At 41.9% G+C, this 204,310-nt stretch overlaps 1 protein-coding gene across 5 annotated transcripts; it reads left to right on the plus strand.

The window, feature by feature from the left end:
• Positions 1–326: 326 nt before the first annotated feature.
• Positions 327–165,610, plus strand: fbxl16 (F-box and leucine-rich repeat protein 16). Of its 5 annotated transcripts, none has more exons than XM_063057474.1 (6): positions 327–1,028; positions 37,830–38,540; positions 104,205–104,713; positions 157,585–157,669; positions 161,303–161,366; positions 164,115–165,610. In XM_063057474.1, exons 2-6 carry the CDS (start codon positions 37,842–37,844, stop codon positions 164,261–164,263), a joined length of 1,506 nt encoding a protein of 501 aa, XP_062913544.1. In that variant the 5' UTR covers positions 327–1,028; positions 37,830–37,841; the 3' UTR covers positions 164,264–165,610. The 5 variants fall into 5 exon arrangements, with proteins under 5 accessions (XP_062913544.1, XP_062913546.1, XP_062913548.1 ...); XM_063057476.1 differs by lacking the exon at positions 327–1,028 and adding an exon at positions 1,213–1,291; XM_063057478.1 differs by lacking the exon at positions 327–1,028 and adding an exon at positions 2,931–2,948.
• Positions 165,611–204,310: the final 38,700 nt, after the last annotated feature.

Consider the following 204,310-nt stretch of genomic DNA (forward strand, 5'->3'; position numbering starts at 1 on the left):
GATCACAGTCTCGCAACAAGGGAGATGGGTGTGGGATTTGTGGGTCCCTCGCCCATCCCCTGCAACACCAGCCTCTCTTTCCAACCTAAGATCCAATTTTTGCCTAAAGCTAGAGTGAACTCCACCCCACTGTTTCAAGTGCTGCGCAAAGTTACAAAATGGCCAGCAAGAAACGCAAACCAGAAATGCCCGTCAATACAAATGCCCCAAGAACCCGTTTCTTTCTCTTCTGTTCTCCACGTCGGCATACACATACAAGTCTTGATGCACTCGATAGTTTCTCGGGAAGCCGGGACCCTGTGCTCTGCCTCCTGAGCTGCTGGGTCACCTGCACTATTCGGGTACTGATGAGTTTATCATTAACCGAAACAAAAAAAACTCCGATCTCAAAGCAAAAGCGAGCACGAATTGGGAGCCGTTGCGCAATCGACTGAATTCGCCTTGTGACTTAAAGCAACGTAGCGGCGGAAAGTCAGAAATAAAAAAAAGGATTAAATAAATCCAAGAAGGAACGAGTACGAAACCGGAAGAAATGTGGCTGTGACGCCACTGTGTACCGAGAGATGTCAGCCCGGGGCATTGATTATTGATCCGACTGCTGCTCCACGCACAGAGATCACCAAATACACGTCTCCGGGGTATTTGCCCGAATTCGGGGGCGGGTTGGGAGGTCGTTTCCTTGCTCACCATCACGGAACCTTTACCCTTCCTTTTTGGGTTCTGTCAGTAGCCGCTGGGAAGCGAGAAGTTATGAGCCCCGTTGTGCTTTCTATCCTGGAGACGCCTAATCCCTGACGCGTGCGTGAAAGAGAGAGCGAGAGCGCGAGAGAGAGAGACAGAGAGAAAGAGAGAGAGAGGAGAGAGAGTCAGCGAGAGCAAGAGAGAGAGAGGAGAGAGGGAGACAGCGAGAGCGAGAGAGAGATCTGGGCGGCTTTGCCAACGACCGGGTTTTATTCGTTTAATAAAGATTTGCTATATTCCTCGGAGAGAACGGCAAGGAAATGATGGGCCAGGGGCAATTCTAAACGGTAAGAGGTTGCTCTATTCTGATTAAATCTATTCTGGTTATATCTTTCCTTCTCTCTTCAGACGATGTGTGGCGGAGCAGATGTTCAGTTCTGGTCTGATTCTATCAAGGGCAGGGTGGCGCAGAGGTCTGGCTCTGGCAGGTGCAGTGTGGCAGGGCATGTTGCAATATTAGAAAAGGGAGTGCTGGAATGACAGAGATTGTGTGCCTGCACACGAGAGAAGGAAGCGAATTGACTCAGGAGGTGCATTAATATGAAAGGCGGTATGTCCTTATGGGTGTGGAGGAGAGCACACGTGAATGATTTTTTATGTATTGAATATGTACTGTGAGCATATATGTGTTTCACACGGTGTGGGATTATTTTATTTGTAACAGTTATTTGCAAGGTTACGTTGGAGGGAGACTGTGCGTGTGAATGAATGCGTCCTTATGTGAGGGAGAAACTGAATATGCGTGAAAAAAAACTGAGAGCGAATTAAAGTCGAGATCATATCAACATTATGGGAAAAATAATGAAGGAACGTGGTATACGAAGCGACATTGGAATGGCGGGGGGTGGGGGGGGGGAACGACTCATGGCCATAACCACCACTCCATTGGGATATAAACGGCGACATTGATTGAGCGAACTGCTCGTGTTAGTTATATGAACGAAACCGTGTGTGTGTGTGTGTGTGTGTGTGTGTGGCGGCACGTGTGATTGCGAGACGGCGACCGCGTGTCGTACATGTGTACGAGACAATGTCTCTCATAAATGTGCATGAGGCAATAACCCGCGAGTTGGGCGGCAAGCGAGATACGTCTGTGAGCGAGAGATGAAACTCCTTGGACGGTCGAGTGCCTCTTACGTGTGTAAAAATTAGGTACAGTATTGGAACGTGAGGAGAAGCTCAGTAAGTAAATGTGTGTATGGACGAAAGAGAACCTAAGCAAAGCTGCATGCTCTAGATAGGCGCACAGGAATGTATACATTAGGGAGGTATGGCTGTCTTTAAGTGACAAGAGAAAAAGCGCATGCCAGTGAGTATGAGAGATAAGGTGAACACGTGCCAAGAAGCGCTGTGCGTAATCCCGTTTGTGCATATTCATTCTGAAATTTCGGGCCAGCTCTCCAGCAAATAATAGGAGCTCTTGGAGCCCCCCAACTTTTTCATTACTTGCCACTGAGACTGAGAGGCGCGCCCAAGTGGCACTGACTTTCCCATAGGACCGGGCACAGATATGGAGTATTTTAGACAGCAGCACCACGTGGGCGTTGGCTGTTAGAGATTCCAGCATCCATCTGGGTTGGGAGGGAGAATCCAACCAGAACCAAAATCTTAAAGTTTGCTTCCGGGACAAGCATAGATTGTTTGTAAATCATTTAATTGTGCATGAGAAAAGCCCCTCTTGATAATCTATATAGATTCCAAGGTTTCAGTGTTGCCAATTATTGCGTTGTGGAGATAGAACGGGAGACCCATAAAAATCTGCAAACTGTATGCCCTTTTACTGCATTGTTTTTTTTTCAGTATTGAATATCCTTGATGGCTTTAACATTCTCCACTACTTTTAGAGGTGATTTATACGGCCCTTGCTCGTCTTGCTGGTTTGGGTTATTGAACCCATTGCCGACTGTTGTATTATTACTTTCATGGTTCACTTCACACTTTCCTGAAATGGCGAGAATGGATGGCGTTTGCAGGTTTATGCAAGCTCCGGATTAATAGGTTTCATTGGGCATTGAAGTCATTTACAGTAATCATCAGTGCCAAGTCCTGTCAGACCTGTCAATAGGGACATCTGAATTACTATCCGTGGACAAAAGTAGTGTTGATTACTGTTGCTGAAAGGGCAACTCCATTCCAACCCAGTGCGCTAATGGAAAGGTTCCAAGAGCAGGCACTGGTTGGTGTTGGTAGGAAGGACATATAATTGAGTGAGTATTCATTTGTTTTCTGGGAACGCATGTTTTAAACCCTTCGCATATTATCAAGATTATTCTCTTCACATTATATTTGAGCCAGTTCTTCCTAACTGAATATACTACAGAATCACTGTATTAATTCTCTCAAAGATCTCTGTTGTATTAATTTACCTTTTTTGTATTACCCAATAATGCCATTTTATATTTCCAGCATTTGTAACATGGGGTTATAACAGGATTAATGAATATTAATAAAATTACATCTGTTGTAGTTGGATTAATTTCAAATTTGAGGCTTTTGTTGATAAAAACATTAAAATATGTAGGGGAAGGGGAACAAATGGGGCACAAATGCACAGTATCGCCGGATGGTACAGCAGGGCCAAGGAGCTGAATGATCTCATCCGAATCCAGTCTACCCTCTGTTAAAGCAAGAGATGCAGTAAATTGAATAAACCGATCATGGGCTAGAATCGTCCATTGAATGTGCACAGATTTGAGGCACTCCATTTAACAATGAGTTCTTTTAAAATCAGTTTTGGTTGCATCGATAGGAACTGTTATACTGTTCGTCATTCTATCCTCTTTACTTCAGAATTGTACCTTCAGTTCGTACAAGATTTAAATTAATCGATTTTAACTGATAGGCGTCGCTTTTGAAATTCTCGTTACCGGGAGAAATCATTCAGTCTTCCGAAAACATTTTCATGTAGACATTCTTTCCATTTTCGGTGGGGCAATAGAGAGGTGATCATGACGTGATTGAAATTCAGTGGCATGGCCATTAACTTATTTGATTTCTCCAGCCTGTTGATTCTCTCTCGGGGAAATAGTGCCCCTGCATGGGTTATTGATCCGATTGTTTGCAGATTAATGGATTGTGGGTCTAATTCTATGTTTATTTGATACCTAGATGTAGAGCTTTTGTAAGATAGAAGATAGTTTTGAGAAGCAGATAATCTAAATTGGCCTCCTTTCCTTAATCCTAGGACACCAAGAAAAGCCTCAGAAGGGATCGGTGTATGACCTAGGGTACATTCCAGGGTCTTCCTTGTTTCAGTGATTGGGATGTGTCCCAGTGAAATGGAGTATATGATGAGGTAGATTGCAGTTCTGATTATTGGGGAGTAATTGCTGTTTTAATAGAAGGCAGATTATGAATAATATTGTTAAGAATACCAGCTCAATGGGAATCCCTTCACTGAAGTGGAGTGCTACAAATTATCGCGGTTTCTTGCATTTTCTAACATCTTCAAAGTTGAAAATAACTTTCTGTCTGTTTAGGCCAGTTGTATCAACATTAAAGATAATATATTAACCAATAACACCACACACACACACACACACACACGGAGTGTTGCGATGCGACAAGAAACTAACGTGATTACAGCCAGGTGAAAGTCAAACGATTATCCAAGTCAAGGATCTATTCATTCACGGTTGTAGAACGTGCCAGCCAGCCACATATCCACTCGCGCATTTCTCTTTTAATAAAGGATCACGTACACTTCTGAACTGGTCGTCAGGAAGCATTAACCCCAGCAGGCCCGATGTTCCCGATATAGATCGCAGTATGTAGGAGAACTGTGAAGGATGAATGACTTGCGGTTTTTCAAAGGACTCTTCGGGCTGGAGTTACGGCGGACAGTTCGCAGGTTTACGCCGTCATGGTGCTGTCCGCGGTGCTGATCCAGGTTACCAGGCTGCGGTCTGGTGCTCTCCAAGGTACTCATGCAGCGTTGTGGTTTTCGGTTGGTTTAACGGCTGCTCGGTGGACTCTCTTTTGCTATTTTAAGTATGTTCCTCCTGGATAGTTTCGTGGTCCTCCTTGATCGTAAAATAATGCTGTATATTGCCACTGGTGATTTCCAAATGAGACCCCAGGCAAACTCTTAAGTCCACGCAACTAGTAATGATATGTAATTCTGGCTTCTTCCGCTTTCCTTCCCAGTCCTGAAGAAAGATCTCAGCCTGAGACGGCCACTGTTTTTCATTTCCATAGATGCTGCTTAACCTGCTGATTTCTTCCAGCATCTTGTGTGTGTTGCTCTAGTAATAACTAAGTCGCGTGGAAGTTGCTCAGCTCCTGAATTTACAGAATAAAATGTGAATTCTGACCTACATACGGGATGGCAGTGATTGCTCGGACGTTCGCAGACTTCCAGATACAGTACTACCATCCAGAGAGGATGTGGAGTGGACTGAAACCCACTGCCCTCACTTGTGCTCAGAAGCAGGAACTCCCAAGTTTTCTGCTCGAGAGGGGACATCAGTCTATCAAAATGTCACCAAAATTTTATGCATTTCATCACTGACTTCAAATGAAGTCACATGTCATTGTTCGCGGAGTATGTTTCCATTAGTTTAAAATTTGGCAAAATTGTGTGTCATTGCTGTTCGTTTTTACAACAGCTTCGTGTTTGTGTAACATTGTTCATTAAAATAGATTGTGAATAAATGTTGCGTGGAAATGACAAACACAATCGGTAAAGAGAAAAAAGATTGTAAATGGGGTAACGCAGTAAGGGAGTAGATGGAGGTCGAAATAAAGCTAACAAATACTAATAGGAAGAGGGAGAGAGAAAGGTGGAGCAAATATGGGGAGATGGGTGTAAGAAGAAAACCAAGACAGTCCAAGTGAGAGAAGAGTTTGTCTGTGTTTGAGCTCGGTGTAGATGAACTGTGTAAATGTGAGGTTAGTGGGGGATATATTGGAGAAGGAATCAAGAATGGTGAAGCAAAGGAGGGTTTATTTGACAACCAAAAGGTGAAAATGTCAGACAGAAAGCAATCTGTACACAGTAGATGATTTCATGGCCTTGGGACCAAGCCTATTTACTGAAGTGTGCGTGATTCTATGCGATTTACGCCTTGTATGAAATTAAGTATACAAGACTGAGTGTATGAGTACAAACCAGTATAGTGCTTGTGTCAGATGAAGGATTAGTCTGGGGCGTGTCTGAAAGTATGGGACTGTGTGTCAGTCTGCGAGTATGTCTTATTATGATGCCGTATCTATTAACCGCGGAACGATTTGACCTCGGAGAGTGTCACTGTGTCCGGGAGTGTGGTTTGTGTGTCTGGAAGCGTCAGGTCAGGGATTGTATATGAGTTTGCGAGTGCAATTGAGTATATCAGTCTGGCAGTGCTTCAGAGTGTGTGTATGACAGGGGGTGTGGCTGACTCTCAGTCTGCACGTATGTTTGAGTATGGCAGGGTTTGGTATTCCGTCGGTAAGTCTGAGAGAATGTTCCAATCTAACAGTACCTTTGAGTGTCTGTGAGTTTCTGGGAGTGAGTGCAGAACTCAGTCAACAACAGTGAGCTCAAATTCTTACCCTCCCTCCGGAGAGAGAAATGGCAAAAATATCCTTCAAACGGCTTTGCCTGACGAGAGAAGCTGCAGCTCAGAGGTTGGGGGCGGGGAGCAGAGCTCAACACGGCAAAAAAACACTGCAGTCCTGACGCATTTCGCATCCGTTTAGTTATTGTTGGCATATATGGTCACTGAGACCCAACAGCTTGATCAGCAGCTGAACCTGTCTGGAAGAGACCATCAAGAAGGTGTAAGATCGCGGTCCTTGAAAGCAAGCGAGCAGATGGCGACCCTGCCTTTTAATAACATGTGCATGCTGTCGGGCGGAGCGTCTGGCTGACATTCACCGTGGTAATTTATCCTTGGTATCCTCCCTCTCCAACTCAGCCACAATGCTCCTTTTTGATTCATTCACAGGATATGGGCGTCACTAGTAAGGAAAACATTCGTCGCCCATCCCTGACCGGCCTTCAGCTAAGTGACCCGCTGGAGTTTTTCCAGAGTCAACGATGCTGTTTGAGGGTTAAATACACATGTGATGGTTGGGGAGGAGAAGGAATGGCCTTTTGCCACAATCCCGCAGTTTCGTAACTACCTCGAACATTTCACTGTAGACGTCTTTAAGTAAATGAATTTAAGCTTCCCAGTTATCTGTGTGGGGTTTGAAATGATGACAGTCACCATAGTACCCAGTCCAAAGTTACTACCTTACGCAGCGAGTAAGCGCCGATTCATAACAGTCCATGCCAGCCCGGCGCATTCATCAGAGCGTCTCTTCACCTGAGCTACAATAGCTTTATTTTTTTAGGAGCTCCTTTCGCATCCGGACAAGTCTCACGCCTTCTGTTCTAACCTGAGACTGACGTGGATATGACCCACGTTGGCTTCTGATCCGGACACTACATTACAGTTCTGCGATCTTAGGGTTGATTATAAACCAACATTGTATAAATACCCCCTCCCCACCTTTCTCCCTATCCGTTTCCCCTCTGTCCCTCCCAGATCTACCCAGCCAAAAAAAAACAAATTGTAGCAAAAATTAGCGCGGCGCCGCAGATCCAATCCATGCATCACACGTTTGTTGTACGATGAGTTCTTCCGCTTCGTTATTTTTACCGGATTAATAGGGCTGAGCTCTGACTGATCCCATGATCATTGGGAACGACAATACACCAATACAACTGCTTTTATAAGCACAGAGACGCACAGCTGCTGCCTGTAAACCGGCGACAAAATCGGCCATTCTGATTTTGCTCCTTATTAAGGCCAGTTAGATATTTGAAAGTCACCAGTTTCTCTGATATAACGTTCCTAATCACAGCACCCAGGGGATGCACAGCCTCGCTGTATAATTAGAAATACTGTATGTGGTTTGAAATTCAGCACCGCCGTTGCTGTAAATCTTGGCGTGTGTGTATCAGTACCGGAAGGTGAGGGGGGTGGGTGGGGGCGGTAGTATAGAGGTCGGCCTCGCTTTAAACCTGCGCTCATTCCTATTCTGCCCCAGAACCCGGTTTATCTTACGACGTCAGGATTTGTCCTACCAATGCCGATGGCTCGAGTTATTTTTACCTTGCAGCCTCTGGCAGTGTTGTCTCTGCCTGATGTCTGCGGGAGTGTAGGCGTTGTCCATCAGGCACCAGCTGGATATACATGGCCCTCGGCTCGCTGGCAGTAGGCGGGGAGGGATGTTCACTGTAAACCAGCCGCAATCACCTCTCGGCCGGGTGGATGGAAAGGGCGAGGACCTAGAGATGTAAGCGGCCGTAGCTCCCTCACAGAAAGGTGAACAAACGGCGACTGAGCAGGTAGGGAGGGCTGTATTTTATATGTGTTTCAACAGTCAGGGACAATTACAGCAGCTCACACGTCAAGGACGTCCATGAGAAAGAGGATAAAGAAAGGGTTAGCATCCTTCCAACCCTAAATCCGTCGGGATATTTCGCAATAATGCTCTGAATGGATCGTGGATTCGGGAGCGTTATGCCAATGCTATCATTGTACTCCAACATCGTACTCATTTAAAATTGTTACGGTGGGGCCACAGTCACAGCGGAAGGATGTTGAATGTCCAGTATCAGGGTCTGTTGGCCGCGATTGGCGCTTCAGAGACGACAACGGAGGAGGGTCTGGATGGAGTTGTAAAGCTAAATCCATTTTATATTTACCTACCATCAATAGTATGAAAGTCACGGTCGCGTGGGGAACGATCACCATCCGATATAATTTGGCACGGCCCTTTGGCGGCTTTTTTGTTTGTTTGGGGTTAGCATCTAGCTAGTTTTATATTTCTATCCTTCTGGACCCTTAGTCAGACCAATACCGTTCTTCAGTTTGATGTGAAGTCGAGTTCGGTGATTACAGAACATTTGCTTGTTCCCTCTCCCCTCCCACTCCCCCTTCTCTCTTTTTCTATTCCCCATTCTGGCCACCTCTTACCTCTCCTCTTATCTGCCCATCACCTCCCTCTAGTGCCCCTCCTCCTCTCCTTTCTACCATGGTTCACTGTCCTCTCCTGTCAGTTTCCTCCTTCTTCAGCGCCTCACTTCCTCCACCTATCACCTCTTAACCTCACCTCCCCTCCAGCACCCACCAACTTTCCCCCTCACCCAATCTCACCCATCACCTGCCAATTTGTACTCCTCCCCCTCCCCCTACACCTACACCTTATTCTGGCTTCTTCCCCCTTCCTTTCCAATCCTAATGAAGGGTCTCAACCCGAAATGTCAACTGCCCATTCCTCACCCCCCAACTCCCCCACCCACAGATGCTGCCTAACCTGCTGAGTTCCTCCGGCATTGTGTATGTGTTGCTCTGGATTTCCAGCTTTTGCAGAGGCTCTTGTGGTAACAATTGCTTGTTGGACTTGAGGCCCAGCAGTATTCCAATGAGGGGATGTTTTTTTCCTCTGGGGCCTCCAGGAGAGGTGCAAACTGCTGCCCAGGGCAGATTATGCCTCACTTTCAACCCATGAGTAAAGCTGGTAGCTCACTATGTTAAACAGCATTCAGCACATGTCAGACCAGATCCTGATTCACTGTGGAATGGGCACTTTCCCCTGAATGGTCATGCTGGGAAGTGTAGTCTGATGCTGGGGAAGCTAGCACATGTCTTTTTGACCACTGGTTTTTTAACATTCTTAGGAGATATTTTTGAAGACCCCATCTTATGGAATAGCACCCACCCTCTTTCAGAGTGAAGCTGGATTTGGTGAACTGAGAACAGTGCAACATTTTTGCCTATCCTCAGAGCAATACAGAAAAGAATACTACAGAATAATCTTCTGTCCCTGAGTAGGCAATTTTAGATATTCGTATCGTAGTGGAACTTGGCCTTAAAGTGTAATGGAAAAGGAGGTATATCAAATGTTGCAGAATCCATCGAGACAGCAAACAGATGTAACAATTATCTGGGTACTGGATGATGATGGGCACAGTGGAGCTTAGGAGGGAGTCATCTGCTGCATCAATACTTACAGTGATGGTCAGCACATTCTCACTATTAAATGAATCTACCATGAAGCTGTTCTATCAATTTTTATGTTGCTATTCTCGTATACGTTTACTTTTAAGATGTTTAAAACAATGTCCTATGACCCTCAGAAACTATATTATAAAACTGTAGTAATCCAATCACAAACAAGATGCAGCTGCTGGAAATCCAAAGTACAGTTGACGTTTCGGGCAGAAACACTTCGGCAGGTCACGTGCCAAAGGGTCTCAGCCCGAAACGTCAACTGTACCTTTTTCCATAGATGCTGCCTGGCCTGCTGAGTTCCTCCAGCATTTTATGTGTTTCTATAAAGTTGTAGAATCTTTCTCCCACGATACATTTTCTTTCCCATCATAGCTTGTCTAATATACTTACATAACCCTATTTCAGATTGAATGCCTTACTTCTTGCATCTATGCTAATGTTGTCATTAGAATGTGTAAACATTTAAAGATTAGCTTTATTTGTCACATGTATGTCGAAACTTACAGTGAAATGTGTTGTTTTGCATCAATGACCAACACAGTCAAAGGATGATGATGGGGCAGCCTGCAAATATTGCCATACTTCTAGTGCCAACACAGCATGCTCACTAACCCTAATTGTGCATCTTTAGAATGTGGGAGACAAACAGAGCACCTGGAGGAAACCTACTCATTCATGGGGAGAACATACAAACGCTTTACAAACAGTAGTGGGAATCGAATCCCAATCGGTGTTTACTGGCACTGTAAAGTGATTGCACTAACCGCTACGCTCCTCTACTACCCCATAATATAACCATATAACAATTACAGCACGGAAACAGGCCATCTCAGCCCTTCTAGTCCGTGCCGAACTCCTACTCTCACCCAGTCCCACCGACCTGCACTCAGCCCATAACCCTCCATTCCTTTCCTGTCCATATACCTATCCAATTTAACTTTAAACAACATTTTACCTGCCTCAACCACTTCTGCTGGAAGCTTATTCCACACAGCTACCACTCTCTGAGTAAAGTAGTTCCCCCTCATGTTACCCCTAAACTTTTGTCCTTTAGCTCTCAACTCATGTCCTCTTGTTTGAATCTTCCCCACTCTCAATGGAAAAAGCCTATCCACATCAACTCTATCAATCCCCCTCATAATTTTAAACACCTCTATCAAGTCCCCCCTCAACCTTCTATGCTCCAAAGAATAAAGACCTAACTTGTTCAACCTTTCTCTGTAACTTAGGAGATGAAACCCAGGCAGCATTTTAGTAAACCTCCTCTGTACCCTCTCAATTTTATTGACATTATTCTTATAATTTGGTGACCAGAACTGTACACAATACTCCAAATTTGGCCTTACCAATGCCTTATACAATTTCAACATTACATTCCAACTCCTATACTCAATGCTCTGATTAATAAAGGCCAGCATACCAAAAGCTTTCTTCACCACCCTATCCACATGAGATTCCAGCTTCAGGGAATGTTTCATGCAGAATATTCACTTCATGTTTGCATATTTAATTTGCTGCTGCTGTCTCATTATATTTTTTGCATAATTTATACATTTTCCTCTAAGACATGCAGTTTCTTCTGCACTTACTTTAGCTTAAATTTCTGTCAGTCACATGGGTAGTTGCTTGCTGCTTCATATGGTCTTCCCCTACCAAAAGCAAACACTTGTTACCTTTTACATAAGTTACCAAGTCCAGATAAATAGAGGTTTTTGTAGTTGTTCAGTCGCTGTCAATATAAAAATTAGAATTTCATAAAAATCTGTTCAACATTCACATGTAATAAGAAGTGTTGAAGGTTCATTATTGGACGTGGATCTTAACTGGCCATTTCTTTTGTGATTTACTGAGAGGCTTCAGATCTACATATTTTGATAATTTTGCTAGTGATTTGCCAATTAAACACAAAATGAGCATTTCTGTAAGCCCTCCAAACATTGCAGTGAGTTAAAAGAAGTCAAAAGACATAATTACATTTTCTTAAATGTGGATATTTCATACAAATTTACAATTAGATTTATCCAGATGGCACCTTGAGCTTGGACATACTTTGCCATTTGCATGTCTGAGTTGTTGGACTCCAGTGATAACTTTTACCAAAAATATAACAATTTCCTTCTTATTTCTCTGTTACCTCTAGTGCTTTTCCAGCATGGTGACAAGAAGGCAGAAATCACATAATTATTATAATATTTTCCCCAACACTGAATAATTCAAATAATAATTTCTATCTAAATAGCTAATATTAGAGCAACACACATCAAAGTTGCTGGTGAACGCAGCAGGCCAGGCAGCATCTATAGGAAGAGGCGCAGTCGACGCCGGCCTGAAACGTCGACTGCGCCTCTTCCTATAGATGCTGCCTGGCCTGCTGCGTTCACCAGCAACTTTGATGTGTGTTGCTTGAATTTCCAGCATCTGCAGAATTCCTGTTGTTTGAGCTAATATTAGACTTACTTTTCATTACTCATTTTAACATATCTGTACTCTTAATGCGATTGAGATGGGGATTAAATGAAATCAGCATGTTCTAATTCACTTGTACTATAAAAGTCTTAGCAATGAGAAAATCAAGTATTATAAAATGAAAAATAAAAGTTATTTCAGAAGAAATACGATTGCAAAGTGACTGTTCCATCCTTGACTGCCCAACAATGTTGACTGCCATCGAGACATTTCATTCTACCTCACACATCATTAACAATGCATGATACTGGGACTATCTGGCATACTCTCCCCCCATACATCACCCAAAAATATCAAATCCCGGCAGCAACCACTGGCAATATGTTGCAGTGTGTAAAATCTACAGAGTGCACTGTAAGAACTTACATCTCAATCCCATAACTTTTACCAGCTAAGTGGATCTCAATAACAAAATGGAAAAGCTGATCCCAATAAGTTCACTTCTATTCTCATACAGCTATGGTTTTGAAGTATTTCCTCTTCCGTCACTGTTGGTTAGTCAAATTTCCTGGAGGTCACCAGCTACTGTGACAGTTCTTTCAGCAAGTGGTTCAGGATGACAGTTCACTACCTTCAGGCTAATTAGGAGTAGGTGTTGACCAAGCAGCTGATGGATATATACAGGAAAAGTAATAAAAGTCTTACTGTACATTACTCTATTTATGCATGGCTTATGGACTCTGTCCTTCAAAGTAGGGAGGGGAACATCGACTCAGACCATGAGAGGCCTGCATCGGGCATTTTCATGCCTTACAAGGCGGAGATTGGAAGTCTGTGTGGGGCGCCACTCCTCGCACAGACTACAGCAATGTGTGATTAAGTGCCTTGCTCAAGGGCACAAACACGCTGCCACAGCTGAGGCTCGAACTAGCGACCTTCAGATCATTAGACGAGCGCCTTAACCACTTGGCCACGTGCCTAACAAAGTAACAGTATTTAAAAATTAAATAACTATATACCAGATTCTTCCATCCACAATATTGGAGTGCAATGTTAGCATGATGGTTATTACAGCTTAGGACATCAGAGTTTGGAGTTCATCTTCTGATGCTGTGTTAAAGAAGTTTGAACGTCCTTCCCATGAGTGCATGGGTTTCCTCCCAAATTCCAAAGACGTACTGGTTAAAAGGTTAATTGGTCATTGTAGATTGTCCTATGATTAGGCTAGGTTTAAATAGGTGGGTTGCTGGGTGGGGGAGCTCATTGGGCCGGAATGGCCCGTTCTATGCTGTATTGATAGATAAAATTTCAGAAGCTCAGAAACTGTTGCCAAAATTATGTCTTTGGTTTCATTTTAGTACATACTGTACATCCAATAAGTATTCCTATTAAATGAGTAACACCTTGCCACAGATGGCACAATCATTAGTGTGAATTATTTATTTTGAACTGGTCCATAACAAATTTATATCTTTGGGCTATGGTCCAACACCAATGTTTCAGTTGGGTGTATGAGGTACTTAGACAATGGCTCTTTTAAGAAAGCTTCTGCATAGGAGTCTGTTGATTAAGTTGTGTTTTTGTCTATAAATATGTTCTCCTTTATTCAACTCTGTGTCTTGATTGGTTTGTCGCGTGGTTGACGTGTTTTTGCCCAGTTGAATCCTGCATGATGTCTTGATTTCTGTTGACATTTTAACTGTATTGTGTGACTCAGTAAGTGTGGAAAGGGGTGGGAGAGGCCATGGTCTTTCACACAGCTTTGGAGTTTAGATGATAATAGACCCAAAGCTGTTTCTATTATTCTGGAAGCTACATTTATTGACTTTTGAAAGCCTGCTTAGAAATAGAAGACTTACTAATAACCTTGAAAGCAGAATTGGATATGCACAGGGTAAAATGTCCAAGGAAGAGCTGAAGATTGAAAGCGATAGAGCTGGCAAACACATGCTATGATGAGGGCCCTACTCCCCTGCTGAAAAATTCCACAATTTTTTTTTAAATTAAATCTTTCAGGATGTGGGTGTTGCTGGCAAGACAAACAGTTGTTGCCCATCTTCAAGTATCCTTGCGAACCGCTGCACTCCTTCTGGAGATCAAGAAATCAGAACCACTAGCAGTATGTTTCCAAGTTAAGGATGTGTGACTTAAAGGCAAACCTAGAGCCAGTGGTATTCCTGCTCTCTTCCTGTCTTTGGGACATCCTGGGAAAGTAACTGCAATGTATTTTGTAGGGACTTCCAGTCCAATGCCTGGCTGCTCCTATACTGGATGGAGATGCAGCTTGTCAAGATGCCATCAATGGTGCTCCTGTCAGTCAGTCAGTCAGTCAGTCACTGGGTGCGGTCCTGAATCCGGGTTTGGTGGCTATGCACCTCCATCTTCTTTGATCTTGCACTCCCTTTTCGGCCTCAGTATAACTCAACCCAGTCCATTGCCTCGCATTATCGTACTAAGTGGTTCGCTGCCTTCCTCTTTCCCTCTATCATCCCTTCCATTAACAATTTCTGCAGTCCACCACCTCTTAACAAGTGCCCGGCATATTCCAGCTTCCTTTTCTGCACATTCTTCAGCAGCTCCTTTTCTCTCCTCACTCTCTTCAACACTTCCATATTACTGACCTTCATCACCCATCTAATTTTCTGCATTCTCCTTAAACATCACATTTCAAATGCCTCCAGTCATCATTGCGCTTCCTTGCATAAGGTCCACGATTCGACTCCATACAACAGACTGTTCCAGACGTAGCATTTCCAAATTCTACAACGCAGCCCGAAGTCCAACCTCTTGCCACACAGCACGTCACCCAGGCTCCAGAATGTTGATCTTGCAATCTCAATTCTTCGTCTAATTTCTGTATCACATTTCCCATCCTCTGTGACCATCTGTCACAAGTACACAAACTTCTTGACTTGCTCTATGCCTACGCCATTAATTTTGATACTGATTTTGGGGACTTCTTTCTTCCGTGATACTACCATCATCATCATCTTTGCAGCATTTACAATGCTAGAAATGATCAAGTGAGTGAGAAGAACACAGAAGATCTGGAAATTTTGGTCGCAGAAGAGCAGCCAGTGGAAAGTTAAAAACTGGTAAAGCTTGTGGTGTAGATGGTATTACAGCCAAAATGTTGAAGTGCCTTGGTGACTCGGAGGTTGAGGAGATCACGAGGCTTTGCAGTACAATCTACTCAACAGGTAAGTGGCCAACAGATTTTGTGGTGTCAGAGTTTGTCATGATCCCAAAGAAAAATAAGAGCACAAAATACTCAGACTTTAGAACTATAAGTCTTATAAGTCATGCCTCCAAGATCTTGTTATTAATACTTCTAAGCAGAATAAAAAGGACAGTTCTTAATGAAATTAATGAGTGCCAGAGTGGATTTATGCCGGGTAAGGGTACCAATGAGGGGATTTTCAATTTGTGAATGATCGTGGAACGAGGTCTAGAAAAAAAGACATTTACATGTGCTTCCTGGATTACGAAAAAACTTTTGACCAAGTCAATCATGAACCACTGGTCAATTGCCTGAACTCATTGGGTCTGGATGGGAAAGATGTTCGACTGATTTCGAGTCTGTACTGGCATCAGAAGGCAGTAATAAGAACTATGGTGGGAATTCACCGGAAGTTGAGATCCAAAAAGGGGTTCACCAGGGCTGCATTATCTTCCCTTTATTATTTAACATTTACTCAGAGGTAATCTTCAGGGTGTTGAACGATGAAGCTGGTGTCCAAATTGGTGGAGTGACGGTGAACAATTTGAGGTATGCAGATGATTCAGTGTTGTTAGCCGAGACTGAGGACGAGTTACTCAGAGTAGTGGATAAGATAAATGCTGAAGGAGAACGATTTGGAATGAAAATAAATGCTGCAAAGATGAAGATGATGGTGTTCCTGTAAAACACAGTTAAGATTGGTGGTGGCGGGGGAGGGCAGGGATCCTGATAGGGAGGTGGCCAACAGATTTGTTTAGGGAGGTGATATTGAGGGACCAAGTGGGATCATTTGAGATGTGAACTCCCAGGATCTTGGTGCACTTCACTGTCTCTATGGAGCAGCCTGTATTCACAGAGGGGGAAGGCTTCATATGCACCTTCCTGAAGTCCACAATGATTTCCTTGGCCTTCTCCACATTCAGATGTAGATTGTTCTTGTCACACCAGTCCACCAGCCGCTCCACTTCCTCCCCATTGTCCGACTCATCATTGTTGTTGATGAGGCCAACCACTGTGTGTCATCCGCAAACTTGGTGACACAGTTTGAGCCGAACCCTGCGACACACTCTCTCTGGTTTATCTAAAAGTATTATAATCTCTTCAGTGCCCACCCCACCCCCCTCCACCAACCATCCTACCCCAGCCGCATCCCCTTCACCATCAAGTCTCTTTTCAATCTCTCTTGTGCCAAGAAGTACAACTCTAACTTAAGATAAGAGTATAAGGAATAGGAGCAAGGGTATGCCATCCAGCCACATGCTCATGGCTTGCCATTCAACATGATCCTGATCTCAACACGATTCTCCTGTCCGACTTCTATCTCCATAGATTCCTTCCACACCTTGCTTTCTGACTCTGACCAATAGTGCCCAACTTTTCAACCGGATAGCCCTCCTCTCCATGTTTACTCTGTGAAACCCTGCAAGAATGTTACATGCTTCAACAAAGGCACCTCTCATTCTTCTAAACTCTAGACTTCCCAATGGCAAATGGACTAAAGTTCAAAGTCTAAAGTACATTTATTATCAAAGTATATAAACTATATACACCTTGAAATTCATCTTCTTACAGGCAGCCACAAAACAAAGAAACAGAATAGAATCCATTAAAGAAAGAAGACCGTCATACAGCCAATGTGCAGGAAAAAAAACAAATTGTCCAAACAATGAAATTAAACTAATAACCTTCAGAACTGAAGTTTACGAAAGTGAGTGCACAGCCTGTCATCTCTGCAGACGGTCCAGGAGTCCACTGATTACAGTCCACACCATCCCAGTAAACAACCCACTGAATCTTTGTTGCATTTCCTCAACAACAAATATATCCTTAATTGGGTAAGGAGATGAAAATCGTACACAGTTCTCCAGGTGTGATCACACTAAGGTCTTTTATAATTGGAATCAGACAGCCTTACTCTTTAACTCAGATGTTCTTCAATAAAGGCCAGCTGATGCAATTTGCTTTTCTAATTACCTGCTTCACCCATATGTTACCTTTCAAAGACTGGTCTGCAGGAACATTTAGAACCCTTTGAACGTCAACATTTCCTAAATGCTTCACTTTTTAAAAATACTCAGTATTTCTGTTTTTTTTCCCTATGGAATAAGATTACCTCACATATTCCACACTGAATCCCATCTGCCATGATGTTGCCTATTGATCTAGATTGTCCATGTCCTCTTGAAGCTCCTCTTTGATAGGATCAGCAATCAAAATTTCAAAGTTTAAGATAAGTTTGTTATCAATGTATGTATTTGTCACCATATACTACCCTGAGATTCATTGTCTTGCGGGCATTCATAGAAGAACAAATAAAATAGAATCAATGAAAAACTATACAAAACAAATGACAATCAACGTGCAAAAGACAAACGGCAAATGCAAAAAAAAATCAACCAACTAACCAACCAAACAAACAACTAAGTAAATAATACTGAGAATATGAGCTGTAGAGACGTTGAAAGCGAGTCTAGAAGTTATGGAATCAGTTCAGAGTTGGGTGAGTGAAGTTACCCATGCTGTTTCAGGAGACTGATGGTTGAAGGGTAAAAACCGTTCCTGAACCTTGTGGTGTGGGACCTAAGGCTCCTGTACCTCCTTCCCTGTGACAGTAATTAGAAGAGAGGATAGCCTGGATGGTGGGGTCATCAGCCAAATAGTAATTATGGATTGTGAATAGTTGGGATCCATGCTCTGATCGCTGTCATTACCCGGTTATTCATAATCATCCAACCGGATATGGATTTGTTTTTCTCCTAATCTTTGTTTTCGATCTGGTAACTAACTCTTGGTCTTCATTAACATACCGTATTACTCCCAGGTCCTAGTGCTTTAATGTTTTGTCATTAACCATCTGGGTGAGACCTTATCTAAAACTTTAGAATCCAAATACATCTATTGGTTCCCAATGATCTATTCTACCAGGCATATCTTAAGAGCACCCTGGTAGGTTAGTCAAACTTGATAAAAATCCATGTTGCCTTGACTGAATCATGTTATTATTTTCTCAATGTCTTGAGATAACATCATTTATTGTAGACTCTAGTTTCTTCAGTCTAACCTTGTAGTTGGAATTGCTCATCCTTGGAATCATTCCAGTAATTTTTTCTGCATCCTTTCTGTGACCTTCATAATCTTCTAAAATGCGATGACCAGAATTGGAAACAATACTTCATTTATGACCTATTCAGAATTTTATAATGGTTCAACACAACCATTTCATACCTCTATTAATCAAACATGTGGATTTGAACGAATATACCATGATTATCACAGACTTTATAAAAACAGTCGTAGATGAGTGTGTCCCCACAAAATCATTCAGAGTCTCCCCCAACCAGAAGCCCTGGATGAACCATGAGGTCTGCAACGTGCTGAGGGCCAGATCAGAGGCATTCAAATCTGGTAACCAAGAGAGTTACAGGAGGTCCAGCAATGATCTTCAGAAACCCATCTCACCAGGTGACGTGGCAATTCCAGACTAAACGTGAATCAATGGAGGGTGCTTGACAGTTGCAGCAAGGAATGCCGAAAACATTTTACAAAATGAAATTAAGTGAAGTAGGTGACAACAGGGCATTGCTTCCGGATGGACTGAATACTTTCTATGCTTGCTTTAACCATCAACACCTGGAGGAATCATCACAAACTCCCACAGCTACAGATAACCCAGTGATTTCAGTGTCTGAGGCCAACGTGAGAGCATCCTACAGAAGGGTGAAGCCATGGAGAAGCATCCGGCCCAGATGGGTACCTGGCTGAGTACTAAACACTTGTGCTGATCAACTAGCTGAGTACTAAACACCTGTGCTGATCAACTGGCTGAGTACTAAACACCTGTGCTGATCAACTAGCTGAGTACTAAACACCTGTGCTGATCAGCTGGCTGAGTACTAAACACCTGTGCTGATCAACTGGCTGAGTACTAAACACCTGTGCTGATCAGCTGGCTGAGTACTAAACACCTGTGCTGATCAGCTGGCTGAGTACTAAACACCTGTGCTGATCAACTGGCTGGAGTATTCACTGAGATTTTTAACCTCTCGTATCAATAGTCTGAGATAGCTACCAGCTTCAAGCAGGTTTCAATTATACCGGTGCCTAAGAAGAACATGGTAATCTGCCTCAATGACTATCATCCAGTAGCACTTTCATCCACTGTGATAAACTGCTTTGAGAGGTTGTTGATGATGTATATCAACTCCTGTCTGAGAAGGAACTTGGATCCACTCCAATTTGCCTACCGACATAACAGGTCCAAAGAAGATGACATTTCATTGGTTCTTCACTCAACCGTAAAAGATATGGACAGCAAAGGTACATATGTCAGAATGCTCTTTATTGACTACAGCTGAGTATTTAATGCTTCATCCCCTCAAACTAATATCTCCTTGTGCAATTGGATCTTCGATTTCCTCACTTGCAGAATCCTGTCAGTGGGATTGGCAACAACATCTCATCCTCAATCTCCATCAGCACAGGGGCACCACAAAGCTGTGTGCGGTGTCCCCTGTTCTAGTTGCTTTACGCTTATGACTGTGTGGCTAAGCACATCTCCAATGCCATTTTTAAGTTTGCTGATGACGCCACTGTTGTTGGGCGAATCAGAGGTGGTGATGAATTAGCATATAGGATGGAGATTGAAAATCTGGCTGAGCGGTGCCAAAACACCAACCTCTTACTCAATGTGAGAAAGACCAGGGAGCTGATTAATTCTGCAGAAGAAGGAAATCAGAGGTCCATGAGCCAGTCTTCATTGGGGGAATCAGAGGTAGAGAGAGCCAGTAATTTTAAATTCCTCAGTGTTATCATTTCAGAGGACCTGTTGTGGGCCCAACACATAAGTGCAATTATGAAGAAAGCATAACAGCACCTCTACCTCCCTAGGAGTTTGCAAAGACTGGGCTTGACATCTAAAACTTTGACAAACCTCCATAGATGTGTGGTGGAGAGTATATTGACTGGCTGCGTCACAGCCTGGTATGGAAACACTAATGCCCTTAAATGGAAAATTCTACAAGGAGTATTGGATATGGCCCAGTCCATCATGGGTAAAGCCCTCCCCACCATTGAGTACATCTACACGGAGCAATGTCACAGGAAAGCAGCATCCACCGTTAGGGGCCCCCCATCACGCAGGTCCTGCTCTTTTCTCTGCTGCCATTAGGAGGGAGGTAGAGGAGCCTTGGGACTCACACCACTTGGTTCTGGAACAGTTATTACCCTCAACCATCAGGCTCTTGAACCAGTGGGATAACTTCACTCAACTTCACTTGCCCCATCATTGAAATGTTCCCACAACCAATGGACTCACTTTCAAGGACTCTTCATCTCATGTTCTCAATATTAATTAATCTATTTATTTATTATTATTTTTATTGCTTCTTTTATTTCTCTCTTTCTGTATTTACATCGTTTGTTGTTTTTTTTGTGCAGTGGTTGTCTGCCCTGTTGGTGTGTGGTTTTGCATTGATTCTGTTATGGTTATTGGATTTATTGAGTATGCCCACAAGAAAATGAATCTCAGGGTTGCATATGGTGACATATATGTACTTTGATAATAAATTTACTTTGAGCTTCAACTATGTTTTACTAATTCTCTTGCAATGTGATTCTGATCATAGATGCATAAACATGTAGCAAAATGGCATTACAGTACTATGTTTCTAAGGCAAGAGGTAAATTACGGGGTACTAGGAATAAGACAAGAAGCAATTACATACTACGTTACCTGGAAAACAAGGCAAACAAGTTACAATGATCAGTATGATTTGCATAAAGCAATGTTTGTCGTCTGTGTTATACAAAGGCAGTTAATGTCTAATTGTATTTCATTGTTGTAAATTTCAGCTCAGCCTAGTATTCTTACTGATATCCCATCCTATATCAGATTTTGCTCATTTGTCACTCCAGTACTATAATGTAACAAATTCCTAGAAATCCAGTCCCAAAATTTAAATCTCACACATACAGTAGCTCCGCCCCAGTTATCGAAGTAAAAAAAATCCCTTCTCCATAATACCAAATGCCTTTTTTATACATTTCTTGCTTCCCTTTCATCCAGCATTGATGGCAAAACTTCATCTACACAAAACACCATTCCCTAAGTTTCCATCACAAACTTCCCAGCCTCTTTAAAGTCCATTTCTTTAGGGCCCTCTTCTGTGTATGTTTCCACTTGGGGCCTACTTTATCTAATTACTCCTTTTACATGATCCTTGCAGCATTTTTCTTTCTGAGTAAAATGTACTTTGGTGTAAGCAGTGCTAATGTTGGTGCGGTTAAAGAAAACAGGTTAGCTCTCCATTTAAAAAAAGAGAGATGTCATGCAAGACATTTAATCTTTTAATATATTAAGGAGAATAATATTTCTGTACATATTATTGTTTAATAATCATGTCATTGAGATATAATTTTTAGAGTTTTGTCTAATAGCATAATAACATGACAGTAATGATTGTGAGTATGGTAATGGAAAACAAACAGAATGTGAGGAGAAAGAGCTGATGTTTATAATAGTCGAAGTTAAGTGAAAACCTGTTGAAGCTCCTCTTTTAGATTCTGGTAGCTCACTGTCATTTATTAGGAAAAGTCATGCCCCTACCTTTGCTGTTGACTACAGTCACCAAACACCCGTCCAATGTATCCATGGTGACTGGAAGTCTGAGCCACTGGCGGAATTCATTGCCACAGATACCTGTGCAGGCCAAGTCATTTAAAGCAGAGAATGATAAGTTCTTGATCTGTAAGGATGTCAAAGGTTCCAGGGAGAAGGGAGGAGAATAGGATTGAGAGGGAAACTAAATCAGCCATGATGGAATGGTGGAGCACTCGATGGGCCAAATGGCCCAATTCTGCTCCTATGTCTTATGGTCTTTTGTTAATAATACTTACGTGCCTTTTATTAGGGTTGAGTTAAAATAATTCCTAAATCATTATGTATTTGTGTTGTCTAACTCAGATATGTAATTTTGTTTACCATTCATTGAGCATTCCTGTGCTCTTTTAGACTGTATGTGCCATAGCTATTTATATAAGTTCCACTATACCAACTTCTAAACACTAATTATTAATGATGCAGACTAGCTTACAATGTCTAGGTTGTGGAACAGAAGATTAGTCCAAATTTTAAACTCCAAAGAAATTATAGACTAGTAGATTCATTTGGCCCACTTCAATTAAAACTTCCCTCAGCTTCATTTTTTTCCTAAGAAAAGAACCCTATTCAAGTCAATCTTCCTACAAAACTAACATTTTCCAGAAACAAAACACATAAATGCTGGAAGCAACTGGCCAGTCAAGAAGCAGGTGTGGACAGAGAGACAACTCAAAGATTCTCAGACCTGGGAAAGAGCAAGGGGTTTGCAGTCGTCAGTGTAGAGCTGGGGAGAGAATGTAAGGGGTAAGTAGGTAGTCTGAGATAAATCATGTTATAAGCAGCATGAGTAGTGATCATTAGCAAAGCATTTTAAAGAAATATGGTGAGAAAGAGACTAAAATTGATGACAGGAAGTAATAAAAGAGTGGTTTACCTGAAGTTGTAAAATTATATATTCATTTCATAAAGTTGAGAATTTCTTAGATGGTGGTTGTTCTAGTTAATGTTGGGCCTTACAGTGCGGGAGGCCAAAGCTAGATCAAGTTCAAGTTTATTGTCATCTGACTGTGTGTGCATATACACACACACACGAGGGGTGATTGATAAGTTTGTGGCCTAAGGTAGAAGGAGTCATTTTTAGAAACCCTAGCACATTTATTTTTCCTACATTTACACACTTAGTCCAGCGGTTGTGGAGCATATGGATCGGACCTCCAGAAGTGGTCCAGAGCAGGGGTGATTGATAAGTTTGTGGCCTAAGGTAGAAGATGAGTTATTAACTTCAAACTTTCTGCATTATCACTGAAAGAGTTGAACTGCACGTGCATGTATCAAGAGCCATATAACTTATCTCCTTCTACCTTAGGCCACGAACTTATTAATCACCCCTGCTGTGAACCACCTGGAGGTCCAAGGCACTCTCATCACATGCGCGTGCAGTTCAACTCCTTAAATGATAATGCAGAAAGTTTGAAATTAATAATTCATCTCCTTCTACCTTAGGCCATGAACTTATCAATCAGCCCTGCTGTGGTCCACTTCTACAAGGAAGGGATCAGTATGCTCCACGACTGCTGGACTAACTGTGTAAATGTAGGAGGGGACTATGTTGAAAAATAAATGTGCTAGGTTTTCTAAAATTGACTCCTTCTACCTTAGGCCATGAACTTATCACTCGCCCTTCATGTGTATGTGTATATATTGTTACGTACCCCGTAACTGGGTTGCCAAACCAGCAGAAATGGATCACTCAGTTGGAGTCTGGAGTACTAGAACTAAGAAAGTTTTATTAAAGAAACAAGCAACACAGTAATCGAAAGGATAATAAATGCAACAATTCAACAATGATAACCACACATGTGCACAGAATTAAGATAACAGCATCAATCAAGCTCTATCGTTGTCTAGGGGTAAATGACCAATTTCAAAATGACTCAAAGTTCAGTTCGCAGTAATCGTTGCCATGGCGATGGACAAGGTGGGGGAAGAGAGACAGAATAGGAACAACTCATCATTCAGCACAGCTTCACTCACAGACCAGCGGGATGGCTCACAAACAGCTTTTGGGCAGGTCCTTGGTGATGTCACCTGAGGTCACCGACTGTGACCCCTCCTCCAGATGCGGTCGATCCTCTGCAGTGAACCCGGCACCCAGGCAAGGGCGGACACACACCGGGTTCCCGCTGATCGTACCTTTCCACCCTTGTCGTTGTCTGGGACTTCTCACCCACTCGTGAGAAGCGCACCGCTTCCAGGGTCTCGTTACCTCGGGTGGCGTGTGTGTCTGTCTTAGCGAACCTGTCCCTTTTTATCCCCCTGCTGGGGTATCGCCTGTCCATCACTTCAAACAGTTCAGGGTTCAAAGGGGGGGAGCCGCTCCAGACAGCTCTTCCTCCCACATCCCTTCATTACACATCTCCAGACGCTGCTCCATTGTTCCTTATCTCTCCTTCCCCTGAGGGCAGGTGGCAGACCAACTGCTGATGCCACTGATGCTAGCCCAGGCCAGCAAACATCTTAATTTTATGTGTATTCTCGTAACAATATATAAAACAATTTTCCTCTGGACTATGGTGCATCCACATATCATATATCACACACAGCACATAAACCAAAACATTACACTATAGATAAGTTAATAAAATACAATTCAAAATGAAGGTAGTAAAGTGCAGCACGGGTAAACAGTAAACAGCTCGCTGTCATAGTGATGAGACCTCGGTGGTGTCAGGGTATTCATTAGTTTCACAGCCTGAGGGAAGTAGCTGGTACCCAGTCTGGCAGTCATAGTCCTGATGCTTCTGTACCTCCTTCCCGATGATAGTGCATCAAAGGTATATGTGGGATGGGTGGTAGGGATCCTTGTGATTGTTGAAGTCATTGCCACTGGCCGGTCATCATTTAGGCCAGCTTCCGTTGTTCCCTCGGGCAGTGGAACGATGGTGGCTGCCTTGAAGCCTGCAGGGACAGTGGACTGTTTCAGAGAGATATCAAAGATGTCTGTTAAGATCTCTGTTAGCTGGGCAGCACAGTCCATCAGCTCCTGACCGGGTAAGTTGTCCAGGCCTGCAGCTTTGTGTGGGTTTACTCAGGCCAGGGTCTTCCTCACCTTGGCTGTGGCCAGACAGGGTGCCTGCTCCTCAGGAAGAGAAGGGGCTTTCCTTGATGTCACATCATTCAGTTGGTAAAATCATTGATTCTATTATGGTAACTGGATTTATTGAGTATACCCACAGAAAGTGAATCTCAGGGTTGTATGTGGTGACATATATGTACTTTGATGGTGCATTTACTTTGAACTTTGAACTTTGTACCAAAAAGTCAATCCTCATTATTAACTAATATTAATGTCATGTTAATGCAATTATTTCCACAAGTGCTACTTTTGCAAGCTGCACAGATGAATGTCCCAGTCATGTATTCTGAGGATAGAATGGAGTGTTTTTATGCAAGTTGTGTACATTCCAAGATCAATCAGGTTCTTCACAAATAAGCACTGACCTTGGGTTAGTGCCCAGCTCTGGCAGCTGAGGGAGTTGTTCAGTCCAATGGTGCTGTACCCTACTGTCAAAATGCAAAGCTTTCCACTCAGTCTCATCAGTGGGGGAACCTCTTGCTAGCCCCTTGTGCTCATCGGGGTCCGATTCCAAATCTTCACGTCCCATCGATTTACCACTACGGTGGTGCTGCTGTATAAGTTTGACAACCTTAGCAAGGGTGAAAGGACATTATGGCAGTAACGCAAATAGGATATCGTGATTTAGAAAACGCTTTCTGAATCGTAAAATATTCAACAGTATCATTAGACACAAGGGATACTGCAGATGTTGGAAATCTAGAGCAACGTACATAAGATTTCTTGTACCAAAAAATCATGAAATGCTGCAGGCAGATGGAATGAAACAGTTGACATTTTGTGCTGAGACTCTTCATTAGGTTTTGTTATTTTAGCTGTTGCTTATTGACTAATGTATCAAAGTAGAGTCAGGGTACAACAGCCCAGAAGCAAGCTCTTCAGGCCTTCCAGACCATGGCAACTTGATCTCCTGCCGAGTCTAACCTATTTGGACCCAGATCAAACCCTTTGCCACCCACGTACTGTACATACCCAAACTTCTCTTAAATGTTACAACTGAACCCTCATCTGCCACTTCTCCTGGCAGCTTGTACTATACCTGCACAACCTTCTGAGTGAAGTTTCCCCTCAGATTCCCCTTAAATATTTCACCTTGCACCCTGATCCTATGACCCCTCGTTCCAGCTCACCCAACCTGACAATTTTGTGTACCTCAATAAAATCTCCCCTCATTTTCTTTTGCTCCAGAGAGTAATGTCCTAACCTATTCAAAGTTTCTTTATAACTCATGTCCTCAAGTCCCAGAACCCCCTTTTAAATTTTCTCTGCACCCTTTCAATCTAATTGATACCAAATTATTGATGTCTTGTGTTTGATCTTATTTGTTTACTGAGTCTCATAATTTTTATATCTAAGATGGTGTCTGTAGGGATGCATAATTACCCGCCCACTCATTAACCAGCTGAACACCATATGCAGTGGGGGAATAGTCAGGAGGTTTCTTGGAAAATGGCAACAGAGCGTGGTGACTGGTTGCAAGTTGTTCTCCACAGGATTATTCATTGTTGTAATGAATTGATCTGTTTGAGTGATATGCAATACAACTAAGTCTGTATGAATGATACGCAAGACAGGTCTTTCACTGGACCTTGGTACATGTGATAATAATAAACCAATATATCAATTTTTTACCAAACTAAGCATCTGCAGCTATGGATTTGGTTCAATGTCCTGCCTGATCAAATATCTGGGATCCCACTCCATCACGTAAGGCTGATCTACTTTTTTCTTACACAATGGGCATTAATGCCGAGTGTATTAAAACTACACAAGAAAACTACAAACACTACAAGTGTAGGAAGTGCCAAAGTCACACTACTGGAGAAAAGTGCTGTTTTATATTTAGAATGGACCAACTTTGTTCAGAGCATCAACTGGGATAAACCAATGTCATAAAACCGGGAGGGTGGTGCAGTATTGAGGCTGCCAGTGTAACGCTTTACAGCGCTAAGGATCGGGGTTCAATACCTGCCACTGCCTGTAAGGAGTTTGTACCTACTCCCCGTGACCACGGTGATCTCCTCCGGGTGCTCCCTTTCCCTCCCGCCATCCAAAGAGATACAGATTGGTAAGGGTTAGTGACTTGTAGGCATCCTACGTTTGCACCAAGAGCATGCAACACTTCCGGGCTGCCCTCAGCACATCCTCAGACTGTGTTGGCTGTTGACACACACGGTGCATTTCACTGCGTTTCGACATTTCAATGTACGTGTGACAAATAAAGCTACTCTTTAATCTTTAATCACTAAGCCCAGTTAGTCTAGGTGCTGAATCAATCTGAGTAATCCATTTATTGGAAAGAATGTTACAGATCATAATCCAGTTAAATAGAGGAAGAGCTTTTTGATGTGGTCTTGCAGATCCTGCAGAGCAACGCAAGTGAGAAAGCGTAGCAAATAGATTCTTCAAACCTAAGTCCATACATTTTTGGGCCTAGCTCCGTTCTATGTGTAATGTGTCCAGTGAGAGGTTGGAAGGATGTGTCATTTTATTTATTTAGATATACAGCGTGAAACCAGCCCTTCGAGCCACACCACCCAGCAATCCCTCGATTTAATCCTAGTCTAACCACGGAACGATTTATAACGACCAATTAACCTACCAAACGGTATGTCTTTAGACTGTGGGAGGAAACCAGAGCACCTGGAGGAAACCCACACAGACACGGAGAGAATGTACAAACTCCTTACAGACAGCAACAGGAATTGAACCTGTGTCACCTGTACTGTGAAGCATTATGCTAACCACTACGCTACCGTGCCGCTACTTGCCAGCACCGGATGTGTTGCTTCTGATTTGAGAAGAAAGCTAGCTTTCAAGCTGGTAGATCCAGTGGATTTAGACCATTGCACCTGCACTGTCATCCAATGTGACTGCATGGGGCATCCAAGTGGGTGATGAAATGTCCACCAGGTCCCTGGAGTTTAGCACTTAAACGTGTATTTTTTTTAGTGAAAGAATCCCTTTCAGAATTTAGCTCACTAAGAAGGGATCAAGTTTTGACCTAGAAACATTAGAAATCTTTGCGTAGCAAAAGGCTATGACTCCACAGTGCAGATAATCAACAACCACCCCAATCCCGCCAACACTCTCATTCTATCAATTTCCATCCACTCTAACCCCCTCAGTGCAGATCTTACTTCAGTTTTGTGATGGAAGGAGGGGTGAGATAGGTGGTGGATTAGGCAGCTTGGCCTAAGTATCTAGATAAGGCCAGGGGCCATTTTTTTTTAAGCTAATTTGAGATCTTGGTGCTCTTACTGAATGTGCTTGTCTCAGGTCTGGATCTAAATATTAGGACCACATGTCCACAGAATCTCATCAACTGCAAAGCACTTTCTGATGACAAGAAAAACAATATTGAAATAATTTTCTTATTTTCAAAGTGAGCTGTTGCTTAAATCCCTTCTGTGCTGTGATAGAATCATACAGCATGCAAACAGGCCATTCAGCCCAAATCATTCACTCTTCCATACTATCTCCCAGCACTTAGACCACAGCCCTCAATGCCTCAGTGATTCAAGTACTTATCTAAATATTTCTTAAACGCAATCAATGATTCTGCTTCCATCACACTCTCAGGCAATGCATTACTACTCTGAGTGAAGAAAGTCCCCTTATATCCCCTTTGAATCTCTTCCTGCATTCTTTAAGTCTATGTCCTCCAGTTCCATCTACAATACCTGTAATATGGGGGGTGGGGAGAATTGTCCTGCTATCTACCCTATCTATGACACTCATAATTTGGGATATAAGTCGTGTTCCCTTTTAACTACCTCCACTCTAGGGAGAAAAGACATAGCTTCTCCAGTCTGTACTCCTGTCTGAAACGCTTCAGCCCAGGCAACATCTGGTGAATCTCCTCTGTACCTTTTGCAGTACCATGCCATCTTTCCTATACATTGTAGACTGGAACTGTATACGGTACTTCAGCTGAAGTCTGACCAAGCTTTCATAAAATTGGAGCATAACCCCTCTATTTTGTACGTCCTAACTAATGAAGCCTAAAGTCCACCATGTCATCCGAACTACATTGTCTGCCTGTGTTGCCACTTTGAAGGATCTATAGACTTTAATGTCCCTTGGTTCCTCAGTATACCCTGTGACCTATCATTCATGCCCTAACCTCATTATAGCTCACACCTGCCATTTTTGTCCACTTCGCCAAAACATTGGTATCTCTCTGCGGCCTACCAACACTTTCCACACTATCAACAGCGCTGCCAATCTTTGTGCAAATGTACTGATCTTGCCTCCGACATCCACATCCAAGTCAGTCATGCATATGACAAACAACAGTGTGGGATACCACTACTCACAGACACCAGCCGCAAAAAAATAACTCTCTACTATCGTCCTCTGTCCATGATGTTGAAATAACAAACTCACGCCTGCCTAAAGTCCTGCTCAGTGATGAGGTTTATTTTAGATTAGATTGAGGACACACAGTCCTCTTTTATTGTCATTTAGTAATGCATGCATTAAGAAATGATACAATGTTTTTCCAGAATGATATCACAGAAACACATGACAAACCAAGACTGAAAAACTGACAAAAACCACCTAATTATAACATATAGTTACAACAGTGCAAAGCAATACCGCAATTTGATAAGAACAGTCCATGGCACAGTAAAAGTGTCAGAGTCTCTCAAAAGTCCCATCATCTCACGCAGACGGTAAACCTCCAGTGCCGCAAACTTGCCGATGCAGCATCCCGGAAGCATCCGACCACAGTCCGACTCCAAGTCCATCTGAATACTCCGAGCCTCCGACCAGCTCTCCGACACCGATGCACCGAGCACCATCTCTGCTGAGCGGTTCGACCCTGGCCCTGGCAACAGGCAATAGGCAAGGCCGAGGATTTGGGGCCTTCCCTCCAGAGATTCTCGATCGCACAGTAGCAGCAGCAGCGAAGCAGGCATTTCAGAAGTTTCTCCAGATGTTCCTCCGTGCTTCCTCATGTCTGTCTCTATCAAATCAGGATTGTGCACGGCATCCTACTTCACAGATACGATATCATTCGGAACGGCCGCGCGCGCTGCGTCGCACTGCTATCTTCTCCTCCCTCCTTGACCAGCTTTTCTCTGATTGCTGTTGAGCTGCCTTCTGCTTTAAACTCAACACTGAGATAGAGCTTGGGTGATTGTAAGGAAAGCACAACAACAGTTGTCAGAAGCGGTTGCTGGGAACACTCTGATTCAATGTTGCTGGGTGCGCAGCGACAGTTTAAGGCAGGGAAGGCATTCAAACAGGGCCCCAACTTATGAAGTGAAAACAGCCCAATCACTCTCAGACTGTGCTTATCCCGAGGATCAGCTATGACATTAGAGGGCAACACAGTGGCGTAGTAGTTATGGGGTGATTATTTTAAATCACCAGCAATCACTGATCAGGACTCGATTCCCCTCACAGTCTGTAAGTAGTTTGTATGTTCTCCCCGTGACCGCGTGGGTTTCCTCCAGGTTCTCCAGTTTGCTCCCACAGTCCGAAGACGTGCGGTTAGAGTTAGTGAGTTGTGGGCACGCTATGTTAGTAGTGAACACTTTCCTCCAGCTCCAGCCCTGGACTATATTGGCCATTGACTCAAAGTGACGCAGTTCACTGTATGTTTTGATATACATGTGACAAATAAAGCTAATCTTTACCTTATTATGGATAAAATAAAACAATGGCCGTAGCTGTCAACACTGGGCCCCAACTGGCCTTGTAACACTGATTTATGCTGTAAACAATTTCAAAGCAATTGGTTTGGTGGTAAGCCAGTTCATGCAGAAATTCTGGGCTGGGAGGCTTGGATTTCACTAAACAACACATGTGAGAGATGTTGTTAAGGCTGCCAGGTCTCCTGGAGTTTTTGCTTCCTGTTTTCTGGTGGTGGTAAAGAAAAGAGAAAGAAAAAATGTTTGGGATGTTGATTGTGCCTGCAGCAAAGTCAGGGGACATGCACCCATGGTGTCTGGCAGATGACATGCTAGTGTCTTGCCACCACACAACTGTACCCACCTGAAGTGGCTTCTGGGCTTCGACACAAGCTGCATCCATGCCAAACTGTCGTGGCTGAGTCCTGTACTTCCCGTCACTTTACACTTTCCTTTTTTTTTGAGAGCCAACTATGTGAGGAGGTTCAGAAATGGCAAACTGATTTCCCATTTGCCATCTGTCCCTATATTGTGATCTTGGAGGCTGTAGCTTTGCGATATATAGAACACAGAACAAGTAGCTTGTTGCCTTTGTAGCAAAGGCTACAAGTAGTCTTGTAGCCTTTGGCCCGCATTGTTGTGCTAACCTATATATACTTGCTCTGTGATCAATCTAATCCTTCCCTCCTATACAGCACAACCCTCCATTTTTCTCTATCCATGTGCCATGTGCCTAATCCCTTCTGTCTACACAACGTTCATGTCCTTCCATTTTCGTCACCTTCATGTGCCGCTTTAAATGTCCCAATTGTATAGCCTCCACCACCACCCCTGGTTGTGTGTTCCAGGCACCCACCACCCTCTGTGTAAAAAATCTTATCTCTGGCACCTCCCCTAAACTTTCCTCAACTCACCTTAAATGGATGTCCTCTGGTATTGGCCATTGCTGGCCTGAGAAAGGTTGTTGACTGTCCACTGTCAGGACTCTGGCCTTGAAGTGCAAGGACGCAGAATGAGTAGCTGCTCCTGAACCATTGCATGTGCATCTTCGGGCTCCTGCCCTTCCTCCTTGGTGGTAGCAACGAGAAGAGGGCATGTCCCGGGTGACAGGGTCGATAATGGATGCCACATTTTTGAGGCATCACCTTTTAAAAGTGCCCGCAGCGCTGGGGAGGCCGGTGGCCGTAATGGAACTGGCTAAGTTTACAACTTTCTGCAGCTTCTTCCAACCCTGTGCAGCGGCCCCTCCACGCCAGACTGTGATGCAACCAGTTAGAATGCTTTCCAAAGTATATTTGTAGAAGTTTGTGTGACGCTTTGGTGATAGACAAAGTCTCCTCAAAGTATAGCTGCTGCTGTGCTTTCTTTGTAAATGCATCAATATGTTGGGCACAGGATAGATCTTCAGAAGTGTTGACACCCTGGAACTTGAAACTGCTGATCACTGAAGGACCCATGTGTGTTCCCTTGACTTCCTCTTCCTGAAGTCACGATCAATTCCTTGGTTTTACTGATTTTGAGTGCAAAGTTGTTGTTGTGACGCCACTCAACCAGCTGGTCTATCTCGCTTCTGTATGCCTCCTCATCTCCACCTGACACTCTGTCAATAGTAGTTGTGTCATTGGCAAATTTATAGATGACATTTTGTGGGTGTAGGGAGCGTCGAGCAGTGGGCTAAGCACAAAACATTGAGGTGCTCCAGTGTTGATCGTCAGTGAGGAGATGTTACTTGCGATCCACACTGATTGTGGTCTCCCATCAAGGATCCAGTTATAGAGGGAGGTACAGAGGCCCAGGCTTTGGAGGTTGTTGATTAAAATTGAGAGTATCATTGTGTGTAATGCTGAGCTGTATTCAATAAACAGCAGTCTAACCTAGCTACTGCTATTGCCCAGATGACCTGAGGCTGAGTGGAGAGCTAGTGAGATTGCATGCGCTGTAAACCTATTGTGGTATCAGGCAAATTGTAGCAGGTCCAGGTCCTCGCTCTGGTGGGAGTTAATTCTGGCCATGACCAACCTCTCAAAGCACCTCATCACAGTAGATGTGATGGCAAGCGGACAACAGTCACTGAGGCAGCTCGCCTTGCTCTTCTTGGGTGCTGGTATGATGTCGCCATCTTGAAGCTGGTGGGAATCTCTGACTGCAGCAGTGAGAGACTGAAACCACGAGAAAATCTGCAGATGCTGGAAATCCAAGCAACACACACAAAATGCTGGAGGAACTCAGCGGGCCAGGCAGCATCTATAGAAAAGAGTAAACAGTCGATGTTTCAGGTCAAGACTCCTCATCAGGGCTGGATTGAAAATGTCTTTGAACACTCCTTTAGTTGCTTGCCACAGGTTTTCAGTGCCCTATCAGGTAAACCATTAGGGCCTTATGCCAAATGAGGGTTCACCCTCCTGAAAAATGTTTTGATGCCAGCTTCCAAGACAGAGATCACAGGGTTACCAGATGCTGCAGGGATGTGCAGCAGTGTAGTTTTATTCTCCCTTTCAAAGGTGCAGAAAAGGCATTGAGCTCATCTGAGAGTGAAGCATCACTGCCATTCACAATGTTAACTTGTGCCTTGTAGGAACTCTGCCAGAGCTGACGTTTTGTTGCACTTAAAATAGTCCTCTGTAGGTTGTACCTGGACGTATTTACACCTGAGTATAACTCCTTTATACCCGAGTGAACCTACCATCAGTCTAGTCGTCCTCATGTTGTTCATGCATATATAAAATGCCCTGGGGTTTTCCTTAATCCCATTCACCAGGACCTTCTCATGTCCCCTTCCAGTGTTCCAAACCCTTTCTTAGACTCCTTACAGGCTACTTTAAGACTCTCAAGATCCCTGCCTGATTTATGCTTCCTTTACCTTAAACATACCTCCTTCTTGCTCTTGACTAAATGTTTCATCTCTCCTGTCAACCACAGTTCCTTCACCTTATTATATTTTCCCTGTCTCCAATGGGACAAACCTATCTAGAACAAATAGTTCCTTTCCAGAATTCTGTGCAAGTAGTCCTTCAATTTCTAATTCTGGCTGGTTCCTAGTAGCTGCTGCTAGGAACTACTAGATGAAGCTAAGAAATATGTTAAACTTCTGAAACTGTAAAACTGTACATCAGTGAAGTCATGCTACAAATGCTCTCTGACTTGGCAACAAATGAAATGAAACTTTGGAAGGTAGAAACAGGAGGAGTTTTTTTAGTATCTGGCTGTAAGAATCGTCCCGAAGTTTAGTACCATTGGTCTGTCATTTATCTCTGGAGATCTATTCAAATCCATTTTGTTATCAAAAATCAGTCAACCTCAGATATAAGATTAAACATCCCTAGAATATTAATCACCATTTGAAGGCAAAACTCCAGCTTTTACCAACTCTACATGTAGTAATCTTTCCTAAAGCCCTGGCTCTAAATTTTAAGCTTACTGTTGTTAAAGGGCTTGACCCCATGTGACTTCAAACCACAGTGCTGATTTGACTCATAATTGTTTTTTAAATAGTTTCACAAGCCACTTAGTTGAAGTGCAGTTAGGGGTGGCCAATAAATCCTAGTAGCTTTTCACATCTTGTGTTTGAGTAAGTATACTTTGTTCCTTAGATGCTTTCCTCAACTCTAGCACCCACTATAACTGCCAGAGGTTGTCTTCAAACAGCATCAATGAGTTACAGGCTGGACAAAATGAATTGAGCTCATTGGCTGCAAACATGAACCTTTGCAAAGATATATCAACTGTTATACAAAATGCTGGAGTAACTCAGCAGGTCAGGCAGCACTTATGGAAATAAATGAACAGTTGATGTTTTGATCTGAGACCCTCCGTCAGCACTGGAAAGGAAGGGGGTAAGGTGCCAGAATAAAAAGGTAGGGGCAGGGAAAGGGGGACAGGCTAGAAGGTGAAGCGATGTAGGTAGGAAAAGTAAAAGGCTGGAGTAGAAGATATCCAATTGGAGAGAAATGGCAGCTCCAGTGGTTTTAGGGCCAATTCCTGGAGCTACCTAACTATCAGCAGTATGGTTTTGGCAAATGAGCCACAGTCCTTCAAAGTGGCAGGAGCACAACTTAAGGTGACTAGGGATAGGGAATAAATGTTGTTCAGGCTTCTTCCAAAACTGCCACGATGCTCTGCATAAACTAAGATGCATGAGATCAGGTCTTACATTATCTTTTTGTTTGTTTTTATACTGCGTACATTGTGAACAATTCTGAACATGGAAGTGGGTTAATTCCTTTGCTTTGTTACAACCATTTTCCGTATCATAACCTAGGCACAATGCTGTGGGCGAGACAGCCTGTTCCTGTGCTGTACTCTTCTGTTAACTAATTGCTTGAAAATTTGAATACCTGGGCTGTATGCATTTTAACAATTTCATAATTAATAGCTGGCTGAATGTGAACAATTATATTAAATACCAGGACTTGTAGATAACATATTGAATCTTTGCTCACAGTTAGTTATCCACAATGCTGTCTTTATATCATGTTGAAAATGATGTATGCCTCTTCAGTGCTACCTTCTAAGATGAAGATAAGCTGTATCACAGAAGCACAACTGATGTATTTATTTAATACCATCACTAACACATTTCCTAAGTACCTGCGTGGTGTTCACGCTGAGAATATTAAAAGCAGAATCTCCAGCTGATCATCTAATGGAATTCTACTTTTTACCCTGAGAATACAAAACTGTGATATAATGATGAACCCATATAAAAGTATAACGAGACCTCAGAGTTTCTTGTTCAGCATTGTTCCACACAAGCAGAATATTGAAGGTTTAGAACAGGTACAACATGGGTTCATGGCAACGGTGGCTGGACTAAGGATGTGTAAGTAATAGGAAAGTTGAGAAATCTGACCTCTCTTTGTTAAAGCAATACAGACTATTCACAATGTTGAATTTGTATAAGGCATTGGTAAGGCCAAATTTGGAGTATTGTGTACAGTTCTGGTCACCGAATTATAGGAAGGATGTCAATAAAATTGAGAGAGTACAGAGGAGGTTTACTAAAATGTTGCCTGGGTTTCATCTCCTAAGTTACAGAGAAAGGTCGAACAAGTTAGGTCTTTATTCTTTGGAGCGTAGAAGGTTGAGGGGGACTTGATAGAGGCGTTTAAAATCATGAGGGGGATTGATAGAGTTGACGTGGTTAGACTTTTTCCATTGAGATTGGGGAAGATTCAAACAAGAGGGCATGGGTTGAGAATTAGAGGACAAAATTTTAGGGGTAACATGAGGGGGAACTTCTTTACTCAGAGAGTGGTAGCTGTGTGGAACGAGCTTCCAGCAGAAGTGGTTGAGGCAGGTTCGATGTTGTCGTTTAAAGTTAAATTGGATAGATATATGGACAGGAAAGGAATGGAGGGTTATGGGCTGAGTGAGGTCGGTGGGAATAGGATAGGGTAAGAGTTCGGCACGGACTAGAAGGGCCGAGATGGCCTGTTTCCGTGCTGTAATTGTTATATGGTTATATGGTTATAATACTTCTCTTCCTGGTGGACGATAATTCCAGGTTAAAAGTTCCAAGAAACAATATTGACTGGAAGATTTACTGGAGAGCAGGAGAAACTGGTTTGCTTGGAGCTTTGGAATGTATTTCCTATCAGTTCCAGCAATCAACAGAGCTTGGTAGATTGGTAAATTGGTCTATTATTGTCACATGTACTGAGGTACAGTGAAAAACTTGTCTTGCATGTAATTCACAGAGATCCATGAAGCAGTACAAGGTGAAGCAATAACAGGGTACAGAATAAAGTGCTTAAGTACAGAGGAAGTGTAGTGCACAGAGGCAATAAGGTGCAAGTTCATAACAAGTAGATTGTGAAGCCTACAGTCCATCTTATATCACTAGGAACCTCCTCAATAGACTTATAACAGTATTATAGAAGCTGTCCTTAAGCTTGGTGGTGCATGGTTTCAGAGACTTGATTCCTTTGTCCAATGGGAGAGGGAGAAGAGAGAATGTCTGGGGTGTGTGGGGTCTTTGATTACGCTGGCTGCTTTACCGAGACAGCAAAGAGTGCAGACGGAGTCCCTGGAGGGGAGGCTAGATTCCACGACGTGTTGAGCTGTGTCCATAACTCTCCGCAATTTCTTGCGGTCACATGCGGAGCAGTTGCCGTGCCAAACTGTGATGCATCTGGAGAAGATACATTTTATTTGGTAAGAGTCAGAAGGGGCATGACAAACTTGTTTAGCCTCCTGAGGAAGTAGAAGTGCTGATGAGGCGAGGACATCAACGTGGTTGGACCAGGACAGGCTGTTTATGGGATGTTCACTCCTAGGAACTTGAAACTCTCAGCCTTCTTGAAGTCAGCACTGTAGGAGCATGTGTAACACCCCCTTTCCTGAAGTAAGGGTTAGATTGTGCAGATGGATGAAGAAAAACAGTTTGAAGGGATCTGGGTACAGGGTGGAATTGGAACTATTAGTTCAAATGTAAGAACTACACAAACACAGATGTATCATAGTTTGGTATGGCAACTTCTCTGCACATTATGAACACTATCTCACTAAGTTTTGCACTATTTTCATCCTCAATTTTGCAATATTTACTGTATATATTTCTTATTGTAATCTACAGTATATTTTGAGTATTGCATTGTACTGTTGCCACAAAACAAAAGATTTCACGACATACTGTACTGTGCAAAAGTCTTATGCAAATACAGTATATATACCTATGGTGCTTAAGACTTTTGCACAGAACTGTGTTTGTCAACATGGAGCGGAGAGCGAGTTTGTAAATCTGGCAGGAGCAAAGGATGTTGGGAATTGCGAGGGTGGAGTGCCGCTGGGGGGGGTGTAGAACAGATGCAGAGGAATTGTGCCAGAGATCAGGCAAGGTCATTTTATTGGGGGTGGGGGGGGAGGGTGTGTGTGTGTGTGTGTGTGTGTGTGTGTGTGTGTGTGTGTGTACGTACGCGCGCGCACGCGCGCTTAAGTCTTTTGCACAGTATTGTATGTCAGTGATACTAAACCAGATTCTGATTCTGAACAAGGCCTGCATGGGTGCATTGTCTCCGTCTGTACTTTGACCTTTTTACATTTATGTATATTTTGACTGTCATTGCTGATGTATTGACCTGTGATCTTTGTTTGTCTACAGTGAATTTGAGAAATGTCTACACATAGCTCCAGTGACATCAAGCCTCCCTGCATGCCTAGGAACGGACTAGTCAAGATCCCAGCCCAGTCCAATGGATTAGGCTCAGCCAGTATCACCAAAGGAACCCCTGCCGCTAAAAACCGCCTGTGCCAATCTTCCTCCATCCCAACATCACTTCCCCCACCTCTACCTAACTACAGTGACCTGCCTACTGTGGCACAGGTACCATCAGCATCTCTGTGCCCTGTGACAGACTCTATACCACTGTTGGAAACAAGCTCTGAGGAGAACTTGCCAAGTACATGCCAGCCAGCAGGGTCCAAAAGAAAACTGTCAATCTCTTCAATGGAAAGACAATTGCCCATTTTGGATGAGAAGATCCTCAACCGACTCTTCTGGTACTTTTCCTCTTGCGAGAGATGTGTTTTGGCACAAGTGTGTAAAGTATGGAGAAAGTTGCTGTACCAGGTCAAATTCTGGGAAGGCATCACGCCCATTCTCCATGCTAAGGAGCTGTACAATATACTTCTCAATGGAGAAAAGGAGTTTGTCAATCTGCAAGGATTTGCCATTCGTGGTTTTGATTCCTTCTGCCTGATTGGAGTCTCTGATCTGGACATTTGTGAATTTATAGATAACTACCCTTTGTCCAAGAAAGGTGTGAGGTCTGTGAGCTTGAAAAGATCAACCATCACTGATGCAGGACTTGAGGTGAGATGTCATTTCTTGACTGTTAATATTTTTATTGACCTCTGTTACTCTGTAGTCCAATTAATCTTCAATGAACAGACAAAGCTTTTCATCTTCTACTTAGTCAATCATGTATATCATCATGTGTGGGCACGTGGCCAAGTGGTTAAGGCATCGACTAGTGATCTGAAGGTCGTGAGTTCGAGCCCCAGCCGAGGGAACGTGTTGTGTCCCTGAGCAAGGCACTTAATCACACAGTGTTCTGTGACGACACTGGTGCCAAGCTGTACAGGTCCTAATGCCCTTCCCTTGGCCAACATTGGTGTCGTGGAGAGGGGAGACTTGCAGCATGGGCAACTGCTGGTCTTCCATACAACCTTGCCCAGGCCTGCGCCCTGGAGAGTGAAGACTTTCCAGGCACAGATCCATGGTCTTGCAAGACTAACGGATGCCTTTACTTTATATCATCATGTTACAAATCAATAGTAACTATTTATCAATGACACCCAGTGAGCTCCCACTTAGTTAATACTGTCCCTTTATCTATTGTACAGTGTAATAACTTCTATTGTAGTGGCTGGGTGTGACAAAGCATTTTCAAAAGTGGTACATTTAGTAAATAATAATGCCAGTTTCACTAATGTCTGAAAGATTTATTTTGATGTGCAGTAAGTCTGTTTGGTTTTAAATTGATTATATTGATTTCCTTTCTACTTGAAAGCAGCAAACTACCGTTTTGTTATTGTTTTGAAGAGCAAGACTATTGCAACATGAGCAATGAAGTTGCTAGAGATAGATTTTAGTAAATACAGGTGTAAAATTAATCTCAGGTTGGTACATAGTGACATATATGTATATTGATAATAAATTTATTTTGAAATTTGAACTTTGCTGTGTGTACAACAAAGATTCTAACAATATATGTAGACCTTGATTTTAACTCAGAGTTGATTTTGAGACAAATCTAGACCAGGGTATTTTATCCCAGGGTTTCTTACAAACTGGCAGATGTTCCACATGTCAGATTATAAACCCTTCCAGTAAGGGTTAATAGATAGTAAAGGTAATGACACAATTGTAATGGGGGACTTCAATATGCAAGGGGATTGGGAAAATCAGGTTGGTGTCGGATCGCAAGAGAGGGAGTTCATTGAATGCCTACGAGATGGCTTTTTAGACTATCTTGTGCTTGAGCTTCCTTGGGGAAAGGCAATCATAGATTGGGTGCCGTATACAAAATCAGATCTTATTAGTGAGCTTAATATAAAGGAACCCTTAAGAGGCAGTGATCATAATATGATTGAATTCATATTGCAACTTGAGAGGGGGGAGCTTAAGTCAAATGTACCAGTGTTGCAATGGAATAAAGGGAATTACAGAGGCATGAAAGAGGAGCTTGCTCAGGTGGGTTGGAGGAGGATACTAGTGGGGTTGATGGCAGAGCAGAAGTGGCTGAAATTTCTGCGAATAGTTAGTTCACAAGGTGCAGGATAGATATGTCTCACAGAAGACGTTCTCAAATGGCAGGAGTAGGCAACTGTGGCTGACAAGAGAAGTTAAGGACTGCATAAAAGCCAAAGAAAGGGTATATAAGGTATTAAAAGTGAGTGGGAAGTTGGATGATTGGAAAGCTTTTAAGATCCAACTAAAGGCAACTAAAAAAGCTATAAGAAGGGAAAAGATGAAGTATGAGGGAAAATTAGCCAATAATATAAAGCAGGATACTAAAAGTTTTTTTCAATTATATAAAGAATAAAAGGGAGGTGAGAGTTGATATTGGACCACTGGAAAATGATGCTGATGAGGTAGTAATGGAGAACAAAGAAATGGCAAAGAAACAAAGAACAAACAAAGAACTTAATAAGTACTTTGCATCAGTCTTCACTGTGGAAGACACTGGCAGTGTGCCAGAGATCCATGAGTGTCAGGGAGCAGGAGTGAGTGACATTGCTATCACAAAGGACAAAGTGCTCGGGAAACTCACAGGTGGATAAGTCACCTGGACTAGATGGACTACATCCCAGAGTCCTGAGAGAGGTTGCTGAAGAGATAATGGATCCACTGGTCATGATCTTTCAAAAATCACTTGACTCTGGCATGGTCCCAGAGGACTGGAAGATTGCAAAAGTCACTCCACTCTTTAAGAAGGGAGGAAGGCAAAAGAAAGGGAATTATAGGTCAGTTACCCTAACTTCAGTGGTAGGAAAAGTGTTGGAGTCTACTATTAAGGATAAGTTTCAGGGTACTTGGAGATTAATGATAAATAAGTCAAAGTCAGCATGGTTTCTGCAAAGGGAAATCTTGCCTGACAAATCTGTTAGAGTTCTTCGAGGAAGTAACAAGCAGGGTGGACAAAGGAGAGGCAGTGGATATCATTTACTTGGATTTTCAGAAGGCATTTGATAAGGGGCCACACATGAGGCTGCTTAACAAGGTAAAATCCTATGGTGTTCTATACTGGCATGGATAGAGGAATGGCTGACAGGCAGGAGACAGTGAGTGGGAGAAAAGGGGGCCTTTTCTAGTTGGTTGCCAGTGACTAGCGGTGTTCATCTTGTTTGTTAATGATTTGGATATTGGAATTAATGATTTTGAGACAAAATTTGTGTACGATACAAAGACAGGTGGAGGGGTAGGCAGTGCTGAGGAAGCAATGCGATTGCAGCAGGACTTAAACAAATTGGAAGAATGGGCAAAAAAAGTGGCAGATGGAATACAGTTTTGGGAAATGTATGATAATGTATTTTGGTAAAAGTAATGATAGTGCAGACTATTATCTCAATGGGGAGAAGGTTCAAACATCAGAGGTGCAGAGGGACTTAGAAGTCCTTGTGCAAGGCTCCCAGAAAGTTAATTTACAGGTTGAGTAGGTGGTAAAGCAGGCTGACGCAATGTTGGCATTAATTTCAAGGGGAATAGAATATAAAAGCAAGCAGATTATGCTGAGGCTTTATAAGATGCTAGTCAGGTCACAGCTGGAGTATTGTCAACAGATTTGAGCCCTTTATCTCAGAAAGGATGTGTTGTCATTTTGAGAGAGTCCAGAGGAGGTTCAAGAGGATGATTCAGGGAATGAAGGAGTTAACATATGAGAAGCGTTTGGCAGCTTTGGGCTGTACTCACTGGAATTTAGAAGAGTGCAGGGGGATCTCATTGAAACCTACCGAAAGTTGAAAGGTCTAGATAGTGGGGATGAGGAGAGGATGTTTCCTATGGTGGGGGTATCCAGAACTGAGGGCACAGCCTCAGATTTGAGGGGCAACCCTTTAGAACAGAGGTAAGGAGGATTTTTTTTTTTTTTTTTTTTAGCCAGAGAGGAGTGAATCTGTGGAATGCTCTGCCACAGACTGCGGTGGAGGCCAGGGAAGGTCTTTGCTTCCTTTAATTTCTGTGGTGTGAGGAGGCAAGCCCTGGATAATTTCCCAGATCCCTAGGAATGCCTGGGGATAATATATGGAGTGAATTTCTGATCTCAAGGTGTACTAGCACAGCTACCAGCTTCTCTTAGCACAGCATTACGGAAGAAGTGAGCTCCAGGACCATCAGTACCAGGACCCGGATACAATACAGCAATTGCACCAATGACTTTCAGCAGCAAGAGTGAGTACTGTTCTACATTCACCCCAATCTCTATGCTCATAAATCTCAATATTTCCCTTCACTACCAACCACGTGTCACATTATATCAACATCCATTCCCATATGTCACACCTTCATATTTCTTACAATATAGAAGAGACCACTCGCCCCATCAAGTCAATGCCGGCAGCTCTTGAACAATCCAATCGATCTCACTTCCCCACTTGTTTCTTGGTAATCGACTCTCTGTCACATGCCCATTAACTTCACCCTAATTCTTCCAAACTTCCGCCTAGAGTGAGGATAACTTATAGTTGCTCGTTAAGCTTCTGACCAGCATGCTTGGTATTTTGGAGGAAGTAGGAATAACTGGGAAAATCCACCTGAAGCATCCAGGGAAAACCCATGTGTAACATGCATTCATCCACAACATTCTTGTTTCCTGCACTCTGGCCATTAATGCATCTTGTAGTCTTCTCCTCTCATTGCTAGCATAAACTGTCATGAACTTTTGGCAGGACCTCATGTCCAAATTTGTATTATATGTATCTACATGCATTCTACTTCTCGTCACCCGACCTGCCATTCCTTTTCAGTAGCCCCATGTAAACTATCTACGTCTCTTTCTGCATGACTTGTCTTATGAACAATACTGGAGGAGGACCAGTTGATCCAGTGCTCCCAGGAGATGGGGCAGGAAATTTTGGATGTGTGTGGGCCTGTGAGAGTTCTGTGTAATGAAGGAATCATTGATCAGAGCTCTCACAGGCCCACAAATATACAAGATTTCCTGAAAAGTCTTTGATACAGTAATTCATTAAGCACTGCAAAAGTGCACACTGTAAGCTTGTTTGTGCAGTCCTTCCACCGCCATACTGAAACACCCCTTTTGCTTTATAATTTCTGCTAAACATCTAGAACAGGAGTTCCCAACTTGGGGTCCACAGACCCTTTGCTGAATGGTATTGGTCCGTGGCATAAAAAAAGGTTGGGAATCCATGGTCTAGACCCTTTTGAAGAGAACTACATTTGAAAGAGAATCCTTTAGGGCAGACACTTCCATGCTTTAAATCCCACACAGAGAATGGCAGCCTGACTAGGTGGAAATGAAACTATGGAGGCTGGTCTTCTTACACCTAACCTGAGGGGAATGGTGCTAATGGTGGACACTGTACAGGAGGCATCTCACTTAAGTGCAAGATCTTCTTCCTGTTCTACAGACGACAGAAGAGAGGACTTCATCTGCCTTGTAATGGGAAGTAAATCATTCACTTTAGCTTGACTTTTTTGCAGGTCTGTCAAAAAGTTTCACTGTGCTGACAGAGTTCAGCTGTGCCTTTCCAGTCCAGGTGTTGTGAAAGTTCAAAATAAATTTATTATCAAAGTACATACTGTATATGTTACCATATACTACCTTGGAATTTTTGCAGGCATTTGCAGGAAAAAGAGAAACATAATAGAATTTATGTGTAATGGACCAGATTTGATAAGGGAGTTTTAGATGAAGGAACCCTTAGGAGGTAGTAATCATAATTTAATAGACTTCTCCCTGCAAGTTGAGAGGGATAAGCTTAAGCCAGTTGTATCTGTACTACTGAGAAGTAAAGGGGATTATAGAGTCATGAGAGAGGAGCTGGCTAAAGTTCATTGGAGGGTGTCACTAATAGGGATAACAGCAGAACAGGAATGGCTGGGGTTTCTGGAAGAAATTCAAAAGGCGCAGGATAGATGCATCCCAAAGAAAAAATACTCTAAAGACAGGACTAGAATATAAATGCGAGAATGTAATGCTAAGGCTTTACAGGTCACTGGTGAGGCCTCCTTTGGAGTACTGTGAGTAGTTTTGAGCTCCTTACCTAAGAAAGGATGTGTTGGCATTGGAGAGGGCTCAGAGGAGGTTCATGAGAATGATTCCTGGAATGAAAGGATTATCGTACGAGGAGCGTTTGATTACACTGAGCCTGTACTTACTGGAATTTAGAAGAATGTGGGGGGATCTCATTGAAACCTATAGAATATTGAACGATAATAGAGTGGATGTGGAGAAGATGTTTCATATCGTGGTGTAATGTAGGACCAGAGAGCACAGCCTCAGAGTAGATGGGCGTCCATTTAGAACAGTGATGAGGATGAATTTCTATGGCCAGAGGGTGCTGAATCCGTGGAGTTCATTTTCAGAGGCAGCTGTGAGAGGCCATGTAATGGGTGTATTTGAAGCAGAGATTGATAGGTTCTTGATTAGTCAGGACGTGAAAGGTTACGGGGAGAAGGCAGGAGGATGCGGTTGATAGGAAAAGTGGATCAGCCGTGATGAATTAATGTAGCAGATGTGATAGGCTAAATGGCCTAATTCTGCTCCTATCTTTTTTGGTCTTATGGTCTAATTTATGAAAACCTATATGTAGACAAACACTAACAAACAAGCAATGTACAATATAAGTCTAATAAAAGATAACACTGAGAACATGAGTTGTAGAGTCTTTGGAAGTGAGTCTGAGGTTGCAGAGTCAGTTCGGAGTGGGGGGGTGAGTGAAGTTATCCACACTGGTTCAGGAGCTTGATGGTTGGAGGGTAATAACAGTTCTGAACCTGCTGTTGTAGGGCCTGAGGCCTTTGTACCTCCCGTCCAATGGCAGTAGCCAGAAGAGGGCATTGCCTGGGTGGTGGGGGCCTTTGATGACGGATGCTGCTTTCCTGTTGCAGTGGTGCATATAAATGGTTTTCATCCCACGTACGGTCCACCCTGAATACTGTGGGGACCACCAGGGACGCTGGATGCTGCATCAGGTCCTCACACCCAAAGTGCACGCCTGTTCCTACTTCAGCTTTTACTGGCCGTCCAATTTTTATTGGAAGCCCTTGTGCAATCTGGTATCAAACTGCGACTCCCCCTCAGATAAACTTGATTTTGCATTGAGCAGCGACTGCCTGCCTGGGATACATCAGTGAAATAAGTGGACAGTGTCCTTGACCTTCTGTAACTTGTCCTACTGTAAGCAAGGGGAGAGTTGAGCCTGACCCCTGGGCACCACCAGCAGGGCTGAAAGAGATCCTCGAATTTTCCCTTATCAGCCCTCAGCCCGAACCAGAGCCGGAAACCCAACTTGCCACATTCGTTCCACACTTGCATCACCCTCTGAGTGAAGAAATTTCCCCTTAGGTTCCCCTTAAATAATTCACCTTTCACCTTTAACCTCAGTGTTGCTCACAGTAAACTTAAAGCAATCCTCATGAAGCTGCAGACACATGATATTGACAGTCAACAAATGGAAGAAGCCATTTACTTTCAAATAACAGCATTATTAACCATTTAATTGCCATTTAATGGAGATAGGATAACCCCTATTGACATTGACAGATCTGGGGTTGACAGGGTTATCAGCATCAAGTTCCTCGGTATCCACATCACCGAGGACCTCACGTGGTCTGAACACACCAGCTGTGTGGTGAAAAAGGCACTACAGTGCCTCTTTCACCTCAGACAGTTGAGGAAGTTTGGTTTGGGCCCCCAAATCCTAAGAACTTTCTACAGGGGCACAACTGGGAGCATCCTAACTGGCTGTATCATTTCCTGGTATGGGAACTGTACCTCCCTTAATCGCAGGATCCTGCAGGGAGTGGTGCAGACAGCCCAGTGCATCTGTAGTTGTGAATTTCCCACCGTTCTGGACATTTACAGAGACAGGTGTGGAAAAAGGGCCCAAAGGATCATTTGGGACCCAAGTCACCCCAACCACAATCTATTCCAACTGTTACTATTCGGGAAACAGTACCGCAGCATAAAAGCCAGGACCAACAGGCTCCGGGACAGCTTCTCCCACCAGGCCGTCAGACTGATTAACACACGGTGATTTGAGTGTATTTCTGTTACATTAACTGTTCTATTTATTATAAATTACTTTGATTGTATATTGCACATTTAGATGGAGATGTAACATAAAGATTTTTAGTCCTCATGTACGTGAAGGATGTAAGAAATAAAGTCAATTCAATTCAATTCAGAAGGTTTGAGCTTAACTATTATTATTAATTTAATGGCTTTTCACATTTGCGAGACTGGTAAATCTCTGTTTGCATTGCAGCTGTTTAATGTCATAGAGTCATACAACAGGGAAACAGGCCATTCAGCCCAACACATCCATGCTAACCACGATACCTACCTGAGCTAATCCCGTTTACTTGTGTTCAGCCCCTATCCTTCTAAACCTTTCCTATCTGTGTAACTGCCTAAATATCTTTTAATTCAGGTCATAGAGTCATAGAGCACCACAGCACAGAAAGCAAGTCTTTCAGCCTATCTAGTCCATACCAAAATGTTATTCTGCCTAGTCCCATCAACCTGCACCTGTACGATAGCCCTCCATACCCCTTGCATCCATGTACCTATCCAAATTTCTCTTAAATGTTGAAATTGAACCTGCATTCACCACTTCGCTAGCAGCTTGTTTCATTTGCATCACCCTCTAAGTGAAGAAGTTCCCCCTTAGGTTCCCCTTAAATATTTCACCTTTCACCCTTAACCTTTAACCTCTAGCTCTAGTCTCACCCAACCTCAGTTGAAAAAGTCCACTTGCATTTACCCTATCTATACCCCTCATAATTTTGTTTTCCCTCTATCAAATCTCCTCTCATTCTCCTAAACTCCAGGGAATAAAGTCCTTCCTTATAGTTGCACCCGCCTCGACCATTTCTTCTGGCAGCTCATTCCATAACCCCATGACCCTCTGTGTGGAAAAAGTTGCCCTCAGGTCCTCTTTAAATCTTTTCCTCTCAACTTAAACCTAAACCCTTTAGCATTAGATTCTCCTAGCCTGGGAAAGCAAACTGTGACTACTTACTGTATCTATACCCCTCATGATTTTATTTACAGTATCTCTATAAGCTCACCCTGAGCCTCCTATGCTCCAGAGAAAGAGTCCCAGCCTACCTAGTGTCATCCTATGCCAGTAACATCCTTGTGAGCCTTTTCCGCACCCTAGGCCTACTGTCATGCTTTACAGCACCACAATCGGAAGATCGGGATACAATTCCCACCACTGTCTGTAAGGAGCTTCTACGTTGTCTCTGTAACTGCGTGGGTTTGCTCTGGTTGCTCCAAAAGATGTATGGTTTAAGGCTCAATCACAAACAAGAGAAAATCGGCAGATGCTGGAAATCCGAGCAACACACATAAAATGCTGGAAGAACTCAGCAGGCCAGGGAGCACCTATGGAAAGTCCACAGATGCTGCCTGGCCTGTTGAGCTCCTCCAGCATTTTGTATGAGTTGCATGGTTTAAGGTTATTAAGTTGTGAGCATGCTATGTTGGCACCAGAAGCAAGGTGACACTTGCAGGCATCCCCCAGCATAACTCTGAACAGTGTTGGTCATTGGCGCAAATGACGCATTTCACTGTATGTTTCGATGTATATATGACAAATAAAGCTAATCTTCATCTTTATCTTTATCCTACTTGTCTAGGTGTCTATGCACAATACTCCAAGTGCAGTCTTGTACAGCTCTAACATCTCTTACACTCATTGCTCTGGCTGATGAAGGCAAATGCCTCTTCATCACTATGTACTTGTACCCTAGATCTCTCTGTTTTACAGTACTCTCCAGGGTTCTGCCATTTACTGTGCAAACCCTGCCCTGCTTTAACTTCCCAAGATGGAACAATTCATGCTCATTGCCATTATCTACAGGTAGGCAGAATAGATTGACTGTTCTTCACCCAGAATCAGCTGAGTGGTGAGGTGGGTAAGAGGCGCTATGAGGCTTTTTGTTACTTTTTGTATAAAGAGATTGAAAGAGTCAACGAACATTGTGATTGATCTTTATGTCTGGTGTGGTGGTTTTGTCCAAAACATATTCGTATCCCCATTGAGGGCAGGGATAACGGAGGAATTATATCTGTGGATGAAGACACTGGAGCACCCACAGGCAAAACTGATGGAGTTTTACATTCGGTTTCGTCAATCTTCATATAGCGAAAGCATTTAATGACCTCAGATCATCTCTTAGCAATTCATAGCCAATGAGTTACTTATTGAACTGTGGTTATCGTTGTAGCTTTTCCGTGGATGGAAAGCTCCTGGCTAATCCTCCGGCAGTGTGAGAGAAATCAATGGTGCCATCAGCAGCAGAAAAGCTGATCACTGTGGTGAATCCCAGAACAGCCTCATTTTGCCCATAGGTTACCAATTGGTAACGGATTGCGCTGCCTCTGCTTTGGAAGGTAGTGGTGACTTGTTTAGTGCAGCCAGGTACAGAGACTGGGAGATGCAAACAACATCCTCGGCAGCCCTCTGGCAGGAGCCTGAGGGGAGCTATTCAAAAGGTGGACTAATTTTAAGGGCCACTAGCAGAATATGATACCCGGTCCTGCAGCAAGTGATAATTTTCAGAATCAGAATCCGGTTGAATATCACCAACATATGTCATGAAATTTGTTAACGCTAAGAAATTTGGAAGCTTCTCTGAGAAGGAACTAAAGTGGCTTAGACTGGTTGAGTAATAAGAACAATTCAAAAGGAGCCAAGCACTGACATCCATTGACCAGTAAGACTCAATACTGCCACTGAAATCCATTGATCAGTAAGACTCAATACTGCCAATAAATCAGCAGTGAATGCCGCTTTTCCTTTCGTTTCAAGTGCTGGTGATGGGATTCTGAGGCCAATGTCATGAGTCTTACTGAGCAAGGAAGGCAGGAAACAGCACCAGGACCCAATGGCATCATAGACCTTGAAAAGGCACCCCTCAGTTTCCAAAAAACCTGTTTCTAATCTGACTCCATGATAGTAAAGATTGGCAAATTGGGTTCTGAATGAAGCTGGATGTATTATACTGAATCAACACACATCAAAGTTGCTGGTGAACGCAGCAGGCCAGGCAGCATCTCTAGGAAGAGGTACAGTCGATGTTTCGGGCCAAGACCCTTCATCAGGACTAACTGTATTATACTGAAAATTTAATTGTTCATCAATGTCCTCCACATGAAGCAGACAATACTAAACTTGTGGTCATAAGTCTTTTTTTAAGAAATGCTTCAGTTTATGTTGTGACTTGTTTTCAAACTCTTAAAAAAATCTAAAAAATGACTGAACAAAATCGTCTATACCATGAAAAACAATTGATATTAACATTTGGTTAATTTTTGACAACTATTTCATCGTTAATTATGACAGCAGTTGGAGAGGGAACCTTCCTGATGAGAAAATACTTTTCACAAATCAATTAAGATAAACACTTACTAAAACCAACTGAGAAAGCTGTGCAGGTATATATCTGGTGATAATGAATATATGGAATCATTGTGATTCCAAGTCATAGAAACATAGAAAATAGGTGCAGGAGTAGGCCATTCGGCCCTTCGAGCCTGCACCGCCATTTATTATGATCATGGCTGATCATCCAACTCAGAACCCCGCCCTAGCCTTCCCTCCATACCCCCTGATCCCCGTAGCCACAAGGGCCATATCTAACTCCCTCTTAAATATAGCCAATGAACTGGCCTCAACTGTTTCCTGTGGCAGAGAATTCCACAGATTCACCACTCTCTGTGTGAAGAAGTTTTTCCTAATCTCAGTCCTAAAAGGCTTCCCCTTTATCCTCAAACTGTGACCCCTTGTTCTGGACTTCCCCAACATCGGGAACAATCTTCCTGCATCTAGCCTGTCCAATCCCTTTAGGATTTTATACGTTTCAATCAGATCCCCCCTCAATCTTCTAAATTCCAACGAGTACAAGCCCAGTTCATCCAGCCTTTCTTCATATGAAAGTCCTGCCATCCCAGGAATCAATCTGGTGAACCTTCTTTGTACTCCCTCTATGGCAAGGATGTCTTTCCTCAGATTAGGGGACCAAAACTGCACACAATACTCCAGGTGTGGTCTCACCAAGGCCTTGTACAACTGCAGCAGAACCTCCCTGCTCCTGTACTCGAATCCTCTCGCTATAAATGCCAGCATACCATTCGCCTTTTTCACCGCCTGCTGTACCTGCATGCCCACTTTCAATGACTGGTGTATAATGACACCCAGGTCTCGTTGCACCTCCCCTTTTCCTAATCGGCCACCATTCAGATAATAATCTGTTTTCCTATTTTTGCCACCAAAGTGGATAACTTCACATTTATCCACATTAAATTGCATCTGCCATGAATTTGCCCACTCACCCAACCTATCCAAGTCACTCTGCATCCTCTTAGCATCCTCCTCACAGCTAACACTGCCACCCAGCTTCGTGTCATCTGCAAACTTGGAGATGCTGCATTTAATTCCCTCATCCAAGTCATTAATATATATTGTAAACAACTGGGGTCCCAGCACTGAGCCTTGCGGTACCCCACTAGTCACCGCCTGCCTTTCTGAAAAGGTCCCGTTTATTACCACTCTTTGCTTCCTGTCTGCTAACCACTTCTCCATCCACATCAATACCTTACCCCCAATACCATGTGCTTTAAGTTTGCACACTAATCTCCTGTGTGGGACCTTGTCAAAAGCCTTTTGAAAATCCAAATATACCACATCCACTGGTTCTCCCCTATCCACTCTACTAGTTACATCCTCAAAAAATTCTATGAGATTCGGCAGACATGATTTTCCTTTCACAAATCCATGCTGACTTTGTCCGATGATTTCACCGCTTTCCAAATGTGCTGTTATCACATCTTTGATAATTGACACCAGCAGTTTCCCCACCACCGGCGTTAGGCTAACCGGTCTATAATTCCCCGGTTTCTCTCTCCCTCCTTTTTTAAAAAGTGGGGTTACATTAGCCACCCTCCAATCCTCAGGAACTAGTCCAGAATCTAACGAGTTTTGAAAAATTATCACTAATGCATCCACTATTTCTTGGGCTACTTCCTTAAGCACTCTAGGATGCAGACCATCCAGCCATATTTCTTTCTTGAATACTTGTTTTATTTCTGTGACTAATATAACTGCTTATAACTTTTAATTTGTAATTGTGTCTTCTCAGTTGTAATGGAAAGGTTACTTCACTGTATATTTGTGAATCATCTTCTGATCTCCTTCAGTGCCTAACTGGTGTCTTTCTATCCGTAAATCTTTGAATCTCTGTTAACATCACCCCAAATGCCACTCTTTATCTGCAAAATAAATCATTAGGGTAACAGGGCAATGAATATTTTCGTTGTTTAATGTATACAGTTGCAGGAAATGATCCCATGCATGGAACTTTGGTCTCAAAGCAAGGCACATTAAGTCCATTATAGTTCTAGTGAAAATTCTAATGTTCTTACATTTTTCAGGTATATGAGTTACCTAGATTCATCCTTCATTCTTTGCATTGTGCATCTTTAAAAATCTGTGATTCCACCATTTTTCAGGTTTCTATATGCTTCATTCTTTAGGGTGCCATGGTTTTTTCAGTTTCTATCAAAATCCCTTAAATCCCTACAATAGAAATGTTTAAAATATGCCATTCTACCAGATCATTATTTATTGAGCTGCACAAATCTGGCATTTCTTCCAATTATGCAGAGCTCATTATGATTTCCTTTTTTTAAAAAAAAAGTGCTCCAAAGATTCTGCCTCTCTCACTGTGCATGGAATGAGAATAGATTTGTGAGACTGCAATAGAAAGAAAGAGTTGCCCAGTTTACATCGATGGAATGATTCTCGTGAATCGAGAGCTGCCATTCATTCCATCCTGGAGTTTAAGATGGTAGACATTAAAATGCTTGAGCAACAAGCAAGATGCTGGAGGAACTCAGTGGATGGAGCAGCATCTCTGGAGGGAAATAGACAGATCAGTCCAGGTGAAGAGACTTGACCTGAAATGTTGACTATCCACTTCTCTCCTCATTTGTTGATTAAAACCTGAGAAGCTCCAATACCTTGTTGCTCCAGGTTCAGCATTTAGTTCCTTGTACCTCCATTAAAATGATAGAGATTTGCAACTATAGTTCAACTGAACTCCCTCAAAGGCAATTTGTCCTAAAATTGCTTGGAATACACAACAGGTCTGTCAATTGACAACATTTCAATGCAATATTATGATCCCAACTATTGTCATTTCATTGTGATCTAGACCATTCCTCTCTTGGTTTCCATTTTATTAGGACAGTGATGTCTTCCACATTGAACGATATTTTACTGTGATCAGTTAAGAATTTGATCGCAAGTGATTGGTTATATTGTGATCTTTTCTGCTCACAAAAAACAGAACAACTTTGAATCAACCTTCATCAACGATTATGACATAGTTATTGGTCCCTATAATAGTACACCATGTACCTGTTTAGAACAGTATTGATATGCCGACAAATTTGTTTTTGGCTGGATGAAAATGTGAAGAAAATCAAAGAGTGTAGAAACTGAAAATCTGAAATAACACAGAAAATGCTAGAAAAACTCAGAGGGCAGGAAATGCTGGAAAAACTCTATACAAAAGAGAAATAGTTATGAGGTTGGATCTGAGATCCTCGATCAGAAATGTAAGAAGTTTTCCTCAAGTTTTTATTCAAAAGGTCCTGATGAAGGGTTTTGGGCCGAAACATCAACTCTATTCCTCCTCATAGATGCTGCCTGACCTCCTGGGTTCATCTAGAATTTTGTGTCTGTTACTCCAGATTTACAGCATCTGCAGAATCTCTTGTATTTATTCAATGCTGGCAAGGGACTGTGTCTGCAGGAGGTTTTTTGTGAGCAGAAAGACTATTAAGACTCTCAGGTAGAGTTCGGTGCTCCATGCTGGGAGTTTTCATAGAGATTTCTATTAGAACACCAGTCAGACTCTGAATGCTTGCACTCTGAGAAAACAAATCAACCCTGTTCTGTCGGCTCATGTAAAGTAGGTGAAGTTTCCTCTTCTTGACTATAGTTTGAATGTCCTCCCTAATGCAGCACTGAACAGCAAATTCTGATTTGGCTGAGATCTGCTACAGCTGATGGGACGATCCTGAGGCTAGGAAGCTGAGATTGACCATGGCCTTGAACTCCATGGATAAATCAGTCAAAAAGCAAATATAGTATTGTATTTGGAATTGATGGTGGTCAGAGAAGCGGTAGAGTTGTTGAAAGTGAATGCTTTTTGGAGAAAATGTAATTTTTAAAAATCTTGTTCTGTCAGCAAATAAGATGTTGTTTCTCATAACAGTTCAGATGACAATCTTGCTGCAGATGATCTTTGTGGGTTACACCACGGTTTTTGTTTTTTTTTACACAGGAATAAAAGCACTAAAAAGTATGAAAATCCTGGTATGTGTACAAATTTAAGTTTCTCCAGGTTAGTCGGAATAGCAATAGCATGGCACTCTTTTGTTTGGCCATTATGTGAATACATTCATATCCGTTTTTTTTTTGAACCTCTGTTTCTTGCTACCTGAATTTTGACTTTTCATGCAGGTTACCTAGGTAGTTATGAAAGCTATGAACGAAAGAACATATTTGCAAACCAGAGACTGTACTAAAATAGTAACTTCCTGGATTAATTTGAGATTGGCATTGACATAGTTACACAGCTGACTAGTTGCATGCTTGTTATTGGAAGGCAACTTTAACCTGAGGATTTTGATTGATAGAATGTACAAGCTCACCTGTGCTATTTTACTAATTAAGATATATAAACTCATTCATCTGTTTCCTGCTGCTGTATTAAGTCATGCATTTGGGCGCTGTCACAAGCAAAAATATAATCAAACACTCCTAAGGAGTTTCAGAGGAGGAACTGTCAAACAGAGCGAGGCTGAGTCATAAAAGGAGGTAGGAGGACAGGGGAAGTAAAGCTTTAATATCTTGAAAGAAAATTTCTTCATTCAGAAGGTGGTGTGAGAGTGGAACAAACTGCCAGTGGATTTGTGGATGCAGGTTCAATGTTAACATTTAAGAGAAGTTTGGGTGGGTACATGGATGGAAGGGGCATGGAGGGAAATGGTCCCGGTGCAGGAAGATCAGGTCGGCATGGCTTAGATGGGCCAAAGGACTATAGTACTCTATAACTAAACGAGAGTTAAAGAAACAGGTTAGTTTAAGGAGGAAATTAAACTTTTAGTCTTGACGAGTGACTTTCTCAATAGCAAAGGCAATTGGTGGTGTGCACAAGTTCAGAGTTAGAGTGTGGAACTGAAGGGTATCAAGAGAGAGGTGGGACATTGAACTGATTTGTAAAGAATACTAGGAAATGTAAGATGAGATCGGAGCCAAAGCAGAAACAAAATTAATCCTACAATGTCAGACTGAGAATATAATATCCTATTTTATGCTGTATATTATACACCTCTTTCATTAATGTTCATGGATCCTATTCCAGCTTTCTCATCTATGTTATCAGTGAAGGAAAGGTGGAGCAAACATATGAATCAGGAGTACAGAGCCATGAAAATTTTGTGAGTCATGGTGACTTATTTGGAAATTGCACAGAAAGATTGCAAGCCCAGAAATTGCTGTCAGAGTTAAGGCTGTGATATTACCTCTCGAAGTTTCTTAATGCAAAGAACGTCTGTGTGGTTAGAGAGGCAAATAAGACAGCATATGATCAAACTAACTCAAACTGGTTAACTGTGTACCTGCAAGGAGCAGACACAGAATCAGAATCAAGTTTATTATCTTTGACATATATTGTGAAATTTGTTGTTCAGTGGCAGAGGTGAAAAACATAACAATCACTCTAAGTTACAATAAAATTAAAATAAATCAATAGTTCAAAAGAGGAATAGTGAGGTAGTGTTCATCTGATAGAGGAGGGGAAGAAACATTGATTATATGTCTTTGGGCTTCTGTACCTCAAGGTTCAAAGTAAATTTATTATCAAAGTACATATTTTCACCACATACAACCCTCAGGTTCATTTTCTTGTGGTCATGCACAGTAAATCCAAGAAACACAACAGAATCAATGAAAGACAGCTTAAAACAGGACAGACCACAACCAGCGTGCAAAAGACAACACACTGTGCAAAGACAGAAGAAAAATTAATTATGATAATAATAAATAAATAAGCAATAAATATCGAGAACATGAAATGAAGAGTCCTTGAAAGTGAATCCATATGTTGTGGGAACAGGTCAGTGATGGGATTGAGTGAAGTTATCCCCTCTGGTTCAAGACTCTGATGGCTGGGGGTACAAATTGTTCCTGAACCTGGTGCTGTGGGCCCTGAGTCATCATCTTCCTGATGGCAGCGACGAAGAGACAGCATAGCCTGAATGATGGATGCTGCTTTCCTGCAACAGCGCTGTGTAGATGTGCTCAATGGTGGGGAGGACTTTACCAGTGATGGAATAGGCTGCATCCACTGCTTTTTGTAGGATTTTCAGTTCAAGGGCATGGTGTTTGCACAGCAACCAGTCAAAGCACTCTCCACCTAATATCTCTACACATCATCAAACTTTTAGATGTTATGCCGAATCTTTGTAAACTTCTAAGGAAGTTGAGAGGCAGCTGTGCTTTCTTCATAACGGCATTTATGTGCTGGACCCAGGAGAGTTCCTCTGAAATAATAACACCGAAGGACCCTCTCCACTCTGATAAGGACTGGCTCATAGACCTCTGGTTTTCTCCTTGTGAGGTCAATAATCAGCTCCTTCGTCTTGCTGACATTGAGTGAGAGGATGTGGTTGTGGCACCACTCAGCCAGATTTTCAATCTCCCTCCTGTATGCTGGTTCATCAGCACCTTTGATGTCCCAGATGGTGAGGTTTCTATGGATGCTATGTTCTTCAGGCACGGTCTTCAAATGAAGTCCTTGTCGGTGGGCTTGTGCCCACAATGGAGCTGACTGACTCTACAGCCCTCTCAAGTTTCTTTCAATCTTGTGCATTGGAGCCTCCAAACCAGCCAGAATGTACTCCATGCAAACACGAGGAAATCTGCAGATGCTGGAATTTCAAGCAACACACACAAAATGCTGGTGGAACGCAGCAGGCCAGGCAGCATCTCTAGGAAGAGGTACAGTCGACGTTTCAGGCCGAGACCCTTCGTCAGGTCTCAGCCCAAAACATCAACTGTACTTATTCCTATAGATGCTGCCTGGCCTGCAGCAACTTTTAAGAATGTTCTCCATGGTACATTTGTAGAAATTTGCTAGAATCGTAGGTGACATGTCAAATCTCCTCAAACTTCTAATAAAGTGTAGCCACTGGCATGGCTTCTTCCGATTGCATCAACTCATTGGCCCAGGATTAATCCTCTGAGATGCTGACACCCATGAACTTGAATGTACTCACCCTTTCCATCATTAACCCCTCAATGAGGATAGGTGTGTATTCTCAAGACTTCCCCTTCCTGAAGTGCACATTCAGCTCCTTGGCCTTTCTGATGTTGAGTGCAAGGTTGTTATTGAGATACCACTCAACCAACTGATCTACCTCACTCTTCTACACCTCCTCATTGCCATCCGCCATATCGTCATGCTCTTCTCAGTGAAACAGGGATGGGTAACAAGTTATTTTCAAGAACCTTTTTTTTTGAATATGCTAAGAATCAGAGGGGAATTAAAGATTGCATACAGCTATTGAATAATATAGCCATAAAAATTCAGAAAAGCTCTCAGAATATGTAAGGTAATTCAACTGCTTATTTTTCACCAGTTTCTACTTCAGTGGGAGTGTTAACTATTCACACAATTGACTGTCCACGTAGGAAAATAGAACACAGAATGTAGATCATAGAAATTTACAGCACATTACAGGCCCTTTGGCCCACAATGTTGTACCGACCATGTAACCTACTCTAGAATCTGCCTAGAATTTCCCTAGTGCATAGCCCTCTATTTTTCTAAGCTCCATGTACCTATCCAAGAGGCTCTTAAAAGACCTTACTGTATCGGCCTCCGCCACCGCTGCCAGCAATGAATTCCATGCAGCCACCACTCTGTGTGGAAAAACTTACCCCTGACATCCCCTCGGTACCTATTTCCAAGCACCCTAAAACTATGCCCCCTCATGTTAGCCACTTCAGTCCTGGGAAACAGCCTCTAGCTATCCACATGATCAATGCCCCTCATCATCTTATACACCTCTATCAGGTCACCTCTCATCCTCTATCGCTCCATGGAGAAAAGGCCAAGTGCACTCAACCTCTTCTCATAACATACTCCCTCCGATCCAGGCAACATCCTTGTAAATCTCCTCTGCACTCTCTCTACAGTATCCACATCCTTCCTGTAGTAAGGTGACCAGAACTGAACACAGTACTCCAAGTGGGGTCTGACCAAGGTCTTATATGTGTACAGGTGATAATTCAGGAGAAGCTTGGGGTCTGAAAATATCTTCTCTAATATCTGGGAGCTGTATCCAGCCAACCTCTTGTTTATGTATTTAAGAATTTATTAGTTTTCTCATGGATTTGAGGGAGTAACTTACGGCAGCTTTCAAAAGGAACAACAATAAATATTCTGAATAACAAGAGTTCATTAATTTGACATGTTGTAGGAGAGTTTTTGGCAGGCATCATTAGAAGTATTCCGAATAACTACTGAGACAGAGAAGGGATAACTGTAATATAACATGGCTTCTTGGAGAACAGCTCTTGCCAAATCCTAATGAAACCTTGTAAATAATCGATAGGGTGGTGGATGGTGTATACTGTGGTATGCTGTGGCATTGCTACTGTACAGGGCTGAATCCTAGCTGACTGAGGACAAAGTATTTAAGCTGGACACTGAATGAGTTCCACACTTGTCTTATCAGGAACTACTCTGTTGCAGATGGTTACTACTTGAGCTCTGCATGTGCCAGAGTCAATGTTTATTAATCACTAAGAGAAAGGAATTGGAAAGCTTGACTGTGAATTTGCAGATGGTGCAGATAATTGTGCAAGTGTCAGAATTCAGGATGAAAGATAACAAATAAAAGCCAATCCAATTATAATAGAGAAACTGGCTAACAAATGATGCCAATCAATATTGTTCTAGCTTGAATGAGATAATAAAGAGTTGTAAATCCAGGTGTTTGGATGTCACTAACTTAGGAGGGTTAGTAAAACTGCAGTTTAAGAATAGTGGAACAGCAATAGATTAGGTTACTAAAATAATTAACGCTTTAACAGCTGTAAGATGAACTACAAGAGCTGAGCGAGAAAGGAAATGTTGTGAGGTGGGAAATGGGGGTAGTAGATTTAATAAATCTAGGTAGCCCTGCATCTGACAAATTTTTTTGGCATTACTTTCGCAGTTTTGGAGACAGGCAGCTCTGGGATGGAGAGAGGGAAAACCTGATCTTGTATGAGGAAATGAATGCAAGAATTTGGGAGAAGGTTTAGGCTCATGTGCAGTGGAATTATTCATCAGAGTTTGAATAGGAGGAGTGGGCGTCACTGGCAGATTGAATATTGCCACAGAGAAACAGGCCAACAGATCCATGCCAGGTCCATACTCTAAGCAAGTCTTCTAGTGTTATTCAATTAAACCAACCAATGTATTCTATTCCTCTCTCCTTCTTGTCCTCTTTGCTCACTAATATCACTCTGTATCACCAGCGTATATTGTAGTCAGTTAAATCTGCTCCCTGCCTAAAGAAATTTCACCTCCATTCCCCACTGAATTGAACAATTATTGGATTCTTGTTCAAGCCATGTGCAGAAATTTATTTGCTCTTTGTATTATATGTATATGTTGGCAACTTACATTGGCATGATGTTTCCCTTTAATGTTTGAATTTTATATTAGAAGCATAGCATAAAAAAAAATCCAGAGTACCCAAAGGTGCAACTGAGCTGGCACACTGGAGGGGAGTTTGACAATGTGTCTCTGGTAGTCTGTTACAAGGGTGGGACTGATGGTTGTGAATGTCATTGGGAATGGGCTCATTTTGGCCAGTCCTACCTATGGTTATTGGGTAGGGGGGAGGACATCAGATCTCAAGGCAATAGATGTTTGGGGGGGGGGTAGAGGATTGGAGTTGGGCAGTGATCGATTACTGGCACATTCTTATGCTTCTATGCATTCCAGAGGCTCTGATGCTGCCTGATTTCTGCTCCTCCTCATAAGTCCTGCAGTAACGGGCAGTCAATAAAAAGTCCAACCCATCTACCTTCTCTCACGGGAGGAGGAGGCGTCACCAGTTGTTTCCTCTTCGTGACTGTTGAAGCTTTCTTCATTCTTTTATAGCCAAATCTATAGCTGTTCTGCTCCAGAAACATTTGTGTTTGCTTATTATTACCAATTCAAGTGTCTACATGCCCTCTAATTGCATTATTAAGTAGATTTGCATTTCTTCCTTTTCACTGCTGGCCTAATGTGTGGGAAATACAATGCATATTTCATCTCAGAGACTGAAAACAGTACAGCAAGCAGCATGCAAACTTGCACCCAAAATTGCCTAAACACTGAACAAGACCAAAAGTGATGTCTCCCAGAAAAAGGAAATAAAAATTGTGAACTCATCAATATTTTATCCATACAGTGACTTTTCCCAAAAGAACCCCCAAGCTGAACAACGAACTGGTTCCAGAGTTCTCCTAATCAACACTATTCCAAGGTCCGTATGCTGCCTGTCAACTCCTTTAGCTTCATAGAGATCCTTCCTATCCCTTGTATACTTGTGAACAACAGTTATTAATACTGGCATTTCCCTTGAGGTAATGCAGCACTCTATTTAGCATTTTCCTTCTGTTTGTCTGATTTATATGTGGTTTCCTCTGGCATTCCCTTGATCTCAGTTCCATAATGTTCTCTTTGATTGCCACAGTCTACCACCTACAACAGGCCCACAGAGAGTGCAGCCGTTACAGGTGCTCCATGAATGTAACTTGCTATTGCTGCATGCAAGTCAAGTTCGATCCTCCTTTCCTCCCAAAATCATGATAAGAGGCTGCGCTCGCTTTGTGCTGATTGTTCCACCAGAGTTTCAGACCCCTTTGTCTGCAGTGTTCAGAAGCACAGAAACAGGGTTCATAAGGCATGAAGAAAAGCTGAACTCCACAGGTCCCCTTTACATTAAAACTCTCTCTCATTAAAACTACACCTTGTAGTTTTTGGTTCCTCTTCCCAAAGACAGTGTGCCGTTACCCTTTCAATACCCCTCATGACTTTATACACCTCTATCAGGTATCCTCTCAGTCTTCTATGTTCCATGGGCTAACCTCCCAGCCTCCAAACCCCTCTTATAACTCAAGTCATCTTGTAAAGCTTGTTTGCACTCTTCCCAGCTTAATTACATATTTCCTATCACATGGTGACGAAAGCCATGTACAATGCTCTAAATGCAGCCTCGGCAACATTCTTGTACATTGAGATAAAACTTTCCAACTCTAAGACTCAACACCCTGACTGATGAAGGCCCGCATGCCGTACGCCTTCTCCATCACCCTATCTACTTGTAGCACCACTTTCAGCAAAGTATGTACTCTGACACTCTGCTTCACAACACTCCCCGGGTGCTGCCATTCACCTGGTACGGTATTGCAGTGGTTAGTGTAATGCATTGCAGAGCCAGAGATCTGAGTTCAGTTCCTGTCGCTGCCTGTAAGGAGTTTATACATTCTCTCTGTGATCATCTGTGTTTCCTCAGGATGCTCCAGTTTTCAAATACATAAGGCTAAGGGTTAGTGCATTGCGGACTTGCTATATTTCTACCAGTATGCTGCTAGGGCACGTCTTATGAAGAAAGGTTGAGTGAGCTCGGGCTTTTCTCTTTGGAGAGAAGGAGGATGAGAGGTGACTTGATAGAGGTGTACAAATGATAAAAGGCTTAGATAGGGTGGATAGCCAAAGATTTTTTTTTCTCCAGGGCAGAATTGGTTAATATAAGGGGGCATAATTTTAAGGTGATGGGAGGAAAGTATCAGGGGATGTCAGAGGCAAGTTTTTTTTTTACACAGAGAATGGTGGCAGCATGGAACACTTCGCCAGGGGTGGTGATTGGGGCAGGCACATTACGGACATTTAAGAAACTTTTGATAGGTGCAGGGATGAAAGAAAATTGGATGATTATGTAGGAGGAAAGAGTTATATTGTTCATAGAGTAGGTTAAAAGATGGGAACTACATCATAGGCCAAAGGACCTATATTTTGTGTAATGTTCTATGCTTTATAAGAGATACCTACTTCAAGCTAAAGTGTGCATGAAGACTTCCCTATAACTGGCACCAACACTCACATATTCCCGAAATGATACGGCTTCCTTTAGTTGACTTCTAGTCCTTTGGATGTCATTGCTAAGTCTCTTTTATATAAGAACAATATTGGAATGTTGTTAGAGGAGGAACTTGGCGTCAAGGGGCAGCAAATCAGATACTCGTGTAAGGCGTGCAACACAATGAGGTACAAAAAAAAAACAGGGAACCACTCTGAAGAAAGGAGGGAGCTGCTCAGGAGAAAAAAGTTGTCAACCACATCACCCCCAGTGTTCCCGTTTAAAAGCCTGTGGTGCAAAACTGATTTTGTAAACAAGCCTTTATGTTGGAGGACAAAGAAAGCAGTGTAAGCTTGGTTTTGCACTTGGGGAGGATGGGACGTGACATGCCAGGTCCCTCAGTAGAGAGTAATGATCATGTTTCAAAATCTGATCTACTTGGTTAGGTCCAACCTTTCAAATATAACTCCAACATTCACATGACTTTATGGTACATTGTTGATGGCAGATCTCACCTGATATTTCCCCAGTGTGCATCCTCGTTCTGACAACAGGCAGGGAGGGGAGCCTTAAACACAAAATAATCTGCAAATGCTGGGATCAAAGCAACACACACAACACTCTGGAGAAACTCAGCAGGTCGGGCAGCATCTGTAGAGACGATGAGTCGACGTTTCCACAGATGCTGCCCGACCTGCTGAGTTCCTCCAGCGTGTTGTGAGGGGAGCCTGCCTGAAGGCGGGTCACGGATTCAAGAGGGTGAAGGTGCTTTGGCAACGTATGCTCCAGCTCTTTGTTTCCCACAGGTGACTGAAATTTGTCCGAACTGGGGCAGGAGTGACAGTGCAGCAAAGTGTAATGAAAAGATTGCATCTTCACTTCAGATTTACTTTGGCCCTTATCAGCTGATAAACATTCCTTGTGCTAGAACTCTATAGCCCTCACTCAGTCTATTAAAATGGCACGCTATGGAGAGCTTAGACATAGAACCAGAGTCGTGCAACATGGAAATGGGTCCTTTGGCTCTCTGAACCCACACTGACCAACAAGTACTCATTTACTCTAATTGTGAATTAGTTACTTTTCTCCCCACATTCCCTTCAACTCCCACCCCACCCCCCCACCTCTGCACCCAGATTCTACCATTCACTGCACACTAATAGCAATTTTCAATGGCCAATTAATTTGCCAACATGCACGTCTTGGAGATGAAGGAGGAAACCTGAAACCCACACAGTCATGGGATAACGAGGAAATCGCACTCTAGATTAAACACAGGTCACTGGAACCACGCTGAAGCCGCTATATTGGCTACACCATGACGTGCATTGTTTCATTTCAATCCTATGACAGCATAGTTCTGTTGTGCATGAGTCCTAAGTTGTGACCGCAGTAGAACAGGTCTTGGACTTTTGTGCAAAGAAAGACCTTTCCTCCGCAAGCTCGAACACCATTGGGAGTTTGGACCATTAGAATTTGAGGCTGTTTGAAGCTTTGTGCATCACTGGACATCAAGGGAAGGGAGAACCATGAGCAGGAGATTGAGAAGATTTGGAGCATTGGCCATATTTAGTATGGGGAACATAGGGAGAATAAGGAACTAAGAGGGTTTAAGGCATGGATACTGGAAGCATTAAAGGAAGGAAGCATCAGGAGCTTCATATATTGGGACAATGGTTGGGTATTGTGGTTGGGCAGGTTGGATGTCAGTCACACTGGTGAAGAACCAATCAGGATGAAGCCTGGAGAGGGCTCAGTGGTCAGTGGGACACATAAACATGATTCTTAAAGATATTTGCACGGATAGGAGCAAAGATTAAACAACTACTTGAAGGAGACCCTACCTGCAAAATAATGGACTTTATGGCAGAGAACCAGTTAAGTAAGGCCCTCTTTAACAACAAAGCAGGCTTCAACTTTCTATTTCTAGCATGTTTCACTGTGAGTGGTCTGTGATGTTCCCAGAAATTAAGTAAATAGAAGATTATGCATAAATTATGTTCAAGATGTGTATTGTATTCTATTTGATAACTGCTTAGTGGCTCAGATTGAATGCATGGACATACACACAAGAAGCCTGATTACATTTACTAATTGAGTTTTAGATGAATTTCACTTACATAGTGCATAAAAGCATGGTATTAAAGAAAATGATTTCTAGGCCCCTTAATGTTCACGTGGGAGCCGAATAAACTTTGCATCAGCACTAAGCTTCCAGTGTAAGTACACTTGATTTGCATTATTACAGTGATGTTTAATGTAGCAAGGGTAAATCGTTACATGCATTTGTATATTAATTCTTTCTGCAGGCACAACAGTAACTGCAATCCTAAACAATCTTACACACAGAAAAGTAGGACTGTTCTTTAAAGTTAAATGAAGCTGGCCGTAGGAAGACATTAGGAATTAAGTGCATTTTAGATGTTATAATTTCCATTAAAATTCACAGAACTCCATCTTCCAGGGTAAACTTTTCAACTGACTTCTTCTCAGTGGCCACATTATTAGGTACCTCCTGTAGCTAATTTCTGAGATACCTTTCTAATGGAGCTGAGATCATGAACAGGTCATCGTAATTTTGCAAATCTGAAGGACCTACTCATCAAAGATGTTATTTATACACTCTTTATTAGGTACACCTGTACATCTGCTTGTTCATGCAAAAGCGTGGCAGCATCCCAGTGCATAAGAGCATCGAGCATTAAGTCAAGAGGTTCAGTTGTTGTTCAGACTAAACATCAGCATGGCGAAGAGATTGTGATCTAAGTGAGTTTGACAGTGGAATGATTGTTTTTAACAGATGGGGTAGTCAGAAACTACAGATCTCCTGGGATCTTCACGCACAACAGTCTCCAGAGCTTACAGAGAATGGTGTGATAAACAAAATATTCAGTGGGAAAAAATGCCTTGTAAATGAGAGAGGTCAAAGGAGTATAGCCAGACTAGTTCAGCTGACAGAAAGGTGACAGCAAATCAAATCGCCACATGTTACAACAGTGGTGTGCAGAAGAGCATCTCTGAATGCATAACACATCGAACCTTGAAGTCGATGGACTGCGGCAGCAGAAGACTACACTGGGTTTTACTCCCGTACCTAATGAAGTGGCCACCCAATGCAAAATCGAGTTTTCTGAAATGGCTACTACATTCTCTAGAAAAGAGAACACAGAACTGTGGAGATACCAAGTGAAGGAACTACATGTGATGAAGTGCAAGGCTTCTTCATCTCCAGAGTGATTGGAATTTGCAGCACGTTCCCTGAGTTGATGATAGAGGTACGTACTTTCAATGTGTGGACCCAAAATACATGGGAACCGAGCCTCCCCATATGCTGTGGTTCTAACTTTGCAAAGTCTTGTGGAAGTTAGGCCTCGCCATTCTACTGTGGATCAGCCCCGTCAGCTGGATATAGTCACACTACTTGTTGTTTGTGGAAGTGTATTTACAAGACAGATATTTTTGACCACAATTCCACCAGGCAGTGATCAGCACAACATGTCAGATAGAGACCCATGGATAGAGTAGGGTGGTCCCCTGAACAGACTGGCCAAACCAGCTGGCAGAGTACCTCATCACTAGATCACACCAACGAACACCAAGACCTTACTTAACTGACAGTGAAACGGGCATTCACAGTCAGCTCTTTCCTGTACAGATGACCTATCAACCCCAGCACATACTTAAGTTTATTTTTGCAATGTTTCTTTTGTTGTGTATACTGTTTTATTATGAATAAAGTATTTCTGAAATTTAAAAATACAAAGTCAGTAAACAAGTAGCTAATATATAACACTATAAAACCTGCATATAGCATTTGAAAGTACAGGCACCAATGTCCATCAGATCATAAAAGAATTTCCTCCTACACCAATGCTAGGTAACCAAAGATAGCACATTTTAGTTTAATGCCATATTTTCCAGTGATGCTATAGATTCAGTTTCACTGCCCTGAGATTCCATGGTATTCTGCTGGAACTCAGTAGGGAAGTTATGTTGAAATTGTTGGGATGTTACATTGAAATTTTATAAGACTTTTCTGAGGCCTAATTTGGAATATTGTGTGCAGTTTTGGTCACCTACATACAGGAAAGATGTAAGTAAGACTGAAAGAGTGCAGAGAGAAAATTTAGAAGGATGTTGCCAGGACTTGATGATCTGAGTTATAGAGAAAAGTCCAATAGGTTAGGACTTTCTTCCCTAGAACACAGTATATTGAGGGGAGATTTGATAGAGGTATACAAAATTATGAAGGATTTAGAAAAGGTAAATCCAAGCAGGCTTTTTTTCCACTGGGGTTGGGTGAGAGTACAACTAGAGGTCATGGGTTAAGGGTGAAAGGTGAAATGTTTTAAGGGGAACATGAGGGGGAGCTTCTTCACTCAGAGGGTGGTGAGAGTATGGAACGAGCTACCAGTGGAAGTGATGGATGAAGGTTCGATTTCAACACTTAAAGAGAACTTTGGATAGGTATATGGATGGGAGGGGTATGGAGAGATATGGTCCGGGTGCAGGTCTCTGGCAGGTTAATGGTTCAGCATGGACTAGATGGGCTGAAGGGCCTGTTTCTGTGCTATATTTTATGACTCGATGACTAAGTGGCATGTATGACTATTTCCATCATTTCTCTTGAGGGATGTTTTTAGCTGTCATTTTCTGAAGTGATGGGGCACAACATGAGAACAATAGAAATAGGAACCAGTGTTGGCCATTGATACCCTCCAGCCTGTTCCACTATTCAATGAGATTATAATGGTTCTGCTCTTTATTTTTGACTCCAGAATCCCAGAGCTCTTGGCTCTCCAATTGTCTATCTTCCTCGGCCTTGAATATCTTCAGCAACTGGAAAACCAGTACCCAGCAGGTAGTTTCAGAATCAACGTTGAATGTAAACCTTTTTGTGGAATATTTTTATTCCAGACTGTTTTCTATTAATCCAATTAATGCAACAGAATTTATACAAGCCATCAGGTTGTGACCACCACATCAATCATTACTCTCACAAGGAAGCCTTTCAGTCTGAACAACAAATGCAGTAATTACTTTCAAGATCCATTATCAGCAAGCAAGATTCAGCCCTAAACTTGCCTACCTAGGCAAATAGTTAAAATCTTCCAATAGTTATGCAGTGTAGTTTCTCTGTGGAAATTTGAGATGTCAGTCCACATGAACTTGGTCATTTAAATAAAACAGGAGGGCCACACAAATCAATGCATGCGACACAATTCTGCAAGTGTTCTATCCAACAACATAATGCTTGGTGTGTATTCAGCCTAGTGTACGTGCAGCTCAACAGGGAGAGCTAATCGGAGTCTTGAGACGGTAATTACGGCAGATGTGAATTGGCTGTCTTATGAGAAAGGCACAGCTTTTGAACTTTATAATGTAGCTGTGACTCATGCCTTTAATTCAAGCAAATGAATTTTATTATCTGGACTTCCCCAATTTTACCCTCACTTACAGTACAACAAAAATGCACACATTTGTTAACAAAATTAATACACACTACTTTACATGTAGGGTACTTTTTACCCTTCCAAGAGTAATTTTATCATCTATATTTGGAGACTTGCATTTTCAAGTATGATTGCAATAACCATTTAACCAACAACTGCTTTCCATTTGAGTAAATTACAAACAATTTTCCTTTTTCACTCCTGTTCATCATTGCTTTTCCTATTCTCATCCTTTTAAAGTCATACAGTATAGAAGTGAGCCTTTCCACCTACCATCTTCTTTGTTTCAATAATATCCTCTCTTTTGCTCCTATTCACAAATCTACTCAATCTTTCTTCATCCACCGAATCTGCTGCTGTAGCCCATCCACTTCAAGGCTCGACTTGCTGTGTGTTCAGAGATGCTCTTCTGCACACCACTGTCGTAACGTGGTTATTTGAGTAACTGTCACCTTGTTGTCAGTTTAGAGTCATATAACTGTACAGAGGTTCAGCACAGAAATGGTGTGGTCATTCTCCTCTGACCTCTCTCATTAACAAGGCATTTTTGCCCACAGAACTGCCACTCACTGGATACTTAACGTTTTTTGCACCATTGTCCATCAATGCTAGAGAACGTTGTGCATAAAGATCAAAGGAGACCAGCAGATTCTGATATACTCAAACCACCCCTTCTGCCACCAGCAGTCAAGGTCACTTAGATCACATTTCTTCCCTATTCTGACGTTTGGTCTGAACAACAGCTGAACCTCTTGACCATGTCTGCATGCTTTTATGCATTGAGTTGCTATCACATGTCTGGCTGATTAGATATTTGCATCAACAAGCAGGTGTACAGGCATACCTAATAAAGTGGCCGTTGAGTGTATTAATCTGATTCTTGACAAGCAAGTCCTTTATCTGCATTGCCAGCTCAATGGACAGTGGTAAATTCTTCCTTCCACCCTCTCTGTAATGTAGGTAGACTACTTGCCTGGAAATTGAATGGTTCAGGTGACACTTTCCTGTTTCATCGAGTACTATGTCATCTGAATGGTGACACATCTAGATATCTCAGTCAGAAGAGATCAGACCCAATATTTTGTATTCTAATTCTAGCTTGACTTTTTAATTTTACAGTTTTATCAATGAACACTTCTACCATCAGTTTCGCCCTTATTCACTCTCCAGTCAGTAAGGAATTAAGCCAGCATGAAAAACAACTCAAACATGAAAAGGCTCTGTAAAGCCTTCATTTACAGACATTTTCTTCTTCTGTGATCTCTTTTACTAAACAGAGTTGCAGCAATAGTCTGCAGATGATCACACGATACAGTCCTTAAGGGGATGAATGGTTATTATTCATCAAGCTACCTTACGTATGACAGAACTGTGACAAAGTTGCACTCCCCTCTCTGTCCAAAGTCCTATTTGGCTGCCATCCCTGATCCTGTGAAACTTCTTTTATTGAAGGGGAAATGTGGACACGATGGCTATGTTACTGTATTCATCATCCCAGCAGTCCAGACTTCAGTTTAAAATACCACCACGCCAATGGGATAATCTAAATCCCATTTGGAATAAGGTGCCAAAGGTAATGGTATCCGTGAAATTACCAGAATGTGGTAAAAATCCATTTTGCTCACGAATGTCCTGCGGGAATAAAACCCGCCTTTAGCCTAGCGAACTGTGACTCCAAAATTACAACAATCTATTTGCCTCTTACCTCTGAAAAGTTCGGCCAGACACTCAATTCAAGGGCAATTAGGGATGGGCAGGAGATTCTGGCTTTCCCAGCAAAGCCTGGATTTCCCAGAGAGACGCTTTTCACTCACTTTTTCATTTCACTGAACTTACCTTCTTTGGATCTGGAAGGCAGGCTAGTTGGCTGAGGTTGTAAGAAGTTGTTGTAGCAGAATTTCAAGTAATATTATCACTTGACAATGGTGTAGTGTGGGGGAAGAGTGTCCTCTAAATCCTCTGGAATCCTCCATCTTCTCTATCCTCTAGAATCCTTTGACAAATTTCTAGGTAAATTTATTATCAAAGTATTTATGTGTTACCATATACTACCTTTAGGTTTATTTTTATGCAGACATTCACAGTAGGATAGAGAAATATAATAGAATCAATGAACAACTCCACACAAACGAAGACCAACAGATAAAAAAAAGTGCAAATAAATAAATAAATGATACTGAGAACATGAGTTTGTTATAAAGATCTACCCTTAGTAATAATGATCAGGGGGGCACAGGTAGGATCTGTATTTAACAATAAATAACCTTTATTGTCTCAATTAAAAAGCACATGGGTTCACAAACTATCTACTAGGATTTCCTGACCCTCCATGAGCTGTCAATGAAGAGAAAGGGTATTACCTGGGGAAGGAGTCTTCGCTGGCTAGGCACTCCCCATGGTCCCTACCTCCAGATGTCCATGGGGTCTTTCTCATCCATGATGGTTGCTGGAGAGTTATTACTGCGTCATATTTGAAGCTCCTGACTCTTATAGTGTTCCTCATCAGTTCGACTGTTGCACCTGCATCCCATTGGCTCAAAGTCACCTGACCCACCTGGTCACCTTATTACTGGCTCTGGTCCAGGGCTACAACCAACATTGTTCTATGGTTTCTGCCCCCCCCCCACCCCCAGCATTATGCCTTTGTTCCTTTCAACTCTGACTGGTTCAAACCAAAGAAACCAGGTCACCCAGGCACTGAGTCTAACGAGATTACAGACTGCTTCTTCAGCAATCCTGCCACTTCACTTAATAAATAGCTACTCGTCTGAGAATGGTCGCAGGTTTAGCAGGTCATTAACTGAAACTCCTTGTGTCCACATTCAATTGCTTTGATTAGATTATCCCAGAACAAGAACCAGTCCCAAGTTCACAAAGGACTGCAAGAACATTCTCACAAAATGGCCGTCTCCATCTCCGTCAAGCACGTGGCCAGAACAAAGACAATTGGCTTGTCTACTTCCACTGTCCTTGATTCGTCACTAATTTGTAGACCATAGTTCTTTCTGGCCAATAAGTTATAGAGTCTTTGAAAGTGAATCCATAGCTTTTGCTTGTGCTGCAAAAATCCCCAGCTTTGCCTTGTGCCAAAGGTGTCAAGGTGCTTCCTGCTTCTTAAGAAAGTTACCCAAAGAGTGAAGCTAAGGTTGAAGTTTAAATGATTAAAATTATAAATAAATAAAGCACCTAAAATATTTAATATAATCAAAGAAGGACATGTAATTAAAACGTAATTAACCTTATTCTAGCTGTTTTGCACCAACACCATTCTAACCCCATGGACTCTTGGATTCTGGAGCCAGTATAATTTGCTTCAGGATCTGCGAGGAGATTCCCCGATACAAATGCTGCGTATATTGGCAAGGTACAGTTCAATAATTGGATTCCACATGGAGTCTAGTTGTGCAGCAGACCTGGACAAGTGCCAGCAGGGATAGCCAGGAAGTTCGGGTCTTCCTTGCTTGCAGGTCCCTGTGGAACTACTGGCAAAACCCAAAAAGTATGGGCCAACAATATTGCTGGGGATGGGAGGAGGTGATGAATAGTTTTAGTTTTGGAGGGGGTGGGGCTCCTTCAAAATAAGTGTAAAACTCAGGGTAATATTTTGCTACCATCAGATGGAACTTATCCACACAGCAACTTACCACTCACAATGATGACTGTGAGCCAAAAACAAAAGAGTAATTGGAAAAGAACTTCACTGTCGTGGGAAGGGAAGAAACACTTCCATGAGAAGGCTGAGATGGTCAAGGGTGAAGCACTGCCTACCAAGAAAGCAAACACTTTACCATCTGAGCCATGCCCTGCTCTTGCTACTACCATTGGGCAGGAGGTACAAAAGTCTTAGGTCCCACACCAACAGCTTCAGGAACAGTTATTACCCTTCAACCATCAGGCTTCTGGACCAGCATGGGTAACTTTCTTCACCATCTCTCTGTACTGATCTTTTGACCAAAAGACTCACTTTCAGAGACTCTTTATAACTCATCTTCCTATCTCAGTATCATTTTTATTTGCACAGTCTGTCTTCTTTGCACAGTGATGTTTGCTAGTCTTTGTTCAGGTATAATCTTTCATATTCGGGCAGGTGGGGCTCGTCAGCCTGCCTAGGAGAAGGAAAACTTTGATTTTAAACCTCTGCTGCCTGGCGGCCATACCTTCCCATGGAAAAGGCTTCAGGAGTAAACCCCGAGGAAGAAATCCGGAGCCGGGGTCCCTAAGGCAGTTTGATGTTGTTTACAACTTCACTCTGGCAACCTCTGCAATGACGCTGGTGCCAAGCTGTATTGGCACTTGCCCTTCCCTTGGACCACATCAGTGATGTGGAGAGGGGGAGCCCGCTGTAGCCGGTTGTTCAAATCTTCCCATCCAGGCTTGCATCCTGGAGAGGACACAGTCCACCAGAGGCACAAACCCATAATCCCCTGGGATCGACAGCTGCCTACTACTACAAATCTTCATAAAATTCTATTATATTTCTTTTTTTCTGGTAATTGCCTGTGTAAATAATTAAATAGCAATAAAAAAAACTATTTAACTATTTATGGTTTTATTACTATTTAATTATTTATGGTGCAACTGTAACGAAAACCAATTTGCTCCGGGATCAATAAAGTATGACTATGACTATGAAAATAAATCTCTAGGTTGTATACCGTATGTTAACATCTATATACTTTGAAAACAAATTTACTTTGAACTTTGATAATGTGTAGACAAGGGTGTGTCATTGTTCCACTCAATGCATGGGTACTCTCGAAAGGGGCACCTGACAATATCAGTTCTCTAGCTGCTGTGGTTGTATTAAAATCTACTGCACAGAGGACTCCTCCTGTCAGTGCTGTGCTAGTCACTCTGACAGCCACACCTACACTAGACCACAGAGGTTTACAGTAATGAGGGGAGACCACTTGGCCTATCATTTCTAATGTTGACGAAAATGGGTTTTAGGTCAATCCCAGAGTTAATGTTTCAATTTGGTTATCAAACAAAACATCACATCTGTGTCTCTCCATAGACACAGTTTGATCTGCTGAGTATTTCCAACATTTCCTGGGCTTTCTCCTATATTTTCACCTTGGATTTGCCCAACATGGATAATTTAGGTTCAAAGGACAGGAAAAGTAAACACATATAGAAGTCCAATTCCAGTCAAAGTGTTATAGGGAGCAGTACATTTGTGATTTAAGGAGACCCTGAGTTCTGACGGTCTATCGTACCGAGTTTGATCTGAAGCCTTGACATTCCAGGCATGATTACAAACTTGCTCAGGCCAAAATGGCAATGCTATGATTGATTGATCTTGTGGGCAGAACGAAAAAGCATTGCAGTGAAATCTGCAGCAGGAAAATGTGATTACTTGGTTTTCTCGTTCCCAGTAATTAATAATATAAGTTCATTTCAATTCACTCTGCAAATTGAATTTTGGATAGGCATTCAACCCCATCTCATACACTGCATTCCATTTTACATTGACCTGTGATTTAAGGTGTCACACTGTCTAATTTGATTTTTCTGGAAATGTACTCACCCTGCACAAAGACAATCCTGATGGAGTCCTGGCACAAAACTCTAACATTTTGAAGGAAGATTTTGAAGAACTAAAAATCAGTTTTGTTCGTACAGTTGAGTTTAAATTGAAAACAGTTACAGCCAGGTGCCCTTTGGAAAGAAGCTTCCTACCTTCAGCTCAGGAGTCTAATGGAGGGATTGCTGCTGGACTGCAGGAACACCCTTGGGTGCTTCAACAGGCTAGTTGTTGGGGATGGTTGTTACACTGGGGTTCATTTATGAATAATGGAGAGTCTGTCGTATAGGGTGAGATTGCCATTCTCAAGGACTGTGTAAACTCGCAAGAACGTCAAATACGCAAACATATCATTTTACACCACTTTATGGCCAATGAAATATCTTATCCTTTCATCCCACACTCACACCAGAGGAATCAATATAGCATGTTAGAAATATAGGCTGCAGCTGACCTAGCACCACTTTGTCTGAAACAGATTTTACTAAAGGGTTCTCAAACTGGATTCAGCTCCTTCAATAAGACCATACGATCATCAGACCAGAAGACACAGGAGCAAAATTAGGCCCTTCATCCCATCGAGATGGCTCTGCCATTTCATCATTGGTGATATATTTCCTTCCCAGTCCCAATCTCCTGCCATCTCCCCATAGCCTTTCACACCCTGACTACACAAGAACCTGTCAACCTCCGCCCTTAATGCACCCAATGACCCGGCCTCCACAGCCACCTTCGGTAATGAATTCCACAGATTCACCACCCTCTGCTGAAAGAAATTCCTCATTATCTCTATTCTAAATAGAGATCCCTCTATCCTGAGGCAGTGTGCTCTGGTCCTAGATTCCCCCCACCAGAGAAAACATTCTGTCCACATCCAGTTCATCTAGGGCTTTCAACATTCGATAGCTTTTATTGCGATCCCCACTCGTTCTTCTAAATTCCAATGATTAAAGACCCAGAGCCATCAATTGCTCCTCACACATTAAGCCGTTCATTCCGGAATCATTCTGATGAGCCTCCTCTGGACCCTCTCTGATGTCAGCACATCATTTCTTAAATAAGGGGCCCAAAATTGCTCACAATACTCCAAGTGAGGCCTCACCAGTGCCTTATAAACCCTCAGCATTGTATCCTTGCTCTTATAGTCTAGTCTTCTCGAAGTGAATACGAACATTGGATAAGCCTTCCTCATCATTGACTCAACTTGCAAGTTAACCTGTATGATACCTCTGATTTTTGAACTTTCTCCCTGCTTAGAAAATAGTCGTTGCTTTTATTTCTTCTACCAAAGTGCTTGACCATACACTTACCGGGACTTACTTGACATTTATTTGTGAACTTTGTGAACTTGGAACTGGTTCTTGTTCTGGGATAATCTAATCAGAGCAATTGAATGTGGACACAAGGAGTTTCAGTTAATGACCTGCTAAGCTGGAGACCTGCCACTTACTTGCCCGTTCTATTTTGTCTAAGCCTCCCTCCTTCCTCAACACTACCTGCCCCTCCACCTATCTGCAAACTTGGCCACACAACCATCAATTCTGTCATTGAAAACACTGACATACAATGTAAAGAGAAGCAGTCCCAACACCAACCCCTTTGGAACACTAAATATTAGTCACAGGCAGCCAATCAGTAAAGACCATAAGATATAGGAGCAGAATTAGGCCATTTGGCCCATCAAATCTGCTCCACAGGCTTCCATTATCCCCACTGTTTGCCTCTAGCCAATCAGAAAATGCTCTACCCATGTAAGTACTTTCCTGTAATACCATGGCTCTTATTAAGCAGTCTCACGTGCAGCACCTTATCAAAGGCCTTCTGAAAAACCAAATACACAACATCCACTGAATTTCCTTTGTCTATCCTGCTTCTTATTTCCTCAAAGAATTCCAACAGATTTGTCGGACAAAATTTTCCCTTAAGGAAACCTTTCTGAGTTTGGCCTATTTTATAATGTGCCTCCAAGTACCCTGAAACCACAGCCTTAACAATTGACTCCAGTATCTTCCCAACCACTGAGGTCAGGCTATAATTGGGCTGTAATTTCCTTTTACATGAGGAATTCTGCGGATGCTGGGAAATCAAGCAACACACATCAAAGTTGCTGGTGAACGCAGCAGGCCAGGCAGCATCTCTAGGAAGAGGTACAGTCGACGTTTCGTTTAGTCCTGACGAAGGGTCTTGGCCCGAAACGTCGACTGTACCTCCTCCTAGAGATGCTGCCTGGCCTGCTGCGTTCACCAGCAACTTTGATGTGTGTTGCTGTAATTTCCTTTTGTCTGCTTCCCTCCCTTCTCGAAGAGTGGAGGACATTTGTAATTTCCAGTCCCCTGGAAGTAAGCCTGAATCTATTCATTCTTGAAAGATCATTACTAATGCCTCCACAATGACTTCAGCTATCTCTTTCAGAACCCTGGGGTGTAGTGCATATGATCAGGTGATTTATCTACCTTCAGACTGTTCAGTTTCCCAAGCACCTTCTCCCTAGTTTAGAACAACTGCATTCACTTCTGCCTCCTGACACTCTTGAACTTCTGCGATACTGCTAATGTCTTCCACAGTGAAGAATGATACAAAATACTTATTCAGTTTGTCCACAGTTTCCTTGTTCCCCATCATTTTCCAGTGGTCCAATGTCTATTCTCACCTCTCTTTTACTCTTTATATGTGTTCGAAAAAACATTTGGTATCCTTTTTGATATTATTGGCTAGCTTATCTTAATATTTCATTTTTTTTCGCCTTGTGGCTTTTTTAATTGCCTTCTGTTGGTTTTTAAAAGCTTCCCAATCCTCTAACTTTCCATTAATTTTTGCTCTATTATATGTCCTCTCTTTTGCTTTTAGCTTTAACTTCCATTTTCAGCCACAGTTGCGCAATCCTGCCTTTGGAATATTTCTTCATCATTGGAATGTATCTGCCTTGTGCCTTCCAAATTGCTGCAAGAAACACCAGCCACTGCTGCTCTGCCATCATCCCTGCTAATGTCCTCTTCCAATCAACTTTTGCCTGCTCCTCTCTCATGCCTCTGTAATTCCCTATACTCTACTGTAAATACCGATACATCTGACTATAGATCGGGGCCCCCAACCTTTTTTGCACCGCGGACCGGTTTAATATTGACAATATTCTTGTGGACCGGCCAGCAGGGTGGGGGGGGGGCGGTGTTCAAGTAGGGTTGCCAACTTTCTCACTCCCAAATAAGGGACAAAAGTAGCAGTCAAATATAGGACACTTGTGTTTACCCCGAGAAAGACTACCATGACCATGAAGCCTTGCGCGGGCACCTGTGTGCGCATGCGTGATGTGCATATTCATGACGTGCGCATGCGTGTACGTGCCGATATTTTTTCTACAAATCAGTTCTGACTTAATCTTCCCAATTCTGTTAAGTGAAACTACACTGTACATACATTACTTCTACTTTATATAGGCTGTGTATTTATCATATCGTTCCTGCTTTTACTGTATGTTAGTGTTATTTTAGGTTTTGTGTGTTATTTGATATGATTTGGTAGGTTATTTCAAGTTCAACAGTGCGCGACAGGGAATGAGGAAAGGTGCAGCTGACTCATATCGTTTCATATCACCAAATCATATCGTTTCCTCGCGGCCCGGTAGCACATGCTTTGCGGCCTGGTGGTTGGGGACCGCTGCTTTAGATTCTCCCTCTCAAATTGCAGGGTGAATTCTATCATACTATGATCACTGCCTCCTAAGGTCCCTTTGGCTTAAGCTCTCTAATCAAATCTGGTTCATTGCACAACATCCAACACAGAATAGCGGATCTTTAGTGGACTCAAGAACAAGCTTTGCTAAAAAGCCACCTTGTAGGCATTCTACAAATTCTCCCTTTTGGGATCCAGCACCAAACTTGATTTCCCAATGTACCTGCATATTGAAATCCCCCAGGACTGCTGTAACATTGCCCTTTTGACATGCCCTATTTATATCCCTTTGTAATTTGTAGCCCACATCCTGGTTTCTGGTCGGAGGCCTGTATATAGCTCCCATCAGGGTCTTTTTACCTTTGCATTTTCTCAGCTTTACCCAAAGGATTCTATGTCTTCTGACTCTATGTCACTTCTTTCTAAGTATTTGATTTCATTTTTTACCAACAGAGTCACACCACCTCCTCTGCCCACCTGCCTGTCCTTTTGATACAACATGTATCCTTGGATGTTAAGGTCCCAACTATAATATTCTTTCAGCCACGACTCACTGATGCCCACAACATCACACCTGCCAATCTCCAACTGCGCCACAGATCATCTACCTTATTCCATATACTGCGTGTATTTAAATACAATACCTTCAGTACTGTGTCCATAACCCTTTTTGATTTTGACCCCCTTTTACACTGCATCTCATCCCACTGACTGCAATTTTGCCCTATCATCTGCGCAAACTTCCTGACAGTCTCACTACACACTGCCTTTGCTTGTAAACCAACAACCCCATCACTCCAGTTCCCACTCCCCTGCTGACTTAGTTTAAACCCTCCCCAAGAACTCTAGCAAACTTTTCTGCAAGGATATTGGTCCCCCTTTGGCTCAGGTATAAGTGGTCCCTTTTGTACAAGGATTCCAGAAGAGGTCCCAGGGATCCAAAAATCTGAAGCCCTGCCCGCTGTACCAGTTCCTCAGTCACACATTCATCTGCCAAATCATCCTATTCTTACCCCCACTGGCACGTGGCACAGGCAACAATTCAGAGGTTGCTACCCTGGAGGTTCTGCTTTTCAGCTTTGTACTAAGTTCTCTAAATTCTTCCTTCAGGACCTCCTCACTTTTCCTACTTATGCCATTGGTACCAATATGAACCAAGACATCTGGCTGCTCCCTCTCCCCCTTTAGAATGTCATGGAGCCGATCTGAGATGACCCCGACCCTGGCACCTGGGAGGCAACATACCATCCGGGTGTCTTTATCACATCCACAAAATCTCATGTCATTGCACATATACGTCCAGTGGCCACTTTATTAGGTACAAGAGTGGAACCTGGCGAGGTCTTCCGCTGCTGTAGCCCATCACATTAAGGTTCAATGTGTTGTGCATTCTCTGTAAACTCTAGAGACCGTACAGTGTGAAAATCCCAGCAGAAGAGCAGTCTCTGAGATACTCCAACCACCCCGTCTGGCACCAATGATCATTCCACAGCCAACATCACTTAGGTCACACTGCTTCCCCGTTCTGATGTTCAGCCTGATCAAGAACTAAATCTCTTGACCATGTCTGCATGTTTTTATGCATTGATTTGCTGTCAGTTGATTGGGTGATTAGACACCTGTATTGATGAGCAGGTGTACAGGTGTACCTAATAAAGTGGCCATTGAATGTACTTTATTATAATGACCTCCCAACACACCTGATTAGAAACCCATGTGAAGTTAGCAGTGAGGACAATAGCTGCAGTGACTGAGCAAAATCACCAATGATATTATTGAAACATTTAATTCCAGTTATTATGTGAGTGTTTCATCCATTTCCAAACACTTGCATAATCTGCTGCTGTCTCTAGGCTGCAGAGTATCAGGGCATTGGTAATGGTTTTTCTGGAAAGCAACCAACTGAACATTGCAAAGAGAATGACTTATTTATTTAAGTGGCTTCCTGCTGCTTTGGGAACCAACAGGGAGTAAGATTTTGCTAAAAAAAAAATGATGATGGAGGAGAAATTAAGATGCTCTGAAATAATCAATAAAGTGCATTTCTATAATACAGGTTCTGGATGTGAAATCATAGGGCACCGAAACAGGTCCTTCAAAGCACTGAGTCGAAGCCAACCATCAATTAATCCTGTGTTGTTTACTCTCCCTACATTCCCATCAATTTCCCTCAGACTCGGCCACTCACCCACACCCGAGGGAGAGTTTACAGCACCCTGCACATCTCTGGGATCTGAGAGCAAACTGAAGCACCCAAAAGAAACTCACTCTGTGCAAATATTATTTCTTAAATTCGGATGTTGTTCATGACAGAGCTTTGCATTAGAAACTTGTCCTGGGTCACTTGCTTTTAAAAACTTTGAGGATAGAACAGTACAGCACAGCAGAGGCCCTTTGGCCTGCAAAGTTGTGCCAACCTTTTAGAACATAGAACTTAGAAATCTACAGCACATTACAGGCCCTTCGGCCCACAGTGTTGTACTGACCGTGTAACCTACTCTAGAAACTTCCTAGAATTTCACTACTGCATTGCCCTCTACTTTTCTAAGCTCCATGTACCTAGCTAAGAGACTTTTAAAAGACCCTATTGTATTCGCCTCTATCACTGTCAGTGGCAGTGCATTCCACGCACCCACCGCTCTTTGTGAAAAACTTACCTCTGACATCCATCTTGTACCTACTTCCAAGCACCTTAAAATTATGACCCCTCATGTTAGCCATTTCAACCCTGGGAAAAAGCCTCTGGCTATCCACATGATCAATGTTTCTCATCATCTTATACAGCTCTATCAGGTCACCTCTCATCCTCCATCGCTCCAAGGAGAAAAGGTCAAGTTCATGCAACCTATTCTCATAAGGCATGCTCCCCAATCTAGGCAACATCCTGCTCTAGGATCAATCTAACGCTTCCCTCCTACATAGGCCTCCATTTTTTCTATCATACATGAGTCCCTCTAAAGGTTTTTTAAATACCCCTAATGCATCTGCCTCTACCACAATACCCGGCAACGTGTTCCATGGACCACCATTCCTAGTGTAATAAATGTACAGTATTTCTGACATCCCCCCTATATTTTCCTCCAATCACCCTAGCCAATTCTATCCTGGAGAAAACGTCTCTAGCTATCCACTTAATCTATTCCTCTTATCAACTTGTTCATCTCTATCACCTCACCTGTCAGCCTCCTTTGCTCCAAAGAAAAAAGCTCTAGCTTGCATAACATATCCTCATAAGATATCCAGGCAGCATCCTGGTAAATCTCCTCTGCACTCTCTCTAAAGCTTCCGCATCCTTCCTATAACGAGACGACCAGTACTGAACACAATAATCCAAGTGTGGAATTGGCAAGAATGTCAGATTCCCCCAGCAATCATCAGTTGCTACGGCTGTGGACCCACACAAGAATAGAAACTCTGCAGACGAAGGCTGAGATTGTCAGGTGTGAAGTACTACCTAGTAGGAATCCAAGGAAGAAATTAACCACTGCCCTCTGATATTCAAACCTAGAGCAACTTCGGCCTCCATGCTCTCCCACATACCTGCGAACAAAATCACCAGCGGTATTTAAATAGACACACATTTGGCTCTGGCTGCTGCCCAGCCCCATGGACCCATTGCTCTGCCAACTTCATGCCAAGTTGAATTTCTCCCTGTTAAAGGAGAGACATGAATACAGGTACAATGGAGGCTTCCTGCTAAGTCAGTCGTGCTGAGCATGTGTGAGAAATGTTTCTGTTTTGTGCTTGCAGTGAAAATAAAACCAGCTTGATTTAATTAGGTGGTAGGTTCTCAGCTCTGCTCCGAAGGTTGAGCATTTCACGCAGGACAGCAGTCCTGAAGGAATGCTACATCATCACTGGAATGCTCTTCAGGTGAGAATTTAAACCGAAGGTCTGCGTTCATCAACTACACAGTAATAATAGAAAATGAAGTGGTTTTCCTGGTGTCCTAAGCCTCGTCACCCATCACCAATACCAGAGTAACAAATAATACCATGTCAATGTGGTAGAAATCAGGGCAGGCGTCAGCCATTAGCCATTCAAACTGCTCCACCATTCATAAAACTCTGGCCAATATTCCATCTCAGCTTCATTTTCTATTACTATCCCTATATCCATGATTTCGCCTAATACCCAGAAATCTGTCATTTTTTGTTTTTAATGAACACAAGGACTCCGCCTCCACAGTCTTTTAGAGCAAGAATTTTAAAGGTTTATTTCCCTCTCTGTGAAGAAATGTCATGTCAATCCTAAATGTCTTACCCCTATATCACAAACTGCATCGACTGGCTGAAAATTCCACATCCGGGAGAGACAGCTTCCATGCATCTAGCCTTTCAAGCTCTTTACAATACATTTGGATGAGACCCACTATCTTCTAAAGTGTCTTGTAAATATTTCTGTATAATTTAAAGAGATGATCCCATTGGATGTAGTAATTTTAATACCACTTAATTGTTGCAAACATTTCCAGTCAATGTATTCAATTGCCAGATGATTTAGTTGTCCATTTCACCTGATCTCCTGTAAACTGAATTGTTTCCAGGTTTTAACTTAACTTTGCAAGGAAAATCCAGTGCAGAAATGTGCCTTTAATCATTAATATTAAATGCAAGGGCTTCAATCTAGTCTTATACACTCCTTCCAAAACAGGATACCAGTAACTTCAGTGTATCTCTGAATGTTGTAATTGGAGTTCAAGGGACAACTGGTTAATTTGTCTTCCTTTCAGCACCAGATGTCAGATATGAGTTACTGGTCATGTCTAGAGTAATAAGCATCTTCTATTCCTGCATGACAAGGTGATGCAGATTCTGGATTATATGTTCTCCATATCCATATTTCTGTATGAACAGAGTAATTAGGGTTACTGATGTGTCCTTGACGTTGGTACCGAGTCATTGGTGTTTCAGCTCATCTTTTGTGTGGCCTCAGAATGATCCAGCCCTTGTAATGCTCTGACATGAAGAGTCCTGTTCCTTTACTGATTAAGATATGGTTGACCCAATTTTTTTTAAGGCAGCATTTAAAAATAGATCATTTTTAGCAAATATTAAGATTATAAAACCATAAGATAGAGAAGCAGAATTAGGCCATTTGGCCCATCAGGTCTGCTCTGCCATTTCATCGTGGCTGATCCATTTTCCCTCACTGCCTTCCCCCATATTCCTTCATGCCCTGACAAATCAAGAATTTATCAACCTCTGCCTTTAATACAGTATATCCAATGGCTGTGCCTCCACAGCCACCTGTGGCAACGAATTCTACAGATTTACCATTGTCTGGCTTAAGAAATTCCATTCTAAAAGGATGTCCTTCTGTTTTGAGGCTGTGTCCTCTGGTCTTGGACCATAGGAAACCATAGAATTATTGTATAAATAAACTGGAGTGGAGGGTTGTTTGAGTAGTTCTCCATCAATTTTTTTTGATATCATAATTTTTAAAAAATTGGAAAGCTGCAGATCTACTCCACCATGTTATGGAGTGAAAGGGTTTCAGGAAGTTCAAAGTTGTCAGTATATAATGACAAAGTGGTTAAATTACTGAATAGGAGCAGGGGCTTTAGATTATGTCCTACCCTGGCAGTCAGAGTACTTCAATTCATGTGATTAAATAAATCTGGAATTGGTGGAGAAAAATAAAAGCTAATTACTATAGTTAAACATAAAACTACCAGATAGTCAAAGAATTCCCATCCAATTCACTAATGCCTTTGGAATCACAGAATAGCTATTGCCATTCAGTCCATCAAGTCCATGCTACCTCTTTACCAGTGAAGCTATTATTTCTATCTCCTAGCTTTGTTTTTGCCATAGCCTTGCAAATTTTTCCTCACCATGTATTAACCCAATTCCCTCCAAAAGAGCAAAATGAAACCTACTGCCAACACATCTGCCATCAACACATTCCCGATTTCAACCGCATGGCACACGAAATACTTCTACCTCACGCCAGACTTAATTCTATTTCCCTGCATCATTTTATCATGTTAATGTACAAAATACTGCTATGGAATATGTCCCAACACAAAACAAAACCTATCAATCTTACCTTATTTAGCTTTCATGTGAAACTCATTGAGGTAATTAGCGATGAACAATAAATACTGTACTGCCTTTGCCAGTGACGTCCATATCCTATGAGAAAACAAATAAGAAAAAGACATTGAATTAATTTATTGGATGAATACAACACACTCCAAATAGATGCCTTCACAGCTGGTTGCATTTTATAAGCAATTGACTCAGACAAGTGAGTTCACATTAAGAGCTGTTCAGTGACTGAAGTAGCAAAAGTAATGTGTTGCCACGACTAAAGTATCCAGCAATAAATGATACCTTAAAAATGCTTTTATTTCCTAACTTACATCTATCTGCTCAATGCAGTTATTCACTGGAAAATGGACTGTTATTTTCTTTAAGTTCCTGTGGTAGATTTTGGTGTTACACCAACAGACCATGATATCTTTATTTTATGATGTGATAGATCTTATCAGCATCTGATGATAATACCATACTTAACTATATCAGAATCAGAATCAGGTTTAATATCACCGGCATGTGACGTGAAATTTGTTAACTTAGCAGCAGCAGTTCAATGCAATACATAATCTAGCAGTGAGAAAAATAATAATAATAAATAAAAACAAAACATAATAATAATAAATATACAAGTAAATCAATTACATATATTAAATAGATTTTTTAAAATGTGCAAAAACATAAATACTGTATATTTAAAAAAAAAGTGAGGTAGTGTCCAAAGCTTCAATGCCCATTTAGGAATTGGATGGCAGAGGGGAAGAAGCTGTTCCTGAATCGCTGAGTGTGTGTCTTCAGGCTTCTGTACCTCCTACCTGATGGTAACAGTGAGAAAATGGTATGCCCTGGGTGCTGGAGGTCCTTAATAATGGGTCTGGGAGATTTTCATTATAATGAGTGCCATCAGATATATAAAACATATAGGTTATCATCAATTTAGTCTGTTATGTGACTTGTCCAAATTGACATTTCAGACATCTATTCACCACAGGCCTCATCAGGAACTGTCTATGGGTCCTCCTACCTAACCCATATTTTAGATGGCATAAACTTTTGATGTTATTACTTTTATTTTGGCCCAGTGAGCCTGTGCTGCTCAATTACACCATGTGACCAATTAACCTACTAACCTGTACGTCTTTGGAATGTGGGAGGACACCGGAGCACCTGGAGAAAACACACACAGTCATGAGGAGAATGTATAACCTCCTTATGGACAGCGCCGGGAATTGAACTCAGGTGGTTGGTGCTCTGATCGCGTTGAGCTAACTACTATGCTACTGCGCCGCCCAGTTTATTGTGGTTCTGGATTCGAAGCTGAATGTTGCTGAACAGTCAGTGGGTACCAACCTTTCTTAGCGTAATATCTAATTAACAGTACCTGGGTGTATCATCTTCTGTGTAACTGGCTGTGCTACCTAGTGACAGTCCCGATAACCTATGGAATTGAAGCAGATCTGGATGTGAAAGGAGATCTGTAATGGGAAGTCTGTACAGGGAGAGGGAGGGAGTGAACTAGGAAGTAGACATAATCCTGATTGTTTTTTAGTTGCTAATTATACACTTGTGCTGAAGGCAACTCCCACCAGGCTTTATTTCTTCTTCAACCGTTCACTCTTGTTGAAGGTGTGATCTGCATTCTGGATAATTGTCGTGTATACACAATTATACCGAGAAATTAGAGAGTTGATACCAGACATCAAACAGGATCTTCCTCCATATTACAGGCAGCTTGAGGAGAAGACTGTTAATTGCATTGGAGCTGCTTCATCTTCTAAAGCTGCAAATATGTGTTTACAGTAGAAACTGGCAGTTGGTCAGTTGACCATATCGAGCATTCTCTTGCCGTAGACCATACTGATACCATCTGTTGCAAAGACTGTGCCTATTTTTCATAACCTCTTTATAATATACACACCTCTTCTTCCAGTTAATTAAACAGTAATGAGCTTAAGGCTTAACTTAAAGTGTCTTTTTTTTTCAGGAAAATAACTCAGGGATATTGAACTTTCCTAATACAGTATTTGTATTCAATTTAAAGCTTATTTAAAGATTAGTGAAACATCAGGTGATTTTCTAGAGTTCTACTCAACATTCCCTCTAATTTTCCTAACAGCTGTGCGGATCACCATTGCTCAAGCAGGGAATTTTTACATGGCCTGAAAACTATCTAGCACTTTAAATTTTTTTTTGTCATATGCGTACTATAAATTCTTATTAGATAATGATTTTTTTGAAAGATTAACTTAACAGCAAATTCAGAATATAGAATTTTTCACATCAAACAAACACAAACCACAACTTACAACGCAAGTAAATGATGTCAAGCAGTCAAAACTATTGACAGCCACAACGGCAGAAGTAAAATGTTTGACTAAATGGTGTTGGCGTTCAGCTGGCATGCAGTTTATTAACAATGAGCTATTGACTTCCCTTCTGTGTTCATTCTTACAATTTATAATGGTGTTGTAACTTGAAACACTAACAATGAAAATACATTGAACTCAAAAATATTTCAAAATAAATGTTGTGGTATTTTTATTATTTACAAAATGTATGAATTATATTCATTAATATATAATTAATTGAAGGGTATTTTACAATAATAACAACATTATTTTTTAAATCCAGCTGCATAGCAATGAAGGCTTTGTGCGCAGGAGCATTTCAGATACTGTGCGGCCATGCACGCATGCAGCTTAGAGGGACAGTATACTGTTATTTTTTATCTGTTCTATGCATTCCTATTCTGCAGAGCTGTAACATGCAAAGCAACATGGAGAGATCTCCAGAAAATGTGGCTGATTTATTGAAGGTACATCTAAGGCTTCACATATGTGCACACTGATACACTAACGATCTAATATAGATCATCAAAGAACATCACATTTATTTATTGATGTACATTACACATTTTCCCCCTTTTAAAAAGGTAAACCTGATAACATTTACAAATTTACTGAGCTTTGCATTGTCTTTGATCTTCAAAACTCTACTGATATTACTGTACTTCCTGAGGAGAAGAGAGCTGGACTATGCACATCAATGCTCACGGACTTCTACAGATGCACAAATGTTGAGAGTATCCTAGCAGAGTGCATTACTGTGTGATACGGAAACTGCATGGTGGCAGACAGAGGGGGCTTTATAACAAATAGTCAAAGCTGGCTGACGCATCACCAGCACCAGCCTACCTATCATCAAGGGCATACACTCAGTAGCCACATTAGTAGGTACCTCCTGTAACTAATAAAGCAGCCACTGAATGTATATTTGTGGTCTTCTGCTGCTGTGGCCCATCAACTTCAAGATTCAATGTGTTGTACACCCAGAGATGCTCTTCTCTATCCCACAGTTGCAATGTGTGGTTATTTGAGTTACTGTCACCTTCCCGTCAGCTTGGCTATTCTTTCAGTCTGGTCATTCTCCTCTGACCTCTCTCCTTAACAAGGCGTTTTTGCCCACAGAACTGCTGCTCACTGGATGCTTTTTGTTTCTTGCACCATTCTCTGTAAACACTAGAGACTATTGTGTGTCAAAATTCTAGGAGATCAGCAGTTTCTGAGAGACTTAAGTCACTCCGTCTGGCACCAACAATCATTTTATAGTCAGAATTGCTTAGATCACATTTCTTCTCCATTCTGATGTTTGGTCTGAACAGCAACTGAACCTCTTGACCATGTCTGCGTGCTTTTATACATTGAGTTGATGCCGCATGATTGGCTGATTAGATATGTGCATCAATGAACAGGTGTACAGGTGTATCTAATAAATTGGCCATTGAGTGTATATACAAAAAGTTTTTGGAGAAAGCCCGGCTATGACATGGATTCCATCCACCCTGCTTAGGGACTGTTTGTCCCACTCCTTTCAGGAAACAGGCTACACAGTACCGATGCCAGGACCACCAGACCCAAAGATATTTACATCCCCCAAGCCATCAGGTTATTCAACACTTCCACCCATTAACTCACTCCACCACCACTACTTTATAATTTTCTGTCATTGTCACCTCATGTACTGATACTTCTGGCCCTAATGCTTGAAAATACACCGAGCAAAATAAACCTAAATTGTCTTACTGCTTATTTTTCACTATCGATGACAAAAATTACTGCTTTTTGAAGACAAACAGACATAACTAACGTGATTTGAAAACTTTACTCTAAGCACGGTGTAGTATCCAATGGTCCCACAAGTTCACATGACTGATGCAGGTTAGAAAGTGTTCGGCTGTCTCCTGTCCCAATTAAGTGGCGTAGTGTCCCAAATAAACGAAGGAAATCCTGGTAATTTTCTTGATTAGCTTTTGTTCTTTAAGTGTTGTCTCAAATTGGTAGGTGATGGACCAATCAACTGGAATGCACTGTATTTCTTTCTCAAACACGTTGAATGCCTTGGCCTCTACAGCCTTCTGCTTTATTCAAATGCCTTTAGTTTAATATACTCAGACTAATTAAAAGTGAAGTGACAATAACTTTTCGTCATATTAAGCAACTACTTACAACTACATTAAGTCAAGAAGTGCTGAGCATCCATTTAATGGATTCAATGTATACAGTAACTGAAATCATTGTATGACATCAGGAACTATTTTAAAGTGCTATTCAATTATAGTATCTAACAAGATAAAATTTAATCACCTTCTCTTGACCTTCAGTGGCATTACCATTTCTAAGTACTCTATTATCAATACCCTAGATGTCACCATTGACCAGAAACTCAAATGGACAGTCACAATTAATATCGACAGTCCAAGAGCAGACAAAAGGCTGGGCATATTGCATTGAGTTACTCAGTCTTTGACAACCCAAGCCCTATACTCTGTCTGTGAGGCATAAGTCAAATGTGTGACAGAATATTCTTCCCTTGCCTGGGTGTTAGCAAAACTAATGAAGCTCATACCATCCAGGACAAAACAGCTTGCTTATCTGGCATGTCATCCACTATTCTGGACATTTATTTCCTTCACCATGGTGCCTACAGGTACATACTATCTACAAGATGCACTGACCTCCCAAACCCAACTTTCTCTCACCAAGAAGGACCCAATGAATTACAGGTCCTGAGTATTTCAAACAAGTTCACTCCCATTAAGCTCTAGATGCAGTTTTTGTGGATGACAGTGACATCATCAAAGTGTGGGGCATGCAGGTCTGAAGAAGAAAGCACAAGTTAGAAGGGCCAGAAGATCTTGCTTTCACTTTAAAGGTGGTGAAATGGTCTGCTGTATTTGCAAAGTATCACTGGCCTCAAAGTGAGCACAAAGCATCACTACTAAATGAATCATAAATTCTCAGCCAAAATACACCTCAGAAAAAAAACACTTTTGCAGCGTTAAAATAATGCTGAAACAACCAGCAGACACTAATGTTTAGTTAGGTAGGAATATTCAAAGTTCAAAGTAAATTTATTATCGAACTATGTATATGTTACCATGTACTACCTTGAGATTCATCTTCTTGCAAGCATTTACAGGGGTAAAAAGATATACAATAGAATTTTACGAAAAACTATACATAAAGACTGGCACACATCTATGTGCAAAAGAAAACAAACAGTGCGAATAAATTAATACTGAGAACATGAGTTGTAAAGCAGACATCCCACCCTGCAAAAACTCATTTCACGGAGGTATCACCACCATTTCAGGGAGGTAGCCCCCCCCCCCCGCCTGTCGACCTCTAAGGGTGTATGTAATACTTTGTTTAGTGATTTTGTCTAATCTGTAAACCGTTGGGTATATGCAGCAAATATGACATTAAAATATGTGCTTATATTATATTATCATGTTTATTCTATTACAGCTTTAAGCAAGTCTACAGGGAGTTTGGCCTCATCACGTGGGACATCAATAGAGTAGCTCCTTAGCAGCTAGCCAGCTGGTTTAAATAACGTTAGCTATGCTAATGAACGAATGACACCTGTTAAACTCACCTCAACATGTCTTTTACATTTAACCCACCATGGGCAATAGAAAAGTCACTGTTGCAAACAGTGCAGCCAGCAACACTGTCATTATTTTTGAGGTCGACTGTAAAGCCCGCCCAGAGAAAACTGATAGGTCTACTTAGCAGGGGTCCCCAACATTTTTTGCACCGCAGACCGGTTTAATATTGACAATATTCTTACGGACCGGCCGACCGGTGGGGCGGGGAGGGGGCAGGTGTTAATCACGACCGGAATATAGGTGATAATTCAATAGCATCATAACATTTTAAGTAACATTTGGATATTAAACACACAGCGCATATTTTCCCCGTATGAACATATAAAATCATTGCAACACACCAATATCGCTGAATCAGTGCGAGCCCTGGGCTTGTTTTCCTACAACAACACGGTCCCATCGAGGGGTGATGGGAGACAGCGATACTCGAAGGGGGTTCCTTATGTCCGGTCTATTCCGCAATTTAGTTTTCATTGCATTCATTGCAGAAAACTCCGCTTCGCAGCGATATGATGTTGGAAATGGAAGCAACGTTTTCAGTGCTTTCGAGGCTATCTCAGGATATTTAGCCTTTGCTTTGATCCGGAATGCCGGCAGAGATGTTATGTCAAACGAACTTTTTCAGCCCACTGTCATTTGCAAGCTCGAGGCGTTGATCTTCTTCCCGCGCTGACATGGATGACGCGCGGGTCATGACCTCGCGTGCGTAATGGCTCAACAGTGCGTGACAGGGAATGAGGAAAAGTGCAAATGACTCATATCGTTTCATATCGCCAAATCATATTGTTTCCTCACGGCCCGGTGGTTGGGGACCACTCTTTAGCACGAAGGGAGACCAATCAGGGTGCTCGCTCTCCCTCTCCCTCTCAAAAAAATCTATTTCCGGGATATTGCACATAATTTCCGGGCGTCAGGGAGCCACTATCGATATGCGGGAGACTCCGGGATCTTCCGGGAGAGGTGGGATGTCTGGTAAAGTGTCTTTGAAAGTGAGTCTGTAGGTGACAGAATAAGTTCAAAGAGATAGTGAATGAAGTTATCCATGCTGGTTAAGGAGCTTGATGCTTATGGGGTAATAACATAAAAATCTACAGCACATGACAGGCCCTTTGGCCCACAATGTTGTGCCGACCATGTAACCTACTCTCAAAACTGCCTAGAATTTCCCTAGTGCATAGCCCTCTATTTTTCTAAGCTCCATGTACCTATCTGAGGCTCTTAAAAGACCCTATTGTATCTGCCTCTACCACCATCACTGGCAGTGCATTCCACGCACCCACCAATCTGTGTGAAAAACATACCTCTGACATCCCCCCGGTACCTGTCTCCAAGCACCTTAAAACTATGCCCCCTCATGTTAGCCATTTCAGGCCAGGGAAAAAGCCTCTGGTTATCCACATGATCAATGTCCCTCATCCTCTATCAAGTCACCTCTCATCCTCTGTCGCTCCATGGAGAAAAGGCCAAGTTCACTCAACCTTTTCTCATAAGGCATGCTCTCCAATTCAGGCAACATCCCTGCAAATCTCCTCTGTGCTCTCTCTATAGTATCCACATCCTTAACTGATCCTGTGTTTTGTGTGTGACTGTAGTTTGCTGCTATCTTTTATGTGCCGTATGTGCCTTGTGCTGTGTGTCGGTACTGAGTTTTGCATCTTGGCGCCAAGGTAACACTGTTTTGCTTGACTGTATTCATGGGTATTCATGAATGGTTGAATGATAATTAAATTTGAACTTGAACCTGGTGGTGTGGGACCTAAAGCTTCTCTACCTCCCATCCAATGTTTGCAACGAGGAGAGAGTATGGCCTTGATAGTGGTGCTTTTTGATGCTGCGTTTTGCGGTTGCGCTCATGTACATGTACCCAATAGTGGGGAGGGCTTTGCTTATGATGGACTGGGCAGTATCCAACACTTTGTGTAGCCTTTTCTGTTCCTGGGCATTGGTCCTTCAATACCAGGCCATGATGAAACAATGAGCATTTATAGAAAGTTGTCAAAGCTTTAGGTGGCATACTGAATCTTCACAAATTGCTAAGAAAGTAGAGGTGTTGTTCTGCTTCCTTTGCAACGACATTTAGAGGCTGGTCCCAGGACTGATCCTCTGATATGTTGATTCCAAGAAATGTTTCACAGAATATAATTCATGCTAAGCATTGAAATTCTGATGGAGAATCTGTTATGAATACTTTAGTTCTAAATGGCACAAAACTTCGGTAACTAATGAAGGAAATTCTAATTTTCAGAAGTCTTCTGACCAGAGTGGAGACTCACAAAATCTTTGGCTCTGGCAGTCACTAACCACAATGCATAAGAGGTGTCACAAGAGATTCTACAGATGTTGGAAATCTCTTCTGCCACGATGAGGCCATGTGTAGATTGGAGGAGTTATACCTCATCTTCCTTCTTGGTAGTCTACAACCTGATGGCATGAACATCAATTTTTCTAACTTCTGGTAACCACTCCCCTCTGCCCTCTCACCTCTTCTCTTCCCCTGTCCCACCCTCAGACCAACCCATCGCCTTCCTTAGATTTCCCATCTGCTTCCCCTCATTCCAATGTCTACTGTCTCTCCTATCACCTTCTAGCTTCTCACATTGTTCCCTTTCATCACCCCTTCTCCACCCACCTATCTTTGCCCTTACCTGGACTCACCTATCACCTCCTCCCCCCCCCCCAATTCTTTATTCTAGCACTTATAAAGTTGGGCAGAATATTTTATATATGCTACATTTTCGTATTTTATTTCAACACAGAAGTTGGCCACTTTGGCCCCGCTCTCAGAGTAACACCACCATTCCCCATTAGTTTTCCCCAGTAGCCTATTCTCCCCACATTCCTAACAATATCTTCCTGATTCTGTCACTCAACTACCTACTCAGAGTAATTCAAAGAGAACGATTAACCTATAAACCTGCACACCTTTGGTTTGTGGGTGGAAACGGGAGTTTCCAGTGGGGATCCACACAGTCAGAAGGAAACTGCAAACACCACACAGACAGCACAAGGTCAGGGTCGAACCTCACTGGAATTGTGTGGCAGCAGCGCTGAAGGTAAATCACTCTGCCTCCAGCTGCAGTTATATTGGATCATGCCTAGAAAAGACAGAAGTTAACCCTGACTTTTACCTTTTCATTAACTAGCTGCAGACCTTTTACATCCAATCCTCAACCCAGATCAAAGCATCTGCACAAAAGTATCTTAACTCCCTTTGAGTTTGTTTATTTATTTATTTATTCAACTGGAGGATTTTGGGTGCACCACTCAGAAACCCTCAATTTAAGCCTGGCCTGATCACGGGACAATTTACAGTGACCAATTAACCTACCAAGCAGTATGTCTTTGGACTGTGGGAGGAAACCTGGGCACCCACACATTCATGGGGAGAACGTAAAAACTCCTTGCAGGCAGTAGCAGGAATTGAACATGGTCACTGATACAGTAAAGCATTGTGCTAACCACTGTGCTATCGCTCCTGAATGTCCCTTCAGAGTGTTGGACCACTTCCATCCTTTGTTGGGAAATCAAAGCATTACTTTGGTTGAATAAAAAATGTTTGACTCACTATAAAATAACAATCAACAGCCAAAGATCACCAGGGATAAGATGGCAAAATATTTTACCACCTAATGCCTGGTGGCTGTTGGCTGTTGATTGTTATTTAGTGTTAACCTTCCTAATCTAAATGTAATTGTGCACATGAGACAGAACCAGCTTGATAAAGATCTTAATCTTTGTCAGTTCATCACAACATCCCTAAGCTGTTTTACCAGTGGTAGGTGATCTTTATTAACCTGGTAGCAGCTTCCTCCACCAATCTTAATATCAAAGCTCCCACTGTTCCAATGACATTTGCCAAAATTCTTTAGTACTTCTGGCAATTTTACATGCACACACAAACATTAAGCATATTGCATTTAGTAATCTGGATTGAATGTATTCGTCTGTCAAACCACACCTGCCCGCAGCACTGAATTCAGAAAGGTGCTAAAATTACAGATATTAGACAGATTCTTAACAGCACTATGTAACAATAATGATCTCATCCAAGCTTTGGTCTCTGGCTCTGAATTTAGAGCTTTTTATGATCTCTGGAAGTGCCAGATTTAAATGATTCTGCAAACTATGAGCTCATTAGATGAAACATGTTTGTCCTACAGGATGCCAATAGAATTACCAAAGAGCCAGACATCTCTCAGCTGATCTATATTAATGTAATTACACTGTTATGCTTTTATGTGGCTTCATTTTGACCAGACACTTTCACCTCGCTTTCAATTTAACTGTATTGGTTTTCCTGAACATTGTCACTATCCATTCTACATCAGATTGACAGGCTCACATGTGTTATTACAAATGCCAGGATTCTCAGTATAAAGGGATTGAGTCCGAGCTGCTCTTACAGCTTTCTTGCTTTAACTGTTACAAGGCTTAGATCCGGCCATCAGCATGCATCATATATTAGTTCTCCTGCCTGGAATCTCACCACAAACCCTGGCACTTTTAAGTTTGCATGTTGAAGTTAATCTAGCAAACTTTTACGGATGCACTGTGTGGAACATTCTAACCGGTTGCATGACCGTCTGATATGGAGGGGCCACTGCAAAAGATTGGAAAACGTTGCAGACGGTCGCAAACTCAGCCTGCCCCATCACAGGTGCTAGCCTCCCCAGCATCAAGGACATCTTCAAAAGACAATGCCTCAGAACGGCAGCCTCCATCATTAAGGACCCCCATCACACCAGGACATGTTCTCTTCTTATTACTGCCATCAGAGAGGAGGCACAGGAGCCTGAAAACACACACTCAATGTTTTAGGAACAGCTTCTTCCCCTCCACAGTCAGATTTCTGAATGGACAGTGAAGCAACCCATGAACACTTCCTCACTACAGCAGCCCTTTTTTACACCACTTATTTAATTTAGTTTTTATATACTGTAAATATATACTCCCAGCTTAAAGAAGGCAAATATAAAAGAGGTGGACTACAGACAAGATTCAAAGATGTCTTAAAAGCCAACGTGAAGAAATGTAACATCCACATAATCAATTGGGAAACCACTGCCAAGGACAGGAAACTCTGGCAAGCCATCATCCAAGAAGGAACAGCAACTTTCGAAGCCAACAGATGTGCAGAATTGGAAGAAAAGAGAAGAAAATGGAAAGAGAGGCTGCAACAACCAAAGCCCGATCTGCCATCTGGAACTACCTGTCCTGAATGCGGAAGAACTTTCAAAGCCAAGATTGGACTCATAAGCCGTTTGAGAGCCCATAAGTAGATCAACAGAATGAAGGCTATCATCCTCGACCTCGAGGGATAGCCACGACTGTAAATATATATATATTTATTGTAATTTATAATGTTTTATGTATTACACTGTACTGCTGCTGCAAAAAAACAATAGATTTCATGACATATGGCAGTGATATTAAATCTGATTCGGATTCTGTGACTAATCATGAGTTTCCTGACTCTCACTCTTACCATTAGTGCACCGTTACTCGACATAGCTGACAACTATTGACTATGGGCAGCTTCCATTCAGACCTTGATTTCCAACTCCTCTGTGCCTTCCTAATCCCCAGTGTAGTAATAAGCAGAAAGTAACGTGGGAAATGTGAAAGGCTCTGGTTACTACAATAAAGGAATGTTGTGCAGGCTTAGATGAGGGTGCAAAGGTGCAGAAGAGGTTCACCAGGATGCTGACTGGATTAGACAGTATTATCTATAATTGGAGATCGGACAAACATGGATTGTTTACTCTCGAGCATCGGAAGCTGAGCTTCGACCTGAAAGGCTCTTTTTTTTAAGGTTGAAATCATATTCTGGAGGGCACAGATTAAAGATGAGAGGGAGAAAGTTTAAAGGAGATTTGTGAGGGAATTTTTGTTACAAAGAGAGTGGTAGGCGCCTGGAACACAATGCCAGGGGAGATGGTAGAAGCAGACACAAGAGCAACCTTTAAAAGGCATTTAGACACATGAATAGGCAGAATGGGAGGGATTAAACAAACAACTGAGATTAATTTAAATCTGCATTATGGCCAGCACAGACATAACCGGCCGAAAGTTCTTTCTGTGCTGGACTGTTCGTTATTCTGTGTGCTAAAAATCTGCTGTGTATGTCACCATCTGCTTCTTGCAATTGTGTTTTTGGCTGCTTCGTCAGTTTGTTGATTTCACTTTTACTGGAAGTCAGGCAGTGACTACCTTGGGCTTGTGCTGAGGGGTGGGCGGTGATGTAGACAAGGTGTATCCCTTCCATCCCAGTCATTAATGATGAATGTTAGGAGGAGGTGTACTCACTCTGCAACCCTGCCAGCACCTAACATCATTTTCTTTAATTGCCTTCTGCCTATAATTCCAAAATGATAGCTTTTTGTGTAAAAATGGAATAAATCACAGTAAATTGCACATCATACTCAGTGTAATGTCTTTTGGAAGATCTTAATGATTTCAAATTCTACATTTAGTTTATGTAACATGTCCAGTAGTAGAGTATTTGCCATGCTGTGGGATCATTCACTGTTCCCTGGGTATAGTGGTTTTCCTTGATGCAACTGTATCACTGATGTTGGTACAAGTGAATTACCAGCTATGAGGCTAATGCTTCAGATTTATTAATGAATCTGCCATTTTGTGGCCAAAGTATTCAACGTACCAACATTATGTTTCCTACAATGAGTAGCTAGAATATTTAGGAAGCTTACTTTTACTTCGCAATTTCCACGATGTGATCTACAAGCATCCACACTATGGTACAAATCAGAGCAGTCCATTTAAACAAATCTTGCTCCCATAAACACCCAGGAGTGATATTGACTGAACAAAATAGTTTCAGTAATGATAAGGATAGAGATTGGGTCAGCAGCCCAATCTATACAGATTAGGTTGACATATATGTGGTATATGCACTTTATATCAAATTGTACATCTACAGAATACATTTCTTTATCTGTTAATATGATTTTATGTGATGTATGTGCTGTGTTTTGCTCCTTGGTCCCAGAGGAACATTGTTTCATTTAGCTGTATGCATATGTGTGGAAGGATGACAATAACCTTGAACTTTAACTGAGCGTGCAGTACCTCTTCAATATTCTTCAAAACAACACTGTTGGATCTTTTACCTACACCTGGTATGGAATGATCATGTTATTAAACTTCTACCCTGCCCTCAAATTTACCTGGTCCATTTCTGCCACCCGCCTCCCCTTTCTCGATCTCACTGTCTCTGTCTCTGGAGACAGCTTATCTATGGATGTCTATTATAAACCCATGGACTCTCACAGCTACCTGGACTATACCTCGTCCCACACTGTTACTTGTAAAAATGCCATCCCCTGCTCTCAATTGCTCCATCTCTGCCACATCTGTCTCAGGATGAGACTTTTCATTCTAGAACGAAGGAGATATCCTCCTTTTTCAAAGAAAGGGGCTTCCCTTCCTCCACCATCAATACTGCCCTCAACCGCATCTCTTCCATCTCACACACGTCTGCTCTTATCCCATCCTCACACCCTCTCGCCACCCTACCAAGGATAGGGTTCTTCTTGACCTCACCTACCACCCCACCAACCTTTGTGTCCAGCTCGTAATTCTCTGGAACTTCTACCATCTCCAATGGGATCCCACCACCAAGCACATCTTCCTCCCCCCTCCCCCACTTTCTGCTTTCCACAGGGATCGCTCCCTATGCGACTCCCTTGTCCATTCGTCCCTCCTCACTGATCTCCCTGCTGGCACTTAACCTTGCGAGCAGAACAGGTGCTCCACCTGCCCCTACACCTCCCCCCTCACCTGATCAGGGCCCCAAACAGTCCTTCCAGGTGAGGCAACGCTTCACTTGTGGATCTGTTGGGGTCATATACTGTGTTTGGTGCTCCCGGTGTGGCCTCCTGTATATTGGTGAGACCCAACGTAGATTGGGAGACCATTTCGCCGAGCACCTACGCTCTGTCCACCAGAACAAGTGGGATCTCCCGGTGACCACCCATTTTAATTCCACTTCCCATTTTCATTTCGATCTGTAATCCATGGCCTGCTCTACTGTTGCAATGAGGCCACACTCAGGTTGGAGGAACAACACTTCATATTCCGTCTGGGTAGCCTTCAACTTGATGGCAGGAACATGCATTTCTCGATCTTCCGATAATGGCCGCCCCTGCCCCACCCTCTCCTTCACCAGTTCCCAGCCCCTTTACCCTCTCTCACCTTATCTCCTTACCTCCTTACCTGCCCATCGCCTCCCTCTGGTGCTCCTCCCTCTTCTGGCCCCCCCCTGTCAGACTCTCCCTTCTCCAGACTTGTATCTCTTTCACCATCAACTTCCTAGCTCTTCACTTCATCCCTCCCCCTCCCAGTTTCACCTATCACCTTATGTTTCTCTATCCTCTCCCCCCACCTTTTAAATCTACCCCTCATCTTTTTTTTCTCCAGTCCTGCTGAAGAGTCTCGGCCCGACACATCGACTGTGCTTTTTCCCATAGATGCTGCCTGGCCTGGGGAGTTCCTCCAGCATTTTGCGTGTGTTGCTTGGACTTCCAGCATCTGCAGATTTTCTCTTGTATGTTCTTAAACCAAGAACATTTTCTGCTCTGCAGTTCGCCCTTGGTACTTCGCTGGAATGCCATGCTAGGTGTTTGTGCTCTAGACTCTGCAGCAGAACTTAACCCCAAAACCTTCTGACATAGAAGTGAGAATGTTGCTAACTGAACTGCCACTGAATATTTATAGAAATGCAAATAATCTGAAAGATTTGATTAACAGAACCAAATAAAGCTATACTTAAATTATTTTATTTAGTACTTAAGCGGAAATGCTTAAGGATCACTTTCCAGTAATTGAAAGAAATAGAGCAAAATCATACACTTGTTAATTTGCAATGAAAAAAAAAGGAAATATAATAATTATAATTAACTTCTCTGGTGGACCGCAATTTTGCACCTACTTTTTTCATACAGTGCTGACAGGCTGAAGAAATTCAAGACACAAGATATTATCCAGATGCTGTAAATCTAGAATTTAGCCGGCTGGTAGTATAGTGGCGTCTGCACCGGACTTCGAGGCAAATGGTTCGTGGTTCAAATCCGGCTGGCTCCTTGCACACTTTCCATCCGTGCGGGTTTGAGCTCTGAGCTAGCAGCTCAGCCTTGTGACAAATAACAGACAAATGGTAAAGAAACGGCAAGGTCACTGCCCAATGTGCTACAAAGCGCAGAGAGGAACAACAACAAAATAATCTACATCTGGAACAACACACACAAAATGCTGGAGGAACTCAGCAGGTCAAGCAGCGTCTATGGAGGGAATAGATGCTGCCTGACTTTCTGAGTTCCTCCAGCATTTTGTGTGTGTGTTGCAAGGTGATAAATTTAACAGTTACTCTCACAAAGGGCCCTGGATATGTAATTAATTTTGAATTAAAGGAAGCAATATCATAGTGATATTACTAGTAATAACAAGAGGACCGCATCATAGATGTAGAGATACAGAGCCAAATCCTACCACACTTCTGAGGGAATTGCAATTCAATTGATCAAATAAATCTGAAAATCTATTGTTCGTAGTATTGAATATAATAATTTAACATAAGTATCTAAAGTACAATTTTGTCAAAATCTTCTGTCAGTATCCCCATGAATTTGTCTTAAATCTGATTCCACATCCGCAATGAAGTTATTGAATCTTAAATACCCTCTGACATGGAGTAACAAGCCACTCAATTAAAATATTATAGTTATATGGAAATTACAACATATAGACTGTCTCTGGTCATTCCCATTGGTATTTATTCTCTACCTATGAAGTATTCTAGAGGCAAGATGACACAACCTTGGCTAACAAGAGAAGTCAAAACCAACATAAAAGTCAAAGAGAGGGCATATAATAGAGCAAAAATTAGTGGGAAGTTAAAGGATTGGGAAGCTTTTAAAAACCAACATCATCATCATCATGGCTTGGCTTCGCGAATGAAGATTTAGGAAGGGGGCTGCCCATGTCTGCTGCAGGCTCAGAGGTGGCTGACGAGGCCAATACAAGGCAGGCAGGTCCGGCCACAGCGGCTGCAAGGGAAATTCTGTTCTGGGTTTGGTGCTGCTGTATCACGGTTCTTCCTCTTTGTCCTTTTGTCCTCAATGCCAGCCCTGCATGCGTTCTCAAAGGAGGAGACAGACTGGTGAATGGTGTGTCGCCAGGGCTCATGATCAGAGGCTAGTTTAGACCACTGGCAGTGGTCAATGTGACAGGCACCAAGGGATTTCTTCAGAGAGTCTTTGTACATCTTCTTCGGTGCCCTTCTGTCACAGTGGCCAGTGGAGAGTTCGTCATACAGCACAATCTTGGGCAGGCGATGATCCTCCATCCTGGAGACATGCCCTGCCCAGCGCAGCTGCGTCTTCAACAGCATGGCCTCGATGCTGGTGACCTCTGCCTGTTCGAGAACTGCGATGTTGGTGACGAAGTCACTCCAGTGGATATCAAGGATGGTGCAGAGGCAGCGCTGGTGGAAATACTCAAGGAGTCTTAGGTGGTGACGGTAGGTGACCTACGACTCGGAGCCGTACAGGAGGGTGGTCAGACGGCTCTGTACATGCTGATCTTTGTGCCTTTCTTCAAATGCTTGTTGTTCCAGACTAACAGAAGGCAACTAAAATGTCATTAAGAAGGTAAAGCTGGAATATGAAAGTAACCAAACCAATAATATTAAAGAGGATACGAAAAGTTTCTTCAGATACATAAAGTGTAAAAGAGAAGTGAGAGTGGATATCGGACTGCTGAAAAACGATGCTGGAGAGGTAGTAATGGGGGATGAGTAATGCTGATGTACTGAATAAATATCTTGTGTCAGTCTTCACTGTGGTAGACGCGAGCAGTATGGTGGAAGTTCCAGGTGTCAGGTGTCAGGTGTCATGAAGTATGTGAAGTTACAATTACTAGGAAGAAGGTTCTTGGGAAACTGAAAGGTCTGAAGGTAGATCAGTCACCTGGACCAGATGGTATACACACCAGGGTTCTGGAAGAAGTGGTTGAAGAGATTGTGGAGGCACTCGTAATGATCTTTGAAGAATCACTAGATTCTGGAATGTTTCTGAAAGACTGGAAAATTGCAAATGTCACTCCACTCTTCAAGAAGGGAGTGAGTTGTAAGAAAGGAAATTATAGGCCTCAGTGGTTGGGAAGATGTTGGAGTCGATAGTTGAGGATGTGGTTTCAGAGCACTTGGAGGCACATGATAAAATAAGCCGTAGTCAGCATGGTTTCCTCAAGGGAAAATCTCACTTGATAAGTCTGTTGGAATTCTTTGAAGAAATCACGGCAGGATAGAGAAGGGAAAATCAGTTGAAGGGATATGGGGGGAAGGCAGGAGATTGGGGCTGAGAGGAAAGTTGGATCTGCCATGATGAAATGGTAGAGCAGACTTGATGGGCCAAATGGCCTAATTCTGCTCCTTTATCTTATGGTCTAACCAATAGTCTAAATCCTAAGTGTTCACTTAATTCCCTCTAGCAACAAATAGAGTGCCAGAGGAACTCTGCAGGTCAGGCAGCATCTGTGGAGCAAAGTGTACAACTAAGATTTCAAGTAAAATCCGTTCATCTGGACTGACCTGAAACTGTGATCATGCACTTTCCTATACATGCTCCGACTCTTTTAATTACTGGAAAAATGATCCAAAGTATTGTTAATTAAGCACCAAATAAAATAATTTGTGTTTAAGATCTTAAAATAATTTAAGATTCCCCATACCTCTTTTTTTTAATGATCTACTTAATCTGATGTGAAATGTTGACATGCTCTCTGCTTCAACGCTACCTCGAGTATTAAATTACTCCAGCAACACACACAAAATGCTGGAGGAACTCAGAAGGCCAGGCATGTCATGCTTAAAAAAGTGGTTCACAATTCCTCATTGGTTTTCTTTTAGCAATTATTTTAAATTGGGGACCATAAAAATGCTGAAGGAGAATGGATGCTGTGAAGTGTGAGATTTGCTTCCCAACAATGATTTGCTAAATATTAGTGTCACCCTGATTTTTGAAATTTTGACATTTTATATTTCTTTCAACGTCTTAGAGGTTATTACAAGTACACCTTTTGAACCAAATTGACGTCTGGAAGAACTATACTTATTTAAATATTTGCATATTTTATATGCAAATTAGCTAGCTGGATCAATTTCAATACAAAATTTCAAACAAGGTTAAACCATCTTTCAATTAATTATGTAAAATGTCAAATCATGCATTAAATACTTCTCCCCAGTAACAAAACCAATGTTGCTCTTTTTGAGAAAAGTTTACAGATGAATACAAATATTTTACACAACAATCTTTTAAACAATGTGCTCAAAAGTATGCTTTTTAAGAATATGCATTAGGGACCTGAATTCTGTGAAGCCATGTGCACAGAATTGATTCACTCCAGCCTGGTAGTAGCAATTTATTATATATTATTGATGATTATAATAATGTCATTCTCATGCTGCCCTGTGGATATTGACCGCTCTAATAAAGGTCATACTGATCTTCCTGATCACTTGTTGGGACCAAAGGCATCTCAAGCCTATGTACTGTATGTAAGCAAATAAATGCCAGCAAGTCACAGAACATAAATGGCTCTGTGACTCAATCCCAGTAGCGATGTGCTGTAACAAAATGCTACATACAATGTCCTTAGCATGATTAGCTCATTGCCATTTCAATCCCACTTCTTTGTTTCCTAGCAGAGAGCGGATAAAGACAGTTAATGTAATCATACAAAAGAGTCAGAATCAGGTTTAACATCAACGGCATATGTCGTGAAATTCGTTGACTTTGCCACACCAGTACAATGAAATATGTGATAACAAAGAAAAAAACGGTGACTTACAGAAGTAGAGAAGCTGTTCCTGAATCGTTGAGTGTGTGCCTTCAGGCTCCTTCCTGAGAGTAGAATGAGAAGAGGGCATGAGCTGGGTGGGGGGGCGGGGGGGGTGTCCTTAATGATGAATGCTGCCTTTTGAGGCACCATTCCTTGAAGATACCCTGGATGCTACGGAGGCTAGTGCCAATGATAGCACTAACTAATTTTACAACTTTCTGCAACGTACTTTGATCCAGTGCAGTACCCCTCCCTCATACTGAGAGTGATGCAGCCAGTCAGAATGCTCTCCATCCTACATCTGTAGAAATTTGTGATGTTTTAGATGACATACCAAATCTCCTCAAACTCCTAATGAAATACAGCCGCTGCCCTGCCTTTTTAATAGCTGCATCGATATGTTGGGACCAGGTTAGGTCCTCAGATATATTAACACCCAGGAATTTGAAATTGCTCACTCTCTCCACTTCTGATCCCTCTATGAGGATTGGTATTTGTTATCCTTTCTGAATTCAATAATCAGCTCTTTGGTCTTACTGATAGAGAGTGCCAGGTTGTTGCTGCGACACCACTCAACTAATTGGTATAATCTCGCTCCTGCACGGTCTCTAGTCTCCACCTGAGATTCTGCCAACAACAGTTATATCATCAGCAAATTTATAGGATGGCATTTGAGCTGTGCCCAGCCACACAGTCATGGGTATAGAGAGAGTAGAGCAATGCACTTAATCTTGGAAAAAAAGCTACTATCAATTTTAAATTTTAAAGAATCTTAAAATAAGCCAACATCTTGGTATGCCTCAGAAATATCCTTTCAAAGACACTGATTATTTTAAAATCTTACATTTTAGCAATTTATTATCTTGTTAAATGTTATCAATTAAACATAAAGCTCACCGTAATCGTTGAATTGCCTCAAATCATCTCTGGCTCTGATTGCTCCACAGTTGACAATGGCAACCAACATGACTGTTTGCAATGGTCTTTGGTTCTGAACCTCTATCAATACTCTAACTTGCTTTGTCAGCCCTCATTTATGTTTTCTGATTAATATGCTCTGATGCCAATTAATGATGTTAATGACCAAGCTCCACACCTGGCAGAAAAAAAGTTGACTTTTGTTGAGGTACAGTGATGTTAACATATAGTGATGTCTTGGAGCTCAGCTCCAATCAAATAGTGGAGAATTCAAATGCTTAACCTCTATCCTTTCTTCTGACTTCCCAAAGAATGTAATGGAAGAAAGCACGTGAATAGATATTGCTAGCACATTTAACCCCAACCTGAGTGGAGATTTCCCTCCAAATGTGAATTTTAAACTACTCTTTGCTTTGTTGATGAAGCGCAATTGTCTAGAAGCAATATAAATTGGCGGTTCTCAATATTCCATAGCCGGCTGGTGCTGTAGTGGCCACCGCAACAGACTTCAAGGCAAGTGTTCCCGCTTTCAAATCCGGCTGGGTAGAGCGTCGAACTGGCAATTCAGCCTCATAAGAACCAGATAAATACGAAAGAAATGGCAAGATTGTCACCCAATGCATCACAAGGCATGGAAAGGAGCAACAACAACAATATTCCATAGGTGGTTTATTTGGATAGTAATTCATACCGGTACATACTCATGCATTTTGGCCTTGGGCTGGGGTCACAACTCATGGGGATTGGATAAATCCTGTCAGTAGGTCTAAATTAAAATGCATACATGGCATATATGCAATTAAAGGTAAATGTCTTTAGAAAAAGATTTATGCAGAGTAATGCACTAAAATGTATTCATTTCTACAAAAGATAAATAATGTGAATTCTAGAAAGCAGAAAATGCTATAAATATTCAGGTCAGAAAGCATCTGTGGAAAGGAAACAGAGTTAACATTCTGGGTTGGTGACAGTTCATGAAAATCTGACTTCCTGGCTGTTTTTTGCTGACCTTTGGGCTACTGGGGACATCCAGTTCCTATTGGACTGGCTAGTGACTTGACTATCTAAGTACACGAGCTGATGTGAAGTAGGGGGTGTCCTGCTTTACTTTTCCTTGCAGTATATGCTGACAAACCTGACCTTGTAAAATCAGTCCATTGGTTAAAACTGGATGTGATTTACCGCGAGTTATGAATTCTACAAGCTCGCACAACGCCGATCCTATGTCAAACTGCCAGAGGACATTTAGTTGCTTTTAAAGATTGTTATTGTTGTTCCTTTCCATGCCTTGTGGTGTATGGCGAGGTGGGGGGGGGGGGAACCTTACCGTTTCTTTAGCATTTGACTGTTTTTCCTTTACAAATGAGGCTGTGTTACTATCTCAATGCTCAACCCAGCACAGATGGAAATCAAGAGAGGAGCTGTCTGGATTCAACCATTTGCCTCAAAGTCCAGTGCTGATCCCACTACATCACCGGCCGGCTACTTTTCCAGATAGCCATTGCTAATTAGTTAGAAAGATAAAAAGCAGTAATTCAGTCCCAGGTTTTTCAATAACATCATTAACTATTTAAGCTTTGCCCCTGAAGTTTGGCATCATCTGAGCTCATGTATCCCAGCTACAAAATTACAATCATTGTCCTGGATTTAATGTTAAATAATAAGATATAATTGAACAGTTCTAACGAAGGGTCTCAGACCTAAACATCGACTGTTTATTCATCTCCATAGATCAGGGGTTCCCAACCTGGGGTCCATGGACACCTTGCTTAATAGTATTGGTCCATGGCATCAAAAAGGTCGGGAACCCCTGATCTAGATGTTGCCTGACCGCTGAGTTCCTCCAGAACTTTGTGTGTGTTGCTCGGGATTTCCAGCATCTGCAGAATCTCTTGTTGTTCTAAATAGCTATTTGCACTAGAATTCAACAATCCTGACTGGCTGTGTCACTGCCTGGTATGGGAACTGTACTTCCCTCAATCGCAGGACTCTGCAGAGAGTGGTGCGGACAGCCCAGCGCATCTGTAGATGTGAACATCCCACTATTCAGGACATTTACAGAGACAGGTGTGTAAAAAGGGCCCGAAGGATCACTGGGGATCCGAGTCACCCCAATCACAAACTGTTCCAACTGCTGCCATCCGGGAAACGGTACCGCACCATAAAAGCCAGGACCGGGCTCCGGAACAGCTTCTTCCTCCAGGCCATCAGACTGATTAATTCATGCTGACACAACTGTATTCCTGTGTTATACTGACTATCTTGTTGTGCATACTATTTATTATAAGTTACTATAAATTGCACAGTTAGACGAAGACGTAACATAAAGATTTTACTCCTTATGTATAAGAAGGATGTAAGTAATAAAGTCAATTCAATTCAATTCAATTTCAAAGGGTGATTCTCCACCTATTAGTCTGATCATGGTTGACTAGATTAAATGCTATCACTTTGGAAAAAAGAAATAATTTTGATTAAAAAACAAATAAAAATGTTCACATTTTTTGTGAATGAATTTTGTTTGATAGTGCAATACTAATGGGGAGCCAAGTCTGGCTGTGACTCATTAAATAAGCTGAGCGTCAGTTCGAAGGGATTGGGATGTACAGATAAGGAATTGCAGCTGCAGTATTTTACACATTCTCTCCGCTCTCTCAATCTCATAGGTCATGTTGGAGCAGATGCAAGGTCTCGCCCACTTGGAGCTGTCTGGCTGCAATGATTTCACAGAAGCAGGCCTCTGGTCCAGCCTTAACGCACGGATTACCTCCCTGAGCGTCAGCGACTGCATCAACGTAGCCGACGACGCCATTGCCGCCATTTCGCAGCTGTTGCCGAACCTAACGGAGCTGAATTTGCAGGCGTACCACGTGACAGACACGGCCATGGCCTACTTCACTGCCAAGCAAGGTTACACCACGCACACCCTGCGCCTGAACTCCTGCTGGGAGATCACCAATCACGGTGTGGTGAACATGGTGCACAGCCTGCCCAACCTCACCTCGCTCAGCCTCTCCGGCTGCTCCAAGATCACTGACGATGGCGTGGAGCTGGTAGCGGAAAACTTGAGGAAGCTGCGCTGCTTGGACCTGTCATGGTGTCCACGCATCACTGACATGGCGTTGGAGTATATTGCATGTGACCTGCACAAGCTAGAGGAGCTGATATTGGACAGGTAGACCAAAGGCTACATCTGATAGTAGTAATGTTAGCAGTTCCTAGTCGTGCTAAATTGCTATCAGGTAACACATTCAGTAAAGCAAAGTAGAGTCTGAATTTTCACGTCTAAGAATGAAGATCAATATAAATATGAGATTTCAAGTTATAGACAAATCTCCAAATGTTATTTTGCTTATAGAACAGCCAGTATTAACCAGTAATGGAAAGCCAAGTCAGCAAGTGCAACTTTTCATTTCGTATCTCTCTCTTTCTGTCTTTCTTTTGCTGGTCACCTTTATAAAACTGTATACTTTTGCTTTATTCCACATCTTCTCTAAAAACAATAATACCTCATAACTTTAGAAAGCACAAATACATTTACAAAATATTGGAAGCACTCAGCAGGTTAGACAGCTTGTGAAGGCAAAGAGAGGGAGGAATTCATCCTTGGATGGTGGTAAACATACAACATAGGGTTGTAAACAACAGGAATTCTGCAGATACTGGAAATTCAAGCAACACACATCAAAGTTGCTGGTGAACACAGCAGGCCAGGCAGCATCTCTAGGAAGAGGTACAGTCAAAGTTTCAGACCGAGACCCTTCATCAGGACCCGGGTCTTGGTCTGAAACGTCGTCTGTACCTCTTCCTAGAGATGCTGCCTGGCCTGCTGCGTTCACCAGCAATGTTAACATAGGGTTGTATGTGGTGACATGTATGTATGCTGATAATAAGTTTTACTTTGAACTTTGACCTTTAATACACTCTGTATCCTGCTTGTGAAATTTGGTGGACTATAGTGGAAACAAATTTCAGAAGCATGGTGTATTTGAAGATAAAAGTTTACAGTACATTTAGCAGTACCATTCTGCCAGCAAAATTAGGGTAAAGACCTTTGAGTTAAACTGGTCTTGCCCTCCCACATAAGCTGTCAACCTGCTGAGGCATCTACCATTTTATGTTTTTGTTCCCCCTGTGCTTTCCTTAAGGTGAAAGAACCTTAAGAATCTGCACAGTTAAGGCACCCATTCAGCCAGTGAGAGGTGCTGCAATTCTCCAGTCCAACCACACAACAACCCAGCCATGTTTGCTGAGACATGTTGCTGAGAAACTGAGAAATGGGTGGAACTTAGATCAATTTGAAACCAAGTGGTCATAATCGGATGAATGGAGCCCATCTGTTGCTTCTTTGTCCCACGATTCATTTCCAAGTAATATGTTCTTTGACATTGAATACAATGTGTGTATCTATTGTTGCTATGCTACAGAACTATAATTTACTGATTGACTTACAGTAGCCATTGTTGGTGAAATACAGTCGTGACTTGGGGAGCTCGAAAAGGCATTGTACCGATTTTGGGCTCGCCAAGTATTGAGGAAAAACAGGCGAAGTACAAAGCTGAGAAATATTCATAATAACAAAATATTTCAAATGCAATTTAGATTTCAGCTTTCAGATTTTGTTGGGTTGTTTTAGTGACTTATTTTTTTTCACAACAGCTGTTTTCAGTAGTTGATGAATGACTCCTATGTACAGAAGGCTGCCTGACATGTACAAAGGCTGTGCCTCTCCATGTTATACATTGAGAACACATAGGAGGGAATATGTCTGGGTTTTTCCTTTAATTATCAGACCACCGCTATGTCTAGTACACTACAGAACATTTGTGAAATATGAAAGCACTTTAAAGAAATTGCCAAGATGCCATTAAGACTAGCGATTTGGTTTCTTTTGGATTCAACATAGTTGGTAGAAGTTGAAGTCTCTTTAATAGATGTTGGTTCATATTCCAGATTTTAATATTTTTTATCCATATTAATGAGCCAGCTGGCTTGACCTAATTATATACAAGGTTATGCTTTGCCAAAGGATCAAGCTTCTTTTGTGATTGAGATGCTGAAAAGGAACATTTAAAGGAAACAAAGCCTCTCTATCCGTGGTACATGACCATGTTAAGGCATGGGTCAGTATCACTAAAAGAGTGAATCGGTGGTCTGAAGACAGCGGAAACGACACTGATGTTTGGAAAGGAATCAATGACCTTGGCTATTCAGCAAATCCATCGAGAGATCAAGCCTATGTCACAGAACTATGAAAGGCCAGCAAGGAAATTGCTAACTCGGCCTGAGAAAACCATTGTTCTAATATTATATCTGTTGTGTGATTATGATGTTATCCGTTTCTTCAAGGCTTCTGAAAGATTCGGTAAGTCATGAGTTAATTTCCTTGCTGATTTTCAATGTAGATGGATATTCTCATAGTAAAGATCAAAAATTCATCGTTTCATGGTTAAGTCAGTATTTTTTGTTAAATGTGGATAACAAAACTCAATTACATCTTGTCCATTCTATACCAATTTTAAAGTCTAATCATGTAAATTCTTAAATTTTCACAGATGAGCTCTCTAACGGGATGATGCATGAAACAATCACCGATTATGAAGAAAACACAATGGTGGTGAAATCCTTCCAACAAGGAGAACTAGGTCATTTAAACTTAGGTACAAGCAGGTGGCAGGCCTGATTCATATCAGGAGTATGACAATGTCATATCAACTGTGGCTATTTCCTCCCTTTACAGTATGTAATGAGGTGCTACTCTCTGAATGATGCCAAATTTTTATCATTGTTTCACACACAAAAGAGGCCACTTAAAATGCGATCACTCGAGTCGAGTATGCTGCTCTTCTGAGGGGTTGTTTATTGGTGGGTCTTCAGGTGGCTGTAGAAACCGATCCATAATGCGGTTTAAGTTGGCGCTAGTGAAGCACAGCAATGACTTGCTGGTAGCAAACAAAACAACAAAACTACTGTTTTAATCTCACTTTTGCTTGGATACGATCACTGCAAACAATAGCCTGTAACCTCCCTTTCAGAGTTGAGCTTTTGAACTGCCTGTATGACCTGGCATTTTTGTGGTGAAGTCTTGAAGGTGCAGGATGGCTTATATAAATCAAATTGAGGTGACGGGGCCCGGGCACGAGAGTGGCGAATAAGCCAATGTTTGGCCATTGCTGGAGCGGTCTTGGAGGCGATCCGACGCAGCAGAACTGAGGCGAGCCAGAATCGAGGTGTCGGGGCCCAGGCCTGGGCCTGTGAGTGAAGAAAGACCCAAGGTTTGATTGACTGAAGCAGCGGGCTGAATTGGAAAGCTTGGTGGCGGGACAAATCGAACGACCCAAGGTTTGGACGATCTTGGCGCCGGGCCAGATTGAAAAGGTCAGGGTTTTGGAGCAGGAGGCGAGGGACGAACTGGTTCAGCTTGATGCTCCACAAGGTTTACTCATATCTACACTGAACTGAGGCTGTGGCCTGCAACTAATAGGCTCCCGAATCGGCTGCAGCGATGACGGGCTGTGCGGCTATGGACTCACTTGCAAGGATTTCAGTTCTGAATGTTATTCACTTTCTTTTATTGTTTGCACAATAAGTTTTTTCTGCACATTGGGTGTTTGATGGTCTTTTTTGTGAAGGGTTCTATTGGGTTTCTTCGTTTTGTGGCTGCTTATAAGGAGACAAATCTCAACGTTGTATATAGTATACATACTTTGATAATAAATGGACTTTGAATATAACTGAGATGTTAGGGCGGATTCCCTTAACGGAGAATGCCTGTGCGTTACTTTGTTGAATGTGGGGAGGCTGGTGCGCCAGCTGCCAGCATGTGATCCTTGGCAGATTGGGCTCAGAGTCCAGTGGCGTGGAGAGCAAGAGGACTGGCGATCCTTCATTGCTTCAGCCTTCCTCCACCTTCACTGGCCGTTGTGATGTGTCATCGTCTTCTGCGGGCTCCACCGCGGAGGTTTTGGTAAAATCTGCAGTACGTATGTAGATACACTATGTGTGTCTGCATTTACACTAGGTGATAACTTGTAAAGGTTGAATCTGCCATCGCATGACGCCATTGCTTACTGTGTAAATGGGAGCTGTTGAGAAAGAAGTTGTTGCCTCTCTGATCAACTTGTTCGTCACCAGCAAGTCCCGACGAGGTAAGACCTGGATATTTGGAGCACTCTGTTACTCTGTGAAAATGTAAAATACACATCAAGCTCAATCAGATGGCTTACAAGTTTACGTGCCTTAGCCTTGAGAGTCATTGTGGAAGATTCCCTGAATATTAATTTTTCCAAAAATACTATTTGAATATATTTCTGTCTACCATACAGGTACACTTAGTTATATATAATCACTAACAATATGCTAACATGAACTTATAACATCATGTATTATTAATGTTCAGCACTTTCTTATATTTGCATTAAGCTCTATTCTTCTAAAACTAGGAAAACATTTTTAAATGCTTGTGGAGAAATGCTTTTTTTAAGTTTCTGAGCTAGAAATTAATTTTCAGCAAACAGATAATGGGAGTGACTGCAAAATCCATTTCATCTTCAAAGCCCAGGACCATTGACTTGATCTGAGGTGAATACTGGAAGTGGAAGATGCCATCCAGCCTGCTGCTATACACGTGTCCAAGAGTGAAGAGCACATCCACCAGGCAGAAAATAAAACTGCACTCTTGCATCTCTTACATATCAGCTCTGTCAAGTCAAGAATTTTATTTGATGATTTCCGGCTGGAATGCTTTACTTTTCGTGACTTCTAAACCAGAATGAAATGTGCACTTCAAAGCACGGTGTTGAGGAACTCATCAAGTCCCGCAACATCTATGATGAGGAATAAACAGTTACCGTTTCAGGCTGAGATCCTTCAGATTTACCAACACTGAAGAACCTGTTATCTTTTTGGAGCTGTGATGTTTCTGAAGAGGATGCATTCATCCCAAGGGCAATAAGAATCACGGCGACCAATGTTCCTTTTACATCTTGCACAAGCGCATCTTAAAAGTTTTCTTAGTGTGGATGAGTTAATCTCTTTCTCTGCTGAAAACCATACAATATAATTTGTGTCCAATGAGAAAATTAATAGATGGAAAATTATTTAACGATTGCATTAGACATATAGCAGACATAAGCAGTAATTGTGATTATTAAGATTATTTAATTGTGTGTCTCCATTAAGAGTAACACTTGAACAGCAATTGATCAGAAAATGAAGCACCTAGTGGACCTGCTTCATCTGAAAACGAGGGGCTGAAGAGCCTAATTTTTAGATTAGATTAGATTCAACTTTATTGTCAATGTGCCAAGTACAGATACAAAGCCAATGAAATGCATTTAGCATCTGACCAGAAATGCAAAGAATAGTGTTATTTACAAAATAACTGCAAATAAAAAAAGTGCTACAGCACACAAATATAAAAGTACTGAGACAGTACAATACGGATGCAATACTGCTTAGCGCTGTGATGAGAGGTTCAGCAGGGTCACAGTAGCTGGTGCAGCATTGTGTGGCACAAGCCACTTTGGTTTAGATTCCTACCTGAAACAGGTATCAGATTTTGTCAATGTAGTTGGGAGGCCCAGACATCTGCTTTAGACCCAAAATAACTATTGTGTGACCACAAAGTGTACTCGTGCTTGAGAAGATAAGATTTCACAGATGCAGAGCGACCATATCAGTAAGGAGCAGCTGCAGATTACAATCAAAAAAGCGAAATGCAGAGGTTAGCAATTCACCAAGCATGCATTTATGAGTGCCAATGCATTGCAATTTCTTCCTGGAGGTCAACTCCATTGACCTCGACATCCTTATAATGTGCCTATTTGCTGCCTAAAATCAGGACTAAGTTCTCCCTGTGTTTGAATAAAAGCCTCACCTACAACCTCCCACCTTTTAATCACCTCCTCCATGGCACTCTCCTCAACATGTCCATTGTTGTAATGTGGACTTCACTGCCATCTCCACCGTTTTTCCTCCTTATGACCTGTGCCTTGCCCCTTTTGTCGTGATTGGTTACACTCAAAACTTTTGGGTACCTCTTGATAGCAACAAAACCTATTTTGAATGGTATTCCTACTCTTGCTCATAGTTTTGAAGGGATTTTTTGCTATTGGGCTTGTTGTTGGAGTTGAAGTGAACTAATTGCAAAGCCGTAGAATGCTTGCCATGCTCTCCAGTGTTCAGAAGAGCCAATGATGGTGCAGAGCTCTGTCCACATGCAATATAATGCAAGGAAGAATCGATAAGGAAACTAACTTTGTTCAGAATCGTTCATTGGACACAGTTTTGGTTCCTTTAAAGTGATTATCATGTGGATACTCAGAGACTTTTTCCCAGGGCTGAAATGGCTAGCGCGAGAGGGCACAGTTTTAAGGTGCTTGGAAGTAGGTATAGAGGAGATATCAAGGGTAAGTTTTTTACGCAGAGAATTGGTGAATGCGTGGAATGGGCTGCCGGCAACAGTGGTGGAGGTGACTACAATAGGGTCTTTTAAGAGACTCCTGGATGGGTATATGGAGCTCAGAAAAATAGAGGGCTATGGGTAACCCTAGGTAATTTCTCAGGTAAAGACATGTTCGGCACAGTATTGTGCTGTAGGTTTTCTATGTTTCTGTGTTTCTATGTCTAACAGCTTTGGGGGTAGTCCAAAGGAGATCCACCAGATTAATTCTTGGGATGAGATGGTATACCATCAAGAGAGGCTTGACAGCTTGTAAGCCTCAGAATTTAGAAGAATGAGAGGCAACATTATTCAAACATATAAGGCCCCAAGGTGCTTGACCAGGCAGGTGTTGAGATGTTTCAACTTGTGAAAGAGTCATGAACAAGGGAAACTTACTACAAAATTGAGGCCCTGTTGTTTAAAACTGAGGGGAATGAATCTAAGCAATTCTCTGACAGGGTGTGGTGGAGACCAGAACATTTGATATATTAAAGTTGGAGATAGATAAATATTTGAAAGCTCAAAGAATTAAGGGTTATGGAGAATGGCAGAGAAGAGGTGCAGAGACTTGCGTTGATTAGCAATGATCGTATTGGATGATGGGGAAGGCTTGAGGGCCTGAGAGGCCTACACCTCCTTATGTTCTGTTTGTATTCTCAGAACATCCCAACATAATTCACTCTCAATGAGTTTCCTTATAAATGATCATCACTCTTGAAAAGTGACAGGGATTCAGTTAAGCTTTTTGATTGTATAATATGAGGGAATTATTTTGAGAAAGGCAGAAAGTCAAGTCAAATCAAGTCACTTTTTATTGTCATTTCGACCACAACTGCTGGTACAGTACACGGTAAAAACGAGACAATGTTTTTCAGGACCATGGTGCTACATGAACAATACGAAAACTACACTGAACTACGTAAAACAACACAAAACTACACTAGACTACAGACCTACCCAGGACTGCATAAAGTGCACAAAACAGTGCAGGCATTACAATAAACAATAAACAAGACAATAGGCACAGTAGAGGGCAGTAGGCTGGTGTCAGTCCAGGCTCTGGGTATTGAGGAGTCTGATGACTTGGGGGAAGAGACTGTTACATAGGCTGGTCGTGAGAGCCCGAATACTTCGGTGCCTTTTGCCAGATGGCAGGAGGGAGAAGAGTTTGTATGAGGGGTGCGTGGGGTCCTTCATAATGCTGTTTGCTTTACGGATGCAGTGTGTGGTGTAAATGTCTGTAATGGCGGGAAGAGAGACCCCGATGATCTTCTCAGCTGACCTCACTATCCACTTCAGGGTCTTGTGATCCGAGATGGTGCATTTTCCGAACCAGGCAGTGATGCAGCTGCTCAGGATGCTCTCAATACAACTTCTGTAGAATGTGGAGAGGATGGGGGATGGGAGATGGGAGATGGACTTTTCTCAGCCTTCGCAGAAAGTAGAGATGCTGCTGGGCTTCCTTTGCTATGGAGCTGGTGTTGAGGGACCAGGTGAGATTCTCCGCCAGGTGAATACCAAGAAATTTGGTGCTCTTAACGATCTCTACGGAGGAGTCGTCGATGTTCAGCGGAGAGTGGTCGCTCCGTGTCCTCCTGAAGTCAACAACCATCTCTTTTGTTTTGTTCACATTCAGAGACAGGTTGTTGGCTCTGCACCAGTCTGTTAGCTGCTGCACCTCCTCTCTGTATGTTGACTCATCGATCTTGCTGATGAGACCCACCACGGTCGTGTCATCGGCGAACTTGATGATGAGGTTCAAGATGTGTGTTGCAGCACAGTTGTGAGTCAGCAGAGTGAACAGCAGTGGGAGTGGACTGAGCACACAGCCCTGGGGGGCCCCCGTGCTCAGTGCGATGGTGTTGGAGATGCTGCTTCCAATCTGGACTGACTGAGTTCTCCCAGTCAAGAAGTCTAGGATCCAGTTGCAGAGGGAGGTGTTCAGGCCCAGTAGGCTCAACGTTCCGATCAGTTTCTGAGGAATGATTGTGTTGAATGCTGAACTGAAGTCTATGAACAGCATTGGTTACCGTGATGCTGTAACAGCTCGGGGCATTCCAGAGTTGGGGGTTCAATTCCTGTGCCGTTCTCTAAGGATTCTTTGTACATCCTCTCCGTGAAACGTGTGGGTTTTCTCCGGGTCCTCCGCTCCCTCCCACAGTCCAAAGACGTACCGGGTAGGTTAACCGGTGATTGTCAATTGTCCTGTGATTAGGTTAGGGTTGATCGCGTTTGTCAGGGGTTGCTGGGGTGGCGTGGCTTAAAGGGCCAGAAGGGTCGACTCCGTGCTGCGTCACTAAATAAGTAAATAAAAACTGCGGACCCTATGTATCTTCTTGTAGGCTTTAAGGAAATGAAGGGTTATGGCAAACAGGCAGAAAATGGTGCTGAGGCCAGGAGAGTTTTGAATCTTGGAGCAGGATCATGCAGCTGTGGCGCCATTGAACGAGTGGATGGGACAAATAATTTAATATAAAATACTGTCCAAGTTACAGCCTAATACCTTCATTAAATTAGTAGAAACTAAAGCTGTTCTAACTCCATCATGGAAAAAGCATTCAGCATAATTGTTTCAGTTTTCTGCAACTGCCTCCATCAGCATATTAAAAGCTGCGATGTAGGAAAGAAACTCTTCCTCGAACATCTGCTGAGTGACGTCTTTCTTTTATTACAACCTTTCTAGTCGTAGGTATTTTTAGCCGCTACGTCTCAGATGTCTCTTGTAGGTGTTATCGCATTCTTTTTGTCCTCGAGTGTGTTTCCACATCCTGATCGCCGGGTGAAAAACTGTAATCAAGAAGCTGATTAAAAGTGTGCCAAGCTGTTGTTGGGCAGAGCACCAGCTGTCAATGGTTTGTGGGACACCTGCTTCAAAATCCATTAGAACAAAAGGCCCGCAGATTTGGTAATGTTAGTCCATTTCACATTTCTCTGTAACAGGAGTGATCACTCAGGATGAGTTTGATGTTATCCTGAGCGGTTGTTCCCGTAATAGAAAATGCATGAGCATTTCCTTAACCTGGGGAGGCTGATGCATGGGCAGCGTCCATACGCCCTTGACACCTTGAGGTCAGGGTCCAGTGGATTCAAGTCAACTGAGGCCTCTTCACTGCTGCAACTGTCCTCCGCCATTGTGATGTGTCACCATCTTCTGTCAGGTCTCAGTTGGATCACACTTTGTCTGGAACATTCCCGCCATGGCAACCCCACGAGGAGCTAAGTGCTAGCTGGCTGAGCCCCAGATGGTATCGCTGTCTGGGATCGCAGGAGCTCACAGGCCTTTCCGCAATGACAAGGTGACAATCCTCAGAGTGTCATAAGTCATGACTGCAATGCAAATCGACGTTCCAAACTTTTTGCACCTAGGCAGGACACAGATCAGACAAATGTGAACAAAATACCCATCCACCTGAGTACCTCTCTTCTGGCTGCTTGTTCTATACTTGGAAGGTTGTGCCATGGCACTGGAGAAGGCTGCAGATGACCACAGAGACCAACCTTGAGACAAAATAAACTTTTGGAGGTAGAATACTGTTTAAAGTCACACGGTATCTAAAGCTGTGACAGGCAGACTCTACATGAGAGTCACTGGAGTTTTCTCTGCTAAGCAAAAATTCAACGATGTGCTCAAGCCTTCTTGAGAAATTGCCGCATCCCCACTGACTCCTGAGAATCCCCCAAGCCCACCGCTGCTCAAATGGAGGAGGAACATTCAGCGTGGCTCCAGAAACCTCAGAACAGTGCGTCAGAAGCTCAGAGAAGCCCTGTGTTAATGGTGGGAGGAATGGACCACCTCATAAGCTACATGCTGTGTCAGGGCTCCATCTGGGGAGAGACATCAGTTATCTCAGGACCCACAAAACCAGAGGGAAGACAGGTTATTCTCAATCCTGAATGACTGCCTAAAAAAAGAAACAGATATTTTATAAACACAGGAGATTCTGCTGCTGCTGGAAATCTTCAGCAGCTCACACTAAGTCCTGGAGGAACTCAGCAGGTCAGGCGGCATCTATGGGAGGGGAATAAATAGTCAAGGTTTCAGGCTGACACCCTCAGTTCTCACTACACTGCAACGAGGTGCTGCAGGATGGTTGGATACCCAAAAGCTGAAATTGTGATGGCTTGGTGTTTCTGCTAAATGGTGATGGCTTGGTGTTTCTGCTAAATGGTGATGGCTTGGTGTTTCTGCTAAAGCACTGGAAGTTAGGATATGGCCTCCACCATTTCCTTTGATATTTCACAACATACTGTAGTTCTAACCTGGTGAGCTGCCACATGGGTTGCCTTTAGAACTTGTCCTGGGTGCAAGCCGCCAGAGCCTGTGATTCATTCTGCCTGGATCTCACAAACAAAGCTACCTGAGCTGCTGGACAGGACAGTCAGATCAACTTCTTGATTCGTTCGAATTCACCGGTTTGTGGACTGTAGTTCTTTCTGGCCGACAGAGTGAAAAGCTGTCCTCTCCTTCGATGCCTTGTGGCTCAGCTGCCTGCACTTGATTGTGAGTGAACCTTACCGGGTCGATTGTGAGAACGTGGCGGGCGCGCAGTGAGTCGACTGGGCCTCCTAGGCGCAGGTGGCTCTCTCTTTTCGTGTGGGCTTGTGAGTGCGCAGGTTTGTGTTCTCAGCAACTCTGGTTCGCAGCTCCTGCAGTGCAGGTTTCCCCGCGCGTACGGTGCCCAACCTGAGTCAGTGAACACATACTGTGCTACTGCGCCACTGTCCTTTTTGATCCGCATGCACGTCACAGTGAGGATTCTGCGAGGGAGGGGGAAACAAAGAGGTGTATAAAGCCAAAGGGGTTGTGGTATTGATCGTATGCAGCTTGGAAACATGTCCTTTGTCTGTGCTGATCAACATCTGCGGGTGAGTGGAAGTCAAAAGTTAAAAAGTCTGGCAGGCAGGTTAGGCGAGATATAGACATCAATGATCCCTGAGGCATAGCAGCCGTGGTGACTCTCCCAGTGATACCACCACTCTCTTTCCAGGAAACTGAACAAATAACATTAGCATTGCTGACTGACTCCTCATCTTTTTTTTCTCCAGTCCTGATGAAGGGTCTCGGCCTGAAACGTTGACTAGATGCTTTTCCATAGATGCTGCCTGGCCTGCTGAGTTCCTCCAGCATCTTGTGTGTGTCACTGCTGGAGACTGTTGTCCACTGCCTCTTCTCGCAGAACAAAGTGCACTGTGCTTGTGTGTGTGCTGCGGTATGCTGGGATGATATGTTGAATGGCTGGCATTGAGTGCCAGCTGTGAGATGTGAATGAGAGGCCTACAGGACAATGGTAAGTGTGTGGCGGTGTACCAGAGCATACAAACGCTTGACATGAAAATCGAGCAACCCACTTGCTTCTCAAAGTTTTGCAATAACTTCCAGCAGCAGTTGGCAGAAATGGGCACCTCCCCATTAAGAAGTGATTTAGATCTGCCCTAGCTTCAACTGGAACTAGCTGCCCGTGGGTGGACCCAAATCGGGAAAGGTGGCTTGAGTACAGTAGGTGAGCACTGGCTAGATGCTACAATCGTAGTAATCGTAGGGCACCATGGTGGCTTAGTGGTTAGCGTGACGCTATTGGAACTTGGGGCGTTGGAGTTCAATTCTGGTGTACGTTCCCCTCGTGTGCACATGGGTTTACTCTGGGTGCTCTGGTTTCCTTGCACAGTCTAAAGACGCACCGGCTAGCAGGTTAGCTGGTCATTGCAAGCGGTCCTGTGATTAGGCTAGGGTTAAGTTGGTGGGTTGCTTGCTGGGTCAGAAGGGCCTGTGCCTCGCTGTGTATCTAAATATAAAGGTAATGAGAAGGAAATACAAACTTCACCTGCACTCTGCACTAAGATCAAACAGACCCAGTGGCTCCACTGCATGTTTGCCAGCACTATCTAATTTCTTCACTAAAAATATACCTACCTTCAGATTCCTACTGCCAATTCGTTTCCCGGTTGAGTCGTGTATGAATTGGGTTTTAAAAAAAAGATACATGCTCATTTAAAAATTGTGGATCTGTCAGTCAGTTCAGAAGGATTAAAGGATAAAAATGTCTTTTTTTGATGAATTTGGAAAACGAGATCCCATTCTTGTGAAGAGCTGGGATCAGGTTTCGCCCTTGTGACTGCACATGAACTATGAGCATGAAGCTGTTGTGATGGTAAGTAAAATTCAGTGGCTTTTAATACAATGAAGGGAAATTCGTATTACATTAAGCAAAGTGAAGAGCATCACCAATTACCAAATAAACAGGCAAAAGATAATGCACTGGATTGGCATGTAAAGTTGCAGTTTTAATGCATGTATAACTATGCTGACTGTAGCTGTTACCTTAGCCCTCAGCAATAATAGAAATGAAACACCCACTCTGAATAAATGAAGGCAGTTATTTCTCTGCCAGCAGATGTTTACTAATGTGGAACAGTGATGGAAATTTCCATTTGTATATTGGTGAACAGATGCAGAATAACCACAATAACTGTAATCACTCTCTGCAAACTTCAAGTGGAGCCTCAAGAGAAACTTAACAGTTCTTTCACCTCTCTGGTGAACATCGCAGATGATTAATGCTGCCAATAATTCCTAGCTGCTCCAAGAACATGATAAAAAAAAGTCTGTATATTTTGGGGTTTGCAGCCATGGCAATCATGTCTCCAAACATTAAAATGATAGCATTTGATTACTTTGTTCCTGATCCTAATAAAATTGACAGCTTTAATTATATCATTATTACCTTTGGAAGGCAGGTGCAACAAGCTATTTGTGAGTGCAAGCTAAATGTGTTAACTCTATTCCTAAAGATAAAGTAGATTCAAGTTTAGCTTTATTTGTCACGTATACATCGAAACATTCAGTAAAATGCATCATTTTGCATCAAGGATTGTGCTGGGAGCTGCCCACAAGTTTTGCCATGCTTCTACACTCATTACTGTCTTTTACACATGGTTGTTGCTTGAAATTTTTTATCAACATAGCATGCCCACAAATTTCTAACCTTAACCGTACGTCTTTGGACTGTGGGAGGAAACCAGAGCACCTGGAGGAAACCCATGTGGTCACCCAATGTGCAAACTCCTTTCAGACAGTTGCCACACTTACAGCACTCATTGTTGTCTTTAACACAAGATCGTTGCTTGAAATCTTTTATCAGCGTAGCATGCCCACAAATCACTGTATGTCTTTGGAGTGTGGCAGGAAACCGGAGCACCTGGGGTCACCGGGAGGATGTATAAACTCCTTTACAGACAGTGGAAGGAATCAAACCCTGATTAGCGACTGCTGGTACTGTAAAGAGATTTTGTTAATTGTTATGCTCCCACAATAATGTTTTAAACTCAAGATTGTTGCTCGAAATCTTATATCAGCACCTACAAAATAAGAGAGTAAGAGAATTCAAATAATGGAAGATCCTGATTTTAACAGTTTCTGGGGGAAGGACAATACAGTTTATTAACTGCTTTGATCTTGACCTGAAGCTGGGGAGATTTTATGAGATGGTATTAACCTTTTAGAGAGGTTAGCAGAATTTTCTGAACAACTTCCAACACTGTATCTGCAGGTTAGAATTTTAACCTGCTTCTTGGAGGAGACAGAGACAGCTAATAAAACTCAGGGATCAAACAGAAGACCAAAGGGATACCAATGATTTTAATGGTGTGCTCATTTTGGCTGCACGTTAAAATCAACCAAATTAATATGATTCCATAGTCCGATGTAACTGCTCTCTTGTCTACCTGGATGGTGTCAATGTGCTGCTTTTAAAATCTCTAAAATTTCCATCAGGACATACTGGATTTGAATTCTGAATTTTATTGCTGGAAGGCTATTTTACCAGCTGATGACTTTGCTCAGGTCTCACTCAGAGATAGGAAACTTTCATCGTCATCAGTGCTTACCTTGAATACAGATCCCAGAGCTTAAAGCCAAGGAAGATCACAAGCAGATATTGTAGAGCAGAGTGAATGTAGAGTATGCTAGTCTTCTGTTTTGCCATTTCACTTGTTTGTACTTCGGGGTGTCATTTTTAGGATTCAGCCAAAAGATCTGTGTTACTAAGAACTAAAATCATGGAGTAGGTCTTGTCCTCTATTAGTTAATCACATGCAGTAAATATACAATATTGAAGCATGCTTTTATTATACTTCACTTCAATGTACTTTGGCCATTATCACCCTCTCTGAAGTGAAGAAATGCCCATAATAAGAAAACTGTAGTTTAATTTACCTTGATAGAATCAGATTTTTGAGTAACAGAGCAGTATGCATATTGAATGCTTAGCATATGATGCAGAGGATGAATTTCAATCAAGTTTTAATGTGGCATAATTTTTCATTTTATGAGGTTTTCCTTTATAAATAATTACACATTTTAATTCATATATTTTGTGGACAGCCTGTAGCAGTAGGGTGATACCACATTCTGTTGCCCTGGTGATGATCGAACGCAGTCCCCTGAGAAAGGAATGATGTTCTTGATAGAATCTCCAATACATTTAGAATATCGCATCTTTTGCACTGAGCAAATTTATTAGACTCAAAATCACTTAAGTTGCCCTTTAAATGTCAGAAGGTTTAAGAATCCAAATGTTGCCCATGAAACATTTCAGTCCTGTAGATTTGCTTCGTTTTTTAAAAAAAAATGTCAGCTGGAATTTCTGACAGCAAAGCCTATTGGGATCCTTATTATTCAGATATTGTCCTTTGATGTGCTTAAGGTCTGCTAACTGCAGAGGTGCTCCTTTCAAATGAATTGTCCTCACAGGCAGAGGATTCATCTGCCTCAGTACTCTCATGTTAACTTTAATTAGAAATGTGAGACTGTGCAGCGACTGATGAAATAATGATGAACGATCCTGTTTCACAATAAATGAGGTCAGACTGGCCACAGTTTTCCTCATGCATAATGGGGTTCTATTTTATGCATGGAGCAGACAAGTGATTGATTGGCAACCCCACCCAAGTGAATTACATTTTTGTTACTGGATTCCAATCCTACTACACAAAGAATAAAAAACCTTTTCATTGTTGACTTTAACTGATTAGTCCATAGATGACACCTTGCTAGTGGTGCATTGATTGCATCCTATTAGCTTAAAGACTGAGCACGTTATTCTCCAAGTTTGAGATCTGTTCAATCACCATACACCACCTGGTTGTTCTGTTAATAATATCATTACTGATAGTCAAAATATCCTTCTTAGCATGGTTTACATTGGAAGAAGAATTAAAAACTGATCAAAGGACAGTTTGTATTTTTATTCAGCTCCCTGGTTCAACACCAGTATAAATCATTCGACAATGTTCATTATATGAAACATTATAAATAATGGATATTGCGAGGCAGATTTTTCAGTCATGGATTCCTGGTCAAGATTGACAGTGGTGATATCAATCCTGCAGGCTCCTAAAAAAAAAGCTAAATTCGAATGTCAGAACATAGATCATCCAGAGGAAAAAAACTGCCGATGAGTGATTACTAGCATGTAATCTCCTCAACTGTTAATCCCATTTACATTAACCCCCTTGAACTCTGTGGTGAGATTGCAGCATCATTGGATCCCTGTGTAATTATTTTCTAAACATGTTGTCTTTGCTTTTTTCAACTGCTGTATTTCATATTTTTAATTCCAATTTTTTTGGAAATAACAGAAATCAATGAAACAGCTAATGGGAGATCCCCAGAATTTAAAGAATTACCCTTGTGAAATGATACAGGAAACACTCTTTGGTTAAAAATATTCACTCAGAGGCCACATTACTAGGTACACCTGCTTGTTAATTCAAATATCTAATCAGCCAATCATGTGACAGCAATACAATGTATAAAAGCATGCAGACATGGTTAAGAGGTTCAGTTTTTTTTTCCCAGACCAAATACCTGAATGAGGAAGAAGTGTGATCTCAGTGACTGACTATGGAATGACTTTTTGGTGTCAAATGGGGTCGTTTCAGAATCTCAGAAATTGCTGATCTCCTAGTATTTGTATGGATAACTGTCTCTGGAGTTTACAGACAATGATGTAAAAAACACATTAAAAAACATCCAATGAGTGGCATTTCTGTGGGTGAAAATGCCTTGTTAATTAGAGAGGTTAGAGGAGAATGGCCAGACTGGTTTAAGCTGAAGGAAGGCAACAGTAGCTCGGATAACCAGTCATTACAACAGTGGTGTGCAGAAGAGCATCTCTGAATGCACAACACGTTGAACCTCGAAGCAGATGGACTACAGCAGCGGCAGACCACACCGAGTTCCACTCCTGCACCTAATAAAGTGGCCACTGAATGTATAACTATCCAGCAGAAGAACAGTTATGATAAGAATATTCCATTTATTGCAGTACTGTTTCAACGTGGCATCATGTCACTTCAAACACATCAGCATTAGTTTGTGGTATGTTTTCATCAGCGTGGTTCCCTTTTGAGTTTGCAACAGATCACTTTGAAATAGAATGTTTCGCCTTTTACAACTAGCAACAAACTAGCATTTGACAAATGCATTATTGGATCTAAGTTTATAAATAGCTGCTACTGTGTGGTCCAGAATCTCAGGAGGAGAAGGCCCCGAGTCCTCGGCTTTGCTTGTTGCTCAGCGGCCGGGGTGGGATCAAAGCACTCGACAGAGGATGGTGCTCGGAGAGGCTGTGTTGGAGGGGCTGGTCAGAGGCTCGAAGTTTTCGGACAGACTCAGAGTCCACTGCAGTTGGGTGCTTCCAATGGTGCTGCATCGGCGAGTTGGCGGCGCTTGGAGGTTCATGGCGGGGAGAGTTCCTCCCTTCTGCTGCCTGCGTGAGATGATGAGGCTATCGGGACTTTGAGACTTTTTTTTACCGTGCCCATGGTCTGCTCTTTATCAAGTTATGGTATTGCTTTGCACTGTTGTAATTATGTGGTATTGTCAGTTTTAGTCTTGGTTTGTCCTGTGTTTTCTTGTGATATCATTCTGGAGGAACGTTGTATCATTTTTTCATGCATGCATTTCTAAATGACAATAAATGAGGACTGAGTGTCTTCATAATCTAATCTAATCTAATTGATTTATGCAAATAGAGCCATCAGTAGCTGCACATGCTAACTATATTAGTGTCGTAGATTGTGAGTTAAAACAGGCAGTCGAAACTAGCGATTTCTGCTTGTGGTGGAATGTGGAATCATAACAGAAGCAAGAACCAGTCTATCCTTAGGAAATATGTAAGAATGAGTGTGCAATTGGTTTTACATCCCACCTGCTTTTCTTCCACATTGACATTAGTGGAAAAAAATACTATGCATGTGTAAAGATAGTGTTCCAACAAGATTTGGTGGTCTTCATGCACAGAGAGAAATAAAAGACTGCAGATGCTGAAACCCAGAGTAAAAACTACACTGCTGGAATAACTCAGTGGTTCAAGCAGCATCTGTGGAGGCGTCCCTTTGATTGATCATCCCTTTGCCTCCATACATGCTGACTTGACACACTTAAGCTCTTCAGTAATTTATTTCTTATTTTCTGCCAAGAGAATTGGTTTTAAATGAACCCGACTGTAATCACCTCCACTCCTGGGCTTCTTGCTGATCTTAATGGATCTGGACATCTGCTGCCTCAGTCACTGAGACGCTATTGATTTCTATTTCAAGTACACTTTGTTTGCCTTATGGGAAGGTCAAAGGCACTGTTATGGCTGATTATGTTTCACCTAGATGCAAAATTTCTGATGTCATTTGACCTCAGGTCAGCAAGGGTCAATGAAAATTATGCTTTTTTTTCTCTAAGCAACAAATACCACACTAGCATGTGATGCTAACTATACTGGAGCAAAACTTGGACAATTAAACAAATTATGTTGTATTATGTTCCAGTGAAATCAGAACTAGATGCAGTGGAAGAGAGGGCAGAAAATACTGGAATTATGGCGCAGATATAGTCAGTATCTGAAGGAAACAGCCAAGCTAATATATTCATCAGCATTCATAACTGAGTATCTGAAAATGTTTTCTGGTTAATCCTATTCTGGATTTATCATACTTTTTTTCCCAGATATGCCGGAAGTTTTTTTCCAGACGTGGGCAGCAAGTGTGCAGAAAATAAAAATCAGACCCAGGCTCTTGTTCTTTTTCCAGGAAATGCAGAGCAAAATCTGACTTCACTGGTGCTACCCTATGGTCACATTTCCTTGGGCTTCATAATAAATGCGTTAATCAGAATCAGGGTCAATATCACAGATGTAGTATCATATTCAATGTGACTCGTGTCGCATGAGTAAATTATCACTGATGTACGTGCTAATCCTGAGATTGTTGCTTACTTTCTGGAGGACCTTGTGGTTCTTCTGGAATGGTCCCAGGTGCACCTTTCCTGGAGGGGGTTAGCTCCAATTCCCTGGCCTGGCCTTGTGCATCATGTCATAGCACTCCTCTTCCCACCACACTCATAAAATGGCTTTGAAAGCTGGTGAGACCACATTCTGGCCCTCAGCTTCTCACTTCATCCCTCCCTCCCCCATCCACCCACATTCCCCCTCACCTGGTTTCACCTATCACCTGCCCGCTTGTACTCCTTCCCCTCCCTCCATCTCCTTATTCTGGCTTTTCCCTCTTCCTTTCCAGTCCTAATGTTGAGTCTCAACCTGAAACGTTGACTGTTTAATCCCTCCTGTAGATGAGTTGCTGAGTTCCTCCAGCATTTTGTGTGTGTTACTCTGGGAATTCTCCCGCTGCCCCGGCGTGACAGAGCATGTCCAGGCTGTGAAGACAAGAAGCCGAATGTGGAATGTGGACCTTTCTGTGGTGATTTGGCCATTCCTGGATATTTAGAGACTAAGGGCAGGAGTTCTTGATTTGTGGAGAGTCAGATATCCTTGGGTGACATAGAGATCAAGTTTCTGCTGTGTGAAATTCTGCTCAAAGCGGTGCAATGTTCCCTGCAAAGTTCGAAGCAATTCTGTATGGAGATCTGGGTCTAGGGTTTCAATTTTCAGGGTGATTGCTAATGATTTGTAAAAATAAAACACTGCGCTCATTGGTGTTTTTACACAAGAGAATCGGTTGAATTTGCTTCTCGAAAAGATAATTCCGTGACATATATAAGAGGGGCAAGTTGTTGCGGTTTGATTAATTCAGCTGAGAGCTTCAATTCATCTGCAGTCAGTAACATTATTTTATAAAGGTGAAAATCACAGTAAACATGTTAAGTGTGAATTAGATTGGATAATGGTGGCTTGTTAGTAACAAAGAAAATGCATTTAAAGTTTTTAGTCTGTGTCCAGTGGTGTTTTTACACTTAAAAGAATCAGTTTGAGTTTTGAAACAGCCCCGAGGGCTTGCAAATGAAAGCCATCAGGAAGTCCATTCATCCTGCGACGTTGTAGCCAGTTTTAAGGATGGGGCCTGCTTTGATTATAACCGAAAGACGGAGGCCATGAAGAAGTTATCTGTGTCAAATATAAGGTTAATTTTTTAGTGTCAGATTGTGCCAATTTTGAATGAATTGCACCAAAATAATTTGCATCTCAACTGGGCCGTAAGCTCTATCATGGCTCAGTGGATGCTGGGAGTCTGAAATAATGGACATTGACACTTTGGACACTACCTCACTTTTTTTTATATACAGTATTTCTGTTTTTGCATTTTTTTATAATCTATTCAATATACGTCATTGATTTACTTGTTTATTTATTATTATTATGTTTTATTTTATCTATTATTTTTTTCTCTCTCTGCTAGATTATGTATTGCATTGAACTGCTGCTGCTAAATTAACAAATTTCACATCACATGCTGGTGATAATAAACCTGATTCTGATTCTGAAAAGAACAGGAAGTACTGGAAACATCCAGCAAATCAGACAGCCTTTGTAGAAAGGGAAACAAATTCAATGTTGCAACCAAACTGCATTCTTTTTATATTTGCTCTTAAATGCATTGCTATGTGAGGAATGAATGGACCACTGTCACAGAGACAACCTTACCAAATTTACTTTGAACATAGTTCAGTACAGCATAGGAACTGATCTGTCAGCCTATGATGTCTGTGCTGACCACGATCCATTAAAACTAATCCCATTTACTTGCACATGGTCCATATCTCTTACAGTGTACCTGGTAAGGTACAGAAAACCTGTGCTGGCCACCTGGTTTGAGTGTTCAGGGACATCTTCAGCCTCTCAATGTTGTGGTCTAAGGTTCCCACCTTCTTCAAAAGGGCAGCAATCACACAAGAAGAGCAAGGTGACAATCTCAATGATTGTCAGTCAGTTATATTTGTGTCTAACATAATGATGTGCTTCGAGAATTAACTCCTGCTGGAGAAAGGGCCTGTTGTTGAGTCATTGTCGAGTCGGACTCTTTGTGACCTCATGGACCATAGGGTCCATGGGGTTTTCATGACAAGGTACGAAAGTAGATTGCCAGGCCTTTCTTCCGCCCAGATACTGCTGCTGCTCTGGTTGGGACCCAGCTGGGTTTGAACTCAGGACCATATGCCTTGAAGTCCAGTGTTGATGCCACTACACCATCAGCGAGGGCCTAGACCTGCTGTAATTCACCTACCAATGCAACAGGGCTACAGTGGACACAATCTCTCACTGGTTCTCCATTCTTCTTTAGAGCACCGAGACAGCAGGAAATCATACATCAGACTGATGTTTATCAATTACAGCTCTGTGTTCACATTTATTCCCTCAGTATGAATCAGCAAGCTTCTAAACCTGTTCCTCTGTACCCCCCTCAGCAACTGGATCCCCTACTTCCTCGTTGGGAGACTACAGTCAATATAGAAGGTGACACCATCTCCTTCTCACCCACAATCAACAGCAACGCATCTCAAAGATGCATGCTTAGCCCTCTGCTCTACTCCCTCTACACTCATTGCTGTGTGGCCAAGCATGGCCCAAATGCCATTTATAAGCTTGCAGATGACACCACTGCTGTTGGTAAAATCTCAGATGACGTTAAAGAGGCATACAGAAGGCAGATAGTTCGGCTGGTAGAATGGTAACACAACAACAAACTCAACATCAGCAAGAATTGATTGTGGACTTCGGGAAGGGGAATTTGGGAGAACACACAACTGATGGAAAGAGTGAGCAGCTTTAAATTGTTGGGTGTCAGCATCTCGGAAGATCTGTCGTAACGTAACCACAAAGAAGGCATATCAATGGTTGTACTTCATTAGGAGTTTCAGATTTCATATGTTGCCAAAGACACTTCCAAATTTCTTTTGATGTACAGTGGAGATCATGCTGACTGGTTGCATCATAGACTGGTATGAAGGCTGCGAGGCCCAGGATTGCAAGTGGCTGCAGCTGGTTGTAGGTTTAGCCAGCTCCATTGTGGGCTTCATACTGCCCATCACTGAGGGTATCTTCAGAAGGCAGTGCCCCAAGAAGGCAGCACTCATGACTAAGGACCCTTACCATCAGGAACGTGCCCTCTTCTTGTTACTACCATCATGGAGATGATGCCGGAGCTAGAAGACCCACTCTCAATGATTCAGAAACAGCTTCTTCCTATCTGCTATCTCATTTCTGAATGGTCCATAAACCCAGGAACACTACCTCATTCATTTCTTTTGTACTATTTATTTTGTAATTTAGAGTAATTTTATGTCTTTGCACTGTATCTCTCATATAGACTGCTTGCAACAAGGAGACAAATTATTGAGATGTATGTGTGCCGGATGTGGCGGAGGAGGAATTAATTTTGTCAGAAGGAGGCTGAACTCAGCCTGCACACGTGTGTGAGTATGTGATGCTGAAGAGAACCCTAATAATGACACCCTTTCTTATGTTAATTCATTGTTGAGGTAACTTTCACTTCAATGGCAGCAAAACATAATTACGTGTTCCGCTACAAATCCATTATGAATTATAATGAGAACTCACTTCATAAAATGCAAACACCTTCCTCTTATAATCCCTCTTCAGCTACAGAACATCCTTGCCAGAGAGTGGGATGGACTCTGCAAAGAAGTGGTAGAAGTTAAAAAATAGACTAAAAATTCTGTGGCTGCATTAGGGGAGCTTCCTATCAGCGTGAATCTTTCCAGATAAGTCGGAGAGCAAAGGCTGTCATGCTGAACTCCAGCAATTAACTGTTTATTCGCAAAGCTTATCTCATAGTGAAAAACTTAATCTTCACTTTCATGAAAAGAAGTATTTTATTTTAGCCTTTTTAAGATCATAGGAATAGATAAGTCTGCCCTTTAAACATATTCTTCCATTCAATTAAAATCATTGCTCATCTGCACTTTAGCTCTGTTTTACCACTCCCATCCCAGGAATCTTAATACAGATCCATAAGTCTTGATTGTGAAATCCTCAATTAATTATCTAGCCAGAATAAATTTTTGGGAGGAGATTCCAACTTTCCACTTGATATTAAGTGATGGTTCCTGGTTGTGTCTTGTTCTAGATTCCTGGTAGATTTGTGGGTTTTCGCAAGCTCCTTCCAGGTGTGGCTCCCCCCACCCCCACACCATCAATCCGAATGTGAAGCAACTGATTACAATATCCTTCGTCATGATAGCCTGCATAACCTTTGAGTTCCCAAATCACTCAGTCCACCCTGACCTCCTCTTTCCCGTGATTTCCCTCAGGCCTCGTGGCTTGTGATCCAAACACTGGCTGTACTATCTTCTCCTACTCATGGCACATTGGTGGAATTAGTGAAGAAGACTTACAGCATTTGAAGTGTGCAAGGTTTGCTGTATGCAATTACTTTGGCCCTCTAGAAAAATACACTTGGTGGCTCTTTTTAAAATATGTTTTGGATCTGAGCGTCAGCAGTAATGCGAGCATCTATTTAAGAAGAGGCCCAACATATTGATGCAATTACGAAGAAGGCACAGGAACGGATACATTTCATTAGGAGTTTGAGGAGGTTTGATATGTCACCAAAGGATCTAGCAAATTTCTACAGATGTGACATGGAGAGGATTCCCACTGGTTGTAACACTGAATGGTATGGAGGGGCCACTGCACAGGATTGGAAAACACTGCAGTGGATTGTAAACTCAGCCAGCGCCATCGTGAGCTCCAGCTTTCCCACTATCGAGGACATCTTGAAATGATGATGCCTCAAAATGGTGGCATTAAGGACCCCCACCCCACCCAGGACATGAGATTTTCTCATTATTACCAGCAGAGAGAAGGTACAGCAGCCTGAAGACCACATTTTAGGAACAGCCTCTTCCCCTCTTCCCCTTTTCCCAACCATGATTCCCCTCTCCCCGCCCCCTTCCCACTCTCAGCCCACAACAGAGACCCATATCAGAATCAGGTTTATCATCACTCACATATGTCATGAAATTTGTTTTTTTTTGCAATAGCAGTACAATGCAATACATAAAATCAGTACAGTTCTGTGCAAATGTTTCAGGCACCCTATCTGTCTGTCTATCTATCTCTCCCCCTCTCTCTCTCTCTCTCTATATATATATATATAGGAGGAGGAGGAGAAGATAGCGGCGCGACACAGCGCGCGCGGCCTCTCCAGTGAATGATATCTGTTATTTGCCAAGTAGGCAAATCTGCAGAGAGATAGCAGGCAACTGCAGGAAACATAAAGTTGTGGTGGTAGGGGATTTTAATTTTCCATACATTGATTGGGACTCCCATACTGTTAGGGGTCTAAATGGTTTAGAGTTTGTAAAATGTGTTCAGGAAAGTTTTCTAAATCAATATATAGAGGGACCAACTAGAGGGGATGCAATGTTGGATCTCCTGTTAGGAAGTGAATTAGGGCAAGTGACGGAAGTCTGTGTAGGGGAGCACTTTGGTTCCAGTGATCATAACACCATTAGTTTCAATTTGATCATGGACAAGGATAGATCTGGTCCTAGGATTGAGGTTCTGAGCTGGAAGAAGGCCAAATTTGAAGAAATGAGAAAGGATCTAAAAAGTGTGGATTGGGACAGGTTGTTCCCTGGCAAAGATGTGATTGATAGGTGGGAAGCCTTCAAAGGGGAAATTTTGAGAGTGCAGAGTTTGTATGTTCCTGTCAGGATTAAAGGCAAATTGAATAGGAATAAGGAACCTTGGTTCCCAAGGGATATTGCAACTCTGCTAAAGAAGAAGAGGGAGTTGTATGAAATGTATAGGAAACAGGGAGTAAATCAGGTGCTTGAGGAGTATAAGAAGTGCAAGAAAATACTTAAGAAAGTAATCAGGAGGGCTAAATCAGGAGGTTGCCTTGGCAGTCAAAGTGAAAGATAATCCAAAGAGCTTTTACAAGTATATTAAGAGCAAAAGGATTGTAAGGGATAAAATTGGTCCTCTTGAAGATCAGAGTGGTCGGCTTTGTGCGGAACCAAAGGAAATGGGGGAGAACTTAAAAAGGTTTTTTGCGTCTGTATTTACTAAGGAAACTGGCATGAAGTCTATGGAATTGAGGGAATCAAGTAGTGAGATCATGGAAACAGTACAGATTGAAAAGGAGGAGGTGCTTGCTGTCTTGAGGAAAATTAAAGTGGATAAATCCCCGGGACCTGACAGAGTGTTCCCTCGGACCTTGAAGGAGACTAGTGTTGAAATTGCAGGGGCCCTGGCAGAAATATTTAAAATGTCGCTGTCTACGGGTGAGGTGCCGGAGGATTGGAGAGTGGCTCATGTTGTTCCATTGTTTAAAAAAGGATCGAAAAGTAATCCGGGAAATTATAGGCTGGTGAGTTTAACGTCGGTAGTAGGTAAGTTATTGGAGGGAGTACTAAGAGACAGAATCTACAAGCATTTGGATAGACAGGGGCTTATTAGGGAGAGTCAACATGGCTTTGTGTGTGGTAGGTCATGTTTGACCAATCTGTTGGAGTTTTTTGAGGAGGTTACCAGGAAAGTGGATGAAGGGAAGGCAGTGGATATTGTCTACATGGATTTCAGTAAGGCCTTTGACAAGGTCCCGCATGGGAGGTTAGTTAGGAAAATTCAGTCGCTAAGTATACATGGAGAGGTGGTAAATTGGATTAGACATCGGCTCAATGGAAGAAGCCAAAGAATGGTGGTAGAGAATTGCTTCTCTGAGTGGAGGCCTGTGACTAGTGGTGTGCCATAGGTATCGGTGCTGGGTCCATTGTTACTTGTCATCTATATCAATGATCTGGATGATAATGTGGTAAATTGGATCAGCAAATTTGCTGATGATACAGAGATTGGAGGTGTAGTAGACAGTGAGGAAGGTTTTCAAAGCCTGCAGAGGGACTTGGACCAGCTGGAAAAATGGGCTGAAAAATGGCAAATGGAGTATAATACAGACAAGTGTGAGGTATTGCACGTTGGAAGGACAAACCAAGGTAGAACATACAGGGTTAACGGTAAGGCACTGAGGAGTGCAGTAGAACAGAGGGATCTGGGAATACAGATACAAAATTCCCTAAAAGTGGCGTCACAAGTAGATAGGGTCGTAAAGAGAGCTTTTGGTACATTGGCCTTTATTAATCAAAGTATTGAGTATAAGAGATGGAATGTTATGATGAGGTTGTATAAGGCATTGGTGAGGCCGAATCTGGAGTATTACCAAATTACAGGAAGGATATAAATAAGGTTGAAAGAGTGTAGAGAAGGTTTACTAGAATGTTGCCGGGACTTGAGAAACTCAGTTACAGAGAAAGGTTGAATAGGTTAGGACTTTATTCCCTGGAGCGTAGAAGAATGAGGGGTGATTTGATAGAGGTATATAAAATTATGATGGGTATAGATAGAGTGAATGCAAGCAGGCTTTTTCCACTGAGGCAAGGGGAGAAAAAAACCAGAGGACATGGGTTAAGGGTGAGGGGGGAAAAGTTTAAAGAGAACATTAGGGAGGCTTCTTCACACAGAGAGTGGTGGGAGTATGGAATGAGCTGCCAGATGAGGTGGTAAATGCGGGTTCTTTTTTAACATTTAAGAATAAATTGGACAGATACACGGATGGGAGGTGTATGGAAGGATATGGTCCGTATGCAGGTCAGTGGGACTAGGCAGAAAATGGTTCGGCACAGCTAAGAAGGGCCAAAAGGCCTGTTTTTGTGCTGTAGTTTCTATGGTTTCTATGGTAGCGGACTGTGCACAATTCTGATTTGATGGAGACAGATGTGAGAGTACGGAGGAACATCTGGAGAAACTTCTGAAATTCCCGCTTCGCTGCCGCTGTTACTATGTGGTCCAGAATCTCCGGAGAAGAAGGCCTTGAATCCTCGGCTTTGCTTGTTTCGGTGGCCGGGACGAGGTCAGAGGCGCTCGGCAGAGGATGGCGCTCGGGAGGCTGTATTGGAGGGGCTGGTCGGAGGCTCGAAGTTTTCAGACGGACGGACGGACGGACGGACGGACCCAGTGTCGGCTGTGGTTGGATGCTTCCAATGCATTGGCAGTTGTCAGTGCCTGGAGGTTTATGGCAGGGAGTTTCTCCCTTTGCCGCCTGCTACCGGGGACTCGGGAGTCGATCAACTCGGGACTTTGAGACATTTTTAATGTGCCCATGGTCTGTTCTTTATCAAATTATGGTATTGCTTTGCACTGCTGTAACTATATGTTATAATTATGTGGTTTTGTCAGTGTTAGTCTTTGGTTTGTCCTGTTTTTCTGTGATATCACTTTGGAGGTACATTGTATCATTTCCTAATGCATGCATGCATTTCTAAATGACAATATACGAGGACTGAGTGTTCTCATAATCTATATATAAAGTTTTGGCACAGTACTGTATTTTTCAGTGGCAATAAACTTGATCCAATTCTGAGTTATTTAGAAGAGAACTGCCCATGATGAGAGAAGCATTGACAAGATTGTTAAAAGTACTCCCCTGAAAAATGCCCAAAAAGTTATTAAACAACTTGCCCCTTAAAGAGACTTGTGCTTCCTCTGCGCTACTACCAGTTTGTAACTCATACAGACCTCTGGTGTGAATGATCAGACTTGCTGCCCGGTGACTGTAGTGAAAACGGCAAGCTCATACAGACTGATGAAAATATTTAGCATGGTTCAAGCTACATATGAAAGGGAGTTGAATTATTTATGCATTCCCGAAGCATCTACTGTCAAAGCAAAAGGCCACATTTTTGAAAATGTGTTCTCTTTGTATTTCTGTCGCATTGCAGAAACATATTTTTGCTCCCTCCAGGTTTTCAGCAGCAAATTTTCAAAATTCGGAATAAATTACAGTTAATCACACCAACCAGTCAAAAGAATGAGCTAATCCATATTAATACCAAAGGCCTTCCATTTCAAGTTTAAGTAAGTGAGCTGAAAACTTCTTCCAGGGAGGCAGAATGAAAACCAGCTAATACTTAAACTGAAAAGCTTGCATTTAAGAGACACCTTTTATAGCCCCTTCAAGTGAACCTGAAGAACTTAGCAGTCCATGTATTGCTTTCAGAGTATAGCTTAGAAAAATAGAGGGCTATGGGTAAAGCCTAGGTAGTTCTAAGGTAGGGACATGTTCGGCATAGCTTTGTGGGCCGAAGGGCCTGTATGGTGCTGTAGGTTTTCTATGTTTCTGTAGTTATTAATGAATTTACTGTGAGTGGCTGTTGTAACTGTGAACATTGTCATTGGAGAGGCACTGAAGCTAGTGGATATAGAAGTGTTTATTTAGCAAAAAATGTGAGACACTCTTGGAAGAAGAGGCCTGCTCCACCCAATATTACATGACATTTTTATGGTAAAGATCGAAGATAATGGCAGGACAATTCTATAGTTGCAATGTATCTACAATGCTTCCTTTGAATTACAAATAGTTTTCAAACACCTGCTTCTTTGCAGCCACACTCCAGACACCCAAAATGAGTTATAATCCCCACTGGCTCTAGGCCACGTTCATGCATATTCAGGCATCCGAGGCCTACATGGAGTGTTTCTTTGTTTGCCATTGACCCCAACCTGAAGCTCCAGGAAACCCATTGTTCTGAGCTGTGTTTTAAATTCAATCTGTAATTCTCATTCAAATCTGAAGAATGGCTACTGTTGAAAGTAGTACTTGCCATCTACTCTAACTCCAGAATATGCTTTAACATTGGCATCACCAGGGAGGATCTGACAACCACTGTTTACATACAGGAACTGTGTGCCAATTAAGCTTTGCTTTGTCTTGCATAGTACTGAATACTGCTGTGGCTCTCATCGCCCCAGTGCTTGGATAGTATAGTTTGGATTTAAGATATTCCTTGCAGAATGCTGAGTTCCCAGTGTTCATGTGGATGATCTTGGATGCCTGTGGCATCTCCAGCTTCATGCACTAATACTGGGGTACACGTTGATGTCCACATCACTGAATGCCAAAAGAGCTTCTTTTTGATATTAAAAAAATGAAGATGCTGGAATTCAGAAATAAATACAGAAATATGATGGAAAGGCATGGGTTGCAGAAAGAAAAACAGAGTTAATACTTCAGGTTACAGACCCTTTGAAATGAGAATGTGATAACACAAGTTAGTTGTGTGTTGGCCCAGGCAATGGCTCCATAATGGGACCACTAATAGTAAACCTGTGTCACCTTAACAGAGGTATTCTGGTTGTCCTAACCAATCCTAATCAGGATTCTTAGCAGTATGGAGGAACAGCAAGATCCTGGGATTCCTCAAAGTTGCCATACAAGTTGAAGGGGTGGTTAAGAAGGTATACGGTGTGTTGGCCTTCGTTAGTCAGGGGATTGAGTTCAAGAGCCACGAGATAATGTTTCAGCTGTATAAAACCCAGGTTGGACCACACTTGGAATATTGTGCTCAGTTCTCATTTCCTCATTATAGAAAGGATGTAGAAGCTTTAGAGGAGGTGCAGAGATTTATCAGGATGCTGCCTGGATTAGAGGGCATGCCTTATGAGGATAGGTTGTGTGAGCTAGGGCTTTTCTCTGGAGTGAAGGGGGGTGTGAAGTGACTTGTGCAACACATCTTAGGTGTACAAGGTGATAAGAGGCATAGATTGAATGATAGCCAAAGCCTTTTTTCAGGGCAGAAGTGGTGAGTGCCGCAGGGCATAATTTTTACCTGACTGGAGGAAAGTATGGAGGGGAAGTCAGAGGTAGGTTATTTACACAGAGAGTGGTGTACCATGGAATGCCTTGCTAGGGGTGGCGGTAGAGGCAGATACATTAGGGCATTTAAGAAACTCTTAAGTAGTTACACAGATGATAGAAAAATGGAGGGCTATGTGGGAGGGCAGGGTTAGGTTGACCTTAGAGTAAATTAAAAGATTGCCACAACATAGTGTGCCGAAGGTCCCATTCTGTGCTGTGGTGTTCTATGTTCTATGTTCAGTATGTCCCCACCTTTTCTGCAACATGAAGATAGCTTGTATTCTCACGTCCTCAGTTCCGACAAAGTGTCTTCCACCTGAAACATAAATTCTGTTTTCCTTTCCACAGGAGGCTGCCTGACTTCAGTCCATGCCAAGACTTTGTGCACAAGCCCTTAGGCATTTGCTACTTCATTGTCTGAGAAATTGTGAATAGACCCAAATAATGTGCAATAATCAGCAGTCGGCTCTACTTATGATGGAGGGCAATGGCAAACTAGCTGATACAGTTTATTCTAGTACACTTCTCTGACAGACTCCTGAGTGGTAAAAAAAAACAAAAAAAATAGAGCAGGTCATCAGCCTTTGGGGAAAGAAAAACAGCATTAACATTTCAGGTCACAGGCCCTCCATTGTAACTGGAAAAGAACCCTAACGCAGTGGTGTTCTGGGCTGGACATGATCCTGCCACAAAATACCCTAATGACTCCTTACCACTCAGGAGTCTGTCAGAGAAGTGTACTAGAATAAACTGTATCAGCTAGTTTGCCATTGCCCTCCATCATAAGTAGAGCCGACTGCTGATTATTGCACATTATTTGGGTCTATTCACAATTTCTCAGACAATCTCTGGTCACTGGAACATTGCTCTGTGATCCGTATTGGCCTCAGTTTGACCAGAGCTTCCAGAAGCCACACTTCATCAAAAGCACTCCACACTGCAACCTGTGCCCAACTCTGACACTGAGTGATAACGCAGAAGCCAAATTATGAACAGTATTTGTGAGTAGGTTGTGGTTAGCCAGTTGACGACTTGGCTGAAAATTGAATTCAGATCGACAGGGTGATAGAAATTAAGTCAACATTTCAGGTCAGAGACCCTTCATCAGAACAGAAAAGAAAACAATCATTCACCTGTAATATTAACACAGCCTGTTTAGTTTCCCCCTTTCTTTCTCTCTGAGAGTGGAGGACATGCACAATTTAACCCTCTGCTCACATCCTGCTATTCAGCATCTCACAACTCTTCTTTATATTTCACCACCTTAGTGCTCCCATTCACTCAAGATTGGGGGTGCAGTGGACAGCAAGGAAGGCTATGGAAGCTTGCAGTGAATTCTGGACCAGCAGCAAAACTGGGCTGAAAAATGGCAGATGGAGTTTAATGCAGACAAGTGTGAGGTATTGCACTCAGGGAGGATCAACCAGGGTGGGACTTGCACGGTGAGTGGTAGGGCATTGAGGAGTGGGTAGAGCAGAGATTCATAATTCCTTGAAAATGGTGTTACAGGTACATACGGTCGTAAAGAAAGCTTTTTGCACATTGGCCTTCATTGATCAAGAGTTGAGATACTATGTTGAAGTTGTGTAAGACATTGGTGAGCTTAATTTGGAGTATTGCGTGCAATCTTGGTGACCTACTTACAGGAACGACCTCAATAAGATTGAAAGAGTGCAGAGAAAATTTACAAGGATGTTGCCAGGACTTGAGGACCTGAGTTATAGGGAAATGCTGAATAGGCTAGGATTTTATTTCCTATTGAGTAGAAGATTGAGGGGAGATTTGATGGAGGTATACAAAATTATGAGGGGTATAGATAGGGTAATTGCAAGCAGGAATTTCTTCACTCAGAGAAGAGTGAGAGTGTGGAACAAGCTGCCAGTACAAGTGGTGGATGTGGGTTTGATTTCAACATTTAAGAGAAATTTGGATAGGTATGTGGATGGGAGCAGAATGGAAGGCTATGGTCCGGATGCATGACAATGGGACTAGGCAGTTTGGCATGGACTAGATGGGCCAAAGGGCCTGATTTTGTGCTGTAGTGTCCTATGATAACTGTACCTTAATTTTATGCAAACTGGCTGAAGATATGTATCCATGATGTTAGGCACTTTGTAGAAAAGACAGGAGTCACATAAGCAGACCAACCAGCAGCAAAGTGATGACTTAAGAAGACTGAAGTAGTGCTTAGAGAACTTTTAAAGAAGCAATTCTTTAAGACTCTAGTGAGATAATTGCATTAAGATCACAGCAAACAAGTACAGTTTTGCATTTAAGTGATAGGGAGTAGTGCTAGATTACTCTACAGAGTATGTTGTCAGTTCCCTGGTTTTTATGGATTTTAAAAAGGCATTTAACAAGACGCCCCACGGGATCCATTGAAACTTGGTTGCATGGATACCAAACTGGTTTGCTCACAGAAGGCAGAGGATGGTAATATAGATGGAGCGTAATCTGCCTGGAGATTGGAGACCTGTGGTGTTCTGTAGGGATCTGTTGTGGGACTCTGCTCTTTGAGATTTGTTTATATATAACTTAGATAAGGAAGTAAGAAGGCGCAAAAGTTGCTGGTGTTGTAGATACTGTAGAAGTTTGTCACAGGTTCCAGTGGGACATTGACAGGTTGCAGATCTGTGCTGAGAAGCAGCAGATGGCATACAAAGTTAATGGTAGGATTATTAGCAGTGTGGAAGAACAGAGCGATCTAGCAGTTCACATCCCTCGAAGTTGTCGCACAAGCTGATAGGGAGGGTAAGAAGGCATACGGTGTGTTAGTCTTCATTAGTTGGGGGACTGAGTTCAAGAGCCTTTGGGTTATGTTGCTGCTCTGTAAAACTCTAGTCAGACCTCACAGAGTATTGTGGTCAGATCTGGTTGCCTCATTATAGGAAGGATGTGGAAGCTTTAGACAGGGGGCAGAGGAGGTTTACCGTACTACTGCCTGGATTAGAGAGCATGTCTTATGGGGATAGGTTAAGTGAGCTAGGTTTAGTGAGTTAGGGCTTTTCTCTTTGGAGCAAAAGAAAAGAGGTGACTCTTAGAGGTGTAAAAGATGATGAGGCAGAGATAGAGTGGACAGCAAGAGACTTTTCCCAGAAATGGCTAATATAAGGGGGCCTAATTTTAAGGTGATTGGAGGAAAATATTTGGGAAGGTGTCAGAAGTAGTTCTCTTTTTACGCACAGAGAATGCTAGGCGCATGGAAGCCTCTGCGGGGTGGTGGTAGAGGCAGATACATTAGAGACTCTGACATAGACACATGGATGAAGGAAAAATGGAAAGGTTAGATTGATCTTAGAGTACATTAAAAGGTCAGCACAGCATTGTGGACCGAAGAGTCTGGACTGCCCTGGGCTGTACTGTTCTATGTTCTTCAGAGTACCAGTGGTGTGGTGAGGCAGTGAAGCTGATCCCGGCAATATTTGAGATGAGATTGATCTGGAAAATGGCTCACAGGAAGGGTTCAGGATCAAATTATGACAAGGGACCTTGCAAGAGAAAATAATAAAAGGGGTAACTATAGGAGGCAAATAAATTTCCAGAAATTTACGTATTAGTTCATAATATGATCCTTCAAACACCCTTTTTATTGTCCTGATGAAGGGTCTTGGCCTGAAACGTCGACTGTACCTCTTCCTATAGATGCTGCCTGGCCTGCTGCGTTCACCAGCATTTTTTGTGTGTGTTGCCTGACCCTTTTTATTTGGTCTTTATGGTCATGATTACTATTCTTAGCTTCTGATTTTTGCCCAATTATTTTCTTCATGTTCATCATGTTACATTTCCTTGTACTTTGTTACAACCCTGACCTCCAAGAATGTAGTCAGAGCACACAGCACCCACTCACTGCTCTGGGCTTTATCATTGAATAGGATGTAGGCGCCCCCTGCTGTTTGGATCTCTAAGTGCAGTAAGTTGACTCTGGTCAATCAAAGTTACTGGTGGAGGGATTGTGTTCCAAAAGCAGGGCTACGAAAGACACTAATGACACGTTATTATTTTGAATATTGTTGGCAATAATTATCCCTTTAGAGTATCCAGACTGCTCAGTCACTGATTAAATTCTGCCCACTGGGCGCAAGAATAGACTGCATAAAATTCTAAACAAAATCTTGTCTTGATGTTTTTCTGTTATTCTCCTCCTCTTAATCATTCCCTCCCTGCATGTTCGGCAATTCCCCCCCCCCCAAAAAAAAGCACAGTAGCCAAAAAAAAAGTAGTTCACAAAAACACTGCTGGGATCAACAGCCCTAGTTTCAGTAACACTGGAAGGAAGAGCTCATTATGACCAGAGAAATTATCATCTACAGAAATGGGCAACAATTACAAATGCCAATCTAAACCTTAACTGTCGAAACAATGGCCTGTGAGCCATGTATGTATAAATATCTATATATTTTTATATCTGGGAAGTCTGAATTAGCATTTAGTACATTAAGGCAAACAATTTTCCAATGCAGATTCAGATTGAGATTTATTTATCACATGTACATGGAAACAACAAAGTGAAATGCATTAAGAACATGCAGTGAACTTTCAAACCTATGAATTCCATACCACCTATGTGATAAAGTTTGGAGAAGACATTGTGGGACTCCCTAACCCGCCTATTACAAAACATACAGAGTGAAATTGGAGGTCCTGCTGATGGAGTTAGAAGAAAGAGAATGTGTGAGGAAAGTCATACCCAGTGGGACAGTGTTTCACTGAATGGCCTGTTTCTGTGCAATGTACAATTCAGTATTATTTAGCTGTTCATAAGGCTCAGCTCCCTGGTCATTTTGTTCCCCATCTAGACTTGTTCTGCTCTTCAGCTTATGTTTTAAATTCTTTTAGAACTTGTGTTCCTGCTTGTAGGCAAAGCTGCAACTGAACAGACTTTTAAAGGTATTGTCTACATAGATTTTTAGAAGGCATTTGATTAAATACCATACAAAAGGCTGGTTAGCAAAATTGACATTCACAGAATTAAAGTATCAATAGCAGAGGGTTGGCTAAAAGATGAAAAGCAGTCAGTAGAACAGCATTTGAACAGCGTAGACAGGTGTTTGAATAGCGGCCAGAGATCGGGAACGAGAAAAGAGGTGACCCACACAGGTCGGCGAGTAAGCGTCAAAAAGCAACACTTTGTAGGAGTTGCAATGTTTGAACTGAAGCCAATCAGAGAAGGGGATTCATAACAAGGGCAAATAAAAATAAGGTAAAGGCAAGCAGAGCAGCTTTTGTTGGAGCGGACAGTGTGAGAGAGTGGATTTGAGGATCTATCTCTTCGAAGCTTCAGCAAGGACAGGCTTGAGTGACAGAAAGTGAGAAGCTGTGGGTAAATTATTTTTTCAGTTTATTTATTATTCCCTTCTTTATAATTGCACAATTAGAGTAGTAGAGATGCCAGGCAGGATAGTCGAATGCTCCTCTTGCTGGATGTGGGAAGGTAGGGATACCTCCCGTATCCATGACGACCTCAATTGCAAGAAGTGCATCCAGCTGCAGCTTCTAACTATCCACGTTAAGGAGTTGGGGCTGGAACAAGATGAACAGATTATTCCCGAGGCTCAGGGGGAGAAAGACAGGACCTATAGAGTAGTTACACCCAAGGTGCAGGACACAATAAACTGGGTGACAGGAGGGTGAAAGGGGTTAAGGAGCCAGTGCAGAGTACCCCCCGTGGCCATCCCCTGAATAACTGGTGTACCACTTTGAGTACTGTTGGGGAAGGTGACCTAACAGAGGCAAATCACAGCGGTCAGGTCTCTGGCACTGAGTCTGGCTCTGTGACTCAGAACAGAAGGCAAACTGCAGTGACAGGGGGTTTGCTACCAAGGGGAATAAAAAGGAGGTTCTGTGGACAAGATTGAGATTCATAGTCATAGTCATACTTTATTAATCCCCGGGGAAATTGGTTTTTGTTACAGTTGCTCCATAAATAATAAATAGTAATAGAACCATAAATAATTAAATAGTAATATGTAAATTATGCCAGTAAATTATGAAATAAGTCCAGGACCAGCCTATTGGCTCAGGATGTCTGATCCTCCAAGGGAGGAGTTGTAAAGTTTGATGGCCACAGGCAGGAATGACGCTCAGTGCTGCATCTCGGTGGAATGAGTCTCTGGCTGAATGTACTCCTGTGCCCACCAAGTACATTATGTAGTGGATGGGAGACATTGACCAAGATGGCATGCAACTTAGACAGCATCCTCTTTTCAGACACCACCGTGAGAGAGTCCAGTTCCATCCCCACTACATCACTGGCCTTACGAATGAGTTTGTTGATTCTGTTGGTGTCTGCCACCCTCAGCCTGCTGCCCCAGCACACAACAGCAAACATGATAGCACTGGCCACCACAGACTCGTAGAACATCCTCAGCATCATCCGGCAGATGTTAAAGGACCTCAGTCTCCTCAGGAAACAGAGACAGCTCTGACCCTTCTTGTAGACAGCCCTAGTGTTCTTTGACCAGATGGTATGTTGCCTCCCGGGTGTTTGGGTCCAGGACATCTCAGATTGAGTCCTCAGCATTCTTAGGTGGCAGGGTGAGAAGTCAGAGGTCATGGTCCATATAGATATCAATGACATAGGTAGGAAGAGGGATGAAGTTCTCCAAAGTGAGTTCAGGGAATTAGGTGCTAAGTTAAAGGACAGGACCTCGGGTGCTACCCATGCTTCATTCTAGTGAGGCCAGAGCTAGGAAGATTACATAGTTTAACCCATGGCTAAGGAATTGGTGTAGGAGGGAGGCCTTCAGATTTTTGGATCACTGGGCTCTCTTCCAGGGAAGGTGGGATTTGTACAGAAGAGACAGTTTGCACTTAAACTGGAGGGGGACTAATATCCTAGTGAGAAGGTTTGCTAGTAATGCACAGTGGTGGTGGGGAGAGGTTTAAACTAGAGTTGCAAGGGCACCCAGGAACCAGACTGCTGGAACAGATCGTAGAGTGGTTGTGGAGATAGATGTTGTTAAGACCTCAGACAAAGTCTAAAATCAAAAGGTTGAGCTTAGTGGGACTAATGTCATGAACTGCATATATTTCAATTCAAGAAGTATTGTAGGAAAGGCAGATGAGTTCAGGGCATGGATCAACACATGGAATTATGATATTGCAGCTATTAATGAGACTTGGTTGTAGGACTGGCAGCTCAATACTCTGGGGCTCTGTTGTTTTAGACACAACAGAGCAGGAGGGATTAAAGGGGTCAGGGAAAATGTCACAGCAATGCTCAGTCAGGCCAGACTGGAGAACTTGTCTAGTGAGGTTTTATGGGTGGAATTGAGAACTAAGAAAGGTATGACCATATTGGAGCCAAAAGAGCTGGGGAGACCTTAAATGGATTTTTTTGCATCTGTGTTTTCTCAGGAGATGGACAAAGAGTCTATAGAAGGGAGGCAAAGAAGCAGTGAGGTCATGGACCCTATACAGATTACAGAGGAGGAGGTGCTTGCTATCATGAGGTGAATTAGGGTGTACACAAATTCTAGGGCCGAACAGGATGTTCCTTTGGATCCTGTAGGAACCATGTGTAGAAATTGTAGGGCCCTAGCAGAGATAGTTAAATCATCTTTATTGACAAATAACATACTAGAGATGGAGGATTAGGTAATGTTGTTCCACTGTTTAAGAAAGGCTTTAAGAATAAACCAGGAAATTATGGGCTGGTGAACCCGACATCAGTAGTGGGAAAGTCATTGGAAGGCATTCGAAGGGACCAGATATGTGAGTATTTGGATAGAAAAGGACTGATTAGGGATAGTCAGCATGGCTTCGTGTGTGGTAGGTCATGTCTAACCAATCTTATAGAGATTTTCCAGGAATTTAGCAGGAAAGTCTGTGGTGGCCAGTGCTATCATGTTTGCTGTTGTGTGCTGGGGCAGCAAGCTGAGGGTAGCAGACACCAACAGAATCAACAAACTCATTCGTAAGGCCAGTGATGTTGTGGGGATGGAACTGGACTCTCTCACGGTGGTGTCTGAAAAGAGGATGCTGTCTAAGTTGCATGCCATCTTGGACAATGTCTCCCATCCACTACATAATGTACTGGGTGGGCACAGGAGTACATTCAGCCAGAGACTCATTCCACCGAGATGCAGCACAGAACATCATAGGAAGTCATTCCTGCCTGTGGCCATCAAACTTTACAACTCCTCCCTTGGACGGTCAGACACCCTGAGCCAATAGGCTGGTCCTGGACTTATTTCCTGGCATAATTTACATATTACTATTCAACTATTTATGGTTTTCTAATTATTTATTATTTATGGTGCAACTGTAACGAAAACCAATTTCCCCCAGGATCAATAAAGTATGACTATGACTATAAGTTGATGAAGGCAAAGCGGTGGATCTTGTCTACATGGATTTCAATAAGGCGTTTGACAAGGTCCGTGTGGGAAGCTGGTCAGAAAAGTTCAGTCGCTTGACATTCAGGACGAAGTAGTAAATTGGATTTGACACTGGCGTTGCAGGAGCAGCCAGAGAGTGGTTGTAGATGGCAGCCTCTCTGACTGAAGTGCTGCAGGGATCGGTGCTGGGGCCATTGTTGTTTGTCATCTATGTCGATGATCTGGATGATAATGATAATTTGCCGATGACACCAAGATTGGGGGTGTAGTGGACAGCAAGGAAGACTATGAAAGCTTGCAGCCGGGAAAATGAGCTGAAAAATGGCAGATGGAGTTTAATGCAAACAGTTGTGAGCTGCTGCACTTTGTGAGGACAAACCAGCGTAGGTCTCACGCAGTGAATGGTAGGGCACTGAGGGGAGGAGTAGAGTAGAACAAAGGGATCTGGGAATACAGGTCCATAATTTATTGAAAGTGACGTCACATGTAGATAGGGTTGTAAAGAAAGCTTTTGGCACATTGGCTTTCATTGATCAAGGTATTAAGGACAGGGGTTGGGACGTTGGTGTGACCTAATTTGGAGTTTTGTGTGCAGTTTTGAACACCTACCTACAGGTAAGATGTAAATAAGATTGAAAGAGTACAGAAAAAATTTACAATGTTGTTGTGGGACTGGAAGATCTGAGTTATAATTAAGATTGAATAGGTTAGGACTTTATTCTCTAGAATGGAGAAGATTGAGGGGAGATTTGACAGAGGTATACAAAATATAGATCTAAATAGGGTAAATGCAAGCAGGCCACCGAGGTTGGGTGAGACTAAAACCAGGGGTCATGGGTTAAGAGTGAAAGGTGAAATTTTTAAGAAGAACGTGAGGAGAAACTTCTTCACTCAGAGGGAGGAGAGAATGTGAAAGTGTAGGTGGTGAAGAAAATTTCAATTTCAATCTTTCAGAGAAGTTTTGATAGGTACATGGATGGGTGGGGTATGGGAGGCTAAGGTCTGGGAGCAGGTTGATGGGACCAGGCAGTTGATTATATGGTTATATGGTTAAATGGTTCAGCATGGACGAGAAGGGCCAAAGGGCCTGATTCTGTGCTGTAGTTTTCTACTACCCTATAACTCTAGAGGGAAGTGGTTGTTGTTCACATTGGAGAATACCAGGCATTGGTGTGTCCCCAGGACCGAAGTGCTGGGAACTTTTTTTCAAAATATGCACTTTAATGACTCCAACATGGGTGAAGTTCCCAAAATTTACAGATGTCAAAAAAACTGGAGATGTCATAAACAGTGAGAATCATAATACAAGACTACAATGGGGCACAGATGGACTAGCTGAAAGCACAGTGAAGTGGTAGGTGAAATTTAATACAGAGAGATCTATTTGGGAGAAAGGAGAGAGAATATAGATTACATTGCAGAGTTCTAAATATGTACAGCACCAGAGAAACCAGGGCTTACATGTGCACAAATCCTTTAATATACGAGCATATTGAGACAGTGATTAATAATGTATATGGAATCTGGGATTCATAAACAGGAGGACAGAATGCAAAAGCAGGAAAGTGACATTACATTTGCATAAAACACTGATAAGGCCCACGGCTGGAGTATAGCATACAATGGAGGTTGCCACATCCTAGAAAAGATTGGAAAGTTCTGGGGATCAGGAATTTCAGCTGTAGGGTTATAAAGGAGTAACACACACACACACACACACACACACACACACACACAGAGTGCTGGATTGATGAAGGGTCTCAAGCCAAAACATCGACAATTTATTCATTTCCATGGATGCTGCCTGACCTGCTGAGTTTCTCCAGCATTTTGTGTGTGTTACTCTGGATTTCTAGCATTTGGAGAATCTCTTGTGTTTAGGATTATAATGGAGAAGGCACAGTCGTACCTCTGAGAACTGGTGAGGTCAAAAGGAGATCTGATTGAGGTGTAAGGTGTCAAAGGTAATTACTGCCTTAGATAGTGAGAAGCTGATCCAACTGGTGCACAGTTCAAGGTCCAGTGGACACTGATTTAAAATTTTAGGAAAAGATCAAAAGGTTGGGGGCTAGGAAGAAATCTGAGGGGAAAAATTAATTCAAAATACAGTAAGGATCTGGAATTTACTGCCCTAGGAATGATAGAAGCTGAATCAAATCAATATCTTCAAAATTGATTTGTCTAGGCTGAGAGGATAGTTTATAGGACTATGAGAAGAACAGATAGGATTGCTGAGGAGTAACCTTGTAGAACAGATAAGTTAGATAGCCTTAACAATACTATCATTCTTAACATTCATCTTGTATTTTCCATTATCACCTTTTCTCTATAATCAATGGCACTGCCTAAATTTGAGAGAGGAGACAAATCCTTTTAATTCTGATTTTAATTGAGATAAATAGGCCTGAACATCTACTTTCAATGTATGATTCATGCTCAGCATTTTAAAGTAGTAATTTTAAAAGATTTACAAGCATATGCAAAATTCATACAGGATAATGTTGTGTTTATTCATTTCTGAAACTCACGATCATTCTTCATTCTTATAAATGTTTTTGAACATTTTTCATAATAGTTGTGCTAAGCTTCTTAATCAAGTTTAATTGTCTTTCAACCATGCATGAATACCATGAATACAGACAAATGAAACAGCGTTCCTCCATGGCGAAGGTGGAAAATGCAGTACCAACAATCATACATAGTACAAGCCACATATGGCAAATATAAGATAGCAAGTAACATACAGTCACACAGAAGTATACTGTATATATAGCCCAAGTCCCAGAGTGACATTGATGACGCATGGATGTTGCCGGCAAGAACAAGCAGTTCTCAGCCGTCCGCAAATGAATGTACGCATGCACACACACAATCCGGTTTGTCATTCCACCGATCAAACACTGGAGGGCAGCACTGATGGGAGGGACCAGCCCAATCCAGCATGGGCAACGTGCTACACTGCCTCTGGCATCTCCTCTCCTGGACTGCTGCAACAGGCAAGCCCACGGCTTGGGGCCAAGTCCTTGCTACAACCGAGGCCACACAGCTCCCCCACCATCGGTCTCACCAATAAATAAGGGAAACAGACTAGCAGCAGTTCACATTATCCATGCCCAACAAGCGCTTGTGATCGCAAGAGAAACATCCAAAACAACCACTCGCTGTTAGACTGCACACTGCCTTCGTGCACCAACTCTGATACTTTACTGTAGAAGGCAGGAACATGGTCTGCACCAAGTCCAGCTTCACCATCTCCTCTGCCAATGAACAGCATGCTGATGGGGTAGACCTGCAGCACCTGAAGTTCTTAATGTCCAGCACTGTCCTGTGATAATAAAAAAAGACAAAAACACCTTTGATTGACCCAAAGAGGGTGCTGCAACTGAATGTGATGCCATCTTATCGTAAGCCTTGGAATTCTATAGATTGATAGAGTCATAAAGCATATGGCACAGAAAAAGGCCCTTTGGCCCATCTAGTCCATTCTAAATGGTTATTCTCCCTTGTCCCATTGACCCACACCTGTACCATAGTCCTCCATACACCTCTGTGCCATGTACTTATCCAAACTTCTATTAAATGTTGAAATTTAACCCACATCTACCACTTCCTCTGGCAACTCGCTACACCCTCACTCCACCCTTTGAGTGAAAAGGTTCACCCTCAGGTTTCCCTTAAGTATTACAGCTTTCACTTGGTTTAAGACCATGCTTTATTTTATTAATACAGTTATGCTGTCGGGCATTTTATTTTCTGCAGATTCTCTCAGAATGCAAATCTATATACAGAAGTGTTCTTTTATTCACATTATGTAATTGAGTATTTCATTTTTGCTGTTTAAAATCAAATTTCATTTGATTAATAAGTTAGGCTTGTTGAGTTAGCCAATAGGATTTGTCTTGTTAACAATTTGTTCAAAAAGATGCCTGGGAAAAGAACGGGTAGCCATTTTTTACAGAGAGCATGGGATTGAAGAAGTTTCGTGAAAGATGGACAGGCGGGAAAATTTTGTTAAGCGCTCACAGAACCCAATGTAGAAGGACAGATACAGATGTCAGAAAATCATGCAAATTATGATCTCATGAAAAATGTGCAGATAACCTTCAGTTAGCCAGCTTGCACATGATATTGGAAAAAGTTTGATGCCTTTTTTCTTGAATGTGTGGATATTATTTTTGCTGGGACTGGTTTTTCAGTGCAGAACCATTTCAGTATCATGAGTAAATGAAGTGAAGCAAACTGGAATGATTATGCAACAATTAGCTCCAGTGATTGTGTGCACACTATAGACTGACATATGTGTGATGGGCCCTTTTTATTATTTTGTTTGTTATAGTTTAAAATATTTTGTCAATACAACTTCAATTGAAGTTTATACCGGTGTGAGCTAAATTATTGCTTCCTGGAGAACAGTACATTTGTTAGTATTCATACAGGTAATTGTCTTATTTTTCCTTAGAAGAAGCATTCAAACTTTTATGTTGCTTTTTGTGTTTATCCAAATCATATCCATCCTAGACCTGTTATTTATTGGAAACGGCCTTTTCATTGTTTTTCCTACGCATTGTAGCGTTACATTGCTGTTAATTTGTATTCACAGTAACAGCTAACTCATTACGAGCCTGGGGGTTTGGAAACACCCTTAACCTCTACTTCTAGTTTACCCAACCTCAGTGGCAAGACCCTGCTTGCATTAACCCTAAATATAGACATCATAAACCTTTAATAAATCACCCCTCATTCCTCTATGCTCCAGGGAATAACCTAGTCAACCTTTCCCTATAACTTGGGTCCTCAGATCTCGGCAACTAATTTTTCTCTCTACTTCTTCAATCTTACTGTTATCTGGTACATGACCAGAACTGCATGCAATACTCCCAATCTGGTCTCATCAAAGTCTTACACAACTTCAACAAAACATCCCAACCCCTGTACTCAATACATTGATTTATGAAGGCCAATGTACCAAAAGCTCTCTTTATGACCCTATCAATCTGTGACACCACTTTCATGGAATTATGGATTTGTACCCCTAGATCCCTCTGTTCTACTGCACTCCTCAGTACCCTACTATTCACTATGTAAGTCTTAACTGGTATGTCCTCGCAAATTGCAATATCTCACACTTTTCTGTGTTCAATTCTATCTGCCATTTGCCCATTTGGTGCAGATCATGCTGCAAGTGTGACGTCACACTCTTTGGAATATCAGAACAGCAGCACTGATGGCAACCTAAATTATTTAATTCCTCTGAAATACCAACTAGCCCTTTACATAGTTCTGAGACAGAAGCGAGACAGGATGGGAAATTGTAATAGTGGGGAGCACAGCTGTTTTGAAAGGATAAGTTGTGGTTCTTCCAGGAGACCAGAGTTGAAAGGTGGAAACTGTTACAAGTTGGCTTGAGTTGACTGAAACATCTGCTGCCAATTTTAGAGATGCTGGTATAAAACAAAGGTCATAGCAATGCCTAAAATAACTGGAGAATTAGGTGTGAAATTGGAGGAAATTGCAGAGGCTTCCTGTGAGATAATATTGTGATATAATTTGAAAACCTTGTAAACAAAATCCCCCCACCCACCCAACTTCTTCTTCACTTGGCTTCACCCATCACCTTCCAGTTTGTACTCCTTTCACCCCCCTCCCCCACCCCACCTTCTTATTCTGGCGTCTTCCCCCTTTACAGTCCTGATGAAGGGTCTCAGCCTGAAAAGTTAACCCTTTATTCCTTTTCTTAGATGCTGCCTGACCTGCTGAGTTCCTCTTGCATTTTGTGTTTTTTGCTTTGTAAATAAAGATTTTAGTTGCAGTGACCTATACAAGTTGCTGATCACCAGGAAAAGGCATGCAATTAATTTTGGAGTGGCTGGTAACGAGGTGAAGAACAGGAGGCTTCACAGTCTAAGATTATGCCAAGGTTGCTGACATTTTTGTTCAGAGAGTGCATAGCTAGCAAGAAAGTTGGTAAACTGATTGATCCGAAAACAGAATAACTGCAATCCTTAGTTCATTGTGCTCCATGGGCTACTAACAAAAGCTTCTGAAATATTTTCCTTCAAATCCCCTCAGAGTTTACCCACTAGTCCAGCACTCTACTGAAATAAATTATTTGAACTCTATGGTGATATGCATTACACTGATGGCAATTTTTTGATTTGTTGATAAATTTGGAATATACCTTTGTTAGTAAAGAATGTGATGAAGAATTGTACATTTCTGTCTCATACAACTTCCGGGCAATTAAAAGGTCTCCCTTTTAGCCCAGCCAATAAAGATGAGGGCTTAGAGATGGAATCACATTACATCCATTTTGCAGGTGTAAAACAGCTTTCAAAAGCTCAAAAATGACAGGTGAATAAATGCCCTAGTTTATGTACTTTGCCACCTAGCACATAGGTAAAGGTTGCTCCATAAATGTCCAGGGCATGGAATCAGAATGAATTCCACTGTCCTAGGTTTCTGCCGCATTTTTTTTTTGCTCTGGAATTCATGATTTTCTCTTCGATGCAAGGCAATAGATCCATACTTTTTTAACTTGACGTTGAGGGTAACATTCACAAGGTCAAAAATTGCTGCCCATAGCCAAATATCCTTGAGAATGTGCTGCAATCTATCTTGTTAAGATCCTCTCAAAGAGTTGTGGTGAGGGGAGTACCAGAATATAGATGCAGCAATAAGACATTTTAAGACTTTGATGGTATTACCAAACACCTGCTGCTTTGGCCTTAACAGAGTAGACAGTGGGGGCTTGGGTGGTGCTGCCAAAGAGGTCTTGGAAAACTGTAGTGCATTTTGTAGAGAGTATCTGTTGCAGTCACTGTGTACCTGTAGCAGAGAATGGCTAATGGAATACCAACCCACATGTCTTGGATGGCTCCAAGCTTCCTGGTATTGTAGTTGTTATCGTCCAGGCAAGTGGAGAATATTCAATCACATAGCCGATGTGCAGCTTGCAGCTGGGGAAATGAATCACTTGCCATAGGATATTCAACCTTGAATCAGCTCCTGAAGCCACAACACTTGAACCTCTCCTGTTGAATTTCTGGTCGATAGTGAAGCCTAGGGATCATTGAAATGGGGGACCCCTGGGCAATGACAAGGCCATTGAATATCAAGAGAAGGTTAAATTCCCTCTTTTATGAAGTGGGAAATGCCTGGTACAAATTATGTAGTACAAATTCTATCTAATTATGTAATAACTAAAAGAAAATTTCAACTTGTGGGTCAATGTAGCCCAGAGGCACTGAGAAATGATATCTGGCTTGTCTTTGGAACATCCGAGAGGGCTCTGCACGTAGTCCAAGATGACCAGTGAAGTCATCTTTCCTTCAAGAGTGTGAGAATGAGAGTGAGAGTGAGAGAGAGTGTGTGTGTGTGTGTGAGTGTGTAGCATCTTTGTAATTGAAGCACCAATCTAGTGAATGCAATGTAGCAATAGTGCTGACAAAATGCAATGAGCAGCAAGGGCTTTTTGCTTTTGAGAACCCCACATATCAAGGCATTCCAGAACAAATAAATTAAAGCAGAATACTGCAAGAACTCAGCAAGTCAAACAGCATCTGGCAGAAAGAGATGGAAGTCTCCATTTTGCCCCAATCATGCTTTATTGCACTCTTGATTATCCGTTCCATTACTTTACTGATACTTAAAAATTATAGGATGGGATGATAATTGGTTACATTAGACTTGTTAGCTTTGTAGATAGGTCACTATCATGTGGGTGACTGTGCTGCAGCTATACTGATAAGGTTCAGAGTGGCTGCAAGTCTTCTGCACTACAACTGGATGACACTGAGACCACAGATATTGCTATGTCCAGTGTACATTTCCATTGCTTGATATCACATGGAGTGAATTGAATTGACAGCAGATAGGCTTCTGTAAAGTGGAGACTGGAGGAGGTCACCACACTAAATTTTTCAAACCAAGATGTATCAAAGACATAAAACTAAGTAGTATAACTTTTTTTAAATTTTCATTTCACTATAGCTAGGAAAAATACTGGTACTTTTATACCTGTATGCTTGAGTGCCCTAAATCCACATGCGTAACACCCTTTTCAACATTAAATAACTACCTAGTTGTTAACCTGTACAGATCTTTCTATTTTACTTTTCATTCTACTTCCAACCCTTGTGCACGTTTTCATTCTACTGACCTTTTTAAAAATAATTCTCAAAATCAGCAAAGGATCTGGCACAGAGCTCTTGGGAACTCTGATCATTATTGGGCTTCAGCGTGAACTTGCCCTTTACTGAACACTTCATCTGCACCATTTTAACCTATTCCCAAAGCATCGTGCAGCTCTGCCACTAAAGCTTAACATCCCATCATTTTCGAGTGGAAACCTACAGCGGCTGAGAACTCCTAACAAGACAGACAAAAAATAATGAACCAAGCCCAGTACTGCTGGATTCCTCTAGGAAACTTTGGGAAAGTATTTAGCTGCCTCCCGTCGGCAGTTAGAGTCTCCTGCTATTCTATGAGCAGGTTAGAAAATCTCCTATCCAGTGGGAACAGGAGCTACACACCACCTCCATCATTACAAGACCATAAGATATAGGAGTAGGATTAGGCCACTTGACCCATCTCCTGCTCCACCATTTCATCATGGCTGTTCCACATTCCTCTTCATCCTAATCTTCTGCCTTCCTCCAGTATCCCTTCATGCCCTGACCAATGAAAAATCTATCAACTTCTGCTTTAAATATACATAAAGAATTGACCTCCATAGCTGCCTGTAAAATGAATTTCACAGATTCACCACTCTGGCTAAAGAAATTCCTCCTCATTTCCATTCTAAATGGACACCCCTCTATTCTGAGACTGTGTCCTCTGGTCTTAGACTCTCCCACCATTAGAAACATCCACTCCACATCCACTCGCTCAAGGCCTCTCACCATTCAATAGGTTTCAATTAGGTCACCCTTCATTCTTCTGAATTCTAGTGAATACAGGCCCAGAATAAACCCAAAATAAACTCACCAGGTTGATTGTAATTGCCTGCACTCTTCTTAAGCTCAGTGTATATTGATATTTCAGGCTGTTTTAAACTCAGGATGCCTCTGTCTCCCTTATTGTTTTTTTTCAGGGATGTTGTATTCCCTGCATAAAAGTTGGTGCATAACCAATCGCTTGCACCATCACATGCTACTTGTTAATTGTTCTCTTGGGCAAAAGGTGGCAGTGGAGAGCTCTTTGGTGTTAATAGACTACATTCTGTTGAAAGGACTTTTACCAATGCAGATTGGAAAGTGTGATCTCTGTAGACCTCAGATGAAAAATTATAATTTTTTACGCCATTTCAATTACTCCCAGATACCCATTAGTGACGCTACAAATCATTGAATCATAAGTTATAGATGCAGGTTCTAAGGGAGAGGGTACCATGGTAGCGTAGTGGTCCCTATGATACTTTTACAGCTCCGGGCATCAGATTGCAGTTCCGGCATCCTCTGTAAGAAGTTTAAACGTCCCTCCCGGGAGTGTGGGGTTTCATTCAGGTGCTCCAGCTTCCTCCCACTGTCCAAAGTTTTGCAGGTTAGTAGGTTAACTGTTCATTGTAAATTGTCCTGTGATTAGGCTAGGGTTAAATAGATGGGCTGTTGGGCAGTGCAGCTCGCTGAGCTGGAAGGGCACAGTATCTCTCAATAAATAGAATGGATTAGCAAGGACAATGCTAACTTATTGCGACAATGACAACTCAAAGTTTGTACACTGTCTGCAGTGATATGTCCGAACTGTCCGTTCTCTAAAAATAAGGACTATTTCCTTTTATTTCGAGGATATATTCTTCTGTTAAAATGGGTAGTTACTAAGCACTTATATACAGCTTTGAGAAGAAAAAGTAAAATTAGATTAGTTTACGTAGAGCATAGTGTCAACACTCCTGATTAAGCTTGCAGATGTAATGAACATTTATCAACGCAGAGTTTATTTTACTAGTGGGTGTTATAGTGAGACACTCTGTTAAATTAAATGTTGTGCTTTGTCACTGACTGACACTGTGAAGAAATGTTTTAGCACTGGATCTAGTACAGCAATATTGGGGTAAGGGCCTGAGTTTCAGCAGAGAATTCTGATGTTATTGCAGCTGCTGATTAACATGGGAATGCGACTGCTTTTGTACAACTGAACGACAGAAGTATTTTAGAAGTTCATTTACATGTTTGAGATCAAGCTGTCCTGAGCAGAGCCTGGGGAACATTGCAGGAAACACACAGATGTTATTTTTGGTAAATGCTCCAACTGCATCTCTCTAATACCTCTGTTTGGACTTGAATTCAGCTGAGTGCATCAATTATATTGAAAAAAAAATTTCCCCCATTACTCTGAATAATTAAGTCATTGGTTGCAGACACTTTGATCACATGACTAAGGATTAACCAAACCTAGAATTCTATGTGATTTAACTCATCGGCTTAATTTGTTACTGACACATTTCTCATACTTTCGATTGAAGGCCGAGGAGATTACTTTTTAAGCGTTGAAACAGGAGTAGCTTTAACATAGGATCTAAAATCAAATTCAAGTACAATTGTGTATGTCAAGTTTGCCTCTATACAATTTACAGTAGTAATAAAGAAACAGCTGTGCCAATATTAAATATGCAAATGAGTCTATAATGCCCGATCCAATGTGTATTAACTAAATCCACATGCATACACACCATTTTCTACATTAAATAACTAGGTAGTTATAAATCTGTTCAACTCATTTTTTCTACTCATTTAATCTGCCAATCCTTGTACACATTTTCCTTCCACTCATAATAGGCCAAATCTCCTATCAGGCAGTGTCCAAACATCTAATAGTTTCATCTGTGAATATTCTCAATGACTCAACATCCGTAGCTCTTGGTGTAAATTGATGACAGGTCTTGGCCCGAAATGTCGACTGTTTATTAATTTCCATAGATGCCACCTGACCTGTTGAGTTCCTCCAGCATTTTCTTTATTGTTGAAAATTTCAGGATGTTGTTGAAAATTCTCTTGGCAACTACAGAGCACCAAACTACATGCAGCTGGTTGACAACATGCTTCCTGCATACAAACCATGAAGTGCAACACGTCACTACAGAATCAATTTTCTGCATTCCCATTTAGACTTCTTCCCTGCAAATCTTGGCGCTGTCAGGGACGAGCATGGTGAAAGATTTCACCAAGGCATTGCGGTCATGGAGAAATGGTATCAGGGCAACTGGAATTCATCAGTGTGGTCTGATTATTGTTGGAGACTTAAGTGAGAAGCCTCAGACACTGAGTACAAACAAAAAAACATTAACAAAATATTTTTAGCATAGTTGACACAAAATGTCGGCACTGTTATGCAGTTAAACATGTTATATTCAATAACAATTAAACGCATTATATTCAGTAAAAAATTAATTCTGTTTCTCCAAATTCCTACATGATACAAGTAGTCTAAAATTATATTTGTGTTTAGCTTCAAGTGGTCCAGCATAAACACAAAAATTCTGAAAAAGCAGCACTGTTGAAAAAATTTTCTGTCCATTGTTATTAGCTAACTTATATGAATAAGGCATTGAAGAAGGCATATGGAATGCTTGCTTTCAACAGCCGTGGCACAGGGTAGAAGAGTTGTGTTGTCACTTTCCAACTTTAGAAAACACTGACTAGGCCACATATGGAGTATTGTCTGCAGTTCTGGTCACCACACTATTTATGAAGGTTGTGACTCTGCTGGGGACTGTGCAGAGGAGATTCACTAAGATGTTGCCAGAATTGGTACACTTCAGTTATAAGGGGACACTGGAGAGACTGGGTTTGTTTATTTGGAACAAAAAAAATGTGAGGTAGAATGTTAATGACAGAATCCAAGAGGGATTTTCCCCCACACAGAGGATAGCTGGAATCTGGAATTTGCTGGATGAAGAGATAGTGGAGGCAGATACTATCATAGTATTTAAGAAGAATTAATCCAAAGATTCCAAGTACATTTATTATCAAAGAATGAATGCAGTATACAACCCTGAGATTAGTCTTCCCACAAAGAGCCATGAAACAAAGGAAAACCAAGAAACCAGTTCAAGGATAAACATCAAACTCTCCCCCCACCCCACCCAAAAATAAACCCAAGTCGTGCAAACAGCAAATAAAAACGAGCAAAAAACACAGAAAGTATCCAGGCGTATTCTGTTCAGTTCAATCTTGCGCTGTATCGCTCACTATCTGCAGGCTGCCCTGATCGAAAACGGACAAAATAGCAGCAGAAAAAGGAGGGACCAGAAACCAGGGACACATCATAACATGAACTACAGAGTCCAATCCACAAACTGCATCGATTAAACCTTGTCCAAGACCCAGGACTCCAACACAATCCATCAACAGCATCAAGCGAGAGGGAGAGAGAGACTAATCGAACGAAGGGCCCTTCCTCTGGGAGCAAGTGAGAGGGAGAGAGAGAGAGACCATCACACACAGGCACCTTCCTCCTGGAGCAGTGAGTGAGAGGCCGCTAGACGGCACTGAACACTAGCTCGCCTCAATGATTTCTGTCTTCCTCGACGCTTCAATCAGCGAGATTGGCAAGAACTGGAGTCAATCATGGGCTTGAGCCCCATCTCCAGGCCCCTTGCCCTCAAGGCCCTACACTTTACTCAAAACCTCACCGAGCACTCTCAGATACAGCAAAGCACCGGATCACTCAATCAGCCCGAAAACACACCACCAAAATGTAGATCACAGGCTCCAACAGTAGAGAACCACGTTTAAAAGAAAAAAGACGTGGGGGGGGGGGAATGCACAATAGCGTAGTGATTAGCACAACGCTTTACAGAACCAGGTTCTGACCCAGGTTCATTTTCCGCTGCAGCCTGTAAGCAGTTTCTATGGTCTCCCCGTGACTGTGTGGGTTTGCTCTGGGTGCTCCCGTTTCCTTCCACTATCCAAAGATGTACCAGTTGGCAGGTTAATTGATCATTGTAAATTGACCAGTGATTAGGCCTGGATTAAATCGGGGGATTGCTGGGCAGTGTGGCTCGCAGTGCCAGAGGGTCCTATTCTGCGTTGCATGTCAATTAAAAATATGAAAAGTAAAAGAAGTAGTTTCGTGAACTGCCTGGAGGACGTCGATCTTGGTCGTATCGCTCGCTGATGCCATCTCCTTAGCAACATCTATAAACAATGTGGGCACGTACATGGATAGGAGAAATTTAGTGTGTTATGGACCAAATGCATGCAGATAGGACTAGCTCACCGGGTAACACAGTTAGCAAGGACCAGTCAGGCCAAAAGGCCAGTTTCCATGCTGTATGGCTCCATGGCATTAAGCAAGTCTTAGAGACACAAGGGACCATAGATGCTGGAATATGAAACATAAAGCATACTGCTGGAGGAGTTCATTGGGTCAGGCAGCATCCGTGGAGGGAAATGGACTCAGATGAAGTATCTCCACCCAAAACAGACTATTATCTTGTCTTCAGAGATGCTGCCTGTCCCATAGAGTTCTTATAGGCTTTTGATTTTAGGCAAATACTTGAATTTCCAATGCACCAATGCCATTAATGTGATATTACCATAGATTGTATGGATAGGATGGGCAGAAGGTCCTTTTTCTATGACTTTCTAGTGAGGCTTGAATGCTTTTAAATGTTTAATATGTGAATGCAAGCTAGTCTATAAAAAGATTTTCCAGGTATTTATTACTTTTAAGCCATGTTTTACAGTTTTATCTTGGCAATGTTGTTTTTGTCAAAGACATTCTATTTCTCCCCATTGCTGATTCTTTGACACTGAATTGAGTGTCAATTCTCAAATATACTGTAGGGTAGCATCAACGATTGTGTGGTAGAACTGGAATACAGTACTACACACCTATAAGGTATGCAAGTTTCCCAACAATGATACTACAGATTGCAACAATTAATTTATCAATGAATTTCAGTCAAATCTTGAATTAACCAACATGTAAATTTTATTTTTAAAAGAACTTTCTTAAATTGTTTCCTTAAGTGATGAAAATAAAACAGTTGAAAATGAAAAATCTCCAGGCTATGGTTTTCATTTTCCATTTAGAGATAGACAGTAGATTCCATTTGTGTATGACCGTCAAGGTGTCTGGGTACAATTAGCATTTCCAGTTTACTGATTCCCGTTAAAACACCTATTTTGGACAATGGACTAACGCGATCTGATAGAATGTGAGAAAATTATGATTTTTTTGTAATACTTGCACAATCATTATCATTACTTATTCCATCACAACTACTCTGAGCATTACTGCCAGTCCAGTCACTACTACCACTACTCGTATTTATAAAGTACGAGTTGAGGCCCTCACTTGGCCGGGGTTGACATGGATATTGCTGTCCTAGCTGTCTACGTGAGACGCGAGCCAGGGCAGCATGATATGGAGAGCGAGCTGCTGCCCATGCAGCAGATGAATCCAAAGGAATGGCAGAGACCGATACAGTTTCTTGCATCGCAGGAGTTGCCAGTCAGCGTTGAACTTAACATAAGACTGCCTCAGGGATTTTTCCTTGGGGGTTTACTCCAAAAACCTTCCCCATGAGTGGGTATAGCTGAAAGGCAGTGCAGTTTGAGATCCGAGTTTTCCTTCTCTTAGCTGAGCTACCAACCACAGCTGATGACCCCCATTTGCCCCAAGTGACTGGTTCTAAGGCAGCAGCAACCTGCCTTCACCCTTCTCCTTTCAGTAGAAATGGTTCCACCGGGTTTAGTAGCTGGGCCACACATGAAGGCCAGGAATTGGACTTGGTTGTCACAGGCTATTTGAGACGCATGCCATTGAGAGCATTTAATAGGTAGTGGGAGCTTATCCCCACTACCTTCCATGGCTATGACAACCTTAACGAACCTAAAAAGTACGATGGTCCTTCATAAAGGCACTAAAGATTTTCACAGTGCTCCTACATCGATTTTTGTGTGGTAAGGATTATTGATTTTACTTAATTATGTGATATTTTATCATATGTCAGGTCTGTAGTGCAGGTAAACATGGTGCTGAATGTTAATAGCTTAGAGACATTTACCCTTTATCAATCTTGCCACATTTCTGTTATTCAGTTTAGATTGCACTGACAAAATGTTTAATGTGAAAAAACAAATACTTATCAGTAATACCTTATTAACTTTTCCCCTTCTCCTTATGAACCAAGTTGAGTTCTTTCATAATGGTCACAGTAGTTCAGTTCATTGAAAGACATCTGATCCCATTTAACAGTGGATGGATGTCAATCATACTCCACAAATTTGAGTTTTAAATTTTGCAAAACAACAGCATTGTTACGTATATTCCCCAAATTTTGATTCTTCATTATTATTTTTGTTATTGCAGGTGCGTGCGGATCACTGATACAGGACTCGGCTATCTATCCACAATGTCTTCCCTGCGCAGCTTGTATCTGAGGTGGTGTTGCCAGGTGAATATCACATATACATTAAAGTAGAAAAAAACATGTTGATATCTTTTATAAAGCATGGAAACAATCAATCAAGGCAATCTGCCTGCAAATGCAATACGTAACATATTAATATAGAACATTATCCTTGGCAAGTTCATCAATATAAACTGGCCTGGAAATTTATGTGGTAAGGCTTATGGATTTTATTTAATTATGTGATATTTTACCATATGTCAAGGTCTGTAGTGCAGGTAAACATGGTGCTGAATGTTAATAACTTTGAGGCATTTAACCTTTATCAATCTTGCCACATTTCTGTTATCTGTTTCATTGCACTGAATGTTTAATGTGCAAAATTAAATTCTTTTTAATTATACCTTATTAAGTATTAACTTATTAAGTCAGTGTATGTGGCAATGACCATTTTGGGCTTTGATTCCCACCCCACCCACCATCATCACAGATGATCTAATTTTGAGGCCTTGAACTGACCAAGCATTGTGCAGTTTCAATACTGAGAATTAAGACCATAAGACATAGAAGCAGAGTTAGGCCATTTAGCCCATCGAGTCTGTTCTGCCATTCCATCATGGCTGATTTATTATCCCTATCAGCTCTATCCTCCTGCTTCTCCCCCCCCCCACTTCCAACCTTTGACACCCTTACCAATTAAGAACCTATCAACCTCCATTTTAAATACAGCCAAGTAACAGAATTTGGGTCAGAGGCTGGGTTCTATCCCACCAGAACTAGCCGTCCGATATTTTGATGGTAGTGCTGTTGAGACAGTGGTGGGGAGTGTGTACAGAGAGATCAGTTGCCAACACGGATGTCTGAATGATGCTGGGAGAATAGGAGTTGGTACGCCAGCTAAACATTGGATGCTGGAGCTTTGCAGGATGATCACAAGGCACAGTATTAGGAGATCCAGACCCAGGTCCAAGGGGATCACGGAACCAGGTTCAGGATAAAGAACGAACATTAGGGAGGCGGCTCATTACTTTACAAGGGTGTGGGTTCACCAAATAAGAGGCAGCTCAGTCTAGTGCACAGAGGATATTTGAAATCCGAAGGATGAGTTACCAGAAGTACGTGGTCACATTTCCAGAGCAATATGAAGCAATCCAGAAATGATCATTTCAGTCCCAAGAAAAAATGTTTGATTTTCAATTGCACCAATGGTAAGTTAACAAAAATAGCAATTTCTGACTGAGAGATTCAATACGTAGGGCAGTGGAATTCATCCAACATTAGCATAGATTATTAATAGCCACGAGTAACAGTATGAGTAGGAGTATTATAATTTACAAAACAGTGTAAAAACAAGCTATGTGGATAATGGACCATTGTAAAATTGATTTGTTTATGTGCCTCTGTGAACACAGCCTAACTTGAAATTTTTCCTACAGTTTGTATATGTTTCTACTTGACTTTCCTTCTGATCCCTCATCTCGTCAACATATCTACCACAGATAGTTTTATTAATAGTTCATCAACACGGCAACACTGACCTTATCCGAAGTGATTCTCCTTTGTTCTATCCATTCCTTCCCCACCCTTTCTGCAACTTCAGATATAAACTTCTTTGCTGTCTTAATGCCAAAACTCTTCCACCTGAAATATTATTAGTATTGGTTTATTATTGTCACATGCTCCAAGATACAATGAAAAGCTTGTCTTGCATATAGTTCAAATCATTACATAGTGCCTTGAGCTAAAACAAGGTAAAGTAATAACAATGCTAAATAAAGTGTAAAAGCTATTGAGAAACTGCAGTGCGGGTAAATGATAAAGTGCAAGATCACAACGAGGTAGATTGTGAGGCCAAGAGTCCATCTTGTTGGACAAGAGATCCATTCAAGAGTCTGATAACAGTGGGGTAGAAGCAGTAGGTGAGCCCAGTGCTTTCAGGTTTTTGTATCTTCTCCCAAATGGAGAGGGGAGAAGAGAGGATTTCTGGGGTGGGTGCGGGTCTTCGATTATGCTGGCTGCTTTACTGAGGCAATGAGAAGCGTACACAAAGTGCATAGGAGGGAGGCTGGTTCCTGCAATGTGCTGAACTGTGTCCACAGCTCTCTGTAGTTTCTTGCAGTCAACTGCAGAGCCATTGCTATATCAAGTCATTATGCATTCAGACAGAGCGCTTTCTATGGTGCGTCAATTAACGTGGTAAGAGTCAGTCAGGACGAGCTCGGTTTCTTTAGCTTCCTGAGGAAGTAGAGCTTTCATGGCTGTGACATCAATGTGGCTGGGTCAGGACAGGCTATTGGTGATGCTCACTCCTAGGAAGTTGAAGCTCTCAACCTCAACACCGCTGATGTAGAAAATGGCCAGCTCTTTTGTTTTGTTGACATTGAAGGAGAGATTGTTGTCATGACACCATGTCACGAAGCTCTCTATCTCCTTCCTGTACTGTGAAATGTGGCCCGTTACAATGGTATCATCCACAAACTTGTAGATGGAACTAGAGCAGAATTTGGTCATGCAGTCATGAGTGTGCAGGGAATAGAGTAAGGGGCTGTGGACACACCTTGTGGAGCACAAGTATTTAGAATAATTGTTGCAGAGGTATTGCTGCCTATCCTTACTGATTGTGGTCTATTGGTCAGAAAGTCAGTGATTCAGTTGCAGAGGAAAGCATCAACTCCCAGGTTCTGGAGTTTGCTTGGAATAATTGGTATTGAATGCAAAACTGTAGCCAATAAACAATAGTCTGATGTAGATCTGCTTTAATTATACCCAATGACTTGTCCTCCACTGCTGTCTGGGGCAATGAATTCCACAGATTCACTGTCCTCTGGCTAAAGAAATTCCTCCTCATCTCTGTTCTAAAGGGATGTTCTTGTATTCTGAGGCTGTGCCTTCTGGTGCTAGACACTCTCACTACAGGAAACTTCCTCTCCACATCCACTCTATTATAGACCTTTCAATGTCTGGTAAGTTTCGATGATTCCTCCTCATTCTTCTGAGCTCCAGCGGGTTCAGGTGCAGAGCTATCAAATGCTCCTCATACTTAAACCACTTCATTCACCAGACCTTTCTCATAACTTCCTCTAGACTCTTTCCAATGCCAACACACCCTTCCTTAGACATGGGGCCCAAAACTGATCACAATACTTGAAATCTGGTCTGTCCAACACCTTATAAAGCATTAGTTTTGCATCCTTGCTTTTATATTATAGCCCCCTGGAAATGAATGCTAACGTGGCATTTGCCCTCTTTACTCCTGACTCAATTTACAAATTAATCTTCAGTGAAACCTGCACAAGGACTTTCAAGTCCCTTTACACCTCAGATTTCCGAATTTGCTGCCTATTTAGAAAATAATCCAAGCCTTTATTCCTTCTACCACGACAACACAGTTCCCTACACCGTAGTCCATCTGACATTTCTTTGCCCATTCTCCCAATCTGTCCAAGACTTTCTGCAGACTCTCTCCTTCCTCGACACGACCTGCCCTTCCACCAATCTCTGTATCATCTGCAAACTTGCCCACAAAGCTATCAATTCTGTTCACCAAATCATTACAGTACAATGTGAAAAGTATCATCTTCATGAAACTACTTACTCAGCCTATTCCAACTACACCACAGAATGCATGTGTGTGAAATAATGTCTGGATAATTAAGTAATTTATGTTTTTCCCCACAGGTGCAAGATTTTGGTTTACAACATCTTTTTGGAATGCGGAGTTTACGATTACTTTCATTAGCAGGTGACTAATTTTAGTTTTATTAATATGATGATTTAATGTACAGGGACTTTTTCAATATCCTTTTGTGTGATCCCTTTCATGTGTAGAGATGCAAGAATATTTAAGATCTCCACAAAATAATGCAAACTCACAAGTTGACATCACCCGGTGAGATAAAACCTGTGTTTGGTGCAGGGAAAATCCAATCTAAAAAGCGCAACTCTCATCTGCATTGGCATGATACGTGTCCAGATGACATTTTTGGGATCACTGAGAAAGATGGGAGAGTGCATTGATGCTCTAGGTAGCAATCTTTAAAACGTGTGAACTTCTAAGATCTTGACAATTTTGAATTGCAAATTTATTGGAGCTTTCAGACATCAGGCAAAAATGAAAAAGAACCCAATAAGTTTTTTGATACCTTTTAGAGAAAAAAACAATCATTGTTCAAGGTGAGTATCAGGAGGTATATATTTTCCCCATATTGTGGTCAGAAAGTGTCCAAAGACCTTTCTTTGAAAATGTGTATCAGAAGTCACCATTCAGACCTATAAACAGAAGCGTCACTCTATGAAACTCAAGGTACTTAATAAACTCATAAGTACTGCAAGAGGTAAGTAAAGCCATTTCTTTTTATTTCTCAGAAAATGTTAACTATCACTTCGCACCAGGACTCAGAGTGCCAAGCATTTTTGTAACCAATCCTTCATCAATAACTACAAATTGCCTTATTTCACTCTTGAGCATAATGTAGACTCTCCTGGCATTCTCCTTTCACCCACTGTTTCATCTCATTTGCTGTCAATTCAATAACCTCAAACTCATCTCATAACTCCTTCCCCACTCAACGCACAGGTTGGAACCTTCTAAACCTACACTCTGTGATTTGGCAAGTACTACAGATCTATACTAATTAGCTAATTCCAACAAAGATCTAAAATTAACTAAGATCTGTACTAATCTGTAGCTAATTACTTGTCTCAGCTGACCACATTTCTGACCTAGAGGAACTTCAGGCCATCAATGGTTCTTGAAATTCCTGCTTAACCTGGACAGTGCCTACACTTAAAAAAGAACCATTCTCCTTCTCAAAGAAAGGTGATCTATCAGTATTTCCATGGTCTCATCTGTGGTCCAGCACCAGTCAGACCCCAAGAAGAGTTTCAACCTGTACTTCCAATTTCAAATTTCCCCCATCTTATTTTGCTTATCTTAGTCTTCCTTTCAGTTTAAGCACTTCATGCAGACAACCGATGCACATGCACTTAGCTTCTCAGTATTCTTTCATAATCCTGTCCTCCATCTGCAGGAGAAGATAACAATTAATAAAAAGGGAGAGATTTTCAGAGATGGAGTTAAACCAGACATTGTGGCTCTGATCCAGATAGATCAGGAGGCAATAGAAAGCTCCAGCCCAAGAGCGAACCGCTTTGGCAATGGTGAGACTACAAAGTCCTTTGATCAGAGTGGCTGCTTACTACTTGAACTTTTACATAAACTGCAAGCAATACGCTTATGGACAACTCTATAACTCCAGTGTGGTCAAGCCTTAAATATGTTGACATTCAGCTTCAGTTTAATCCTGACTTACGTCCTTCTCTTTCTTCTAGGTTCCATTCATTAGTAAGGACCTCATCAGCTACTTGCTGAGGAGGGCACTCAAAACAACAAAATCCATCATTGGGAATCACTGTCATGCATCACATAACTTCCACTCACCCCCACAGAGACTGACACCTCTGAGGGTTGGCACTGCCATGGAATGGGTGGCAGTGCCTTCCAATAAAAAAGAAACGAAGTGCACTGCATAAATAAATAGCAAAACCCACAAAATTATTTTAATTTAGACTGCGCTAGTACTGCACTGACTGGCAGGACAACATGAAATTTCTCAGGAGCACCATATGAGACCCCATAGCTCTCAAGAAGAAAGAAGATCAGGCAACTTACAGACTGGTGAAGACAATAAAATGAGTGAGGAAATAAAGGAGAGAGGTAACAGTCGAGAGGAGACCAGGAAACCTGACAGCCACGCACAAATCTAATGTTGAACTGGTCAGACAGAATTCAAATTAAGTCAATAAAAAAAAAAGTTGGCTTTCAGAAGCAGCTTCAAGGGGCCTTTGGCCTGCTTGAGATATTCTTTGTGGCTCTTGCTAACTTGACGTATTTTATAAAGCGACATCTTATTTGCCTATAGATACTTTGAAAATTTAACCCCTGGAGTCTATCCCACCTTTCAGAGATGATCTGCAACCTCCCATGCAGAGAATTAAAAATCTCCCTTAAGACTGGGCCCCGAACACATTACAGGAACCTTCACCAATGTGGCATGCAGTGCATTATGAATTTGAATGCTCAGCTACATGCTATATTGGATGCCTCGTTTCCTTTTATACTGCTAGAAAAAAAAAAGGACAGGTGTCATCTCAAAGGACTTCTTAGCACAAAAAAACATATCAATTAAGTAAAATGTCAGAGGACTGCAGGTAACCATGGCATTTTATCCCATTACAAATCAGTCTTTAGAGGTGGCTATGAAAAAAAAGTAAAGCCCCATAATAATTGCGTGTATAAATAGATTACTTAATGAGGCTATTAAAATCTAACCTACATAACTGGTAAGAAAGATTATGAGGTAATATTGTCCTCATTTTGGGGATTAACAGTTTAATCTCCAGTTCCAATCCTATTAAGTATTTCTGACTTGCATGCTACTTTTTTTCCCACCCCAAAGCTGGGTGATAACTCTACCTTTTCGTCCCATAGGCTGTCCATTGTTGACCACCGCCGGCCTCTCGGGCTTGATTCAGCTACAAGACTTGGAGGAGCTGGAACTAACCAACTGCCCCGGTGCTACCCCAGAGCTCTTCAAATATTACTCCCAACACCTGCCCCGCTGTATGGTGATCGAGTAAGGACACCAGGGATTGGCTACGTACACAGAATGACCACCTCCAGCCAAACCCCAGCACTGATTATCAATCAGATAAAAGCTTGGAGATGAGTGTGCATCTGATCAATGATAGGAAAATGATTTTAATCGTGTCAGGAATGAGAAAGAAACTGTGAATATAAACAAACTCAAATTACTTTTGCTTTGGTGTGCAACCAGAGTCATCCCATTCTCTCTGTCTGGATGTGTGAATTCCACAGTCATTCCTGCTCATCACACTTTTCTCTAAATGTGGAGTGGTTGTGATCAGGCTTGTTCTGAGCATGTGCAATGTTTGCAGGTAGCTGCAGTCACATGCTACTGCTGTAACTCTTGTGTTTCGGTGCTGGATCTCTGTAATATGTCTAACTTTTATGTAGATTTCCGTTCGCTGAAATGTTTCCCTCCGCGAATGTGAGGCTATATTTCTCTTATTAGAAAACGAGTTGTGGTGATCATTCCTTGTGCCAGGGATGGATGTTAAAACATCTCTTCCAGAAGCAGATGTCAACCAATTCTATTAACTCTTAACCAGCTAACAATGGAGAGTTTCCCCCACCAGCCCAAATATTGGCAGGTAATGCTTTTTCTTTTTTTTTTAAAAAAAGACAATTAGTATTTTCTTTTTCAGTTTCTCATGTTGGCTGGTTTACTGCTGGGATCCGTAAGGGAGACAAAGTTGGGGATTGGGGTCTAGATGAAGGAGTACAACACGTGACTTTTTTTGGTGCAGGATGAAGGACATATGGGAAACCAAATCAGCAACAGCGACTGCCCATTTCATCCCTGAAGATCTCAGGGATTGGATGAGTTGGACTAGACTGTTTTGATATCTACAGGAGTATGTTTTCATAGAGACCAAAAGAAGCCCATTTTGGTTGTCGGCCTCCTGTGAAAGCAGGACGGCTTTGGGACTTCCTTACTGTATATATTTTTCTGTCTGTTTGGATACTCTTTAAAGAATTATAACTTATATTTGCTAAGTGTTTTCCTGTGCTGTTGGCCATTGGCTGTGATTTATAATATGTTGCTTTAAATGAGAAGATCTTAGAAGGTAAAATGGAAGGCCTGCACTCCATATATCAGCTGTAAAAGTACCAAGCTTTTCTCAACCCTGCCTCCTTGCCCACCCCACCCCCCACCCAGCAATACAGTGACATTTTACAAAAAAAAAACTCAAAGCAGAAGCAGCAATATTATTTCTATCATTGCTTTCAGCTGAATTGTGATGCCTTTGTTGTGTACAGTGTGATGCTTCCATGCAGTATCCTTTCGGAAAGTCAGTCCACTGTCAGTACAAATATTCTTAAAATAAATATTCCAAATAAAACCCTCCGGCTCTTGCTGCCTTTATTGCGTTTCTTTGCAAGAACTAGCACAAAGGCCGTTTCATGGCATTAGCAGGTTGGATCAAAAACGAGAGGGTTTAAGATTTGAAGTAGAGGAGCGATGATGAAAAAATACTCCAGGGTACGAGATCTCTGAAACTAAATGTGGAAGGCATAGAGCAGAATCCTGTTTGCATTCAAAGTGAATTTGAGCTGTGGTCTTCAGCGCTAAAGACCCACTAAATGGGATTAGCCCAAACCCGCTAAGTGGGATTAGCCCAAACCCACTTTCAAGTGGCATGGACAAAAATGGCCTCCTTCCTTTTAGTAAATTTGCCATAACTCTGCAATTCATTCCAAACTGATCATCGTCGGTCCATTATCAAAAGTGCTCTCTGAATCCAGGTGCCTACTAAATGCTGTTTTAGCATTGTTCGTGGTTGTAAAGCTGCAATGGCACAAACAACCCTTTCTATCTTGCAAAAATATAGTGTTACCCAGTTCCATTGAATGAAAGCTGTTTCAGTGAATACCCTAGTGGCTTATTAAAAAAAGAACAATAGAGTTTTAACGAATGAGCCACACTGAACTTTCGATACCACCAGGGGACCAATGAACTACTTCAACAATTTAAAGAACTTGGTTGAAAAAAAAGATTAGTTTCCTAATTTTTCTGGAGGAAAAATACCCTAAAGTTTTAATTCTGTGGCAAGTTTGGCGTAGTTTCAGCACTCTTGCCTTTCAGTTGTTCAGCTGTGATTTCTAGAGCCACTCCAAAGACATAACCGATCCTAACTCTTCAATGCAGTAAGTAAAGAGACTTGAAGCTGGAGGCCTGATGTCCGTGAGCCTGAGAATTCGGGGCTGAGGACTGGAGGCCCAAAGGCAGCCTGACCTGGCGTTGGAGGCGTGTGTGTCTGTGTGCGAGAGGGAGTGGATGGAAAAGGAACTTGTTTTGCTGTTCTCTCGTTTTGTTGTTGTTGCTGCTTGTGTTGATCTGTTGAACACTATAGGCCTGACGAAGGGTTCCGGCCTGAAATGTTTCCACGGAGTTCCTCCAGCCTGTTGTGACTGTAGGCATGCTGTGTTGGTACTGGATGTGTGGCAACACGCGAGGGCTGCCCCCAGCACATCCTTGGGCATGTTGGCTGTTACTGCAAATGACACATTTCACTGTATGCTTTGATGTATATGTGATAAATAAATATAAGTCTGAAAGGAGTACTCATATCCTGCCTGTGTTCTTAGATGCTTATCACAGTTATCTCCGCACCATCTGAAGCCCTCATCTTAAAAAATTATTAAAACAAATAGGTTATTTTTCCCCTTTAGGATATTCAAAATAGAATGATGAATTCTCCCCAGTATAATTTGTGTAGAAAATGAACGAACAACAAGAGTCCAGCAACCAGCCCAAGTACATGGAAACACAAAATAGCTTTTCAGATGAAAACAAGGTGAAAACTGGTAATTAGCTAGAATGACAATGAACTGAAAACTATTCACTTTTAATGCAAAGAAGGAAAGATGATGCAGGATGGCACCAGAAGAAAAAAAAAGTAGATTTATAAAGTAATTCTCATAAAAGAAATTAAAATTGATGCATAAGGCAGCAGGAGGAACAATAAACTGGTCAAAAAAGTAACTTACACAACTGAAACTGTTCAAATAATTTCTTTCATCTAAAATCGTTTCTCCTTGAAATCACAAATGAAAATGAAGTGGTGGATATTCTTTACTTTTTCATGCATTTGTGCTTCCCTATCTTCAGTGAGGAACTGGATTTAGAAACATAGAAAACCTATAGCACAATACAGGCCCTTCGGCCCACAATGCTGTGCTGAACATGTCCTTATTTTAGAAATCACCTGGACTTACCCATAGCCTTCTACTTTTCCAAGGGAAACAAAGGGAAAGTTGATCTTTTGGTAAGCTAACTACGCAAATGACTTTGCAATGTGCCTGGCGTACTTTTGAGAATATTTCGCAGAACTCTGTCATTACAGTGTAAACTATTCTAATAATAATCTAGTGTTGTTAGCCTTAAACAAAACCAGTTGTACCTGCCAAAAGATTGCCTCATAATTATGTAAACATCCCTTTTCCCTGCACATGCAGCAAAGAAATTTACAGCACAGATGGGGGCTATTTTTCTCATCATATCCATGCCAGGAAAGTCTCAGAATAAAACACTGCGGCCAAAAGAGTAGCAATTAACATCAGCTCTGAGCTCAAGTGGAAGCTTCAAAGTGTTATAAATAACAATAATAGTTGGAAGTGTAACTGAGATTATAACATATTGATTTGGTGGCATATTCACAATCCTACTCCAGTTGCTGCTATCATTTATATTTTAGTGAGACTTCAACCTTCAAATACACCCTCTATCCAATTCTTTCCATAACATATGGAAGTTTTGACACGTCTCCTCCCCCATTTTATTCAGAAATAAATTCTCTATTTCTTCAGCTTGTCAAACTGTGTAATTTAAACTGCCTAATAATAACACCCCTCTTAAGGACTGTAGAATGAAAATTATGAAGAGTTATATAGCTTCATGGCTACGTCTCTGATATTTAGCAAAGTTGCATTCAAAGCATAAACTATAGAACAGAGAGAATGTGGGATGAGGAGTGGAACATTGGCAATGATGGTCTGCAGTGAATGAAGCAGGATGCAGCAGACAGTGATAGTGTTTAGAGATAGCAGCTATTCAGGAAGCTGTAGCTAGCAGCGTTGCCGTCTCGCGGAACAAGCAGCCTGGATTCAATCCCCACCTCAGAAACTGTCTGTGTGGAGCATGCATGTTCACTGTGTAGTTAGGGTTAAGTGCTAGTTAAATCCACAAAAAAAATTAACTCAATTGGGATAAGGTCAAGAAGGCAAATGGGATGTTGGCCTTCATTGCTAGAGAGATTGAATTTTAGAGCAGGGAGGTTATGCTGCAACTGTACAGAGTACTGGTGAGGCCGCACCCGGAGTACTGCATCAATTCTGGTCTTCTTACTTGAGGAAGAACATACTGGCTTTGGAGGTGGTTCACCAGATTGATTCTGGAGACGAGGGGATAACCTAGGAGGAGACATGAAGTTGTCTGGGACTATGTTAGCTGCAATTCAGAAGAATGAGACGGGGTCTCATACAAACATAGAAGTTGTTTCTACTAGTAAGTGAGACTAGAACTAGGGGACATGGCCTCAAGATTCAGGGGACTAGATCTGGGACTGAGATATGCTTTTCCCCAAAGAGTGATGAATCTGTTGAATTCTCTGCCCATGGAAGAGACTACCACATCAAATATATTTAAGACATAGATAGACTTTGCATAGCAAGTGAATTAAGTTTTCTGGGGAAAAGGCAGGTCAGGGGAAGCTGAATCCATGGCCAGATCAGCCATCATCCTATTGAATGGCAGAACAGGCTTAATGACTGTTGATGGCCTTCTCCAGTTCCTATTTCTTATGCTCTTGCAATAAATTAAATAGGCACATTCAAAGTGGTCAAGAGTTTCATCTTCTGAGGTTAGACACAAAGAGACTCTCCAGTTTTAGCTTAGTTAAACAGCAATGAGTGAGAGACTTTTGATTCAATAAGGAGGGTGACACAAACGCACACAAAACGCCGAATGAACTCTAAGTCGCGCAGCATCTTCGGGGGGGGGGCACACACAAAATGCTGCAGGGACTCAGCAGGCCTATGAAGGAGAATAAGGTAGTCAAGACCTTTCATCACGAATAGAAGGGAAGGGGGCGGAAGACAGAATGAGAAGTTAGGGGGAGAGGAAGGAGTAAAAGGTAACAGGTGATAGGTCAGCCCAGGTGAGAGGGGTGATGAAGTAAGAAGCCGGGAGACAATAGATGAAAGAGGTAAAAGGCTGAAGGAGGAGGAATCTAATAGGAGAGGACAGTGGACCATAGAAGAAAGGGAAGGAGGATAGGAATCAGACAGAGGTGATGGGCCGGTAAGGAGAAGAGATGGGAGTGAGAGGTTACCTCAAATGGGGACTGGAATAAAGAGAGGGGGGAGGTGAAATTTCCATAAGTTAGAGAAATCAATGTTTATGCCATTAGACTGGAGGCTACCCAAGGTTCAAGGTATATTTATTATCAAAGTATGTATGCAGTATACAACACTGAGATTTGTCTTCTCCAGATAGCCATGGAACACAGAAAACCATGGACGCATTCAAAGATATTGAACCCCCCTCACGCATAAAAGCAAACTGTGCAAATGGCAACAAAAAAAACAAACCTCAAACCCCCGCATAAAAAAAAAACAAATCGCGCAAACAGCAACAAGAACATCAAACTCCAAACTCCCCCTCACGCAATAAAAAACAAACAAATCATGTAAATGGCATCAAGAAAGAATGGATGAAAGCACAGAATATAAAAACATAAAACTGCAAGAGTCCAAATGAACTACAGTCCAATCCATAAATTGTACCGACAGAACTTTGGTATCATCTTCTGACAGCATCAAGGGAGAGAGAGAGAGACCATTCGAACACAAGGGCCTTCCATCAGGAGCAGCAAGCAAGAAACTGTCACCCACTGACAGCAGCAAGCGAGAGGCCGGCAGACCGCGCTGAACACTCACTCACCTTGACATTTCAATCTACCCTCGATGCTTTAATCGGCAAAGAATGGAGTCGCTCATGGGCTCACACCCCATCCCTAAGGTGTTTCTCCTTGAGGCTGCTCGCCTCCTGGATTCTGCCTGGAGACAGCAAAGTGCCAGATCGCTCAATCGATCAAACTGTAGATCGCAGGCTCTAAACAGTACCAGAAACACATTTAAAATAAAAGGACATAGAGGAAGTGAAAGAAACTGTTTTGTGAACTATCTGAAGATGGCACCAGAAGTAGCCTTACTCGCTGATGCCATCTTGACTGGACAGAATATGAGGAGTTGCCCCTCCGACCCAAATTTTGCCATGTTATGGCAGTAGAGGAGACCGTAGACAGACACAAGAATGTTATTTGCTTCAGCTACGACTTTAGCCTCACCATCATGGGCATAGAAACTACAGCCCAGGGCTGTCAAGGTGAGAATGGTTTTAGCTTTTAAATGGCAGGCTCTTTCTAGCCTGCAGCAACCCCTCCCACATTGTCATACCATTCTGTATTAGTGTCACTGCCTAGGCTCGCTATGGTAAGAAGAATGCCCATGTCACTTTTCCCAGTGGAGGAACAAAGCATCAAATACGCCTGAATCGTGATTGTGTTGAAAGCTTCACGGCTGCAAAGAACCTCAAATAGCAACTATATTGCTTTATAGTCACCATTTATGGTTCTTGTCGCCACCACCAATACATAGAGAGCATATCGTTATCTCTTTATGTATGTACATACAATCAGCCTATGTATATAACAATCCAATTGTTTTACAGGATTGCTTTAAAATGTAGTATTTTTAAAAAAATAATTGTTTTTTTATGCTGTATTCGATTCAGAGTAACAATGATTTCATTCTCCTGTACCCTCTGTATAGACGATAAACCATCTTGAATCTTGAAGTTACAGAGAAATGAGGAATACTTCCTCACACCCAGAAGAGAATAAAATGAAGACTTGTATTTGAACAGGACATGCACTCAAATTTATCACCTAATTTTTTTTTAGAATTTGACCATTTTTTCAGCAATATAATGCTTTGTTGCCATATGTGAATTATTCACTAATATATTGACATGGTGCTTGTAGTAGGGAGCTCTAATGAGTCACTGTCACTGATGGATGACATGTCTGTTCAGCACCAACAAGACTGTTGACAGTGTCCCTTGTTACAGATACTGTCAAACAGAGTTAGCACATAATCCCCATTGAAATCCCTCCTTTGTCTAATAGATTATTGGGAGCGCAGGTCAACAAGTTTAAAATTCAACCACCTACCCACCACTTCCCAAATTCAATAAATTCGTCAAAGCTATTCGAGATGTGTCACAAACAACCCACACATCCATGTCAGAAATGCTATGTCAAATTGTGTAGAGTGGTACTGTGTGTAATTAGCTTGTTTAAACTTGTAAAGTAGAATTGTTATGAGTGCTCAAAAAAAAAGGATACTGCTGCTCAGTTGTTTACTCTTGAGAAAACATTAAAATAAGGTGAAAGCCAGGTTTTCTAGAAATTAACAGTCATAATTCAAGATATTACATCATTGTGCATTTATAGTATCACTTATTTTCAAAAGAATGAACAAAATAATTAACAGAGGAATTTATCGCCACAGACGGCTAAGGAGGTCATATCATTGGGTATATTTCAAGTGGAGGTTGATATGTTCTTGATTACTAAGGGTATCAAACAGTTATGGGGAGAAGATAGGAGAATGGGGTTGAGGGGGATAGTAAATCAGCTTTGATAAAGTGGCGGAGCAGACTCGATGAGTCAATGGGTGGAACGACCCAATTCTGCTCCTGTGTTTTATGCTACACAAGAATGGAGAGAACACAAATAAATTTGTTAAATCTTCTAAACTGGATTTTTCTGTAGTGGTGCACTGTTAATTGATGAATATGCTATTCACTGTATGTCAGTGATACTGTCATTTGGTTTGACACTAATATATGATACTCCAGCTGCAGCACCTTAACGATTTGGTGTTTGCATATCAAAACCACACTTCCTTCACTCAGTGTGCATTGAGGGTGTAGGAAAAGGGAACTACCATCTCAAAACAGCTTTAACAGTAGCAAACAAATTTTAAAGAAACATTCACTGTTCTCTGGAGCAACTGCAATATGGCACTGTCTTTGTGTTATATTACATCGAACAGCTTTGGATCTTACCTACCAACACTAAAGACCCAAACCAATATAAAGAAACTACACCAGTAAAATAGAAACAGATATAACAATTACAATAATAGAAATTAAATAGAAAGGAGGGCCCTCTATATATTTTACAGTGTCTGATGGAATCTTACTGGAATGGCATGTGAAACCCCCGGTTTCCTTGGCTGTGCGAGTCTAAGGAAAGCACTCTCTGGTCCCGCCAAACTCGTGAGATTGAGATGGATCTCCAACCTCAAAACCGGTTTATGTGGGTGCTGTGTATTTTGCTACCCTGTTACAAATTAGTGCCGTGAAATAACAGACAGTACATCAAACATGATTCAAGGAATTATATTTATGAATCTTAACTTGAGGGTTAGTAAAGAAAAACAGAAAGGGCCCATTTTAATTAAACAGTCATATGTGCACAAGTTGGGGCTCAAATTTTCATCATATTCACTGATCCTCGATCAATCTCGCCCCTGGCCTCGTTGAATCACAGTCCCCCCACAGGTTGAATCCTAAGACATCTTCTCTCCATTGTCTTCTCTCTTCATCTCCCCCGAACAAAAGCCTCAAGCCCAACCTTAGTGTCCCTCACGGGAGAGAAACCTCCAACATCCTAATTAGATGGCATAGATTTTGCCTCATCCCTCATAACCCAAAGAAGCTGAAAACAGAACAGACTGCTCTTACAGAACTGCTAAATGAAATACATACAGTGTAACAGTAAAAGTATGAACCAGAGCATTACACATGAAAGACACAAAGATTTCTTAACCAGGTAGGGATTGCCCATGATAAAGATTTGGACAGCTCAAATAGAGATCTTTCTTAGGAGTCATTAACTGGGAAAACCACGGGTTTAATAGGTCATCCAATAATTTTCAAACAGCTTGGAAACAAGCCCTTTGGTGCAAGTAATCCACACTGACCTACGTGACTATCTGAGCTGCTGCCATTTGCCTATATTTGAATATAACCCTCTAAAGCTTTCCCTTTCATCACTCAACTGCATGTCTTTTAAACAGTATAATTGTTGTCACTTCTACCACTTCTTCTCGCAACTCACTGTATATACACATCACCCTGTGTGTGAAAATCTTGCTCCCTCCCCCAGAGTTCTCTTTAAATCATCCTTCTCACGTTAAGCCTGTATCTGTACCTCAAAAGGCAGCATCCGTTATTAAGGATCCCCTTCACCAAGAACATGTCCTCTTTTTTATTGCTACCAAAGAGGTGGTACCCACTCAACATTTCAGGAACGGTTTCTTCCCTTCTGAATGGCCAATGACTCCAGACACACAGACAGACTTTATTTTGCACTACTTATTTAATTATACAGTATATATATTTCTTAGCCGGCTGGTGGTGTAGTGGCATCAGCGCTGGACTTCGGGGCAAGAGGTCCCGAGTTCGAATCCGGCTGGCTCCCTTGCATGCTCTCCATCTGTGCCTGGGTTGAGTGTCCAGCTGACAACTTGACCTCGTAAAAAAAAACCTGGAGAGGGATGGGCTCCGCCAGGTTTCAGATGCCCAAGACACGCCGTACAATGAGCATACCAAAACGATCGGTGCAATTCCACCAGAAGTTAAGGACACGGACACGGACATACACACACACCTTATAGTTTTTAATTATATGTATTACAATATACTGCTGCCCCAAAACAACAAATTTCGTGATATATACCAGTGATATTAAACTCGATTCTGATTCCATTATCTAGCACCACTCTAGACATGACAGAACATTTATCAAGTTTGTTGGATATAGAATTATTTGTAGATGTTTTGATTAGCTTGGTCAGTAACATAGTATTGCTGCATTCCATTCATGGGACCTCAGTTTAAAGATTCACTCAGTTGGGGCTTCATTTACAAGAGTGTTCCTGCCAAAGCTAAAAGCAATAATACAAAAAAACACAAACACCCTATATTTTGTTTTAAATTTACTTTTGGGATCCAAACATCACTGCAGGGCCAAGAATTGCAGGCTTTTGGCCAATACGACAATGAAATAGTGGCAATATCAAAGATTGTTTATTATTTCCTGTACATAGTGTAAAGGAGAACAAAATAATTGTTACTCCAGTTCCAATGCAGTTTAAAAAAACACAAAAGATAAAGAACACAATAATAAAAAAACACAAATATAAAAATACTGTTTAAAATAGCTTATATACATAGATTGTATGTCCATAAAGTTACACCAGGCTGCACATAAGGTGACTGACAGGAAATAATAAGGTAGTGGAGGAGTTAGTGGATGGAGGTGTTGATCAGCCTTACTGCTTGGGGAAAGTAACTTTTTTGCTTTGGTGGTCCTGACGTGAATGCTATGTCCACAAGCGGGATGGGATCCTTCATGATGTTACTGGCCCTCTTCTATATACGTCCTTACTGGTAGGTAGGCTGGTGCCAGTGTTGCATTGGGCAGTTGTGACGAGCTTTCCTGACTGCCGCAGCGCAGTTCCCATACTGAGCAGTGATGCAGCTTGGTAGGATGCGTTCTGCACATCTGTAAAACGACGCGAGCATGGATGTGCAAAGTCCAGCTCTCTCCAACCTCCTCGGAGAGTAGAAAAAAAAGAAAGGAAGTCAAGGTCTGTGGGACAATATCATGGAATACCGAAATGAAAAGCAGAAACAGCATTCTGACCCAAATATCCTTGTCTTCTAGGTGCGCCAGGGCTAGGTGCATGACTGATGCTGTGGCATCAGTTCTGTCAGTAAGCATATTGGCGAGTGTCCAATGGGGCAAGAATGAAGTTCGGATATATGCCATTACCAGCCAGTCACAGCACTTCATAATGACTGGTGTCAGTGCCACCCAGCAGTAGTTGTTTAGTTCTGAAGCTGTAAAGTTCTTTAGTACAGGGTTGATGATGGCTGCTTTGAAGCATGTGGGTCAGCAGCCTGGATAAGTGAGATGTTGAAGATGTCCATGAAGACAATCAATCAGCTAGTATGAACACTCCCTGAGTACTTGGCTTGGGATATTGCCTGGCCCGGCTGCCTTACAGGGGACTGACTTTCTGCAGAGTCCTTCTCACTTCTGCTGCTATCACAGACAGTAGCTGCTCAGCTGGGAAGGGGGTAGTTATCACAGCCGACATTGTGCAGCATGCTCCAAAGCGTGCATGAAAATTGTTTAGAGTGTCAGGGAGGGAGGCATCACTGGTACAGTTGATGCTGTTTTTCCTTGCGTAGTTTGTAATGCCTTTGATGCCCAGCCATGTATGCCGAGCATTGTTATTGGACAGGCGTTTCAGAACCTTTTGTGCGTGGGCAGCCATTGTCCTGGTGCCTACGGTAAGGTTTCTTCTGGCTACTCCAAGAGCTGTGCTGTCACTGGACTTGAAGGCAGGATCCTGGGCTTTTAGTTGGGAGCACACCTGCGCATTCAGCTAGGCTTCTGGTTGGCTGCTTGTACACCATTTTTGAGGCACCAATGTCGTCTACGCACTTGTTGACAGATAATAGACAAGGCATGGACCTCAAGGCCTGTGTCTTATCTGTATGTGGCAGCGTCCTTGAACATATGCCAGTTACCCATTCCAAAAAGTTCTGAAGCATAGAGGTTGCCTCTTTAGGCCGTACAGTGATGGTTTCTCAATTTTCAGCAGTGGTTGTTATGCTGGGATTAACATTATGGAGAAGTGGTCCAGTCTGTTTGCTCTCCTAGTGGACATGGAGGAATTTGGATAAAATATCCTGCTGGTTAACATGATTGATGTCTCCTGTAATTATGAAGAGACTGTCCAGATGCTTGTTTTGCAGAGAGGTGAAGATACTTTCAAAGCTCTCCAGTTTGTGCTGGGGGGAGGGGGGCAAGGCAGAGATATACTTTCAAGTAGGAATTGTATATTATAAAATAAGCAGCTGAGTAGATAAATGAGGTGATGCACCCGAGAAAAAAGCTGCCACAGTATCTAGTTAGAAATATTTTTTAAAAAACTGAATCGGGTGGACGAGCAATGCAAAGATCTAGAGTTAGAGAAGAATAAATTATTAAAGGCAGCATCACAGATCAGAAAATGAATTAAACTGATACGAATCCACTGGGATTATTTTTGTTAGCTGTACAATTTTTTAAATTTAGACTGAACTTTTATAGAAACCTTATCAGTTTACTGAGATAGTTCCGGTCACCACGATTTGAGGGATGCAGAAGTGGAATACTGTTCAAAATTATTGCCTCCATACCAAAAGGATATGGAAATGTAACAGAGAGAGCAAAAAAATTACTCTGGTAATGCTGGATTAAATAGTTATTATGAAATATGAGAATTTTGTTAGCAGCAAAGATAGGTGGTGGCCTGATTACAGGACTTCAAAACTATGATTGGGCATGTTAGATGTGGATACTTGCTTGTTACATACACCTGTTAGGGTGCATTCTCCAGTTACCTTATAAGGTAACCGTAGCCTTCAGCCAGGAGCAGATGTCATCAGGTGGTTCCCAACCTTCACCGAGTGTTTCATCTTAATACGAAAAAAGCCAAAATAAACAAGCTAATTAATTAGGTGCCACCCTGGGTGATTTGAGCATCTCAGAAACTGCTGATCTCCTGGGATTTTTATGCACAACAGACTCTGGAGTTTACAAAGGATGGTGCCAAAAACAAAAAAAAAACATCCAGCCAGTGGCTGCTCTGTGAGTGAAAACATCTTGTTAAATCCGCTTGCTGGATTTGTTTTTGATTTTTGGCACCATTCTTTTTGGCATAAAATCCCAGATCAGCAGTTTCTGAGATACTCAAATCACCCTGGGAAGCACCTAATCAATTAGCTTGTCTATTTCGGCTTTTTTCGTATTAAGATGTGCGGGACGCGCTCTGGTGCGCTCCGTCTAGCATGCACCACTGGTTGGGACTAGCTGGGTGGGCACCATGGCTGGTATGGACTTGTTGGGCTGAAGGGTTGTTCTAGGACTCTAAGTGACATAATAATCTACAAATGAATAATTACACTCAAGACATTTTTTTTAAAAATACTCTCGCCACACAAAATGAAAATCAGAACATAAATGCAATATTGATTTATGGGACATATACCACTTTGATAATTACACAGAATAATTTGTTTTTCCAGGTATTCTGCAGCAAGCCGATTTAAGCGTTCAAAGCTCTTGAGTTGCTGTTAATGAAACATAGTCATTAGAAACAGATTAGTAAAACAGGCATTCACAGCTGATGGTCAATTGATGGCATCCTTGCGTCGGAGTCTGGGTGTTGTGGATTCAGGTATCTCTGCAGGGATTCAAGCACAAAACCTAGCCTTTCACTTCAAGTTTTATTGATGGTTTTTTTTTCAAAACGTTAAAATAAGACCCTCTTTGCAACCTTAGGCAAAGGCAGAACATCCCCAAGGTCTTGGTCAATACTTAGTCTTTAGACAACATCACAAAAACATCATTGGAATATATTACGTATTTGGTTACTAACACATTCCTGTTTCATGAGAGCTTGTTGTGCAAACATTACTGCAAACTGTCTACATTACAAAAGGGACTACAGTTAATTGTATACGACATGCCTTACAATGATTTAAAGTCATGCAAGTAGCTAAAAATACAAGCTTTTCTTCCCTGTCCTTCAATATAATTGCTAAATTACCCACATTGATGGTGCATGATTAACACAGGCAACAAAGTTTTCAAATTCTTTGTAAGCAATGTGGAAGATAAATTTTTCATTTATCTCCTTAAATTCTCTGCATGATGGGAAATTAAACCTAAGGGGAGGGAGAGAGTGAAACCTGATGCAAAATAACACAAAGATTTAATGATTTTACTTACCATTTGAATAGATTCACTCAGATTTGCTACATGGCTCAGTTGTGACTCATCCATTGTACAGAGAAAAAGTCAGCAACTACAGCTGGAGAAAACGCAAGGATGAAACAAATCCACAGCATGTTACTCATTCTGTATGAACACAGCACGACTGTAGGCAACTAACTGGATTAATTCATTTATTTTTTTTAAATAAAAGCATATCCATAACCTGCACTCCATGGTCACACCTGTATACCTGTTTCTAAATGCTAATATCTAATCAGCCATTCATGCGGCAGCATAACAATACATAAAAACATAAAGACACCGTCAAGAGGTTCTGTTGTTCAAACTAAATATTAGAATGTGGCAAAATGTGATGCAAATGACTTTGACTGTGGAATGATTGCTGGTGCCAGAGGGGGTGGTCTGAGTATCTCAGAAACTGCAGACCTCTTGGGGTTTTCACACACAACAGTCTTTAGAGTTTATAGAGAATGATGTGAAAAACAAAAAAAAAACACATCCAATTTCTGAGAGTGAAAATGCCTTGTTAATGAGAAAGGTTAGAGGAGAATAGGAAGACTGGTTCAAGCTGACAGGAAGTTGGCAGTAACTCAAATGTGTTACAACAGCGGTGTGCAGAAGAGCATCTCTGAACACTCAGCACGTTGAACCTTGAAATGGATGGGCTACACTACAGTAACAAAAGACCATCAACATACACTCAGTGGCCACTTTATTAGGTACCTCCTGTACCTAATAAAGTGGCCACTGAGTATGATATTCTCTCCGATCTGCCTTACCTTTCTATATTTTGAAAAGCAGAAACACATTGCTACATAATTCTAACTCCTATTTTGGCCACAGCACTGGGAACTAATGTTGCTTTAATTGAAACAACATGATCATATTTTCATGTCCTGCTTATACAGACTGCAGCCTTCAATCCATCAGCCATACCATCCTCCCCATCACCCACCCTTTAGAGCTCCTCATGGAAGGATTATCCATTCTTCTGCCTTTCCCATGTAATAAAAACTGTTCCTGTTAGACCTCTGTACGAGACCTACATAAATTTACTAAATGAATCTGTAACTATACATTATTAGATTTTTCCAGTAATCCAATTTATAAAATTGATCTTTTAGGATCTTGTGTTTACATAGCTCTACTTAACTATTAACTGAAAATAATTTCTTAAATGATGTAGCTTCCTCTACTGGAGAGTATTATAATTGCAGTTAAGGGAACAAATAATTGTCAACACAAAATGCTGGAGGAACTCAGCAACTCAGGCAGCATCTATGGAAGGGAATAAACTGTCGACATTTTGGGTCTCTGAAGCACTTGACTGTTTATTTCCTCTCCATAGATAGTGCCCGACTTGCTGAGTTGTTCAGCATTTTGAGAGTGTTTAAGGTTTCCAGCATCTGCAGAATCTCTTGTGTAAATAATTCCAACTTTGGAACTGGTTGACCATAGCCTACCCCTGAAGGCCATTCATTTCTATTCAGGCATCCAAAATACTCAGTGGGATCCAATACATTAAACAAAAAACCTTGATAAATACAATCAGTTACTATCCGACTTAGCATAAGATCGTAAGATACAGGAGCAGAATTGGGCCATTTGGCCCATGGAGTCTGCTCCACCACTTCATCATGGCTAATCCAATTTTCCTCTCAGCCCTAATCTCCTAACTTCTCCCTGAATGCCCCAACCAAACAACCTCTGCCTTAAATATACATAAAGGCTTAACCTCCACAGCTGCCTATGCGAAGAATTCCACAGATTCACCACTCTCTGGCTAAAGAAATTCCTCCTCATCTCCATTCTAAAAGGATGCCCCTCTATTCTGAGGCTGTGTCTTCTGGTCTTAGATTCTCCCACCTTAGGAAACATCCTCTCCACATCCACTCTATCAAGGCCTTTCACCATTTGATAGGTTTCAATAAGGTCACCCCTCATTCTTCTGAATTCTAGACCAGGGCCATCAAATGGCTTTCATATGTCAAGCCATCTATTCCTGGAGTCGTTTTCATAAACGTCCTTTGAACTCTCCAGTTTCAGCACATCTTTTCTAAGACAACAGGCCCAAAACTGCTCACAATACTCCAAGTGAGGTCTCACCAGTGCTTTATAAAGTTTCAACATTACATCCTTGCTTTTAGATTCTGGTCTTCTTGAAATGAATGCGAATATTGCATTTGCCTTCCTCACCAAAGACTCAACCTGCAAATTAACCTTCAGGGAATCCTGCACAAGGACCCCCAAGACCCTTTGTGTCTCATTCTTTTGCATTTTCTCTCTGTTTAGAAAATAGTCAACCCTTTCATTTCTTCTACCAAAGTGAATGACCATACACTTCCCGACACTGTACTCCATTTGCCATTTCTTTGCCCAACTAACTGTACTATAATGCCCTTTTGTCTGCCCCACTCCCTTCTTGATGAGTGGAGTGACATTTTCAATTTTTCAGAGTTCCGGAACCATTCCGTAATCTAGTGATTCTTGAAAAATCATGCAACTTTTACCACACTGCTAATGTCTTCCACAGTGAAGACTGATGCAAAATACTTATTCAGTTCATCTGCTATTTCATTGACCCCATTACTATCTCTCCAGCAACGTTTTCCAGCAACTGATATCCATTATCGCTTCTCTTTTACACTTTATGTATCTGAAGAAACTTTTGGTATCCTCTTTAATATTATTGGCTTAGATTACCTTTGTATTCCATCTTTACCTTTTTAATGACTTTTTTTAGTTGCCTTCAGTTGGTTTTTAAAAGCTTCCCAATCCTCTAATTTCCCACTAATTTTTGGTCTATCATATGCCCTTTCTTTGGCTTTTATGTTGGCTTTGACTTCTTTTGTTAGACACGGTGCTGCCATCTTGCTTTTAGAAGGCATCTTCCTCTTTGGGATATATATATATCCTGAGCCTTCCGAATTGCTTCCAGAAATTCCACCCATTGCTGCTCTGGCGTTATTCCTAACAGTGCTCTTTTCCAATCAATTCTGGCCAATTCTCTCATGCCTCAGTAATTCCCTTTACTCCACTGTGATATTGATACATCTGACTTAAGCTTCTCCTTCTGAAATTTCAGGGTGAATTCAATCATATTAGGATTACTTTCCCCTTAGGGTTCTTTTACCTTTAGCTCTCTAATCAATTCAGGTTTATTGCACAACACACAATCCAGAATAGCTGATCCCCTAGTGGGTTCAACCACAAGCTGCTCTAAAAAGCTATCTCATCATCGTCGTTAGGTCGCATCTGGAATTTCAAGTTGGTGGACGATTTCCCTCCATGCCGCTCTGTCCCGACACTTGTCCACAACATCCCTAGTCTTGTCCAGCTTGGTCCAACAGGCACTCTAGAAATTCCCCTTCCTGGAATCCAGCACCAACCTGATATTCCCAATCTACCTGCATATTGAAATCCCCCATGACTATTGTAACATTGCATTTTTGGCATGCATTTTCTATCTCCCATTGCAATTTACAGGCCGCATCCTTACTACTGTTTGGGGGCTTGTATAACAGCTCTCAAAGTCTTTTTACCCTTGTAGTTCCTTAGCTCTATGTACAATGATTCAACACCTTCCGACCCAATTTCACCATTTTCTAATCACCTGATTTCATTTTTTTAAAATCAACAGAACGCTGCCCCCCACCTTCCTACCTGTTCCTTCAATACAATGTGTATTCTTGGACATTAAGCTTTTCTCAGCCGTGATTCAGTGTTGCCTACAACATCATACCTGCCAATCTGCAACTGTGCTACAAGTTCATCTACCTTATCCTGTATACTGCTTCAATCAAATACAACACCTTCAGTTCTGTATTCACCATTTTCCATTTTGTCCACCTTTTATGTTACAACTCATCCTGTTGACTGCAATTTTGCCCTAACAACAGCCTCTCCTCACTACACATTGCCTTTTTGTAAACCTCCCACCTCATCTTCAGCACTATCATACATCTTTCCTGCAATACTTCTTACACTGAAACATACGCAGATCAGGACACTAGTCCCACCATGCTCAAGCTTTTGATTCCTAACTTTGAGGTCTTTTGAACATCTGCCTCCACAACCTCTCTAGCCAACCATTCTGGCACTCTGGTTCCCATCCCCCTGCAACTCCAGCTTATAACCCACCTTGCAGCATTAACAAACCTTCCTGCTATGATATTAGTCCCCTTCCAGTTCAGGTGCAAACCATCCCTTCTGTACAGATCCCATCTTCCCTGGAAGAGAGCCCAATGATCCAAAAATCCTATGCCCTCCCTCCTACACCAACTCCTTAGCCATGTATTAAACTGTATAATCTTTCTAGTTTTGGCCTCACAAGAAATGTGGCACAGGTAGTAATCCTAAGATTACAACCCTGGAGGTCCTGCCCATTAATTTAGCACCCAACTCCTTATGCAGAACCTTGTCACTTATTCTACCTGTGTCATTGATACTTACATGGACTATTTCTTCTGGTTGTTCATCCTCCCATTTAAGTATGCTGAGGGTTCAATCGGAGATTCCTGGACCCTGGCACAAGGGAGACAACATACTATCCGGAAATCTGGTGCTCGCTCACAGAACCTTCTGTCCATTCCCCCAAATAACAAATCCCTTATCATTACAGCATGCCTCTTCTCACCAGCCGCCCCCCTCAAACTTCCCTTCTGAGCCATAGAGGCAGACAGTGCCAGACACATGACCACTGTGACTTTCCTCTTACCAACACCGAGTGACGGTAAATAATGATTCGATGCTTTTCTGATATCCCGAACTTTTCTACAAATTTCCCCAAGGCCATAATTCTAATGCAACATTAATTCGACATCTTATGACAAGGTGCAGCATTTCCTCAGGACTGCAGTAGTGCTGAAGTTCTGGGATACAGCTTAGCCCCCAGAGCTCAAAATATTTGTTTTGAGTTAGGGCCTCGCTTATCAACATCTCAAGAACTTTGAACTCTTAAACCTGTTTCCTGTAGAATACCTGACAACAATTCATGTATGTGAAATTGGAGAGAGATGGGACACCGTGTTGGTGAATAGGGGATTGTGATAGGGCATAATTTTAGGATCAGCTGGTTACCCTCTTGATTTTCCTTTTCTCCTAGTCATTATTCATAACATAAATAGAACAAAAAGAATTCTCCAGCCTATTAGATCAAAAGAGACAGGAGCAGAATTAAGCCATTCGATCCTGCTCCACCAAATAAGGCTGATTTTTTACAATCCTTATTCCACTACTTTCTCTCTATACCTATCAAGAACCTATCAATTTTTGCCTTAAATACACTCAATGACCTTGCTTCTACAGCCATCTATGGCAACAAACTCCACAGATTCACTACCCTGCGGCTGAACAAATTGCTCCTATCAGTTTTGAAGGGACATCACTATACTCTGTGGCTGAGGCCTCCGACTCAGATACACTCTCTATGTACACTCTGTGTAGGCCTTTCTCTATCAAATGGGTTTCAGTAAGACCACCCGTTCCCCCAACCCATCTTTTGGAACTCCATTGAATACAGGCCCAGAGACATCCATTGCTCCTCAAAGCACTTGAAGCTATTCATTCATAGGATCATTCTTGTGAACCTCCTCTGGATTCTCCATAGAAACGGTATATCTGTCTTTAGATATCGGGCCCACCAATGTCTTACAAAGCCTCACCCATACATTTTTGCTTTTATATTCTAGTCCTTACAGAATGAATGCTAACATTGCATTTGTTGTCTTTACTACTGACTCAACCAACAAGTTAACCTCAAAGGAATCCTAAACTCAACTCCAAAGTCTCTTTGCACCCTTGACTTCGGAATCTGCTTCCCATTTAGAAAAGTCTAAATCTTTATCCTTCCCACTAAAGTGTACAACCCAATACTTCAGGGTGCTGTATTTCACCTGCCATTTCTTTGCCCACCCTCCCAACCTGCTCACCAAGTACTTCTCCAAACCCCTGCCTCCATGACACCACTGCTCCCTCCACCAATCTTGGTATCGTCTGCAAACTTGCTCACAGTGCTATTAGCTCCCTTGTTCAGATCATTAGAAGTGAAAATCTGCAGTGCCAAAGTTGCAATCCTGCACTGACCCCTGCAGAATTCCACATGCCGCCAGCAGCCATTCTCAAGTTTTAATCCCCTTTGATCTGAGCGTATAGCTGCTAACTCTCAGAGCTCAAGCCAATCTACATGGATCACATTTTGTCACTAATCCTAATTCTGATGATTGTTGTAAATCATTTTCCCTCACTTCATAGTCATTCTGCTGGATTATCTGTTCTCAACGCTTTAATAGAACCCCTGGAGCAGATACATCCCCTTCCACGCCAATAATGTCAGCAAAGTCTGCTTAACATTATGCATCTCTATTTCAAAAAATACTTGTGGATTCAGCGTCAGGATGAGGACATGGGCATGTTATTAATATTAATATATTCAGTGTACACAGTACTTGGCATTACATTACTTGAAAGGCAGTTTTATCAACAATAAAGTTAAATTAACATTTTGTCCACTTGCTTAGGTAAAAGTGCTTCTACATACTTAGAGAACAGAATTCCAAATTTGTCATTGGAAAACAGAACAGCTGGTCATTAATCTTGCATCTTTCATAGGATCTTGCTGTTAACTAAGTTGTGCAGTTGCCATGTCTCCAAAGTAATAGTTGGATTTCTTTTGGCTATGAAAAGCATGGGATAATTACTGGCTTTGTTTATTCATTCATTCTTGGGATGCAAGCATCACTGACAAGGTCAATATTTGGTGCTCACTCCTCATTGCTTAAATTAAAATGGCGTTACTAACTAAACTATTAGAGCTAAAGGCAATTTAGCTTGACAAAAATTTTCCAATGGAACAACCACACAGTGTATATTCATTAGGGATTGGAGTCATCGAGGCCAGGCAAGGAAAGAATGGCAGATTTCCTTCTCAAAATGATACTAGTGAACAATGTGAGCTTTTACAACAATCCGGTGGTTTCTTGGCCACTATTCTGAATACCAACTGTTTAAATTCAGATTTAGCCGAGGTGGGGGTGGGGGGGGGGAGAAAGAGGGGGAGGACTTTAATTCATGCTTCTGAGTTCTAGTTCAGAAACTTAATCACTATTCACCAAACACTGTCATGAATGACACTTATCTTCACCTTGAAAGATTACTCACTTCCACTTGGTCTACGTTGTGGTTTGGAGGCTTGCATGCCTCAGTGACACAGAGAGCTACCAGGGGTGATTGACAAGTTTGTGGCCTAAGATATTAGGAGTCAATTTTAGAAAACCTAGCACATTTATTTTACAATATAGTCCCCTCCTACATGTACACACTCAGTCCAGCGGTCGTGGAGCATACAGATCCCTTCTTTGTAGAAGTGGTCCACAGCAGGGGTGATTGATAAGTTTGTGGCCTAAGGTAGAAGGAGATGAGTTATACAGCTGTCATTACATGCACATGCAGTTCAACTCCGAGTGAAAATGCTGAAAGTTTGAAGTTAATAACTCAGCTCCTTCCTCCTTAGGCCACGAACTTATCAATCACCCCTGCTGTGGACCACTTCTGGAGGTCCAAGACACCAACCTCTACAAAGAAGGGATCCATATGCTCCATGACTGCTGGACTAAGTGTGCAAATGTAGGAAAAATAAATGTGCTAGGTTTTCTAAAATTGACTGCTTCCACCTTCGGCCACGAACATATCAATCACCCCTCGTATATTGGCTGGAATCAGAGCTTTATGCTTTTGGCCTTGGTAGGGTCACTCATACCAAATAAGTCAAAGGGAAGAGGCCAGACTGAGTGGTCCACCAATCATTCAGGTTCAGAAGTTCAACTCAGGGCCAACAACCCTCACTAATGATGTTGTCTTTGTTATAGTTTTGGAATCTTGTCTTGATAAGCACAGTGAATTGTTTCCACCCCATCACCATAATAAAGACATCCAAAGTGCTTTAAACACTCAAGTACTATGAACTTTTAAACACTTATTATCTAGGCTACATTTGCTATATTAATGTCTAGTTTAATCACAATTACAATATGCTGTGAATGAGAGCACATCCTGCAACATTTCCATTCACTACAGACTATGCTGCCACTTTCCTCATTATAATAAGCAGCATCACATGAATGATTACATTGAAAGGTGTTTAAAAGCTGTATAAACTCCCGACATTTGGTGAAGGGATAGAATCTTAATTCTTCAATATTTTCCAATCCGTTACGTCCATCCAGTAGCTAACATTCTCGATCATGCACACTTATTTTTTCTCCATCTTTGCATTGATCCCTTCAAAAGTCTGAAATCCATTTTGTTAGCTAATCAGTGTTATTTTTAAACCCCTCGCATAGATTCCACTCCATTAATGATCTGGCCAGTCTTCTTCATTGTGCTCCAATCTTAAGTGGGAACCACACCTCAGCTGTTACAATTCAATTTTAAAAGTCCATTTTAAAAAATCATGCTGAGTAAAAGGATGTAATCCCCCCAAAGTTCAACCTCTTACATCATTCAGGATACTTCATACAGCCAGTAGCCACTTAATAGGGCTGTTATTATTAGATCGATTGAATTACACAGTTTGACAAGATGGTGAAGGACAGAGAATTTACACTCAGAGTAGTCACTTTATTAGGTACATCCTGTACCGAACAAAGTGGCCACTGAGTACATGTTCATAATCTTCTTCTGCTATCGCCCATCTACTTCAAAGTTTGACATGTTGTATGTTCAGAGATACTCTTCTGCACACCACTGTTGTAACACATAATTATTTGAGTTATTGTCCTATTCTTGTAAGCTTGAACCGGTCTGGCCATTCTCCTCTGACCTCTCCCACTAACTATACATTTGCACCCACAGAACTGGCACTCACTGCATTTTTTTTTCGCAACATTCTCTGTAAACTCTAGAGAATGTGGTGTGTGAAAATCCCAAGAGATCAGCAGTTTCTGAGATACTCAAATCACCCCGTCAGGCACCAACAATCACTCCATGGTTTAAGTCACTTATATCACATTGCTTCCCTATTCTGATGCTTGATCTGAAAAACAACTGAACCTCTGTATGCCATTATGTATCGAGTTGCTGCCACATGATAGGCTGATTAGATATCTGCATTGACAAGTAGGTGTACCAATAAAGTGTAGATAATAGAACCTTTATGAAGTAACAATAGGCCTGTCAAGTTGTGTGGGAATTTATATCACCATTCTAACAAAGAAATAAAACTATAGCTGTCCAAGACTTGAATATTGCACTTGATTTGGGGAATTTCTCTGACATCTTGAACAGGATGCAAAAGGCAGCTTATTACCTAGTCAACCATATCTGCATCACCTCTAGCCTACAAAACTTGTTCTGTCAGCCTGTTTTGTTTTGATAAAATTTGTCCTCTGCAGGACCCTGCTTCCTCATTAGTCCTAAACAAGTTTGCTGACAACACCACTGTCATTGACCAAATCAAAGGTGGTGACGAATCAGCATGTAGGAGGGAGATTGGAAATCTGGCTGAGTGGTACCACAACAACAACGTCTTACTTAATGCCAGCAAAACAAAGCAGCTGATTATTGCCTTCAAGAGGAAGAAACCAGAGGTCTATGAGCCAGTTTTCATTGGAGGAACAGCGGTGGAGAGGGTCAGCAACTTTTAAATTCCCCAGTGTTATTTCAGAGCACCCGACCTGGGCCCCACACATAACAGCAATTATTAAGAAAGCACACCAGTGTCTCTCATATAAAAATTGCTGGTGAACGCAGTAGGCCAGGCAGCATCTATAGGAAGAGGTACAGTGGGCCTCGGCCCAAAACGTCGACTGTACCTCTTCCTATAGATTCTGCCTGGCCTGCTGTGTTCACCAGCAATTTTTATGTGTGTTGCTTGAAATTCCAGCATCTGCAGATTTCCTCGTGTTTGCATTTTTAAAAACACCAGTGTCTCTACTTCCTTAGGAGCTTGTGAATGGGCATCCAAGTCTTTGACAAACTTCTATAGATGTGTGGTGAAGAGTATATTGACTGGCTGCATCACAGCCTGGAATGGAAACACCAATTCCCCCGAATGGAAAAATCCTACAGAAAGTAGTGGATATGGTCCAGTCCATTATGGGTAAAGGCCTCCCCACCACTGAGCACACTAACATGGAGTGTTGTTGCAGGAAAGCAGCATCCATCATCAGGGACTCTGACCACCCAGGTCATGCCATCTTTACACTGCTGCCATCAGGAAGGTGATACTGGAGCTTCAGGACTCACACCACCAGGTTCAGGAACAGTTACTACCTCTCAACAATCAGGCTCTTGAACTACAGGGGATAACTTCACATGCTCCATCACTGAAATGTTCCCACAACCAATGGACTCACCTTCCAGGACTCTTCATCTCATGTTTGACATTTATTTATGTATTTATTACCTCTTTCTATTTTTATTTGCAGTTTGTCTTTTGCACCGTGATTGAACGCCTAGTTGGTGCAGTCTTTCATTATGGTTATTATTTAATTATGGATTTATTGAGCATACCCACAAGAAAATGAATTTCAGGGTTGTAGCTAGTGCGATATATGTACTTTGATAATAAATTTACTTTGAACTTTGAAACAAGAGATACCACATGCTCAGAATGCTGGAGGAACTCAGCAAGTCAGGGAGCATCTACAAAAGGAAAGAATGAGTCAATGTTTCGGCTGAGAGCCTTCATCAGGATTCAAACATCGACTGTTACACCTCCATAGATTCTGCCTGATTTGCTGAGTTCCTCCAGCATTTTCCGTGTGTTACTCAAGATTTCCAGCACATGCAGAATCTCTTGTGTAATATCACATGCTGCCTACCCTTCTTTCAATCAATATTGAAATTAGGTTTTAGGCAAAGATCCTTATTCTGAAATTCTTTCCGAGCATCTTATTATCAAAGATCATCCTTAATTCCTTTCTGCCTCCTACAGATCTCAACAAGCTTTTATTTAAAAAATTCTAACTATGGCTCTATGCTTCCCAATTAATTATCTGTACTCAATCTAGTGCATGACCTGCAACATCATTTTCCTTAGTCTTCTATTTTTCCAGAAATAATTAATTTTAAAAAATAATATACTCCTGCTATTTTCATAGCCTTAAATATGTAAAAAAAAAGCTACTGTTGTTATTAATAACTGTTTGAAGGTGAGAATTAAAAAGCTGATTTTAAAAAATTTGATTCTAAAATGTTCAATTATTTTACTGCACATTTTAATTTCGGAGTCATGCTGTTGGTTTTTACAGTCTGTTGTGGGAATCAATCATTATGACAGCTAGTGTCAATACCATTGAAGCCAGTGTAGGCGTAAATGCTAAAATATTCCCCCAGATCCAAAGCACTTTAACAACACAAATCAGAGTGCATACAGACAAGTTATAATTCTAATTGCTGATTGTACATGCTATTAGAATTTTTCTAATAACAATGGTAGAAGATTAGGTTGGAGAGGATGATTCAGATATAATATTATAATCGAAAATAAAGTTGCAAAAGAGCAACAAAGAAATGGTGAGAATGCTCCCTAAACAGCAGTGGTAGAGGATGGAAATAAATAGCAAGTTAGAGATGCATGTTATAGTGTCATACAGCAATGAAACAGGTCTTCAATGCCAAACAATGTGCCTTCCTGAGCTAGTCTCATTTGCCTGCATTTGGCCCATTGTACTAAATCTTTCTCGTCTATGTACCTGCCCAAATGCCTTCCAAACCTTGTAATCCTACCTGCCTCTGAAAGCTTGTTCCATATATCCACCGCTATTTTTGTGGGGAAAAAATGGTTTGGTAGATTCCTTGAACAATCACTAATGTCTCGACAATGAAGCCTGGGGTGTAGTTCATGCAGTATATTTGACTTAACCACCTTTAGACCTTTCAACTTCCCCAGGCATCTTCTCATTAGCAACCACACTCACTTCTGTCTCCTGACACTAAATAAAACAAAGGAACCATGGACCAGTTACTCTGATAATCAGTAATAAGGAAAGTATCAATGATTCTTTTATTAATAATGTGTAATGATAAAATAATTGGAAAATATAAGTAGTCACACACACAGTTGGAGGAAACAACTTGGTCCATTCCAACAAATCCCTCCCTGTTCATGATCTCTGTCGCCATCTTTGGAGACAGATTATCCACCAATATCTTTCAAAAATCCACTGATTCCCAGCACCATGACTACAACTCTTCCTACCCTGATGCAATTCCCTTCCCTCAGTTCCTCCATCTCCACCACATGAGTTGAGACTTGTGGCTGCGAAATAATCTCGGGTAATTGGGGCCTCCTCCATGGTGGTTGTAGGAGTCGACTCTTAGACTGTTGGAGGTAGTTCTGACAGCTCTGGCCACGTTTCTTCTCTAACAATTGACTCTGCTCTCATCAGCTGATCAAAGAGTCACCTCCAGATGATATTAGGCGCATTGTCCAGTGTGGAGAAGAGTGGTCCAGTTTTGTCCTTAATCCTTCCGAGTACCCATTTTTGATCACCACTATAGTCCCTCGCCAGGGCTGCTTGTCCAGAAATGAAACATCAAGCCTCCTTGTTTAAAGAATTTTCAATTTGTCTCAGTTGTTTGTCTTGCCTACTCCTTCTGAGATTGGGTTTGAGAAGATCCAAGCGTGAATGCAAGGAACAATCCAGGAACAGCATAGCTGTGGAGCTGTTGGTTGGGGAGTGTGCTGCATTGCAATACACAAGGAGGAAATTGGTGACTTTTGATTCTGTGTCAGTGCAGTGTGTTCCGCTGACATTGCTCACTGTGCCTTCTTTGGACTCTGGAAGAATCCTACCGCCAAGCCATTTGTAGCTGGGTGGTATCACGCAGACATAATACGTCTTATTCCATTCATTCTCAGGAATGACAGAAACTGTTCCACAACAAACTGCGGTCCACTGTCACTGACTAAGTGTTCTGGAACATCAGACCCTGAGAAGAGGTTTCTCAACACCTCAGCAGTGTGCAAGTCTGTACTGGAGACTATTAGCAACACTTCTGGCTACTTTGTAACTGCATCCACCACTACCAAGAATTTTGTGCCCATGAATGGTCCAGCAAAATCTACATGAATCCTCTGCCAACGAAATGAAGACCTTTTCCAGTGATGGGCACTGGGCCAAGTGGTTAAGGCGTTCGTCTAGTGATTTGAAGATAGCTAGTTTGAGCCTCAGCTGTGGCAGCGTGTTTGTGTCCTTGAGGAAGGCACTTAACCACGCATTGCTTTAGTGTCTGTGTGAGGAGTGGCGCCCCACACAGACTTCCAATCTGCGCCTTGTAAGGCATGAAAATGCCCGACGCAGGCCTCTCATAGTCTGAGTCGACGTTCCCTCCCTCCCTAGAGGCACTGCTCTCAGCATCTTCTGGACGTGTTGGCTCCCCGAATAGTGCATGGCAAGCCGTTTAATCTGCAATCTATCCCAAGCCACTAGACAAAGCTTCGAGCCACACTTACTTTCTGACCACACCTAGGTGATGGGAATGCAGGTCCTCCAACACTTCAGTTCTCAGCTTGGATGGTACAACAACTCTCAATCCCCAAATAAGACAACCCCTATGGAGGAAAAGTTCATCCCGACACTGGTAAAAATGGGGAATCTGGGATTTCTACTGCACATTCCAACCATTTTGAGTCCCAAGACTGTGTGGGGTCTTTTCCGCTGAATCATCCCTGCTGAAATATGGAGACTTTTAACTTGCACTAGGGAGAATATATCAAGAGTAGTGTCCTATTTTTATTTTTTTTTCCTGGTATTTCTTTTTCTAAGGGAAACTGGATAATCCATCAGCATTTCCATAATTAGTTGTCCTTGAATTTGATCTTGTAATTGTGTTCTCCAAGAAGCAGAGCCCATTTCTGCATTCATTCTGCTGCTGTTAATGGAACACCCTTCTGTGGATTGAAAAGGACATGAGAGGCTGATGATCAATAATCAACTCTCTCTCATACAAGTACTGGTTGAAATGTTTTACACCCCAACCAGACTCAAGGCCTCTCTGTCAATCTGTGTGTAATTGTTCTCTGCAGCAGTAAGGGAACGTAATGCAAAGTCTATGGGGTGTTCACTCCCATCATTCATAACATGTGACATGATTGCACCTGTACCGTAAGGTGAGGCATCACAGGCAAGCTTCACGGGATGATGTGGATTCCTGGCATAATCTACATATTACTATTTATAGCTTTATTATTACTACTTAATTATTTATGGTGCAACTGTAACAAAAATCAATTTCCCCCAGGATCAATAAAGTATGACTATAACTATAATGCATAAGTACAACGTCTGATATCACCAGTTCCTTTACGTTTTTGAAAGACATCTTACACTGCTTTGTCCACTCACGATTGGCAGTAATGAAATCAAGCTGTGGAGCACAGTAGCCAGGGTTGACAGTAATCTGTTGCAGTAATTGACAAATCCTAGAACAACCACAACTGTGACCACCCTTTGGCCTTGGGGCATCCACCACTACTTGAATCTTCTCAGCACACTTGCGTAATCCTTGTGCGTCAACGGTATGACCACAATAAGTGATACGAGGTTTAAAATATACACACTTGTTGCATCATGCTCCGAGTCCATAATTTTCTCATCTTTTAACACTATCTTGATCTTCTGGATTGTTCATTGTCATCCTTGCTAGTAACAATAGCAACAGCCTTGCAACATCTGGTCCATAGCAACCTGTCAGAGGGTAGGTGTAGCTGCTACTCCAGAAATAAGCCTATTATTGTGATAAAGTCCTTTGAGAGTGTTTATGGTAAGAAACACTTAGGACTCTTTTTCCAACTCCACCTGTAGGTAGGCCTCAGCCAAGTCCACTTTGCAAATTTCTCTGGTGGATCGCATTTTGGCAAAGATATCCTCTATCCAGGGCAGTACTGGGTTGTTGGTGTCCTTAAAATGACCACAGATTCTGACAGGCCCACTCTTCTTGGCTTGAGAGCACTGACATTGCCCATGGGCTCTATATCACCTTGAAAAGAATTCCTTCAGCATCTAAGTGATCAAGCTCACTGACTACTTTCCCTCCGATGTAAAACTGGTGTGTGGCATTTTCATTTAGTATTATTTTACCCAGGATGTGTTTCAGTTTCCCAGTACCATCCTTGAACGCTTTTGTGGCATCATCCAATGGCTTTTTTAATTCACTTTCAGTGACTCTGTTCCAGGGGATGTGGCAAGCAAATAGTGGATGGATTTCCAATCAAGTTGTAGGTGTCTCAGCCAATCACACCCTACAATGCTGGGCCACGCAGTTTTTACTAATATGGCTTGTTGGTTGTTGTATCTCACTGGTATAAATGTCATTCTCATAGGAGTTACCTTTCATCCAGTACAAGTTCTTAGCTGGATATCCACAGGCTTCGGTTCAGAATCTTTGAAGTGCCGTTCAAACTCATTTTGTGGAACGATTGAAACAGCTGAGCCAGTGTCCAATTCCATTTGAATTAATTTGCCATTTACTTTTGATGCAAGCCATATTGTTTCCGTTATATTGGTTTTCACAGTGTAATTCTCAAGGGTACCCAGTCCCAAGTTACTCTCATCGTTATCAGATTTTTCATCAACAGCATGCAGATGCTGTTTCTGAAACTGTAACTTGAAGTTTTCTTTATATCTTCCCCGTGCAGTCCATTTATTTTTGTCTGACAGACATTCTCTTTTTGCATGATCTACTTTTGTAGCATTTTCTGCAAGTTTCACCTTTAAACTTGCATTAGTCTGGTGTACGTGAGCCCCTGCTACAATGGCAACACAATTTGTTCTGCCAGGCTGGTTTCTGTTTAGCTTTTGCAATTTTGTTCACGCTCACTTTTGTTCCTGACTTCCAACAATACTGTATCTCTGTCTGCTGTTTCCATTGATACAGCAACTTCAACTGCTCTTTCAAATATGTTTCATTTAGGAGCTGCTTTTGAATGCTGTCTTGTAAGACTCCACAAATAAACAATCTTAATGCATCATTAAGCCCATCACTGAACTGACAATGCTCAGACATTCTCTTCAGTTCAGCCACCTACACTGAAATGGACTCCCCTTCCTTTTGATTCCAATTACGAAATCTAAAGCGTTCTGCAATCAAAGATTCTAAATGTTCCTGCGATACGTTCACAATATCAGCAAAGATCATTTCAGTTAGCCTGGTTCGAGCTGTTAAGCTTCTAAGCAATCTGTACGCTCTTCACTTTCTGACACTAGCACTCACTTTTCATTGACTTCTACATTTACATTTAAAATACTGGTCAGTTCTTTCAGCATACATTAGCTAGTTATCTATTATGCATTCGAACAAATCTATATTTCCAATGTAATCAGCATTTCTGCCTTTTTAAAAAAAAAAGATTATTATCACCCAGTAGTCACTGTTACAGCCCGTGACCTGACAGAGATTTTGGGAAAATCTTTGTTGAGAACTTTGCTCCATTCACTGTAACAGCCAAGTGGGCAGCCATTTTAATTCCACTTCACATTCCCACACTAACATGTGTGTCCATTATCCTCTCCACTGACACATTGAGGCCAGACACAGATTGGAGGAGCAACACTTCATATTTTGTTTCATCTCCAACCTGATGGAATCATTTCTCTAACTTCCTGTAATCACTCCTCTCCATCCCCCAGTTTTTTGATTTCCCTGATCCCTCTTTCCCCTCCCCCTCACTTGCAGCCTATCCATCACCTTCACCTTTTTCCTTCTGGTGCCTTCCTCCCTTTATTGTGTTCTACTGTCCTTTCCTATCAGATCCCTTCTCCAGCCCTTTGTCTCTTGTATCCATCACTTCCTAGCTTCTCCCATTATTCCCTTTTCCTCCTTCTGAATCTTCCTCCCTCACTTGGATTTTCCTGCCTTCTCTCTGTTGCACTCCCCTCCTGCCAGTCTTCTGCCTTCTTTCTTTCCTATCACAATGAAGAGTCTTGGCTCAAAATGTTAACTGTCCATTTCCCTCCATAGGTGCTGCCGGACCTGCTGAGTTCCTCCGGCATTTTGTCTGTTGCTCCGTACTTCCAGCATCTGCAGTCTTTCTTATGTCTTCAAGAGTCAGAGATAAGGGAACATAAAGTCAGCATGAGTTTATGACAAGGAAACCTCAAGATAGTTTAGGAATGTGAATTTCAATTTTTGATAAAAGGTCCCACAAAAGTGTATAAAATTAAAGAACATGGGACTGGGGAGTAATATATTGGCACAAATTGAGAATTAATTGATCATAGTAAATAAAGTGGGAATAAACAGAGGTAGGTAGTGACTTATGAAGTGAAGCAGAGATTAGAGCTTGGACCTCAGCTACTCATAAAGCTCTCTCAATGATATGGATGCAAGGAGGGTTCAAAGTGATTTAGACAAGTTGGTTGAGTGAACAAAGTTATGGCAAATTTAACTTAATATACCCTAGGTAAATGATGTTATCCACTTTGGTTCTAAAAGCAGGTTTACAAGACTGATTCCAGGGATGACAGAACTGCTACAAGAGTGGAGATTGGTTGATTTGGCCTAGCTTATATGAATGGAAAAGGAACTACATTGAAACCTATATTAAGATTAGACAGTCCAAATGGAGTAAGAATCTTACAATGGCTTGAGAACTCAGAGCCTGAGGTCACAGCTTCAGTATATAGTATATACGACGAAGAATGATTAGGAGAATTCCACATAGACGGTGCTGAACTTGGAATTACCTACTAAGAAAGCAAAGGGACCCAGGTTATTAAATATATTCGATGAGAAGGTTGATGTTAATGGAAGAAGGAACATGGAGAGAAATCAGGAACAGGATACTGAAATAAATGATTAGATTGAATGGTGGAGCAGGTTCACAAGGAAGCCTCCTCTCCCCCACCCCGCCACATGGGTCACTATGGCAGAATGATCTGCAAGCAGGTTCTTCAGCTCAACTCTTCCATGTCAAGCAATGTGCCATCCTGAGCTATCCCCATGTGCCTACATTGGCCCCTATCCCTCTAAACTTTTACCATCTGTTTACCATGTAGCAGGAGCTCGAATAGAATCTTGTCACAGAGTTATTAGTGTATAGCGACAAACAACTGTGTGATCAGGGAGGAGAGCAAGAAGCTGAGGACACAGCCTTGTTGGATACCAATGCAGAGGACAATCATAGTGTAGATGTTGCTACCTATCCTTACTGACTGTAATCTGTTGGTCAAGAAGTCCAGGGTACAGCTGCCGAAGGGAGGTGTTGACGCCCACCCTCCAGAATTTGGAGATGAGTTTACTTGATATTATAGTATTGAAGATGGAACTGTATTCAATAAATAATAGTGCAACATATGCGGCTTTACTGCACATATGCTCCAGTGACTATTGTAGGGGCAGGGAGAAGGTGCCTACTCTAGGCTTAATGTAGGTGATTTGCAATGGATTGAGACATTAGTGATACTAACAATGGGACTTTGAGATATTGCAAAAAAAAAACACTAAGTGGGCAAGTTTGAGGTTTGTGGATTTCATTTAAGGGAAAAAGACTTTCAGAATTAGACCGCAATAAGGCTTTATTTAAACTAAAACAAGAACACAAGACATAGGAGCAGAATTAGGCCATTCAGCCCATTGAGTCTGCTCCGCCATTCCATAATGACTGACTTATTATCCCTCTCAACCCCATTCTCCTGCCTTGGCCTCCACAGCCATCTGTGGCAATGAATTCCACAGATTCACCACCCTCTGGCTAAAGTAGACCTTCCTCATCTCTGTATGCAGGGATCAAGAAAACCAGTGCAACATTTGTGCCCATACTTCAACAATTTTCCAAAAATAATCAATCAAATTTAATGGTTTTGGGTACACTTATACCATAATTATTTCCTCAATCCATTTAACATTGCAAACCCTAAGTTTATCCAGGCCTTCAACACTCATTCCAGAGTTGGATAGCTCACACAGGGAGTAGTGGGTGTGTGGAATGCACTGCCAGTGACAGTGGTAGAGGCAGATACAATAGGGTCTTTTAAGAAACTCTTAGATAGGTACATGGAGCTTAGAAAAATAGAGGGCTATGTGGTAGGGAAATTCTAGGCAGTTTCTAGAGTAGGTTACTTGGGTGGCACAACATTGTGGGCCGCAGAGCCTGTAATGTGCTGTAGATTTCTATGCTCTATGTTCTAAGTAAATAATATGTTTTATCCAAGTAGCAAACCAAACAAAAATAGTCATGTTGTTCTCGAATCTGTCATTTAAGAGCATTCTAAGTAAGGAGTTGGTGGGGGAACTATAGAGTACACTATTTTAACGACATTTTCTGACTACCAAACAATTGTTTTTTTTTTAAAAAACATGCATGTTTTACCTTTCTATCGCACATTGAGGGCTAGCATTGTACAGGAATAGAAGCTTTCTTTTGTACCTCTGCCAAATTAATTGTTGAAGTAGAACGTGTGAGAGATAAGACATCATCCATCGATGGTAGCCTACAGCCATGGCAGGAGGAAGGAATAACACATGCACATCTGCTCCCTGAGGGGGGAAGATCACATACAACTTACGCAGCAGGGACATGGATAAAACAGAGTTAATTCTCCATGTGAATGATATTCCAATAGATCCTACAGAAGTGACTATCTCTGTCTCTTTCACTCTGTACAAAGAGTATGCCACAGATCACAAAGAATTTTGAGATTAGCTCTGAGCATTGCACAGCTTGTCGAGAATGTCCAAGAAAAAGAATATTATTTTGGCACACTAACAGACAGCTCTGTCACATTCTCTGAAGTAACATGGCTTTTGTTGAATGCTTGCTACTCACACGTGCTTGGGCTTTGTACAACCATCACCGCCCACGGTGTCAGTACATATTCCTCAACTCAGTAGCTACCCTTTGATTTGTCGTGGATGCTCAGTATTATGTGCAAAGTCAATAGCATCCCGCACTGCAGGAAGCCTGATATCTTTGCAAAGCTACATGTATGCTTCACCTTCTGCTCTCTGGCAAGAGGGTGAATTGTAGTCAGTTCTTCTGGAACAAAGTCTGTCACTTGCCTCCTTTATGTAACAGTGTGCAGCAAATTGCAGATGCAATAGGGACTTGGAATCAGCCTGGTGCGTGTGGGTGGGGGTGGGTGGAATCTCATTGAAACCCATCAAATATTGAAAGGCCTAGACAAAGTAGATGTGGAGAGGAACTTTCCTGTAGACAGGGAGCCAAACACCTCAGAATAGAGGGATGTCCATTTAAAACAAAGATAAAAAGTAATTTCTTTAGCCAGGGGATGGTAAATCTGAGGAACTCATTGCCAGAGACAGCTGTGAAAGCCAAGTTGTTGGGTATATTTAAAGCGAAGGTTGATAGATTCTTGATTAGTCAGGGTGCCAAAGGTTACAGGGAGAAGACAGGAGAATGGGGTTGAGTGAGATAATAAACTTTATGACGGTGGAATGCTGGAGCAGAGTCGATGGGCCAAATGACCTAATTCTGCTCCTATGCCTTATGGTCTCAGAAGATTCATGGCTAGTCTCCCACTCTATGGCATACCTCTGCAATGATGTTCTCATTGAACGCTCCTTACTGTAGGACAAGTAGAATTACTTCTCAAAGACAGTTGTAGCCTACTGACAACACCAAGAGCATAACAACCAATGGACATGTGTATGGGAACGATGGATTAAGCAGAATTTTTGATAACAGCACAGAAGTCCCTTATCGTCTTTTTCCAATATTGCATATTGACTTTAACACCAAAATAGAATATGGTAACACCAGCCAATGGAAATCAATCATCAATGTGTTTGTAATACATTAACTTTCAGGATATCTGCTACAGAGTGTGTAGATTGCTATATGTGGAAAAGAGTGGATCCCTTACACACTGAGGCAGGAGAATTTATATTGGAAATAAGGACACGGTAGAGAAATTCAACAATTATTTTGGGTCTGTCCTCAGGGAAGACTACTCTGAGCACCTTCCAGGAATAGAGAACAACTACTGACATAGAATGAATACCTGAATAAATTCAAAGAAATAATTTTAAAAATAGGTATGGACAAAAATTAACAGGACTGAAAGGTGACAAATCCCCAGGCCTCCTAAGCTTTTGAAAGAGTTGCCTGTAGAGTAAGGATCTACCTTCCAAAATTCCATAGATTCCCACTCATTAGAAGATTGGAAATGCAAGTCTGCTCTTTAAGAAATGAGGGGGAGGCAGAGACAGAAGAACGCAGGGAACTATAAAGCATTTAGCTTGGCATCAGCAATATAGGCAAATGCTAAAATCTATTATTAAATGACTTGATAACATGGTAAATGTATTAGTTTTCCAAGGGACTTGGGCAGAGTTAACATTGATTTATGGAAGGAAATCAAATTTTACAGATCTGTTTTAAACTTGCAGGATAAAGAAGCATCAACTAGTTGATTTTATGTACTGTATTTGAACTTTAGAACAGCGGTCCCCAACCATCAGGCCGCAGACCAGTACCAGGTCGCAAACCATGTGCTGCTGGGCCGCGAGGAAATGATATGCGTCAGCTGCACATTTCCTCATTCCCTGTCACGCACTGTTGAACTTGAACATAACATTGCCAATTGTCCCAGATTTGCCCGGACATCCCGTATATTGAGCTAAATTGGTTTGTCCCATACGGGACCACCCTTGTCCCGTATTTCCCCCGCTAAGGTAGAGTGTTCCTATGAAACCTTTCATGCCGAAATGGCGTAAAGCAAAGAAGCAATTACCATTTATTTATATGGGAAAAATTTCTGAGCGTTCCCAGACCCCAAAAAATGACCTACCAAATCATACTAAATAACATATAAAACCTAAAATAACTCTAACATATAGTAAAAGCATTAATGATATGGTAAATACACAGCCTATATAAAGTAGAAATAATGTATGTATAGTGTAGTCGGGAAGATTAAGCCAAAACCGACTTATGGAAAAAAAAATGGCACGTACACGTATGCGCACACAGGTGCCCGTGCAAGGCTTCATGGTCATGGTAGTCTTTCTCGGGGTAAACACAAGTGTCCCGTCAACACACACAAAAAATACTGGTGAACGCAGCAGGCCAAGCAGCATCTGTCAGAAAAGGTACAGTCGATGTTTTGGGCCGGGGCCCTTCGTCAGGATTTGACTGCTACTTTTGTCTCTTATTTGGGAGTGAGAAAGTTGGCAACCCTAACTGTAAAAGACATGTTGAGGTGAGTTTAACCCTACCTGAACACCCCCACCACCCACCCGGTCAGCTGGTCCGCAAGAATATTGTCAATATTAAACCGGTCTGCAGTGCAAAGATGTTGGCGACCCCTGTTTTAGAAGGTCTTTGTGTAACACAAGAAAATAATGTACAGTATTAAGGATGAGAATCTGACGCAAATTGAAGTTTGGTTAATAAATAGAAAACAAGAAACAGGAATAAATGGGTCACTTGCATGTTTTAAAGCCTAGACTAATCCCATGGTGCAGGAATCAGTGTTGGGGCCTCAGTTATTCTCAGCCTGCATCAAGGGGGAAAGGAAACACATTCACATCTGTAATGATTCAAAGCAAAATGGCAGTGTGGGGTATGAAGAAGTTGCAGAGTGCCTTCAGATCAATTAAGTGAATCAGTAAGAACAAGGCAAAAGAAAGACAAAATGCAGAAGTGCCAATTTAAAAGGCAATCACATGAAATTCTAATAGGACGTGACAAGGTAGCTGTGGTATGAATGTCAGGAATAGGGGTCAGTCTCAAAATAAGGAGTTGATTACTAAGGACAGATGAAGAGAAAATTTTCACCTCAAGGGTAGTACGTCTTCAGAAGAGTGCTGGGGAATGAGCAATTTGATAGCTGAAGATACAAGAGACTGCAGATGTTGGAATCTGGAACAAGATAACAGTTGCTGAAGCCTTTATCTGGAGCACCAAACTCATCAGTATTGAATACAGGTTGAGTGCCCCTTATTCAGAATTCCAAAATCTGAAAACTTCCAAAATCCAGGATTCTTTTTTTGAGCTCTGACAAGACATCACAAATGGAAAATTCCACGAGATGCTGAGAAGCTTCCCAGGTCTCTGCATACCAGACAGTTCTGAGAAGAAAACTCACATATGTAATGAAAAGAATTTAATGAAAAATAGAAAAACACTGCATAAAATGAAAAAGATCTCAGTCATATATCGTCAGTGAACATATGCCACTTAACATATGCTGATCATGAAACAAGCAGAGGTCAATGACGACCAATTGAAAATGGAAGGTAATTGTGAATATTAGCAGGCCAGTTGCAGAAATTTAAGAAAATGCAGGGCAATCATTTTTTGGAGATCCCTACCACCCAGGTCTTACACTCTTTTCACTATTGCCATCAGGGAAAAGGTACAGGAGACTCAGGAGTCACACCACCAGGTTGAAGATCAGTTCCTATCCCTCAGCCGTCAGGCTCTTGAGTAAAAGGGGATAAACACACTCACTTGCCACATCATTGGAATGTTCCCACAACCATTGATCTCACTTCACGGACTCCATCTCATTACCTCACGTTCTCATTATTGCTATTTATTTATATTTGCATTTGTACAGTTTGTTGTCTTCTGCACTCTGGGTGATCTTTCATTGATCCTGTTATAGTTACTATTCTATAGATTCGCTGAGTATGCCCACAGGAAAATTAAACTCAAGGTTGTATATGGTGACGTTTTTGTACTTTGATAATAAAATTTACTTTGAACTTTATGAGGCTGATTAGTTCTTATGTAAGGTATAAAAACAAAGTAAAATACTAATACAGTGTACTATAATCAAAACCTGATATTGTAGGTATAGATTGAAAGCCTGCCATTGTTTGCTGTTGTTTAACAGCTGATTCAGATATTCTCTAGACACTGCTGTTCTGCTTTTGTTACCCTGTACACATTATATTTTCATTAACGTGATGTAAATTTTTTTACTGTTAAGTACATGTGTGATGAGCAAGTGAAGACAAAGACTGCTTACCGATAGCATACAAATTCAGAGTGGGAAATGATGGCGACCTCAGGCTCTCTCATTATATGTCACAAAATCCAAAATACTTCTGGCCACAAGCATTTTGGATAAGGGGTACTCAACCTGTAGTAACATATCACAATCTGTCTAATTTTTAAATCAGAATGAAAGCAAACTAGTAAGAAAGTGTCTAATATTATCAGTACAAATGGATTAAATCAGCAATGGTAGCAATACAAATGCATGGTTAAGAATTTTGCTACTGTATTTTCATAAACAAGAGTAAATTTGCAGATGCTGGAAATCTGAGCAACACACATCCAAAATGTCGACTATACTCCCCCTCCCCCCCACCATAGATGCTGCTTGGCCTGAGTTCTTCCAGCATTTTGTGTGTGTCACTGTACTTTCTTGTCTATTCTTCACATTTATAACACCATTAGCTACATAAAAACCCTCTCCTCATAGGCATATAGTGCAATACAGATCGCAAATGCATGCTCAGGATGTAGGTGAGGTTCTGTTACCAAAATAATTTCAGGCATCAAGTTCCAGATCTATAATACTTGGCAGACGAGGAAAGTCTTTGCAGGCTTCCCTGCTACCAACTATTTTGATTTATACCTTGGATTTTTGCACCCTCAACACCTTTCCTATGTACTTTATACAGGCCTATTATGAATGCTACACATCTCAGTTAAGATTCCCCTTAACCTCTTCTGTTCCAAAGAAGGGAAACCCAATACCTAGTAGTGTGATTATAATTGGTTGATCAGAAGAGTATGCCATTCTCAAACTAGGGCTTAGTTTTTAGCCCATTGTGATGATGTTAAGCATCCGTATCCATCTTGTCATTCCTCCCCACGCCTCGTGGCGCATTGGGCACCAACCTTGCCCTTTCTTTAGCAATTTGGTCTACTAAGGCCAAATTGCCAGCTCGATGCTCAACCCAGCATGGATGGAAAGCAGCTGGATTTGAACCCTGGACCACTCGCCTTGCAGACTGTTGCTGATGCCACTCCACTGCCGGCCAGCATATCAGTACCTGTCTACATTAGTCTTATCTTCCAGCATTCAATAGCCTTCAGTGCTATGGCACTTCACATACAAGTATTCCTTAAGTATTGTGAGAATAACAGCCTTCACCACATCTTCATCTAGCACATTTCTAGCTTTCAACAATCTCCCCAGGTTAAGAAGGAATCGTCAAATTCCACCTAAATTTAATCACCTCTTACCTTTAGTGTATGCCTTCTGGTTATAGACAGCCCTGCTAAAGGAAAAGTTTTCCCTCTACCTGCCATATCCATGCCACTCATAATTTTGTATATGTTAAAGCAGAAAATCCTTTTCCACTACACTGGAGAGGGTCCAGAGGAAGTTCATGAGAATGATCCCGTGAATGAAAGGGTTAACAGAAGAGGAACATTTGATGTCTCTGTGCCTGTACTCGCTGGAGTTGAGAAGAATGGGGGGTGGGGGTGGGGGATCTCATTGAAACCTATCGAACATTGGAAGGCCTATGTAGAATGGGTGTTTCCTATAGCGGAGGAGTCGAAGACCAGAGGACACAACCTCAGAATACAAGAATATCCATTTAGTCATAGTCATACTTTATTGATCCCGGGGAAAACTGGTTTTCGTTACAGTTGCACCATAAATAATAAATAGTAATAGAACCATAAATAGTTAAAGAGTAATATGTAAATTATGCCAGTAAATTATGAATTAAGTCCAGGACCAGCCTATTGGCCCAGGGTGTCTGACCCTCCAAGGGAGGAGTTGTAAAGTTTGATGGCCACAGGCAGGAATGACTTCCTATGACGCTCTGTGCTGCATCTCAGTGGAATGAGTCTCTGGCTGAATGTACTCCTGTGCCCAACCAGTGCATTATTTAGTGGTTGGGAGACATTGACCAAGATGGCATGCAACTTAGACAGCATCCTCTTTTCAGACACCACCGTGAGAGAGTCCAGTTCCATCCCCACAACATCACTGGCCTTACGAATGAGTTCGTTGATTCTGTTGGTGTCTGCTACCCTCAGCCTGCTGCCCCAGCACACAACAGCAAACATGATAGCACTGGCCATCACAGACTCGTAGAACATCCTCAGCATCGTCCGGCAGATGTTAAAGGACCTCAGTCTCCTCAGGAAATAGAAACGGCTCTGACCCTTCTTGTAGA

The sequence above is a fragment of the Mobula hypostoma genome, chromosome 9 (assembly GCF_963921235.1).
Source record: "Mobula hypostoma chromosome 9, sMobHyp1.1, whole genome shotgun sequence".
In the NCBI taxonomy this organism is placed as follows: Eukaryota; Metazoa; Chordata; class Chondrichthyes; order Myliobatiformes; family Myliobatidae; genus Mobula; species Mobula hypostoma.

Excerpts from the sequence above, each read along its gene's own strand:
- fbxl16 (XM_063057474.1), top strand. The coding sequence starts at position 37,842 with ATGTCTACACATAGCTCCAGTGACATCAAGCCTCCCTGCATGCCTAGG. Across the intron at positions 104,714-157,584 it reads GAGGAGCTGATATTGGACAG|GTGCGTGCGGATCACTGATA; the intron begins GTAGACCAAAGG and ends TTGTTATTGCAG. Across the intron at positions 161,367-164,114 it reads ACGATTACTTTCATTAGCAG|GCTGTCCATTGTTGACCACC; the intron begins GTGACTAATTTT and ends TTCGTCCCATAG.